Source organism: Lepisosteus oculatus, chromosome 7 (assembly GCF_040954835.1).
Source record: "Lepisosteus oculatus isolate fLepOcu1 chromosome 7, fLepOcu1.hap2, whole genome shotgun sequence".
NCBI lineage: Eukaryota > Metazoa > Chordata > Actinopteri > Semionotiformes > Lepisosteidae > Lepisosteus > Lepisosteus oculatus.
Window position 1 is genome coordinate 51,982,877 of NC_090702.1, and position 288,358 is coordinate 52,271,234.

The window sequence follows — 288,358 nt, forward strand, 5'->3', positions numbered from 1 at the left end:
TACTTGGATCAGGTTCTCCATTGTATTTAGTCTTCTCTTTTCTAAACTACAAAGTTTCAAGATCGTTACACGATTTCTAGGAGTTACATCTACATCTACAGCTTTCTTGTGCGCCTGGCCATTAAGCCTCACTGGTCCTGCAAGTTGTTTTTAGTCCTTTTCACAACTCATTCCGCTCCACGGACAGCAGATGTTTTCAAAAGTCAAAGTCAAAGTGGCGACTTGAGGTTTTTTTATGACCAAGCACACCGACACAAACACAAATACAAATAAACACCACCATGTTTACATGCCACACAGAACACACAAGGTAAGCAATCTAAAATAAAAACAATACTTTATTAAGACAAAGATTCTGTATTCAGCAGCAGAAAAAAAAATTTTAAACATAAATGTGGCAATATAATTATTTAACAGATACAAACGCCAAAGTCCAGTAGTTCTGTTAGGTATAAGAAGTACTGATTTGCCTATACAATTCAACCAAAGGTAGATTGCACAGATTAAGTGTTATTTCAAAAACATGGATTTGAATTTTCTCAAATAACAACATAAAAAAAGTTTTCTCCCTTTTTTAATCCAAGTCCAGGATGAAGCTGTCACACAGATAACAACCATTATCATTAGATTTACATTACTGTTCTGTACCATCTTTGAATTTATTAACTGTTTTTTTTCCTCATTGTTGCCAAACAAAGAAGACTCACAGCAAGAGCAGTATACCTTTACTGTGTCAGACGAATGCCAACTTCTGTGACCACTGACAGCCCCTGTTGCAAATGAACCTCCAGCACAGTTATTCATTTCATTTAAATATTAGACAGGGGACATTCCTTTCCTCTGAAGCACAAACATATCAGCAAGTAAGAAGGATGTTAAGTATGTTGTAAACTATTTTAACACTGTTTGCTTTGAGATGAAGACAAATGATAGAATTTGCATAAAAGATTATATTTTGCACTAAAGAGAAATCCACTAGAAAACCAACAATTCAACTCTGAAAACAAAATTACATATTTCGCATATAAAAATATCAACCTGGTGTTCAATAAAAAAAAAACAGTAGGTGTGTCGATTTTCACAATGATATTCGTTCCGTTTTCAACAGATTTAATGTTTATACCTGCAATCAATTGTTTTTCAAGTAAAATCCACAAAACATCCAACATTACCTTTTCCGATCATCGTAAAATCATTTTTGCTTTATTTTTAAACTATTTACAGTATCTTTATACAAAAGGCACAGGATTCAGAAAAACTATTATTTCCACCTTGTGATGCTAAAATCCACTGGAACTACAACAGGCAACTGCATTTCAGTGTTTTTTTGGATTGAAGAAGGCAGAGGTTGTGAAATCAATGTACAAACGCTTGTCAATGATCCAAATGAAACATTTTTATGATCTGAATTAAAGGATAAAGGTATATGGTGTTGGTCTCTTTTTTTCAAAGCAGCAGCACAGAGTGATGCTTAGAATTCAGGGTTTCAGATTGGAAGGTTGTCGGTTCAAAACCTTATTTTATTCAGAATACTCCAAATACTGTGCTGTATAAATTGATCTCTGGGTTTTCACAGTAAATGAAAAGTTGTCCTCAATTTACCTATCAGTCTAAATAAAGAATTAAAGGCCTGTTACATCTGTTACATTTCCCTGCGAGGAACAAATACAGTTTTATCTAGTACAGCGGGAGAATGGGTGTAGGGTAAAGACTGTGACTTACGAGAAGACAAGTCAAAAGGGATATCTTCGTTTTGGCCCAGGATTGATTCCACAGAACACACTCCCCTAAGTAAACAGTTTAAGTAACTTGATAAACTTAACGTGAAAGATGCTTGCATATACAGTAGCGTTTCCTGTAGAGAATCTTCAAAACATACCAATCTGCTCTGTAAATTTAAACTGAGGATCTCACAGAAAAGATTCAAAGTGTTTCTCTCTTTCTGAAACATCCACCATACAGAGCTGATGCTTGGTGCCCAGTATTCTGAAAAAATATCAAGACAAATTTATGGTTCCAAAGGAGGAAACACCTGGTTATTCTGTCAGGCAGTTAGTTAGAAGCGTGGTGATATCCAATACATCAGTACGTGTGCACAGTCCAGTCATTCGAGGATTTAAAATCTGAATCTTGTTTCCAATATCCTTAAATATAATTTAATTGTACATACAAGCAAAAAGCATTTAACAAGTGTTTTCAAGGCTTTAAAAGAATGTTCTAAGCCTTCCAGCACAGAGAAATAAAGCCCACCAGTAACAATACTCCCTGCCAAACCTTTTAAAACTATCAGGAGTGCAGGAGAGGTTTTCACTACAAACGCAGTCTTTGTCTGCAGGTGAAAATCTAACAGGCTGTGCAATTCCATAGCATCTTATTAATAAGACCCGACATGTAAAAGAAATCTTTAGGTACCACTGCAATGGTACTGTAATCCCTGCAGCACGTTCCAGCGAGGATCCAGGACTTGAAGGGCTCGTATCCACTGCCCGAGATACAGCAGCAGCATGTAACAGAACGAGCTCAACATCGGCACCCAGTTACTCATCATGGTGTGAGGGGAAAACCAGGTTTGGTGCGTGTTGCTTGAGGGGGGTGGGGGCAGGGGAGGGTGGTCTCGCACTCCGGGGGGTTAATGCGCTGGCATCTGATGGTTCGCCTGGGGGGAACTGGAGCCCAGAAAGCCCAGCCTCTGCTTGTTCTTCCTCTGCTCTGTCATCTGCAAAGAGAGCCGGGAGAGGACACTGGATGAGATCCTGTACACTGAACAATGCTCAAGGCCTTCATGTACTGTACCTCTTCCTTTCCTGCTTACCGGTACACTGAGCTGTTTTTCAGGCACTTGCATGAGTTTATGGCCCATCCACATTAAAAGTATTTAAATGAAATGGTAGCTAACAGGCACTTAATTACATCCATGCTGAAAAGAGATGAAAGGAAACGTAAAGTTTTGGCTATGGGGCCTTCTTTGTGTGTGAGCCTTCCTCGTTCACACCTGAAGAAGGCCGAAACGTTGCGTTTACTTTCTTCTCTTTTCAGCACGGAATAAACCCATTGTTCCTTTGCAGTCTATGCATGGAGACGCAGCTCCCCACCTGAACTACTTAATTACACCTACACTTTGTTTCCCTCCTTCCTCATACTTTCCAGATACAGATTCAGCCAGTAAGGGGTGAAATAGAAAAGCTTTTATGCTTTTACAACCCGCACTGAGGAGGGTGAAATCCAAGGCTACTGTATTAACTTTGTATTTACTTCTCTCAAAATCTAGAATTAATGCAAAATGTTTGCTATGATTATACTGCAGTGTTTGTATTACTTTTCTTCAAACCTGCTTTTCAATGGTTCATTGAGACAGACACCTTTCTATGGCACTGGTGCTCCACTGCCTATCTCAGTGACTACTGTGACCGACTGTGGCTGCGCTGGTGTCTGCTTTAGGAATAGGGGAAACTGCTAAATGACCAGTGCAAATATCAGCCTGTGCTGCACTGTGCATTCAGCTCCAGTTTGTTTTATCACTTCAACAAACCGCTATTTAAAATGTAATTTAACTGAAGCATCAAACATTTACAGGTGGACCAGCAACACTACATGATCAAAATGGTACAGAAACAGTAAGGATTTCTAGCCATCTAGTTAAGACAGTGACACTCTAGCTGCAAAGAAAAAGACGATTACGTTTTCTCATAGGCAGAATGCTGAAAATCAACAGAGCACTAAAAACTTCTGTATTCTTTACAACTATCATTGATGTTTTCTGTCAGTTTTGCTCTTAAAATGAAAAGGGATCAATTAGGTTAATTAGTCAATCAATGAATTAACCTCGGGTCTTTCTCGGTGTTGCTTAAAATACCATCCAGCTTTGGGTTATGTATAGTGCTTTTATTGACACGAACGAGCCTGTGCTTAGTTGAAAAAACATGGGAATGACATACAACCACAGCTGTCTGAGCAGCTTAAAAACCTTTGAAATGCCAGCTGTTTAAAAAAAGTATTTCATGTTTACAAATAACACCTACTTTAGAGAGCTAGAAGCATGGACCATTTCAAGGAATTTAGAGAGAGGAATACTGAAAAAATCCATACAACCAATATTTCCACCCGACAGATTTCACCCAGGTTTAGATGAAATAAACCTTTCCTTGTTTTGCTGGCTTTGTGAAATTAGCAGTAAAGGAAATGCTTCTGCTGTCTTGCTGTTCACTTGACTGCATCCTGGTTGTGTATCATTATATTTTTAAACTGACTAGCACTGTATTTTGATCATAACTGTGCTGTGAGCTAACACACAAAACACTGACTGCACAGTGTTTCCTCTTACACAGAGCAAAGGAGCAAAATATCCAATAAATATTTACCAAATGATACAGCATTATTATTACCTTTGTATGTTTTTCCTAACACTGACATAACACTGTAAGAACTTTGCACATATTTAAAAGGGGATAAATCCCATAAAAGCACCAGTATAAGGTGAGGAATTAAGGGACAGAATTAATATTTTGAAGCTGCTATGTGCATGGATTTCAAGAGAAGCATGAATTTTTAAATTCACTTTTCTGTGCCTTAATAATAGCAAAAGCATATTGTGTGCACAGAGAAAGAAGAGGCTGCTGCAGCAGAGGTGAACTGTACCTGTTCTTTGAGCTCCGAGAGCTGGCTAGACAGTTGTGTCACAAGTGTCACCGTGTTGTCCAGCTTCTCCTGCAGGATTCGAATCTCATTCTGCTCGCTGTCACCTTCATTGCTAACCAGGGACATGGCACGCATCCGAGGGAACCAGTCCAAGTTCTTCTCCTGGAGGGGAAAAAAAGAAGAGGGCATTAAATATTTAAGATATCCTGGCACAAGCAAAGTCCTGCTGCTGTAAGGGGATGAGTCACAGATCATTATATGAACAATGCTTTTCACCTGGTGTACACTAAACTCGCCATTTTTTTTTAGTTTTCATTTTTTTATTGCTTTTATAAAATAAAGATTGGTTTGGCCAGTTTTTTCTATTCATTCCGGCACTTAATGACCCCAGCAGCAGAAGGGGTCTGTCTGTGTGTGCTTTCCTCTCCAGAGGTCCGCCTATCTTCCCCACAGCACTGCAGAGGACAGCCCGAAGTGGAGGGCAGGCACAGTTCTTACCCACAACGTTGCAAGCTCACAGCAGCACAGAACACCAAGGTTACGCTGGCTGCCTTCCCCAGCTGTGATGGTGCACAACCCCCCCAGTTGGTGCACTGACACAAAGGAAATGCCAGGAAAAGTGAATTGATCATATAAATGAAGGGGAGGCCAAACTCGGTCACGTCGTCCAGCAAACAATTTCTCTCAGTAGCTGTATTTTCAATGAAGTTGTTTACAATAACAATTCCTTACATTTACAGCATAAGGCACACTTCTTCCCAAAAGCATTTTACTCACAAAGGGGCTCCCCTTCATTCACCTCTAAACCTTTGTGTCATCAGCCCCGCCACACAGCAGAGCAGGCAGGGGAATTCGCTTTCATCAGTCAAATGAAATTTTGGAGATCACTAGAAATAAAAATCTTAACCCTCTGGAGCTCCCATGGGGCACAGTGGGCAATTACTTAACTGAACCAATTAACTTCTTAAATTAATCAAAACTCGCATTTTCCAAGTCTTTACCAGCTGATAACTTAAACACAGTCCGCAAGTCATCCTTTACTGTAGCTCTCCAGGATGAGAACTGGCCCACTCCTGGCACAGACCTCAATGAGTGATGTCTGAATTACTGGCATACTGACTGAGTCACTAGTGTGGACAGACGTGCTGTTGTGGAAGGTGACACAATACAGAACCCGGTTTTCAGATTCATTTGCAGAAGCTTTAGATACTGTACATGCTGTGACAAACATACCGATACCAAAGAAAAATGCGGCTTCACAGGTTTCAGGCCTAATAATTTGTGGGTGACAGAGGCAGACAAAGTGGAAAAAAACCCAACTTTGTCTGCTTGTGCACAAAAAAGTCGGAGGAGAGGACTTGACAAGGTGTTTGGATTCCACATGGGCTGTCGCGGAAAAAAAAAAACCTTCCGAAAACAATATGAAAAATCTCGGTATCGCTGACGCTGTGCAAACCTTTAAAGATCAGAAATGGCAAACCTGAGTGAAACATCACAGCTTTCTTTCGAACAGTTAAACAGCAGTTATTCCAATTTTCTTGTATAAGACATCCTAATTTGATCATGCTCACTGTGTCTTGTTTATTACAGTTCTTTGAAGCACACAAATAATGAACATAAATTAAAGATGGCAAATATTGTGATATGGCTGTGTTGTTTTACAACATAATACCACACATTTGTTTTAACTGCAAACTCCTTTATTAAATGTAGATAATTAAGTGTGATAGAATAAGTCTGAACTGGAACTGAACTGCAGGTACTCCAGGTGCTCTTTGAGGCATCATAACATACGCTTTCAAAAGTAAAATTTTTTAAAAGGTAATTTCAACAAAACAGAATATTCAGAATTGCTGTGTATTTCCACTTTCTCAGGCTTATTGGCAAAATCTCACTTTCCAGATGTCAGAGAAATATCCAATATTTGCAATTAAAATAACTATAAAGATGCTCTTCACATACACAAAACTAGATGGACTATTATCACAGCATGTTTTTGCACATATTATAAACAGGTGCTTGGTTTAAAGGATAAGTTATCTTATTGTAAAACATGTTGATTATTTTCTAAGAAACATTTGCTCAAGTATACCCCTATGAAGCATCATTATCCCTTGTGTACTCGACACTACACAATGAGAGCAATTTTCTCCCTGCAGAAGACAGAGACAGCCTCATGGATCTCAGTTATGTAAGCCTTCAGCAAGCACTACTGATATAAATGGTTTAAATGTGACTAAAACACTGTGATAAACTCCATATGGTACTAGATATTTCTTTCTGGTTACATAATGGATTACTACAGGGTACTTGTCTTTATTTAATATGGGATCTTGCATAAGTTTAACATTTCTTAGCTAAACTGTAAAAGAGGCATTTGAGTCAAATCTTAGGCAGCTTGATACAAGTGTTGCCAATTGCCCCCAATGTTTGATTTTAACGCTTTCTCATTCAAAGAGCACTGAGCTCTAAGATCTAAAATATCAGAGAAATGCTCTCACTTTGACCACACACAACCCCTGGCACAGAACAAAATATCCCTATTTGCACGTGTAATCACAGCAGATCACCCTGAAGGTGGATTCACCGGCGTGTCCACCCAGGCTACACCTGCATTAGCTGTAAGGGTGTTAGTAAAGTCACGGCTGCCGAGTAAATATACCTAGCTTGTGGAATCCAAGACGTATACGGAGACTTGACACATTTGTGTACGTTAAAACCTCGATGCGCTCAGGTCCTGCATTGCCAATTTTGTCCACTCTCGCGAAATCCGCTTTTTCCGCACACGTGGACCAAATGCACTTATTTGGGAACTGCGCAGTAGGAGAGTAAACGGAGGGCACCTACAGGTACAGGACGTGCGCGCCTTCATCCTGCAGATCCACTGCCCTAGAACCGCAGTCGGGCTCAGCTCGGTTAAGACGACCCGTTAGCAGAGTAATGTATGTATGTGTATGTGTCTCAATGTTATGCTCCGCAATAAAATAAACATTAAATTAAACAACAACAACAACAACAACAACAGCCGTGGTCCCCTAAGTTGTCACAGTCTCAGTTCTCGCGTGTTTTGCGGAAAAGGGTAAGAAAAATTATAGGAAAGAAACATCGCAGGAGCAATACATGAAATACGTGAAACACCTCTCAGGAGCAGGAGTGCGTACGCTTATCTGTGATAACTGTGCTGCTACAAACTTTCTTACGGTACACCAGTTCATAATAATGACAAAAAAAAAGGAAAAAGTAAAGAAAAGCAACAACAAACAACTAACACAGGGGAATCTGTAATATCATTACAGTGATTTGGTGATCTGATTTGTGTGCACATGCAATACGTTTTTTTTTACGTTTCCAGTACTCATTTTAATTAAAAATACTACCAATTATCAAGAACACTATTGATAGTCAAGTTATGACTAAAATATTACCCTGGAAATGCTTGTTTCAGGAGCTGTGGAACCATACCCTATTTCCCCACAAGGTATTCAATTTCACATTTACGGGAAATTCGAGTCACCCAACCCTCGTGAATACCGAGGTTTCACTGTACTGTACATCTCAATCTTTTGATGATTAAATATCGGTATTTATTGATAACTATCTTTCAGTCTGGCCTTGAAAGATGCATTAAAGAAGATTTTAGATATTTCATCTCGTATCACGAGTTCATCACTGCAACAGAATTTACTTGCACACTTGTAATTTATGTTGAAAGATGAATTCGTAAGCAAAGTATAAATCAATTCACTGAAACGTTAACTCCTCATTAATGAACAGGTAGTCTTCTATGCCGGTCTATTAGCCACAGATCCAGTGATATTAACTTTTAATTGTCCTCTTTCTATGCACATTATGCAGAATAAAATGGCGGAGTACTGCTGCAAAGCAGATGCTGATAGACCCGGAGAGAGAAAGATGACTCCCCAAAGCCCCATGACTGTGCAGCATGCAAATGTCCCAATCTAGAAACAAGCCGATATAAAGCAATATATATGCACATCAGACCTTGCGCATTGCAGCGTACTGTAGATAGTTCAAATTCATCGCTTCTCATAAGAAGCAGTATGAAACCAAGAGATGTGGGAGGCCTGACATTCACTGATGTCAGAGATCAAACAGTGTTTACGATGTGATAGTCCCAGTAAATGGAGCCACATGGGAAACAAAGAGATGAGCCTTGAGTATCAAAACGCACCGGAGCTCTGGGTTTTAAAACCCAACTATGATATGTGCTGCATTCACACCTGTTTTCTATCCTCTCTTATTGAGCATCTCTTTCAGGTGTCGCCATGGTGCCAGCTTAATGCATACAAAATCTCTCGTGATCATTTCCATTTCTTCCAAGAATGCAAAATTCACTGCGCCCGTACAAATCAAAATTTCATCCTCAGAAGTTGCTGGGGGAGGCTCACGAATACTGGGGGAATATATTAAACTGGCAGTAATCCCCTAAGCCTTCAGGGGTCCGAAGAACTCCCAGGTAGAGGGTGGAATTTCTTTTTAATCGAAAATCTTTATTACTTTTCAATGCACTCAGCTGCTGCCAAAAAAAGTCCATTCTAACGATTGTCTACAGTGTTCCGCCATCAATCTGTGCTGCTCCTGGCTAAAAGAGCATGTACAGAGGTAAACGCAATCTCAGGATGATCTGGCTAAAAGATACTGTATCTGATTAAAGGATTTGTCATGAATTTGCACTTAAAAAGGATCACTAGTCACCTGTACATCTCGGAAATACAAAGCTTTCACACATTTATTCTTGCAGCAGTTTCCAGCACAACCCAATCTACGCCTGCTACTGTGTAAAAAAAACTCACCTTACAAAACAATATGGCATTTTCCCATGTTAAAAAGACCTCTAAATAAGCTGTGCATTTGAGAAAAATACAGTTTTGAGGTTAGAGCATACTATATCTATTGTACACCGGTGTAGGATAAAAAGGCTGTAAGCAGTTTGCTTGGGTAAGGGCAAAAGGAAGCCATAGGTGGAGTGTTTATTGACCACTCAGCTCCTTCAGATTAAACAAAACAAAGACCTTATGTTTGTACGCAATGCTCTGCTTTCAGCTCATTGATTATAAATGCTGATTAAAAGGCAGCTAATGAAACACCCTGCTGCTTGACAAAAGGAGACAAAATAACTGCATACGCACAAGGCGTCCATTGGCGAACGATCGGTTTTAGATTTACTAAAGGGAATCTAGAGGAATGGACGGCCTAACTGTGAAATGACTTAAACAGCACACGGACTTTTCTCATTTAGTCGGGCCACATGGCTGTGTTAAATGCCCCACTGTACCGAACCTCTCTTTCCTCTTCATCACGGCTGTGAGCGAATCCCAACAGATAGCTTCCCCTCCCCACCCCTCCAGCGCCTCTGCCACTATATCTCATTTTAAAACAGCAGGTAGGATAAGCCGGGCGGAGGGGGGGTTGGATTGCTATGGAAACAAACCTCTCTCCATCCACCTGAGGTGCAGCACAGTTTTGTAAAGGTGGCACAGTGTTTGCGCGAAGGGGTGGGACAGTAAAAGGCAGAGTTGTTATACAGCAGCAGAAACCAGCCACTTGAGATGGGTTATGTAATCCTCCTTTAGCGGCTCCTCCTCAGCTATTTCACCTCGACGGTGTTCGTGATAATTAAGCATATATAATGAGTTTTAGTGGGCTCCTGAGCGCACTGAGGCTACGAGCTGTAATGACTCAGCAGATAAGAGTCAGGAAACCAGACCCTTATGGAAAACCGCTCCTGGCATGCAGACAGCCTCCCACACTGGGTGGGCAGGAGTGACCTGCTATCAAACCTACACAGCCCTCTTTCTTTGAATGTGAAGAGATCTGCAGGAAAAGGTGGTTTTCCTTTTAACTATCCGCGTTATGTAAGCACTTGGCGTCTCCTGCTGGGACAGAGGGGCACTCAGCTGTGGACCCTCGCATGGGCTGCTGTCGTCACTATAGTAAGAGTGCACATGGTAAAAAAAACACCAGATACAAGCATGGTTGTCGACCCCTTTGTCCAACAATGACAATGAAAATGACACTGCTTGGTGGATTACAAATCGCTGGCACTTTGGAAGGCATGGTACTGTTTTATCCAACAAATTCCCGAACGTTCTGCTGCTCCTATTCAGCTACATCCAGGGGCTCACACAAATGATCGATTGAGGCAGCCTGCTGGAAAGGAAACAAAACCAGGAGAGAGAGAGGCTGCAATCCTTCACCTCAGGCTGAGGAATGGTATACTTTGAGAGAGCTTCCAAAGGTCTTGCATCTCAGACTCATGCAATGATGATATCTATGAGCTTTTCTATTCCTTTCTGGGCTGGCTGAAGTTCATTTTACTAGAAAAATCAATGTACTGTAATATTGTTTTCTACTGATCACAGCTGTGCTGGTACTGACTGGCATAGTGGCAGTGGCTAGCACTGCTGTCTTGCAGCGCTGAGGCCCTGGGTTCAAATGTGGACCTCTGTGGAGTTGGTATGCTGTTTCCATGCATGGGTTTCCTCCAGGTGCTCTGGTTTCCTGCCACAGTCCAAGACCTACTGGTAGATAACTGGCATCTGGGAAAAGCTGGCCCTCATCTATGTCTGTGTTGGTGTCTGTGTGCCCTGCAGTGGACTGGTGTCCCATCCAGTGTATATCCTGTCCTGTCAGGACAGACCCCTGCTCCCCAGTGGCCCTGTGTTGGATAATGTGGTTAGAAAATGCCTGGATAGATGAATGTATTTATATTAATGACTTGGCTAAATCATTTTTTGGCACACATTATGGACCTCATTACCATCTCATAACTGGCCATCCCATAATTCTGCTCTGAATCTGAACCTCAGGAGGTTTTGATTTCTCATGACAATTTCTGTACTTCCTGATCTCCACGGAACTGCACCTACAGCATCCATCTGGAAAGGATTAAGACTAATTGGGAAACATACAGTGCTGTGAATCTGAATTAAGATGTACAAAAGCGTGATACAGATAGGACTCCAGTTTATTCTTAATTACCTCGTTTAAAAGCAGACTGATCAAAAATGTGTTGGTCTGTGCTGAATTCTGGGCAGTTCATCAAACCGTTACGTCACTCGATGTTTAAATATAAATTCTTCTTTACGATAGCCTGCAGTCAGTTTCACAAATGCTGTTTTAGAAATCACGTGGCTTTTCAAACTAGTTTTCAACATATTGTGCACAGGAAGGGTGCTTCTTTTTAAAACGATGTCTGAAGATAGACTGACCATGCAGCATTTTAAAAAAGACTTTTAATCAATGTGGCTAATAGAGGCATCGTGCATGTTAGTCCTATAACTATTTTGACTATTTAAAAAAAAAGATCAGGACATTTTGAAATGTTTGTTTTAGTATTTCACTACCAATAACATTAAAGGAATAAACGTAAGACCACTACTGCAGGAATTCTGCACACAAATGTCCATCCAGTTCACACCAAAATCAGGACTGACTGATTTTGCTGACTATAGGAAATAATAAAAAATAATTCCTTAAGTGACCTAATTAACCAAACAATAACAATAAAAAGAAAAATTAAAAATTAAAACATAACATATTCTTGCTACAAGTAATGCTCGTACAATGAGTGAGGAATATGATCAATGGGCCTAGCCTCTATACTGTATGTTTTCACAGATGCACCATGTCTAATTTGCTTAAATAAGAAGCAACTGTAAAAACTAGTTAGTTGAAATGAACTGTTTTCAGGTGTTCAATAAGCAAAAAAATACATATAGTTTAGGTTTCTCAAATCTATTGCAACATAAGGAAGATATGAGCTTTACTTGCTTATTCTCACCAATTGTTTGTCACTGATTTAACGGCAACTTCAAGTACTAGGTCCATCTCTGTCTGTATGTGGTTTGAAAAAAGGACACAGAATTTATGTAAGAGTGAACCCTCCAACACTAAATCAAAAGCACCTAACATACTGAAGTTGAATTCATAGTTCTTGTTTAGAATTTGCTGCTGAAGGACAATGTAACTCTCTCGGCATATGGTCTGTTTTACTAGTTGAAAGTTTTAAGAACTAGTCATCATTTTTCAGAATTTCAGAGGGAACAACCACTGCATGTTACCACTCACGTTAAAATTCAGCAGTAAGCTTACTAATTAATTTCACAAACATTTCCCAGCGGCATAACCATTTTAATTAGGATGCTTCAGAGTTTTTATCTAATACTGTACATCTCTACGAGTCTAAACCCCATAGACCATTTGTTATATCGAAGATCTTACCAATTATCACTTTAAAAGCTCCTTTTAAGTTTCATAGTTTGGTTTGTTATCACAGTGTTGTCTACATAGGAGAATAATTATATGAAATGCAATTGAGAGGGCTATTTATATTATGCAAGGTGTCCTGTTACAATGAATAACATTAGAATCACAGAAGTAAGAAACTGAAACAGTATTGAAAGATATATTTCTAAATATAACTTTTAAAAAGCATCAGGCTTTATAACAAGCTGAAGAGAAGAGACATAATATCAATACCCCTGCAGTGAAGACCCTGAGTCTCTAAAGATACACTTTAAAAACCAAAAGTACTGCACACTTGAAGAAAATGCAGGATAAATATAATCCTAAAGAATCCCACTGCTGAAACATGTAATCCACTGAAATACAATGAAAGTTTAGCAATGGACATCCAAGTGTAAAACACAAACTCCTGTTTCAATCGTTTCCAAAGTCCCTATTCATCACGTACTGTGGAAACAAGCTGTTCTAACTGACAAATTGATTTTTTTTTCTCCTTCTCTCAATATTAATAAGGGTAAAGCGAGGTGGGAATCAGATTAATTTCATTATCCTCCTACACGGGACCTCAGGTCTCTCATGTGTACACAGCTTCTGTTTCCAACAGAGACACCAGGCAAACAGATCAAGCTCATTAAACACCCACTTTCCAAAAATCCCCTGCCCTCACTAAAAAGAACTAACCTTCACCCGCATAAAGTGAAGCTTGTGTCTGCACTCTGGCAGCAGTCGATAAATGGTGGTGCAAATGAATCACAGGTTATCTGTGGACAAAGCATCCTTTGTCAGGAACTCGAGGTGAGCCGAGTGAAGTCAGCAAGCAGGAACCTCAGTGAGCATGTGGTTTAAAGCATTTCCATTCTGTATAGGAATGATAATTGATTTTTAAAACTATCTTACAGTACGAGAAGGAAGGTATTCGCAACAGATTCAAGACATGATGAAAAATGTCTGCTTCTTATATCTGTCTCATGTTCCAACCAAGAGAGTGTCTGATTCACCGTTTCACTATTGGAACTGTAATCAACTGCAATCCAATCAAGGCGTCAAATTGCACTCACAGAGGAAAAAAAATCCACAGTAAACAGTGTAATATGCCCGTTTGCACCCATTCTCTTTGAATATTTCACGGAGGATTCAGTTCCTTTATCAGGCAGAGGTAGAGAACTTGGAAGCATGGATTAGCTCAAGGTGTTTAGAATACTGTATCTCAGAACTAAATGCAGCATCGATCAAAATGATTCTTTTGATAATTATTTGGATTGATTATCAGATCTCTGTAGGAAGCCATAGACAAGCCGAATCCATTGTCATTGTAGTCGTTTAAAGTCCATGTCTTTAACAGCTATGAGTTTTAGAAAATAATAATTTATCCCAGGAGCCCAGAGCCATCAGAGTTTTAGAAAGAAAAATATGGTTTTAATATACTCAGTTGCCTTCACAAATCCCCTCAGCAATTATCTGCAATCCAAGGGTGACTGACAAATGCTTGGGGACTCTAAATAAGAACTAGAACCACCACTTCAGCTCCTATTCACAGAACAACCTTCATCTAATGCTACCACACTAACACAGTTACAGTATGTATGTATGTTTTAACAGGTTACCAGTAGTAACCTGTCAATTGCCCAAAAAGCAATCTATTGTAATTGCAAAATCAATAAGCTTTCATTTTTCACTTGCATGTTACCAACAGCAGGTTACTGCCATCTGGAAAGAGACCAGCAGCTAATGCGTGCCTTGTGATTTAAACATCACTTTAAATATCCCAGAGCAAAGACAGCAGGTGGCCCAACGCCAAAACCAAACAAACACCTTCATACATTAATGCAAGCTGCCCTTTCAGGTCCTTCTAATACACCTTGCAGTTAAATCCAGCCAACTCAGCCATTCCCACATCACAGTTTCAGCTCCCAGCGACCTGAATTCACAGCTGCTGCGCTGCACCTGCGTCATGAGCAGCTCTCCCTGCCCCTGCCAGAATCCAATCCCGGTCTCCTGTGAGCCCCGCGCGGGCCCGCGGCCACTGGCTAGGCAGTAGTTACCGCCGCCATACCAAACACCGGGTCCCTGGCCGCAGGAGAAATTGACACAGCAGCAGTGACAAGTGCAGGCCTACTCTGCCCCTGCAGGGATTCACTCATGGTTACTACTGGGCCCAGAGTCGCACAGCACTGGTCTCTAGCTAGAGGAGAATTCAGCTGTGCCACAGTAACGGGGCTTCTGCCGCAGCAGGGTTTCAGAGGGGAGTGACGTAACTCACCCAGCGGGTGGTGCTCCGTTACACGACCTCCCACCTTTACTGCACGCCACCTTTCTCTGGCACAGCACACCAGATCCCGTGAGAGCTGTTGAGGCTGCAGTCTCCGCTAATGCTGTGCCTGCTCTCAGCTTCTCAAACAAGAGATCACTGCACTTGTTTTCATTGCAAGCATTATCAAGGGAGGAGGATAAAGATGACAGCCATGACTTTCCCAAGGAACCACACACATTGCTCTGGAAATCCATGAAAGACTATATAGGATGGCACATGGTTCTGTGGCTGGGATTGGGGACCTGTGTTCTATACCTGGCATGCAATCTGCGTGGCGTTTGTATGTTCTCCCTGTGTTTCCTCCCACAGTCTCCCACAGAGACATACTGGTACTGCAGGTTAACTGGCCCCTGGTGTGAGTGTGTGCGTGTCGTGTTTGTGTCTGTGCGTGGCCTGTGATGGACTGCTGTCCTGTCCAGGGTGTATGCTGCCTAGCGCCCATTGCTTGCCAAGATAGTCTCTGGATCCAATGCCACACTATACTGGATAAAGTGGTTAGAAGGTGGATTTAATGGATATCCTGCTTTCAGATCGTTGCAACAGCCAAGAGGAATCACTTCATACTTCTTAAAACTTGCCTCTGACTGTATAGGGAGCTATTCACAAAAGCACTTGCCGATTGATAGTTGGATTTCGTAAAAAATAAGTCACACATAGCGATATTCTTGAACTTAACTATGAAGATGACTTTAGCCATTTCATGAAAGAGCCTGTACAGTAGTAGTTCAAGGGCAGAATTCCATCTGCTTTTGATGACATCATCAGCATTGTTATCCGAGTGCCACTGGTCAATGTTTCACACAGAAAAATGGAATCTACAGACAGCACTGTAGCAAGGGACTTGGAAATGCACTATTAATTCTAGAACTCTTAAACTATCCGAAATTTGCGTTTGAAACTAAATGGCATATTGCTCAAAATACAATTCTAAACAAATACTGTAGTCGTTTTCACAGAATGTTAATGAGACAATGAAAAGATTTTGTCATATGGAAGCAATATATATATTACTGTGGTATTTTCTAAATATAAATATCACAGGAACATCTAGCTAGATAACAGAGCACAATACTGTAATAAATTTGTTGACTTTTTTTGTATAGTTTATAACATTTGGCTAATGAGATAGTCTTTAACCCTCATCAATTAATTTAAAACTCTTCTTGTCTTTGAGTTCTTCAAATGTCTTAGGGGCTTAATGAAACCTTTTAGTTGTCTTAATGGATTGTAGTCACAGTTTAACAAGTGTCTATGCCCGTAATCATGTACAGTACACAAGTTTGGTTTGCCCTATTAACAGCCATTGATCCTGTATGAACAGAGACCACAGCTCTTGGAATAATATTCGTAAGTTTTTTTCCCTATCAGAATTCCAATGACAGAACTTCCAGCTGTTTCCGTCCGTGAAGGTCATAAAGGGTAAAGCTCCCCAGAAGAGCTTTCAGGGCTTACTGTAAAAAAATAACAAGCTCCTTTTCAGAAGGTGAATTAACAATACTCAATGGGCTTCATCCCATTCTGCAGTATCAGACCTTCTTCTGTAATAGCTCCCCGTACAGCACGAGGCACGTTTTAAGAAATATGAAGTGATTCTTCTTGGCTGTTGCCCTAATTTTCTCCCGATTGTGAAGCGGCCTCAAAAAGGAAACACACAAACAAATTAAAGAAATGTGCGACACCTTTTTCTGCATTATTGAAATGATTTTTTTTACATTGATCATAAGAATAACATCAACACTATCCAGGTACTTTTCCCAGAATTAACAAAGGTTTTTCTCTCAAAATGCAACATAGCCTGGTTCATAAGAATCCCTTTCAACGGCTTCAGCTTTCAATCTCACATTTTTAAAGTAAAAAACCTTGCTGGTCTCGGATACAAAGAAGACACAGACATTTCTGTACTCTTCAGAATGTATTTCAGATAGCTGAATCGAGTATTGAAGACTCACGTTCATCAACATCAATGGGATCTTTCTAGGTCACATACCGTATAAAAGCAAGGGTCAGAGTTGCTATGTCATGTATGTTAAAATAACTTTAAAAATAAAAGGATAGAAACATTTTTTTTTTTCCTTTGGATGCACAAGTTCTAGGAAACAATCTGCTCTTGATAAATACGCACGCAATTTAAACCCCTTAAAATACAAAACAGTTTCCATTGGTCTAGTTAAGTAACAGAAAGGGAACTTGCGAAGATTTTGTTCTTAATGCTCACATGCAATCCCTGCCAAACCGTACTGTGGTACTTTTGAAAGATGTCGTGATGTGTCTTTTCGAAAAAAAAAAATAGTTTGATCAGTTGTACCACAATCTTTCGCAAGCTCTGTATTCATGTGGGGTGTTTGCCTGACAGGAAATCCCCTTATTGTCAGGTGTTGAACATACTTTTGAAAAGAGGAAAAAATACAATAATAACAAAACAGATAATCGTTTTTTTATATTAAATAATTCTGTTCAACAAATCTCAAATTGAATTAGTATCGCACACGTTAAAACCTAAGCATCTTTTTAGCTAAACAGGGATTTCTAACCCTTAACTTTGACTGTTTGTGTCAGGCTTTCAAGCACGTACTACAATACAACAAGCTCTCTCAAAAGAGGTACCCTTCTTGTTTTCTGGAACTTGGTGTTAATGGAAAATCGTGTATGTGCCTGTTCATGCTAATATCTCATCTACTTGGCTGTTTTAATACCAGGGGATATGCAAATAAATGCTTTGAAAAAAAAGCCCAGGGTAAATGTATAACTCTTAAAAGCTACTTAAGCTATAAGAAGATGGATTTACCTACTGTAATTGTAGGTACAGGTCATGAAATCTAATCAAATACTAAATGTCAGATTGTTAGGTCTGAACTTTCCAAGCTACCTCTTGAGGCTGACACATCAGGGAACCTTCCTGATTACTAGTGCAATTGTAAATATTTCAGATTAGTGACATGCAGACCTGTCCTCTGTTTTGAGTTCAATTCTTAAAACATATTCACACAATCATTAAAAGAAAATACAATTTCACATGAATATATTGAATATATTCTCATATGCATTAGATCATGTTTTGCTTTGAAGAATAATACCCTGAGCATTATTATTTAGTGGAAGACTTGTTATTGTCCTTATTTTTGCTATGTCTAAAACTTACAGTATGTGTGATGGACTAGGTGGAATTTTCCTATGCCAGCCACCATCTTGGCTCAAACCCATGCTATGGTGTGACCTTGAGCCAAGATGGCTGCCAGGTAACTGGGAACAGGTGTTGAAATAGACACACCTGTGCTGATCTATGTGTATGTGGGGCACTCTGAATGGATTGAATTCTGTGTTTCAGTTGACACGTACTGTATAAGAAAGCACCCCGTGGAGAGAGTCCTTCAGTAGAGAAACAGTATAAACAACAGTTCAAACTGCCCATTGCCATATTCGAGATGCCAGTGTTATGAAATGTGACCCTGTTCAAATGAACTCAGCCAGAAGGGAGAGAGAGTTATGGCTCTGGAGGCAGGAGTTCTTCTTAGAACAGGATTGGGTTGGCTGACATGCTAGTGAGACTCAATGAACTGTCAGGCAGGTTGAAAATACTGTATATAGTAAATGCAGGTTGTGGACCAGCAAGTCATGTGGTGGTTTGTTAGCCAGGCCCAGTGGCCTGCTGTTAATAAATCATAAAAGACAGTAAATAAATAAAGAATGCTCTGCACAGTAACAGCTACAGACCAGCTATAGACCAAGGAGAGGCTTGGGGTAAGAGAAAGAGGAAAGTGTTCTGATAAAGATAAATGTCTAGGAAAAGGAATGAAAGAACAAAAGACAGCTAAATATGGAGGAATTTTTGTGCAATAAAAATTCCTGAGCTTAGCCAAAAGCAAATGGGCTAGAGAAAGAGTTGGGTAACAGAGTCATTTGGAATTAAACCCTAAAGCTTAATGTAAAAAAGTGCGATGACTTGGCAGAGGGAGACCTGTGTGTGACGGGGAACACCCTGCAGGAAACAGCGAGAGCAGTAAGAGAGAAGAACAAGAACATAAGAAAGGATTCCCCTTATTTGTAACCTTGCGACTATCTGTCTTCAATCCTGAAGATTCAGTAGAAATCTGATGGGAATTCAGAGGGAAACATCAGGAGCCAGGGTGGTGGACTGATGCTACTAAAAAAATAACTACTGGCACTGGTACAGCATGGGAATTACTGCTTGTTGTAAAGAGAAACTAAAATTATATAAAATCTAGAGTTTTATGTTACAGCAAGTCTGAATTTCAAATGCAAAAATACTTTTGCAAGATATAGGACATATACAAACATATCAAGCTTTTAGAGTTACAAAGTATGTGCATATTAAATGTTCATTATTTTTTAGGACTAGAAAAGGAATCTTCATTCAACTCTGTTTCTTACGTGTGCTGGTAAATGTTTTCACTGAATAGCTACAGTACTTTCTAGATGGAGTATCTAAGGTATTTTAAGTTTCAGTTTCCACAATCAAAATAACACACAATTATGCAAAATATCATCCGCCCAGCATTTTTTCAGACCACTTTTCCTTGAGAAGATCATGGCACCAAAAGATGAGTCTATCACTAATTCCATTATAAAAGTCTGAAGAGCCCTTTACAATTACAACAGAACACTTGAAAAAGAACAATTCATCAGGTCAAATCAATAGCACACATAAGCAGCCCAACTGTGTCATAGATCAACACTCACAAAACTGTGCAGCTGAGATCCCTGTCAGCAGAGCACTCCATTACTGCCTTCAGCCATAACTGGCTAATAAATGCATTTATGTAGAAACTAGTTAAGCAAGTCACTCAGTTTATCCAAATCTGCTTACACAATCAGGTATTAATATTTTTTTCTTAAAATGTACTTGTGGCAGACCTTCATGTTGAACTGTATTGCTTGGGATTTTTCTGCACAAAAAAAATGCATTCCCATATACAGACCATCAGTATCCCTTCTGTTTTCCCTCTGGTGCATCTAAGCTTACTGATTGATGTTTATAAGAAAGACCCGTTTATTCGATTGCAGGCAAACTGTGGAGAACCCACTGAATCCCTTGAGAATGAAGCCAGTAATGTAAGTGTCAGATGTAAAATATGATACTTAAATATGCACTAAAATCATCTCTTCTCTGTGTTTTTGAATGGATGTAACACTTTATGGGCTACTATACTACAGCCATTCCATGAAGGGTTACAAACTCACACCATGCTTGCCAAGATGTGATATACTTCTATTAGCTAGGAATAACCTGCAGGCCATCCTGAGGCTTGGCTGCTACTTTGAAACTATCCACTATCACAGGAAAGCTGGGATTTGTGTCTGGCTCTGGCATTTTGTTAAACCAGGCTTTTATTCAGTGAAACCATCTGATTTCAGGCATAAAATTAAATCTTGTTTTTTTTTCCCCTTCACAGCATTTTTCCATAAAAGATTTAAGATTTCACTGCATTTCCTATGGTCTGCAGACAAAACAAATTGTAGAAATCTGAATGACTTTTCAGCTGAGACATGAAGGACGGTGTGTTATATTTTAGCATTAACTCTTTAAGGCAGCTTTAAGACCAGGCATTCTTACCTGGGAAATGGCACAGTGACCAAACTCCAGTCAAATCTATAACAAATGTATGACTGCGCCGAATCTTGCTCTTTAGGTGTTAAGTCATATGACTTGAAATCCCTCAACTTAAACTAAATTCGATGTACCACAAAAACCTAATTTCTTGTGTGAGCTCCATTAGCACTACACGTATGGCTCGGTGGTGTTTCTTAAGGATATTTATATTTTGTAGATGCTTACATTTTCATAGCCTTACATAATGGTTTATATACTGTAGATACATTTCAACAGTCTCCAATCACAATGTCTTGCTGAGGGTTTCCAGGAACTAGAATAGTTTAATGTTAAACTGTAAACATCCCATTGTAAGATTAGAAATAAGAGGCCAAATGGATCCTCTGGTCCATTTGGTAGCAAAACAGCTAACTGAATCTCATCCATTAGTGTGCTGAAAAAAAAACAAGCTATCATCTTCAGAAACATGGCTGGGTAGCTTGTTCCAGACTCCCACAAACCTTTGGGGAAAAAAGTGCCTCCTGGTCTCAGTTTAAATTTCACTTGGCACCTCTGGTTAACATGTCAGTGGTTATTCTGAAAAAGTCCACTGGGTTGCCTCAAGCCAGCTTCAAAGGATTTTGAATGCTTGGATCACAGCCCCTCTTAGTCTTCTCTGTTCAAGACTAAAAGGGATCAGTTCCTTCAGCCTGCCTGTATCGCGTTTCTCTGGGCTGATTCCAAAGCAGCAACATTTCATCTGGGTACGGGACCTCCTAACTAGATGTGAGTGTATGACACTGAATTGTGTGGTGAACTATACTTTAAATGATGAATCAACCCGAAATGAAACAGCTAGCGCAGAACATGAACATGTGAAACTCTATGTGGTTTCCTTTGAAATGTGCGTTCACTGTGTACGTCATCTTTAATGTCGATCACATTTCTGCTACCACAGGTCTAAGGTCACACCCAAACTCAAATTATAATGACTACAAACGCATAAATGCATTCATTTATTAACTGCTACTGTATATCCAATACAAGATTGTAGGGGAGCCAAAGCCTAGTGTTTATATGTACAGTCTGGCATTTATAAATATTTTTCAAGAAAATGCTTTTGTTTCTGCTTTGCAGTACTGTATAAAACAAAAGTTACTAGCATGCATTAGGTGATGAGACAGTTAAAGTTAAATCATGAGTCGATTAGAAAAGGAGATTTTGTTTCTGGCTTACATAAAGTTCTTGCACTTATCTTTTCAGAAAATCAAATTAGTTCAGATAGCCTTTTAATCCTTACCGATCTGATTTTACAATGGGTCTTTGACTTGTGGAAGCACAATCGTTCATCACATTTTCAACAAGCACAGTATGATCAGATTTTGAGTTCACACTAGACAAGATACATAATGTCTTGTCAAAGACATTAGACAAAAGTGTTCTTAATTTCATACAACTGAAATCATTGTTTATCCTGAAGAATATATGTCCTTCCTTTGTTGAGGGATAAAGAAGGGTATATTTCTAAATACTTTCCCTAAAAAAAAAACATATAGATGAAAATAGACTTACCATGATCATCTGAGCAACGTAACTTTCAGGTCCAGTATATTCAGTCGGATCTTTCACTTTAACCAGAACTATGAAGTACAGGTAATGCCACATGTTATGTTCTGACTTTATATGCTCCTCAAAAGAAACTGTCTTGTTGTCAAATTTATCTCTCTCAAGCCCTGCAACAAAAAAAGGAAAAAAAAAGCTTTTTAGACTAAACAGTGTCAGATCTTCATATTCATTAACTACAGTATCTACTGCATCATAAATTAACAAAAAAACATAAAAATGTAATAATTTTACATAAATACAGTTTAGTTACTCAGTGAAGGCCATTGCTTGAATCTACAATAATGAAAGAAGTCATATTTTAAAAGACTACAAGGACCGATTGGTTTAACTGATGTTAGTTGAAAGTAGCTGCCTGACTCTTTATAATGTATGTTAAATCCCTCTGCTTAACAGAGCACTTACCACAGATGAAACAGGTGGTTTTCAGAATTTCTTCTTTCCTCTGCTTTTCACTTCTCAAGTCTGCAAATGTGTCAATGATGACTCCAAAAATGAGATTGAGGACAATGATGATGACAATGAAGAAGAACAGCAGGTCATACACAACACGTGCAGCAAATAGGGGCTCCTGAAAATAGAATCACAAGTTAAACTCAGCTGAGATCTCCCCGTCAAAGTAAAATGCCCTGTAAATTAAACTAATATCTAAATTTACCCACTGTAATACTGTCATACTGGCAAACAACAATTATTCCTACACCCTAGAACTGTGAAAAATGTGAAAACTCTGCAGGGGGAGAAAACATCTCCAAAACACTGTAAGTAGTTTATATTTTATAAGAAGGTAAGGTAAATGAGAAGAGCAATGGTCCTAATACAGATCAGCCAAATTGAACATTTATCTCTTATCTTTACTCTGTTTTCTATTCATGTTCTCATTCTAAACACAGGCATTAGATTGAATTGCTACTGAATGTTATTTAAGAATTCATATTTTATGAGAAACCTTAAAGTTAGTGAAAACAAATATACCATATTGCATTCCCTGTATGTCCATTACTATTGTTGCCTGTCCGGGAGATCTCTAAGGTTAGTTGAAAAAGAAAATCATGCTGCTATCCCTAAGGATCGTATTTCCAGTTATATACAGTACATACTGTATATATGATCCTCTGTTTTAGTTTTAATGATTGTTTCAATAATCTTAGAAGTAATATAAGACTGGTCAATTAATTGGTACAGTTTTGTCACACTTTTTATTGATAGGTCATCAATCATCAGAAATTTTTCCATGAATATTACTCCCATCTTGAGCAACTGTTGGAAGGGTTTTGCTAATATATTGAGAATCACAACATTTGCTTCCTTATATACAAGTTCTACGATATCACCAAGCCCGAGAGGTTTGCTTAGCTCAAGTGATTCAAACACCTGCAGAAAGCCTGCCTCCTCTATGCTAATATTATTTAGGACATAAATCTGTCCTTCCTGAGCCTAAGGCATGTTGATGAATTCTTTCTTGAGAGAAATATTCATTTACTACATGAGCCAGTTTTCTTCCATTGTCTAGAAATGTCCACATTGTCATCCTGGATACATTTTACTTCATCCTTTACTCTTCCTTTGCTGTTAGAATATGTAAAAGATGTTTTTCTATTTTCGTCAGTTTTTTAAATAATTTCACAAGGCGAAATCTCTCTACTTATATTTTTCTTAAATGACTGACTAAATCACTTGGGCCAAGGCTTGCTAGCTTTTGATTTTCTTACCGAGTGGAATATCTTGAAACCGCTGAAATCTATTCTCTGCAAATTCTGTATCCCTACTATCACATTTTACTTCTTGTATGCTCTGTCTCATTCCTTCAAAACTTTTAGTGTATTCCAGTGGTTTAACACCTTCACATAACAGCATCTTGGCTGGCTCTGAATAAAACTGTCACATTCTTAAAGCTTTCATCCAGAACTAAACTAGAAACATGCAAAATCAGAAAAACAGCAATGTGCCAAAACAGCCACAGCTGAAAGAAAGAAAGAAAGGCAAAGCGACACTTTTCAACCAGAATTGTAAAAATATGTCCCATGCTTGCAAATGTCCTGTTCTTACACGTGATCCTCTGGATTCAGAGAGAAGACAGGTTCTGAGAATAAAAGCCTGGTAACTTTCTCATGTACTTAGCTCTCCAGTTTCACACCCTGTCAAACTGTTCTTAGTACTGGTAGTACAAGGCATTCTTTTATTCTAGTAGCAGTCAGGCAGGCAGGCTAAGCAGCTTATATCAGCAGGGGTTTTGCCACCAAACCTTCCCATGGCATTTATACTTATCGTTGCACATCTACAGAGCTGCAGATCGCAGACTCAAATAAAAATGAGAGGACTTGGCCAGTACTTTGGCCACAATTAGTTATTTGCCCTCTGTAAGGGAAAGCAATATTTTCTGCTTAAATACACGTATTGAACTCCAGCACCACGGAGGAGTGTCGCACATTCGTTTTGTTTCTGAGAATCATCCTCACACATGGCCACAGCAGGCCTAACTGCTCCTTCTCACCTTGCAAGCCCACTGTAACAGCAGAGTTAAAAGTGTCTCAAGGACAATGTCACGCTACTGTGACTGATGAAACTGCCGAATAAGGGGCACCTGGCCCGCCACACTTGTTGCATTTCAAGCTGAGAGCAAATGCTCAGTCACCTTTGAGCCCAAGCCACCCTGACGGCGATTGGTGAATCGTCAGATGCACCTCAGTAGCTCCTAGTCACAGCTCACTTTTTGCAACAGAGCAAAGAATTAAACTAGAGACCGTCCTGCACTCTTACCTCCTTCTAAACATTTAGCATTATTTTCCCTCATTATGAAGCATTGCCCACCAAAGCTCTGCAGATTTCATACTGTCAAATTATTTTTTCATTGTGTGCCCTATCAGAGCCTGTTTCACAAGCCACCAGTGGGGCTTGCACGGTCTCAGTAAGAGGCCTGTTCAGAGCTGGGGGTCAAAATCCCGCCTAGCAACACCATCAACCACTACAGAAAACTTCAAACTTCAAAACCAAGGGAGGCCAAGCCCAACTATGATCAAAACCAGTGTCAGCAATTCCAAGGTGATTACAGCTCAATCTGGAAAGTGAACTCTGCAAGATAATCTTTGCATAAATTAGTGGATTCAGTGTATGATGCTGTGCCAAAGAAGCTGTAAGCATTCAATGCCCTTCACAGCACACTGACTACAAGATGCAAAACAGCTGTGGCCCCCTCCGGTCTTATGTAATATAAGTTAAACTGGATCTATACAATAAAGCTTTTTAATTTTAAGACATGCTTATGCTTATTTGAAGTCATGATACAATAAAAGGAACTTTGCTCACTTTGGTGTACTTGTATTTGGGTTTGTAGCTAGTAAATGTCTTAAAATGACTACCACATAGGTAAGATGGGTCCAGTGGTCTCCTAGTGTTTGCACCCCTTCTTATGTTCTTAAACTTGCTTAGTCAGATGAACACACTACAATTTGTCATTTAGAATACACAATGTCATTTGGGAATACACAATGCTGAGAAAGCCCTGACTACTGGATAAGATCACCCACATACTCCAGAAAGCAGCTGGCATAAAACATGGCATTTGTAAAGATACTTCTTTTTCAGAAATGAATAGTCACCCACATCTCTGCTACGGGGTAAACTGAGTACCTCATTGATCTATATTTTGCTTTATACAAGACAGCAACTCATTCACATACTCGTAATGCTATCTGTAACACTTGTGTGGGACTACTCTCTTTCCTGGTAAGGAAACAGTAGGAGGAAGACCCTGCAAGGGTATTTCTTTCAACTACAGCCTTTCAACTTTGAAGCTTATATGCAGTCATTTGCAAGAATTTTGATGTGTTACAATGGGTAGACTAATACAATGTGATCTATAAGAAAAAATAAATGAAATGCTGACCAACTCATTATATCACGGAACCAAAAACTTGCCCAAGTAGTCTTTGTGTTTGTTTAAGCTTGTAAAAGCTCAAACTACTGTCAAATATCCAGGAGGAGAGAAGGCAGGAATAAAGTTGTCACTTACGTCTTTGGAGGGCTTCCTGAGCACATCTCCCACTCCTCCTCCGTTCCTGAGACCCTGGTTCAAGACTGTGACGATACACATCAGCAACGTGTCACAGACTTGCTCTGTCCCATCATTCTCTTGTGCTAGAGCTTCAGAAACAACAAAAAGATCCTTATCAGACAGATTTCAAAAGCTGGAACTAACCACTCGCCTTTAGAATCAGACTCTCTCACAAATAAGCAAATTACAAAGGAACGTTGTGAGATGAAAGTCAATGCACATATATGTTTTGTTTTTTTCATTCCACTGCATCTAATTACCAATAATTCCATAAAATGATTGATGTTCACCCCAAAGAATCAAAACTATACTGTATCTGGAATACAACCAACTGGTATAAGCACCCTTCTATTGAATAGACACTTAATTCTAAATGATTCTATTTTGAAAAACAAACAGAAGGCTACTGTATGTGCCCAAGAAACAAAGAAGAAAAGCCCTTTTAGTATGCAAATCAAAGTATCAGTATTACTTTGCCAAAAAGCAAAATGTTATGTGTCCATTTGTACGTACTTAACTTCATGGATTTTATTTTAGTCTTTCTTTCTCACAAACATAAATAAAATAAAAGTGTCTAAGAAAAGCTGTTCAGAAGAGGGGAAGGTCTTGTCTATTCAGCTCGCTTAGTTCTAGTAGCCAATTGATCTGAGGATGACCAGGCCAAAGTATCAGCTGGCATCAACAACCTGACTGGGCATCTAATACCAGGCTCCCACAATTCCCTGCACAAAGGAGTGTTTCCTGTTGGGTCTTAAATGCACTATAGTTTTTACTTGTGTCCTCTGGATCCTGTTTCATGGTTGATCGTGTAGAAGCCCATTACTACTCTGTCTATACTCTGAGGATTCTGAAAACCTGAATTTAGTCCCCTTTTAGACTTTTCTAAGACTGAATAGATTAAGTTCTTTTAACATGTCAATCCTTTTGGAATTTACCTAATGACTGTTATTTGGACTAAGGCTCTACACAATATTCTAAAATAAATACATATATTTCTAATTTAAGTGCACTTGAATGTGTTTACATTTTTCAATTTTTACAGAGTTTCTTGGCAGCTCTAATAATATACATGAATTGCTCTATATAATTAAAAAATCTAAAAAGCAGGATATTAATTACCTCAAACTTCTCTTCCTAATGATACGTCAGCTCTGCTGTTTGCGGGCTATAACGTATTGCTCATATTCAGAAGTTTTCATTTTTCCCACAGTTTAAACCCCCCCCAAGAGACACATTTAATCCAAAACACGTGTTAAACAACACATCACAGGTGATCAATTAAGCAGCACGGGGTTCTGAAGAAAGTGCATGACTTACTGTAAGCACACCAGAACAGTCAGCTCTTCATAAACATGGAAAGATATTCTTAGCGCTTAACCTTTTCAAGTGTGAAAAGGAAAGCACATCTCCCAGTTACCTAACAGCTTAAACACATTATTCAGCTAAAAAAGATTATGTTACAGACGAGAAAAAAAAATCCAGTTGCAGATGATTTGGTTAATTATTTTTCCACATCCTCCCCTATCGTGCGAACTAAAAGGCAAATATGCTGGTCCTTTCTTTTTCAGTATTAAAATATGAATGATGAAATATGCATGATGGATAAAAATAATGTTTCATCAGAAAACACATACTTTAGCTCTGGTGCTGAACCAGCCGTTCAAAGCCTGTGTGAGTCTGTAAACCAATCAGATTTTCATACTAATAGGTGTCCTAATTCAGTAATTTATCAGATTTTTTGCTTTATTGAGCCGGATCTGAAACTGGTATGGTTAAATGGGTTGGATCAAGGCTCTTGACAAGTTTAATTCAGCACCTGCACTCGACCATCACCTTCTTAATAATGGAATAATGGAAAACCTACAACAAACGTTTTTATCGTATGTATGATATCATTTTAGTATCTTTGGGAGGAATATCTTATGGTTTTAGACCCATACATACCCAGTCTTATGATGACCTAATCTTGTGAAGTAATACTCACAGGCCTATTTTGTAACAAAGCTTTTAATGCTTCTATATTACGCACAACCCATGTTCAAATTCTAAGTTTCCGAAAAAAAAAGTTCAAATTGTAAATTACAGTTTAAATTCAGGTTACTGTAGGATGCATTCACCATACATACTGTATGTGACTTTGACTTTATTTGGTCTGCAAGTCTACAGAGTATCAGATTGATCAAGGCAGCTACACACAGAGTGGTCCGCCACGATAATGTGGCACTGGCTTATTTCTTCCTGCAATAACTGAAATAAAGGCCAGTGGTAGATCACAGTTACAAAACTGCAAACAATGGAATGCATGAAGAAGAAATTATTATCACAGCAACAAAATGCGCTGATTTTTAAAGTATGCTAAAAACGGGACATCACAACTTAGTCAGAATGACCTACCTGTAGCAGAAGCTGGTAAGGAACCACTACAGTTTTCTTTTGAGCATGTTTCTGTCATTGCAGATGGTTTCAACATCTCCGCTTTGCCTGAGAAAAGCAGTTGTAATGGATCAAGCCTTCTCCACGCATACAACATCTCATCCAATCTATTATAATACTTGTTTTGAGAACTACAAAAACTAGTTAATTGTAGTTAAACAAAACAATCTGCTTTTGACATGTTCCATTTGCAAAACTGTGTTCACACTATCACTCTGAAGAAAGAAAATGGAATCCTCTTGTCAAACTAATCCCAGTTTTCTGGGAACCACAGGCATAAGGAAAGGGGGAGAAAGGGCACATTAAAGCCCATTAACCGCTAAAGAATATAACTAAAATAATAGTCATTTGCATCTGTTACCATTTACCAAGCCTAATTGTGCTTTCGTATTCAATGATCATTAAACTGTTGTCAAAGCTTGCAGTAAGGCAGATTATGGAACCCCTTCATTTTCTCACAGTAATGCCCACTTGTGTTTTCAACCAGTTTATTTTGATTGTGAATAATTGAATTCCAGGGAACACTTAGAATATTCTCATACACCACATCCCATTAATTCATAATAGCTTTACCGTGTTCTGTATTAAGAGCTAGCTCTTGCAATAAAGCCGACCTTGGTGTTTATTTATGGTCCTAGCAACAGTCGTACTCAATTATCTGGGGAGTAATGCATGTTACATTGCAAATTAAAAATCCTGCACAGAATATGCTACTTGACGAGCTTACCTTATGCTACTTAGAGCTTTTGCATATCTTTTGTTTGACTTCCTGATGTTTCTTTCTCTTCTCTATGGTAGCATTCTTGATGGCCTTTCAATTATGTTTATTATTAAAAAACGAATTCATCACAGTGCAATTTTAATACACAGTGATGTGCAGTATATTTGTTTTGCTAATACAATGAAAGACATTCAAAAAACGTGTCAGCCCATAAGCCTCACATAAATGAAAGATACTAATGGTCTCGCAGTTCTATATTAGCTGCTGTCAAGTAGCTATCTGGGCACTCTCATCAAGACTAGCCATCCACACAGGTATCCTTTGTTCAGACTCAGATTTGGTTGTTCATCACTGTCTTAATGCATAAAGTAACTCCCAGTTAAGCAGCTGTAAAATCATAAAACCTGGATGCTATTTTCACCTTTTTTCACTACCTTTTCAAATTCCCAGATAAGCATAATTTTCCTAATTTTATACTTTAATTGTGCAACAATGACTCAGTCAGGAGTGGGCACGGTGGTACAGTCCTTAGTATTGCTGCCTTGAAGCACTGGGACACAGGTTTAGTTCCTGTGGTGTTACCTGTGTGATGTTTGCATGTTCTAACCCAAGTTCATATCCATACTGATAGTTCAAGTACAGTAGGTAGCTGTGTCAGCACACATAGGCTGCAAAGGAACAAGTTAAAGGCTTATTCCATGCTGAAAAGAGAAGAAAGGAAACACAACGTTTCAGCTGTGGAAACACACCCTCACACACCCGAAGAAGGCTCCACAACCGAAACGTTGCGTTTCCTTTTTTCTCTTTTCAGCAGGGAATAAACCTTTAACTTGTTCCATGCTGGTAGGTTAGCTGGCTTCTAGGAAAACCGGCCCTTGTGTGAGTGTGTGTCCGTGTCTGAGTGTGTCCTATGATGGACTGGCGTCTCATGCAGGGTGTATCCCGTTTTGCTTGCCGGGTAGACTGGCTCCTCGGCAATCTTGTACTAGATAAAGGGTATAGAAAATGGGTGGCTGGACTCAATCAGGAGTCAGTTGGAAAAGTGATTACAGCACCTTCCATATATATCTGGACATGAAGAATTACAACATATTCCTTAAGCAGAGCAGCTGCAGCATTGCACCAACTTCAAGATTAACTGTGATATGGGAACTTGGCAAGGATTAAAAGGTTAAATGTCTGCTCCGAATTCTAATAATGCATTCACTTCAATGGTCATGGTTTGTGCTCTCTGAGTGTGAGAATACAGAGAATTATGATTAGGCTGGTAATTGATCTCTACAACTGAATACAGTGCCCACACAACGCAATGTTAATCCTTACCCAACAATTTCACATTGCAATAACAGATCTGGAGAAAATAATTTTCGAGGAACTTTCGCTTCATAAATTTATAAAGCTTTTGTATCTGGTATTGGAGCTCGAAATGTTGCACTACATCTACATCACCTATGTAGATATAATGTAGTTTGCATGACCTAAGTTTTTCCATAGTAACATGAGAAGAACTTAAGAAAATGTGACACATGGATGGAAGCCATTAACTAAGTTATTAGTTAATTGATCCAACGATCTCACCCAGTCAGTACTTAAAAAGAAGCCAGAGTATCATCCTAAAAAACTCCCACAACCCTCTGGGTAAAGAAGTGTCTTGTTGCATGTCCTCGATTTTAAATTAAATAAGTATTTTCCATTTGTGTCCTCTGAGTCATGTTTCAGTGTCCATTCTGAAGAAACCCACTGAGTTGACTTTGTTTTATGAAACGTCATATTATGTGAAAAAAGTTTTCTAATTGTACAGAAAGTCCTCTCAGCTGTCCTGCATTTAAAAGCTGTTGTCAGTCACCCTAACAAAGCAGATCTCTTGCAAAAAGTCAATAGCACTCATGACTTCTTAAGGAGCACCTCCCTGATCATGAGTTCAAGCCTGTGTCAGGTCAGTAGACGAGTGCTTCTGAGGACATGGCAGGTTAGTTATCCAGGATTCTCTCAGCTCTGAGCAATAATAATGACCCCTGTGGTCCCCCTGGTCATTACACCTACTATGTTTTGAGCAGTCCGTATACATGCTGCGTTGCTACTTCAAACATCTACTTTAAAAATCCTTTCATCTTCTGACACCAAAAAAATCCAACACCATAATAGTTTACAACGTTTTTTCCAACGTTCTTAAAAGTATGACTCCACTTATGAGCGTCTGACAGGCCTCACACTGCGGTCACTTGGTCATGCTGGTAACTCCTGACCATCATAATCAGACTGTTTACAGAGTTGGCTCTTCGTGTCTCAAGGACTGTTATCCCAAGAAACTAATGAAGTTAAGAAAAAATGTGTTATTGCAACTTAGTTACATTAGGTTTTGCCATTGCTGTGAACTTTATCTGCGTCAGCGTCATTTGTAGTTATTCTCTGTGAGCAAACAAAAGCTTCACAGCTGACTCTGGGCCTGGGCCTGGTTCTGGGCCACGCATAGCAGATGGGGTTGGCCACGGTATAAGCTCACAACCTCCTTTCGAGGCTGCCGCACAATCTCCAAAAAAAGAGCATTTACCCATGCTGGGAAGCCTGTCCACCTCCATGCGGAAATCGTCTTTGAGGAAGAGGAAACCCACGATGGAGAAGAGGTAGACCAGTATAAGGGCCAGCACGGCGGTGAGGATGATGGAGCGCCCGTTCCGCGTCACACTCTTGATCACGTTCAGCAGAGTCTCCTCTCTGTACACCAGATCAAAGAGCTGGGGGGACAGATACGTCACAAGGCCATGAGACAGGCTGCCTGTCCAGAATCACATGCCACAAAAACTCCCTTTTATTTCCACTCACCTAACCCACTTCCTTCTCAAGGAAGAGACAATCTGCTGGAATGGCAGTGTCTTTATTCCAAGACTGTTCTAAACAGTATATACTGTATTTACGGCTTTGGGCTTCTAGTGGGTTCATAGTCTTTCTGGAAGAGGGGTGGAGGGAAAAACTTCACCTGACTAGAAGCAAATGTCAGTCTTAAGGCCACATTAAAATGATTAATGTGTTTTTTTTTAAAGAATCTTATTCATGCAGCTTAACTGTATATTCCACTTCTGCAAACTAACCCGCACCAAAATTTCAGAATGAAAATGAAGACAGAGCATCTCTAACTGTGGCACTCGCCACTGTGAATACTAACTGCTTAGAGCATAATCTTCACTAGTACATTCATTTTACATGCAAGAAATAAATTATATTGGAATAAAATAACAAAAACAGAAGATTGCCTCTTACCAAAAAGCTGTAGAAGAACTCGTGGACAAACAGGCCCAACATACAGACGATGACATAGGTCACGTGATACAAGAAGGCCATGTCCATGATAACTGCTTTATAGCCGCGCGTGAATGTTCCTCGGTTGCCAACAAAACTCACCAAAAACACAATTTTATTGAGAAGCTGAAAGAAAACCGTAAATAGTCATCAAAAGGGCATGAAGAGAACTTTAATTATGGATGTAGTATAGAAATATGTGGATAGCAGAAGAAACAACTCTGAAGTACAGTACATCTTACCACAAGTATCTGCACATGATACAGCACCTAAGGGCTTATTCAATATTTACAGCGCTGTTTCATCAAACAGCTTGCATAGGCAAGTAAAAGTGACAGTGCAGGGCTGTTAATATATACAAGGCTCAGTTATCACACATTGGTGACAGTCTCTAAGAAGACCTTTTATTTTCTTGCCATTTGGCAAAGTGATCTACAGTAGGAGAGAGATACTCCTAATTTAATTGTAATTCAAAAACATGCTCTCTCCAGCCAAACCCATTGTGTATTGGGTTTCTAAACTTCCAATGTACTGCCAAGGAAAAGTAGTTAAGCGGTTCTTTCGGAGGACAGCCTCTAACCCAGAGTGTGATATTGTGTGCTTCCTCCTCTTAAAAACTCTAGCTCACCAAGTCTCTGAAGCTGCAAAATATGTCATTTATTTATTTCAACATGTTATGTTAACATAATACAGGGTGCTACACTTATTTTGACATGTTTGTTAAAATATTATAAGGTATAATATGTAACATTTTAATTGGCAAATATTCCAAGAGGAAATTCTAAAAACAACAGTGTACAAGAGTCCCCTGACACTTGTCAGCAAAATTTTCCAGTGTGTAGGGCAGCCAGGTTAGTACGAGGCTGTCGTGGTTGGCGAACAGTGGTGAAATGTGCACTTTTGCACAAATGTTTCCCTTTCAAGAAAACACGGGGCAAAAGCTCCACGAAAAACAACTTTTAATACATCAAATCACGTGGAAGGGCAATCAAGTCTGAAACGTGTAATCAGAATTAATGCTTGAAGGCAGAATCCAAAATGAGAACACAATGTCCTCTTTACTCTTTGCTCAACTCGGTGGTGCGTTTCACGAGTAAATGAAGCATTAAAATAGGAAAACGCTTAGTGTTTCTTTGAATAGCCTGTTTTATTTTGGACTTGCCGTTTCAGACTCTTAGCACGCAGAGGGTTACACAATGTTAGGCAGGTCTTCATGCGTAGAACATAACTTCTCTGGAAGAAAACATCGGAAGCAACTCATACTGTACCTCATGCCTGATAACTTACATTAGCTGCGCCAAGCAGTAACAGGGTAGGGCCCAGTCCCAATGTGTATATTGACCTGAGTATAACCGACACCAGGAAGGGCCTAATCCCTGCAGGTTTCGGTAAAATAATGAGCATAGCTGTGCACACCGCCACTGCCACCCATAAGAGAATGGACACAAAATTGGGGAGTATGCCTGTGAGAGAAAAACAAAAGCAAAATTCAGGTCCCAGAACAGTAAACACTTGCTCACTCCCTTCTTTACTGAATGTGAACTGAAAAATAAAAAGACACCAAGAACTCATATTACACTCATACACTTTCACACACCTGTGAGTATCTAAGGATATTTTTCAATAAATGTTATTTGGAAACCAGGAATAATTTCTAGCAAAAAGGACTGACGCGATGGGACCAGCGTAGGGTATGTCTCTTTAACAGGTGGTTCACAGCACCAAAATGCAAGTCAACATTGAAAGTGACACAGGAAAAAAGGGATTTGATCTAATAACCCAGTTCTTGTTTGGATTCTGCAAACAAGTGCAAAAAAAGGAAGAAGTCTGAAAAATTCAAAAATCCGAGACACAACAACCTGTCTAGTCGCAGCAAGGCTGGAAAGGGAGCTCACTGTTTCCGAAGGGATATTTATAGCAACTCGCTGCAATAACATCAGCTTCTGTAGATAGTAAATACTATATGTTCAGCTACTAAACGTATAAATATATTTAAAGGTAGGTTCTGCCAAAATGGATTTTGCTGTAGGCTAAAGGGCGATATAAAAAGCAATTATGCCAAACTCTGTTTTTAAAAATGTTTAACAAGATCAAATTCAAAGTGATCAAATTCAAAGTCCTTTCTTTATGCTCTAGAATTTGAACTTTTTCAATTATGATTTCAGAAAAGCTTCAGAAAAGCTATTGTATACATTTGTGTTTTCCTAAACACAAATGTATACAATACCAGAGATTATAAACATTGCAAAACAGACTTCTAACTCCTAACTGAGACTCCTAATGAAAGGCCACCTGATACTCACTGCAAAATGCAGTCACACCTTTTCTTAGAAATCAGCTATTGTGTCTAAGTATTAAAAGTCTGCATTGTACTTTATCAAATTTCAAAAATCCTACCAAAAGTGCCTCTGAATTCCAAAGAACAAAACAAAACTCTCAAGTTTAAGGGTGGAAACGGGGGATTTCAAAAAGACACCTGATTAGAAACATAAAGCAATATCTTTAATACTGAAAATGGTTACCGTTACCAGCATTCCTGAATAAACCAAACTTGATCATAATTCTACATGAAGAGTCAAAGACACTAGTTGACGACCTCAGAAGAACAACTTCTAAGCTACAGAAAACTCATATTCTGAGGTCTGCTTGGCCCTGTTCCAAAGTGAAACTAGTGAGCAGGTGTGCCTGTGGTCACAGCGCGTGTCAGACTTCAGGACGAGAAAGGGCACCTGCGAGCTGGAAGGATGGCCTCTAACCCAGAGCATGATCTCGTATGCCTCATACTTCCGCTTCTAAAATCCCTAACCCAGAGGGCCTTCAAAGCTGTAAAAGACGCAACTGTATGAGTACGTCATTTATTTTCTAGCTAATTTAAGTTAACTATTCACTAGAAGCAATGCAAAAAAGATATACCTTATAATCAATAATGAATCTATCAATCAGTCAGTCAGTCAATCAATCAATGAATGATAAACCAAGAGGTACAAGGGAGCATTTCATATTTTCTTATGGGAAATGAAATAAAACCGAATACCCTTTTGCTGTTGTTTTCTAGTGCACGTTAAAGCATTGCCAAAACGGATTTTGGCTGTGGCCTACAAAGGTGTTTGCTGCTAATGCAGTTTTTTTGTTTTTTTGAATGCCTCTCCTGCTCCATATTCACTGACTAGTAAGCCTTATCTTCAGTTTGGCTCAATTAAACCGATCTATTAAATACAACACATTGGTACAAAAAGACAACCGGAACAAAAGAACTGCCATAAAAATTCACTGGGGGCTGGTCAGTAGAAATTGTACCGCAGGAGTGTATTAAAGATCTAGTATATTTGGCTAGCCTTGAGAAAGCACAAGGACATCTGCTTGATGACAACACAGGACATGCTATATACATCTACAGGATACTTGAGTGCAATGTCTAATAAAACAGTAAGACACATGAAATCAATTTTTATTATGGTTCATACGTCCATCCATTTTCCAACCACTTCATCCAATTCAGGGTTACAGGGGAGCCAGAGCCTACTCTGGTAAGCATTGGACCGGAAGCCAGACCATCGCAAGATGCACACACTCACACCAGGACCTGTTTTCCCAGAAGTCTGCTAACCTACAAGTATGTCTTTTGAAAAGTGGGAGGAAACTGGAGTACCTGGAGGAAACCCAAGCGAATACAGGGAGAATGTCCAAACTCCATGCAGACAGCACCTCAGGACATGAATTGAACCTAGGGTCCCATCACTGCGGGGCTGCAATGCTAACCCACTATTGTTCATTATTGTGTTATTCAAAGCCAGTGACTTCACTGAAACAACTTTACCCTTCTCCATTTTAGAAAAAAGTTATATGGGGTGATTGTTTTGTTTAAAACAAAACTATCCTCAAAGTCGAGAAGTAAATCTCAATAGTGCAGACTGTAGCAGTGAACATATGAGCACGTAGATCTTGATTTCTCAGAACTGGAGCAAAGAAAAGAACACACCTTCGTCTTCATCATCCCCAAAAGGATAAAACAGGGCAACAGCCAAGTTTACGAGCACAGCCAAGTTGAACGAAATACTACCCCACAGTGAAATGTGCCGAGAAAACCAAAACAGAGCAGGATTATCTGAAAGAAATAAAAAGAAGAAATACCAGTGATGTACTGTACTCAAAGTTATTGAGCTCCATTTTACTTAAACACTTAAGGTTAAAAAAAGAAAGATGTTAAGAAACATCTCTAGTACATGAGAACAATGACTGGTGTTTGGGTTAAGAAATCATCTAGATATTAGGGAAAAAGTCTTTTAAATCATATTCACTGCTTACATATGCTGTTATTTCACCCTCTCATCTTATTTTTTTTGCCCAAGCCATCTCCATGATCAACACTGAGTATTCATGAACTGATTTTGAAGGAAGCAAAAACCTTCTTTGTACCTTCTTTTTATGGTAAGTACATACTGAAACTTACAGTATTCATACTGAAACATATATTCACAAGCACATTGTTCTTTTAAACTTCAGCAAGAATAAGGTATTGATTTCACATATATATGGAAATATTTCTAAAAAGTCATACTTCTGATTTTTTTCTGCCATTTCATTTCATTGTAGAGATCTTCTGTCTGTTGGAAGAAGTCATTGACCTTGCTGCCTTGATCATCCCTCTCTGTAGTGTTGAAGACACGGATTTTGGATTCCTCTGTCAGATATTCACAAATATTTGGCACAGGAAACACTATCTGCTCCATCGTTCGGTCATGTCGAATAATCTGAAAGGAAACAAAAGTACCAAACGCAACAAATGAGTAAACTGAAATTCCAGAAAAGAAAAGGCAAGAAAAGAAAAAAAAACACTTGCGTAAATGTACAGCCAGGAAAGCTATGGATTGCCAAATTTAACCATGAAAGGTTAAGTTTAAATGTGCAGATGAATGGAATTGCCAGTCAGACTTGATAAAGAAAGAGGTGAAACTAGGAATCAGGAGGAGAGGTATGGACAATGAAAAGGATGCGTCCTGCTTACAAACAGAACATTCATACAATATAATTATTTTAAGTCATGAGAAAATCACCATCGCCTATTACATCAGCAGGTTAAGAAAATAAACGAATTCCAAGTTCGCATTTTAACTATAAAGCATTGTGATCCCTCCACATGGCAAATCTTAGTTTAGCTTGTTTAAAAACCCAAATTTTAAGTCTCAAGAATACTTCTTTGTTCTACAATTAAAAATATTCAATTCTATTTGTGCTCCATTTCTGGTAAATGAAAATCAAGGTGTAATACATGTTGTGTCCAGCAAAAGGGACACAATCCGGGTGTGTATGAAGCAGACATTACCTTTATTACATATGCATGAGGGAGTCAAAGCCGATGAAGCACTGACTCAACTCATTGATACAAAAGGATGCTTTTTATGCAAAATCACAAACAGAAAACCCACCCAGAACAGTTTCAGTACAATTCCATGCCTTATATGGTGTAAAACCAAAGGTTTCCATTATTCTAGCTTAGTAAATTATTTACACAGTAAAACTAAACAATTGTAATAAGGGAAATAAATGGTTGATCCCTCAGTTCCCCCTTAGAACACATTGACACATTTTCCAATCACGTTCTACACAAACAAATTTAACGTGCGTTCTGATGGTTTTATTGTCTTCAGAATGGACTATCATCATAGATGTGGTAACCTTGGTGCACAAAGTTTTAATATGTGATATGACTAGGACAAAAATAACAAATATTACCAATCGCACCAATAAATATGGAGCCAGGGTACCACCCCATGAGCCAAACACTGACTTTAACCGTGAGCTGACGCCCCAGTCATCAAGATTATAATTGTGATACTTCTGTCCTTCACCATAGTTGTGCCGTGCTAAATATCCATGACTTATTCCGAGTTGTCAGGAACGTGAGTACAACACTCAGCTCCAATTACTGCACACGTCCCCCATTGAGAGGCAATAAGTAGTCTAAAGCCAATCGATTTTGCATTGCGAAGGTCCTCATGATCACCAACTCGTCATTGATGGTCCTTAACCCTTCGGACGTTTCATTAGCGAGCTTTTCTAAAGACGCAGCCATATTAATGGATTCTCTAGCAAGTTTCCCAGTCCCATACCAAGGGAAAGCTATAGCAAAGAATCGTTCTACTTCAGTAATTGCTCGGGGGTGTATTTTGGAGTGATCTGGGGAGAATGGACTATGTGCCATTATCCGAGTGTGTGGTACAACGTATCTTAGATAGCAGGTCCCTGACCACTCTGCAGGAAGCCAGGGGTAGGCATTCTTCCCACATACTAGGTAGGTGCCTATACACACGGGAGTCAAAGCCGATGAAGCACTGACTCAACTCATTGATACAAAAGGATGCTTTTTATACAAAATCACAAACGGAAAACCCACCCAGAACAGTTCCAGTACAATTCCATGCCATACACTGTATGGTGTAAAGCCAAGGCTGCTAGCCTGATAAACTGCAAGAATTGGAAGAACATTTTGGGGTTCCTTTAATCATTGTTTAAGCAGATATTCTGTACTTGTATATTTTGTTAATCATTGCTCAAGCAGATATCGGTCACTCTCAGTTCTGGTCAGGCTGCCCGAGGCTGGCTTCGCCCTCACGTTCCGGGCGCGCAGCCAGCTCACGCTTAGGTTCCAGTTAGTAATTTGCCATTATTCCAGCAGGATAGTTAGTAAATTATTTACACAGTAAAAGCAAACTAGGGTAATAAGAGGAAATAAATGTTTGATCCTTCATACACAATACACAACAGCCTCTCAGCCAAACGGGTTAAAGCCAAATATCGGTATCTCAATTCTTCTCACACAAAAGCCCTCCATATGAGCGTGATGTCAAATCTGCTTTGTTATTCTGGATGTCCAGGCCACATTAACTCATATTAAGCCAAACCATTTCCCATCATTTCATGTTAAAAGATTTCCAGGGGTTAAACTAATTCAATAGGTACTAAAGAGAATAACCCTCGTCGTCATCAGGACTGAAAGACCTGCTCTCGTCTGTAACATTTTCTACATGATCAATGAAATAGATCAACAACGCCGTTTTAATATGACTGCCTCCATTAGTAGAAATGTTGTCCTTTCAGTTTCATTCACCCCCTTCCAATAACATCAGATTTTGCTGAATTACAAATGATGTACACACATTTTTAAAGTGAATATTTTAAATCCAAAACTTGAATACTCAAAGTGAACCTTTAAAGTGTAAGAGTCTTCTATAGAGATTTTGAGGTGCATTTAATCTGAAACCATATTAACCACTATTAAAGCAAACAGGTCATTAAACCGACCATGTGAATTATAGCGAATTCAGTGCACCTGGACTAATTTATGTTTGTCCTAGCAAATATATATATAATAAATATGCCATACGTAAAGTGTAGTTCTTGATTTTTCTTCAATTTGAACTTTTGCTGACATTTAACTTTTCACCCAAAAAAGTGAAAGTTCCTTGTGCAGTCTGAGCATTTAAGTTCTCCTCAATGCCAGGCACTAAAATGCACAGTATCTGGTTGCTCTTTTCTGGACTGATTTTTGTTTTTTGTAGCATGAAAACAATTCTAGACAAATGTGCGAAAACAGACTGAAACTAACGTTTTATTTAGTTAAGATGAATACTTAAGTGACGTTTTTCATAATGTATAGCACTGTAGTTATCAGCAGCACAGGGAGCTTCATTTAATTTGCAAGGTGGCTGCTGTTGCTGAACAGGAATAGTGAATCACAGTACATTCTGCATGTCAAAATATATTGAGGGAAAAAAAGTAGAATATGTGTTTCTAAATAAGTCTGTATCTACAACCTCCGTACATGGAGAGATGATGTGTCTACCGTCACACTTCCTCTACAGCAGGTGTCCAATAACTCTTAGATGTCTGATGTAGAGACTTGTGACTAAGCGAAACGGGACTATTGACAACCTAATTTTACCCCTGGCATTCTGGTGCCCTCTGACCAGATCAAAACTGCTTGGAGAAACACAAATCTGCTTAAGGTCCTGTAACGTAAGTGAACTAAAAGTTAAAGGCAAAGTTCCCGCTGACAGCTCATGACAGTGAGTCGGAAGAACAGGTTACACGCATGGAAGGAATGATCTCTAGAAGGTGCTACGACACTGAATATTGTGACATTTGGATTTGTCAAGACATTTCAGATAAATATCACTGACACGTGGGATAAAGTGAGTCATCATCCTGTAAAGAGTAAAGAGCTTTGGGACCCTAAATCCCAATATTAATTAATGTTAGTCCCCTAATAATTATTAGTAGTCTATGTACAGTAAAAGGATTATAATTTTATAAATTGAATTATTTACACCCTAAATCAGCCAAAATTTAGCCATAATAAATAAAGAAATCCCTAGACGATGAATATGCTCTTCTATGGTTGTGCTTTTATAGAAAGGTTGTGCCTTTCTGAAGATGTTGCATACTATTCGTGTGCTGAATTGTCTATATTTCAAAGAGACAAAAACACCACACACTCAATTCCATTACACAACAAAATCACACGTAGAGCATTAAAACAGTGTTGAGATAGTTCAGAGACATTTTACCTTTTTAACCAAACAAATCTGCTGTTATACTGTCACTTGCTGCTGCACTTATGCTCACTACCTAATAGTACGTAGAAGAAAGTTATTGATTCCTAGAACTAGACATACAACGGGCAGGGGAGGAGGCTGAGGGTAGGGCTGTACTGACGAGGCTGGAGGGGAGAACTGCCTACCTCAATCTGTGCAGTGTGCTTTGCGTAGTATTTCAAGGGTTCGTCTCCAATGTTATCTGGATCCAATCCCGGTTTCAGACTCTGCTGTAGTATTTTATTGTGACGAGCCAGCTGTAAAAAAGTGTATTTCAAAGGTTAGTGATTGCGATCACGAAGACATCACAAACCTGTAGCCGGCTTCTCTCTGCCCACATGGGCAACCTTATTACACTGCTAACAGCTATAGGAGTCTGTAAAGTACTTAGTGGAGAAGTGTTGCAAAGGGAGTCACACCAAATAAAACTACTCATCGACTGATTGATGGCGATGCAACAAACAGATCCCAGGCCGATCTTTTTAGGGAAATATTTTGTTCCCCACCATTAGTCTTAGCATGGCAGAAACCTCTCAGCAAGAATGACACACTGTCCCTATTTCAGGCTTCAAGGGTCTTTGTGTACAAAAGGAAAATCAGAATTTAAAGACACTTTGCTCTTCAGCTTTGTATAATGCCACGGAATAATCTTTCATAAACAAAATGGTTATGAGCATAAATGATTGTAATGTTTTTAACAAAATAGTAAGTTCTATAGTGGCACCTCTGTCAGAGAGAAGTCTGAAATGTTTCTAGTAGTGTAATATTAAAATCAAACAAGATAAAAGATGAAAATAAATGGAACTAAAATATTAAGAGAGGATATAATTGTACTGCGACAATTTGTCACAACCAACTGCCACTCTCCTGACATGTGCCTGTGCCATATTTTGAAGAAAACTAGAGCATTTAGTCAACCCCAAAACCCAGTCACAGATGATGACTTCATGTCCATCTGACCAGGGAACTTTAGGATAAGGTACTGTCACAAGACATCACTTGGCATTAGAACTCCATCTGCCAGTACGGGTGCCTACAAGGGACTGGAACCCTGAGGGGTTAAGGGAAATACGGCAGGGAGTTTGTAAGGCAGCCAGGTAATAATCCGAAGCCTATTAAGTGGTGCAGAAATGTGCAATAGTCATTAGGTGAGCCGATGCATTTTGCCACTTGCTGACAGGACTAAAAGCACAGTTACTCCTGACCTACTGTCTCAGAGCTGCACAAAAAACAACCTCTTCTCTGTAATCTTCATCTTCAGATATTTGCGTTTGATCTCTGATGAACAAATCTCTATTAATCTTGACATTGCCAGCACAGTTTAGAAACACATCCGGGCTGTGTGCATCTTCATGCTTATGTCAGTTCTGAAAAAATTCACCACCATCAGAGATGCATAAGATGAGGTTGTTTTATTTGTTTTACAAGCAGGGGTTAAGGTAATCTTCTTTTAAATCCCAAGATTTTCAAAGTCTCCAGAGAAGGAGAGAATCGGCTCTTCTCCCTGTGGCCAGTTGGACAAAACCGACATCATTGTTTCTTTCCCTGAAACCTCAGCAGTTTTTCAGGGCAAGAATGAGAACAGGCAACAGCTGCGAATCTGAAGCTAAAATGTGGTTAGGATCGTGTCTTCCAGTTAAATAATGTGGTTATCTAAAGTGCAGTTAGTCCTTTATATTTCTTCTTTAATTTGTTTTAATAGACAAATAGGCAGAAATTTGCAAGTTACTATTGTCCTTTGTCTCATTCGACAGCTATCCTGCGCCAACTGCTGAGACAAAATGGCTGTTGGTAAAACTCATGTTAGACCTATAACGATTTTAATAATAATCAAGAGCTAGAAGGACATAGTCATGGAAGATCATTACCCTATTGAAATGAGTTATTTGAAAAAACACAATTTAATGTAATATTGTGTCTGTAAGTCTTATTCTGAATGAGTTCAAGTAGGTGGCTGCGTCAGCATGCGCAGGCCGCGAAGGAACAAGTAAAAGGTTTATTCCATGCTGAAAAAGAAGACAGGAAACACAATGTCTAAGCCTTCCCCGGGTGTCGAAGGCTCCACAGCTGAAACATTGTGTTTCCTTTCTTCTCTTTTCAGCATGGAATAAACCTTTTACTTGTAATTCTGAATGAGGTACATATATACACAAACCCAACAAAGAAGTCATTGAATATTACTCAATGTACTTATCTAAATTATTTCAGCACTGATGTTCTGAAGAGGTCCAGTAGCACTACTTATGTCTCAGCCACACAGACCATTAGGAAACTAGGCACGGGTTTGAGATCAGAACAAGAGAGAAAACATTCTGCTTCACAACAGATGTAAGTAAATTCAGACCATAACGTATGTGCAAAGTGATCACCACAAAGAGTGTGCAAAGACCTATGTCATAAGATAAACATCTTGTGGGTGTGTAAGCCGATAATACCAACATGATCTTGTTTAGCATCTACATGGCTGAATCATTTTAAGAACACCCTCTGAGAATCAGAAAGTCTCATGCTTCCTAACTCTCCAGTGCTACCCCCCGACATTCCCTCAGGAACTGTGTCCAAATTAAAAACATGGCTTCACACTTCACTGACTCCTGCTGTGGTGCTCCAGATCCTGTCATCTCTTTCTACAACAGACAGATGGGTTTCTAAACCATAATAGTGTGAGGTGTAACTTCTGTCATTGGTTCAATCCATGAAACACATTTAAGAGAACTGCTTACAGAAACTGAAAGCAAATTGAAGTTTTTGATGTCTCCAAATGCATTTCCTGTAAGCCTATTAATAACCAGAGCACCTGTCTGCAGCTAGTTAAAGTAAACCAGCTTTGCTCAGTTTGGGAAGAGTGAAAGACTCCCTGGACAATGTTAAATTTATCTAAACCTACTTCTACTAACGTCTGCCCTTCTAAACAAAATTGCATTATTTGAAAATGCATATGGTGTACCATTTCTTTTCCGTTTTACTTTAGCACAGAACGAGATAAAACCTATTAGCCAACTCAGAAAATCCAACCTGTATCCAACAGCAGAAAATCTGTCTGCTCAGCAAAATCACTATCTTCAGTGATAGTGGGTTATTATCATGCCTGGCTTTTTTCTTGATTTCCCACATGGAATATGGATGGATCATTGACTACTTGGATAGCGCATTTCAGGAGAAATCTATCAACCCAACCCCAGCTATGGCTGCATTAGAACATAAGAACCCAAGAAAAGTTACAAATGAGAGGAGACTGTTCAATCCATCTAACTTGGTCTGGTCTATAGTACAGTAGCTAGCCGATTTACGGATCTCATTCGGCTATTTGTAAAACCATGTGATCACGGTTGACCCATTGTGAAGATCTAAACGTTCTTGATGCACAATGACTTTGGCCAAACAAACACACAATCAACAATGTATCGTAACACAAAAGGGGGCTGTTCCTTCACATGGCCCAAGCATTGAAAAAGCCCTTTTTTTAGTTGTTGTTCTGTATTTGACCTTTCTCACCACAAACACTTCTTTCTATGCACGACAGAGCAGATGCTTACGAGAATGTCGAGCTCTGCTGGTAAACCAAACCACAAAAAGGGGGAGAAACAGAACTGGCAACAAAAAAAAACTTAAACAAAACCACAGCAGCCCGGCAGTGGCCGCTTATAAAAACTTTCATGTCTGAGCAGATTAAAATAACTGTCTGACACCAGGGTTTAAATTAAAAAAAGAAGAACCTGAAACTTGCAAGACCTGGCATCTCTGTAGAATAAAGGTTACATTTCACTTTAACACTATGTACATGCTCTGAAATACATTTTCTAATTAATGCTAAAAATTAAATACATCTATATCTGCAATAAAAATGACCGAAGGCTTAAAAGTGCTATTATATAGACAAAAATAGTCATCTTCAAAGATTAACTTTTAATTTCTAGTTCATGCAAGACTTTTTTTCAAATAAGAACTTGCGCTTACGTTTTGACAGAATTTTCTCTTTACAAAGTCTGGCATAGAAACCGCTTGTAGTGGAACAACCACAATAAAGTAGTTTTTGCTTTTGTAGAACAATCCTTTGTAAATGTTAATAAACGCATCTTATCGAATGCAGCTGCGAGCAACGCGTCTGGTGAAGGTTCATATTTCAGATCAAACAGGACAAAAAGACAAATCCAAACTCAGCCATCCAGCAGAAAAAACAAAACAATTAATAAATATTTCTGGATCTAGTTATATGTGACTGAGACCCATGTATGAGCCATGATGTAAAGACACAACTGACAACTGCATACTGGGTGGATAATAAATAATAGGTGATTCTTTCTGGGGTCCAGGCTTAATAATCCTCAAAAAAAACAAAAGAACAACTGAACTTCAAGTGTATCCTGTTGCGTAACAGTAATCAAATTAATGCTTCTCACATACCGGTGTTTATTATTATACAGTATGTAGTCTGGCTTTTAGCTACCCAAGTGTCACTTTCCTATTGAGTTACTAAAGTTCAAATCAGCAGCTTTGACTTTTAAAATGAGGAACAGGGGTGGACAGAATGGAAGAAAAATGGTCATATTATGGATTATCCGATCAGAACAGGTGAGCAGGTCAAGTTTAACACAAAGTTTAACATGAGATTACCTGATGGGCCAGGATGTATATATTATGACCAACATCTTTTGGGTGGATTTTATCTCCTCCATCTTCCTTATCACCCTCAGTGTCCAGATCTTGGCTATATGCCACTTTCATCACATCCACCTAAACACACAAACAAGGTGGAAAAATAGCCGTGAACACGGTTAATACACTGACCTCACGATAGTAAGAATGATGACAACAAAGCACTACATCAGTAAAGTACGTGCATGGCTTGATTGTGGCTACTCAGCCAAACAAACTTACAAAAGAAACATACTACTCAGGTCTAATGGAATGAGTCTTGGAATAAACATAACCCCGGACATTAAAATCACAGAATACGTGAAGGCAAATATCATGATAATTTTCAGCATAAAACCAAAAAATTGCCAAAATCAAAAACCCTTTGAAAGGTTACATGACGATCCTGGCAGCACTGGCGCATAGATCTGATAAGCATCTGGCTCTGCAATGGTCCACCACTCTTCCTGTAGAGCTGCAGGCAGTTGGCAAAGGCTGGCCATTTGTGGTTGTTCATTGTGGTTGTTCATTGGTGGTGAACTGGTCCCACAGATATTTCAGTCACAGAGAAGAAGAAAAAACTGGCCACAGCAAGACCTTGTCATTGTTTGCTGTCCATGTCACTGAAGTTGTGTCACTGTAATGCCAGCACTGTGTGGTCTTGCATTGTCCTGCTGGAAAATCAACAGTTCCAGTCTGGCTCATGGGAATGGAAGAGACGTTGACTCAAGGACAGGGAACATCAATGCTGCGTCGAGAAAGATGGTTGCTCTCAGTCTGCGCTAAAGACATTCCTACATTACAGGACATTCCTCTCTATAATATCAAACTTCTACCACCACTTCGGTTGACTTAAACAGTGTAACAGGTGGCAAAAGTCTCAATGTCTTCACATATTCTCTTCCATCGGTTCTGTCAAGGGCAAAACAGCATTCATAAAACTTTCACACATCACTTTCGTCACCTGCTCAGATGTTCTGTGCTCTGCAGAAGATAAAAATCTCCTCCTTCACTTTTCAGCATTACCCCTCAATGGCATTTGAGCGTGCAGATACATTTCTTGCAGACGGAGGAGCTACTGTCCTTCTGAGCATGGATGAGTGATTTCTTCCTGGAATTACTGTGCTGTAGATACTGTAGTCTGAAGTTTTTCAAGCCAACAGTGGCCTGTGTAACTCATTTGGTTGCTACTATCTAATTGTTTTGAGGATCTGATCCATATGTTCGTAAAAGAAGACATAGTAGCGACATTAGCAACTGGGTAGCTTGTTACACACTCTGACAGCCCTTTGTGTAAATAAATGCCTCCTGTTTCTTGGAGAACTGCGTCCTGGTCTTCTTCCGTTTCCAGTCGTGTCCTCTGGTTACTGATTGTCACTGATATTTGCGTAGTCTTGAATTTTGTCTGAATCCCTTGGAATTTTCTTTGCATCTTTTAAAGTGTTAGATACTCCTTCTTATTTAGTGTTGTGTGCAAATGTGATCAGTTTATGTACTATACCAGAATCAACTGTAGATCAATGATATAAAATAGTAAAAGCAAATCCTAATATAGATTGCCGTGGTACACCACAGTAACATCACACTACATATCTGTACTTTCTGCTTTTTGTCCATTAATTAAACAATTCTTAATCCAAATCCAAGCAGTTACTATACTTAAATCAGCCCAAGTATATTATAATGTATTTCCTAAAATTCTATTCCCACACACATGATCCTCTAGTTTTGTTCTGATTATTATTGCCATAACCTTAACTAACGTAATATGATTATTTATTATTACTAGTTTCTATAGAATGTTTGTCACTTAACATTCAGTTTCATGGATGGATGCTACTTTACCAATTATCCTGTCAATGTGTACAACCCCTGAAGAACTGAACCCTACAAAATTAAGACTTACATTTGTTACTTGTTACAATTATATTCTGAGTAGACCAAGGCTTGCATTTTCACATAGTGAAGTTCCCCCTTTTAACAAAACACACACATGGTCACAAATACACACCTCCAGGAATGTTGAAACCTAATGACTCTTGGTGAACTGTGTTTTCTCTTACCAGCTCATTTGGTCTCATTTTGAACAGGATCTTTTCTGCATTTTCACTGTCATGTCTGCTTTCCATTATTGCAAGCAAAAGTTTTGAGGCATTGTTCTGAAGAGAAAGAGCAAACAGCACATAAATTCATCACCACTACAGGGCTTTCATAAAGGCTGAATGCTGAAACACACAGAAAAAAATGTCTTTCTGCCTCCAGAAACTTGTTTCCAGATGCAAAATCCCTGAAATCTTCAGTATGCTGACAAAAATTTACTCAGAGCTATTCTGAAGTGTTTTCAATAAAAACCACAAGAATTCCACTGTAATTACTTAGAGCAATAAAGTTCAATGTAGTTTTACAGCAGGAAGGTTTAATGTAGTTTTTCAAAACACAAAACACTCCACTGGTGTTTTAATATGCGGTAGGTGTGTTAATACAAGGGATTGACAGAGTACCTTCAGCTCCAGGACCAGGTCCATACGATTTGTCTCGAGCGGATTGATTTGATTCACAATGAGGGCTATTATAATGTCAATTCCATTGGATTCATGTTTTGCAATACAGGTCTAAAGAAAAAAAAAAAGAATATGCAGATTACCGCCGAGTGGAATTTCATTTGTCAAGGTGTAACGTAGACTGAAATGAACTCAAACCCAGACAAAAGATTGCAAGAGCCAAAGTGTCAAAAGTGAAAATACTTTTTTCTGGGTTTTTCGATTTCCTTGAATATTTCAAAGACTATAAAAATCATGCTTATCAGTAAGATTGAGGGACAGACAGAAAGACTCATTTCCTGAATAAAAACAGTTTCATGTAAATCTACTTTTTCTCTCATATATACCAACCAACCTTCATATCACAAATTCCAAAGTAATAATCTACCAAACTAACACAAGAAAAATGTCCACATTTGCCTTCTCACTCATTCTCTAGTGTGTGTGTGAAAGGTAGACTGCACTTATAATCACATTAAAATAACTTTCCTCACCAACATTAAAACTGCCTATAAATACAACTACTGTATATAAAAAAGCCTTTAACTTTGTATTTACATTTCCAAAATCAGAACATCAAAAATATCAAAATTGAGCTCCTGCAGTCGATTCACCAGAAGTAATTGTAGATAATTTGAATTTAAAAACAAGTAATTTTTTAAAAGGGAAAATATGCCAACAGTACTTTTCAAATCTTAAAATTCATATAAGCAGTTATTAAAAGGAATAAGGATTAATACTGTAAAAAACAGATTTTAACAAACTTCCATTTTCCATCCATAAAAAACTGCCTGTTGTGGATAGGAACCCAGAGTCTGTTCTGGAAGGAACACTATAAATCCAGTTTCTGAATTTAAAATTAACATGAATTTATGCTTCCTATACTGGTAAAGTAAATGTTTGTGACCACTAATTTACAGTGTCTTCCAATGGCATGATACATTCCTTTAATGTTAAACTGTAATGTAAAGTTAACAAATGTGATATGATATAATATAAAGATCACTTTATTAGCTATATACTATTTCTTGTATTAGCAATTTGTCTTTTCGGATACCCCATCTTGCTCTCCATGAGACACACAGACAGGGAGAGAAGCTTGGGGTCAGAGCGCAGGGTCAGCCATTTATACAGCACCCCTGGAGCAGTTGGGGTTAAGGGCCTTGCACAGAGTAGGATTCCCATGCCGGCCACGGGATTTGAACCAGCAACCGTCCGGCCACAGGCGCAGATCCTTAGCCACAGTGCCACTGTTACTGCATCTTATTGCAGTTCTGGGCTAAAGGGTTCAATTCTGGATTGGAGAACCTTCTGCGAATTGATATGTTCTTTGCAATGGTCACATGACTTTTCTCCAGCTGCTCTGGTTTCCTGCCAGACATGCTGTCTGGGTTTATGTGGGAGTACCCTGTGGGCTGGTGTTCCCTCCAGGGTGCCTCCTTCATCGATCCCACTGTCTACCATGTTAGTGTCTGGCTCACTGCCACCCTGCACTGAACTGAGCTGCCACTGGAAACGAATGCATGACTGAATGAATGATAGACAGAGAGCAGACCTCCAAAGTTGAAAGATCAAAAAGCATCAAGGTAAAAAAAATCCCGCCAAGTTCAACATTTAACAAGACACTATAGTATCTTATGAAATGTATTTTTGAATACTAAATGAGCATCCGAGAAGGAAAAAAGTATTTTTTGAGTCTTCACTGTAGCACTTTAAACTCACTTTGGGAGTCTTTGGGAAAAGGTCACGGCTCTTGTGCTCAGTCATCTGGCTGGGTGCCTCTATCCCTAGAGATCCATGAGACTTGGAAGCGAACGATGCTGCAGAATCACCTCTAGTGATTCCCTGGTTTTAGGTCACTCACATGACAGAGCACAAGGATGCTTCTCAACTCCCGATAACAAGCCCTTTGGCTTAACCAATGTACCACCCAGCCTTGACACATCCCACCAGCTGCCACGTAAATAAATGTCCAGCAGGGTCCTCCTCTATTAGGATGCAACAGCAGAACCCGATCTGGGGGCTTGATCTGCCCCCAATTAAAACGTCCCCAATTATTGTGGCAAGTAAAACATTTGTGCCTTCAAAATCTGGAAGAAACCTGGAGGTTAAACGACAATTGGCCACCAGTGAGGAGGGATAAATTAGGCGTGAAGAGTCTGACAGAGTGGAAGTGAAACAAGGCAGAGCGGGGCGGTACCTGGTTCTCATGGCAGGGCCCCTGGCAGTACTCCGTGATGGTCTCCAGAGTCTGCTTGACCAGGTCCACGTTCCTCTCGTTGATGTACAGGCCCAGCAGGCCCAGGCCGCCTGTGGTGCCCCCGCAAATACAGTCCAGGAACTGCAGGGTCTCACACACCAGATTATAGTTGGTTTTGTTGTTCTGATTTCTGAGGAAATTCTGGGTAATAAAGAGGGAAAACAAAATGTCAGATCGGCCTCGGCCCTCTCACAGAAAGAGCAAGGCCATCTGGGGCAGTAGGAGCGCGCTCAAATGATTCTGGTCCCCGAGCTTTGATATATAAACGGCGATACTCTTTCTTCCAGGGTAAGAGAAATCAGCATCGGGTGGATACGTTTAAGGTAATCTGGAAATCAAAGAACTGTTTTTGAAGTTGAAACATACGTTTTTATTTGTAACCAACTGGTTGCTCATATAGAACTAGAATTAGAGGACCTACCGTAGAAACCATGACAACCAACCGTAAGACATAAAAGCCACAGGAAGGGATACAACCAAATACACAATGTTTTGTTTGTTGTTGGGGTTTGTTACGACCGTTAGTGCTGAAGAAACACGTCTTTTTGGCAAAGTGCGGCCCCACCTGCAGCTCCCTGTTGTGGTTCTCGCACAGCAGCTGGAGGAAGCGCAGGATGGGCTCCATGGTCACAATGGCGGGACTCGTCTGCGTTTCGTCCTGCGCGGCCTCCTCAGCCGCCGGCCCGTCGCTCCCCGAGCCGAGCAGATCGATGTCTGGGTCGATCTCCTTCCGGAACATGCTGTAGGCCTTGGATGTGGCAGAGGAGGCCTCCTTTAACTGCCCTTTCATTTCATCCTTGAGGTGCAGAGGGGATTCCTTCCCTGTGAAAGTTATAAAGTGTGTGGGACATATTATACTCTTCCTGCCACGTAGACATAAGGCATGGACAAGCTTGAAAATATCAATGCAGCTAGAAGGATACTAGTAGTATTTTTTTCCCCCTGAAAAAACAGATTTTGATATCTATCTTTTGATTCTCATTATTTTTTTTAACCCATCAATAATCTGTACTATTGATAGGATGTTCATTCTGCTGAAAAATTAAGTTAGCATTATTAAGCATTCCCTGCACAAATTAGTTAAGCACTACTACTAGTGCTTAATTTAAAATCCTCAAACTTTCTAAATGTATTTAATCTTACTTAATATAATCACAAAAGAAAAATATCGTTTTTCAGCAAAAACAGCCTTCACATTTTCAGCCTCTATTACTGGGGCTAGTTTTATTTTTTCTGAACATTGTCCATCATTGGTTACCTTAAAACATACCAGAACACTATCCCATAATCCCCCTGCACCATATCCCATAAGTCCTCTGTGCCATGTTTCCAGTGGGCATGAACTATGGAAAAGCTAAGGAAGGCATATTTTTAATTAGTTTTTAGGGGGAAAGGGAGATTAGAACCTGTTTGCCCCCAGAGTTTACATTTCCAGAAAACCAAAACCCAATAAAATAGCAAGCATATAAACAAAATATTTGACTTTTTTTCTACTGTGTTTAGTAAAACAGTCAAAAAGATGTTGACCTTCAGAGGTAACGGAATCCAGTTGCTAGGCAGTTCAGACACTGATAAGTTGGACTGACCTGTTTGCTTCTGCCTGGTTGCTGTTACATCTCCTTCATCATCCCTCTTCTTGCAGGTTAGATCATAGGTGTTCACCGAAACTGTGGATCGGATCTCTTGCTGTGCCAGTTTCATGCGATCATAAAAGACTTTGAAGAACTTCTCTGACTTTTTCTGCTCACGAAGCTGATGGTAAAATGAATTCTAGAAAAAAAACAAATGTTGCTTCATGAGCACAGCCTCAGAAAGTAGCTTGCATGTACAGAAATATTTTTTCAATTACTGTTTATTTGCCAATCTTATGCAGACAGTACTAAGGGAAACTAGGAATACAAAGACACATTGTGCAAAAACCAATCATACATCATACCTGTATTTGAGTATTTCCGCCTTTCAATAAAGCAATCCCCAGTAAAATACTCTCCTGGAAGATTCTATCATTTTTGGTATTAACAATCAGGTCTATCACCATCTCAGTAGCTCCAACATTGTCTAACAGGCACTGAATATCAGTCATGCAGGTTCCAGATTTGTCTGAATCTTGTGTAGATGATCCACCTCCAGAAAAAAGGCAAAGAAACAACAATAAGAAAATACATGAAACGGATTAAGTGTTCTGTGGTGAAAAGGGGAACCCTGTGAGCAATTTTACCGCCTCTAAAGTTATACTGGATTCATTTTACACAGGCTCAACTCCCTTAGGAAGTGTCCTTAGAACATGAAGAGCAGCAGGCTGATTCTTCAGGAATAGTATTGCCAGTGCTGGCTTTCACCAACTTTAAGAAAGGTTACAAACAGGAGGCAAATCAGCCCCACCGAACCCAATATTGGTAGTTAGTTTAATTGATCCCAGATCTCATCCAGCCATTTCTTGAGCTTGTTCCAGACTCCCACAAATCCTTGGTGTACAGATGGGCCTCCTTCGGCCCATGCTGTTCTGTTGCCAGAGGTCTTCTCAATTTTGATAGAACACATTTCTGCTATAAAATTATGTTTATGTTAAAATACAAATAAATTGCGTCATGTTTCCAATGTTGGCATCCCCAAAGCATGATGCTGCCACCACCATGCTTCACTGTGGAGATGGTGCTCTCAGTGTGATGTGCTGTGTTAGGTTTGCGCCAAAGTTCAATTTTGGTTTCATCAGACCATAGAATCTTCCTCCAAATTGTTGAGTCTCTCACATGCCTTTGGGCAAACTCCAGCTGAGATGTGATATGAGTTTTTTTCAACAGGTTTTCTTCTTGCCACTCTTCCATACAAGCCAGATTTATGAAGTGTGCGTGCTATTGTTGTCTCACACAGTTTCTCCCATCTCTGTCATGGAGGACTGTAACTCCTTCAGAGTTGCCGTAGGCTTCCTGGTGGACTCCCTTACTACGGCTCTTCTTGGCCGGACACTCGGTTTTGGAGGACGGACAGTTCTGGGCAGATTCACAGTTTTTTCCATATTTTCTCACCTTTTTAATGATGGACTTCACTGTGCTTCGAGGTATATTCAATGCCTTCTTATATCTTTGTCCTAACTGATATTTTTCAAGAACCTTGTCTCGGATCTGCTTGGAATGTTCCTTGGTCTTCATGGTGTAGTGTTTCCTTGTAAATGCACTAAGTGAGGAAGCTCCCAGACACAGATGTATTTATTCTGAAATCATGTGAAACACCTCAGCTGCACACAGGTGGACTCCAGTCAAGTAATTCTGTGACTTGGAGAAGAGAGTTGGTTACTTCAGAGGTAATTTAGGCGTGTCAAAGCAAGGGGATGAATACTTATGTATTCAATTATATTCTGTTTTTTATTTTTAATTAATTTAGTAAAATGTCTGGATTTTGTTTTCACTTTGACATTATAGAGTACTTTGTGTTGATGAAAATTCTCAGTTAAATCCATCATGGTTCCATGCTGTAACACAATAAAATGTGAAAAAGTCCAAGGGCGGTGAATAATTTTTGTAGGCACTGAATCCTCCAGTCCTAACCCTTAAAGCCAGACCCTCTGAGCTCTATCTACATCAGACCACTTCACTTGCAGTTTATGTCACTAAACAATTCACATGAATATTAACCAAAAACATTTACATTTTGGTCAAGGTTCACCAATTTCTTCCAGATACCTTGGTTTCCATACTTAGGTTAGGTTAGAGACTTGAGACCAGACTCCAGCTGCCTTTCTCAGCGCTTCATCTTGCAGTCCAAAAACAGGCTCTATAATTTCACATCAAGTATTTCAAGAAGCCATTTTTTAATTGGCTTGGCATGGCACCGGACACAGAGACATTACAGAAGCAGTGAGGGAAGAGGGGAGAGGGTACAGGCTGGTAGTTCCCAGAACTCACATTCCAGAAATCCCAAACCCAACAGAATAAGAAGCAATTCAACAAAATAGTGTTTATTTAACTATTCATCAAACACTTACAGAGGTGACCGCTTGTTGCTGGTAAGTTTGCACATTTTTTGGAGTTTGATCTGTTTTCTTTTGGTTTCAGCCAGGTGGGAATAGGTGATAAAGAAGATAAAGAGACAGGTTATATTGGTGTTTAATGTACAGGACACTGTCAGAGGGTAATTTTAGTGGAGTCAGAGGGAGTGCCTTTGGCAACCAATATAAATACATTTTAATTTGGATTAGAAAAATCATTTGAGTGTTCTTTTTATTTCTGCTTTAAATCATTTAATACCTACCTCCAGAAGACGTTTTAGAGTAATTTGCTGATGAACTGCTGATATCACTTGATTTTGACAGAATTCTTGTATTGCGAAAGTAACGAGTTAGAAGAATTTTCCTCAATATATTGCCCTTAAAAATAAGAAGAACAGCATTAATCATACACTTACATTTTTGTGTATATTTTCCCCTTTTCATGGTAAGAACAACTCTTTCATGGCAACCTAGAAATTACATGAAGCAAATAACGGATAATATAAATCATTCTTAAATGTTGGTTGCTCGTGATCTTAAAATGAGAACTTCTTAAAGCTGTAAATATTAGATAACTTCATAGCTACATATTACTCGCAGTTTTTCCAGCTAAACCAAAATCATGCAAAATTACAGCACATCAATTCACATCTTGGAACAAATTTCAACGACTTGAATAGAAAAAAGAATAGCTCATGCACATATTACACAGATTCTATTTTGTGGAAATTGCAGTCTTTTTATTCTGACTTTTGAACCCCAGGGACTGTAGATAGTCTAGTTAGTTGCCAGTGGGATATTATGGGGCTTCCCATTCTGAAGAGTTTCTGTTCTTATATCTCAGCAAATATACAACAGAAAATCCCGTCTCTTACAAAATGCATTTGTCTGGTTTTAATTCTGGTTTTAAGAAGGTGTTCAATTTTTCAAACCTTTGTTCACAGAAAAAACAAAATGTTTCTCAACTTGTCCATGAAAATTGCTCCCTCATTTGCTGTTAAAGGGCTACAAGAAAAGATAATTGCCCCACAATACAGTATATTTAATTACCTTTGCCTGCCTAAGACCTGTAAGTGTTCTGTTCCTTGTGCCATTAATAATGCATCAGCTTCTAAACTATGCCATCAGAATGTTATTTGCAGGTGTTTTGCAATTTCTCTGCAATCTGATCCCCTTCTACACTCCCACTGCCACTCCTCATGTTTTCCTGTGGCAAAGCAATGTTGTCTCGGGAGACAAGATGCTAAATACGGTATGCATTTCCTCAAAGGCAAGGTGTGTTGCCTGTTCCTGTGCTACGGTACGTGGTTTTTTCAATCTGTGATCCGGGGAGACGAACAGCAGACTGTATGTGGCCACTGAAGAATGGAAACAGCTGCAGTCGCGGTCCAGAACCTCCAGGGGTCCACTGCCCTTGTCTACCAAGCCATGTCAACATAGACACTGGAAGCTCCTGGCCAGCAGGCTGCGGTCAGCGAATCTAAGTGTGACGGGGTTCCAGAGTGAGGGCCTGCCTAAGAGGTGCCAGCTATCAGTTATTATGCTCCCAGATCCCTGACAGCTGAGCTGCCCCCTTATTCAATGCACTGAGTCTCCTCGGAAGACGTGGGAGGTAGGCGGTGAGAGGGTGCATCCAGCCCGCCTGGGAGCTCAGTGCAAAGCTCTGTTTCACAGAGAGCATGGGTTCCCAAGGAAGCCCCAGATCCAGGCCAAGAGCTGCAGACGTGCGAGCAGGGGACCAGCTATTCCAGTGGCCAGACGGTAAGCCAAAAGGACCTCTGAGAAACCGCCGGTGAAGCTTTGTTCACACCGCATGCCCATTTTTATCTCTGATCTTATGACCTGGTTTCTGTTTACTAAATAAAGGGCATTAAGGCACAGGGACAGTTAAACTTCTTGACTGCTGTTGGGTGTTCGGCCCGTAACAGAGAGCTTGAATTCAAACAAGCAACATCCAGAGTTACTTCACAAATCATGGTGCTGCTCACATGCTGGATTGCCTAACACGAAGTCCTGAAGTCCATGGAATAAACTGCACTTCTTCTTAACGCATAAATATTCTAATTTTGGTCTATTTTAAGATGGAACACAGTTAATCTGACTTTGGCTTCTATTCACTACCTCAATATCCAGTGAAGTCATTTCTGCACTGCCTCAAAGCTGATCGCTCCTGAAACTTTGAGCTCTGAAAACAACAGGTGTCTAGAAGCAAAAAAGGCAAGTTAAGCTAAACCCCCAAAAAATATGCAAAGCTGAGCAAATACGGAGCAGCAGAAAAATAACCTGTCCTTTATGTCATAAGCAAAATCAACAAGTTCTTACGAGGAGAATGAGTTATTTTTCATAGCAGGTGCACTAATATTTTATTGAAGAGACAGGACAGGTAATTTTATTATGCTAATTCACATTATCTATCCACAGGATTATCAACACAGGGTTTAGACAGGCTCCATGCGCCGTGCACATCTGCAACACGTGCTGTGCACCAGGTAAACAACGCTGGCTTGGGAGATTTCGCCTCATTCCTCTTTTGTCATCTGGACGAGGATGTGTCTTTTCGATATTCTCTGAGCCCCAGATTTCAAACATTTCCCCAATGGGGAACAGTTCTGGAAAGTACAGAATTTATGGCATAACCGTCGCATGAAAGAAAGCCGCCATAACATGAGCAGAATATGGATGACCCTCGTCTTGCTGGAATAATAATAATAAAAATGATAATAATAATTGCTTACACTTATATAGCGCTTTTCTGGACCCTCCATTCAAAGCACTTTTACAGGTAATGGGGATCCCTTCCACCGCCACCAGTGTGCAGCCATAGTGTGCCAGAACACTCACCTCAGTGGGGAGGAGAGCAGAGTAATGAAGCCATTTCATAGATGGAGATTATTAGGAAGCCATGATTGGTAAGGGCCAATGGGAAATTTTGGCCAGGACACCTGGGTTACACCCCTACTCTTCTTGAGATACACCCTGGGATTTCGAATGACCACAGAGAGTCAGGACCTCGGTTTTTACGTCTCACCTGAAGGACGGCGCCTTCCCCGCCACTATACTGAGGCATTAGGACCCACACGGACCACAGGGTGAGCGCCCCCTGCTGGCCCCACTAACACCTCTTCCAGCAGCAACCTTAGTTTTTCCCAGGAGGTCTCCCATCCAGGTACTGACCAGGCTCACACCTGCTGAGCTCCAGTGGGCTGCCAGGGGTGAGTTGGCAGGTGATATGGCTGCTGGTGAATGTTCTGCCATGATCAATGCCAGCGAGTGAGGTGAGCAAGTCAGTGTAGCACTGTGCAGCCAGGCTGCCATCAATCACTACAAGCCAGGATCTCTAATGCCACGTCTGTAGACCATCGTGCTTTGGGCCTCTCCATTGGCCTTAGCAAGGTGAAGCGTTGCTAAATAATGGCTTCTGAAAACTCAAGTGAAAACTGTCAAGTACAGTGATAGCAGTTTTCTAAACTGAAAAGTGTAAATGGCAGTATTTCGTGTAAGAATAAAAAATGTATCCAGCCACTGACCAAATGGACTGAGCTGCAACGCCTTGCCTGGCTAGACTTTTGTAACTGAAACCCTCAGATGGCGAAAGGTGAAATGCTGACATATTCCAGTTTTGAACATAGCAACGGCACAAAAGCCTTATCCCCTTGATAAGCGGGGTGTATTAGCTCCATTCTGTGTTTTTTTTTCTGACAGGCTTTGACATTCACCGGGTTTACACAACCTGTGCGCATTCAGCTCCCTGACTGATGAAGTGATTTAATGCTCATGCACGTTTCCCTGAGTGCATCACAGCCAGTCTGCAATGATCAATTCAAGTTTCTTTTCACGCTCAGTATATTTCAGTAGCAACTGATGAACTCCAATTTCGAAGTGAAAGTGCAAAAGAGTGTTTATTGAGGAGATGATAGTGATGGGTGACAGGGCAACCCAGCCGAGGGAATGATGAAGCTTCACTGGCGCTTAGTTCAGAAAAAAAATGATTAAAGTCACAACATATCCCAGTAACACACACGGCAATGGATTCACTATAGAAAAGCATAGTAAGCAAGAGAAGAGAACACTCATATTGTAAAATGAATCTATTAATACCAATAGACTGTGAGGCAGACAGATTTCAGATACGTCAGCAGTTCAGTTAGAGGGCTGCGGGCCTGGCTAGGAGGACAAGGAAAACTGAACTTGTCTCAGCTCGTCTGAGCTTATCTGCAAAACCCTTATCTGTGGTTGCATTAGTGAACTAATTGGGGTGGACAAGGACAATTTGAATAGAACTAAAATTGTGGGGAGTCTCCCAAACCAATACATTGCAACTATTGTACATAAAAGATGGGAATAAAATGATGGTGGTTTTTCCCATCATGATATCTCAAAATACTTTAGAAGACAAAATGGCAGTGACAAAAAGAGATGAACAATATTCCTAATGTAGCTATTCCTTCATTCAAATCACAGCTTTATAATTTTGGCATTCATGCACTTCCTCCTTTCCTCATACCTCATTTTTGGTACAAAGGAGAAACAGTGAACAAAGAATTTAATTCTGCAGAAGGCTCTCTTCTTGTTTATAACATTTCTTATGTTCTACAGCAAGTGCTACTTTGTTTGTGCTTTGTGAACCACAATCCAGCATGTTTTCTACAACACTGCCTGCCAAGGAGCTATTCATTTGTATTGCTATTTTTTCCCCTTGCGGCATCTCTAATGCTATACCTTCTTGGCAAAACGCTACAGCTTCTGAATAGCTATGAGGCTGCCTAGCTGGAGGCACAGCTATATTAAATAAACCAAAACCGAAAAGTAGTGCTGCGAAATGTTTAGTGTCTTAGTATCGCAAAATTATTTCAGTGGCATAATCTTTGAAAATTTTAACATTTCAAGGAATAAGATGACAAATATAGAGATAAAGCAAAGCCAAAAATGACCACATTCCTTTTCCCTCTGACGTTTTGAAACATCCTCATCTTAACTCGATTTTTGCAAGATAATAATTCCTTGCATCTTTATAGAACCCCCTTCATCCACCACTGTCACCCACTTGGGTGTCGCATGGCTGACAGAGCACCACATCAGACAGAGAAGTGAGAAACTGCTTCAGCGTTGGGGGGGGGGGGCGTTTGAGAGGGCCAGATTAAAGGAGCCCAAAATGGTCATTGAAAAAATTAATCAATAAAAAAATGAACCAGGACACCATGGTTCACACCCTACTCCTACTGTACAAGCAGTGCCATTGTGTCTTTAATGACCGAGGACCCTGGATTTGTTTACAGACAGTTTGCCGTTCTATTCAAAGTACAGAGTCACCTGCAACACAGTGCCCCTTGTTACCATACTTGGGCACCAGTTTGGAAATAATGATGCAAACAGAAAAAAGTCTTTCATGCTTGTCCACCAGCACTACTTGCTCCAGCAAGCTGGTTTTCCTTGGAGGATCCCTCTACCTACAGTCTATGGGCAAGGCCCTACCTTGCTTATCTTCTGAGAACAGACAAGACCACTAATTTTACAAAGACTATCAGACTAAATAAATCTGTGATCCATATAATGATAAAGAAGTACTCAACTATCTAAAATGAAAGGCTTTGAACATACTTCAAAGCACCTTCTATTTACTTTGACTTCTTGGAAGGTTGTTCTTCAAGGATCGTAGTGATCACAGCTGCCATTTTCCAAGCTGTCTATCCTAAACAGAAACATCTGTACAACACCGAGAAGTAAGGAATTTCTCAAAACACCACCCTCAGCCTGCCAATGACATCATTTTCACGCATAAAACAGCACTTTAAAATAGCACACAGCACAAACAGGGGTACCATGGAGCTCAGTTCTACCATGACATGAGTTTTGCTTAACCCAAGGTCAAAAGAGCCAGAATCACATATTTGAGTTATATAAGAGTTGAGGGGAAAACCATTTCAGATGCCACTTATACTAGACCACCAAACCTGAACTCTCGTCGCTGGCATACTGAAGAAAAAGACAACCATTGGCAATCTGCTACAGACAGCGCGTTGCAATTCTGCCACCACAAACACCATGCTGAAAAAGTAAGGCAAGAGGAATCAGGAAACGTCCAGCATTCATATTCTAGACCCTTGTGGGAACAGCATGCATCATGTTACGTGGACAAACAGCAGAGTAGAGACTGTGTTTGCAATAAAATTCTCTCTTCCCCCTGGTGGTCATGAGAGTTTTAGGCCAAAGAGGACTCTCTTTTTTTCCCACCAATCCCCATTTATTTTCTAACACACATTCGTCGCATTTGAAGACGCAAAACTGCTCTCTACATGACATGCCACATATCCTATTACACTCTATAGAACATACATTCCAAATGAATGAAAGAAAACGGAGGCTTAATTTATTTTTAGGCTTAATTGAACTGGAGGCGCCAGTTCAGCAACCAGAAGTAGCCGGACAGTCTCAACCCTCCTTCCTGATCTAAGCCTTCGCTGAGTGATGTCAACTCACATGATAACATCATCACTTGATCCTCATCTGGCAGAGCACCACGGATTGTGACTAACTGTTAGCACCTGCATGACAGCCAAATGCGCAGTTACAGATTGACTAAACGTGGTGCAATTAAGAGTGTGACAGGTTAGGGGTGAGGCTGAGATGTAAAGAAAAAGCATTCGCTCAAAAGCCATAAAACACCGTTCTCTGAGGAAATCTGCCACCTCGATGAAAGGTCCATCCAGCACCCGACAGTCAAAGTTTAAGTACCTACACTTGCATATAAATAATACGGTGCCTTACACAGTTTTCATATTTTGTCACTTTAAAGCTTGCAGTCATGACACCAGCAATTAAGATTTGTTACATCATACTCCACACAAAGAGGCAAGCAAATACGATTATAATGTAGAAATAAAAATACGTAATAAAATATTAAACCATATTCAAAACCTTTGCAGTGGCAGCCTATATTATTTTACAAAATTACCTTAACGAATCAGATAATTTGCGGGGTGTCCTCTAGCAAGTGTGCAATAAATAGTGGTTCTTGTGATTTCAGGATAAACATGTGTCTTTCTAAGCCTTTCTTGGTCAGGTAGTGATTTTCCAATTTCAAACAGACTCAACCATGAAGAATAAGGAACTATCAAGGCATGTTAGGGATAAGCTGGAATGGTTTAATAAAAGTTAATTCTCCTGAGTGGCTGAAGAATCTGAGGATATACTAGAAATCTTTAGTCCACGAGTGACCCCAAGCAACTTGAGAGAGCTCGAGCTAACCTACCAAAAAGAATGGGCAAACGCTGCACCAATTTGGTGTGCAAAACTGGCAGAAACTTTCTCTAAATAGAGCTGTAGCTGTACTGTAATTGCCACTAAAGTTGCTTTCATTAAATATTGAGTTCACGGGTTTGAACACCCTTGATAACATTAGCATTTTTTCTTTAGTTTTCACTGACATTTACTGCAATATATCTATCAATAAATTAAATTCCTGAGATGTGACAAAGCCTTTTGAATTTTTGACACATTCTCCTGATATAAATGTTATCAACAATTAACAGCTACAGCATGTAGCTCCAGAGCAGTAAAAATCTCAAGATGAATCTAAAGAGTTACTTCTGTGAGCAAAACAAAAAAAACACATTAAATGTTCTGTGGTTACAGTATGTCAGAAAAGAGCTGAGCATTCAAAAAGCCTTGGATGCTCCTGCGTCTCTACACGAGTCATAACAGCTGCCATATCACCCTGCAACTCACCACTGAAGCTCAGCAGGTGGGAGCCTGGTCAGTACCTGGATGGGAGACCTCCTGGGAAAAACTAAGGTTGCTGCTGGAAGAGGTGTTAGTGGGGCCAGCAGGGGGCGCTCACCCTGCGGTCCATGTGGGTCCTAATGCCCCAGTATAGTGAAGGGGATACTATACTGTAAAAAGGCGCCATCCTTCGGATGAGATGTAAAACCGAGGTCCTGCATCTCTGTGGTCATTAAAATTCCCAGGATGTCTCTTGAAAAGAGTAGGGGTGCAACCCCGGCGTCCTGGCCAAATTTCCCGTTGGCCCTTACCAATCATGGCCTCCTAATAATCCCCATCGATTAATTTGCTTCATTACACTGTTCTCCTCCCCACTGATAGCTGATGTGTGGTGAGCATTCTGGCGCACTATGGCTGCACACTGGTGGTGGTGGAGGGGATCCCCATTACCTGTAAAGCGCTTTGAGTGTCCAGAAAAGTACTATATACAGTAAGTGTAAGCAATTATTATAATAATTACTAGTATTCAAGGGCATTCTGGACATTAAAGATGTCCTATTAATCCAAAACTTTCTGGAAGGAAGCCCTACTTTTCTCAGCGATTTATTGTGTGATTTACAAGCAAAATCACTACCTCCTTGGATCTTAAATCTACACCTTCAAAACTAGGTGTGAGCTCAACTTTAAAGGTGTGCAGATCAAGACATTTCATGACATTGTGGGGCTAGATGGGGTTCTTATCAGAAATGCACTGTAATAGATAAGAAAGTAATACAAAGATTAGAATCTTCCTTTGAAGGGACATAATTTTTCTCTGCTGCACCTGCAGCTTCAAATTTGATCTTGTGATTATACTTCGTAAACACTAGAGTGAGGATGATGTTTCTTCCATCCATCTTCTCTAATTCCCTATACACAGCTCTCTTCTCATGTGTAGGCAACGAATACAACATGCATATAATACCTCTTTAAAAAATACATATCCACTCTAAACGCAGCTGAATCTAGTAAGGCAAATCATTTTATTAACAAAATAACCATGAAGCTGTGACCCTTACCAGGAAACCAAACTGGAACAGGTTGGGTGGATGAAATAAGCATGAACTGCGTGAAAAACACACGTTTCTTCAATGCAGTGTCAGGTGATTTAATTTCTAAAGCATTTTTTTTTTTACACACCCACTGCAAGCTTACATTTATAAGTGCAACCGCTGATGTACCAGACCCAAGCCTGAACATCACCCACATGATCATGTGCCAGGCTCAAAAGCAGTATGTTTCCGTTTTGTTTTTCTGTTTGGTTGCGTTTTTTTTTTTCACGGTAACTTATGTTTTAGTCTTATGACCTTCATGAGAGCATGAATATTCTGGTGAGGACTAGAAATCTGAAACGCTAGGTAGCTTGCTAATAAAGTGAGATTGAAAAAACAGTCATGAGTTTCCGTATTCATTTTAAAGGTATTCATCCTTCAACTGTGCAGAATGAAACCGTGCTGTAAAATCCGTTCTTCAAACAATCCTGCCCATGATTTTGTGATGTCAGAATAGTACATTCATTCCAAGATGTTTGAAAGTCCTTAGACAATTTCTTGTTGCTTTTGTTTGCAGGAGGTACTTGATTTACTTTACAAATGGTGGTATCTTCAGCAGTATGATTCACACTGCTGAAGTGGCAGGCCACTGGAATCAGTGGTAAACGTTCCACAAAGTGGTCATATCTTGTAAGTTCCTCTCATATATAACCGATTGCATTTTTTGCAGCTGATACAATAAGCTACTGCTTTAGATGTACTTGTGTTAAGAGGTTGGTGGATTGCTAGTGACGATTTTAGGCCTCTAATCATTATGCATGGGTTATTACTTTTGCTGGTGGTACATCTTGGTCTATTACAAAGAAAAGTGCATTTTAATAGCTTCCCAGAAGAAGCATCTCACTTTGAGACAATTGTGTATTGTTAAAAGTTCTCTTCTATTGGAAGTCAGTGGTAGCATTTTAAAAACGGGCATTGCTGAATTTCAAAAATATCTCTACAAAATTGGCAAGGTGACAGTTGTGAATTAGATTGATTCTGTTGCCCGTGTGTTTTTTTTTCTACTATTGTGGCGTAACGCGGGGTCCCGCCTTTGCGGTCCCGGCTTCTAGAGGATGAGCCCCAGCTGGGCGGGTCCTATAAAGGCACACTGGACACGCCCGGGAGGGGAGAGTCCGAGAGAGGATTGAACCCGCCTCAGGTTTTGTTTTCTTTTTCCGCCTGTTCCGCTGTGCGGTACCATCCGATTTGATTAGTCATCGGATAAAGGTGATCATTTTCTCACTTTAATTAAGAGTTTCATTTACAAATTCCTGACCACTGCTGCAAAACTGGGAAGAAAGAGTTCTGTCTCTGTGCATGAAGAGTGGTCTTGTGGCTCATGAGGGGCAGTGGGTTCGGAGTGAGAGGTGGTGTCAACAGTGGAACGCGAAGCTGGGTGGAGAATGGAAAGCTACTCCGGCAATGATCCATGTGCATTCCACAGCTGGGTGGAAATTTCCTGCTTCAGGTCATCACACGAGTTTTTATACTGTATATAGTCTTTTTTGCATTGCTTTCTGCACAGCTGAAGGAGAATGTAATAAATTACATCTTGAGTACATCTTTTACTTTCTTAGTCTTTTGTTTTGCACACTGCAGTTGAATCATAAAGTATAAAATGGATTTCAAACTTAAAAAGTGATTATGATTTTTTTCTTTTTTTTTTCCCCAAGGCAACCTCTAGAAGTCTGTGTTGTGCTCACCAAGAATAACAATTCAACAGACTCCTAAGGACGGCTCTTTCACAACCTTCTAAGTATTTCTTCAAATAATCTAGTGACCCAAACTTAAACTTCCAAGCTTCAAAACAACTTAAGTAGAAGTTCAAAATTAAACTAAAATACAAAAAGTAGCCAACACCACCATCCTTTCTATTTCAAAACAAAAAAATTGCAAAAGACGTTGCACAATACTTGTATCAACACAGGGAAAGTCACAGAAAGTTGGCGAAAGCTATGATATACTGTATGCTTTTTTTCCATCATAAACAACAATAAGATGGATTAAAATCTCTTAATTGGCCATAAACTATTTCTTGTATTAGGCATTTGATTTTCCACATAGCCCAACTTGCTCTCCATGAGACACACAGACAGGGAGAGAAGCTGGGGGTCAGACCACAGGGTCTGCCATTTATACGGCACCCCTGGAGCAGCTGGGGTTAAGGGCCTTGCTCAGGGGCCCCGCGGTGTAGGATTCCCCTGCCGGCTGTGGGATACAAACCGGCAACCTTCCAGCCACAGGTGCAGATCCTTAGCCAATTCATGACAAAAATCTGTATTCATAGTCCCTTTCACTCATCTCAAATCTCAGATATATATCTATTTTGAGCAACTCATCACAGGAATCTGTAAATACTGTGGAAGGCACATTCAACAAGCTTTACATCTCCAGTACACCGAGCAATGGCAGCTCCCCTTTGTTTTAAGAAGGTAAAGACTTTCAATTCAGAATAACAGACATCATATTTAGCAGGCTGCTCCAAGCTCTTTGGGTCTTGAGTGATGTACAATGGTTTTACTTCATTGACTTCTATGCAGGTGACCAGGTCAAGACGTTTCCATAGAAACCCCAGGGAACACAAGTTGAAACAATAAAAAAATGCAAGATTCTCTATAGCTCAGTCTTGAAAAGGTTTTTAAAAATAAGAAGCCAAGTTGCTAAATACTAAGTTATAATTAAAAATGAAGTGTTCACTTAGGAAAAAAAAAGCAAGAAAAATGCTCAGGTTTGCATGTACTCATTGAAAAAAAAAATTAAGTGGGTATTTAATGTTGTATATTATTTTGATCTGAATGCATTTTGTGCAATGCAAACTAATAACTCAAAAAACTGATTCGGTTACTTTCAAAGGGTGAAACCAGCTTAGTCTGTTCATTACCTCCTTACTAAAACTTCAAATTAATATTCATTGCGCTCAATATTATTTTTTTAATTACCTGGATACACACATTTAACCACACTTAATTGCTGGTGATGAATAAAAATGAAAACAATCTCCTGAATTGGAATTTCAACCCATTTGAACAACAATATAAAATACATACCTGTACGTATTTAACAACCTGAGGTATAGAAGCATAGCTAACGTTCACTGACACAGATTATGAGGCAGTACACTACCACATAAGACAGAAGATGTTTAGATTCGACTGCAACAGTTTTTATACAGGCAATTATTAATACTTGGGGAAAAAAAAAGACTATCAACATACATCATGAAGAAACTGTTATAAGAACATGACAAATGCTCATTAGTTGCATGGACTGTTCTCTTCATAATATTTTATGTGTTCTTAACATTATGATGATTATAAGGCAATGAGAATTTTAATGCTCGCATTAACTACAAATGCAAACGACATCTGCAAGTGTGTCTTTGCTGCTTTAAGAAAATTAACTGATATGGAGAGATAGAAGGTGAAGAGATTCCGTATCAAAGTTGCCAACAGGAAGGCTGCTGTGTAGCAGTTTCCCTGAAGGGATCAGAGGCAGCAAAGGCATGTGACTGAACTGCCTTGAATTCTCAGCACAAGGCTCCGTGGGTCCCTTACAATAGCAGCAGGGGACTGTCTGTCAATTAAAGCTTGGCTGAAATCTCTTTATCTTCACAGACTGTAGCGGCTTTACGTTGAATGGAGAGGCAGAGCAAGGCTTTAAATGAGAGACTACACAGACAGAATGTGGCTGGCTGCCCTCACTTGTCTTATTGCACATCTTTGGATGCCCATTGTGGGTGATTTAAGGACACTGTGAAGAAAACCAGACATTCACAACCCTAGCATTTAAAACGTGCACAGACACGCTGTGCCACAGTCCCTGCAGTTCCTAACTGGGATTAAACGTGATTTAGTCCGTCTGGGTGTGCTTCTGATGTTTTAAGAACACCAATTAAAACAGAACTCCTGTAATTGAATGAAGCTTAATGTCCCCTTGGTTTCCCAAAATGAAGTACAGACAGAAACCTCATAACATTCACAAGATGTTAACATTCATGTCTTGTGTTAAAATCTTATATTTGGGAATATGCAGTAACAAGCAACTACCAGGATTGTTTTTTCTGAGACTCTTTAAAGGGTAATTAACTCAATACAATGAGGCTGACATTTATTTAGATAAGAAAAGTTTGTTAATTCCGAAAATTATTATTTTTTTTACTACATACTCAAAAAACGATGTCCTAGCAATTCGGGATTTCTCATCTTGAAGTTAATGATCAAAACAGAGCTGTGTTCTCCTCAGTGGAATTTTATGTCTTTGAACACTCAGGTAGGCATATCCCTACAGTATGAGGAAAATGAAAGAAAGGCTTCATATTAGAAAAGGGCAAAGCCAAAGTTGTAAGATTAATAACTCTTCAGCACTCGCATAATATTAGACAAACGCACAGCAGGTCATTATAATAAAAAGAAAATTTATCATTATAGCAATCCCTTGAAATTGCAATTTTTTTCATCTGAACGATCACAATGTTTTTAACATTTAAGAGGGGACTCATTTCATCCATTATTGAACTGCAGCTCTCACTCAAGAACGTAACAGAATCCATTCTGTGGCAGAAGCTACCTGCACAGAGATTGAGTAGACAAGCACAAATTACAACATCAATTAAGCTGAGGGTGCAGGAAAGGTTCTGCCAGCCGGAAGTGAAATTTAGCTAGAACACCAGGATTAAAACCTCTGTTCTTATGAGCAGAGCAATGGAACCTTTAATGAAACTTGTTCAAAGGAAAGCACCTCCTGCAACATATTGTCTTTTATCACTTTACTAGGGAATGGGAAACAGGAGGCACCACTTTACGCAAAGGGTGGTGGGAGTATGGAACAAGCTGATGAAGCCAACGTTCTGGATGAGATCCTTGGCTCAATTGACCAATAATCCCTGAACAGGCTAGATGGGCTGAATGCTCCCCTCTTGTTTATAAGAAGCTCAGAGAAGACCAGCTCGAACATTGCTGATCTCAGGGGTTTTTCATACATGGGCAGGTTAGAACACAGGGGAAGATCTAAGCATAGGAAATCCTGAAAAGTACAGATAGGATTAAAACCAATGACAGTATTTCATGCTCAATATTTCAGTATTAAAAGGTAAGAAAAAAGGAATCCATTTGGGTCAGAAAATATGAAATGCTTTTAAAAAAATAGTTTACTTTTTTTTTTGGAACAGGTTGCCCTGTCAAGTAGTCCACAGGTGAGAGCACCACCTACTGGTCCACCAGCATTGCTGCAACTAAAAAGCTGCCACACGATTCTGCTTACTTTTTATGTTTCCAACACAAGTACTGATCAGACTGTGTCTTGCTTTGTTTCTCATATATCAATGAGGCCAGGTCTCAGGTGGGCATTGCTGTTGATGTAGGTCAGTCTTTCAGACTAATTTAGACCCCAAGAAAAATCAGTTCATTAAGTACTGTACCTTAAACTACCAATGCACTAATAGGAGTAAAAGGGACTTTTATGCCAAACAGGAATTAGACTTTTTTTATTTATACATTATATTTACACAGGTTATAAAGCTTTACTCTATTTTAAAAAACAAATATAGAATTTTGTTTAGTGCATTGTTAATTGAAAAAAATATTTCAGTAATGTTGTACTGTACATATGATAGTGGTCTCCCACCATTAAAAAAATAATCTTGTTGCTTTAATCTTCTGCTATTAAAGTACAAGACAGAAAAAAGCTTGTTCAGAAATAAACCAACAAACTCAATTCCTAAATTCTTAAGTCACAGACACAACTGCAAAGAGTTCATATAAAGCACATCGGAAATTAACTGGTTCCTCAATCTGTACACGTCCCAGTCATGGCAAAACTACACCTCCACACATGCAAGAGGGTTTTTTATTTTATTAAATTAAATTACCAAATAGTTTTCTTTCCTTTCCTTTGCTGCTGTCTGCTGCTACTATTATTGAGTGCTGTAAAGCTACTGTATCTTATCCTGTAAGGTTTTGCAGCTTTTTGGCATCTCATTGCATCATGTTGGGATGCAATTGTTTTTGTTACACTTTGCAGCTGGTAATTTGCAACATCCATACAAAACAGTCACCAGTAGTTACACCAGTACTGTATGTACGAATAACTTTAGATTCTGTTTAGCATGATATTTGAGCTATATGACTATGAAAATTATTACTATACATTATGCCACAATGTTAAATAAAAAAGCCAAAGGTAAAGGGAATGTATTAATTAATGGATTGTGATGCAATGCTTTGTTTGCACATTCATGTAATGTCTTGTTTTTAAATGTTTATTAAAATGTCAGCTTAAAACTCACCAGATCCTTTGTTCACATAATAGCAATGTTTGAAAGTCACATAGTGCTTATTTAATTCCTTAAGACTTTCATGGCACTGGCTGAAACGTCCCAACAAAGCACAATCCAGCGTCTCAAATACACCTTATTAATCAGTAAAATTGCAAATGCTGGCAGATCATTTGCAAAGCCCCTTTAAACAAAATGCCATCACTAAACTTTGGGTCATTAGTGCACATACTGTATAATACAAACCATTGCTGCCTGCTACCCATGTGAGTACAGTACAGTATGTCTGGATTTGTAGTCTAGGAGATGGCAATCTGTAAGTGAACTACAGTATAATGAAGGCTTGCTGTCGATAGTGGTTGTGTGTGTCAAAATGTAAACTCTGCGTCTCCGGCAGGCAGTGGCTAAAACAAGATGAATGAGGCCTGACAGGTCCAGCTGATGGCAGTGGGAAGTGTGGCCGCTGGCGGGCTGTGCCGTCCAGTGTTTCTTCCGACATGCTGCCCTTCACTGACAAGGGTCCACCTTGCCTTTCAGTGCTGCTGTATTACCAGTCTTCACATGGCCCGACAGCCCCTCTCTACCACCTGGGACATGCTTGACAACTGAAAGCTGTTTATGCCTCCAAACTACTTATGGAAACAAGTTTATGGAAGATTCGCTCTGTGAAAGGTCTTTTTATTTAATCCAGTCCAAACACTTTTATTTCATTTTACAATTAGCATAAAACACAAACATTACTGGACTTACATTACAAGCAAAACACTTTGGCACCTAAATCTCTGTTGCCTCCTAAGTGTGTTGAATATGTTTTTATGTGACTAATGCTTTTTCAAATATGAAAAGCAGTGGAATGAGAGGGTCACAGGGTTCAGGCGAATTCTAGGGCTTTAATATGGTCAAATAAATCACGTTGCAGGATCGCTGGGGAAACTGTTGCATGTCTGGTTAACTAAATTCACTTCCCCCTCGTCTCCCACACAGGCTCCCTACGGGCTCTGCATCACAAGCGCTGAATGACTGCGACTCCAACTGGGAGCCGGGCTATTCACAGCACAGGTAAGTGAATGACTCATGTTTTCTTGTACTTCAGCGCTTACAGCAGGAGCACAGGAAGAATGTGCATTTCTTAATTACTAATTCATTTGGCTGAGGCTTTGATCCAAAGCAACCTCCATTTGTACCCCTTTATACAGCTGTGGCACTTCACTGGAGCAATCTGAGTGAAATACCTTGCTCAAGAGTACAACAGCAGTGCTCCATCCTGCATTTGACTCACTTACATGTCCGGAGCCTACAGTAACTACCACTTCACACTGCTGCCACAACACGCCAGGCTGTGAGCTGACCACTGCACGTATTAAAAGACACGTGTGACTTGCAGCATTTTGAAAGGTAAATGTTCCATGAAAGTGGAGGCATTTGATTTTTATGGTGAAAAAGGCTGATGCAATTTCTTTTACATATGTAACAGAATGAAATCCATTCCAGCTTGCATTTCAATATCAGACTTCAAACAATATGCCCCAAGTGATGCATCTCGCATCAAGTCTTCTTGATGGAAGACTAATTTTACAGTTAACTGCATAATAAACATGGCTATCTATTTTCAGGGTTATGTCTTCATGCTATTATTATTGTATGCAGTACCAACAACTGGGGCCAGCCACCTCTTGGATAAAAGGCAGAAGAGGCAAACATCCCACCACATGATTTTGCATTGACATGCAGTAGCATAAAGAGTCTGGAGTTAATCCTGCTTTTGCAATAGGAGTAAAACTATCCAATAATTTGGCATTTATTTCATAAGTTAAAGGTTATATGGAAATAGTAGTAATTTAACTAAGAAGCCTAGGCTGACTACCACCCGGTTAAAATTGCAAATGTCTGTCCATTATATTCCATGTATGCAAATATGCACGTGACTAATCGCCTTTCTCGTGCACGGCCGTATTTTCTCTAACAAAAAAAACATTCTAGTTTTCAAAACCGAGAACATATTTCCTACGTGCATCATCATTTGTCTCTTGGTTGGTCTGACGCAGCACCTGCCTGCTCAGTCCGAGTCCTAGGGAGACGTTGCATGACATGAGACAGGACTGAGTACCTTATATAACAGCACTCCAGCGCCAGGAGAGTAGCCAGCGCCCAGCCGTTCAATGCATTTGTCCCTGAACACAATTTAGATTCTCGATTTGGTTTTCGACGGGGGGGCAGCAGAGGAAAGGCGCGTTAACGCGAGAGCCCCGCCAGAACTCACGCCTTTCATTCCCAGGCCAGTAGCGCCGGCTCACGTGGCGGAGATGAAGCTCTGAAGCCCCCCGCTCGTCCCGCTGCCCCCCCGCCCCCCACAGCTCCCACCGCAGCCGGCTGAACCCTGTGGATGCTTCCCTGGAGCAGCCACTTTCGTTTCTTTCTCTCCCAGGGCGGGAGGCGCTACAGGCCTTCTGTTCTTCCCCTTTTCATTTTAAAAGCTGGGAACATTGTCAATGTTCAAATGTTGTCAAATATGCAAACCCCCCTTAAACTGACATAAGAGAAGTTAAAACATAAGATCATAAGGAAGGTTACAAATGAGAGAATAATAATAATTGCTTATACTTATATAGCACTTTTCTGGACACTCCACTCAAAGCGCTTTACAGGTAATGGGGATCCAATCCACCACCACCACCAGTGTTCATCCCCACCTGGATGATGCGACGGCAGCCATAGTGCGCCAGTACACTCCCCACACACCAGCTCTCATTGGGGAGGAGAACAGAGTGATGAAGCCAATTTATAGATGGGGTTATGAAGAGGCCATGAATGGTAAAGGCCAGGGGGGAAATTTAGCCATGACCACAGGGTTAATACCCCTACCCTTTTCAAGAAATGCCCTGGGATTTTTAATGACCATGGACAGTCAGGAACTTGGTTTTAATGATTGATCCAAAGATCTCATCCTTCTGTTTCTTGAAAGAAACCAGAGTAGCAGCTTCCACAACATGGCAGGCGAGTTTGTTCCAGACCTCCACAACCCTTTGTGTACAGAGGCACCTTGTGTTCTTGGTTTGCAAAAGAGAGGAGGACAATCAGCATTTAGCTACTGTGTGACTAAGATCCATCAACAAGTTGTTAGACTCCATTGCCACTAAAATGTCTTGATTATCACAATTATAAGTTCTAGGAAAACAAAATATCACTGCATGTGAAAGCAATTGATACATTAACCCAATTAAAGAAGCTTATCTAAATAACATACATAAGCACTTCACATAACATTTTACATTCATTTAGGAAAGGAGGCATATGACTAGCAAATCTCATTATGGTTGGGCACAGAAGTTGCTTGTGCAAAATCACTTGTATAGTACGTGTCAGTAAACTGCTCTGATTTGGATAGGATCTGGTATTACTCATAGATTACTTCTATATTCACAGGGAGCTGAAAGTGTATGCATGCCAACCAACACCTTTGTCTTAAAACAATTTGAAAAGCAGTAAATTGAGTCATGCTGTACTGTGCATGAAATCAAATGATGCACATTCCCTTCACGGAGTGGAGCAGAGGTGTAAATATTTTGCATTCAATCAACAACTTAGCTGTTCCAAAACACACACATGCACTGCTGTGCAAAAATACTTATATGCAAAACAGCAGTAACACGATGTTATGAGCGTCGCAAATTTATTCATTGACTCCACTAGTGTTTTCTATAGTTCTATAAAAACCCCAACTGTTACTAAAACAGCTTTGTTTGGGTGAAAAGAAATAAAGCTTGTCATTTTGCAATCTTGGTTGATTGCAACAACTCCAGGTAAACTACTGTATACAAGAGCAGCATTGTACAGTACATATACTGTATATGGCTACATGAACTACGCAAGAGCAGTGTTATAATAGTTAATGCATCGCATTCGCCTCAAAGCTAATTCACTCCATATCAGGTGTCTTTAACATTATTTACTGCACCCTACACTTCTACAATCCTAAAGGGCTGTACTTTTATAATACAAAATACAATTCTAACAGGATTAATTGTTTTAAAAAATGTTTCTAACTTTTACACAGCACTGTATAGATTTGTGTCAGTATTTTACAAATGATTACCTATAGAATGCAATATAGAATGCAAACTGTACCTTCAAAAGTATTGTTCTATGAAACTGGTCTCAATTCGTTTTTGAAACAATTCTGAACTGGAAGGTACTGGTCACCAGTACTTTTCTACTAGAATTTTCACTAAAGAAATGTTAATACACTAAACTCCCTATTTAATGGGCTTTTCTTTCTTATTTTGGATTCGATGAACCAAATCTACTAAAGGGAATTTTGTCCATGAAATCCGAAAATACCAGCCTTGTATTGTAAACGGCAGGTATTCTTCATGGCTTGGTTTCTTCTTAAAAATGGGACAAAATAGAAGAAATAAAAGTAAAAATGGGTTATAAAATACATTTAGTATAAAATATTGTTGAAGCACATGTACTGAACAGGGATTGCATCACAGTTTGACATTACTTGACCCAACACTATGTGATTACCAAAAATACAGTATGTCTAATTTTAGTGTATGCACAAAATCTCAATAAAACAAATATCATCTTTAAACATCTTTAATTAGGTCTTAAGGCAGGAATATCAATGGTCCCCTACAGGGGAAGGTCAATTGCTTGAACGATGGGTGCTGTTTATGATTTGTATGCTTAAGCTAATTTTATACAGTAAGTTTATGACACATGAAAAAAGAGCTCATATATTTATGAGAAAAAAGGCACAGTGAAAACTTTCATTACTTGCAATATATATTTTCATTGATTGCAAATAAATATATTAAAAAAAGATCCAGAAGATCCAGAAAGCATTTATACCATATAGTATAAAAATATTTTTTCACAGATAATAGCACGTTTTGGAACAGAAACAATGTAATTTACTGTATGATCTAACATTTGGCAATAACTGACACCACTTATCCCCATTAGTCTGTTAAACGGAGTATTTACGGTAAAACACTTAAATATTAGCAGAACACTGCATTCATACAAGTGCATGATATTATTTAACAATATTGCTCATTCTTCACTGTAGATTCATCCCTGCAATAAATCCACCTCCTTCACACTGTACTGTAGATATACAATATAGTGATGTGCTCATACCTGTATGTACATTATATATTGTATGTGTGTGTTGCTGATCTCTGATCACTATTTATTCTAATTGCTGCTACGGCAAAATTTCAGTGTCAACACGCCTATTTCACAACTTCCTCAAAAAAATTTCTATAATATATTTTAAACGATATTAGTAATCTAGGAATCATAGTGAAAAGAGAAGCATCAGCCCCCAGTCTCTCCGTAGGTGTTATTTCTTAATTTGAGAACATTTAGAAGAAAGCTACTTTGTTCCGGGAAATATTTAATATGCTGGTCCTCTATGATAAGCAAGCATCACATGCATTTTCCATAAGTACAGCTTTCGTAGTAAAAGGACGATACACTGGATCACCATTCTACCTAGATAACTGCCTCATCACCACTGTAGTGCATTCTGAAAGATCCTAGTGAACACGTGATGGCAGTGCGGAATAATGACCAACACCCCCCTCCCCCCGTATAATAAATGGATGTGCTGTAGTATAAGAAAAAAACCTAAATAAAAGTTTTTTTCAATGTTTCTGAAATAGGAGGTTAAACTGCACTATAAAACAAGCTGACTTCATCCTGCCTTGGTTCATGGTCAGAACACAGCCTTCAGAAACAATATGGAGGTATTACTGGTGGGGTTGATCTTAGACCATCCCATTAGCCAGACTGGGATTGCCCAAGCAATTGTTTGCTCAAGATTGCCAAACCAATCCGACCCCCGGGACATATAGTACGAGCTTGCTGTGATGCCAATGAGAGATGTACCACTCCTTCATTCAGTGCAAAGTCTCCTGTCGGGCACCACAGAGCCCAGAGGATGTCAAATAAGCAAGTTACAAATGGCTCTGGCAGCTGGATGTCCATTTTCGCACTGTGTGGTCCAGTGATTATAGCAGTAGCCAGGTAGTTGACAAACAGTTGCAGATTCCTAATTGGGATGGGTAAAAATGCAAATTGCAGATTATTTTAAAAAGCATTTTGAGCCTCTGTTTCTTTATATTTGATATAGTCATTGGAGGTGATGAATTCCTTAAAATTAACAACAAGAGCCTATGCAAAAATGCAGCCGGTTACCCTACATGCCACAAGCTTATAAAGATTTGTTATTAAGTCCACGCACTTTTGCTAAATGGCACATGAATACTCTCCTCAGATAATGCTAGACTTCCAAAATAAGGTGATCTTGGTACTTTTGGATGCCCAGGACACATCCAAATATAAACTTGAAACAGAACTTGCTTCATGTGGGATCCGATACCCTTACCTCAAGAAAAAAAATACAGAAAAGCCAAGACAAATAAATAATGCATCAACCTGAGGAGGAGTAATTAGATACCCAAAGTTCAACCCTGATAATTCTGAACTGTATTATTTTCTCAATTCGTTGGTATGTCAACCAGAAAAGAATACAGACACTGGTGAGCACAAGAGCCCTGGAGCTTATTGCTTTGGAACCAGGTTTCATGATAACTTTTTAAAAATGCATATTTGTCACATGTGAAAGATGTAGAAACTGTCAGGGGCTGACACTGTCTGGACCACAGACAATGAATATTCAACCTCCTTGGTCGTTTCTGCTCTGTGCACACAAATCAAAAGTACCTTCAACTCCCAACTTTACAACAACTCCTATCATCCCACCACATTTGAAGAACCTTATAACTAACTCGGTCACTATTTCTTCCTGCTCAATGAAGAAACTTGTTTTGTGAGCTGATCCCTGTTTCAACGCAGAACAGCAGATAAAACCATGTCACGTGAGTGCGCAGCACTCCGTTTGATATCGGAAAACAGGCAGGATATAATATCAGTCTGCAGCAATTACACAACTGCATTTTCTCAGCATCCCGTGAGAGTCCCTGAACTGAGCCAAAGTTATCATCAGAAGTTGCCACAGTGAGTGTGAATGTCAATGTTGGTAGTCAGGCACTGGAGGATAAAAGAAATAATTTTAATGCAGAATATCCTGACAGACATTTCCTCTCACAGGCTCCATGTTGGCACTCCACAGCCAGTCTCACTTAGAACAACAGTCCCCGTTTGATTCTCTCCTGAATCTCTACAACTGATCAGACATTTTTCTGAGCAGATGTTCCTGCCGGTATCCTAGTCACTACTTTGTGAATTGTTGTCCATTGCTTGGATAATCACAGAGGCGTTGAAGAGTACATGCTGAGATGTTCTTTCCCTTAGGCTGTTACTTATTCTACTGCTGACAAGACACTGCTGCCTAACTTTCCTACCTCGGATTCCCTCCACTTCCATTTCCGAGAAACCTCAGATCTTCCATGTTTTGAAACCTCGCTTCACATTTTTACCCTCTAACAGTAGGAACTTCACCATAGTGTTTAAAATTAAAACAAAAAAACTTTGGCCCTCAGATGTGGGTGAATTAAATGGAAATTACAGACCTTTTTGGGGTGGCTGCAGAGTGAGTATACAGTAGTGGACAAGTCTCTGGGCTCATGACTGGTGGGTTGCGGGTTTGAGTCCCTGCTGCAGACACTTCTGTTGTACCTGGACTTAGGTAGTTACGTCATTTGCTCTAGTTCACCTGGCTGTGTAAGTATTGCTGGGAGGAAGGCCCTGTGTTGGACTGGTGTCTAGTTCACTTAACACTGCGAATAACCAGGATAGGCTCAGGCTCGACAAGACACTGGCTCTCCGATATGGACTTTACTTGCACCTATACTGTAGATACTTATGGCTATTTGATCAAATACCAGATAAGTTCTTGTCCTCTCCTCTTGATCTGTATACTGTGTGTATGACGTTCCTTTTTGTGATTTGAATATAATCATATGGCAACAAATTCCTTTGTGATGCGGTTTGCCCTGAAAATGATATGTAAAAATTGAAACTTATTGATTACCTGTGGAATGATGATGATCACAAATAGAATTTCTATTAAGACCAAAGAAATGTCACAAATACATAATGTATTTTCCAAAATGTAACAGAAACACTATATGTGACAAATAAAGTATTCATTAACAGTGTATGAGTATATACTTTAAGTTTTACACCGTTAAAGTGGTTCAGATATGCCCTGTTTTGGCAATAGCACTTGATTGATACAATTTCTAGCTCATTTTTGTTCATTATTTTTACATTCAAAACAAGAATGCTGATAAAAGTTCTGTTTAATGAAGACTATTCAAGCTGAATGAAGGACAAGCAAGCCCAGGCCTGACGCCACACCATCGCTGCCAGCCTTTCACAGTGAGAAACCTTGAAAGTCCAAAGCTAAATTCCTAATGGCCAGTTTCGCTTGAGATAACCTGAGTGGGAGGGCAGACACACAGGAACAGGACACGTGCCCCGCCGTTTCCACGGATACCACACACCTCAGGTGGCGGACATCATGAGGCAAGCACCTGCCTCCTGCCAAACAGCAGAGACAACGTGCCGGGTGTCTGCTTGCTGCACATTAGCATTAATAAGGAAAAAAGGTAACATTGCTCAAACTGCCAAAAGGCCAGTTCTACAATAGCTTCAACAACAATCCTGTTAGAAGCACTGCTGAAGAGGTGTCTATTTCATTAGTTGCAACAGAGGTATACTCAAGACATGTGTTGTGATAATTGCATGCATGCCATGCCTTAGAGAGTCTTGTTGCATGGGCTGGTGTAAAGAGGTTACTCAGCACCTACTGTATATGAGCATGCTGAAAGAATGAGGCTCAGCACCTCTGCCCACTCACAGAAAGAGCAAAGAATGCTCCCATCAAAAACTTGAAAGTCTTTACTTGCAAAACTCAGCTAGCCTAGGTCAAAGTAATTATTGCCACGCCCAATCTATTCCTGTTATGTGAAATACGCTATGCATTTAAATTGCAGTCAAAGGAGTCAGGCACCATCTGAATTTCTTACAAAAGTTTTTAAGGGACACGACTTAAACGTGCTGTTCTGGATATGAGGCTGTTAAATTGCACTTCAAGTCTGAATGCCTTTCCAGTTTTACACACTTCCCTGCAATACTGGAATTCTTCTGTTGAACTCTATTAGCTTTCAGTGGAAACAGATAACTTATTTAAAGAAGTATTTTGTGCACAGAGTATTTTAAGCAAACTACTGATACTTCTGCCCTAACCTTTATTATGACAGATGACTCGTCCAGCTACGCAATATATCATAATAAAGGAAACAAAACAAAGGGTGGCACGGTGACGCAGTGTTTAGCATTGCTGCCTCACAGCGCGGGGGCCCTGGGTTCCTTTCCTTGGGTGCTCTCAGAGTGGAGTTTGTGTGTCGCCCACACAAAACCCAGGGTTTCCTCTGGGTGCTGGTAGGTTAATTGCCTGCCGTTCTGGGAAAAAAACGGCCCTGCTGTGAGTTTGTGGGATATTGTCTGTGTGTGTCCCGCAAATGGACTGGCGTCCTGTTCAGCATGGAGCCTTGCTGGGATAGGCTCCGGCTCCCCCACGACCCTGTATTAGATATTTCAGATAGAAAACGGTAGAGATGGAAACAAGACTGTGGTCTAATGTATTGAATCAAATACGTGCTAACCATAGATGTTAAAGCAATCCACAGAAATAAAACTTTTTGAACAAAAATACGGATCATGTTACAAAGCGAGAATTGGGTTTAACCACCTACAGCACAATGCAAGTAGCACTTTTGCATAGGCTTTACAGTACATGACTGTCCTGGGCCAGTATGGTGTCCATCTGCCTTTCTGGACAAAGACTGTCCCTCACAGAGCTTGTTTCACGGTTTCTCTAGACTCATCTGATGACCACTGGAGCAGAATATCTCACTTGCTGACCAACAGTGTGGTTGTTCCTCTCGCTCTTAATGAAAATTCAGGTTTTAAAAGCTAATTACACGGATTATTAATCAATTAATTAAGGACATTTACAGTCAGCTAAGACATACAAAACAATGAGCACCCAGTGTTTTTATGAAATCCGCTGACTTGAGCTCACTATTTTGTCATCCCAAGGTACAACTCAAACAACAAACTTACCTTTTCACTATTTAAAAATGTAAACAGCACTCTGCATACATTGTATGCAAAGAGCTATTAACGTAAAACACACTGCCACGTTTTCATTGTGCATCAGTATATATTAAAAAACAGAAAAGATTAAAAGACAAAATACAAGCTGCTCCCTCATGTGGTTCCCTGCATAACTGCAACTTATTTTAAGTTATTTTAAAGCCGAAAGCTTCACATTCATTAGAAATAATAAGAGAAGGTCAAAATGGAAACTCATCTGTGATGCTTAGCAAAAAATTAAAATATTAACCTCTAAAACACACACACATAGCCTTTTAATTTGACAAACATAAGCTTTAAATTCTGTTTTCCAAAGACTGTACAGCCAATAAAAACATAAAAATACTGCAGTTCTGCAGCTTGAACAGGGATTTAAAAATTTCCAAATTTCAAGGGATAAATTTGGAAAACAATACAAATGTTACCCAAGCACAGGTGAAAGCAGAGAGTACACAGAGTCAGACTGGTAACTCTCATTAGTGTTAAAAATGTATGAGAACAAATGGCAAAAAACTCAAAGACAAACAGCAATAACTGATACTGCATTATTAGTGAGCCACAATACATCTTCTTCAGAAATATCTCCAGCTATGCAGCTCATACCATTAAACACATATCTCATTGCATACATTAATCTAAGATTTAATAAAAGCATAAAAATAATAAAATATTCTGTAAAACACTGAAATCTCTTTTAACATCCAACTTGAACCTTTATTTCAACACTATGTTTTAGTCCTCGCTACCAACATGTCTACAGCGAAACTGTCACTTAAATTGTGTAATTTAGAACAAAAATATAATGTAACATTTCTCTTGTTACACTTTACAGTATCTACAGATTCTGTGGAATCTTTTGAATAATGCTGCAGACTGACATTTTCTGGATCTGACTTGTGCCACATATCTAACTACAGCTGCCAGGAACAGTTTTATCAGACACTGCAAAAAAAAAAAGCCCTGGAGTTGTTTGGTAACAGGCACAAGACTGTAAAACTTTATAAGTTACGCAGTGGGTGTTGGCGACTCATGTGAAACTCTCGTGGTAGTTTTAATGGCATGGCTATCAGTAGTAGTCACTAAAGCGGCTTTTGTTTGTGGGACTCCATGTGGAACTTGGCTGAAGACAAATTGTGCTATGTAACCTTGGGTCCATTTCGTTTATCAACACCTGGCAATGCCCAATCTACACAGAGCAATGCTGAAAAGCAAAGGTGCTAGAAGCTGATTCTGCTTTTCCCATCAATCCATAAACCCGGTCAAAAGGGGACGGCGTGCACTTTTATCCTGAGAAAGGCGGTTTAGAAAGGACGGCAATAAGGATGTGTTCCTCTGACGTGAACAAAGCCTGACCTAGGCACTATTTCTTTATTGCCCTGTGAGTAAACTGGGGGGAAAAAAAAAACCCCAATAACTTCACCTACTCTTGCGACAGTTCTCCACTGCATTGCATAATGTCAGGTTTTCATGTGTTTCACAGATGCACACAAAGAACCAAACCAGCATCCTTGCTGGAATTCTAGCAACAATTATCTCTTCATGTGTGGTTAATCAGGCTATTTTCTCCGTCAGCAGCGGCCACTGGAAAGCCAGCCTCATGTGAGCTCCCGATCATTCAAAGCAATCTAATTGAATTTTCAGAGCCAGGAACACTGACGGACACGTGACGCCACCCCGGCGGAGCAGAGTGCCAGACACTGCAGGCGTTACATAATCACATGCTGTTGTTGGCTGAGAGGAACTGCGCTCTCAGTCACCTCATGGGTTTGGCAGACGCCGTTTCCTCCAATCACACCCCACAGCTCCTGGCTGCACACGGTCTTCACATGTACAGTCACATGCTCCTGGGCCTTGAAACAAGGCAACAAGAGGGAGCTCTTTTACAGTGACCTGGCAAACACTTGATTAAATCACAAAGCAGACACCCAGCTGCTTGAGAAGTGACTCAGACAGCATTTTTAAGCACACAGAGCAAGGATAAAAGGAATCTGCTCTAAACTCTGTGGTTTGCAGCAAAGAATGAACACACTGCAGATCTCTCTATAGAATTTGTGCATTTATATAAGCCTTTAAGGGAAATGCCAACAATGAGGATGTCTTGAAGTCCCAAGTGCATAACAAATAGGATCACAAGACATCCTAGGTTTTAAACGATATTTATGCATCCCCATCATGACATTGTCCCCTATTTTGAATGTGTCAGCTGGAGATTGAGTTGCAGAAGGAAATGCAGTTGGAAAGCTGTTCAACCCTTTGCCAGAAACATGAGCAGTCAGGAGATCCCTCAGCACAATACAGACATTAATGTCAGGCTAGCCTGTCCCCTGGACCTGTTTTCTGACTCCTGAAAAGTGATGATGAAAAAAACAATGGTTAAAATTTAATTTTTGGGGTGTTAAACAAAATGATGCAACTAGGACTAGGAGACAGGAGTTTAAAACAGATTGTCGCAGGGTCAGGAAAGCAAAGGTCAATTCCAAGAACAAGCTTAAAGAAATACCATATCCATTCTTAAATGTTCATTCCACCACACTACTGCGTTAAGAGGGTACAGCATTAACAGGGAATAGTGACGTTATAGGAATAACTAAAGCAAGAGGGCTGTAAAACATTAATTCTGTAGAATGGCTCAACAATTAGTATATGGATTTCAAGTTTATACAGTATGAACACTCAGAGGAGCTTTTCAACACATGCTACCTATGAAATCTGTAAATCCAGGGTAAAGAGCAGTTATTTACCTAGGTTTTGGAAATGCCCCAATATTAATGCATTTTGGAAATATTTGGGATCTGTGTTGGGCTATACAGTGAGTAGCATTGCGCATAATAAGACTACCAATGTATAAAGAAATGCTAATGATCATGGTTAAAGCTACTAAAATGCATAGCAAATAAATCCAGGTCTAGTTAATCATGGCCTAAAACAGTATAATGAGAAAATCAGAAAACAAGGATGAAAACAGACAGCAAAAATGCGGGATTCATGATTCAAAGATGGAAAAAGAGTATCAACAAAGCTATACTGTAAGTGCGGTTGAAAGACAGATACTAGAGTTGGCAAGAGAGAGGCATAAAAAAAAAAATGTATGGCTTCCAAATTTTCAGACTACCTTCTTTGACGCAGGTTTTTGACGTACAACTTAGCAGGTCTATATAATACAAAAGTATGTTTAAATCCAGTATAAAAAAACTGTCTACAGAAGTGTGGTAAAGCCACATTCGAGGAAAAAAATCTTACTTTTCTTTAACTGGCTGACAAAGATGTGAAGTGAACCTCATGTATTAAGTGTGTAATGAAACACAGAAAAAAAAAGACAGGACAGGATGCTCATTGTTTGAGACCTATCACTTTCCACACCATCACAGAATTCAACCAACAGTGGACCCAGGTTTTCAAAAATCTTGTTGATTCCTCCAACTAAGAACATCGACTAGCTACCCCCTTGTTCTAATTAGTTTCCAGAGTGAATTGCTTCCTTTATTGATTCCCTTCCAAGTGCTCAGGTAATAGAAAATAACATTGGCTGATATTGCTGTACTAAGAGCACAGTAACTCTACTCTTCAACAAAGTGACTAGACAAAGACGTATTTGCTTATTAACCAAAAAACTAATAATGCCTTCAGAAATATTGATCCATTACAACAAGCTCATACATTTCTGATCATGACAACAGCACAGCAAATACAATTAAAAGCACAAAAACAACAGGGTTCTTATACAACACAAAACCATTTATGGTAGACGGCTGCACAATATTCTTTGACCTAAAGCGACATCTGCAATGGGTTGACAAAGAACTTGGATTTTTGCTTGTTAGTATTCTTTAAACCTGCCAGTATCAACCTACAGAGAGATGCTAATCAAAAGATTAGTGTGCTACACAATTAGTAGTGTTGCTTTCATAGGCAACAGCTTCGAGTTCAAGGTGTTAAATACAGCTTGAAGCATCCTAATAAGTGAAAGCTAATAGTTTGTTTTATGCCCTGGAAAAAAGCAAACCCTTTTATAGGTACTTCTGCTAAAAATGTCATTTAAAATTGCTTCTCAGACCACTGAGAAAAGCAAATTTAGAAAAACAGAACTTTCAATTAACACATACAAGCCATATGACTTGGAGTTAAATTTACACTCAGATTTAGTGTATTATTGATTTATTTGAATCCATGTTTCTATGTGTTAACCTATGTCTGAATAACACAAATGTTTCTAACTGGTGATCTAACTGATAATCACTGCTAATAGTTCTACTGATCATAATTCACAAACAGGCCACATAATTGTTGAAATATCAGTCTTTCAGCTCCTAAGCACTGTGCCTCATGCTTGACACTGTAGTCAAACTGAAGCTGGAGAGGTATTTTCGTGAATTTTGGGGAATACAGTAAATAGTTTGTTCAATTACGAAACACACACTACTCTGCAGTGAAAGGGAAAAAAAGTCATTTGCAGTGACTCGTCAAGTCTTATCCTACTGAATACTTCATTTAACTTCTTTCAAAACTGTATTTTCCCTTTGCAGATGAGCAAGTTTCTTGACCTGGCTTAAAGAAGGAACCTCCTGCAATATTAATGCAGTGTTACATTTTGGAACCAGTCCCACCCAAGATTTTCCAATGCGTGAGGATAAATTAAATACAACGCTTTCAGAGAACTGGGTGCTCATGGGATGCAGAGCAAACGCAACACACGCACCTATTGATTGGCAACCTCTTGCAGAATATCACATGAGGTGTTGCTGTACCAGACCATCCCTTCAGAACCATAAGCTGTGATGGGTCTCTGCTGTGTCACCATGCAAGCCCTGATAAAATATGACTCCTCTAGATCAGATCACTTTATTGGCCATATACAATTTCTTGTATTAGGAATTTGTCTTTTTGCATGCTCTCAATGAGACACACAGGTACACAGACAGGGAGAGAGAAGCTCGGGGTCAGAACGCAGGGTCAGCCATTTATACGGTGACCCGGGAGCAGTTGGGCTTAAGGGCCTTGCTCAGGGACCCAACGGAGTAGGATTCCTCTGCTGCCTGCTGGACTCGAACCGGCAACCTTCCAGCCACAGGCGCAGATTCTTAGCCACAGGGCTACCGCTCCGTGCTAAGAATCTGTGCTGGTAAGGACAATTCACACAGCAGGGTAGTACCAGGGTTGGTAGTGCCAATCAGGTCAATAAACACACAGTGCTCAGAATCTGCCAATGTCATTATTACTGTATCTGGTTGAAGCTTTTATCCAAAGCAACTCATTTTTCTACTTTTACTTAAGAGTAGATTTGGGTATTAAACTGGAGAGATCTGAGTGAAGTGCCCAAGAGCAGTGCCCCAGTGGAATTTGAGAGCACTTGACGGTTGTCTGTCATGTCTGATGTTGGCGGTGCTCCAAAAACAGATGAGCTGCACGAAGAAACCTGTGCGGAAGAGCTTCTTGAAGTGGGAAAGCCGTTGCACTGGGGCAGTCCCACTCTCTCGCCCTCAGAAGCCTGGGTCCAGCGGTACGAGTAGTCGTCACGACTGGAGACTTCCTTGGTTGCAGTGGATGGCCATGACGCCTTTCTGTGCCTTGTCATGCCCTTTGCTTTCCACGGAGCGTTGCACCAATATAGTGTCCTTTCACTATACTGGGACATTAGGACCCACACAGGGTGAGCGCCCCCTGCTGGCCCCACTAACACCTCTTCCAGCAGCAACCTTAGTTTTCCCCAGGAGGTCTCTCAACCAGGTACTGACCAGGCTCACACTTGCTTAGCTGCAGCGTGTTGCCAGTTGTGAGCTGGAGGCCTTGAGAGCACCACCAATGGCACTAACCAATGAGCCACACCGCTACCCATTTGCAACCACCACTTGCAGGCTGCAGCTACTGACAGTGCCAGTCTGTTGTGGCTGTACTTGCACCAGACAAATAAAAGGAATGGGCTAACAGAGTATGCCTTATAAATGCAGGATCTGAAAGTTCAGCACTGCTCATGGGCACATGATTGTTTCGAAAAAACCCTTTATGTAGTACAAAAATGTAAATTGTTGCGGATAACAAGCACAAAAGTGCCTGGTGTCCACAGGAAAGCATGATGGAAAACCGACTGAGCTTTTGACCTTTTTATGAGATCATGTGCTGTCACACATTCCCAGTAGTTGACTTAATACCCATGAGGCAGACATGGATAAAGCCTTTGTATGACTGACAATGGCTAGAGACTCCCATTTCTGATCAGTGGTGAAAAAATAAATTAACATGCTACTTGCAATTAGCATTGCACTTCCAAAACATCTTAATTCCTCATAATAATTCCTATTAATTTCTTAATGAAATAGGTATGCAAAGTAATTTTTTGGGCTTTGTGAGAAGAGCTGTGTTAGCATGCATTAGCTGCTAAGGAAGAAAGGTTAATTCCACATTGGAAAGGAGACAGAAGAAGCACGTTTCAGCTGCTGAGCCTTATTCTTTAGGTGTGATTTTTTTTTAATACACATTCACATTAACATACTACTCTATATGCATTTTACCCTTTACACATAAAAAATGCATAAAATGGTCAATTCTCAATTGCAAACTTTCTTGTGTTCATGTACTGTATATGTACAATGTCACCTCTTTTTTGTCTACATACCCTTAACTGGCAGAGGCTACTCCACACTGCAGTGCTTTAACATTTGTTGAGGTTTCTCTTAATGACATGAAGGCATTTCACAGACAGAAAACACAGCCTTTAACACAAAACATATTTTACCATCAAGAAGGCACTCTGCAGCCACTGTACACGCAATACAGAGGGGCAAAACTAAATTTACTGTCACCTAGCTTCCACAATTATACACTTAAATCTTCAGAGAACAGAACTACAGTATGTTCATTATGTCTTTAACAAATGACTGTGGTAGAATAAAGGCTTTAAAGTCCTTTCAGAACAGTCTTAAAAAGACAGTAACTTTCCTTGGAGAAAGAAATGACTTGCTTTTCACTTCTTTGAAACACTGCTGCACACTCTTACAGCCTCTAATGAAAGTGTTTTTCTCAGTATTCTAGTATGCCAGCAGACGGTTTATCCTTTTGCTCAACAACCCAATATAGAGTACTTCAGCAGAATTATTTCCAGTACACAGTCAAGCAAGGACATACGGTACAAATCTACTGTACACCCAAGCAAGGTAGACTAATATGCATACTGTTAAATCTACAATCTCTGATAAATTAAACTAAATTAAATTTTAGTGCCACAACTGTTGAAATGAAATTCATCACTTGTTGTGAAAAGGGGGGAGGCTTTTGTGTGTGTTGCTTTCTCCCCCACATTGTTAACATGGCACTGACCTCTCTCTAGCTCATAGCCAATCTTAAAGAAATAAACCAGATTGATGAGGTCAAATAAAGCAGAGAAATAAAATAATTTTAACGAGGAGCTGCCAATTAAGAAAAGTCATTGCATACCATATTGTATAAGTGTCTTCATGCATAGAGCATATACTTCTCTTTCCTAAGGTGCTGGATTTTCTCCTAAAAAATAGGCTAAAAGGACTAGCAAGCCTGAATGCAAACAGCAGATTCCAGACTCCTCATGTTTAAAACAGCCCTTCTGCAGCTTGCTGTTTTGCAGAGTTATTGATTTGTTCGCTCAGCAGACAGCCACATTGGGCTTAACAGCAACCCTGCACTCTCAAGTGCTGCTGGCTTGTCCTCATGTGCCTTCTGCTATAGTGTAAATGCTGAAATATAGAATGTAGATACAAGAACTTTCCACCTGAAACTGAATGCATCTGGTGAAGGGGACGTATTTGCAGCTCAGCCAGTATACAGCATGTAGAATTCAGATCGATTAGTCACACAAAATAAAGGTGGAATCCAGCAGTACCAGATTTAATAAACAGCTCAATGAGGGTGCACTATGTTTGGGCGGGAGACTCTGTGGAAGCAAATTATGACAATTTTCTTGGTACAGAACACATTTGCACTCTGTGTTAGCACACATTTCTCTCATTCAGGCGAGACCTATTTCTGTTTGATCTTTAAAACAAAACAATCTGAATCTTCAGGTCTTGAGAATCTCCTCGCACCAGGATCTCTAACCTTTGTCAATTATGTAGAAACAGCGACCACTGGTGGTTGCCACTTGGAATTGCAAAGACAGACATGGGCAAACAGAAAACTGAGCCAGAAGAATGTGCTCATGCTGTGTATGACCTTAGTTTAAAATAAAGTTTTAAGACACAAAATAGCACTGTAAATACAATTAACATTGAGCTTTAGGTCTGACTTTGATTACTAGTAATGAAATGGAATGATAAATTAGAACTAGAAGACTGTCTATAGCAATCAGATTTAAAAAAGGTCTTGTTTAACTTTTTAGTTCTGTATGATACAAACAGCAAATAAACTGTATATTTTTTTAGATTTTCACAAGATGTTTGATAAAGTTCCTAATAAAACATTAATCCTGAAATTGCAGGTGCTAAGCATTCAAGGAAATGTTTTGACATGTTTGGATGGAGCACTGACTACTGCTACAGAAAAAAGAGAAGTGGTAAACACTGTAATTGGGGTGATGAAACCAGCTGAGTACCACAGGGATCTGTGCTAGTCACGTTCACAAATTATACCATAATGGGAAGATTTGTGAACACTGTAAAAACACCAAAGGAAATTCTTGAATGTTCAAGATAAAGACTTCAGAGGTCTTGGCTACTGATTGACAGATAAGACAGGTGCAGTGTGTTACTTGCAGGTAGAAGAAAAACTACAAATATAAAAATTGAAAATATTAAGCAAATACTGTATATAGAAACTGAATCACAAAGTGGCTGCAAATACTGTACTCCCTCTACCAATCTAAAGCACATTAGTACACAAACTAAGCTACTGTATGTTTGCACTTACAGAATGGCTACAAGACAGTTCATTCTGAGTCCCTCTTGTCTGAGGTCATTCTTGTCCCTTTTTAAAAGTCGATAATTTTCTTAGACCTGTTACTCTGCTGAGGGGTGTTTTCCTAACACCTGCCCTGACATGTCCCAAGAGCCAGTCGGTTTAGATTTTTTTCAGCACAGAAATGTCTCCGAATCCCCCCCCCAATAGCAACCCATAAAGCAAAGGGAAAGTTTTCCTCATGGGCTTGTCATAGATTTAGTCACACAATAGACCACAGATTCATCCCCCAGGGGTGAATAAAGTATTCTGAACTGAACTGAAATTGAACTACAGACAGAATGAAACCAAACTATACTTACTATATAGGAAGAGAGGTATACAGACATACTGGTGTATACATTATAGATATACTGTATAAACAAAAACATTTGTGGAGATCTTTATGCATCGCTAAAGTCAACCACTTAATATGATATTGTTCTCTTTTTCAAAATCTCAAGCATCCAAAAGCATTCCCCCTGTATTCACCACAGTACATCAAGCACTGTTTCAGAGCTTACCGGCTCTTCCAGGGTTTCCTTCTTGTCTAGCATTTCCTGCAGGGTTTGCAGAATCTTGATGCAGAGTTTTTCCTCTTTGTCCATCAGTTTCTTGGTGTGGTTGATCAGCCTTCCAAAGGAAAAAAAACCATCAAGTCCAGCCAATGACACCTTCCACCGTGCAATTATCAGGACTGCAATAAACATCTGTTTACTGCACTGACCATGCAGTCCATGGCTTCAACTTGCTGTTTTGCACACAAAACAAGACATGTGTACTGTACATCCACGTATTACACCTTCTGCTCTATAAATGGACAAGGAGAAAGAGAGCAGCTCTACATATTTAGCATGTGTATCACTTTTAGTAACCTGTTGGACACAAATAGAACAACAAATATTGTTATTGTTGTTAATCAATGCCACTCCAAACTACATTTGAAATCAGAAACAGTATAAATCAGTACAATTCATTGCTGGCGACCAAAGAAATAATGATAGAACTTGCATTTGGTTCAGAAGGTGTATGGATGAAGTAGCAAACACTAAGACTGTAGCAGAATGAAACATCTTTGGTTAATGACAAATCTGTATTTATATGTACTCAATTTAATGTCTTTACAAAGCAATACTACATTAAACATCCCCACAGCTTTCTAAAATGTTACACAAGCTTTTGAAATGCATGACTAATGTACTTCTACTGAAAGTCGGTAGACCAGCTGAGGAGGCTACATGCTGTGTAATATTTCTGTATGCAAGACGTACTGTACTGTACAGCTGTTTTAACTTACTTAGACATGAAGGCCCCACTTTCACAGCGTATTCTCGCTTCTTCTGGAAACAAGCGCTCTGGGCTGTGCAGGACATCAACTAGCACAGAGAATTCAGCCTGCACCATTGGCTGGAACTGTTTCTCGAGAAATGCTACCACACCCTGGAAATCGGAAGACCAAGGCACCGCATTCAATACAGAACTTTCACTGAAGGGCTACAGTCTTTACCCGCCTTCAAATGACACAAAAACATTCAACTTGCTTAACCTACAGGCGACACTGAAAACAATAAAAGTCATTAACAATAAAAGTCTAAATCTGAGAGGCTAGCAGAACAAGCTTTCCTGAAAATCTTTAATAATAAAAATAATAAAATATTAGTAGCTGATGAGAGGAGGCCATTTGACCCATCTAGCCTGTTTGGTACCTGAAACGCCACAGAAAGTACACGAGACATGGAGCTTCCACCAACACAAGCCATAATATAAAGAAATACTTTCATTTCACAGCGTAAATACTTCAAGCAAGCTAGTGCCAGTAACTTCAAATATGTAGGAAAGCCGATACATTTCAGAGCATACATTTGACACCAGCTGCTCAACCCAGACGTGCCTGTCCACTGAAGCTGGCTGTGGACACCTGAGAACACCTCCAGCACGTGGTGGTGAAGTTCCTTTGCTGCACGGACACAAACACAAGTCTGCCTTGCTGAGATACTTGTATACTGTATCAAAGGGCACTGCGGCCACCTCTCTCCCAGCAGATCAATCCCAGCTCTGGCTGGGGATATCCTCTCGTCCTGTCCTGCTGTTGCGCCTCTACCCCTGCCTCCTGGGTTCGGCGGCTCACCTGCAGTTTTTCGATGATGTTCTTGTAGTCGGGGCCCCCGAGAGGCTCCCTGCGGGGCCCACTGCGAGCAGACATCCTCCAGCCCTTGGCCGCGCGCTGCACCATGTTTGAGTGGGTTTTCATGAAAAGGGTGTTCACCTGACTGTCCAGGTCGACCGGGATAGCGATCGCCCGATTCTTGGCTAGAGCGGACAGCCAAAATAAAAACAAACAATAAGACTCTAAACAAACTAGACAAAATGATTTGATACATAAATACATAAATCTCAGCTTCACCGTTTTGTACACTGGAGGCAGATGGATACAGTGTATGGGCAAGAGATCTACTACTTTATTAAATGCAATGAATTTCAGGTTATATACAACTTTCCTGTCAGTCTGATCAAACCTTTTTTGTTTAATAAAAGAAATGCAATACTTGGGTCTAATGGTTTTAATCAAATATGTTAAACATGGAGATCAATCAAAACCATAGACATGGTGAGCAATAATACAGTACAAGGAATCAGGATGAGGTTTCAGTATGAAATGTGACACACTGACTCATGAAGATTGCATTAAAAGCTGGCATCCGGTACAGTATGACCTCGATAACTTGAGCTTTAACAATTGTGGCAGCTGTAGACTGGCTGGTAATAGTTATCTTCTGCTCATGACATTGGCAGCTGGTCCCACTGATGGTCTCTTGCACTCAGGTGGAAAGAAAATGCTGATTATAATAAGATCATGATGCGGGTTTCCTGAAGCTGTGCCACTGTAGTCCTGGCACTACATGGTCTCACTCAAGGGCTTCATCAAAGCATCATTGAGCAGCAAGGTTACAAGAAAGTCTTCAGTGAGTGCATTAAAGACTATGCCTTGTCACAACACAAATCTACAGTACTACCCCGGCAGCTGGCTTGAATTAAGCAACAGGCATCAAAAAGCTAACTCCACCATATCCACATGGTGTAATCTCCCAACAGAGTTGTCAAGTGAAAAACAGCATTTAACACTCTTCCACTCTCTCTACCACTACCTCAGATGCTCTCTGGTCCACGGAAGTTTTTTAAATCATCACTCAGCTGTCAAAACTACTCTTGAGCAAAATGTTAATTTCATTATCTGAAATGATTCCTTTTTAGAACCTCTATTAAACAGGCACTTCAAATCAACTCATTTTGGCAATTTTAATAACTCAATACCAAAGGCTGAGCACCTGTTGCATCTTTTAAATAACGTCACAAACTCAGTAGTAGGTTATTTCAAGGAACAAACCTATCATCTCAGTTCTAAAAGTGCAAATACCTGTATACAGTATGTGTGCAATGAGCTACTGACACAAAGATCCACACAATGGAGACCCCTGCTTTTTCATTGTGATCTGCAGATTGTTTTCAATGCACTCACAAGGTATAATTTGCAGGAACGTTTTGGGTTATTCTCCCCTTTCATAGATATTAGATGCTAAAATTGATTTATAAGAATTCTGCAGTAAAACCATTTTTATAACTTTTTTCCCCATCTCGCTACACTGTAGCCCCAGTCCTGTGAAGCATCATGAATGAACTCATGGGTCCTCACTGCTCCTCTTCTCATCTCTGCAGAACATGCAAGTCATTTGCTTTATTTGAAACTGAAAGAAAGGCGAAAATTGCAACATAGCAAGAAACTATACTAGCTTACATATGGATTTTTCTTTCAAATTTTAACTACAGTTAACATTAAGAAATGGATAAAGGGAAGCAAATTGTGAGATTGTGCAAATATAGAAGACTGGCTTTAGTATTTGCAAAAATATGAAATGCCTGCACCCTGCTGTATTTGACCGTTTATGCTTCGTTCCTTTTCAGTGTGAAGGCAAAGATTTAAAACAATTCTCCTATGTTATCCTGTTACCTACCTACGTCAGCCAAGGTTTTAATGCACGCTTCTATATTGGATTTCTGAGAGGAATTTATCCACGAGCAGTTGTAAATCCTAAAAGCAGACTGCAGCAGCTTATTGAATACAGGCTGGTGACTCTGCAACGACAGGAGCAACAAGGCACGTTACTAACTGCAGTGATGTGAGCAGCCTGAGGAACTGAGCTGCTTGATGAATTCTTCCGACCTGCTGTTTCTCCAAATCAGGCATTAACATGGTCTTCTAAAAAGAGAAAAAACAAGCTCGTCTAGGGAGGTTGTTTTCAAGGTGCCTCAGAGATTCAACTCCGATCAGCATTTCAGTTGCAGAACTAGTTTTGATTTGTTTTCTGTGTTTCTGTTGCTATGATATCAATCCCCACTAGAGCAGCATAGAAAAAACATGTGTTCTAAAGCTAAATTACAGAGACATGAAAATTTCGATAATTTGTACAAGTGTTTTCCCTAAAACTGAAATAAACAAGCATGAACCGTCTCTTTGATGTTATCCATCCACGTATCTTAGGGATAGTTGTTTAATATAGACAAGGTGAGATTGTAAATTCCCATAATACCTGCTGGCCTAGAAAAAGATAGGGCCATATAGGTGGCTGGCCTGTATTTCGTTACTGTCAGTGCCCCATTAATTCTGCACTATGATTCCCACAATGCACTCATCCCACTACAGTGGAAAATGAGGTATAACACTAGCAAGACAAGAGAATCAGACACTTCTATGCGGAGGCCGAACAGTTACAGTACCTGCAGGTTCGAGTTGTTGACAGAAAACTGAGAGCTGAAGAAACCTTTGACAATTGCCATCACTGTTTCAGTCACATACTTCTCCAGCGCCATGTCTGCATGCTTCCTATCAGTAGGGCTGTTACAGACCTGAAAAAGTCATTAAATGCAATCAAGAACTGCATACTCCACTTTAAGACCCAAGGAATTGTTAATATAAGGTTAATACTTCAAGGTCACTTCTAAATTAAAGCGTTCTTGAAATGGAGAAAATGAAACACTTTTTCATCAAAAAGTTTCTATTTTCATGACACTGTATACTGATGAACAGTAACTGAAGTGTTCATCTGACCAATCAGTATATACTACAATTAAAAACATGCCTTTTACACTATACTATAACTGTGTTCCAAAAATCTCAGAATAAATTAGAACACCTAGACTTGAGCCTTCTTTATGTAACCAAAGTGGGGTTGAAATCGCCACCATTGTTTCTGCATCTTTGAAGTACGTATGCTTTTTCTTTGCCTTTTCTATTTAAATCTGCCCTTTATTTAAACTATTCTATTTAAGTTTAAAACCTTCTACAGTGTAATTTTCGTCAGTCTGGTTTACCTCGACTACAGCACCCTAACTCCACTGCCAAGCAAAGCCAAGCCTACCCACTCGTCCAGGGATCACTATCATCTATTTCATGAGGAGCCAGAGGCAGGTTGCTATGGGCTCTCATTCTGCCTGCACCAGTGTCAGCAATCAGTCTTCCTATGACACAATACCTTGCTGGCAGTTCTCTTTAACAATGACTTTAAGCACTTACACAAAGTTGCATCAGTCCATTTTCTAAATGTCCATCAGAATATTTCCATGCCAGCACTTTAATTCTTCCTCTTGTCTGATGTCTTACAGACCTGTTCCTTTCACGATTATGCTAGGACATCTGTCTGGATTGTTTTATTTCTATGTGAGGGGAGAATATCACTATGCCCTCAACATACTATAGATACACTGCATGTTGATCCTCAAGGCCTTAAACATTGAAGAAAATTAATAATGAATGAAAGATAAAATGACAAGGGCCTGACAAGAACTTACCCTGGACATATCAATGAGAAAATTCTCAAAAAGATTCCAGATGTGGTTACTGGTATATATCTCCTTCATTTCTACTTCTGTGTCCACATAACAGTGGTTCACAAAATTGACATAGGCAGCCTTTACCTGAAAAAAAACAACAACATAAGAGAGGTTCTTACTGGTCATGAAGCAGTATTAAACGGATTTAGTATTACATGGGAACATAGTCATATTAAAGACAAGAACTTCATTATTAAAGCACTCAGAGAAAAGAAGCAAGACACAGCTTAACAGAAACTCAAACTTTCTTTTTCTTTACTGTCCTAATTTCTGAACATTAATAAAAGTATTCTTATGATAATTAGTCAGAAAGAAATCCCATTGCCCCGGGAATGTAGACTAAAAATCAAACTAATTTGCATCTCAGTCAAGCATCCACAATTTTAAGCAGAGCATCCTTTTGTTTTAGGTGAGCACAGAGCACATTCTGCACAGTACACCTAACTCACGGGGGGGGGGGGGGGGGGAGAGACAGACCTGCAGACTCAGAAACACGGATATGTGAAGAGTCACATTCCGAGACTCATGCCGCACGCTGTTACCTCAGGAATGCAGTCATCGTGGGTCACTACTTTAACGATGTCGTCGAGGGGAAGCAGGGAGTTGCATTTGAGCTCCGTGTAGACATTCTTGCCCTCGGTACAGAGGGCCAGCAGCTCCACCAGCGTGTTGTGATAAGCGAGAGGCCCGTTCTCGTCGCTGCGGTCCCGCTCCGAGCACATCATCTGCAGCAGCGTCGGGAAGGAGGTGCGGTCATTGTAGAACACCAGCACGTCTTCCCCTCCGTTGACGAGCTGGAAAGAGACAGGGAGCGCAGTGCGGGTGAATTTGACACAGCTTTTCTTGAAGAGCTTTAGAGGGGAAAAATCAGCCTATAGGGAAAGGAGAAAGTGTAAAATTCGGACTCTGGCCGGGGGTCATGACTCCTGACCTGGGATGAGTGCATTTAAAACAGACACTTGCTGTGTGCGTATCAAGTCAGAAGTAACTGTTGTATGTGACTTCAGATATTGAAAGGTGGGGATAATATTATCAGGAATACCCACTGTGCCATAAGTGGAAATAGTTCTATGATGCCAGTATGCACATGGTAATGGTCACTCATAAATCCCTCTTCAGGGTAATAACCTAGGGTGACCATGGCTGTACATAAAACTCTCTGTAACTATGCTGGAATTCAGGACACTGTGGGAAATACACCTTGTGTGCGTCTCCTTCAGTGTTCTCCAGAAATGGCAATTTTTGTCACAAACTAAAACTCATCTCAGACCTTCACTGAACTGTACTTTGACCCCTTGCATTGCTACATATTGCCACTATGAGCAGGATACATCTGCCTTATGCTGGTTTCTTGTCTTGATTCCTCTCTCCCATGGAGGCTAAGTCAACATTTTTGTTACACATAACATACTACCCACTCATAGGCTGGAGTTAATGCTGGGAGGGAACTGCTGAGGTGTATCTTATGTATAAGAACCACAGAGATCATGTCACCACGTAATTTCATTGAGGAGAAACAAGGCTTTAAGACCATCCTTGAAAAAAAAAAATAACAGGCTGTAAAGACCATCTCTTGGAATAGAGGAAGCACTACAGTTTACAAAACATTAAAGCATCTGACTTCAGTACTTCGGTTAAAACACTTATCTTACCTCAGTCATGACCTTGTCCTGGCATTTCTTTACATACTTCCCATCAGCTTTTACAATGGTCTGCAGGAAGCGCAGGTACTTCACCTGGCGGCCATGGGTCTCTATGCAGTGCACAAAGTGATGGACCACCCTGTCACTGATTTCATTGCACAGGTGATAATTGTTCATGAAGATGTGCCGCATGGTTTCAGCCTCCAGCAGCTGTGAAGCGAGAAAGGGATCCACAATATTGTGACATAAAGACAAAGCTGGGAATCTGTTTTATTTTTAGCAATTCCACGTAGTGGTGACCTTTTCAGCACCTGCTGCACCATTTGAACCAGATATTTTTAAGATGTGATGCACATGCCTTGTCATGATGGCTAAATCCTTTCAATTCTCAACCTCAAACTTTAAATAGAAATGCGCCAGAGACACTACAATGTCCATTTGTTCTGAAAGATGTGAAAATGATGCACGTACCCCAGGGGTGAGGAAGAGATTGAGGTGTTTATGTAGCAGGACTTGGTTCTGGGGATTACCGCGGCAGAAGTTTTGGAGAAACACATGGGCCAAATTCATTATTTCATTCATCTTTTCGTCAGTCTGGAACAAAAAAAGGTTCAGGAACATGTTCTTAAAAAGAGTTCACATTGCACATGTTTACATTTACCCAACATCCTTTTGATTTCAATAAGTGCAGAGAAATCTTCCATCATCTTTGTGACGACAAGAGAATTCAAGTACAGGCTTTCCCAGATACTCATATAACAAACTACAAGAAATAAATAACCTCTTTACAGTCATACACATGTCACACTTAACCAAAACGAACACACAGTACACCCTAGTTCACTGCTAGTAATATTCACTCCTGGTCCTGGAAGACAGTCTATCAGGTAATTATTATATGTAAGTTCTAAACCTCAATGGACAAATAACTTTTTAGGTACTTTTTAAGTGAACAACAGATTAAAATTAAGTCAAAGTCCCAGGTGAAATAAAAATCAGGAGACACGAAGGTTCCCCAGGACCAGTTGTGAATATCAGTGCCCTAGTTACAGTATAAGCATGGACTTGAAAAAACACAATGTATTTCTCTACAATGAAATGCGCTTGTGAAAAAATGACAACTGAGCACAAGAATGAAGCCTTCAGTAACACAGCATTAGCAGGCAAAAGAGTAAAAAGGCATTTGTGTTTTTCCAGCTGTAACATTTTTGCAGTCTGTGGCAGCCTTGGAATCCCACAGTCATATGTGGGTAACATGGCCAGAGAGCTGGCTATCTCGCGCCACTTGATTGGCTGTTGAGAATTTACGGTACGCATGCCTCACTCTCATTGGTTAGGCAAGCAGTTCATTAGCTGCTCAGTGGGTAGGCTCCAGCCTTAACAGGGTCTGCGGTACAACCCCAGTGAGTTAATTATCAGGAGTCAGATTTTGTGAGGAAATATATTTTTTTATTTTTTACAACAGTTCGAGGAATATCTTTTCAAAGGTATTTTCTCTCTTTGTCCTACACAGTTTATACTCTGCTTATAAAGCTACAGTCCCCATTAGTGCAAATTCAAGAAATTGTCACCTTTTCATATGGTATCTGTAGGAGGTCCAGGACTACTGTGTGGGCACTCATATTCTTCAGCAGTCTTTGTTGCTGAACCCGACTCTTTTTACTTGGATAACACAACTTGCTCAATCGGTCCAAAATCTATGATTAAATAATTCAAAATGTTAATGATCGCTGACAAGGTACTCTTCATTACTGACAGTGATATTGGTACATTTCCAGTAAACATTGTAGAATGCTGAATATTTCAGAAGTATCAGAAAGTGAATAAAGTTGATTCCCATTATAAATCTAGCAATTCTACAGTGCTTTGCAAAAGTATTCACCCCCCTTGGACTTTTTCCCACATTTCATTGTTACAGCAAGGAACTTAATTTAGTAAAATGTCTGGATTTTTTTTTAAGAGTGGCAAAAATTCTCAGTTACAGTGCCTTGCGAAAGTATTCGGCCCCCTTGAACTTTTCAACCTTTTGCCACATTTCAGGCTTCAAACATAAAGATATAATTTTTATTTTATGTGAAGAATCACCAACAAGTGGGACACAATTGTGAAGTGGAACGAAATCTATTGGATTTTTGAAACTTTTTTAACTAATAAAAAAATGAAAAGTGGGGCGTGCAAAATTATTCGGCCCCCTTGCGTTAATACTTTGTAGAGCCACCTTTTGCTGCTATTACAGCTGCAAGTCGCTTGGGGTATGTCTCTATCAGTTTTGCACATCGAGAGACTGAAATTCTTGCCCATTCTTCCTTGCAAAACAGCTCGAGCTCAGTGAAGTTGGATGGAGAGCGTTTGTTCAAGTTCAAGGGGGCCGAATACTTTCGCAAGGCACTGTAAATACATCATGTTTCCATGCTGTAACACAATAAAATGTGAAAAAGTCCAAGAGGGGGTGAATACTTTTGCAAGGCACAATGTTTTTTCTTAAATAATAACCTGGTTACTATAAACTGTAATTAAACCGGAATGCCATTTAAAACTAATGCTGATTTTAATCAACATCAAGCATCACACAGGGATTGTTTTTGTACTTTGTGTAGATGAATTGTACAGTTATAAAAATATAGGCCACACAGTCTATTTTGCACATTTGGTATTTTAGCAGCTAATCGAATGTGTGAAAGCTGTAACGGCGCTTGAGATGGATTGTTTCAAAATCAAAAGTGTTTTCTGTGTTTTTCTTTCACACTACTACATGATACAGTTTTGACGCTGAGGGAAATATACTTGAGACGCTGACCTCTTTGACGATTTTGTAATTATTGGCTTTATTGCTGTCAATCTGTGGCGACTTCTTCCCATCCTCAACTGGATTTAGGATGTTGGCCTCCTGTAAACAATCACAAAAACCAAGGAGAGAACACGTCAGAGATTTCTAAACCCTTGAGGCGATCCAAAAGTTCTATCCTTCCCAATCCTGTTCAAAGAAAGGCAGCCGATACATGCTCTAAGGAATACAAAAAAATCAATGAATCACGATTTTTGCTAATGGTCACTGGTGTGAACATGAATTAAAGTAAAAACTAAGGCTCAGCAGTAAAGCTGTTTTAAATGGGTTTCTTTTCCCACTGAGTTTGGTTGCAAAGTGACCAGAAACACTGATGAATAACACTACAGTATATGCACTGTGGCATTTTAGCACATCTAGTAATAGTCTTATTTGAAAGGTAAGAACTGGTATTTGATCCGTGCATTCAACTCTACAGAATGGACCTGATCTGCCTTTCCAGGCCCACCTCGTGCATCTGGTCTTTATTCTGGTTTTCCCCCATGTCTTCACTCCCATACACTCCACTCTTCTCCACCCAGAGCTCCGACTTCTCCACAGTCAGTCTCAGCTGGTCCAGGTCTGCTTTGATCTGTTTGTAGTTCTCCACGTCTTGTTCGGACACCAGCAGCTGGACCTTAAATCAGAATTCAGATGCTGATTACTGGATGGGGGTCCTAAAAATTGACCAGCCGGTGCAATTTGTCTGTGCAACACCACCTCTACCCTCAGCTGGAGAGTACTGAATGGCTGTGAAGTGGGTTGGGACATCCCTGGTGACCTGTTTGCTAAGAAAGAGGACACAGACCACTGGGGAGTTATTAGTTTTTGCAAATCCTAACCTAAAGATAAACCGGAACATTCTGTGCCAGAAATGTGATTTATGCATCAATAAATCACCAACAAGACTCAACAAGCATGGGTGAAACCATAGTAAAATCCAGCATTTAAACAATTTACACTTTAAATCGGCGTCCGACTTTTCAAGACTTTGTTCCTGCTTTTTGAGAACATAAGGAAAGAAACCCAGCTGCCAGAATATCACGAAGAAACATTAAAAATTTAAGGAATTATAAAAGCCTGTTCACCACCTATTTGCGAGAACACTGGAAAAATGCATCAGTTTGTTTGACATCTTAAGGGAGACTTCAGCATATCAGCTTTCATCTGTCTTCACCACCTGTTCAATTACAGGTCTTAACCCCACAGTGAAAGCTCAGTCCTTTAATCATTCAATATGTATTGGGTATCTACAAAATCCATGAACTGAAAAATTAGAAAAGTTTTTTTTTTTTTGAGTGATTTCAATTATGTATTCATCTGCTTTTGTACAGTACATCTGGATATATAATTTTGAAAAATCAATAAAAAGATACTATAGATAAAGGATTAAACAAATTAAGTTTTGAGATTTTTAGTTTTTACAGTTCATTAGTAAAAGAAAAAATCTCACATTTAAAAACATGATGCTTCATTTATTTTTAATCATCATCAGTTTACTTTCCCTTCTGCATTGGAAACGCATTGGCAGTTACTGCACAATGCCAATGCCAGCTGGAAGTTTTTCATATTCAATTCCTCCTTGTGGCTCAAATAAAACCATGACGACACCAGAGAAATTTCCTAATGTGATAAAATAGGCATTACGCCTTCAATTACACTAACCCCCCCCCTTTTTCGTCCTTAATTGGCTATCATTTCTGTGGTTGTGCCTCCTGAGAAATGTTGGCAGATACGAATCTCAGCAGAGTAAACTGAAATGTATTTGAACATTTTTAACATTTGCATGACCTTAAGCATCTTACTTCAGTATTTCGAAAACATCCCATCTTTAAAGAAACAAGCGGGTTCCGAATTCAGATCAGGTTTTATTTCCTAGTTTATCCAAATAATAAGGAAACAAAAAAATAACTGGGAAAAAATAACTTCGAAAGGTGTTGATTATACAATGAAATGAACAACTAAGAAACCAGCACTGAGTCACACTTTAAAATTCAATATCACAATAGAAATATTATTAGAAATATGTTTGTCACTTTTTATACATTATGGTGGTATTACACATGTTCTGGCCCCGCGGCAGTCTGCTAACAGCAGGCATTTGAGTATATTATGTACAAGGTTTCTTACTCGCGTTAAATCTTTTTCGTATCTTAGCTGCACCAAGATTAACACCTGGGTGCATTTAATTCCAGCCATGATCGGTTAGCAGTCAAAACAATGAACATTACTGTAACTACAGGCTTTTCTGGGGAATAGCCTACAGCCACAAAAAGGGCTAAGAACTGCAAATTATACATCAATCATATTGCGACAGGAATGGTAATAGTATGAATATAGCCTAAGAGCTGCACTAAAAATACTGAACGCTGCTGCCTAGTAGCTCTGGGATGCTGAGGAACAGCCACTGAGGCTAAAGGGAGATAAGCTGCTGCCAAAATGATGGAACGCAGAGCAGGAGGTCCTGATGAGGCTGGCGAGATCTACCTGTTTAAAGGCCTGCAGGACCTCTGATCGCTGGCTGAAATGTTTGAAGAGCAGCTGGAGAGCGCCCGACACTAGAGGGGGGTAGTCGTGCATGATCAGGTGGATCAGCACCCGCAGAAACGTCTGTCCTCCCTCGTCATCCAGCTCCACCGCGCTCTTTTCCTTGCTGAAACAGCGGCGAGAGAGCACAGGATGAGCCATTTTTCTGCCCCCGGCTACTACACGCCTCCGGCTAACCTCTCTTTGCTCATTTGCTTCTGCACACATGCAATGGAACTTCTGGAAATGAAGTTGTGCACACAGTCTAAGGCTATGAACAGAACCAGGAATCATTGTGGAATCTTTAATCCATAATTAAAATGCTAGCAAGGGTGAGATAAACATAAAAGCCTGACCCTCCATTTAGACAATAAAATGATAACCAACGCTAATTACCAATTTATTAACATCAAGAGTGAACTTTCAAAATCTATTTCTTCCCATGAATTAAGTTCTCTAGAAGAGTGTTCCTCACGCTTTTAGATCCCTGCCACACTGCCCTCCTCCCCCTGAACACATCTCCAGTGTACCCTTCACTGTATAGTGATCCAGGCACATCATCATTAACATTAGAAATAAAATTCCATCATTGTTTAATCTATCTTTGCTTCAAAGTGCGGAGTCAGCTTATCCTGTTAACCTGTCTCGGATATTCCCTCTATTATAAACAATAGTTTTTCATTTTTTCTCATATGCGGCTTTTCCAAAATTCTGTGGCATGCCAGTTCATGGCTGAAAGCACACCAACTGACAGTGGCGGCTTATATGAAACAAAAGTTGTGCATTTGTAATCAAATTGTCATTTACAAGACTTCCTTTTCATCATACTATAAATAGTATGAGTTTCACTAACTCTCAACATTAAAGCGTGTGAAAATTCTCAGTTACAGACACATTTGGAGAATTCCAAGAAAAATGTATTTTTTTTTACAGGGTGCAGAAAAAATTACCTCTTAATTACTAGTCAACTAGTCATCAAGGAGAGAGCTCAAAAAGCGCTCAGTATTGTTGTGCTACTGCACATTCTGACAGGACTATTGTAGCTCAGATCTAAATCAATACCTTAGTGCATGTGTCAATCACAAATTACAAACCTGTCCTTTTCTTTGCCAATTGTTTTATTCTTCTCTCTCTGAACAAACTGAAACTCACCTTCAAGCACTAGGGATGCAACTTGTTGGATCAGTCTTTTGGCCTTATGGAAAATACTCTATAGTAGGTATACATTTATTTCTAAATCACTGGGCACTGGTTTTCTTAAGCACAACATTTATTGTATGCAGTATTTAACATGCTTCTAAGACTGTGAACTTTCAGAAACTCCCACTGAAATTTGTACATTGGAATCACGGATATGTTTCTGGAGACAAACATGTCCAAGGAAGCTTTGTTAAATACAGTATGCAAGTGCACTGCATTCCAAAGTTAAGAATGGTAACACATACATTACGGAATATAATCTGAATATTTGCACAGAATGATAAAATTACAGGAGAAAAACTGAAAAACAAAATGTTTGGTTAACCAACCTTCCAGCAAACATGGTTTCTGCTTGAGCTGCAATTTCATTTATATCAGGATCTGGAACTAAAGAGAAGACAATTATTTTCATGCACTGTGGTAACAGACTGACAAGAACTGTGGTTAGTGAACAGTCTGGGGACTCATGGATCTACTCAGAGCCCAAGGCATCCTCAGAAAAGCATTTCCGCCAAGATCACCATTTAAATGCAATGACCCCATTTATACTCATTAACCAATGATATGACTACATCACTATCCCCCATCAATGTTTCAAATTTACTTTTTTAATTTGAAAATCATAATTAAAAAGTGGTGGCAGCGTGGCACAGTGGTTAGCATTGCTGCAACACAGTACTGGGATCCTGGGATCCATTACTGGGGCACTAACTGGATGGATATTCTCCCTGTGTTCGAGTGGGTTTCCTCCATGTGCCCTAGTTTCAACCCAGTCCAAAGACTTGCAGTTTTGTAAACTGGTTTCTGTGAAAAACTGTCCCTGGTGTAAATGTTGCTTGTGTTTGCGTGTGCCCCCTCCATTGTGTATCTTGGTTTGTGCCCGTTGCTTGCTGGAATCTGCTCTGGATTCCCGTGACCCTGAATTGGATAAAGATGTTCGAAAAGGGATGGATGGAACAATGAAACTGCAAATTTGACTCCACTAGAGCAAGATGTTGAGGTTCCCACCAAGAGAGTCTAAAATGCTTTGATGTAATTATTAAGGCAGAGGCTGAAACTGAGGTGCACAATTTCAGGAAAGCGGGATGTGAAGGAATGAAGAACTAAAGAAGCAGAATACGACAGGATAAATATCTAATCAGCAGAGAATAAAAAAGCACTGGCAAAATTATTTAATAAGTCAATTATGAAAAATATAAGGAGAAAGAAAGCACTGCATAAAATGATATAAAAAGATAATAAGACAGATAAAGAAATTAAGTAGAATAAATACCAAGCACATGTCAGAAAGGTCAAAAGAGACAGAAAAGAATATTGCAGTAGAGGCTAAAGTAAACAATGCTTTTTTCCAAATTAACAGTAGAGGATGATGTAAGGTTTGTCCGATATAAAAAGGAAAACGTTTAGAAGGTGAATTGGCCAATACAGTAAACAATCATTTCACTAAGGTGTTTATCAAGGCAGAAATCAACAACAAGCCTCAGGCCGAGCCCAGATTCCATTCTAAAAACCTCTACAGTAAATAATATCAGCACAGAAGAGATAGAAGTGTTGAAGTAATTAGATGTGCTTAAGATATATCACCAGAGTCTCAGAGAGTACCAACCCTACTTGAGGAAATTAGGTTTTCTAAAAAGTGCTCATGCATATAAAAATATTTTGTCTTATTCATAGGCCATTAAAACTCTTCCAGCTGTCACTCAGAGCATAGTTAATACCAACTGAATGCAAAACTGCTAATGTAGTACCCATCCATAAAAGGGGTGCGAAAAATGAACCAAGTAATTAAAGACTATTAAGCACATTACATGTAATGTTATGGAAACTTAAATTAGAATTCAAACAGAGGATCACCTATATGCACAGTTAAACCCTAGGGAATGCTCTTCCTGATTTATAATAATAGTTTCTGGTAGAGTTAACAAATTGATGCCAAATTGTGAGGAGTGGCAAACATGAATTTCGTGCAAATGAAAATGCCAAAAGATTTAAATAAAATTCAAGACTGGGGAAGCAACAGCAGATGACTGTTCATATAAAAACTAACTGTGGGGAAGCAAAAAAATGTTAAAAGTGCAAACTTAAGTCAATGGCTATTACGCTTGAATTATACAGTGGACTGTCCACCGAATATTCTGGTGGGCCACCACATGTTTACAAGAAGGTTACAAGAAAGAATCGGCTGCTCTGGAGACAGTCCAGTGAAGAGCAACCAGATATGTTCCCAGACTTAGAGGAGCACCATGTTCAAGACCAGGCTGGATGGGATCCATGGAATCGATTACCTGCAAACTATAAAACGAGCTAGACAGGCCAAATGGTCTCTTCTTGTCTATAACCTTTCGTCTGTTCTCACATTCTAATTGAGAGTCATTATGATACATTTTTCAGGCATGAAATCTCACCAGTTTGGATAGGGACATCTGCAACTGAGAGAGAACTGTCTGGTATGTTACTGTCTCCGAACTCTTTCTTGTATATTGAGAGCAAGTAGGTGATCCTGTAGTCCAGGCGCACGCTGAGAATAAACTGTAAAAGGAACAAAATGTATTAAATGAGGATTAAACCAGTAAAAAGTATTGCATATAGGTGCTCTCGGCTTTACAGAACAAAATAGTCAATTTACACAAATTCAACATGACAAATCACCACCATAATTTCTACAAATTCTATTTAATCCAATAATGATTTTTCAGTACACTGCTTCTTGCATTATAAAAGTATACAGAAGAACAGGAGGGAAACTTATACCATCAAACCTGTAAATGTGTATATGGCTCAAACGTGAAATTGGTCCAAAAAAATAAATGGTCTTCAGAACTGAATTCTAACATGAGTCAGGTAAGAATATGTCTGCCACAGCATGTATAAAAAAAACAAACATATCTAGTTTCTAAGATCTGAGGTGTTTGGATAATAAATTAAAGCAGAGTCATTAGATAAACCTTCAGGGCAAGATGTTTAATTTAAACGCAATGAGGTATAAAGCACATAATTGTAGCCATTAGCAGACAAGTTTTTAATAAAGTGTACCTTATACTGTTACTGAGATATTCTGCATATAAAACAGGGTTGTTATTGCAAATTGCTGCCTCACTAAAAAAGATAGATATTAAACATAAGTGAACCTGGTAAGAAACATCCCCAGTGGCTCTTGGCTTATAGCGTTCCTGCACAACAGCAGTAGCTCTGAAATGCACTGGGGACATGTTCTAAAAAACCCTTACTTCATCTCGCTGTGCAGCAGGCTGGCACTTACCTGCAGGATCTCAATGATCTTCAGCTTGGTGTCCATGACCATGACGTCTTCGCTGTCGGCGGGGCTGAACGACCTGCCCTGGAGAGCTTGGGGCTGGGGGTCAGGCAGACTGATGGGCAGGAGGGCGCTCCGACTCAGCACCATCTGAGTCATCATCTCGCCCACGCCATGGATTGTCCGCATCACGTTGTTGCCTTCAAGAAAAGCACAGACAGCAAGGACATGAGGGAAAGCGTTCTAACGCTGCTCTAATCTGGGGTGTGGCGGCTGACAGCTGGGCGATGGAAACCAACAGCTGGGCTCAGAGCGATCGGCAGCTGTGCAGGCTGACGCACGGTTCGTAGTCAAGTGGAAGATCCTGAAATCAGGGTCGATGAGGAAGCAAGGGTCTTACCCAGGAACACAAGACACAAGAGGCAGACAAGCTGAAGGGAACCCAAGACCTCGGTCAAGGGTCTGAGTGAAAGTTGGTACTCAAGTGGTCGAAGCAGGGAATTAAGCTTAGGTCAAGGGAACGGTAGAGACTCAAGAATAACCCAGATGAGCACTGAGCAGGGATGAGGCAAGGTTTAATCACTGGAGGGATCATGCTGCAAGTACCTATGAATTAATTAGAGGGATGGGGTGCTATCAATCATCCCTACATACAGATACCTCCAGTTGAGGTCTCAGCCCATGTGGAGACACTGTTAGTTGCCGTAGTGGCATGGGAGTGCCAGCTGGAATTTGCTCAGGCATTTGAATTTGAAAGATGAAATCCAGAATTTATTTTTTCCAGTCAGCCCTAACTTCAATGGAATGTTTTCTTTTTAAAGCAAATTCAACCATAATAAGATGATGATGATTGTTATTATGATGATGATTGTTATTATTATTATTATTATTAACTGCTTACATCTAGCTGCAGTAGGTTGCCAGTTGTGAGCTGCAGGGTAATACGACAGCTAGCTATGCTGGCATACTTTAACACCAATACAAACCACACCCCATTTAGATGAAAACAGGGATCTGACTGTGTAAATTATTTTCACTGCTTCTAATACATACACTAACTAGATTAAAACAAAGAAACATTACAGATGCTTTAACTGAAATGTGAACAGGGTTCAGAAAAAATTAAGTGAACTCCCAATAATTAAAATACCTATAATTATAGGAATTTAATTACTTACTATGATACCCTTGTTTGATCGAAACTGGTCTTTTCTTAATCTATCAAAACGGGTTAAGTAATTGAGTAACGAGTAAACAAGGACTGAGTCTGGGCAGCCATTTCCTACTGTATATAATGGTCAGACACTTGGAGTTTGTTCTTCATTATACAAGTAAGCGGAAACTCATCATGTCACATTAAAAAAAAAACTCAGAGGACCTCATAAAAAGAATAGTAGTGGAAACCCATCAGTCTGGAGAAGGTTAAAACAACAACACAACAACTGCAAATATTCAAGGCCAAGGTAACTGTACTTGCAGTCATCCTCAAAAGATCTCCCCAAGAATATCCCAGAAAACTATACAGGTATCACAGGGACAGCTCCCTCAAGACAGGGGAAGTACCCATGGATTAGATTAGGCTAGAAAATAGAACAACTAAGATCATAAAACAGGTTACAGCTGAGATTAATGCTCTAAGCTCTATGCCATGCAGGGCTGGATTTTTGGTGTCCGTAGGCCCTAGGCACTATCACTCCGAAATGTGCAAAAACGTGCAAAAAGAGGGGTAAACGCCAACTGAATGACATCGATTGACATGATGCACTTTAAACTATTCTAATGCTAAGCCACCTGATTGATGGAGCAAGTCGATACTTCTAGTTTCTAGAACAGCTACTAGATAGCGTGTGATCATTGATCTGGAGGAGCACCTAGAGTCGATGTTGTTTCAGCTCATTTTTCATTACGCACGAGTGTTTCCTTCCTTTGTAGGCCCTAAAAATTTAGTAGGCCCTAGACACTGTGCCTGCAGTGCCTCATGGGAAATCCGGCACTGGTGCTGTGGGAAGATCTCTATGATATTTCGCACAGACTAATTATTCTAAGTTGAAGAGTATACAGTACATGCTCAGTACACTGTAAGACTGGAAAAAATCTCCATTTATAATCAATGTAATGTTTTTATAATCAATGTAACACTTCTACTGTTTTTAACAGGAAGGCAGCCACATCTTTCTTTTTGACCATGTTTGTTCTTCAGAATGCAAGAGTAACATCTAAGGGTCTGCAGGCCTTCCTCACTGCAGCTAATGGCAGTGCTATTGCTGCAGCCATCAGGAATAGGATGGGAAGACATTATAGAAGAAAGTATTCAGAGGATGTTTAAAGGGTTTATTAATTCTGTCTGCTGCATTCGTCACCTATTTGGTAGAATGGCGCACAGCAGGTAATGTCAACACACCTGCAGTTTTATTACAAGCCTTTTGGCTACTTGTGTGAAGTTCTCCAGAGGAGCAATTTTTAAGTATAAATACCTGCTTACAATAACTGAGGCCCTGTAACTGGCAGACTGCGGAGATCATTAACAAACATTGTGGACCTGTTTCACCTAATTCATTATCTTGTGCTACATTGAGTTTATTTTTTGCTTCACGGGCTGGTAATTTAAAGCATTCAGACAACTTGTTCATTATCCTGTTCTGTTGATGAAGAACTATTTAATACAGAACTGTTCTGTGCAACTTGAAATCCCATTTAAACTTTTTGAGTGCTCAAAACTGAACAAGTTCAGACAATAAAGCTCAGAAAACAGCAAATAGAGGAAGGATTAATCACAGCATTTGTTTAACCTGTGCTGTTAAGAACATTAATGAGACATCTGAAAATATTTTTTCACATACGATTTAACACACTCACTTTAATTACTGGACAAAACAGCCTGCATCATTTTCAGTGAAATGTACAGTAAATAATGAACAAAACTGATGGTTCAGTATTGCTTACCTCCCTCTGGGCCTTTACTTAGTTTCACCATATATGGCACAGGCTGCTGTATGATATCCAGAATTGCAAGTAATGTCCGAGTCAACTGCAAAAGCTTACTGAAACTATAGAATCCGAAGTAGACCAAGTACCGAGCCAAGTGCACCACCTGGAAGGGAAAAACAATATTCCTGTGAAGAGAAACTCTTCGTGCATGAAGTGGGAGAGCATTCACAACCTCAATCTGTGAAGACAAATGCATGTTTTAAAAGAAAAACTGTGAATACAGTATAGAATAACTTTGCCTGTGAACTGTTCCACATTTCCTGTCGACTCCCCCCCCCACAACAGTTTTTACAGTTGAAAACCAATTTAGATTACTGCCTTACTTACTGAATAAAATCCATCCATCTATTTTCTATCTGCTTTAGCCAGTGAAGGGTCGCAGGGGAGCTGGAGCCTGTCCCGGCAAACAACGGGTACAAGGCAGGGTACACCCTGGATGGGACACCAGTCCATCACAGGGCAGACGCAGACATGCACACACTCGCACCAGGGCCAATTCTCCCAGAAGCCTGCTAACGTAACAGTATATTTTTGGACTATGGGAGGAAACCCGAGCACTTGGTGAGAAACCCTTGCGAATATGGGGAGAACATACAAAGTCCACGCAGACAGCACCCCAGGAATTGAACCCGGAGAGAGATCTAGTGCTGTGAGGCTGCAATGCTTACCACTGCGCCCAACGAATCAAATAATAATTATGAATCTGGGTGTTAAAGACCTGTTGCTAAACTTGCAGCATCAAAACTCATTAAATGTGTAAGGCGAGCCAAGGACAAGTCAATCCCCGCTAGATATTGTGATAAATATCACGTCCCAGAACCTGTTAAGACAGCTGCCCTGTCTTTAGATATTCCACAGTCGAGGATGCACCCCAGAATGGGTTCCTGGGTTTTAGGGAAAACAAATGACTCTGATGGGTGTTCAAAATGGGCAGATCTAATCATAAATATAAATGCATCTGTTAAAAAAACAATTTTAAGATGCTTTGTAACTTAAATCCACGCCTTCTGAACCACCTCGGTAAGCTCAGTGAACTGCTGCCAAGAACTCCATTCACATTAACTCACAAACTCACTCACTTAACCCCGAGTTTTATCAAAGTCTACACAATTACCTCAAACGTTAGCTCGTTTTTCTCCTTGTCTCCAAATGGAAAGGGCTGACTGACAACATCTTTCAGGTACTCTTCCACAAACAACATGGTTGGGGCAAAGTTTTCCTTCATGTCTGCTCGAGAGGCATCTGTGAATGACTCATATCTAGAGAACAAATCAATAGTACAGCAGTGTAAGTCTAATGCACAATGTTCAGTCAACAGGCAAACTGTGATTTATCAGTATCTCATTCCACTCTGAAGCAAGCACTCCGGTGCTTCAGCATACCAATTAAAAGGAGTAAGGATATCAGCTGCAAAGGTTCTTAATTTATCAAGAGGAGGCATTAAAGCATGTCAGGAGGATTGCACACGGCTGGAAAGAGCTCTTGCTTGCTTTGCATTCCAAACGTGGTTCATAATAAACATTTTACACTGTAGTAGTGACAAAAACTACAGAACAAGCACATCTCCAGTATCTCCAAAGCCTTGTGCAAAATTATGTCTAAAGAACATTTTTTTTTTAGAGTTAACGGTTTGACATCTAATAAAACTACTTTTAATACAACGACACCAATGCTTTCTGCTAATGTGTATTTTAGCGGAACGTAACTACTGCAGGTAATTTCATATTATGGTACCAAGTCTGTCTGATTCGCTGGATACCCACAATTATTGTGCTGGGTCACTAATTTTAGGTGAAATAATGTAATTTACAACTTACATTGTAATCAGGGTGCATACTATTATGTCAGATGCTCACTTTAATTGTATGAATAACAATGGTATGTGTATGGCATTGCACTCAGGAAATTCTGTCTCGCTGACATGGCTCCACGTAATATAGTGTTATGTTTTTTTTCCCCACTCAGTAGAAAAAAAGATTCGCTTCGGAAAACCGGGATTCCCTGCGAAATCAGAGTTGACGGTCTTGACCTCGCTCCGTAATGACGTGGTTCCCTTGAACAGCAGGGAAGGCACTCACTCGTGGATGGTGATCTTGGTGGGGATCTCGGTCCAGAGCCGTGCATAGCGCACAGGAACCACAGACTCCTGGGGGTCCCGGTCGGCATGCATGTGGAGCATGAGGCGGCAGAAAGAGGCGCGCAGGTCGTAGGGCAGACAGTCGTCGCACATGCAGCGCAGGATCAGATCCACAGGCAGCTGGCTGGAGATCTGGTCGATGGCAAGGTACTGCCTGTCCAAACACATCTTTGCAAACAGGTTCAGCTGGTATCTGAAAAGCCGGGGATGGGAGTGAAATACTGTAGGTACAGCAAAAACAAACCCATCTGGGCACCCAATGCAAGACACTGACCGTGACCCTGTATATAACACACGGTCGCCAACTTCCGACATCCTACAACCCGCCAGCTCTTTTTCTGCTCTCCACCAGCTGAGGCAACCCTGATCAGCCTCTTCAAAAGGACAGAGACTGTCCTCTGAGCTGCTAATCACCCAACCACTCACCCAGGGAAAATAACCCACATCTTGGTAATCAAAGCACCTTGAAGGAGCCAGCAATCCATCCGCAATAATTAACACAGATCGCTCACACAAGATCTTCTGTAAAGAAACATAAAGGGCACATATACTGTACCTATAATACTGGATGTTATCTTTGTCTGTTTTACTGTTTTCCTTAGCATCCTGGGCCATATGCCTGATGGACTTCCCATGTGGCTCCTTATGACTGTCTATCCAGTACAGCCAAACCTCCTCATCATCGACATCATCCTGCATCACTGACTGCTCCAGGATATTATCCGTAGTAGGCATGAGCCTTAATGAAAGAAACAACAAGAACTACAATCAACAGCTCACAATCGCTGACAGTTTTAATACATTGTTCATGTTACACATTTCCTGAGGCAATCTAATGTCTCTAGTAATCAGGGTCTGTGAAAACAGAAGCCCAAGTGTAGTAATCTAATGACACTAGCTGAAAAAAAAATTGTATTCATAGGAAGTTGAGTGCATATAACTACACAAGGTGTTACACTAGAAAAGAGTAAAGGACTAGCTGTTTTATAAGCCCATCACCCTTATGAGCTCTAGAAAGAGAAAAAAATCAGTGTATAAAATGATCCATGCATGCATAAACAATGCACAATACATATTAGGTATGATTCACAGTTCTAAAAATCAAGGTTTCTGACAACTGGCCAAAAACAGAGCAGGTTCTGTAACCTTATAGATGTGGACTAGGCTAAAATAAACATTTCAAGTAAGGTCAAGTAAAACTACAGTAAGTTGTAAATTTGAAATTAAAAGGAATGTTGCAGTCAAGAGGTGGTGCTGCTGTGCATGATTAGTAGTGACTCAGATGTAATTTTTGTTTCTGTATATGTACTGTAAAATACCCAATAAATAAATAAAAATCATTTAAAAAGAATCTGGAAATTAAAAGTACAGTGGTACTGTAAATGCACCAGTGGACCACTTAGGCTTAGGTCAACTTTTGCATTCATTTTTAATGCTCTGTACTATCACCCTTTTCTGGATAATAGCTGAAATTCTACTACAAACTACTTCCGAAAAACTATCTAGCCCTGACAGATTCAAGGAGACTGGTGTTCTTGTAAAAAAGCCAAAGACTTAAGAGAATATGATATGGGGGTAAAAAAGAAATGGATTTGCACAGGACTAAGTTACACCACAGTGAAAATTCCCAAACCACCTGTTAATGTGACGATCTTAGTCCTGTGCCAATCAGGCTTTAGTAAACGTTAAGACGGGTTGCTCCAAGTCAATTTTCATGCATATTGTAGTTTTGCTGCTATCCTTCACAAATAATATCCATCTTCAATTTTAAGCTTGTTTTGTAACTGGTTGAATGAGAGAAGTTGTGTTGATGGTAGCGAAGGTGACAGCTGATCATAGCACACTTTTTTATATGCAAAAGTTTTTAGTTAATACAGCTTAACTTGTACATTTAGGTCTTCATAAATTACATCCATCCATTTTCTAAGCAATTAATTCAATACAGGGTTGAAAGGGAGCCCCCACACACATGGGAACATACAAACTCCACACAGACAGCACCTAAGAAACTGAACCCAGGGCCCCAGCACTGCAAGACTGCAATGCTTATCGCTGCACTACCATGCTGTCACCTTTGGTTAGTGTTTCACAAATAACTCAAAGAGACACAAGCGATATTTCTGGTATTTCATTTCACTTTTGGGGGAAACTGTTTCATGGATCACCTTTGCTTTTCTACATAGTATTTCATTGTCTGGGACAGGCAAATTGGCAGCACCAGTCCAAAGTCTGAAACAGTTGATAAGATGAGATAAAAATACATTTTTACCTGGCTTGTCACAGCAAGTGACAAAGGAAAGAGCTGTCACTGATCCAAACGCTATGTATACAGTAAGGCTAGAAGCACTGGGAGATTATGACCACATGATTGTGTTTGAGGTAGGTTTGAGAACTGGACAGTCAGAGCCCACAGGATTGGTTTGTAATCACAGAAAGGCAGATTTCGTTAGAATGAGACAAAGCAGGATAGAAACAGACTGGAGAAAATTTGACAGGAAATCAGTGGGAAACATACAGTATGGTTACATTCCAGAAATGTGGCAGCAGACAGATATGTACAGTATACCTAGGTTTAGCAAATCTTGGTCTAGAAAATGTCGACTTAAGTTGTTTAACAAAAAACCTAAGAGGAACATGACACCCAAATGCGAGATGGATGGTATTCATCTGAAGAAGTTGCAAAACATGTGTAAACTAGGCATTTATGTAGACTCATCACATCAAAACATCAAAAAGTAATAGTGCTAATTGAAGAAACTCTGAATGCAGTTCACATGAGGAGACCTCCAGCTTTTTTATATACATTTGGTACAAACCCCTTAATTTGCCCATGTCGATATTGCTGTGAAGAATGGAACAGGTATGCTGGTTTCAGGCCTGCGATTCCATTAATGGAGGGACTAGTGTGTTCTAGGATTTGTTCCAACTTTATTTTGTTAGACATATGTAAGACTTTTCTTCAGGTCTTTTATAGTTGAATACTCACAGCATTCATTTAATTAAAGGTACATTTATATGTAGAACATCTCAGAGTCAGGTCAGAGGTATAGCAATTATAACTTTAATTAAACAGACCAATTATATAACAGAGTTTGGGCACGAGAAAAAACAGAAGACACCAGACTAGAGCCCTGGTGTATAGACACACGAGCAAGTGACTACGTATTAGTTTAAAAAAACGGTTTAAAGATGTATACTCACTTTGTCTGAATCAGGATGTCCGCATTTGATGAACTAAGCATAAATTTACAGATGAGCTCTTGGGTAACTGGGATAGCAGTTTTATTGGACACACAGAGGTCTGACAAGTAGTCCAAAAACCTATTATAAAGCAACAGAGAAAGAGAATTCTTTGATTCTGGCCACTGGTGAAATACAAAGAATGTTTATCAAAGCCTAGTGATAGCCCACATCTGACATCTGACATTTTCTCAGATCTAAGTATTATAATCCATCCATCCATTGCATAGCTGCTTCTGCCAATTTAGAGTTGTGGAAAAGAGGAGCCTATCTTGGCAAGCGATGGGCCCAAGGTAGAGTACATCCTGGATGGCATGCCAGACCAGGGTCTTTTGCCCATAAGCCTATTAACCTACCAGTATGCCTTTGGATTGTGAGAGGAAACCAGAGCACCCAGAGGAACCCCACACAAGCATGGAGAGAACATAGAAACTCCACACAGATAGCAGCCCAGGTCCAGACCTGAATCCAGGACCCCAGGGCTACAAGGCACCAATGCTGACCACTGTGCCACCGCGCCATTGTGAGTGATATCAAATAAAAAATCTGACTAGCACGAGCTTTCAAAATGAATATAATTCACCAATTATAGATTTGATTAGACTTCCCATCTTTATATTTCAGATGGACCAAAAAAATTCAGATCACAGCTGCTAACCTGGGCTCTCTGTTTCTGCGTAATAAATTGACAAAGGTCTCGATCTCATTGGCCGTGATGTGTTTCTCCAGGAGCTTCCTGTTGTTGTGAAGCAGGGCGGTAATGGTGTCCTCTGCCAAAATTTCATACCCAATCTGGGACTGCATAATGGAGAACTTCTTTGCGATATACTCCTGTCAAATTTAGAGGAAAACATTCATGTGTTTGTTTGGAGATACAGTATTTAACATTTGTTAAACTGAGACATTCACGACTTACACTTTCTTCAGGTGTGAAGGCTCCGCAGCCGAAACGTTGTGTTTTTCTTCTCTTTTCAGCATGGAATAAACCTTATTTGTAATAAACCATGCATAGCCTACACATGCTGATGCAGTGTGAGAAAAAGTTTGCGAACCCTGTGGAACTATCCGGATTTCTGCATAAATGGCTTTTCAGCAGAATTGCATTGTGAAGAGCAGGTAACCAAAACTATGTGATTTTTTATACAGCAGGGCAGGTCTAACCCACTTAATTGACTCGAACCCCTGACTCATTGATTGGAATACTTGACTCCAATTACCCTCTTTTCAAGATGTCATTATCCTAGTGGTTCACATACTTTTTCCATCAATTACTTTGATTGTCTAAACCATTCCTTCAATAAAGATATGGCAATGTAAAATGTTGTGTGTGGTTTGTGAAATTATTTATTATTATGCCTTAGATGAAGATCAGATCACATTTTAGGAGCCATTCATGCAGAAATCCAGATAATTCCTAAGGGTTCACAAACGTTTTCTCACAACTGTGCATGTACAGTGCCTTGCGAAAGTATTCGGCCCCCTTGAACTTTTCAACCTTTTGCCACATTTCAGGCTTCAAACATAAAATAAAAAATTTATATCTTTATGTGAAGAATCACCAACAAGTGGGACACAATTGTGAAGTGGAACGAAATCTATTGGATTTTTGAAACTTTAACTAATAAAAAAATGAAAAGTGGGGCGTGCAAAATTATTCGGCCCCTTTACTTTCAGTGCAGCAAACTCACTCCAGAAGTTCAGCGAGGATCTCTGAATGATCCAATGTTGTCCTAAATGACTGATGGTGATAAATAGAATCCACCTGTGTGTAATCAAGTCTCTGTATAAATGCACCTGCTCTGTGATAGTCTCAAGGTTCTGTTGAAAGCGCAGAGAGCATCATGAAGACCAAGGAACACACCAGGCAGGTCCGTAATACTGTTGTGGAGAAGTTTAAAGCCGGATTTGGATACAAAAAGATTTCCCAAGCTTCAAACATCCCAAGGAGCACTGTGCAAGCGATCATCTTGAAATGGAAGGAGTATCAGACCACTGCAAATCTACCAAGACCTGGCCGTCCCTCTAAACTTTCAGCTCAGACAAGGAGAAGACTGATCAGAGATGCAGCCAAGAGGCCCATGATCACTCTGGATGAACTGCAGAGAACTACAGCTGAGGTGGGAGAGTCTGTCCATAGGACAACAATCAGTCTTACACTGCACAAATCTGGCCTTTATGGAAGAGTGGCAAGAAGAAAGCCATTTCTCAAAGATATCCATAAAAAGTCTCGTCTAAAGTTTGCCACAAGCCACCTGGGAGACACCCCAAACATGTGGAAGAAGGTGCTCTGGTCAGATGAAACCAAAATCGAACTTTTTGGCCACAATGCAAAACGATATGTTTGGCGTAAAAGCAACACAGCTCATCACCCTCAACACACCATCCCCACTGTCAAACATGGTGGTGGCAGCATCATGGTTTGGGCCTGCTTTTCTTCAGCAGGGACAGGGAAGATGGTTAAAATTGAGGGGAAGATGGATGCAGCCAAATACAGGACCATTCTGGATGAAAACCTGTTGGAGTCTGCAAAAGAACTGAAACTGGGACGGAGATTTATCTTCCAACAAGACAATGATCCCAAACATACAGCAAAATCTACAAAGGAATGGTTCACAAATAAACGTATCCAGGTGTTTGAATGGCCAAGTCAAAGTCCAGACCTGAATCCAATCGAGAATCTGTGGAAAGAGCTGAAAACTGCTGTTCACAAACGCTCTCCATCCAACCTCACTGAGCTCGAGCTGTTTTGCAAGGAAGAATGGGCAAGAATTTCAGTCTCTCGATGTGCAAAACTGATAGAGACATACCCCAAGCGACTTGCAGCTGTAATCGCAGCAAAAGGTGGCTCTACAAAGTATTAACGCAAGGGGGCCGAATAATTTTGCACGCCCCACTTTTCATTTTTTTATTAGTTAAAAAAGTTTCAAAAATCCAATAGATTTCGTTCCACTTCACAATTGTGTCCCACTTGTTGGTGATTCTTCACATAAAATAAAAAATTTATATCTTTATGTTTGAAGCCTGAAATGTGGCAAAAGGTTGAAAAGTTCAAGGGGGCCGAATACTTTCGCAAGGCACTGTATGTAGAATAGATACTGGGATTTACAAAAATAGCTTTTTTCACCTTCCTACAGGGTCACACACCACATGAAAATGTATACATGCACAATGATAACATACAGAACTGGAAAGGACTTGTACTTACCTGGTTCTTTCGGTAGTCCTGCTGAGAATGCCGTAAGAGTCTGTAGCACAGACAAAGCATATACTTAAATGGAGCATATCGCTGATCTCCTAACTCTTCCAATTTTAGCATCGGTCCTTCACCTTTATCTGTAAAAGGGGCCTTTAGAATGCCAAAAATCTGCAAAGTGAAATAATAACGTTTTATTAGGAATGGCTTATTATGTACAGCCGATTCCAGAATTTTGTTGGCATCATTAGAAATGTCCAGATCCCCGACCTCTGACAAAGCGACAGTAACCGTGGCAAATAAAATCAAAAGACAAGGTAATGATCCTAACAGGAACTGAGCAACATTTATCGTGCCGTCTAGCTCCATCTAGCTAGGACTTCGACCATCTAGAACATCTATCTATTCTCATGCAGGTTTTGACTTCACACCTTTCTTCACCCTTCTGCACTTTGCACTTCCTGAGCGGCCTCTCTGCCTCTCCTGCCTCCTGCCCTCTCCCAGCTTTTGTTCTTCTGTGCTATTTAATCTTTGCTGTCTGCCCTGTCTTTCTCACACCTGAAGAAGGCTTCACGGAAGAAATGTTCTGTTTTTTTCTCTTCTCTTTTCACCATGGAACAAACCTATTGCTTGTTCCTGTGTAGAACATTCCTTTCTTTATGGATTCAAAGTTAGTTTCAATCACATGACTCCCACAAGCCTAAATAAGCATCTCCCATCTTCTGTGCCAGAAAATGGTGTAATTCGCCTTGCTTGTGAAACTGAACAGGACCTTGACTGACCTGTGCCAAAATATTTTGTTCCCTCGTGAGCTTCTGTCTCTCCCGGTTCGGCTTGGTAACGACCACGCTCAGCACTTCCTGCCCATTGTTGGGCACATCGGCCACAAAGAATATCAGATCTTCCAAAAGCTTGGTGACAAACCTAAATAAAAACAAAGAGTTAAGGTGATTTACGTTTTGCTAAAAGAAATATGAATAAAACTAAAGGAAACATATTACAGTACATGATGTCTGGCTTCTATGTAATGAATTTGTCCATATTTACTGGATGCATGGACACCCTTATCAGTCATGTCCAAACCCGATATGAGGCTCGTTCTGACATTGCTGGAGAATTTATTTGAGAATCCTTTATTCCTTTTTGGGCATTGAGCTTTAAATTAAAAGTTGGATCTTTTAAAAACTCTTGTAATGGTTTCTATTTTCTGTTTTCAGGTGTATTTGAATTTAAACGATTCAATTAAATATTCGTATGAAGAACTGAAATATTTTTCTTCCACTGAAATAGTCATTTCAGGCACTGTTTTACCTCCGCTCATTCTGCGTGATGGTTCCAAACTGCAGCTGCTTTACGGTCGATTCCAGGACTTTGTTGGCATCATTGGCAAAGTCCAGATCCCTGACCTCGGACAAGGGGACAGAAACGATGGCAAAAGCTTCCTTGTCTTCTTTTGCTGGACAGGTCCCAATCTGTGCATAAAACATGACCTCGTTACAATGATAACACACAGAGGGATGACGCTCAAAACTCACAGTTGTTCTGGTTCCACAATGAAAGCAGCTCCTCCGGTTCCCTGATTAGCACTGTTGTGTGTGCATGTTTTAGGAAAGATACTAAAAACTGGATTGTTAAAACAAATATTTGAATCAATGATCATTGAGTTGGGGTGGCCTGGGGGCACAGTGGATAGAATTGGTTTGAAGCGTGGTGTCAGTTCCTGGGGTGATATCTGTGGGGTGTCCACAGATGGATAATTGGCTTCTGAAAAAATTGACCCTGATGTGAGTGTCACTTGTCTGTGCTTGTGTGTGTCCCGCAATCTACTAGGGTCCTGTCCAGGGTGTACCCTGCCTTGCATCGGTTGTTTGCCAGGATAGCTCCTTCGCGTATTGGATAACGGATGGATGGGTGGATGGATGAAATGTTTAGTTCACAAATTAAGGAAGTATTAAAGCTGACCCAGAAGAAACCACATACGTTATTGTTAATATTACAGTAAACTGCAATTATAAATACAAAGAAAATAATGGTTTGCGTGCACATTGTAGTTCCCTATTCAGCCTATATCCAACTGTTTTTTCAAGGGAAATTATGTGAGCAGAAGTGAGGATGTGGTAAAACATAGCTTTTAAATTTAATTCAGACAAGTCTTCGCTTACATTGAGAAAAACACAGCGAATTCTTTTGATATCAACAATTGTTGAACGAGTAATATTGCTGGGCAAACCGAAAACTGCAGACAGCAAAGTTCACCTTCAGCATCACTGGCCTCTCTTCTTCCACATCTATGGGGATGTTGGTGCTGGTCACCCAAGTGTTTGTGCAAAGATGCCGCAGTCTTACGTAAGAGTTCCTGAAAGAGGAGAAGGAAGAAGTGTGCACAGGAGATAAGCTGGCGTCAGCTGTTAAATGGACAACATGGAACAGTGCAAAGGAAGTGAACTACACAGACCCTTTCAATTCAACCTTTTCTGCAATTTCCCTCACGGGATCAATAAAGTATCTATCCCATGCTAATGTGTTCCCGCAAATTGGTGCTACAAAAAGGGAAAGACAGGGAAGGAGGGTGTTTTCACTTGGAATTTCAGTTTACTTGACCACAATATTTTTCACACAGTAACTGCCAGTTACTTGAAGCCACCCGACTCCAATCGAAACGTCTCTGTGTGTACCTCGGAACGAGACAGTCGGCCCTTTGAAGAGTCGTGGCATCGAGTTCAAACAGAGAGGCGATGTCGTTGCCATGGGGCACGGAGACCAGGGTATAAGCAATTTTTTCGGCCGCCTGGCGCTTCTTCTTAGAGGACAGCGCGTCGCCGTCGCCCTGGAAAGGTAACGGGAGTGAGGCTGGCACTCGGCGGCAGCAGCCTGAGAAGAGAGAGCCTCAGCACGGGCGATCGCTCTGTCAGATCTCCCCAGGGGAGAGCGTCGGGTCTGCCTACGGCAAGCGGACCCGTGAGCATGTCTGTGACGGGAGGCGGCGGTAGGCTCTCAGCCGCAGAGGACAACAGAGGCAGCCAGGGCAAGCAGCGAGAGCCTCCATTCAGTACTCAATCCAGGCCCCCGCTGTGTTTGAACGTCATCCCTTCCCTCAAGACGAACTGCGGACAACCTCAGTTTTACGAAAGATAGCCGCTGCAGATGCGGTTTGCAAAGTTTAGAGGGTGCCTGAAATTTAAATGCATTTGAAGTCTTTTCAGATACTGTATGTCCCTATACATACTGTACAAAGAATGAAATGGGCATTCATAAAGCACGTTTAGAGATGTCTCGGTTTATCATTTTCACCTACACCCAAAGTTACCAAAACTTTTTCCCCCACTACCACAGGCTGCCCCAGGCAGCTAACATGCATTTGAACTCCAGTCCAGCTCCTGCACAGATAGCAGCTGGCAGCTGGAACCTTGAGAATCTGCCCAATTAGCCCTCGCAAGAGGCAGTGACGAGCAGCAGAGAGACACCATTAGAGATTACAAGGGAAGGACAAGAGCAGTGGTGAATGGCAGTTTCTCAGCTTCTGGCCTTGTGATTACAGCACCAAGCCCTCTCAGCTCCAGCACCGGCGTGCCTTGACACAAGAGCAGAGCCTGGTCTGTTACACTATTTTCCTACAGCCGTGCTATGATGAGGGGCTGTAGATAATCAGCTTGTGATCTGGAAGATATGTTGCCTTTGTTTCACATGCTAACACTTCCCAGAGGACAATCACGTTCGACAAAATTAAGGGAGAAATGATGTCACCGTAGAGCTGGATGACCTAGTTCCGCAGAAATACAAAAGTTTTGTCAAAATGACTTCAGCTTTCCATAAAGTAAAAGAAAGATGCTTCTGAAAGAAAAAGACAGAGACTTTCCTGAGCATCACAAGCCTAGGTTTCTGATTGACTGCAGCAGGCAAATAACTGTCATCACTTAGTGGGAGCCGGAAACGTGCGAGAATGGGTTAAACAATCATTGTGCAACTGCAGTAAGTCATGATCAGCAGCGCACACTCTCCTTTCTTGCTTTTTTTTTCTAACACCTTCCCTGCCACTTGTGAGTCATCCAAATCGCAGTGCAGACATCACGTCCCACTTCTGTTTGGAGATGTAGACGTTATGTAAGGAAGAGTGTCTGTGTTTTAAAAGTAGTTGCAGACCTGTGTGCTGCAGCGGAATTTTAATTTGTGGGCTTATTTATATATTTATCTCGGATTTTGCAGACAAAGCTTTCTCACGTCGCTGTGTGACTGCACTTACATAACCCTCATTATTATGTGTGAGGCTACCCTGTTAGCAAGGAAACAGTCTCTGTGAATGAAAACTCCAGATGAACTGCTGCAGCAGTGAGACGGTTTTCCAGCTCCCACACTTCATTAGTGTAAAGGAGGGCAAGAACTGGAAACAGCAAATGTATAAATATGCCCGCCTGCACACACCTGCTGATTAAGCAACTGCTAAAATTAATGCAACGTAATTTTACTCGGAAATCTCAACGTTCACTCTTTTCAAGGTCTTGGCTTCCTTTAGATGCAAAGCTTCACTCAGACACAACAGACAGCGATAACAGTCCTGCAACATCTCCGCACAGCAATTCACTTCACTTTGATTGGCAAATTCCAGCTCACGATGTTACTAGAGTTTGATTATGTTATACAATATCATCCAATGCCCAAGTACAAAGCAAATGACTAATCTTGAACCCATTAAAAACAATACTTGGCGTGACTGTTAATGTAAATATATACAGTATGACATCCAAAATTATTATGGAACTAATCAAGAACAATTAGCATAATGAGATGTACAGTAAGTAAGGAGTCAATGTTCCTGCAATATATCACAATCATCCTGTGGGATCTCAAAGAACAGATATTTTCCACAGAAATATCCCAATTTGTAAGACAACTGTTCTACAAAGATAAAAAGTCTGATTCAGACACCAAAGAGATACAGTACATAGTAACCATGCCATGCAACTGCACATATCATTTTAAATCTCAAGGATGGAAACAGATCTTGCACAGACATGTGACTCTCTTAATAATTTTTAACTCAACCTGTCGCCAACAGTAGCAGCAGGTTTGAGGTACAGTAGCAGCAGTGCCTTTCAGGACTGGAAATGCATAAAATGGCAATGAAAAGTTTGATACCTTTCTACTATGTGATGAAGACCAAGGTTTCTAGGTTCTCGAGAGACCCAATCTAGCAGGTTTTATACTGTAGGTAACCAGCAAGCTGTCATTTTCTACATTTCAGGGTGATTTATGAAATTACGTAATTTATGGAACATTTGGACCAAAAATCCGAGTACCAATCAGTCCTAAAAGTCCTGAACAAATGACTTAATATAGCAATTTATCTTTAGAAACAAATGGTGTTTATTTAATTCTATTATAGTATATAAATCATTTAACAATAACATTAATATATTTCTATAAATATATAATGAATATTAACAGGTCTGGAGCTCTCTAGGACAAGGTCTGGAGACCCCTGAGGTCTCTGGTTCACAATGCTGCATTATGAATGTCCTCTTATGCACTATCCTCAAATCAATTTATCCTTTGTAGGTGTGGCTGTATTATACTTGTTTCTTAAAATCATGACCAATACTCGAATATTTTAACTCAGTTCTGTTTATTTGTAACCTTGTCTGTCCTGAATCTGTAAAAATGTGAATAGTAATAAAAACATCTGAATAAGCTCCATCCAGAGTTATCATAGCCAATTTGACATGATTAGGGTTGAGTTTGTTTTTTGCTCTTTCTAGCTCTGGATTGCAGCTGGTAATTATACAGTATTTTGGGATACCTACACCTCTTCCTTACTGTGTCTTACCAGCTAATGTTTCTTACTGTATTTGTCACAATAGGACTGAATGCTCCAGCCCTTACACAGAAAAGCACATTTGAGTTCATAAGGGGAAAAAAAGAACCATATTTTATCCAGTCAGTGTAGACCAACGCAAGTTAGAAACAGGAAGACATGGGAAAATTAAAAGGACAGTGCTGTAGACTGGACTCATATTTCAAGTCACGCTTCCACAAATGCAACAAGCTACCCAGAGGAAATGTGCTACACGTCTGAAAGAGTGCTTGGGGCAGCTTAAGGGAAACCCGGAGAAGAGTAAGTGGGAATACATACTTACCGCAGCTTTGGAATCTGCATTGTCATCACGATAATCAGGATTCACCTAGGTCATCAAGCAGAGAAGAGATGAAAACTCAGATGTCTTCTGAAACTCCAGATTTCTTGCTTTACGCTTCTAAGCCGAGCAATTTCCCTTTCTCTGAAACCATCTGCATTTCTGTACCACCTTTCCGAACCTGCAGTCTAAACAGTTCTTTGTGCCTTGGGGGGTCACTGGGCGTGACTGTACACAATGCAGCCTTGCAGTACAGCAGCAGACTTTCAGAACGGCCACAATCACTCTGTGGCATAAGACAAACCGATAGTACAACCAGCCTCCTAGAACAGTGCTTCCCAAAAAATTAAGTGGCACACCAAATGATCTTAAAATAATCAGCACTAACATTGCAAGAAAAACCATTTATCCACACATATTGCAACTGTTTTTTTTAGTGCAGGGGCTCAGGGGACGCCAGAGCTTAACCCAAGGCAGGAGACACCCTGGGCAGGACCAGAGTACATGACAGGGCACACACGGATAGAAACATGCTCACTCACACTAAGGCCAATTTTTCTAAGCTGTCAACCTACCAGTATGTTTTTGATGTTATGGGAAGAAACCAGAGAACCTGGAAGAACACGGGGAAAACATACACGTACGGGGTGCAGAAAGCACCTCTTGAATTGAACCCAGGACCCCAGCTTTCCATGGCAGCCACGCTAACGACTGTGCCACTATACTGCCCGAAATAATACTTATTTCAAACTAAAACCTGCCTTTAAATGAGAAATATCCCAGCTTCATTTTGACCATAATTTCAACCTGCAACATGAGCTTGTTTTTCAATGAACAAAACCATGGGCCAGCTACAGTACAAAAACTACACAAAGTTCCTTGATTCACAACTTCTGAAAAGTGACCTCTTCTGATTCCTCTACAACATATTCTGGGAAGCACTGTCCTAGATTACTACGGAGGTCTGCATTCCGATTTTATTTTTACTCATGTTGATAAATTTCTTTTGAATGCAGCTGCAGTCTCAAATGTAGACTAATGACAGGTGACCTAGTAAATGGTTTGTGCATCAAATTTCTTCTTATTATATCAAACATTTTCTGGGGTGTCTTGGTGCATCCGAGTGGGTTTTCTCAACATTTAGATCAATTTTGGCACAAAAAATAAACGTAACAATAATGATTTAAAAAGCATGTTTGTTGCTAGACCACAGGAAAAACAATAAAGAGATCTAATTAGCTTTAGTCTCATTTGACGTTTCTTTGATTCTTCTTTGTTCTGAATTTTATTTCCCCAGTGGTTTGCATTCATGTCTTTATGTCCTGGCTCATGATTTAAGACCCAACTACAAGCCTGATAAGACATGTAAAAAAACAGTACTTTCAATATGAAAGAATAAAGAAAATAAACATTTTATTAGTCTGCATCACCATCATAATACTGTATGTATTTGAATAATACTACTTAGTACTGTCAATTGTCGTGGTTTTTTTTGTCACTTACAAAGACACATTTCTTAAGAAGATAAATGAGAAGAGAAAACTGAGAAGATGATTTTGTCAGACTCCCAACTGTACAGTATAATTTTGTGGTTCACCAAAATGATACTTAAGACAGACACCGAAGGAACATCAAAATGTGAATGCTGCCATCTACTGAACATCTATGAGAGGCAGCAAATTTAACACTAACACACACATTTAAAACATAACAGCAGTATTAAAAGAACACTGGTGTTTTTTTATTTTTCACATTGATGGGATACTTTCAGATGTCTGATTGAAAGCAGCCTTATTTCTCTAAGTCTCAATGATGTTTCATTAAAAGCAAGAAAGTAATCATTTAATCTGCAGTAAGATAAATCATAGAAGCACTTAGTCATGAGCTTAAAAGCACTACTATGCCGCAGTGTCTGGAAAGAAAATTGGGAAAATATTTACTGGAGATGAAGGCTTCTGAAAACCAATGCATTCAGGAAACAAAGGTTTGATGAGACTTCAAACAGATAGTCCAAGTCTAACTTTACGTAAAGGAATGAAAAAAAAAATGAATGAAATATGAAGTGCATTTGCAAAACATATAACATGTACGTTTTTGAAAAACTTCAATTTGCCAAGGTGACTTCTATTTTCTGCAGGGATTTTCGAAAACTGTTTATGTAACATGTAATGTCAGACCTAATTTTTTACAGAATGTCTTTGAAAACATATTATCCAATTCTCAGGACATTGGAAAAAGCAGTGGCTAGTATGAACTAAGCTCATATCTTTTCACTTTTGTTAAATCAACAAAAAGTTAATCAAATGCATCAGTTGTATATGCAGCTCTGAACAAAAGGAAAATATGTGAATAAACCAAACAGAGTTTTGTACTTGAAAAAATATAAGATATTCTACATTCATATGTCAATATCAAATTAAAAAAGTATTCAGCAACAATCAGTGACACACAGAAATGTATTACACTATGTGCGCATGTTTCGAGGCAGCATTCTACTGAAAATATTAACAGTTTTCCTGCAAAAGCAATGATATCACTTGTGGCAAAACAGACAATTTCTGAATAGATTTTTAATTAGAAATCCTAAAGCAGGAGGAATTCTTGACCTTGGCAGATACATTAATCAGCCCACCTTAAAAGAAGGCCACTATGTCGTTATGTGAATCACACTGACTCTTATCCCATGTGAGTTTAAAAGCAGTTCTGTAACTGCGCCTGTTAAACTCCTTTGTTCCTTGTCTCGTCAGGCAGACAGTTCAATTCAAATGTGCTTAATTAGGACACATGCAGTGCCTCGGAAGATTATTCAGACTCTTGCACAGTTTTCACATGTTGTTGCTTTAAAGCAGTCTTGACAATTCGAAGCAGCACTTAATATTTGTTATAGACATAACCTACTCCACACATCAAGGCATACAAAAAACAATTAAAACAAAAATATTAAAGAAATTTAAAAGTGATGATTGCATAAGTATTTAAACCCCTCGCTGTGGCAAACCTATCATAATTTAGGTTCACACGATTCGCTTAAATGAACCACACAGTTAGTTGAGTAGCCTCTGTCTTTGTAATGTCCCTCAGTCTGGTAATGAGTTTGAAGCACAGATTTAACCTTCAAGACCAAGGAGCTTTCAAAACAGCACAGGGATGGATCAGGAGAAGGATATAAAAACATTTCAAAAGACCTTTAATATTTCTGGTGCAGTTGCTCATTAAGACATGTTAGGTACCCAGGTACTGCCTGCTGCAGATCAGTTTGCTCTTCAGCCAGGCAGGAAACTGGTTAAGGATGCCACTGAGGCCAACGTTACAGAGTTCAGTTCATATCCCAAGCTAGGAGAAAATCTGCATCAGGCAACAATATTAAAGTCAGTTCACACAAGGTGCTTTCATGTAACTGAAAAAAAATATCTGGGATACATAAAGCATGAAAATGGTACTGCAAACATGTGACAAAGGTTTTGTGGTCAGACAAGAGCAAATTGCAATTTTCTGGGTCTAAATGTAAAGTACTACATCTGACGCAAACCCAATATAGTGCATCAGCCAGTGAACACCATCCCTACGGTCATGTATGGAGGTGGCAGCATTGCGCTTATTTTTCCGCTTCTCATCAGCAGGGACTTTGAAGCTTGTCAAGACCAAACCCAAGCTAAAAGAGCTAAAATATAAAAATAAATATAAAATATATAAAACCCTATATATAAAAAGTAGTTGCGTACAAAGTAGTTTACATTTGAAGGTGTTGTATTTGAGCTATTGCACAACAGTCTACACATGGACTGATAGGAACGTACAGTAGGTGGAGATGACATCTTAGATGAAACCCCTAAAACTCGGATAACAATTCCCCTTTCAGTGGGACGGTGATCCAAAGCACAAGGTCAAAGTTATACTTAAGAGAGCTAGAGCAAATCGGCCAAGAAGAACAAACAACAAATGCACCAAGCTCATGTGCAAACTTGGCAGAGAATTGTGGTCATAATTGCAGCCAAAGGTGCTTCGTCCTGTTCTGTTATTATTCTGGGCTCGACTCATTAACAAACTAAAAGATTTGAAAGGCAATAAAAACTTTACTGGAAAAGATTTTCAAGGCTTACATACACGTCCTTATTTCTGTGTGCAAGCACCAACTACAGTAATATCCTTACGTATACATTCATTATACATATCACTACACCTCCAAATATTGATTTCATAGGGAGGAATACTTCTGCAATCAACATATTTCAGTTTTTCCTCTTTAGTTTTTGCTGACAGTACAGTAATACAATAGACAGAGTCAAGATTCTGAATGAAGACCAAAGTATACACCTGGATGCTAACACAAAAGTCAAGTCTGTGTAAGTAATAAGGTTAAACATTCTGCTCCTTGTACTAGAAAGTCTAAGATGGTCATCCAACAATAGGGACACCATTTGGGAGAGTGATACAAAGTCAAATATTCATAATGATACAAAATAAAACGTTCTTTCAAGAAACAGAGCTATGGTGTTTTATAAATGATTCTGCACAAAAATGTGTGCATTTGCACAGCTCAGAAATCTACCCAGATTTGGCAAAACTCCCACCAAAGAAGACCAATTGAGCGATGGCATCCAGGAGAAATATGACAAGTTTACACAGCCAGAAGCTTCAATGGCTGCACAGCAGCACAGCTACTCAGACACTGGGACAGCTGGGGCTGCAGAACAATACATTATTTGACAGAGGGGGCATGCAGGCCACCAGACACAAGCCTCATTTCACAAGGTACTGCCTACTGGGTGAACTACTGGGTGAAGAAGGCTCCACGGCTGAAACGTTGCGTTTTCTTTCTTTTTTCAGTATGGAAAGAACCTATTACTTGTTCCATATATACAGTATGCTGCATATACTGTACCCAGGATGAAGAGCATTGTCTGGGTGATCTCTCAGTGCTTTTCCAGTCACTGTTCATCTCCAAACTCCCGCTTACTAAATACATCTCTAGAAAACGTCTTTTGTTTCAGCTTGTGCCTTTCTGTACAGTTATACCGTGCAAAATTTTAAATTTAGTCAATAAAACTCCAAAGCACAGTAAGCTTCTGTGTGGGGAAAAAAAACTTTGCAAAGAACTTGTAAATAAAACACCCATAAAGACAATTAAAAAAACAACGACAAACAAAGTCAAATAAACAGAATGATCTAAAACAGCTTAGAATAATTTACCAGCTTCACATGACACATTAGAAGATAAATAAGTAAAATTTCTTTAGAGCACTGAGTATCTCTAATGTACATCTGCTATAGTTAAAGTAAATCATGCAGCAAGTGGAACACAAAAGGAACTTTGATTGCATGTACTGCTTCTGCGCTTATAATTTCTGTCGTTCAAAACTGCTCTGCAGTTCCTCCAGCAAAGTTATCTGTGCTCCATCGGCACAATGAAGTCGGCCATAGACTCAAGCCTGCAAACAAGAGTAGTGAATCTGCCTCCGCATCTGGCTAGCTGAAGGAATACAATGACTTCTGTACCTCCACAGAATTCTCCCTTCATTACTCACTTGTGTGAAATGTGTGATACACCTACACCTAGACTCTGCTTAAGCATCACCTACTGCTGCTGGCGTCTCTACTACTAAATAAATCATTTTAAATACACATAAATGCAGTGAAGATATATTGGTTATGTCTTAGCTTTTCCTTTTAAATTAACTCAAGTTGTGGATTTCCTGCCAACTGCAGAGATTGTGCTTAAGTGTAGTTGAATGTTCCTTTATTTGACCAACATTAAAATTGTGCCTGCTCCTTGTTTGCAGGTTTGTATTACACAGGAAAGAGGGGGCTGAGGAGGCACATAGAGTGATTCATAAAGTTGTTATATTTGCATTGAGCACAGCAGAACACAACAAGGTGTGATTTAACAACCACAAGAAGGAGGAAAAACAGCAAAACGCCGTGTAATGAAAGCTACAGCAAAAAACTGGTGCAAATCCTTTGTGTGGTCTACTGTTCAGTCTTCAGAAAAAAGTATGAAAACCTGCATGTGTAAGAGATTACATTAAGGTCCACCTGGGGAGACGTCAGCATTAAGCGCTAGGATGTTGAAATCATTATTGCTTTTAAAACATGCAATGCAAAAGCAATGTCCTAGTGATTAATTAATCAGACTGAGTGAACAAAGTACCACTCCAACACCCACATTTATGAAGTAAAATTGTGTCATTCCATAAAGATCTATATTTTAAAACAGTACTAAAGAAACTGAATATAGCAAATAAAAAGCCTTTCTTTTGTCCTCAATGTCTAGTTTCATTTCATCCAGCCTAGTTGGGTGTTTACAGATCTAGATTATGTTCAGAATGCCCCCATGGACTGGTTTACCTAAAAATAAGAAAAGACAGGCTAGCCAACCACCAAACAATACATATGAAAAGATGAGTCTCACCTCTGCAGCCAAGTAATTTCCTGTTGCCAGATGTTTGAATCGAAATAAGCTGTTCCACTGGCCAGCACCTCCTCGACAAGGATCATAGTGCACAACCTGCAAGACGGGACAGCTGTGTCAATTCAGCACAACTTCTGTTTTTCCCCCAACGAGGTCAAACAGCTGCACCCTGCAGAGATCATTACACTACGTACTGGTAAAATAGCTACTTACAGTACATATCTGAATGCTGGTGATCACCAGCAACTTCAATTTTTTTCTAAAGACGCAACTTAAACAAGCCTTCTAAAAGTGTTAGAAAAGCCATAATAATAAAATAAATTTGAAGGCCCAGTGACTACCACATACTGTACTGTACAAGTACAGCCACATATCATCCTTCCATTTCCCAACTGTTTTATCCAATTCAGGATCATGGAAGTGTTTATCCCCGTCCATCATGGGCAGACACTGACACGCGCACACACCCACAACAGGGACAATTTTCCCAGAAGCCAATTAACCTCTCAGTATGTCTTTGAATTGTGGGAGGAGACCAGAGTACGTGAAGGAAACCCACAAAAAAATACACAAACTCCACGCAGACAGCAGCCAGGTAGGGGATTGAACCCAGGGGCCCAGCTGAGAGGCAGTAATGCTAACCACTGCTCTACAATCACATATAAAATATAAAGAAAATCAGAGCCATGCCTTGAGGAATTAATGTACAGTACAGTTTCTTCTCTTTATTTCTTTCACAGTTACGGATAGATTCAGCTCTTTACACAAGGCAAAAGGAACCCATACCTCAATTTCCCAGAGTGCTTTGGAGCTGGTGGCAGACGTTGCCGACTGCCGCAGAGTGGTCCTAAGAAAGACATGCTGCTGCTTCTCGTAATCATCACAAGTCAAAAACTTTTCTTGCTCGGCATGGAATAACCTCACGACGTCTCCCTAGAGGAAGTAAAAGTCATTCGAAACTCAAGGCCCTGCCTCAGAGCCATGTAAACAGCAAAGGACAAAAGCATTAAGACTCTTTTTAGAAAGAAGTATGGCAAAACAGGATTGGAGAATAAAAAAACAAGAAGCACTTTTTGAACTGGCACAGAACTAAGAATACTGTATTTAGGTAACTAGAGCAACCAAAAACTGTCAGCACACATGCCATATTTAGTTCTAAAACCAAGTGTTAATAATGATTCTTTTTAGAAATCACACATTATTGACACACACACACATATTTGAAGACTTTATATAATTACATAGTCAATAATATTTTCGATTCCCTTTTAAATACAAACTAATTATTAATTAATTATACTTTCATTTAATAAATAGAGGCCCTGCAGATTTACTGGCACTCATGACAGCGAGAAATCACAGAATAAAAACCAAGAAAGTGTACCTACTCCTTTTAAGACATCTTCTCTGTAGTCGCTGAATTTCATAAAAAGTGTTACTTTCCAACTTGTGTTGCAGTTCACTGCATTTACCTGGTAATAAACAGGAAAAAAATGTTGATTGTCTCAGAGTGCAGTTATTTCAGTTTTGTGTAACTAGAGAGATAAAATAAAATGATATTTCCAGCTGTAAAGTGAGATTAGTTTTCTGCTTGGCTGTCTGTGCTGCAGTATGTAGATAGTCTAAAACTCTCATATCTCAGAATTTGACACAATCTATTAGGCAGAAAACTGCTAAATTAATTTAGCACGTGCAGAGCACTCTTCCAGAAAACTGGTTTCATCCTCTGCCGTGTGAAAGCCATATGAAACTTAAAGGTGGAGATTTCTCTTCAGATCACTAATATTCTCCTTGTGGAAGCTTTCCTTTCCTGCACAACCCCCCTTGTAAGGACTCTACATGGTGGGGTGACTACCCTCTACTGTAGCTGAAGGGGAATTAATAACAGACATTAATGAGCAGTTTACCTCTTTGCAACCAGGGTTGTCCAACAGCTCGATATTACTGGCATGCAGAGGCTGACCGGCATTCACAGGCATCAGCACCACCTTATCTCCGACCACAACCTGAAGAACAAACCAAAATTATACGTTCAGATCGCAGACGCAGCCACACAAACATTTTAACAATAACTGCTTCCTCTCCCCGGCTCTCAAAATGCTTCTCCTGGCTGCCTCCCACCTGAGCCCAAATCATGCACGTGAAATACATAGGAACACATCCGTGACACGGGCAGGCTTCGCTTTTTCTATCTGTTGATAGAATTATTCCCGACTTCTGAATTTGATATAAAATGAACGCACACTTTCACTAGCGTGGAATGACACCAAAACCAAGGCATTTTCCAGTGTGAATGTTCTGTGAAGGGCAATCACGATTCAGGTGGAACCAGCACACACAGCAGTGCAAGACACAAGGACACGAGTGTAAAAAAGGTTACAAATGTGAGGAGGTCATTCAGTCCATCTTGCTCAAAGGTAGCATTTCCACGTGCTACTAAATATACAGTAAAGGCAATACATAAAAATTCACATTTTCTGGAGCTGTGCTAGCGTCTTTCGGATTTAGAAAATGACCAGCAATGACCTGGTGGACAAACTGTTTCATAAAGACCAGATGACTTTCCCTCATTCATCCGAGAGCTCTCCTTCCTCACCAAAAAGGGGGTCATGGCTGAAAAACGCCCCCACCCACACTTTATCACGTCAGTTGAAAACTTCCAGAAATTAATTCTATGAGAAAAAAAACAGCAGCATGCTCATTCACAACACTGCATCCTGAAGAAAAAGGGTTTGTTAATAAACGCAGCCTGCTTTGCTTTACATTTTTACAAAGGGAAGCAAATGTTCAGTAGAGCACATCAACCTTCACATTTCTGGCCACATTCAGAGGAGGGTTTTTGGCTTTCATCCCTTTTTGGCCGAATTAGCACAAGCAAGAATGTGCACACGACTGCTTTTCCGTATCATTCTTAACCTTGAAACCAAACAACCTGGAAATCTGACACACAGTGACAGCACAGGCCTAAAAAAAACTAAACTACCATTTAAAAACACTTGCTTGATTATTCTGATCAAAGCTCTACAATATATAAAAAGTGCTTGTCAAGTTCAGATTTTATTGTTCTGAAGGTGGACTGCAAGAGACAGGTCGAAATGCAAACCATTTTGCTCCAATATCAAAGTCTGCTCCCAGTTTCAGAAGACTGCATGGCCAATATATCGAAAGTGGGAAAATGAGCAAGACTCAACAGGGCACAGAAAAGAGACATTTATCAATATTTATTTTCTGTGCAACAGGGAAGCCAATTTACCACTGAAGCAAATACATGTAGCTTTGAGAGTTGTCCTGTTTTTATTCCCTCCACATGCAACAGAAAAGCCTGGTGAGAACATGCAGCCAACAGTATGCTTTAGACACTCAAGAAGTGTAACACACACCATGCATGACAATGACGCGGATGTTGTACCTCTTCCTACAGACTTTTACTGCCAAGGAAAAAAAGAGGAGCATCCAGTAAATAAGGGAAGGAACTGAATTAACACAGAAAAACAGTTTAATCATTTTCTCTTCCCTATGCTAGCAATATTCCTTTATTTAACTTCTTAGATGTAGTCAACTGAGAATGACAGCTCCCATGTGTACAGAAGTGCATTTACTGCAGCAGGTTATGCGTGTCGCCTTGCCCAACACCCATGTCCCACCCTGGATTTTAACTCCTTCAGGCTGGGAGTCCGTAGCCCCCAGCATTAGTCTACTTTACCACCCCAAACAATAACTCAATTGCTTAATTGTCGTGCCATATCAAACAGATTGGTATGTTATTAAATTTTATTCTGAGAAAAAGAAGGCTATTTTTCCCCGTAAAGCACCAATCGGTGGAGAAATCAGATTCCAAATAGTATGAAGATAAGGAAATTAAAACGGACTGCTTAAATTAAAAGGCAAGCCTTTTTGGTTACTCCTAAAAACCACAAGGAAATGAGAGGAGGACAATCAACCCATCTAGCTTGTTTGGTAGTTAGCAGCTCAATGATCCAATGATCTCAGCCGGCTGTTTCTTAAAAGAACTTTCTTGGAATCAGCTCAACCTCTTAAGGTATGAGAAGGAATTACATCAACCTTTTGGGAGGATTCTGACTTAGAGACATTTAGTTATAATCCCACAGATGGAAGTTGTGCACCACTGGCTCCTTAGCCAAGCACACCAAATGTCTGAACACATGGTTCCTCTCTTACTGTCCAGGCACAGGCTGATCTATGATCTCCTCAACAGAGATTCAAGTCCAGGTCATGTCACCTGCGGAGTCTGACTTACTCAAGCAGCAGCGCACAACAATGAACTGGCTAAACAGTGAGCCTCTGGCACAGGGCTGTGTCATCTGAGATGCATAAAAAGCCCTGTAACTCGAAGGTGGGCTCGTCAGAGGGGTCTGTCCGCCTGCACTCCCTCATTCTCAGTGTGAATCACGCAGTTTATAACTACGAGCCAAGCAATTTATTCCAAATCGGGGGAGGAGGGAGACAGGAAAATAAATTGGAGCTTCTAAATTTAAAATACATTAAAAATTCTGTCAATTCCACTTTTCTTTACTCCAGACATTTTTTTAAGTTGAATTTTAAAACGTTTACTCTCTCATCTAATAGATTGGGAGTGTGGTCTACAAGTATACCAGAACTTCCAGTAAGAAAAAAATATTTAGTAGAATTCCAATCCAAAAAAATATGTCAGCAAAAGTATCTCAGTCCTAAATTTCACATACTGTATCGTCACAAAACATACCTGCGACTCTGCTTTGAGTTCACAGCTGCTGGCCAGTCACAGTAGGTTCGCTAGTCCATCTCTGACTATTCTTAACCCTTAACTACTGCCGAAATCCATGCAAAGATCCCTTCAATCTTCCCTCCAGAAATAAAAGCTGCGCCAATAGCTCCTGACACTGTACACTAACGAATGCTGTGCAATCACAGCAGCTTCCAGATTCAGCTGTTCTGTACCCAGACTATGGGCAATGAAGACAAACTTATCCTTCTGCCCGGAGAACCTGCGGGCTTCTCTCAGACGTACATTGTCACCTTCACTGCGCAGCTTCCAGAAGGGTTGGATGTAGAACCAGGAGCCCTCGTTCCCTGCTGGGTCCAGCGACACCCTCATAGCATTCTTCTCCAGCAGCGCAGGCAGCCTCTTGTTCACCGTCAGGTACTTGTTGCTCTTGATGTGTAGGAGCTGCAAAAAAAACCCAACATGCAATGTTCTATAATCGGTAGTTTAGATCAATATTTTTTTTAACACTGAGAGGAAAGTGTTAAGTTAATACTCAGGAAATTTGTATTTACAAAACACAAATGTTCCTCAATGATTCCTGTGCACCTCAGTGAATCTGAATTGTAAAAGCTCTCTACTTACAGAACACAAAAAGCCAGCAATGCACACCTGTTATTTAACAGTCTGAGATGTCAAAACAAGGAAGGTATTCAGCATTTCTTTTCTAGAATTACACTACAGCGCTATTCAGCTCAGTGCCGGTTATTGAGTTACTGTATAGAGTTTGCTAAAGTAGCCATTAGGTGATAAACATGAATAAATACATATTTACATGTTTATATATAACTTTATTGTTCATCCAAGATATTAATAATTTGTCTTTGGCATAACTATCAAAAAGCTACAAAAAACAAAGTGCATTCAACAAAAAATAAATACACATTAATAGCAGGTATTTCTTCTAACAATAGTTCTACCCATTCGACAGTGCATATACTGTACACATGCAGTATCTCGCTCTGTCCATACTACACTATCATTACAGTAATCTGACAGGAAACGGACACTTAGCTGCAGCTAATATACCAATTACACAGGGAGCAAAAGATTTATTTGGCCACAGGCATTCTAAAACAGTATATATCTCTCTGAATGTAATGGGAACAAAGAGGGTGGGAGGGGTCATCAACGATAAGCCGAGCTTTCCTTTGAACTGCAATGTGATGCAGCTCTTTAAGCCATTTCTGCAGTCAGCCAATTACTTTACTAGCAATATTAACAGTTCCGGCCAATTTCCCCTTACTCCTAATGCTCAGGCCACTATACCACACTGTGATACCAAAAGTAAGGATGCTGTCTTTTGACCCACTTCAAACCCTTTCAACTTGCTGATCAAAACATACGTTGACTAGCCTCCTTAAGAATGCAGCGGTATTCTCTGCAAAGCTTAAATGTTCATCTATTACTGATCATAGGAATTTGAAACGCTGAACAACCTCTGCAGGTTGATAAGGGAGATAGGTTGAAAATCTAATGCTATCATAAGTAGCCCGTTCTTTGGTTTTATCAACACTAACATGAAGCATGCTAGACTGACACCACTGTTCCAGTTTACTTACCTGTTTAAAGTAATTCGCCAGCCCTTCTCTATCAATCCTACTAGGGCCATATCATCCAGCTATGTTAACAAATTAACAGACGTTTCCTGCATTTTCATACTACTCCTATAGATAGAAAAAAGTAAAGCTGACAAAACACAGCCCTGCGGAACACCAGTATTTAAAACAATTTCATTTGAAATCGTATTGTTCATTAAGAATCCACTTTGGGCGATCCATTAGCAAATCCTTAGCCCATTTTACAAGGATCCTATCAATATCTAAACCCAACAGCCGTTCCAACTGTATGTGGGTATGAATCGTATTAAAATGATAAAATCAATAAATAAAATACGTGAGTTTATCGTCTGCAATCTTGCCTTTTGGAGATGACTAGGACCAAAATTCACTGCATTGGCTGCATCTTCAGTTCTTATGTGTTCCTTATAAGCACACTTCTATTAAATTAAATTCTAAGCAAGGGATCCAGATCTGCAATCAAGAGGCTAAGATGTTTACAAAAAACCCTCTCCATGCAATTGCTGAAGCTAACAGGGGGGAGTGCCACCCGTCAAAAGCCACTTAGTGCTTTGGCCTTAGGTAGAGGTATTATAGTACAGGTACCACATATTTGGCACTATACAAGATTCAAGTAGTGCCTGAAGTAACCGAGTTAAAACTCCCCTAAGTAATTTATAAAACAACTTTAGCACCTTGCCCTGCAATCTGGCTGGGCCAGGTGCCTTGTGTGGCTTAATCTGTCTCCTTCAGCTATATAGATGAACTGATGGGAATCCCCTTAATTATCTCATTACATTGATCTCTAAAATCCAGTGTCAGAGCATCCACAAAAATAATTAAGATCAGTCACAAAGGATGAGTTAACAGCACAATTCCCATTCTAAATTTTCCCACCTCAACCCATCATTACGTTAAGCCCTTTCCAAGCCTGCTTAGGATTGCCATCCTAACACAGAACCGATCCTCACTTCTGTCTCTAGAATCCTTTTTCACCTTGTTCATTTTTGACTTAAACTCCTTGTCTTTCTCCGTAACGACAGTGGTTTTTCCTTTAAAAATAGTGACTTTTCACTCATTTAAACACATTATAAATGCTTAGACACCCCAGGTTTGTTATATTGTTACATATACAAATGTTCATGTGCAGACAATGAATGGACAGGATGGATTAGAACATCAAGTTCTAATGTGTTTTTCAGAACAAACTTTGTGGTTTATTTAGTATGCTATCATTTCAGGCAGAACTATACAGGCCACTGCAATTTAAAGAAAAATTAATCCTGGATTCTGGAAAGCTGCCAGAATAGATATGATTAATGAGATATTTGAAAGGAAATACTCATTGTGAGACACACCCCCTCTTCCTAATATTGTTACTGCATACTGTATGGAACAGCTTTGAAGATCAGGATTAACACTGTGGCGAAGAAGGACTTGAGGACTTTTGTACATAAGCCGTGAAGTGTTCCTACTGTGTATCAACTGCCTGATCGCTGAATAAACAGCAAACAGTGACCTTTTAAAGGCCTGAGCTGTAGATGTCACCAAGATTACCATCTGTGAGATTCTACTGAGAAAAACCCTAATCTTAAAATCTTTAGATTATATTATGCAAGGTTTTACAATTTACAGAATTACTGTACATGTAGAACTTACTGTATACATACTGTACACCAAAACATGTATACAATAAACACTTTCTGTAATAGCAATACTTGGAAAAAGTAGCTTGAAATACTTGAAACTCAAACACTTTTATTCATATTTTGATACTGTAAACTCAAACATTGACCTAACCTTCACTTTGTCAGACTACTCCACACAGAAAACAAACACGTATCCACTCCAAAGCAGGATAATTGTTCTCAAAACAGGTGGTTGAGGACAAGAGTAAAAAGCTTTACATACCTGTATAACATTACTGTACTTAACTATGTCTCCAAGTAGTTTTTTATTCTCAGATTCATTTTGCTTCCGTTCAAGTTCTGCTGCGTGCTGTCAAAACAAAGAGAATTTTTAATGCATTTTACAGAAAGGATATCAATAGCCTATCATCCATCCATCCAACCATTTTCTTCCTGTTTCACCCAATACAGGGTCACAGGGGAGCTGTAGCCTATCCCAGCAAGCAACGGGTGCAAAGTGGGATAGGACTCAGACCAGGGCCAAAATTCCCAAAAGCCAATTAACCTGCTCGGGTGTCTTTTGGACTGTGGGGGGAAACACAGGGAGAACATACACTCTATGTAGATACACCTCCAGGTCTTGAATTGAAACCAGGCTTCAGCACTGTGGGGCAACAATGCTAACCTCTGTGCCACTGTGACATCTTATCAATGGCTTACTTGGTGTAGCCATTCACTGCCTTACCACCACACTGTTCCTTCCTTGTTTCAGAGGGGACAGTGAGTACTTCACTACACACAGTTAAACTGCTTGCCAGCTGTTGTCTGTGACACGTTACTCTCTAGTAACGTGTAAGGTTCAGTATTGCTTGTATTACTCCAATTTATTCAGCAAAATCAAAGAAATTATGTTTTCTGACAAATTACTAACTACAAAAAAATATTTTTTTTGTGGCTGACATTTAACCCATTAATGGCACACATGTGGACTCCATTCAACAAGTTAAGTCACCACTAAACAACTGGTGGCACCAGAGCTTATAAGGTGCGTCACAGCAAAGTGTGAATACTTGCGCTACCAGTTATTTTCTGTTTTGTATTTATAATTAAGGAGGATCAGTAGAACTTTGTTTTCACTTTTTACCTGGGAATTTTCCCTGTGCCCCCAGCGCAATTCTGTACTAAAATCCTATACAGTATACTGTGTCAAGGAAACAAGCAATATCTCATTACATCACTGTAGTTCAGGCTTGGCAAGCTGTACTACTGAAGCAGAAATGCAGTGCATTAAATAATATTCTAGAGGTGTGAGTGGGAGGCTGTGTTAGCCTGACTTGGGTGCAAAAGGAAAAAGTAAAGGTTAGTTCCATGCTGAGAAGTAGAAAGAAGAAACACAACACTTCAAGGGCTGAGCCTTGAGACCAAGTTCATAAGCATGACACATCTAGTGCCTACTGCTGGCTTTATACTAAAGCCTGCAGGACATAGCAACTGAAATGCATCAAAGTGCTACTTCTTGTAGCAAATTACTAGGTACATCTATCTTATTTGGTAGGTAGTAGATGTATACATAATAAAGTGTAACAGGGGTTAGTGCACTGAGCAAGTGACAGAAGTGATATTACCTCCCTCTGAATACATATCAGGGCTATTTTGATTAAGATAATATTGTTATTATTCAGTTATTGTTTTCAAAACACCATTTTTTAATCCATCTCTGAATATGACAAGGTTAAGGTCAACAGCAGCCAACATGTGAGAAACTGCATCCTGTTTTCACAAAGAAGATCATGCAAAATATTTGGATAGTAACAGGCCTTTGAACGGAAATCTCAGCAGAAGCTTTGGGTTTAAATTAGACAGCAGTAAAAGAAGCTGAAAAGATGTCGGGTGGCAGGTGAAAAAGACCATGGAAAAGGATGCCATGTCTTGCAGGTAAAACTGCAGTAATATCAACTGACAGTACACAAAACATTACTTTGTGCAAAAATTAAACCAAATTCTTGCTGTTCTCTGTACTGTACACACTCTTCAAACTACTAACAACCTTCTTACACGATGCAGTAACAGTAACATGGCTCAGGCAACAAACAGGCAGAATACAAGTACTGTAGGTGTGACTGCTTAGTTTTACAATAATATAGTTCTGACAGATGGGGCAGTTGAGTAAAGCCAAGATGACAAAGTATTTAGTTGCCAGCAAAGCTACCTCATTCAGAAGGTTTAAGTCAATGCCTATTATTGTGTTTGATTTACATATCTATCCATGAGTCATAGATATTCAAAGGGTGTTCCTAATTACTAAGTCAAATTAAACAAAGTCAATGTTGGATCATTACATTAGCCACGTTAAAACATACTGTACATATTCAAGAGTGACTGGGTCATTCATAGGGAGCTTATCAAGCCAGTCTCCATAGTTACCATTGTATAAAAGAGAGTTAAGAACAGGACAGAATGTAAGAAGGTCCATCATCCTTATCTTCAACAAAAACATGCTGTGAGAGAGCCTCCTTGAAATCAGACTGGAGACCTGAATGCTATAGGAGTACCTACTCTGAGTTTTATTATAGAAGAGAGCTTGCTGTCTTATTTATTTGGAAAATCTGATTCTGTGATGATGATATCCTGATTATAATGCTATTATTACAATGTGCTGGAGAACGAATGACACACGTGCTGTGTAATGCTCAGTAATCCGGCGATAGGGGATAAAATTATTATTTGTTTACATAGCAAGCTGGTGTCAGATGATGAATTTTATATTGATTTAACAACTTCCCTATTCCATCATTTAACCATCCCCGCAAATGGTAACAATATCATGCAATACCTGCTTAGTACTTTTAAAAAAGTATGTTTTTATTAATCGTATGAAGACGTTTTTATGAATAACTTCACAGTAAACATCTTGTGGTCAACATCTAACTAATGTCAACTAGTGCAGTTCTCAGGAGCTTCAAAGCAAGAAAGGAACTGTGGTGTTTACCGAGTTGTAGGGGGGCTGAGACACATGATCGAAGAAATCCGAAGGTTTACCTTAGTTTGCTTTAAATTAAGTTCTTGGTAAATCATTAAGAGTCATCAACAGTCCGGGAAAACAGGATAAAAAGACAGAGAGAGAAGACTGGTGAAGGAACACAGAAGAGAGAGTAAAGGAAGACACCGGAGACAAGAGATCCTGAATTTGATCGACTGTAAAATCAGATTGTAGTTAAGTATTTGATAGTTGTTGAAAGACCTTGCCTTTCTGTTGTTGTTAGGAAACTCTGATTTCCTGTATAAAGAATCCCTAGTTTAAAAATGGTTTCTCCTCGTTAGCATTTTTTTGGAATAGGGAGAAAAGGATTTTCAAATACTTGGCAGCAGTGTGGGGTTGGTTAGTCGGGATGTGGGCCTCTTGCTTGGAAATAGAATAACTTTCTGTTCTGTTCAGTTTGTGTTATTATCATTATTAATAAATGTTAATTCCTTTGCCAAAGCTGTGCCAGAGAACAAAGATCTCAGTTGTCTCTAACTATACCAACCATTCGGGTATATTCTTGGTAAATATTTGGGAGTGTGACAGTGTCGGTCGAGTCAGGAGGCTGCCTTAGCACCGACAGAGTGCGTGTGGTCTTCCCTGCGGTGTGCCGGTGTGTAGTCGTCTGCAGAAGTTTCTGCTCTCTGGTATAGGAGAGAAATCTTTCTCTAGGCGGAGAAATGAGTTTGTGTCGCCGGTGAGGGGAACACATTCGGTTCTGCCGTGAACGCCGTCCGCGGGCGCGTGGGGATCTTAAATCACAGCGCTGACTGGCGTCAGGTTTGGAGGCTGCACATTCCCACGTGCCACGGAGTGGGGAGCGCAGTGGGAGGTGTGTTCCACTGTCACAGGAGGTTATGATTATTTTAATTATTATTTTTCTTTTAAACCCCAATTTGTAACAGTACTAAATGTGTTGTTTGTACTTTATTATGCTACTGTAAAATTCTCTTTTACACTGTTACCATCATTTAAAAATGCAGATTAATCACACGATTAACTTACGCTCACAAATCATACAAGCTAATTTTAGTCAAACAACAACTCTAACTTTCCTACTTTCCTAAATGTAAGAGCTTTCTAGTGATAAAGACCCACTGTGCTCACTCAATGACAGCACTGAGCAGTGGCGGAAGGTTCCCGGTTCGTATCCCGCGGCCGGCAGAGGAATCCTACTCTGTTGGGCCCCTGACCAGGGCCCTGAACCCCAGCTGCTCTTGGGGCGCCATATAAATGGCTGACCCTGCGCTCTGACCCAAAGCTTCTCTCCCTGTCTGTGTCTCATGGGGAGCAAGTTGGGGTGTGCAAAAACGCAAATTCCTAATGCAAGAAATTATCTTATATCTTATAACACACCCTTAATCTGTACATCCAGCAGTCCTCAGATCAAATTAGTGACTAGAATAGTGAGGAAACATTCCATCCAATTTTCATGGTCTGCAGCATATAGAGAACACCAGTGCCAAGTTCTGCCACAGAGCTTTTACCTGCAACTTCTTCAGCAGTTCTTCCTCTGTATTCCCTTTTCCTTGCTTTGCTTTCCAAAACTGCTTCTGGGCGGAGTATCTGTTCATGGGGGATACCTTGAAAAGACAGTCTGTTGAGAAAAATTGGAAATTAAACATTCATATTACTGCATTTAAAGTCACAGTTTTGGAGTTATGTCAACACTCAAGCCAGTGTTTGAAAGGACAACAGATAAACTTAGTGGGGCTACCACAGTATTTTTTAAGCACTATACCTATTTTAACCAACGGGAGACAAAACACATCTTCCTGTTTTTCCGCCACTAAACTCCCAGAAAAATATTTTATAACAAATCTAAAATCTGTATATCAAACATGTTAAGCTCATAACTAGCCTGGCTCCAATACCAATACCAAAAGCATTTACCAGGTGACTGTAATTTTGCACTGATAATTGTATTAGTATTTTTATGATCACAAGCATTCAGAACTTACACAAGGAGTTAAAATCTCAGATTTGTGCATGCAGTTAAAAAATGAACGCAATGTAACGGATCACATTTTAAGAAGCTGAAATTTCTGAACCCAGCCAAACAACTACCATGCTGGAGAAAGCAAATGATGTTCATCATGATAAATTATTAGTAATGAGATAATTCAGTGGTGACTGTGCAAGAAACTCAGAGAGTCTCGAGTTTATAATGAGACACCGAAGTCTGTTTTATGAATTAATTTCCTCAAGAAGTTAACTCAGTTTCACCTGACAGTTCAGTGTGGTACAGAACTGGACTGTACACTTGTGTCATATGTTTAAATAAAGATTAGTATACACTCAATCTATTTTGAAATAAGGTTTGGATTTCCACTGCTGGGGGATAATTTATAGGATAATCACTATAGTATTTTAAACATGCAATTGTGGGTACACATATGGATCTGAGGTATAAGAAAATCACCCTATAGGTGGTTGTCATTAACTAGACATTGCAATACTTTCTTGTTTGTTTATTGATAGATTTGGCTAATGACATACAGTACTGTATGTGTTTAGTTAATGGGTTCTTTCACCTTGAAAGGAGTTAAATGACGCAGGGAAGGTAGTGACCTTGGAGTAGTGCAGTGGGTGATTGCTGCTTCCAGGCATACAGCAGTTTAAAACAGATTAACAACACTGAGTACTGGAAATAAAAGTATATTTAGGTCACTTATGGACAAAACAGATTCCATTACAGAACTTCCTCCCACTAATTGGTACAACCATTTGGCATGGAATAATTTGTTCAGCTGGACTAAAATAACTACAGTATGTGCACCAGCAAGAAATCAGTACTTTGAACCTTTTTGTAATATAGAAATGGTATCTTCGACGCGTATAATAAGGAACAATTTTGTAATTGTGAAATACAGTGATGTAGAAATCTGACTCTGGCCCAGGGTCATTACTCCTGACCTGAATTTTAAACAGACACCTGTTGAGTGACATGTGTTAGAAAAAACTGCGGGGATAACATTATCAGGAATAGTCACTGTGCTGTAGGTGGAAATAAAGTCCATTTCCGTCACAAATGAAAACACTCATCTCAAACCTACACAGCTCAGTGCTGTGACTCCTTGAATCCCTACAGTGGTTTTAGATAACCTTTAAAGTTCCACCGACTAAATGTTTCAATGGCATTTGAATTTGTATCAACCTAATATTAGACTGGCAAATACTCTGTTATATCTGTAGATATAGAAACTCCATGCATCAACTATCCAAACTACTCACAATGTCATTACTAGAAATTACTGTACATTTCTCCACAGCTTTTACTTTTTACTTCACAATAGTGAAGTAACTAGACATCCCATATCGGGGAACTCCAAAGGAATAAAATAATCAATTTTATAACTTGATATTGATATGTTATCTTTAAAACCTAAATAAGCAAGTGTGTAACTTTCAGATAAGCTACAGCATTCTGTTTTTACCAGAAATGTTTACTCATCATGGTTTCAAATATCACCCTTGATAACAAAATAAAAAGCTGCTTTACAAGGAATTTGTAATGCAACGATGTATTTTTTCACAAAATGTTAACGATTGCCTTGCTTCAAATTGCATACTGTATAGAAGGACTGTAAACTTACTCCACTAAAATGTATTAAACTTTTTCTTAGTTCAGTATCACTTGCAAGCAAAGTGTCTACAAAATACAGTACGAAAAATATGGCATTTTTCTTTCTTTCGAAATAAAACACCTTTCACAGTTAGCATAACAATTGGCTGAATTCTACTGCCTCCTCAAACAAATGTATGATCTTCCTGTGGAATCCTGAGACATAAGACATTGTGCACATTTAATCTCTCTGCCAAGGGGTCAGCTTCTTACAGTATATAAAGAATACAGCAGATTCTCTAAAGGCAGCTCTGGTGAGGAACATCTCCTGTTTCCTTGCCACGCTTGATTTTCAATCCCTAACCTGGATTAAAGCTGTGGGCTCAAAACAGGTCATTATTTCACAGCTTTCAGTTTGAAAGAGGTCCAAAGTGGTCAAATCCTAGAGGTATGTGCATCCCTTTTATTGTGTATGGAGAGCCTGGGGTATTAATATTTTAACTATGACCATCTTGTCCATCAGTACAAATATATGTACTGTAAGAGTACAGTTGGAGGCAGTACATTTATTACAATTCTCACATTTGTAACAGGGACCCATTCACACGTACAGCACACGTACAGCAAATACCGCTTTTGTACGAACCTCTGAACTTCTTTGGGGGGTTGGCAAGATCGCCGGCATCTGGCTGCACCACACATCTGTCATCCACAAGCCTGAAAGGAAGAGACAGCCCTTCAGTTAGATGGTTCCCTTCCTACAGTACCTACACAAACAGACAACTTATCCATGGGGGACACAAGAGAGGAGCTTCTTAAAACCTAGCAGCTTGATGTGTAGTGTCAGTGAAAAAAAAAAGAGGAAGAAATAAGTGTAATATTTATACTGGTAAGGGGAAATCAAAGATGTTTTTTTTGTTGTTGTTATGCAGCCAAGTTCATATCTGGGAGTTACTTCTCCCTAAAAAAAGTGCTTACTTAACACATTACAGGACTCGTGCAGGAGAGAAAAAGTCATGGTTTTACAAAAGGAAGCAACCTTGAGTAAACGGTTTAATACCACAGTGTGACTTCAGGACACCAACAGGAAACATACGCAAAGCCTGAAATCTACTGTAGATCTACACAGAAAGAAGGGCTGACAGGCCTGAGCCAAGAAATATCAAACCATAAAGTAAGTGGCTTCTTTATTCAGCTGTGAAGTTGGCTTTAATGGCAGGCTAAAACTTTGAACAAAACCTAACTAACAAGATAAAAACTAAAAACAGTTTTCACACCATGAGCAATTTTTGTCTTCTTTCAAATGTTTTTATCTTAACTGTGAACCGAACACACCCAAAAGTGTTTATGATTACAAATACAGTAAATTATAGAGTAATTAAACTTGACAAATTTAGTTATTTGCAAACCTCCATATCAGCATATAGGAAACAACTCCTAACACACAAAGCCTACAAATATTGAATATAAATAATATCAACTCAGTAATTCCGGAGAAATGAACCTCTCGAGTCTACTATAACTCAGCTTAATTCGTTCATACACAACACACCCAAAATTATACACAAAAGAATTACAGAATATAATGTTAGAGCTACTGTACATCATCATGTTGTGTCCTCCATATCCATGCATAACCAGGCATTCTACCAAATATTATTCATCCTGCCCAAGAATTAAAACTCTTGGATGGGATCAAGCACACAATGTTGATTCATCTGTGCTGAAATCTCATTTTTTACACCTGCTAGAATTCTTAAACTTTGCAGCTAATGTTGCTATCCGGAGAAGAACCTTTTTCAAAACCTCATAACCCATCTAGTCAACTTTCACTTATTTCTGATTATGAAAAACTGGCTTTTTCCGTCTCTGGAACTTCAGGAACTGTAATAAATTAAAATGAAATCTGTGTGTCAGAGATATTTGTTTTACCTCTGCTTAACGGTGTTAACTGCTTCTGTTTTTAAGAGTGTTAACTTCCTAAAAAAAATTCTTTATAACGTGTAACAAACTGCATTTTGATATACCAAGTGTTTTATTTACAATGTGTCACATAGTTTAGCCGCAACCTTTTAAAGTAAAAACAGAGGCACTTGCTTTAGATAAATTGTTGTTTTGTGATTCAAAGACAAAGAAAAAAAACATGCATACGGTTTAAATGATGGCTGCTATGACATTTATGAGGAGGCCAAGCCTGATTTTGTATTACCAGAGATCTAATACGCAGTTCTTACTGTTCCACTAACTATCAAAGTGGACCACTATCAGGTGGCCCATTCAGGATGCTGAGTGCTTTATTTTTAGTTCAGGCTATTTTCCATGACCTCGCTGTTTTGAGACAAAGCCTGTAACATGGTTGAAAGCTTTTTTATCATGTTAAATAGGTCGTATCAGCAAGACATGGCGGGAGCAATCATACACACAGCTACTTTTATGCCTGTCGACTATAAAGAACAAACAGACAGCACAGAGTTAAGACCATTCTGGCACGATGCTGTTGATGAGGTTAAATGAGACCTTCACGTGCAAACGAAAGTATGTATTTTACCATTAAGTGACACAAAAACACCTGTAGTAAAACTTGTTAAGGACCTGATGTATCGTATGTGTCTGCTCATTTAAAAATGTATTGGCAGGAGCACCACTGGGCAGTTCAACTCTTCAGTAGGAGTGGAGGTTGTGACCACTCCACAAATTGCCATTTATGGCCTGAGCTGTACCCCTAGCAGACTACAGCTGGGAACCCCCTTAAGTGATGGTGGCCAACTGGCAGAGACACTCTGGGGGGAAGGCGAGCTTGAGTCGGCCAGCATCTACCCACATCGCCCTGCAGGTGACCGGGATGCCAAGGGTGCCCAGCTGGCAGCGACAGAACAGACATTTCAGAGGAACGTTCCTCATCCTGCCCAGAGCCGACAGAAACTGGGAAAAGACTCCTGCCAGTTCTAATTAAAAAAAACAAACATTTGTATGCCAACTGAGAGATCCACTAATAACCTAGAACCCACTGTCATATATGGGTTTGGCAAAGTCAACAAATTTGTTGTACAACTGGTTGGGTAACTGGCAGAGGAGAGAAAAAAAAAGTCTTGACTATGTCCCAAGCTAAATACCTACCATTTGCCTATGCAAAATTTTAATTTAAGAGCCATGACAAGACTTGATCGTGCCTACACAGGCAATTTCAGGCAGCCAGCGGTAGTAAATCTTCATCCAGCTGCACACTGAAGAGTTGCCAGACAGGTGGTACAGATGCTCTGAATTCAACCAAACTAACAAAAAGTGGCAATACCAGCACAGAACTGTGAAGCAGCCTTGGATATTTTTTTTTTATTTTGCCAGAAGTGATTTACAAAATATTAGGGTTTTGGAAGCACATGCCCTCCAAGAAATGACTGGAAATGTTGTTCAAACATGTTGGATGAGTGACTCAGCCATGCCGGCTGTATTCTTAAAGGCTCAGTGGTGCCAGCCTGCTGAGAGAGCAACAAAGAAACATTTCCTTTCCTACAAAAAAAAAACATGATAAGAACAGCCCATTTAAACGTCTTGATACCAGCTTCCTTTACTTAATAGATTAAAAACTTTTTTAAAGAACAGCCAACTGTATTAAATTATCTCTACCACCACATACACAAAATAAAACTTCCTTTCTGTTGAATATTGTGAATTCTGGTTTACTAAGGTTCCTTGCTTTCCTGTTAAAAAGAATAGAAATTTCAGTCTATGCTGTATATGAAAGCTGTTCTCAGAAGCAACTGCATGCAGAACTACAGGGATATTGACACACCTTACTTTACCATCTAAATTTATTTTAGATTTGCATCATTATCAGAAAATAAAATGATCCCCATTGAACAATGTATAATCAAGAGCAAAAATTAATAAATTAATTTGAATGAAAAAAGTATTTTGCAGGACTTTTGCTAGAAAAACTATTTCATTCACAAATCTCAATTCAAGTTAAAAAGAAAAAACAAATCTGACATCCACAGGAACGCACAGTGCACATGATATACTGTAGGTCGTGCAAAAACCCAATTTTACTTAACGCAGTGTTGATTTGACATTGCACAACATAACTGCTAAACATACTAATGAGGCCGCAGAATAAACTTTGAGGCCTGTATTAGTACAGGCAGTGGTACAGTTCTGGAGTTTGAAACTCCAGGTGAACTCAATGTAAATCATACATGACGAGCACATTGGCACATCACAGCCCAGCTCTGCCTTTTACCCAGTGTCACATGCACTTTATGGACTTCTTCTCTCTTGTGTAGCAGTGGAAGTCACACTTATTGTCACATTTCATTTCCTCTTCTCAGATGGAGTCCAGCACATACAGTACTCCCTCACACACCCTACTGACATACTCTCTTGTATCACCTTCCTGTCAGTGCAGCCTCACTCGCTTATCACATTAACTCTACAATGTCTGTCAACAGTGTGCCACAGCGTCCAAAACAGTGTCTCTGCACGTCACTGCCAGAATTCCTCCTGACCAAATCTTCCACAGACCTCCCGATTCCCTTGCTCCTTTAATTACAGTCTAGTTTATATAGCAACCATCTCAAAGCAAGTCCAACAAGACAAAGGCAAAACCAACAGAGAAAGGTAAACACAAATTAAAACAGTAAATTAAACAGGATCAAAAGCTATTGAATAAAGGTAAGTTTTAATACATGATTTGAAAGTCCCAGCTGACCTGCAAGATCTGATAAGTGCTGGCAGGTCATTCCCCAGCCTTGGATCAATAGCAGAGGTACAGTATAAGTGCCCAGTTGGTATAGAATTAATGATACTGTAGTAATATGACAGGAGGAATATTCCTTTTTTAGGATTTAGTCTATAGCAAAACATTCTGGGCTATAGGATACAATGGGAAAGCAAACGAATAGCAGGTCTCACTGAAAACACTTCATACCTCTGCAGCGTGAAAGAACTGGACTGTGATGGAGTGATGGAAAAACAAAGGCTAGTTATCACCTTAAAACACAAACAGGCATCTTTGAATAGAGCAAAGCTCCCTTTTGTGAAAGAACTAGGAGCTTACAACTCCTAGTTTACAACAGCTTCTGTTCAACAGACCACATCTGCACACAGTCTAACCAGTTTTCTAGAGTTTGGCTCTAGAAAAAAAAAACCCTGCAAAGTGGCTGCGGTACAATTCAAAAGGGATCAGCTCCTAAATAAGGGTGCAGCCCCAAAAAGTGAGGTAAAGTATCTGTGCAGTGATCGTCAAAACTTACTACATAAGTTCCCTTTTCCTGCAAGTACGCAGCAACAACTGTGACATGATGCAACAATGAACAAAGTGAAACGTAAACCTGAAATGAAGGGCGTTTTAAAAAAACTGCTGGCTCAGGTAAAAAGGTCCAGGAAGCAGCTGTGCACGAGGAGGAGTCCATCCGTAACCCGTCGAGAACATATACTGTAGGCAGCTGCACCTTTTTAAAAAAATCTCTCCTTTAAAAGATGCAAATTACAATAAAATATTGTACAAACTTCAACCATACAGCATGGGCAAACTATTGCAATAGAATCTGACAGAACATTAATTGCCCTCTAATCGGGTGCAAATTAAAGGAGACTAAAAATACCAAAAAGCATAAAACATATTTCCTTACCCACCAATTACTCAACACTTCTGACATAACTCCAGGCAGTTTGGCAAATGCTCACATGAGGTCATTCTCATTGTGTCACACCTCTGATGAAAGCATACAGAATTTTCCAAGACTCTAGCACTGCCCTTCCTGATTGCTTCTGAAGGTCCCCTTGCTGCTCCCAGCCATGTGGATGTGACTAGAGGTTTTACCTGTGTTGCAATCTTTTGATTAATGGTATTGTGTGCATTCTGGGGGGTTTTCAAGGGTGTTAGTGAAACAGAGCTCACTCAGTGTAACCCTGTGACCCCGCGGAGTCTGCACGGCTGACCAAGCCTGCTGGGGCACGTGGCCAGCCCCTCGTCAGAGTGTTTTAAGGGGGTTGGGAGAGGCTTGGGAAGACAGGCCAAACCACACATATCACATTGCTGCGGTGAAGGGCTGTTGCGAAATTCGGTGGAGGGATTTAGAGGACGAGAATGTACAAGGACTAATTCAGTGAGCACGATTCAGTAACATAGGTTGCAACACGTCTTGAAAAACGTGTTCCATACCCACTGGATCACACGACTGGGCTTTTGACTTGTCTGCTGTGGACATCAGGGGCCAGGAGATATCCAAGAGACCGCAACCTCAACCTTGCCTGGGATTCGCCACAAATGACACTGCTCCCAACATAGCCTGTGATACTGGAGATCTACTGTATTCCAGTCAAATATATCCATCGGTAACTCGTATCTCATGCACTCGTTCTCAACAGTCTGTAATGCACCCCATTACAACTGAGACACGAAGATTTTATTTGTTCTGAGTGGCTACATTCATACGGAAGCATGTTAGCCCTAGGGAGAAAAATAACATCACTGTGTTACTACAAGACTGCATTTATTTATTTGCAAATAAAAATAATGTATTTATTATTTTGCAATAATTGTGCTCTTCTGCAATAAATATTGCATCTTAAAAGATATATCAATGCATTATTTCGCAATAGTTATTGCGTTTTGACAAGATAACATTTTTTGTCTCTGAGGCACCAGTAGGTCTCCGTAAAACCATCTTATCTCTGTACTTTTTAACAGCTGCAATGCTAAAGATGATTAATCTTCCTTGGATATACTGTACAAACTATCATTTTCCATCCCAAATTCTAAAACATTCCACATACAATAGGGAACCAACAACCCATTCGGCAGCAGCCATTCTCCAACAGATCAGGGAAATCTGTGAGAAACTGCTTCACCAACTGAATTGAGAGCGAATTTTAAGGAGGCCAGATTATACCAGCCCATAGTGGAATATATCTAAGACACTAGGCTGAATCCCCCTCTTAAGATTAGTGCCATGACCAGGTAATCAAGACTACCATTTAATGTCTCATTCAACTATCTGGATTACCACCATTACTTTATAATATAAGACAGCAAACCAAGACACAGAAACACAAATAAAAAGCCATTTTAACTCAACAAAGCATATCTGATACCATCATTCAAATGAAGATTGCATTTAAGAGAAGTAGTAATACATTTTGAAAACTATGCTTTTGATTTTTGGTAATTCTTTTTACTTGAGTGCACATCGTTCTCAAGTAAAATCCACTTTCAGAAGGTCTGCAGTCCTCTTCCAAGCAAGCACATTCAATACAGGCAAGGTAAATGTAAATGCAAAACTGTTTTTATTTTTTATATTTCAAGAGCTGCATCTATTGCTGCTCTTTTAAAACTGAGAACAGGAGCCATTGTCACACACCAAGGGCTTAGCGTAGGGGGAACAGGTTATCTTGAAACATCTTTCAAGAAACAACTGAATGGGATCTTCAGATCAATTAGTTACAGAAAACCAACAAACTGGGCAAACCAAACTGATCCCTCTCATTTGTAGCCCTTTCTTATGTTTTTAATTTTCTAACCTGTGTGAATGTGTATACTGTAGTTTAGAAGAATATGAAATTTCCTGAATGTTTGAGTAAGACACTAGAATTTTATAAAGATATTAATTGAATCAAAAACACAGTAATTGAGACCAGAACTTGTTTTTTCACGGTGATTTAGGTTTCCAATCAAAGCATCCATAAAACTCTGATCTTTAAAAACATGTTAACTGTAAGAAAGAACAGCTTACCCTGCCCCTCGTTCATCCCATTTTTATAGCTTTTCATTTTGGAACTACTGTTCATTTGTAATTACTTTCAGAAGTTCTGAGTGACTGGTTTTCACCTGGAGGTTGTGCGTTACACACATAATGCGTAAATAAAGGTAAAATATGGAGCAATACTACTTCCAGCATGGCTTGATTCAGAATCCAAATGATTGGATTCTGTTGATTGTTCCTTCTTGGTTTTTATCTTAGACATTATAATTAAAACTAGAGTGATAATACAGTATATAGCATTGTTATTACAAACAGGACAAAATAACTACCCTGTTTTTTGTTTTGTTTTTTTTTCAAATACCAGTTATCTCCAAATTCCAACCTTAACTTAAAAGCCCAAGACGACTGGGTTCACATCTTGTGTGATGCTGTTCTGAAGAAGCGACTCTAACCCTAGCCTCTGGCTTACTTTCCATTGATGAAGTGGATTATCCTGAACTCAAACACTGAGGAAAGCTGATTGGAGAACAGCTCTTCAGAGACTGTATACAAAGTCAGGACAAAGTTCTGATTATCGCCACAAGCTGGACAATGTTGTGATAATCAAGAAATTCACTGGCGACTCCAGCTTATAAAAGGTAAGGTGTGTTTTCAGAAAAGAATTTGTTACGTCCCGTGTAATTATTCCTGAAAACTGTGTGTGAGGGGAAGTCTTCAAAGCCTGAACTCATTTTTAAAGAGGGCCAACAAAAAAGGTTTGAGAACCTGTGAGGAAGAGGAAGGACATCCTTCAGTTTTTCAGCAAACCAGCACGGACTGCACCAGGGAGCCGGAAAAGGGTGGGAAAAGGGTGATGTTTCAGCGGAGGCAAAGTGATGGGAGATAAGAGCACTGAGGTTTCATGGCACCTGCTTTACAGAGACTTTGGACGTACTCAAACACAAAACTCACGGGTGACTTCCCAAAGGCCTATAGATTATCAATATCTGCTGCTCCTTCATCTATCTAGATGTGACAATCCAACGTTATTAAGGACTCACGGGGTGACCAAGTCATCCTTATTAACATTAGCATGCCATGAAGCCCTTGGGTTGTCTTAAACCTATGAGTAAACTCAGTAAACCAACATTACTCAACCACAAGGCTTCCCAGTTCAGACTTTAGTGTTCTGAGTCCAACAGATTTTCCACATTTCTTTACTATGGAAACAGCTTCAACTTTAACAGGATCTATTTAACTTTTCTCCTGAGTGCAGAGCCGATTTTAACTTAAAAAGACACAGACAACCCGCTGGATTCTACAGTGTAGAGGCGGAAACCCAGTGTTAGTAATTGCCCATTAGACAAGAGGTGAAAATCAAATGTTCTGAAAGATAAGGCTTTAAAATGAGCCATGAACCAAAATACAATGATTAAATTAAATACCGTGCTTCAGCTCCATAAAGTTGAGGAATTCAGAAAATCATGAATTTGTTTTTAATATACCAAATCTAAGAGTTTAATACATTAAAATATTTGTTAAAATGCTTCTGAAAATACAGCTGCATGGTTAAAAATATAAAAGCACCATATCTGACTGTCTTAAAACTTGTTTTCCCTACAGCTTTTTACTGACTGAGAAAGCCTAAACTGGCAAAGCACACCTGATACAGTACATTAGACAAGCAGTGGCCTCTTCTCTTAAGAAACAAGTGAGTGGGCACTCAAAAGGTTAACTTTGAGCCTTGCAGAACGGATTGGTTAGTTTTACTGAAAGAGCTCATCAGTAACCTCTTTGATGAGAAGAAAGGCAATAATGCATGCATTTAATGGACTCCCAGGACCATTATCTCACAATTAACCAAATGCTTTCTCAGCCTATAATAGCCTGTAAAAGACTGGCAAAAAAGCGAGGCGTGTACTGCATGCTCAACATCATTCAGACAGTGCAAACATTATAAATGGTCTATCCACCTATGCTGCAATCCCAACCCCCTTCTCTGATAATTACAGTGAGTGGCATACAAGCTCACCCATCAGGTCTGAAAGCTGACATGATAAGGTACACAAAGCCTTAAGTTTCAAACCAGCAGAGTAACACACAAAGTTAATTAGTTACAGACAAGCATGCTTTACACCATTCCCTTAAAACACATAGGAACCAGATCATAAGTATTTTGCATTTTTCAAAAGATAAAGATGGCCTTATTTGCATTGATATGCACAACAACTAGACAATTTACAAGTATACAGAAATATATTTCTGAATAAACTGGCAAACACTACAAGACCCGTGGCTGCTTTTAAACGCAGTGAAGAATCACAAACTCATTTGGATCTTACTGCCCAAATAAGGCCTGAAATGATAACTTAAATGTGTCCACATTGCTCCTAGCACAAGTGTGAGGAGGATTAGAAATCCATTACACGAGAAAGCAGCAGCCATGGCGGAAAATTATGATGTTACCGGAACCACAGTAAAAAGGCTAACCAAAAACACTGGGGAGGAATGCAACATTAGTGGAAAAAACCTGGTCCGGAAGGACAGGAAAGATAGTCGAGTGGGAGATCTTGAGCTAAATATCACACAGAGTATCCAGGAACTAATGCTGGAGAAATCAAGTGTCTCAGAATCTATATGGATCAGATTTACCAAAAACATTCTAAAGGTATGGTATTCAGAGTATACAGTAGGGTCTTGACATCAGTGAATTTAACATTCACAAATTCGCTTATTCACGATTCAGCCTGGCCAACAATTTCTTGGATGGAAGAAGAGCACAGCAGGATGAGACTGTGCTGAAGGCTGTTAAGTGTTACTTTCCAGTTAGCCGCACAACAGACTTGGATCACGAATGAATCTAGCTAGTGAGTGAGCCTCTCCCTACCCCCTGTTCAAGTACCCACTTTCCAGCATACATATCTCAGCATGGTCATGTTTTTGTATGGTAATGAACTCTCCCAGTTGTGCGCCACTTTTTAATTGCATTACAGTGGGGGGTGCTGATCACAGAGACAGAGACAGAGACAGAGACAGAGACAGAGACAGAGACAGAGACAGAGACAGAGACAGAGACAGAGACAGAGACAGAGACAGAGACAGAGACAGAGACAGAGACAGAGACAGAGACAGAGACAGAGACAGACAGTCTGTGCACAAGACTGGATTGTCAGTGCACAAGATGAATAAGGGCAAGCACACCAAATGCCGAGCAGTGATTCATGCTATCTTAACTGATTACTATAAGCTCCTGATTACTTTTGTTTCTTTTAGCTGATCAATGTTATTGAAATGATCATAAACCCAACATATTAGAACTTTAGTTATCACACAAGGGAGCATTACTTATGTATTTTAATCATACAAACCATATACTACAGTACATCATGCAACGGTTTATTTGTGAATCTGGCTATTGGCAACAATTCTCTTGCGTACCTACTGTACTGTACACCACCAACAAATAAGAATGGGAAACTGTAACTTTACCTGCACAGAATGGAAAAGACCTGTAGGAATGTTAGCAAAAGAAACCAAAATGGTTATGGACTATTTTCTTTCCCAGTTTGTTGGGGCACCAAGAAGGAATGCTTGTATACTGTACAGTATATCTTGTTTATCTTTCAAACAATGGAGATTCAGGAAGACAAAAGGAGGTGAGAGAATCATTAGGGAACTCTGATCATAATGTGAATTTAGGCTGTGAAAGACTGCAGTTCTGACTACAGTGTCTAGAAAATAGCAATAATAATACATTTTATTTTATAAAGCGCCTTTAAAAGTGGCTTTGAAATTTAGTTTGAAACTGTATTGCTTCAAATCAGGAGTTAAGGCAAACAGACTTTTAGGAATAAGAGGATTTAGGAGAAGTAAAATTGGATAAGGTTTGCTCAACATCCCAAATTTATCCCAATAGTAACCAGATCAAAAGGTTAAAAAAAAAAACAGAATTTCTATTAGAAAAATATAAGGCAAAAAAGCTTTAGAAAGCTCTTTAGCTCTTTAGAAAATGAATAAAATAAGACGAGGTCCAGTTAAGGACGAGCAGTACAATGAAATCCAAACTGAGGTATAAAATGATTTTGGAGAAGCCCAGACAGAGGTGGAAGGGAATATTGCAGTGGAGGTTAAGATATTTTCTTTTAGTACTTTAGTACTTTTAGTACTAGTAGGAAGCTGCATCAGCATGCGTAGTCTGCAAAGGAACAAGAAATGGTTTATTCCGTGCTGAAAATAGAAGAAAAGAAACACAGCGTTTCGATTGTGAAGCCATCTTCAGGTGTGAGAAAGAGGAAAATCAGGGAAAAAAAGAGACTTTCCTCTCTTTCTCAACCCCGAAGAAGGCTCCACAGCTGAAGTGCTGTGTTTCTTTTCTTCTGTTTTCAGCATGGAATAAACCTTAACCCATTCCCTAGGTTCTTTTAGTACTACAACAGCAAAAGACACTTTAAGGATGGAATACAATATATCCAGGACAATAGTGGGAAATATCCAGACAATGAAAGAGAAACAAGAATATAGTAAACAAGAATATCACTCAGGTGTTCACCAAAGAAGAAGCCAACATGCCTCTGGTAGAGGAAGGACAAAGTTCTGTATTAAGCAGTATAAGCATAGGAGTGGTAGAAGTGTTTCTGATATTAGAAGCAGGCCTCATTAATACAACTCCAGGGTTCAATGGTGTCCTACCAATGGTCCAGAGGAGGGGCTCATAGGAATACCCTCCTCTGACAGGCTGAAGGAACCAAACCATTTTAATCTTGGACAGAAAACATTACCTGGCGCTTTAATCCCCAAAAGCATTGACAAAGTCAACTCAGAAGTGGTGGACATCACCCAGGTGTCCCTGGTTTCTTCCACAAAACAACTGGGCTTCTATTACCAAACAAGCTTGACATACAGAATGGCATCCCCTCATTTGTAACTACTTTTATGTCATACAGTGCTACCACATCACTGAGATCAATTCCTATCCACTAATACACAAACGTCTGGGAGGAAGTGTGTAGAAGGGGGACAGTTAAGGTGAGGTCACTCGTTCACATTTCACAAGATTATCGAAGCATTCAGTTTGTGCTGTGCTGACTGAGCACTGGGAGGTGTGCCTGAGATAGTGATTTAAATCCAAGGTCCAGACATATAAACTGCATGAGCAAATCAAGGCCTCATTTCACATAGCACCACTTAAAAGCCTTCTACTGTAGGTAGAGCGTTTCTTACTCACAGTGATTCCCCACACAATGTGAACATGGGAACAGAAGACTTCAAAGCAAGATTCACAACAGGATAAAATGATGAATCGGACATGATCTGGTCTTTGCTTGGTTTTACATGTTGCGTAACAGAACAAACTTTTTCCTTGGATTGTAATGGTAAAGAGCAAGCCACTGTATCCATTAAACTGTGCACTGATATTGGCTTATTTTCAGTGCGCACAATGAACTAGGACAAGAAAATCAAATGCCTACCATCTCTGGGGCTTTAAGCAATCCCTACTATTTCAACTTAAAGGAACACCTTGTGGGTGGTGTTGTTTTGCTTTCTCAATCAGCCATATTGCTCCACAAAACTCAAAATCCTTGATCCTTCATTCTAAACAAAAGAGACCAATTTATCCTTATGTTGTTTTTATTGACGGTATGTGAAATATGGACACCGAAGAAAGCAGCCATAGCGGGCAGAGAACAATGGAAAGCATTCTTCAAAAAGTCGCTGGAGCAGCGTTGCTCTTATCCAGAAAAGCCATGGGCCTGACATTCGTTGGAAGGCCGAGCCTGTTCAAACAGCTCACACTAGACAAGCCACACTACTGGAATCACAGTAGGTGGGGCTGGCAGTGATCTCTCGGGCCCTCCCTGCATATCTGTGCCCTTTCAGAAGGGGGAGAGAGCTCGGGGGAATCTTATCACTAGGGAAGACATCCAAACACAAAACCACGAAAACGCGAGGATTCTCACAGGGCTGGTAGTCATGCTGATTAAGAGATAAAAACACTGTTTAAGGTAGGAAGGCTCAGATTTTACACTAAACTGATTTTACTTGTGTCAGCACCCAGTCCCAGAGTAATCTAGTATGCATAACCACTATAATAAATATAACACATATTGCTTTCCTTAGATCTCTTAAGCAAAAGAATAAAAGAGGGATTTCCAGTGGCTCAGCCAGACCAGTTCCTGGCTCAGAGGGCCATGTGGATTCAATGGTACAGACGGTGTCATGTCAGGAGCCAACTGGGATTGGGATTCCCCGACCGGCAGTGCAGACCAGGGGCAGATTCTGGATTTGTCAGCTAGGTCTCTCTGCTCCACCAACAACATCCCAGGCTGAGCAAGTGTGCAGTGAATGTCCTGCCCGTCCCCGAGACGCTTGTGGCATGGGGAGAGAACGAAGGCTTCATGGTCATAGGTTCGGGGGAGAGACAGGGGGGACCCTCCTGCACCCTCTCAATCTCGCAGTGTGGGTACAGGAGTTGTTACTGTACACTGAGTCAAAGACAACTGGCTACTCCAGACTGGGCGAGTCATAAACCATAATTGGTTTAAATGGGCTCATTTTTAAAAACAAATTAAAAACAACTCAGAAAACACCTCCTCTGTGATGCTAGAGTAAAACCCCTAACACTGTCTACTTGCAAAATCAGACATGCATCATTTATTGCCAAATAACGATGGACTCAAATTTGGTTTTGTTCTGTTAAGCGCTTTGAGAAGCCACTTTTAAAGGTGCTATATAAAATAAAGTAATATTATTTTAGCATTATAATAATTTCTAGACACTGCGGTCTTCCACAACCTAAATTCAGTTGTCAATTCTGAAAACACAACTACTGAGCTCAAGAGTTCAAACGCTGTATTGTAATTATCTTCTTCCTTATCTTACTCCAACACTGTTTCAGTGACTTATTATCTGGTTAAAGTGTCTGTCATTATGTTGGAGTGTGCTTTAAAACAAATGTCCCCATTGCTGGAAAGCTGGAATTGAATTAAGAATCAGATGAGGAGTTCATTTCCCAAACGCTGACTACCACATTTTCTGCTGTGAAATCAAAATGTAAGAAATGTTAAAGTTTAAGATGTGTGTTAAAGTTTGAAAAGGTAGACCATGCAATGACAGTCACAAGGAATTGAGTGTAGACACACGTAAGTCATTCATAATTCCTAAAATGACATCTTGTGAAACAATATATTGGTGAATACAGAAACTGAAATCTAGTACAAACATCTTATTGCGAACTATAGAAATACGCAAATCGTCTCGAACTCTAGAAAGTCCGAAGGCCCACTGAAGAGTTAATATCGCGCATTGGTTTATGCAAAAATCGTCGTTTACATGGAGAGCAGTTACATTAACAACCAGTTTTGCATTACAATTTAAAGTAATCTGATATAATGGAATACTAATAATCTATAGCCGTTTTACCCCCCAAAACACTTAAGCAATTCCTTCTTTCATTGCATGAGCTCCAGGCCTTTTCGACAACTTTTAAATTACTTCCTACTTTTCGGCCCAATGACATGAGAAAGTGTTCCGAGTGCACTACAATGTTAAATGATAGTCTTCTCAACATTAACATCATATCTATCATAACCTTACAGAATATGTGACAAACGCTACACCCTGCGATTCATAATTTAACTTCATAGTTCATTAAATTCCTTGAAATGCATATAATAGTTCTGCACAGCAAATACGTACCCCAAAGTGCTAATAAAGCCATTGACTGTGCCTTCCGCGTAGAGGGAGACAATATCCCCAATGTGAAGAAAACTGGATCTGTGCTCAGACATTTTAGTTCATTTTTTTTTATCCTTTCTGAAGTCGAGATCAATACGGTTTTTGAAATTCCCTGCTCGTGCTCTCGCGGATAATCGTGCAACGCTAAGCAACCATTAGGTGTCCACAGAGGAACGGTGCAAACTGCCTTCGGAAAAGTGCCGCAGTTCTTTTTCTTTTTTTACTTCATCCGATGCAGAAGCGACACAGCTCCACAACCAGAAACCCTCTCCATTGCATGCCAGCACTCCGACAATGTCTGACTTTGAGAAGTTGTTTCAGCCTGTATCGGCGCAGACCATACCCCTGCTTCTTCCTGTGGCAGCCGAGTTTGGTCTCTTTCACATTCACGGCGGGGAGGAGACTTGACTGATGCCAGCGGTAAAGACCCTATCAATGCAATGAAGGAAGTGATAGCATACTGCTGTGGAATGTTGCTTAGGTGAGTAGGCTGTCACCTGCCAGTGCTACTGAACTGTAGCACAGGCACAAATGTCTGAACTGAAGAAACCCAAAAGGACACCGGAAAAATTAAACAAGATCGATACAAAGTTTCAAAACTCAGGACACGTGATCTGCCTTTCTTACCCACTGAATATGCACGTACTCTCTTATTAGTCACACCTGGAAAGAAGCACTATTAATAAGAATAAGAATTGCATACACTTATATAGCGCTTTTCTCCACTCAAAGCGCTACACAGGTAATGGGGACCCCCCTCCACCATCACGAGTGCGCAGCCCCACCTATTAGCACTTAACTGTGGATGTTAAGTTGTTATTATAACGAATTTGTCAAGAACAGGCGTGTTTGTACTGTAGCTGTCGTGAATCTGGTAGCATCAGCTGTCCCCTTACCTTTTACAGTAGGTGAGCTTGGATCGATTGTAAGTTGAACTAGTGCATTTCCTTTTTTGTGGGTCAATTTTTATTCACTGTTTTGGTATGATAAATAAACCAAAAAGTTCCTAAAACAAATGACAAAAACATAAAAAAGAGAAGTAACAAAAAAGCTTCCAAATTTCCATTAAGTGCAGATTGACTTGAATAAAAAAAAACACACATCCAGGTCCCGATCTTCTTTTTTTTCCAGATTGTTTTTTAACATTTTAGAACACAAAGATTGAAAAACACAACAAAATGAAAGGTGGAAAACAGATCAGAGAATAGGGGACTAGTGAGGCAGTAAATGAATCATTGCATCCGTCCAGTCTGACACAGTGGACGTACTGTAGTTTAGCTGTACTTGTATCTCATAGGCCAAGACTTACAGTAAAAGGATGTAACAGGATAAATCGGAGGTATTTCAGGCACCACTGCTCCCCGCAGTTAGACCCAGAAATAAAAGACATCATACTTGAAGATTGAGAATTGTCAAAGTGTAGGAATTGTCTGGGGTCAGATTGGTGAACAAAGGTCAAGCAGAGAAAAGATGTAACAGCAGATTAGTCAATTAAGTAATTTGTCCAGAGAACAGCAACCAGAGGCATTCTTGGGCTTGTCCATACACTGACAGGCAGAACAAACTAGGAACCTTTTAAGTCTTAAACAGAACAAACTACGAGTGGAACTGATATAAATATTCAAAATCCTCAGAGGCGTGGACACAGGTGTGCTTTTCTGGACACTCCACTCAAAGCGCTTTACAGGTAATGGGGACTCCCCTCCACCACCACCAATGTGGAACCCCACCTGGACAACGCGACAGCAGCCATAGTGCGCCAGAACGCTCACCACACACCAGCTATCACTTGGGAGCAGAACAGAGTGATAAAGCCAATTCACAGATGAGGGTTATTAGGAGGTCATGATTGGTAAAAGCCCTGGGGAAATTTGGCCAGGACACCTGGGTGACACCCCTACTCTTTTCGAGAAACGCCCTGGAATTTCTAATGACCGCAGAGAGTCAGGACCTCGGTTTTGTCTTATCCAAAGAATGGCACCTACTGTAGATAGGTTTCAGAAGGTTTTTGGCCCGAAAGTGGGTTGGTTCTGAGTAGGGGAGGTAAGTCAGATCATTGGGTGGAGAGGGAGGTTGGGGAATTCAACTGAGGTTAAGAGCTCAGGTCTCGTTGGGCTAATGTGAGATAGTAGCCCACAGTAGAAATCCGTCCTAGTGCCGTAATGTTAGCTGCTAGAATAAATAGAAGACTGAGACATGAAGGTGTAAAATAGTAATAGACGCAGTCAGGTCTGCTATTAAGGTAACTACAGTAAGATGGTAGAGCAGACCTGCCCAAATGGGATCAACCGAGAATGGTTACTGTAACTATGGAGGCTACTGGGAACAGACTAGGATTCCTTTTCTCTCTTATCCCTCGAGGGGTCAGTTAACAACATCAGGTAATGAGTCCTGGAGGGGATTCATTATCCCTGAAAGGGGCAAGACAACTCAATTCAGTTATCAGTGTGAAAATCACCCAGTTCTAAATCCCAAAGGGGATTTTATTGATTCCCCGGTAGGGGAATAGTTAGATTGTAGTTATCCGTCGGGGGAATGTGAAGCTCAAAGGTTATAAACTCCAGTGAGAGTTTGAGTTGAGAGAAGGTTAGGTTTTTTCGGTATTGCACTCGAGAGGATTGTGGCTGCAATATCTTGGGGACAGGCAGGCTGGATAGAAGATATTGTCCAGAAGTGAGAGGTAAACACCAAACTTATCTCAGAGGAGGTTAAAACAGTGGGCGAGGAACACTAGAGACAGACAGGAAGATTGTCTTAGTATACCGAGAGGCTGCGAAACAACATTAGATACTGATTGAGGAAGTCCACGAGCAAAGGGATCACAGATCTTAAATTGTATTTTAAATCTTTTTAAAATTTCTAACATAATTCAATATGATTGAATGAAAGAGATTACTTAGAGGACATGCTATTTTTATTTTCTGATTTCACCAAAATGGCCTCCTCTCATCTGCAACCAACAGTATCTGGCCTGAAAAGAACTCTTTACGGTTGAAGTTGACCTCTGATCATGCATGAAGCTGGACAACTGGTTGTGTCAACTGCTTGTGATTCACCATAAAGTTAAAGTATGCAAAGGGTTACATTGAGTCATACGCTTAATTGTGGAGGTGTCATTCAAAGTAAAAGAATGGACATACAGTATAACTGGTTATGCTTGCTTTGTTGTTGTTTTAGATGAATAATGAGCTGAGGTCAAGAGATTTAATGCACAGTGATGGAATGATAACAGGAGTGATTTTTACATTAGAAGCATTATCTAGGTTCCCCTTTAAACATTCTTTACATTCTTTGTCTTTTTCGACATTCTTTTATCAGAGCCATCTTTCATTTTTGCTTCTGTGTACCAGTTCCACTTCAAAATCTTACAATTTTTTCTTCTTGTATTGCATGTATGATCTACTGTAAATATAAACACTTACTCTACTGATTGTTGAAGAAGACAGAAGAAGATGATTCCCTGACCCACTAAATTGACAGGCTACTAACACAAACAGAAATACAATAATTTTACAAAATGATATCAATTTATTTTCTTTTGGTTTATTTTTTGGTTATAAACAAGGATTGCACCTGTCGCAAATGGACCTAATCAGTTAGTCCAATAATTTAGTGTTGTAAAAAGTTTTCCTAGTTCAAACTTAGGAAAAATCCTGATTGTGGATAAAATATATGACATCACTACCACTGGGAAAAAAGAAGATACTGTATTACTAACTGACCAGGCTGTTCACTGTGTGGGTGTATCTGTGTGAGTATCTTGGTGTATAAGTGAGTGTATCAGTATAACAAGCTTGCTCACCAGGTGGGTGTATCAGTATAACCAGCTTTTTCACCAGGTGAGTGCATCAGTGTAACCAAATTGTTCACCAGGTGGGTTTATCTGTGTAACCAGCTTGTTCTCTGGGTGTGTGTAGTGATGTGACTGGCTTGTTCACCAGGTGGGTGTATCAGTATAACCAGTTTGTTCACCAGGTGAGTGTATTTGTGTGACAGGCTTGTTCACCAGATGGGTGTATCATAACGTGTGAGAAGAGGTGACTGAGTTATCCAATTGTTCTGCAGAATTTATCGCTAGGAAATATCCTAAATTATTAATGGATAATTTAAGTCAATGGATGCCACAGCTTCTAGTAAGAATCCATGTGTACTTATGCACCAAAGTCCAAAGTTTCTTAATATAACATTTATCTGTTTCGTGTTCTGACACTAGCTGTTGCTGTAGATTTTGCACATCATTTATTGCCTGTGTTCATAAAGTAGCCTTCTTTAGCCACACATCAAATAAATATTACGGGGGTGCATGAAAAGCAGACAAAAAATGCTGTCCAGTTGCTAAAGATTCTGATTTTTGCAATTTTATATTATTGTGAGGCAGATGCCAAACAATCACAGTCAACAAGATATTTAGAGGGAGGGAGATGATTAAAATAAAAATGTAACTTACACTTGCAGTATGTTTCATTTCACTGGTACTCAAAAGGCTAGACCAGCTTGTATGTTTAGCTGTGAACACTGGACAGGACAAAGATCACAATCCCTCTTCCTTTCAACGGTGTACAGTATTTCACAGTGTTATTGTGTTTCTGTGATTAGATTTTTATTTTTATTTTTAGCAGAACACCTGTCAGGTCTACTCCCTTGTTGATTGCCAATTGTTTCAACATTTAACACTATGGGAAACTGTGTTAAGTGACTCAGAAATCTAAAAGCTGTTTTTAAAGGACCAAGGCCATGCAGAGGAACAAAGTGACATCACAAGGTCTCAGTATAAATAGCATGGATCCATTGTATATTCTACACTTAACTTTCATTTCCTTTGCAGATGTTTTGCATATTACTGTATTATTACTATATAATAGAATATTATCACTAATTAAATATCCACCCTTCTCCTGTACACATCCAACCTAATAGTGTCTATTGATAAATGTACAAGTCACAGTGCCTTATGCTTCACTTTACCAGAAGAATCCATTGCCTAACTGTGTGTTTCACATCATGAGAAACCTTTGCCTGTCATTTCTGCAGATTACACGTCCTGCCTTTACCATTATCATTCAACTGTCATGAGTGTCTTCAGCAGAATGTATTTAAAATAAGATGTATTTAGGGGTTCTAAAGCAAATATATAACTATAATTACTTTCACAAGAATTTAGATTATGTGGTATTCATTTAAAGTTGTGTATTCCTTTACTCCAAAAGGCTGCTTTTGAGATTCAAGCAAAAAGAAACAGTTTGAATATGAAATATGAAATTTCCAGATAATGTATTTACATCAATATTATTCTCCTTATAGACCAATAATAATTGTACACTTCTGTATTTCTTTGAGGTTTGCCATTAAAACATAGGTCTTAATTAAAAAGAAGCATCAATTTAAATGTGTTTTACTGTGTTGTACTGATCTTGTGATTATGTGTTAAATAAGAATCATTTCTAGAACCAAAATATTCTAGAACCTTAAAATATGCAGAACAGTTATAGTTTAAAAATTAAATATCAGTTTTTGTGTTTTGCAAATATTTAATGAATTACTTACAGAAATTACATGAATTAATTACTTTCTCTTGCTGAGAATATGCTTGTGAACTCCCTGCATTATTTGCATGTTTTAGACCTAAAACATACTTACATCTTACATCTGTGAAATAAAAAAAAGATAACCTGATTAAATTTATCACACAGTAACATAAGAAACATCTGGAGTATTTAATTAACAGTATTATCCAATAGTACTGAATATGCACTGTTAAGGTGACTGGTGGCACCTCCATGAGCAGCAATGACTTCAACTATATGTTTCCTGCCACTGTTTCCTGCATCAGTTTCTTACATAGGCCTTTAGGAAATGTAGCCCATTTCTCCTTACATGACTGCTTGAAGTCTGTGATATTTGTGGGCTGCTGTGCATGAACAGCTCACTTTAGGTCCTGCCGTAACATTTCAGTGGGGCTTAGGTCTGGACTTTGACTTGGTCAATCCAAAATGCAGGATTTATTTTTCTTCAGATGTTCTTTAGTAGATCTGCTTGCATGTTTAGAATGTGTTCTTGCTGCAGGACCCACTTTCAGCACATCTACCGCTACATACTGTATACAGTAGATGGGTTGAGATTACCCTCTGAAATCTGCTACAACTCCCACAACTATACTTCTCAGTTCGGATGGGATTCCTCTGTTGGAAGGCAGTGTTTGCTTTTCTCCCCCAAAACATGTTTATAATTGTGGACAAAAAGTACAAACTTTGACTTGTCTGTCCAGAGAACATTCTTACAATACACGTGTAGATTGTCCAGGTGTTCTTTTGTAAAATTTAGAGGTTCTTTTTAGAGAGCAAGGATTTCTTCCTGGCTCTGGCTGTCCTCCCATGAAAACCATTCCTGTTCAGTGTTTTCCTGATGGTTGAGGAATGAACACTGACATTAAATCATTAGGCCACTGCAGATCCTTAAATTACTCTGGGGTTCTTGACTTCTGCATGATTTTCTTGGTTGGTCTTGGTAAAGTCGTCATGGTATTGCATATTTTTCAGTTGTAGACTACAGTACCTGTCTAGCTATGTCTGGAGCCCCAGATGTTTAGAAATGGTTGGGTAACCCTCTCCAGACGTTCAAGCATCAACTAGTCCTTTACTGAAGTCTCCTAAAATCTTCTTTTGACCATGGCATGATTTATTTCCACTACCCTCTGTGGTAAGGACCATCCTTAAGAAGTTTCTGACTGTTATTTAGGACAGGGCTGTCAAAACTCAGTCCTTAAATGTTTTAAATCATTTTTACTACTTCAATCAACAATTGCATCTCAATAAACACATAAGTTGGTGGATAAAAAACTTTTGGTTATTTAAGAAGTCTGATATTAACAAGGATAATCATGGTAAGAAACTGTAATTCTCATAATTATTTTGACGACTCTGAAACGTTTCCTTAGCACTGTAAATGTATTTGGCTTTCATTGTCAAAATATTCCTTACAAGCCAGTTTATTGATAAGAGTAATGTATCTTTGGATAGTGGTAACAATGCCAACAGTTGTGTCATTTCCTGCTTTCTGATGCTGGTAAGACAACATCACTGAAGTCTTATCATTAGGACCTCAAATTGTGAATTTTAAAAGTAATCTCTCATTCACAGACTTTTCCATGCCATGCACTATTATTCCCTCAGTTTTTTTTACTCACTTTTTTTGAAAGTTCTCACTTCTGAAAATGTGTCTCCAGATTCTAAGGCACCCTAAATACATTTCACTGTTTCTTAATTTAATTACTTAAAAAGTATATTGTCTGTTAATTTGTCAACAGAGTATTGATCTGAATCTCAGGTTTTTCAGTTTCAAAGTAAATCCAACAAACAGAATGCAGTGATAAATGGAAACGTGTTCAGATGAAATTCTGCGCTGACACTAGATACCTACATTATTACATATAATTGGTATACATTTGGGTTGTAATACTCCAGTATATTCAGTATTCACCTTGACATAGTGACGGTATCATGTGGGGTAAAGGATTACTTAGTGTTCATACTTAGTGAAAACAGCAAGCTCTGACATCTTCTTGACATTAACATTTATGGTCTTAATAGATGCTTAACACCCAATTACAAGACCACACAAAGCATATTTTTTTAATATAGAGAAGTACTTTAGTCATTATGCAGAACAGAGTCATTATACAGAGATGGACTAAGATAAAACAGATTTTAATGTATGCCTTAATGGCACCACCTAATGGGCAAAGGAAGAGAACAAATGTTTTTAAACTTTTAAATGACAAATTACTAGTTCCACAATTCTACTCAATTACTGAGTTCCCAAATAGCATGTCAAATAATCATTAAGAGTAATAAAAATCTCTTATAGGTATAAAAATAGGTAATTTATACTCAAATTCCACATTCAAATAAATATTAAACATACACTTTATCCTCTAAATTAACGTTTAAGTGGACTTCATCTTTCATCTGTAAAATTTCAATCTGTTTCTTTGTGTAATGAGGCAGTACAGAGAGACGTTCTCTGATTCTGATAAAAGGAGGCTGCAATGATGTATTTCCTTTTGACATTTCTCCACTACAGAGATTTCGTGGTAATAAAGTACAGTGACACCTTAATATAATATAAACTAACATTTTCCCATCGGTTTTGTGATCATTCACAGCGTGGTATAGATGTTCTACCACCTTTTATGTATTTAGTCCCACCAAAAGAACATCTAGATTCTAAATACATTAGTAAAGAATTAGGAAGAACTGGACCCTAGAAAAATTACCGGCAGCAGAGAGCTATAGCCTCCTCTGTTTACACTGCACATCAGTCAGATACTGAGGTGGTCTGTTACAGGAGCCCTCAGAAGGCCCCAAAGCATTCTCGGTTTCCTAGCAACACAGCAAACCTGGTGACGGGAGACACAAAGACAGAGACCTGTCCATAAAGAACAAAGGCGCAGAGATGCAGAAAGGAGCATGTTTTATATATTTCTACTATAGCAGTAAATGACTACTGTAGTTGCAGTTTAAATATCGATTTGTGGAGTTTTTTTCCCTAGCAACAGGAAGAGATTAAATTCTGCCGACAGCTGCCCCGTGTGTCATTGGTTTAACACATTCTGGGATACCATCAGCTCTAGATCCGTTTATGGTTTTTAATTCATTCAAGCCGCAGTGGTGAGAACATTTTTTTTGGTCAATTTTTCTTTCTCCTTTTAAACATGCGCAAGATTGACGGTTATGTCAACTGCACAGCGGAAATGATACTTTAGATGTGTATGAGGTCAGTTTGCGGGAGGCTGTTGCATCACCTCTGTCTTTGTGGATGCAGTTCGAGCAGATTCCTCCATATGCGAGGTGGTGGGTTAATGGCTAGTCTACGTCCTTTCAGGGCTCCTCTGTCTTCACTCAGGCCACTACTTTTGGAGACTTTCTTCTGGTCTTGTCTGATGTGCAGCCACATCACAGTAGGACCACACAGCTGCAACTCAGTCAGGGTGTTCAGAGGGATTCCCGACAAAGAGGTCAACGCAGGGACTGTGTTCTTTCACCCTATCCCCCCTGTTGCTTTCCACGGGCCCGTTAAAGACTATGAGGTAAGTAAGTGTCTATTTTGTGTTTGTGTTCTGTAGTTATCGTTCACCCAGCCAGTGGTCTCTCGCCTGAGTTGATGCTAATCAGCCACATTCGTTTACATTACGGGGTCAGACAGCAGGGTGGTTAAGCTTACAGGATCAGTTGTGAAGAACATAAGACATATTCCAGACAAGAGGAGGCCGTGTGGGCCAGCCTAGCCTGTTTGGTAGTTAGTAGTTAAGTGATAAAAGCATCATCCAATTGTTTCTTGAAAACAGCCAGGGCATCAGCTTCAACAACGTGACAGGGTAGCTTGTTCCACACTCTCACTGCCCTTTGGGTAAAACAGTGCTTCATGTTCTCAGTTCTACACAGTATCCACTTTTGTCCTTTGGCTTGTCTTTCACTGTTCGTTCTCAACAAAACCCAGGACTTTTCTCAAAAAGAGTGGTGGTGTTACCCCGGCGTCCTGGCCAAATCTCCCCCCGGCTTTTACCAATCATGGCCTCCTAATAATCCCCATCTATGAATGGGCCTCATCACTTTGAGCTCCTCCCAACTGATAGCTGGTGTGTGGTGAGCGTTCTGTCGCACTCTGGCTGCCATCTATGGATGCTGCACATTGGTGGTGGTGGAGGGGAGTCCCCATTACCTGTAAAGCGCTTTGAGTGGAGTGTCCAGAAAAAGCGCTACATAAGTGTAAGCAATTATTATTTTTATAATTATAATTATTATTATTATCTGATCATCCAGGTGGGGCTGCACATTGGGGGTGGTGGAGGGGAGTCCCCATTACCTGTAAAGCTCTTTCAGTGGATTATCCAGAAATGTGCTATGTAAGTGTGAGGAATCATTATTAATAATTAAATCTGCTGGGCTGATTTTGCCAAAGCCTCTTAAGATTTGGAATTCTGTATCTGTTCTGCTCAGCCTTCGCTGTTCAAGATCTTAAAGATTCTGTTTTTCAGCCTGTGAGTGTAGGACATTCCAAGGCAATAATAATTTACAAAATATTTACACCATATTCTAAACAAAGCCTTACCAATGCATTATACAACTTTTAAACATCCAAACAACATGTGTTTAAGGCTAGACAAAGTTAATCTGGTGAATATCTCTTATGTACCATAGTGTACTTTACAAAGGTGTGTAAACTTCTGTATATTGGTATTTAGTGAAAAAGTAAGTGTAAAGGTATAAACCACAAACACACAAGACCAGTGCCTCTAGGTGGAGGAGATGAGATGTGTCTATACTAACTTCCTCTCTCTTTGATATACAGTAGTCTATTTATAGTCCCAATTCTACCAAAGAAATGTGATGTCTTTATAAATAATTTATACTGTAGGCAGAATTATAGATGGCAGACCTTTTAATGTTTTTTAACATGCAGGACTATGTAAACTATGCAGTTGCTATGTAAACTTGTTTGCAGTTGCACTTCCAAATTCCTCCAAAGAAAAAGAAACTGAGATTTCTGCAGTGTTTCAGCTGAGAATTGAGAAGGCTTAACTCTTCAATTCAATTTTCAATGTATTTTTATAAAGCACCTTTCACGACAAGGTTGCCCCAACTACAACATAAAAAGTGCTTTGCTTTTCACCAGCCCCAGAATAGTGGACTGTCCTCCATGTGAACCGATCTGCCTCTGTTTGTTTGATATACTGTAGTTCTCAAATCATTCGGGTGTGTTTTACTATGCTTGTTATTGGTTAGTGAGTCATGTCTTAAAAGTCTCATCGAAGCAGCAGCAACATAGTAGAGAGGCCTTTTTTAAAAGGGAATTTTTAACAGGTTGCTTGGATGAACCTCTTTGCTTGCCAGGATAGGCTCCAGCTCCCCCACGACCCTGAACTGGATGAAGATGTTACAAGACGGATGAATGAATGGACGGATGGAGGGGGTTGCTCAGAGTGTAAATGTGGCCTGAGAGACCTGTACTGTCAATGACTCTTCACTCACAGGTCTCCCTAGCTGGCACCATCGATAAATTGCCAAGGTGGCTGGACTACAACCCCCAGACTCAGAGCCTGCAGGGCCTGGCGGTCAGCGAGGAGAGAGGGGACTACACCATCGCTGTGACTGCAGTGGGCCACTGCCGACAGGAGCCCTCTCCTTCAACACATTTTCACCTGCACGTTCTCAACGGCACTCACAGTCTCAAAGCCCGCTCCCTCAGGAGGCTTGACTGGCGAAATAAACATACGTAAGAGCGTTTCTTTGCAGTGTTCACGCGTTAGCACATGGGTGGTAGCTCTGGCTGTTGAAGCTGCGTTCCTTTGAAGCAGAGCTAAACCTGGGGGGGATTTACAATCCTTTGATTTACAATTCTACAATACAAAATTATTCTCTTGCCAAGCTATGATATTTCCTCTTTAATAAGAACTCTGCATACCATGAGAAAAACAGTTTTTGCTGACAAAAACACACAGGAAATTATGTCCGGTACAATAACTGAATCCCCCACATTCGCCCCCTGCGTTTAAAAAAACGGGCAGCATACAGATGCATTGTTATGAACTGAATTTACAAATGTGCACTGAATTCTAACACTGTAATAAACCTTACACGTTAATAAAAATCTTCTATCCATTATCAGAAAGACAACGGATCTTGTTATGGGGACACAGACACTATCCCAAGAGAGTAGGGCAAAAGTGATACTGCACACAGGACAGGACACCATTCTATCACAGGGCTCTTTCATTCTAGTATACATATACTGTAATATAGAGGCACCAATTAAAATAGCCAGCATGTCTTTGAAAGCTGGGTGGAAACTAAAGCACCTGGCAAAAACACAGACAAAGAAAGACAAATTAGGCTAACAACAACTACTGTGTTTTTCATGTACTATGTTTAAGACAGACTTTTAAAACATTGCAGTCTGAACACTGCACATATGCTGAGCATCAAAAGAAACATTGTTTATACTGTACCTGCAACAAATTCAAAAACCTCTTATCAGGAAAGTGACAAACTCTTTTTTGCAGAAGCTACCCTGACATTTGATTGGACAGACAAGTCATAGGTCCATTCATTATACTGTTTCATATCTCCAAACAGGTGGTCTACTGTTGAAATTCACAAGGTTCTAGTGTGTGTTAAACCACTGGAAGCAGTACAAGCTGTACATGTGTGACACCTGCTTTACACCACGTTGCAGATGCAGTCTTGTGGGATTCTGTGCCATTGCTCTTGTAGACCCTGGACAAGCATGTCACAGACTCCCAGGTGTCTCATGTCATCCAGCTCAGCCAGCTGTTCCCACAGTTGTTCAGTGGGAAATAAGTCTGGTGATTAGAGTGTCCCCAGCATGGCTGTCCTCCTCTCAGCTTTGCAAGAAAGTTGGTGTGGCACAAACAGGCTGAGGGTGTCCTGCTGGAAAGTTTTTGCCTCCGGATGAGTCCTCTGGAAGGGCATCAGGTGATTATCCTGATTATCCAGTCAGGCTGCCATGAACAACTACAAGTGGGGCTCTGTATTGACCAGAAACTCCTGCTTCGGTCATCAGATCTGACCCGTCCCCGCCCACTGACTGGTCTTTTGTATGTCATCAGTGTATTGGGCTGCTCATCTACGCCATACACTCACTGTGGTGATTGATCACCAAAGAGGACTTTGCTTCACTGCTTGTCAGTCCACTCGCTTTCTTTCTGTGATTTCTTCCTTGATTTTCACACAGCTTGACATTTAAAAAGTTAAAACACCTCATTATCTGGGCATAGCTTGCTCTCTCACTAATGAGGTAACTTCATGCTTAGGCATAGTCACTCGAGTGTCTCACTGTCATCAGGTCATTAAACAATTAACTAATATCCAATGGCCTTATACTTCCACTTTAAAAAACATACAGATATGCAAATAACACTAGGTTTCTTTTAATGCTCAGTATTGGATCTAGCCTTCTTATATTTAAGATTGAATACATTTAGAACAGTAAAAGGGCTTTAAGATTTTTTATTCAGAGCTCCTACAGCTGCTTGTTTCCATAGTTGCTGTATGTCCTTGCTTGACTCCCGAGTCCTGACTCTTTGGCTTTTTCTGCTCCGTATCTTCACTGAACTGCGGTATCTAGCTATCGGTGTTGTTTTGGTAATAAGCAAGCTCAATTAAAAACTGCTTGCAACAGAAATTAACTGAGAGAGTTGAACAACTCCAGTGAACAGGCTCCTTGTATAGCCTGAGCAGTTTCTGTGAAGAAATAGCAAAGAGTTTGGCACATGCATTGCTAAGGTCTTAATGTTTCCTGAAGATTGAAAGATTCACAACTGTTTCTGGAAAAAATGAACCTATAAAATGCAAAAAGAAAAAAACAGCTCTCCTATCATGTACTAAATGATATCGTAATAAATGATAATAAACACAAAAGATAAGTCTATTGCTACAAAATGCTGGCAAAAGAAAAAAAGTACAAAAATTAAAATATTCAACTCACTATTTTAAGAAGTGGTTGAGTATTAAACGTGCTACTACAATACATTTTGAAGCGTATGTGAATATATAGCATATGTATTTGTTTTAAACAGGAAAAGCTCTCAGGGATGCCCTGCAGGTGAAACAGTCACATACTCAGCTATCATCCTGCAGGCTGATGTCTTCTCCCTGAGTGCTGGCAGGCGTTTGCTCCTCGTCTCCACAATGGGGGAGTACCTGCGCCTTGACCCCTTCTCTCTCAAGCTACGCTCCTTCAGGAGCCCCTCAGAGCTCCAGCTGGAGAACAGCACCCTCCTGACAGAGGACACTGGTATCGGGGACTCCCCTGACACACATGCCGCCGTGGAAGTTTACTGGCCAGTGGGCTGTGGAGATTTTCAAATGGTTTCTGAACTAGTTCGGGTGCTGAGGTACAGCAAGGACTCAGGACACCTTTCCCATCTGCTGGGCCTCCACCTGACAGGCTGGAGGGTTTTCACCTGGGGAGGAGGCGGGTCTCAACACAGGAGGAGGGAGCGTCGACAACTCATTAATACCCCTACCCCAGTGATGACACCAGTCGCACCTACCTATGTTTCAGCAACCCTTCCCATTAAACTCAGTTATTCCTACATGGGTATGACCACAATATCCACATATGTGCGAGACACAGAAATTATTAATAATGAGGGTTATCCCACAGGGATTTCAACCTCCATGGGTTCAACTACAAGGTCATCTGAAGACAAGAAAAAGGACGTTTCTTCTGCACTGAAATCAGAGCTCACTAGGCCCAATGAAGAGTTCTCTACAATGTATCTCAGGCTCTGTCCTTCAGGTCTCTTTACTCCAGACTATTTGGCAGAAGACCTAAAGATATCAACTACAGACACGGGGCACATGACTATCGCAACACGTATAATGGTAGGCCAGAGCCAAGAAACCTCATTGCTTTCCCAGATGTCACCACTACAGACCTCTTCTCAAACTATCCAGAGTTATTATTCACCAGCTGTGCTTTGTTCAGTCTTTCTAGCATACAGCAGTGATTTAAACCTCATGGGCCTTGAATCCCAGCATGTGAAGAGCATCTCTCTTCAGACAGTACTGTCACGTTCCGAAACGTCTGAATTAGTGATTGAGCCAGAGTTTAGCTCAACAGGGACACACATTAAACTAACTTCAAAACCCTTTATAGATCTTCTGACGCCACCGGCTGAGGACTCCTGGCCAATGCTCCACTCTGAAGATGTAGCAACAACATCATATCAAGTGATGTTGGGAAAGTCAACCATGTCAACCAGTAGCGTGCAGCAAAGCTGGCATACAGCAGCTTTCCAAATGCAGAGGACGTCAGTTTTGTCCAGCACTTCTTCCACAGTGTCAGTGGTTTTAGTCGCTGCCCCTGGCACACCAATGACTCAGGTTTATTACACGGACACTGATAGTATAAGCCTATTCCCTACACTTACTCGGAAGGATGCTCCTGAAAGCATTCTAATGGCTCCTGACAGTGAAAACCTTTTTAAGAGGACCTCTACGATACCTACAAAATCAGCTCAGTCACATCAGGACACGGAGACAATTGGTATGTACAGAAGGTTTTAACCTCTTGTTTTAAAATATTCTGTTGTCGTTCTGCATTGTGCATTGCACTGAAATTCATTTGTTTTCATGTTTGGTAGGGAGCGTTTGTCGTTTCAGTCAAAACTCAGAGCTAGAGAGTCGTCTGTTTCCTTTGCAGAACTGACTAACAGAGAAAGGTATACCAAAAGGTATTTGTATAAGAAAACTATTTTAAAGAGAACTATACAAAAATGTATTTGGTCAATACATCACATCCCTGAGAAGTTCATAAAGAACATGACATGTAACTGTTTTCCATCCCCTGGTATTCTGCTGTGTTCATTGAATTCTATATTATTTATGCAATCCAGGGCAAGATGCTTTCAGCCAAGGCAGCTCCAGGGAGAATCAGAGTGCACACAGTGAAAGACCCCTGCAATCACCTCTCGTGTCTCGACACAGCAGTCTAGAGGCTTTGCTTACAGATGCGTTGACTGTCCGAACACCAAGCATGATGCATTCGGCAATAGGTCCTGCAGAGTTTGAGGAAGATGGGATAACTGAAACTCACGATCACTCCATGCTGCTTCTCAGCCCAGCAACAAGCTTTCCTATAATAACCGAAAGCCCTTTTCCTTTCTTCGGAGAGGTCAGCCAAGATATAGGATTACTAAAAGATTATTCAGTGGATACTATTGCATTACCCTCACAAGACGCACCTCATCTCAGATTATCCTCAGTTTTGGAGCCATCCTTACTTTTAATCGCCGTAAGTTACAACGACTTTGTTCTCTCCAGACTCTCAGATTCTGTGACAATTCAGACAAAGGCCATGCCTCCTCCCAGCACTTCAGAGAACCCAGAATCTTGGCTGGATCTGACTCCAATACCATATCCCTCAACCCCTTCTCTTTCACCTGAAGTGGATCCACCTCAACTTGTTCAGCCAGTGTCTGAAGTAACGCGGCTGTGTGAGAGGTTAGACGCAACTCCATCATTGCCGTTTATTGAAATGACTTCGAGCAAACTGGTGAGATACTCCTTTCATAGCATATTAGATGATTCCAAACAGCCAGCAACCCCACAGGGAACAATTTCTTTAACAAGGACTCATATAGAGGAACTAGAAAAGTCAGTGTCAGAAGATTTTGTTACAAAGTCCTTTTGGCTACAGATGCAGAGTCGAACCCCCTCATGCTGTGTCTCTATCACTCCATCTTTACCATCAGGACATATTCTGCTGACACCCAGGACTGCAGCCACCACACCAATGGACATGTTCAGGCCCCTAAAAACTTTAGATCACTTGACGTCATTTTACATCTACCACTTCCCCAGTGTATCAACTCGGTTGAAGGAAGATGAAACAACGAACCCGGACTTGGAGTCAAGCCTGACAAAACCTGCAACCGGTGCAGAATCTTTCATTCCAGTTTTAACACCAGCTGTTGAGGTCGCTGCTCCAAGCCCTACAGAAGGAGTTTCCATCTTAACCTCTCCAACAGAAGTCCCAACATTTTATACTGCAACAAGAGTCCCTGCTGTGCCAGAAACTCCAAGAACACTCCCCAGAACCTTGTCCATTTTAAATCTGGTACCCACTTCCCTGAACCAGCAACAAATTAGCTTCGGCTTCACAAGCACATATTTCTGGCAGATCACTTCAGAAAGCAGTGTTACTCCCCCCATTAGAATACCTGTATCCAGTCAATCCAATACTCACTTCACAAGGTTTTCTCTGCCACTCTCTGCTGTGCCTGCTAACTATACACTGCTAAATCCAGGGGTGTCCAGCACTTCAATGCTCCAAATAGAAGATATCAGGCTTTCGAGCCTCCATGGATCATTTTCCTTCCTGACACTTGGTCCTGTTACTTACACCTCTGGCCAGCTTCCCTCCTTGGTTTCAGCGATTTTAGGAGAGACGACAAAAAGTTATAGCTCTGTCAAGGACATTCTCTTCACAACTCAGTTGCCCTCCCTGTTACCAGGCAATGCAGGTAAAATAATTAAAACAATGTTAACCATCTGCAGTGTTTTTAAACACCGTGCATTTGTACTTCAATATAAATGTTTTACAATAAGTGCTGCCTAATTTAACTTTGTGAGTAGAATTGCTTGATTATCTCTTTATGAAAAACGGTTACCAACAACAAAAGCTTCCTTGATATTAAGACACTGTCACTTCTTTACAAAGCATTTTCTCTTTGTAGCTGGGTTATAAGTTTTATCAGAGAGTGTACACTATTTATCAGAAGAGCAATTTAAATGACCCAATACCAAGAGTATGAATCAGGCTTGTGAAATCTACAGCTTTAAGGCTTTAGCAAGGAATAAAAAGCGATTGCATTAAAAATAAGCGTGCAGTTTTATTGTTTTTCAGATATTCCAAACATCTCGCCCTTCGTTCTAAGGCCTATCAAGCCCCTGATTGCCACAATCGGGCTCCTGTTTGAGTTCAGCATACCGGCAGACACGTTCTCAGATCCAGAAGATGGGACTGCAGACAACTTAACGATGAAGATCAGGCCTTCAGACGGGTCTCCCTCTGGCCCAGAGTCCTGGTTGACACTGGACCACAAACAGCGACTCCTGTCTGGTTACCCACTAGACAGTGACATGCTGTTCTCACCCCAGGAACTCCTTCTTATAGCGAGGGACTCAGGTGGTCTTTCAGCTGAGCTGCCTTTTACCATAGAGCTTCGTCATCCTCTCTCCGAGCCCTGCCACACCTACACCATCAGGACTATGAACAGCTTCCACTCTTTCGTCAAAGACAGGCGGAAGATTGAACTGTTTCTCGATAAAATGGCCAAATATTTCAATGACACAGGCAGCAGTCACATCTCCGTGTCCACCCTCCAGCCGGGTTCAACTGTAGTATCGTGGCACAATGTCACCTTGTGTCAGGAGGACAAGAAAGCTCAGAGCCTGTGCCCGAAACATAAGATCCAGGGACTGCTGTCTGCAATGCAGACTCTAGAGGGCGACGTGGAGCCATCCTTCGCTCAGGCCATGCTCCCAGAATTCAGGATCAGGTCAGTAGGGAACGTGACCTATGGGGGGATGTGCCTGCGTGGATCTGACCTGGAGTATCCAAGCCCTACTGGTGCCATTGCCCATTCCGACAGGTATCGTTGGATACCAACCCTCGTGATCGCTTTGCTCACTGTGCTTGGCTTGTTTCTATCGCTGGTCCTGATGGCAGCCATATTCCGCTCTTGCAAAGCATGTGAGTGTATCATACGTTCTGAATCTATTTCTCTGTGGCCTTCGGACAGACCGTCCTGCTCAAGCTGCCATCTTGAACTGGACACATTAAAGCCGAGGAAGCCACCTCTGTTCCTCCAGAACATTCCTCCTCCGCCTCAGCAGCTGTGGGTGAACCTGTCTCATCCACCTCAGGAACGGCTGCACAGAAGGCCCTTAACCCACACACAGAGGCCGTACCAGAGGAGCACGGTGCCTTCCCAGTCTCCTCCTAGGTACCAGCTTCCACCTCCCTATGTTCTCAAAGACCAGCCACCACAGAGGAATTCCAGTCAATAAAACATGACCCTCAGAACTAACTGTGTAACATGTTATTTTGCTACACTATTACTATGCCAGCCATAGAAAGGATTTTACTAATTTCATATCGTCTTCACAGAGTGTGGACCTAAAACATTCCGTGTCTTACAGGTTATTTTTTTATCTTCCATACATTGTTTTGCGAGCATAAGATCATTTTGTCCTCAGCTACTAGAGAACACCATTTTATAAGATACATTTTGCTTTTAATTAAAAATATCAAATCAACCACATTCTTACCGTTAGGTTAAATAAAAAAGCCCACTCCCAGGGAGATGATGTGCTGCATTTTGGGCCTTGAAACAAGAGCTACACAGTAAAAAGACCAATTGAGGAGACTATGAGCCACTGACTTTATTTTTTGTCACAAAATCTGCAAGCAACCTTATAAACACACTTCTGTAAAATGAAAGACATGAAAATGGTCTTTCAGGACATAAACAAAAGGCTGTTTCATGTAATTGGTACACTTGATTTGTACACAGTATGTCAACAATAAAAAGCTGGAGCTGGGCAGGATGCAGTCAATCTGTGTTAACCAGCTTGTTATCCACCCATCTCCAGACAGCTGCTTCCTCCTGGTAAAAGTAATGGCAACCCCGAGCCTGTCCTCAAAGCACAGGTCTACTCTCCAGAGGGGACAGCACTCACAGTGACAATTTAGAGTCACCAATTAACTTAACCAGTATGTCTTTGGGAGGTGGGAAGTAACCAAATTTAAATGTTGGAGAAAACCCCCAGTGAACACAGGGAAACCATGCAAACTCCACACAGAAGGGTCTCGGCGGGGAAGCCAAGCCAGGACCCGAGAGCTGTCAGGCTACTAACCCCCACTCCACCGCACCCCTTTCTTATAGTTTCATACTAAAATAATGTCCTGTACAAGTACAACAAGGCTGCACCAAGTATGCAGGTCATTACTGAAAGTTCGTTCTTTGTTCTTTTATGTAACGGTCTTCATTATCTGGTAGCTTTTCCATTTTCATGAGTGTCCACCCTGCAAGCAGAGCAATAGAATATACAATATTTCATGTATTTTTATCATATTCATTCATTGATAAAAATAATATTCATTATAAAATATAAATAGAAAAAATAAAATAGTTATATTACTTAGTTATATTACTTTTCATAGCCAATATACTAAAGCCTGATTTGGGAAAGCAGGTAAATTCACACATTTCTTCTGAGCAATTGGTCAAGTGGCTGAGAAAGGCAGGTCATTCCCTATTGCCCTATGGGTAATACAGTATGCTATAAATATTAGATTAAATTAAAATTATGTCATAAACATTTAATTGATATCACAAATCTGTAAGGGTTATTTTTCTGAAAACATGAAAGAGTGACGTGTTTCAGTAATCCGGACAAAAATACAAACCCATTTTCCTCTTTGAGATGTTGGTATAATTCCACTTTGTTGTTCACAGAGCTTAATCGTCCTGCAAATTCCTGATGCTTCCTCGAATTGGCTGCATTTATCCTGTTGGTCCACAGTGTAAATAACGAGACAGGACCTACAATTACAACACTCAGTTTTCATTAACTGAACATTTTTTGGTGCCGAGATCATTTACTGACAGCAAATATACATTTCAACTCTGAATCAAAAGGCAGTAGTTTTGTACTCATCTACTGCTCATGATACAACAAAATAAACTGATACTGACAGAGGCAACTTTGAGAATTTTTAAAAAATCTCTTGATCTCCCTATTAAATGTAATTTGTATTGCTCTACGGCAGTAGTTCACTATCCTTGGCCTGGAGTATCTATGTCTGCTGGTTTTTGTTCCAACTGGTGGCTGTAACAGATCTGCGCTCAGTCCTTTATTTAAAAAAAAGTGTATTAAAAAAGTGTATTATTTTTAACAGTATCAGGAAACAATTTTATGCTGTCTCCCCTTAACCAGCCAATTAAGATTTTTTCCATGCTTTCTTACTGAACAACTCTTAACGGGTAATCAACTGATGATGTTCAGACACAAGTGGAAAGAACACTGTATCAGACGCCCCCACAGTGTGTGACTTCTTCCTTCTGCTGAAGTCCATCAGAGTTATATTTCAGCTAACTCACATGAATGAGAGAAGTCCTGAAATTTAGCACAAGGCAATTCACACCAATTAACGATCTCATGCAGAGTCGGTAGTTTACCTGATGAAAAGGAAGTGCGGTATTAAAACTCAGGTGCGTCAGCAGTGAGGAGCAGTGGTTAGGTTTCTGGACTTGTAAGTGGATGGTTATGGATTTAAATCCCAGGTGAGATGCTGGGACTATACCCTTGAACAAGGCACTTCACCTGAATTGCTCCAGTAAAACATTTAGTTGCATACATGGATATTATTGGATACAAATATTAGCCAAATGAATGAGCCAAACAGTACCTTTAGCTTTTTCCACTGGCTGTATTTCCTCCATTGCCAGACGGGGCTTTTTGTTCAATGGCTCAGGTGAGTCTGGGGAGTCTTTGATGACTTCTGCTTCGATCGACTCCTCCTTCTCCCGGTCCAATGCCCCCTTCAGCCTGAAACAGAAAGAACAGTAAAATGCTTCACTTCTACCCCTACGGTCCAATATCATCTTCCTGGCAACAGAACAGACACACAAGTTACACCATTTCAGTCGCTTCTTAAGACCTATAATGTGGGATGTTCTCAAAAGGGACTGTATGTATTGCTTTGTAAGACCATGATTTGTGATGGGTGTCCAGATATCCCACAAACACCTCATTCCTAGCTGCCTGCAAGGAACTCTGTTAACTCTGTTAAGACAAAAACAGCACAATGATGTTACGTGGCCAACAACTTCAAAACATAGGAATTCAGGAGCACTACCTGAGAAATATTTTCACTTGTGACATAATGTAAATTTGTCTATTTTATTATATTCAAATACAGTCCTTTGTCCCACACATATGCTCACAAATATATTATTATTATTATTATTATTATCACTGCTGCTGTGTTTTAGAAATAAATGGATAAATAAATGGGATGGGGGGACCATGCAAATCTTCTGCAAACAGGTAAGTGCAGTGGTTTTCTTTTATTTTCACGAAACCAGTTTGCGTAGGCCCACTAGAAGAATGTCTACCTGCTGTGAGATCACACCCACCAATCTGGAATCGGTAACTGTGTCCAGACACGTATGGAAAAATTGAGAAGCTGCAGACATGCTCCTTGGCCACTCCTGCTGCTAATTATCTTCTGTCGCACTGTGAGCTGTGTGCCCGACAGAAGAGTTACCGCTGACTAGAGGAGAGGCGTGTCACACTGACATCCCTGCAAGCCTTCAGGCACCCAGAAAGTCGCAGGAGTTGAGGTAAATCTGAGGTGGAAATCTGAGAACATCCTGACAGATACTGACCACCCAACCCCAGTGGTGCTCTCCGCATTTTTAATGTCTGCAGGCTGTGTCATAAAAGCTGTTATGCAGTGAAAATATACCACCCAAGACGTGTGCGGTGGTAAGTTTGGATCTACATGAGTACATGGAAGAGGTGTTAGTGGGCCCAGCAGGGGGCGCTCACCCTGCAGTCCATGTGGGTCCTAATGCCCAGTATAGTGACAGGGACACTATACTGTAAACAGGCACCATCTTTCGGATGAGACGTAAAACTGAGGTCCTGACTCCCTGTGTTCATTAAAAATCCCAGGGTGTTTCTCGAAAAGATTAGGGGTGTAACCCCGGCGTCCTGGCCAAATTTCCCATTGGCCCTTACCAATCATGGCCTCCTAATAATCCCCATCTTGAATTGGCTTCATTACTCTGCTCTCCTCCCCACTGATAGCTGATGTGTGGGGAGCGTTCTGGCGCACTATGGCTGCCGTCACATCATCCAGGTGGATGCTGCACATTGGTGGTGGTGGAGGGGAGTCCCCATTACCTGTAAAGCGCTTTGATTGGAGTGTCCAGAAAGTGTAAGCAATTATTAAGATTATTATTACATGCCACTGTGTAATGAAACCAGTGTGAATCGAGAATGCGTGACAAGACACCCAGCCTTGCTAGGCAGCCTGGCACATGAGGGGCACGGCGCCTCGGACCTCTCCGATTCTTGCCACGTCTTCTCCGCCTCCGCGTCTTTGCCGTTCTTCTCGGCTTTGTCCTCTTTGTCCTCCCTCTTCCTGCCTCTCTTCTTGCGCTCCTCCTCCTCGGGGGGTTTGCTGCGGCAGGCCAGGATGCAGTCCAGGACTCGCTGGTGTCGGTCCGTGCTGCCGATGTGGGCCCTCACCAGCGTCTCCACCTCGTTCCACATGATGCGGTACTGCTCGTCCCTGAGAGACACAAACGGGCAGGACACGGCGTTCAGGACACACATCCAAACAGCTGTTCCTCTCTTCAACTTGGCAGAAGCCGGTCAGACAGGGAGACGGCCGAGGCTCTTACCTTTTGGGGCCTTTTCCTCTTGTCCCCACGGTCGAGATGGGAAGGGGGTCGTTCTTCCTCTCCATGTCGACCAAATTGTAAATGGTCTTCTGACAGGTCAGCACGTCATCCTCTGTCAGACTTTCCTTCACTATTAAACTGGCCAAAGGCACCACCTGGGCACAGAGAGATCGGCACTGAAGTCCAGTTACAGACTCCCTAGGGGCAGCAACAGGCAGGGAGCGAACGTACAAAAGCAAAACCAATGAATGGCTTTAAAGGCAACCATGCAGCCTACAAAGAGAGCAGGTAAGATACTTACAGCCTGCATGTTGAAGATAGTGGTCTGAGAGATGATCATTGGCCAGTACCGTGTGTGCCGTTCTAACTGATCCTTAGCTCTCTCCAAGGGCACTTTATCCGGTGCTTCCAGATGTTTGGAATCCGTGAATGGAGTCAACCGGTTCTCCCTCATAAACTCGCCAAAGTCCTGCACAAAAGGGGAAAACGATCCTACGATTAGCCTCCTGCGTGACCGTCCACATCAAGCACTGCGTTTTAAAAAGGTCAAGCGTAAAGACGTGCACGCGTTTATTTAGGGGCCTTTTTCAGATGTGCTGATAGCCCACATGCAGTCAATTCATTACACTGACACTGTCATTTCTGTCAAGCTAGCTGCTAGAGAGCTACAGCATATGACACAAAAAAGGATCTACAACAATCTCTTCTGAAGTCACTGGGCAGTAATGTCCACACAGTTCAAAAGACACGAAGACTTCTCGCTCATCCATGGGAAGATGATTACTGAGGCATGGATTACATGAATGTAATAGCTCAGGTAGGCCCCCCGCACTTACAGTGATCCTGTAATCGGTGACTCTGCCTCCACAGCCCTCACTGATGGAGGGGGGGTCCTCCAGGGTGGAGCGTGTGCTGCTCAGCACATGCAGGAAGATCTCCCCGCCGTGGCTGCTGAGCATGTGGCTGATCACTTTGGATCCCGACTTGCGTGGCTGTTCCAGCAACACTGACCGACCTGCGGAGCAAGCGAAAAGCTTTCACGATGGATGAGACAGGGCAACCAGCTGAGCCTGCCTTACAGGCTTTCCTTTGTGGGTAAACATTCAGTTCCTTTGAGGGTAAGAGGAGGAAACTGAGATATCTTGCAATTGCACTCAAAAGATATATTACAATAAAGCCTACACTTATTCACAGGACTTTGCTCTGCTAGAAGTCTCCCATTGTGAGAACCTACATGTTTCTGTTAAGTCAAGCGTAGTCCACACATCAAGTGGATCTTCCACCAGATCACAACATACACATGCAGGGACATATTCCTGCATGTACGCCATTGTACAGACATTGTGGGCTAAGAGAAAGCTAAAAGTTTGCTTTAAATTAAGGTCGGTAAGCAGTCTGGCTGCCTGACCTTATCAATGCTGTTTTTATGTGCGTATTTCAGTTATCCAAAGCCCCCCTATTTAAGATCCTGCTACCACCTCGCCAACCCAGCCATGTCACAGCACGAAGAAAAACAATTTGATTCTCTAAAGGTACTTAAATTGGAACTCTCTCCCCTTACCGTTCAAAAGAAAGTTTGTCAAGCAAGAAGATGGCCTGCTGTTGACATCCACAGGTGAAATGCGATAGGCACCAGTGCAAAAATGCAACTCTGAAATGTAAATAAAAAAAGATGGAAGGTAAAAAGGGTTACAGGCAAGCATATGCCCTTATTAAAACAGCAGAAAGCAGGCCTCTGTTCCTGATCTTCAGGGGAGCTTGAACGCTACAGCAACCCCTGGGCAATGTGGAAGAGCTTGGCCTGTGGTAGTCGAGCTCAGGGGACCTTCACACGTGAACTCCACTACACCACAGAGGGAACAGCAAGGCCCAATGGAATCCTGGTTTTGTTTGAAAGACTTCACTCAACAAAGACCTAAAACAAAAGCCTTTCCGAAAACAAAACAAAGCCGAAAGACTTTGTCAAAACAACATGCACAGCTAAGGCCAGGGATTCCCACAGGTGCATACAGGCCAGACAGGCCGCCTGGCCAAAGGCTGGCAATGTCTCAGGCAGCATGACTCACTCTGCTAGAGCAAGCAGAATGAAACCATTCTGACACTGACACTTACCAACACTATTAGTGCGTGGGGTGCACCACTTCAACGTCACCGTTTCTTTCAGGCTGCTGTCTCTGCTGTTACTGCCAGGAGGGTGCAGATCTCCTGTTCAACCAATCGAAAAACAGGTTGTTAAATCTAGAAAATGAAAGCGCGTTCTTTTTGATGATTCAGAAAACACTATGGTAAGTGACTGTTATGGCAGTAATTACCTGATGCAATTTGTGATTGGAAGTGTTTTATTTCTTTGGCTCAGGTAATTTAAACCCATTAGCTGTAATTCTAAATCAGTCACCTGAGAAAGGAAATCCAGGAAGCAATCCAATCATGCTCTTTGAAATTCTATACACAAGAAAGGCAGACATACAGCCATCTTTGCTATCCTACGATTGCACTTTTTTTGTTTTCCATTTGAAATTTGTGAAACATTCCCTACCAGGACGAATCAAACTTTATGTACTTAAAACGTACTGAGCAGACTTTACAATGTAACTAGTGCACATATGTGCATACTTACTTTATTCTAAATGATGCCAAAGAGGGAAGTGCTGTTAAGCCTTTAAAACTAAATTGAAAGTGACTGCAATTCACTGTTCTCATAGACCATTAAATGCTCTCTAGGATGAAGTCAGTTTGATCAGTTTATAATCTGGTATAAAAAGTCTGAATAAAAGACTTCCATTTATCATCAGTCAACTTACACAAAAGTAAAGAAAGCACAGAACAATCAGTATCTCACATTTGGCTTCAGTGTGCCTGTAATTGCTGCTTTTCAGTGTGGAATTAACCTCTACCCATACACCGTATGACATAAAAGGAAAGAATGAAACAGATTCAGGACTTTTTTTGTCTGTATTAAAGAAGGGCAATTAATATAAAACAATCAACACTGGTTGTTTTGATCGTTTTCTTACGTACCACTCTTTATGAATTCCATGTGTGCATCTTTGTGGTGAAGTAACTCAACGTCATAATTAGCAGAAGTGTTTGCGTGCTGTTCTTCCTTCATGTCAAAAAAAGGCAAAATGGAGTCTGTTAAATCAGGAAATGGCTACTCTTAATAGTTTGTTAGATCACATGAAATGCTACCGAAGAGATTGGGCTGACTTATATTTCTCAGATCATTCAAACCGAAGTAATATTACCAGACAGGAAGGTTACATACTGTATGCACTGAGGTTGGCCATTTTTCCTAAATAAATTCACACACAGCTTAAGACACATTTACCCAGATAAAAGGCATCTTAATGTTTTGCTTATAATTTATTTTCATGCATGTCCAATTCCATTTTCCAGATCTATCCTTGCCACTGCAGGTCACTGCTGTAAACCACAAAAGGCAGCTGACCAGTCCAGTCTGTCACCTCAGGGGAAGTGGCTGACTTTGATTTTCCAGCCACTGATTTGAACATTGTACAGTGCTGTGTTATAAATCTTAACAGATTGTTATGTTCATACTCTGCTTTGGAAAAAAAACTCTCCTCACCCAGATACAGTAGCAACATTACTGTCCTAAGCTCAATCCACTGAAGGTCTTCTCCAGATGTGAAATATAAAAAAGAACTCAATAAATATAGCATTAATGCTGGTTGTCTGCTTGATAAGTCGACAATAACAGTATCAGCTACTTTTGATGTGGCTGACTTCCAGAGCTGATTCAGTTTTATGATCCAGCATGACTTTCTAAAATCAACAAAAATCAGTCCACTGGTCAGCAAAGGATCAGTCCATTCTTCTGAAAACACGGCACAGTACTGATAATGACATAAACATCCTTGCAAGAGTTCAGAATTACTTACAAAACTGTATCCTGTGCATAAAATCCGACACAAGTGTTTGACAGCCTCTGCCTGTTGCTTAGGGAGTCCCACAAGGTTCCATCCTGGGTCCTGCTCTTTTCTCCATCTGTATTAACAGCTGAAGATTTGGGCAACCCTCTTATCCACATCTACCCTGAAGATATCTCAACAGCATCTGATTTGTCATGGGTGATAACCAATTAACTGTTTAGTTTTAAGTGTGTTTTGTTTGTGATAAAATTAAATGCATGCTATTTGATAGAAAATAACTAGAACTGCCCCCTTTGTAACATTACCAAAATTTTTACTTCATGATAAACTCATGAATAAAAATCCACAGTTCAAATGTCCACTGTCTCAATCTTTATGACTGAATGGATTATAAAGCTGTTCTTGAGAACCTGTTGCCTCAGACTGGATGGGTGCCCCTCTATTAACCTCATGCGATTTTTATCGATTTTTTTGATCGAGAAGTCTTCTCTGCATACCAGACAAATGCCTCACTGGCTTAAGCATTCACAGATCTTTGTTCATGAAACGACCTCGCCATCTTCATAATGTATTTCCAATCACGATTTAACAAACTAATCCACCCAAGAGCAACAAACAACTCTGGGCTCAAGTCATTTCAATTTGCCTCTGCCAATGAGCACAAGAATTAGCAGAGTGAACAGAAGCTGAACAACTTTGTACCTGAAGGATTTTTCAGCAAGTTGATGAAACCTTTTCTGCCTGACACTTACACTTGTTAATGCTGCCACTCCCTGTTGTGTTACATTTTATTGACGGTTCTTTCTTTCACTGCTTTGTTTTCTATGTAATTATAGCATAATGCTCTTGGCTATATAGGCCATTAATATAAATTTGGGTGGGTAGCTGTGTCAGCATGCGTAGGCTGCAAAGGAACAAGTGACAGGTTTATTCCATGCTGAAAAAAAGAAGAAAGAAAGAAAAAAGAAAACACAGCTCACACCTGAAGAAGCCTCCACGGCTGAAACGTTGTGTTTTCTTTCTCTTTTTTTCAGCATGGAATAAACCTATTACTTGTTCCTTTGCATCAATATAAATGGCAATTTATTCTCAACTGATTTGTCAAGTTAAATAAAAGGTCATTATTATTATTTGCAACAACTGCATCATGGCTGTCTCAAGTGACTGGAAGACATATGTCTTCAAATGCTTTGTTTTCACACAAAAGATGAGTTACTTAATGTAATAAGTATTAAATACTATACATCCTGAAACCTTTTAATATTTCATTACTCCTCATTGTTGATAATGTAACATTAGTCACCATGAGATTTGCCTGAATCACACTGGTGGACTAAATGCATTACAGTTGGTCTAAAGACCTCAAATTCCAGTAGAATAAAGATGAGTCATTATTAAAACATTTCAACAAACCAGTCCAGAACTTTGGCAAGTCTGTGCTTGTACTTAAGGGATTTCATAAAGCAAAGTCCATAGGGTGAGCATTCTCAAAAAGCACTGCTATCATTTCGTAAAAAGACCTGAAAAACAGGTACAGTAGATAGGTATTTTCTTAGGAAAAATATTAGCTGACGATTAATTCCACGACAAACCTGATTTCTAAGAAGGCTTACATTCCGAGTAGGTGGTGAGTTGCTAAGTCTTAAAGCAGTGTGAATTCAGAGTTTCATTCACATCAGGGCATACTGAGAACCTGTGCATACAGTATTGAGTTTGAAGTGCAAAACGTTCTCGAGGGTAAAGGCGGGGTGAACAGATTGCAGTGGCATGCCCTTTGATCATTGCAAAAATAAAAGAGGTCCAAAAGAAAACCAAACACACAACACTCTTAACTACCAAGGAAAGGTAAAACATCAACACAGAAGTGCAACGAGTACAAACACATCTCATTTGCCACTGAAGACACATATTTCTTTCATTTAAGTGACCAACGACAGGAACATCTCAAACATCGTAAGAAAATGTTGAGTTTCAACATGATGCCAAAAGCAAAAAAATCTAAAAACACTGCTTCAGAATGAAGCAGTACTTTTAAATATATGAAGGTATATAATGCTTCAGTACATACAAAACCAATATAAAGTGAGTTTAATGAAATACTGGAAGAGTCTACATTTTCTATGCTGTGCAAAATTCCCTGCACAAAGTGAGCTCGACTAACAAACCCTGAGAAACACAGTACACCACTTCCGAAAAAAGCTCTTCCATTTACAGGGTGTGATTTTGAAAAGAGATTATAACTTTCCAAGTTAGATGGAGATGGTTTCTGCATGAAATATAAATACAATACACATTCTTTCATAATGAACATAATCTACTAAAACGCAATAACTCACCCAGATAATATCCTGATATCCTGAATCAACTTTCTTTTCCACAAAAAAATATTTATGGGCATGGAGTTTTTTTCTTTATTCAAAGACAGACACTAGATAAAAACGTATTTTGTTGCACAGCAGAATTAATATAAGAATCTAGATGATGGCATGTTTTGTATGGTTAACAAACTGAAAATTATTTCAAGAAGGAGCTATAAGACGCACTCCAAAACTGGCGCGTGCTACACCACTGGGCTGCTAACCAGCTGTATTCTGTGTAAAACAATAATCTGGATTAGACAGATTAAATCATAAATCAGTGAGGAAGAGATAAAAATATTAATTGAGATGCACAAAACTAAATATTACTACAGCATTTTACAAGAAAGATCTGGGGCAATAATAATATTTTTTCATATATTAACAGCACCGTCAAGAAACAATATCTCTGTATGGGGTCTCTAGTTAACCCCAAACCAGCTACTGAGAAGTATAGGAAACGCAAAAAAAGGACACGGTTAGGGACAAAACTGGCAGGCCAGACTAGGAGAATAAGGAGAAATATACAAAAAGGACAAATAATGAGTGTTCTGGCACTTAATCCAGAAGAGTCATCAATCACTAATGAACACAATACGAAGGATCACAGACAGAGTAACAAGCTACTAGAGCAGGTGAAGAGACACAGATCAACCACATGTGAAAAGCTATATTATTGGTCAACAGGGGAGGTTGGAGCAGCTTACAACAATATAGCCTTTAGTTTTGTGATCCTTCTTGTACGGAAAATGTACTAACCTGGTCACAGACATTGAATGTGGGCTAGCGAAACAGAAAATATGATATGAAAAGAAAAGCAATATAAAGATCATTTCGATAGGATGTTATGTTTACAAAAAAAATACATAACAAGGCTAAAAGAAGCAAGGCGGAGAGCATCGCTGCAGGACTGGGCCACACGCCTTACCTTCATGGGGATGTTGGTGATGGTGGTGGAGGCCAGGTCAAAGTGCTGCTGAACGAGAATGTTCAGCTTGGACGCAAGATGCCTTCCTGCACGCACACTATGGACCTCGCTGGTCAAGAAAGGGGAGATCTAGAACAAAAGCAATCAGCATCTGGGCAGGAGAGACATACGTGCGTCCTACCGGATCAGCGCTTGCGTCTTGCCTCATGGTGAGAGGACAACCGCTATCTTAAATCAAGAAAAGGTGGGGCGTTGCGGTACAAGTTCGAACCCGAGTTATAACACCAGCTGATTCCGAGCAGGATTCTCTAAGAGACAGCGCAGAATTGGCTGAGCACCACTGAGAGCAGGGTGAGTCAGCCAGGCCTCTCTTGGCTCTCACTGACTGACCCCTTAGGCCTCCTGGGCAGACAGGGCTGTGAGTGAGTGCACCTCTCCTCCATTCAGCGCTGCACCTCCACTACAGGGCTCCGGTACCCGGGAGAAGTGGAAAGGAGACAGGAGGGAGTCTGCCTGTACTTCCTCATTCTCTCCCCTGAGAGGTCACGGGGTTCACAGCCAGCAGCCGAGACGTGGGAAAACACACAACACAATGGGGCAGGAATAACAACAAATAACTGCTGACTCCAAATTCTGAGTGGGTCATCTAACATGTTCCTTAGTGAGAGAAATACGTCTCAATTGCTTTTTTAATTTCTGCCACAGGCCAGTATATTGGGAAAGAAGAAAACCGACATTGCCAGGGGTGCAAAACATTAACGTACAAAACAATTTAAGACACCGTACGGCAAAAGGCAGAGGAAATAATATTTTAAAATATTTTCAATTAAAAAAACATTACTAGCTCTACAAAACCTGGAACAACACTGTCTCTTTTTCTCTTTTTCAGCAGAGATGGTGCTCTTTTTGGGGCAAAGTGACGCCTCTCTGGCTTAAAATCCCAGGAGGTTCGCTCACGACAGATACCTCTTTCCTGGGCCGGTCTGAAACCAGTGTGTCATCTCCCGAGGGGTAGGTGTGAATCAGGACCAGCTCACACTGCTGAATCTGCATCAGCCTGGAAGGGAAAATGCGGAATGGAAAACGGAAGTCTGCATCTCCTTAAAATTACTTCCAAAATGTTCGTGCTGCCCTGACCACATCTGTTACACACATGGCAGAAAAAAAAGTATTTCTTAATTACAGGTAGGACATCACTAAAGGTAATTTATATTCTTATAGATAACCAAGGACAGTTTGATGTTATGTGTTTAGACAATGATACTGAAAGATTTTTTTTTACATTTTTATAGGTTCTTATCCACATGTCTCTGATTGCAGGCTAACACTCTCTGCCTCCTCAGGGAGATGTGAAGTAAAATAAATAAATTCCACACACTTCTATAGAGCACTTATTTGGAATTTCCAATCAAAACTCTTTACAGGTAATGGGGACTCCCCTCCACCACCACCAATGTGGAGTCCCCATGGCAGCCATAGTGCACCAGTATGCTCACCACACACCAGTTCCATGACTGGTAAGTCACACCCCTACTCTATTCCAGAAACGCCCTGAGATTTTTAATGACCTCGAATTACCCGGTACACGAAGACGCACTATGTGCTCACCGATCTGAGCCCGCTGCCAGTTTGTTTTGCTCTAGTATGGTCTCCTGGACACAGTCCTCCAGCATTCGGACATGGGTGTCACTAGAGGCAGAAGAGTGGGAGAGAATATATGAACGAGTACAGTCGAGAGGAGGCCATTCTGCCCCCCGGGCATGTTCGGTACTTGCTAGCTGATTGACCTGAGAACAGCTGAACAGGGAGTATTGACGGCGCATAAAAAACAAGTATTAAAGCCAAACTTTTTTAACAAGCAGGGAAGGGGAGGCGTTCTGCAGCTGCTCCTGTATCCTCCCACCTCCAAAGCCTGGTTGGGCTTGACTAGATATTATAAATCATTCCTTCCTGCATGGCCCTGTACTGGATTGGCATCCTTTCCAGGTCGAGGGCAGTGCAGTGCCCTCGGTCCCATCTTGCGCCCTTCGATGAACGCACAGAAGAGCAAAAACTGAATTCTATTCTGGAGGGAGAGGAGACTGGTTTTCTGTGCAGCCCAGTGTCCCCAACTATTTCTCAGATGAGTACTGTGACCAGGATTACATCACAACTTCTTACCCACATGTCTCTGATGAGGCTGACACTCTGACACACCTGTCATCACAAAGTAAAATCCCAGCAATTAAAGATGGGTTCCCACTTGGGTAGAAGCAGAGCATTCCTGACAAAAAGCCACCTTCAATAACCGAGCAGGTCTATAACCTTTGACACGATCCGGGTCCGAGTCGGAGATGCTCCTGGCCCAGTCAATACCTCTTTGCGTTGGTAATGCAGATAATCCGGCCCCTGTTGCTAACTCTGTCGGCCATGTCCATCATGGCTGTGCGGGCTTCATGCTGGTACTCGGTGATCTTACACAGGGCTTCCACTGCAGACACTAATCCATGGAGGATGCTACAGCACTCTGGGTCCTCGCGAGGGTTAGGTGGCCCCACAGCTGCCAGTGCAGACATCAGCTTCATCCACAGACATCAACAAGAGAGAGAAGAAGGATCTTTGAGGATAAGCAGACTAAAAGGGACTTTTATTTCTTAATGAGGATAAAAACAGAGTGTAGTAGGATCTTGACATTGGAAAATATAACATATGTGAATTCTCTTATTCGTGATTCGGTAAACTTGGACATTAGGAGTAACACCCCTACTCTTTTCGAGAAAGACCCTGGGATTTTAAATGACCATAGAGAGGCAAGACCTCAGTTTTAAGTCTTATCTGAAGGATGCCGCCATGTTAAGTAGCTGCTGGCAGTTCCTGATGAATGTCAGACCGTAACCCACTTTAAGATTGGCCTATTCTTGAGCCTTGCCAATTCATATTGCACTACTAAAGGCCTTATTTGGACAATGGGTTTTCCTCTGAGGAACTTGCCTAACTGTAGGTGGGCTGACAAATGCAGGTAAACACAGATCAACAAAATAATCAATGGATCCTAGAACTCAGTGTAGAAATGCAGCAGACAAAAAGTGGAAAATAAGAGAGAGAGACAGAGAAGAAGGAACACCATCAACCTTCTCTTCCTCTAAGCTTGTGCCATGCAAGAGGAGCTTGCCCTAACCTTTCTTGGAGACTGTGTTCTGGTAAAGTAATTTGTAACTTGTTTTAGAGAGCATGCTGTTATATTTAGTTTGGGAAATTCAGATTTGCTTTATTATTTCCTCAAGTTAAAAACGTTCTCTCTTGATATGGTGATACATTTTTAGAACAGGGAGACAGATTCCCTTTCACTTTTGGGCATCCATTTTGCAAAGTGGGAGATTTAGTCTTGGGACATGTTCTTTCATTTAGGATACAGGGTATTTCTCTTGCTGGCAAGGTGATGCACAGTGTTCAGATAACAGGGGTAGAATTCTGTGTTTATAGGTCTGTAGGACGTAGGCTCCTGAAATTCAGTTTTGTTGTGCAATGTTTTGTGTTTAGTTGTGTTATCATATTGTTAATCAATGTTTGTCCATCCAAGGTTTGACTCAGATTCTATTACTCTTTTAACAGAGCTGTACCGGATAATACAAAGAACTCACGTGCCTCAAACTGTTACCTACTTCTCCGTTACGTTTTTAATATTTTCAATCAGATTTTTATATTCTGCTCTCACCAATTGGAAACAACATAATATCCATATCATTTATTTTGTTTCTCAATGTACGAGCTGATGTCTTCTTCCTCTCTTATGGCACACTATATTGGATATAAACATCTGAATTCACACTTCTGTTACCTCTTGTATGTTCTGGTCTTCCTGCTTCCAGCTGTTCAGAATATGGAACTCGGAATCACTTACGATGTAATTAACCTTAAACGACACAGCACAGTACACAGATGTAACAGAATGAAAGTACATTCTCACTGACAGGCTTCATGAACACAGAGACTTTCAATAGCCAGTATCTGTTTTTGTGCATTTTCATCCGACTCTGTTGGATTCTAATAACTACACACTTCTGCCGCTGCTTCTTTCAGATATAAAGAAAAAACGTGTTTTAACTGCTTCATGTCTCACTGGAAAAGGGCTCAACAACCAAAACGTTGTGTTTCTCCTTTAAGTTCTTTGAAAATGTAGGCCCATTGTATGCAACAACCTTGAAGTTGTCAGCATGATGAAACATATTATAAACTAGGGGAGAATTTGGGGTTTCCGTGCAATTTAATTAAATTCTAACTTATACAGGAGAGTACACATGATGTGTTAATGACAGTAAAATTAAGGAAGAAGCCAATCCGAATTTTACATTGATCTTGGCATTCAGAGCAAAAGGACATGGTTTAGTGATATGAACAGGGTAGTCCAATCTTGGTCCTGGAGGACCAGCTGTATCTGCGGCTGTTCAAGGTTTCAAGGTCTTTTTAGAGCACCTGACATGCTGGGATAGGCTGCTAAACTGGTTCAGTTCAACAAGTAACCAGCTGGTCTGGCTTGGTAACAGCAAAGTCGGAGTGAAAACCCGCCAGGAGCAGAATTGGATAGCCCCGGATATGACCCTTCCAAATCTTTACCCGTACCAGCTTCTTAGTAGGGTAGATGTCATAGAGTATTCTGCAGTATTCTAGGGAGCACTCCACCGCGCAGGTCCACAGGGACTTCGAGACAGGGGCCAAGGGGATGATGCCCTGGGTGCGGTTCTTCATCAGCATGTCAAACTCCACCTGCTGTCTGCACGACTCTGCCATGTACGGGCAATGATCCACCACAAACACGGTTTTGTGAGATGCCGAGAAGGTCTTCATCTTTAGCTCAACTAGCAGGTACACCGGAAAAACAAATAAAAAAAGAATGTAAACAGGGAGGGAAATGCAACAAAACCCCAAAAACGCTCAACAGAACACCTCGAGATTAATTTGAAACCTTCTGTACAAAATGTGCTCCTATCTACAAATAAAAACCTGCTAGATTCTAAGCAATACATGCAAGCAATACTTTGTGATTTTCTACAGAAAATCAGATATCTTAATATCCAACCTCTGGCTGTTTTTCTGCCTTTAGTTTCATGATTTGTGCTTTCATGTGTAAGCAGTGGTATTTCATATCTCACCAGGACTGACCCACTGCCTTCTAGTTTGTCCCTTACGACTAATTTCACGACTTCAACGGTCTCCTGAACCCAATATAGTTGCTTTGGTGCAGCACAAAATAGGAAAGATTGGGCTACTTTCTACTTAAGCAATTTTCTTTATGTTTATGTGAATACAATTAAATACAGTCTTGTGCTTAAAAGTAATTATTACGATGACACGAACTGGTATGTGACTTTTTACTTTTGGGGTGAAATCATATTATTTCTATCTTAATATTGTTCTTAATATTTAAATTTTATATATTATTGGTAATGCGTATATTACCAAACTAGGGGGGCAAACTGCGACCCATACCAAAAATATCTTATGCAATAGTAACTACGATTACTCATAATATTAATAATAATCAGGCCAAAATCACTCAGCTCCGAAAGGCATGTGCTAACTGTGGCCACAATAATGACACTAACAATGTACTGTATATCATCGCGCCTGCCTGTTTGAAACTTTAAAAGAATATATTATATTTGAAAGTCAAGATATTTAGCTGAAATAACTGCAACCCTTCGGCACCTTCTAATAAAAAAAAAACTTTGCCTGGAGTCATATTTATTTTTTAATGGCATTTTCCGAATAAACTGTTAGGGAGTCTAATTTAACTAACCTTATATGTAGTATTTGCCATATTTACCATTTTGAAAGTGAAGATTACATGCATCTATCGTTGCATAAAACGTGCAGTTGACAAATAAAAATATCTAAAATGTGGCACGGTCGATTTACCAATTAATTTTATGACTACTCCCGGAATAAATATAAATGCATATCTAGGACTACCGCAAAAGATCTCTGTACTTTATGGTGAGTGAAGTAAGGAGGAAATGCAAAACAGCACACCCGCGCTCATTAGAAACGCTGTATCTCTAAAATAACCCAGTATTACACCATGTATACCTGCTCTTCAGAAGCTTATGAGACGTAAAAAACGCGGAAAGCTCACTTTACCTCGTACTGATCAGCTAAATCCAAAGATGACCACGGTTTTAACGATCGACGTGGGGCGAGCAGAAATTATGCCTTTTCATAATCAAGAGAAAAACAAACCACTCAAGAGTGTCATCTGTGGTGTTTCTAATCCCTTTTACACTGAGTCTTCCCGTGTTTTCATTTCATTGTTGCTGTAGCACAATTAGGATATAAAAAAACTCAGAAAGTTCACAGAATTGCGTTTATTGCATTACAACAGAGGAAATACATCCATACAGCTATGTGTCTTTGGTCCGTTACTGATTACAGGTCGGGAGGAAAACGTGTCTGTGTACAATGGTTCCCGCACCTTCAGCGAGGACATCATCGCCAGAAGGAGGCCAAGCGTGCCTGTACTTGGTACTTGTGTTCTCGGTACAGATATCCGTACACAAAACGAGAAATTGATTATTTCGATCCGATAAAATAATAATAAATTAATGAGCAATATACAAATATGCATCATACATATTTGTAGATCGGCATTTTTGTCAATAAATCTTCATTTATCTGCCTCTCAACTGCAAAACATTGCTAGAGGTTTAAAGAAATAATGGGGTTTTGCATATTGCATCTTGCACATTGAACTGGTCACAGTGGGGAGGGGGGGTGTCACTGCTTATCGTCTCCGTGCTTTTACGACATTGACTTCTTATGACCGTGAACGTAAAAATTCCCCGACTCACGTGGAAAAAAACATCGACTCCGCAATAAAAGCGGGGGCCCTACCGTAACAAGTGGCAAATATCCAGTGAAACCATTGCAAAACTGCGTTGTGCTATATAAAATCATTGTAGATATACATTAGTACTGTATTATTTTGTAACAGTTGATCTTTGAAATGTTTGTCATTTTCTATGAACGGACTTTACATACTCTGAACGCAAGGGCCCTAACAAAGTTTAATGAAACATCGAGAAGCGCAAGTAGCTTAAGTTACTAGATACGTTTTTAAAAAAAGTAATTTTACTTTATAAAGTATTAGAGTAATATATTGTAACGCTTACGGCCGACAGGTACTGTGTAAGAGCCGGCGTACCAGAGCAGATGACGTCACCGCCCTTCCCTGTGATAGCAGGACCACAGCTACTGGGCTGTAGAGAGATCTCTCTTTGGCTCACGGGGCTAGGTCGCTGCAGAGAGACGCGGAAGTCCCGGGTTCGAGCCCCGGACGGTGCAGGGGCCGACCTAATGCGGCAAGGGCGCCCGCCTGAGCCCCCGTTGCGTTACATTATATTATATATAATATATGTATTTTTTATTTGTAATATATACAGTACTCAATGTAACGTTATGTACAACATTTTAACACTGTCCAATAAACGTATTTTGCTATGTGTTGCTTTCATTTTCTCTTATAGAAAAGGGTTACACTATGTTTTTATTACAATTTTATATTTAATTTAATTTATATTAAACGAGTACAATGTTTAAAAATGATCATCACTCACACACATTCTGTTCAAGCTTGCTTTCTCTCACACAAAATATGTATTATTAATTTTCAATTTTTAAGTGTTTCTACAATGTTTCAAGCGAAGGTACATTACATTGAATGTCCTTGGGAAATATGTACGTCCTTCCAGTCTCCTCTTACCCTTTAAACGTTATTCCCAGTTCAACGTACCCTTTTTTCGGTCCTCGTTAAGGAAATAAATCGGGGACTCCTTGTGAATACTGTACAGTACTCGCTCCCTCTCATCTTGCTTTCTGGCGATTGAATACTACACTCCTGTAACCAAAAGGGCAGTAAACCCCCTGCCTTGTGAACTCTTTCAAACTGTTTGGGGCTGATTCAGCACAATACTAAATATATGTCTCATGTGCACAGATTTGCAATTTGGTAGGGATTGTATCCATTCTGACATTTGTTTTTGATGATACAACAAGTCATTTTCTCATGTGCCTGCAGATGGGCATAATCACAAGTTCACGCTTATTTGTCATTCCAGCCATATACAAGTATACAGTGGAACAAAGTATCGTTCCTCCTGGTCCACGGTGCAAATACATACAGGACACTGACATAGACATTGTAGACAGGATTCACAAAGTGCAAATAGTGCAAATTAAAAGGTAAATACAGAATACAATATACACAACACACTGGGGGGATTGAAACCCTCTTTCTGGAACTGGAGTGGGTGCAAGTAGATTCCAGGGTGTTGAGGAGCCTGACACTTTCTTGGCTAGGGAGGTGGTACTGAGAAACCAAGTGAGGTCATCTGTAATGTGTACACCAAGAAACGTGGTTCTTCTAACTGTCTCCACAAGGGAACCGTTGATGTGCAGTGGGGAGTGATACTCTCTCGGTCACATACCGTACACCTGAGACTCAATGACACAAATCTGCTGTTACAGGAGCCTTACTTACGCCTGAGGAAGAGGTTTCTGGAACTCTGAAGTTATTTTCACAAACCATTTCCATTTGTCAGGAAGCGAAGTATGATTTTGATAGTACTCAAGAAAAAAAAAACCCCAAGAAAAAACATCACCTCTTAAAACATGACAGAATGTTTCGAACTGTTGTTTTGTGAAAGGGAAATAAGTGGCAGAGGTGCTTTGTAAGACTGATTTGTGGAATTACCATAAACATGCTGGTCAGATTGATTGGCTATTGCCCTTTGTAACATGTCTCAGGGATTCAGATCAGGAGATCTCTTTGAAAAACCTTATTATGATCAGTGATGAGCCTTTAGAATTGTAGACTAAAATGAAACTTGTGCAACTGCTTCATTACAAGGTCTGATAACTAGACTCCACTTCTATTCTTAATAGTGGTGAAGGTATTGGGATTATATAAAGGTCTGTTCTTTCAGTGCAAGGTTGTAATTATTTCTTAAACATTGCAATTATTTTAAACAGGTATTCAAATTCAGAAATACAATTTTTATTTTGAAAATCAAATAGATATAGAATAACTTACTTGAATTTCATATCAATATACAGTGTAGAGTGTTGCCATATTAAACACTATATATTATGTGTATGATAAACTTTGTGAGTCTTACTGTATGTTGCATTTCTAAAGGCATTGAGTTATATCATTCATTTTATTCTTTTATAGAATGCATTTGTTCCTAAACTGTTCTAGTCAAAATTCTGAATGCCTAATCATGGGTTTCACTCATGTGTAGCAAATAAATGTCTTTTTGATAAATAATGAAAATATCCCCCAAGAATTGCTGTCTGGGTAAGAATATGTTCATTTGAAAACACAGTATTTGGATACCCATTTGTTCAGAAGGTACTGTACAAGCAGGAATCCTTACAATAACTTAATGTGAACAGGATTTATTCCTCATTCTGGAAAAAAAAATCCCCCTTCTGTATTTCCCCTTATTTATCTTGTTTTTTAATTCTTTATTATAATTCTGAGCATGAGCACTGATCCCATAAATCAGTTATCGTTTCTCAATCTTGGTGGAAAGCAACTTAAATAGTACCTACAGTAACTTCAGATGGATGTTGTGATGTTTTGATATATCCATGTTGTGCATTGAACTATATTATTGAAATACTTTCAAGAGTTTCAGTTCCAAATTAGAAAGTGATAAATGGGGTGAGATCAAAGTCAACAACACTATGGTAGACAGACATGGCTTTAGTTGAAAAAAGCATGTTAAGAGAGAGTATTTTAATACTTTTGATTTTAATAATTGTTCCTGGACAAATGTACAAGATGTGACCTTAAAGCCTCTGAAAATTATCTGATTTTTTTATTTTGTGTTCATTTTGTCTTATTATTCACAGCCATATATCTAAGAACTAAAACCTTAAAAGGAAGGTACTGTGATTTTAATTTATTGTTCACACACAGAACTGCTACATATATCAAGGATAAGATTTACCATATAATAAAAGCTCCACGTACTGTACCAGTAAAATGAATAGAATTTGAATTTTCGGTGAATTGTTTTTGGTGTTTTGTTAAACAAGCATGCTAAAATGAGTATTGCATTAGAAATTACACCAGCCAGAGGGTATGGTGTGGGGTATACGCCTAACGATAAGACACAGGTGCTTGCTTTCTTAAGGGACAGCGAGCTGACAGTCTGTAAATCAACCATTAGGAACGGGGAAGCTAACAGACTGCTCAGACAACAGCACCAGCTGTCTCGAGTTACAGAGCGCCTGACAACTCCCCTTTTGAAGATCTCCTCCATGCACCATGTTCTTTGCTGTTGTAGTTATTTTCTTATTCTAAGATACATAGTGTTCTTACAGTGTAGCCTGCCTTGTCTCTTTTAGCATTCCCTTAACTCACTTTGGTTTGTTTGTCAGCTAAAGCTGAGTCTTTGCTACAGTACTGTATGTTGCTGTAAGTGCAACATGGGTAAATTTGATTGCTGGCAAAATCCAGGTGCAGTGTAATGTATCTGCTTTGAGATGGGTACATCGTAGGAGCAGAGCTGTCACTTATCCGGAGCAAGAGGCAGTCAAGACAAACAAGAACATTTCTTGCGCTCCTCACCACTGTGATAAGGGAAATGGCACAAAGACAGAAATTCACGAGTCAACTCGTTCGCTGACAGTGTGCTTCTCACAAGTGCATGAAGGATTTGCGCTTTGAAAAATGTCAGGCATGAGATTCTTTTCTATTGAAATAATTTGTGTTGCAAAGCCCAGTATCCACACAGTAACAAAGCATAAACTATTTTATTGCCTTTATTCAATGGCAGTTTTAAACCACCACCTAAAAGTGCAAAATAAATTGTTTTTTTTTTATTTTTATTATAAGGCTGCGGCATTGCTGTTTCTCTTGCGGCAGGTAAGATATTTTATATAGCGTGTATAAAAGAACTATCGATTTAGCTGAATTTGTAGTAATCCTTTCCATACCTACTATTGCAGCAGGTTTTATTTTTTAAACGCCTCGCCTCCTGTCAGAAAATCCTAAGAACGTAAAATTATTCCGATCCAATAGTTTTAGAAATAACTGATTAAAAGGACAACTTTTAAAGCAGACTATGCAGTCTGTAATTTTGTGCCATGCTGTTTTAGAAACAAGATGGAATTTCTACAGCGGAATTACACTTAGTTTTATAGCACTTTTTTTTAGTTGTGTAATCGCTCCCAAGTCCTACAATTTAAAGTATTTTTCTAAGGATGTTTTCTGACACAACATATTTCCTCTCCACGCTTTCAGAGAAGTTGATAGATGACAAAACGTCCAGCAAAGTCTCCCTTGGACTGCTCGCCCTTTTCTTCAAACAGAAAAAGTGCAGCGAATATAAAAATATGGATCCGTTATGCCCCACCTTATCCTTCCCCTTAACCGAATGACGTCAACATATCTTAGTACTTTAATGGAACAATAAAGGGACACTGGTTAGTCCTGTTGTTGTCCAGATAGGCAAGTTACAGAGGTGTCCTTTTCAGCAGTGGCTACCACATGCATGAATCATCCACACTATCTACTGTAGTTATTAATTATGCAGAGATCGTTTAACCTACTAAGCATAATTCCACAGCGACTCCGCATCCCCGACCTTTGGCTTGTGAGGGAAGTAAATGCCCCAACACTGAGAGATTCGACAGACTCTCGGCGACTTCGCTGCGCTCTGGAGCCGCCGTGTGGGGTTCGCTTCAAACAGAGACGCTGCGGTCCACAGAACGATTCTTCTTTAACGCTGGAATTGTAAAATACCGTAAGTTTCTCTTTACGTGTCATGTTTTTGTGGTTGTGTATTGTGGTTTTGAGGAAAAATATGAGTTAACAAGATCAGACATGGCTAAAACGTTTTTTATTTTCAATTGAACACACATGCGCGCACATTCAGTTCAGTACATACACTACATGGCATTAACACACAGCAATGAAATGCCATTAGCTGTATTTTCATCATTAATATTTGATGGCTTCGTTTCCTGAAATATATCCCATTCCTTGATATAAAAGATCTGCCACCACAACTTTCAGCATTCAACATACTGTACACGCATCTGTGTCTTACATAGGTTTGCGCATTAGTTCAGTTACTGAGTTGCGTTCAGTTTAGTAAGTTATTGAGTATGCTGACATTTAAGGGAGCCCTCGCTTCAGGAAGAATATAAACGCAAGGTGTCGGAGATCCCAACGCATTAGTGACATCTTGTGGTCCCCAAATGTTAAAATCTCACAACGTGCCCGAGTATCCATGGGGACAGATCTGATGGTAGAAATATTTGCAGGGGGTTGCGGATTAAAACAAAGTTTTTTCTAATGAATGCACAACGTTTAATTAATTGGGCCACCGTATCTACAATAAACGGTGCGGTGGTTAATCTTTTAGACAGGCCGGCGTGTCAAAACAAATTCAACTGCCTTGACAAAGTTGAATTGCTGAAGGCGAGCCCAGCGTGACTATCCCCACATTAAGAACACAGGTGGATGCTGTCATTATGATCGTTTCACTAAGGCTTTTTCAATTGTTCTCAGGAATGTGCCTGGATTACCCACGGTTGCGCTAAAAAAAACCAACGCATGACAGCATCTGGAGAGATGAAAAGGTGGAACTGAAGTCTCACGGAAATAAAAGCCTCGCCACTCCTTACTCTTTCAAAACGGCATCATGCCTTCTGGCGCGGAGTGTCTAAGGTGAAACAAGATGCAGCAGCCGGCGGGGGAGATCGAAAACGCACAGGACTTTGACGAAGAGCCGGGCTGGACTCTCTGTTTATGGCAGGATCCGAACGAGGGGTCGGCGGGGCGCTCCAGTGCCCAAACCCAAACCAGCCCCGTTCTCACCGAGGACAAGGAGACCCAGACCTGCAATCCCGTGGTGATGAGACTGGCATCTTCCAAACTGAAGAGCACCATCCCGGTGGAAGAGGACAACAGAGCCCTCACGCCACTCTTCCAATTCGACAGACAAGCCCCTGCCAGGATTTCCACCTCCCCCACCCTCAGGAGAATGAGAAGAAGCATCAGACGCCCCCCGCTGGATTTCAGTGACCCTGGGAAGACAAACAGCACAAAGGCAGAGACTCCACTGGGTCTCGTTCCTCACTCAAAGAGCTCGGACAGCATAACACATCTTATTATTCCCCGATCACCTGCATACAGACAGAAATCTCCGTTGGCACATAGTCTGCCCTCCTCTTTAGGCTTCGCTGCAGGTTTCACCGAAGACCATGAGTCTGGTCTATCCCCATCCAGTGACAGCAGCGATGGACTCAGTACAGGCGGGCTGGGCAATGGGCTGGTTTGCAGGAACCCGGAGTCTCAGGCTGTAAGAGAAAGTTCCAGTAGAAAGGGTGACATTGCGGATGACTCTAATGAGGTAATTCCTTTTAGGTAGGCCCGAAAAAAAAAATCATTTCTGTTGGAATTATAATAGGTTGTCCGTTTATTCCATTAAGTCATTAAAGATTCTGACACTTTAAACTATCTGCTTAATTCAAGGTCTTGAAGAGAGTTGGGGGCATGGTGGAACAGAATGTGTGTGTTCTGATTGTAAACCATGGACTTGGCCATGATAAAGTGGGTTAGTCAACAGGATCTGTTGGAGAACAGAACTGGAGATTACCCCATTATCAGGGAAATAGAGGTTCACCTTGCCATTACGTCTTGGAGACAGTTTGCAATATGGTAGAACTTGGGAACAAGAACGTACAGCACATATCGCAGAGAGCCACCATATCCTGGAACCTTTTCCACTGCTCATAACGGACCTGTCAGGGTAGCCAGCCCATGAAGAGTGTTATGACTCAGCAGTTTCAACACTACTCACATGACCCAGCAGTTCTAAACAAACACTGAGCTTCAACATGACACAGGTCCATGATTGTTGTGGAGGGTTTTCAGCTGTGCTCGTAACAAGGTTCCTTCACTGGAGAAATCCTGCAGGAAAGGGGCTGTTTGTTTGAGGCAGGCTGATGAAATGTGACTGTATAAATCTGTGTGTGTGTGCAGAAAACTTATAAGGTCAAATTTCCAGGTTTTAAAGATGGGCTCAGTTCCAAACACATTTTATTTTAAATTATCTATGTGAGAAAGAGAAGGCAGTGGTCTAGCCTGGAGACCTCAGGCTTCTGAAATGATTCTGCTAGCACACATAGCAGTTGGTATTGGAGTACAAAAAGTAAATCTCTCTATGTGCAGTATCTGTATATGCTTTAATATACACGTTCAATATAATCAAGACAAATACATGGCTTGTTATTACTAATGCCTGTTTTTAAATGAAGATTAGTAAACATGGAGATTTATTTCCACCTGAAAATCATAATTCCTTTTTTAGTTTAAACATTCACTGGAATTCCTGTTGTATAGTTGTCCCACAAAACACTCCATTGTTTAAAATGATTGTGTCACTTCTGACCTGAGAAAAGTGTTCAGACATCAGTACTTAAATCAATTTATCTTCCTTTTCATAGGTGAATGAACCCATCCAGAAAAGGTAAGTGAGCAGAATTTAGTAAAATTTAGATGCTTTGAACATTCTGTTTCTGTCAATTTAAAAATATTTTTTGAAGAACTTTCACTCAATATGAAGAATGCAAAAGGAGGAGGAGTTGGAGGAACTCCACAGTACCAGATCCACTAGACCTGTTTGATAGCCATCTGGCCAACACATATGAAACATAAAAAAATGCTCAGACAGTAATATCTGATTTCTGACATTCACTGATCTATCAACTCTGTTAATCACAACCAAAAGCTGGTCAGAATGAACTGAATGCTCTTGTGTACCAGTTGTTTGTACCATGCCCTTTATTTTGAAATCAAATGGATTCCCAAAATCAACAAAACATTTTACCTTCTTAATTTTTTTAAATCCCAAACTCGGGATTTATCAAGAGGACAGACCGAGAAAGGGCTGATTGCAATCGTTTTGATATTTGTAATTCAATTCTGCAAAATACAAGAGTGCACAAAGATCCATTGTTTTAAAAAAACACTGATGGTTTGCAAGGAGATGGCTGTGTCCAGTAAATGCTCACTGTTCGCTGTACTGATTATTCCATGGTCAACACTGAGAATGAGCTGAAATACCTTGCTCAGCTGTGTGTAAAAAAGAAATGGGCTCATTAACATTGTGTGGATTAATCAGGCCATACACAACCTGACAAATAGCCTTTGTTATATTTTATTAAATTACAGTATTACATTTTCTTTTCCCATAATTATTTTTGGTACTTTGCCCAACATCTCTTTCATCTGAATTATTTCAGTAGTCATTTGAAAAGCATTAGTTTATTCATGCGTTTGTTATAGTGTTCTAAATCAAGATGTGGTAGCTTCGTATTCCAGTGTTCTTGGTCCTTAGAGTTAAACCTTTATTTTATTTGGTTTGAGAGCATACAGTAGTTCTTTTGGCTATAGTGATAAAACATAGATGAGCCCTTCTTTTTTAAGCTACTGTTAAATTGTTCAGAAGCTACAGTGCATTTTCTTTGTGATGTGCAGATGTAGTTGTACATTTGTTCTTTATTTTTGAAGACTGTGAACAAAAATAGGATGATCAAATGCTCAGATGGCGTGAGCACATAGTGACATTCATGATTAGCACCCACCAGAATTCTGAAGGTGGACCGTTTGGCCATTTCAAACATTCCTTCTGCAATGCTAATGCTAATATTTGCAGATTCTTTGTGCATTGACCTTTTGTTTCCATCTAACAAGTTCGTTTGAGCAATGCAACGAAAATCTGTGAATAATAGAAACCAAAGTGGGAACGTTGACGTGGAGTGAGAAGGTTAAATGTAGTTTTCTGAAGCAGAGAAATGTTATTGTTCAAAGGTAAGTTTTACACCTTAAAAATGTGTGTCTCTTCTCTATTCAATACCATATGTGTCACATAGTGACAATGTTTGTGTTTAAAGCAAACACTTGAGCAGTTAGAATGAGTGGTAATGACTGGTTACATTATAAATAAAATTATTCTATTTTTTTGTTTACTTTTACCTTGAAGTTTATTTACTTTGAACTTGGGCTCCATTATTTCCCCAAAGTCAATAACCTGCATTTTCTCAGGGAAAGTGAATTGCAAATGACAGTTTCTCAAGACCTTGCAGTGCCTTTTCCTTTGAATTCAGTTCAGGTGGCATGTTGCGATGGTGTTTGTGATCATGGCTGTGTAGATCCTGGGTTCAGTTCTGAGTTTGCCAGTTCTTCTCATGTTTCAGTAATTATTTTTAAGGTCCACTGCTTTCCTTCCATCTTCCAAAGACAGACAGAGCAGGTTCAGTTTAGCTATTCTAAACTTTCATAATTATTCTGCTCTGTGGTGGACTAGCATTCCAGGAGAGCAGCAGTACACCCTCGTCCTGTTTTGCTGACAGCAGTAAGTAATGCTCTGGACTCATAACTGGAAGGTTGTGGGTTCAAATCTCAGGTAGCACTGCTGTTCCATCCTTGACCAAGTTACTTTACTCAGATTGCTTCAGCAAAATGCTACATAAAGGGGCATTACATGTAAACTGCTTTGGATAAATGTCATGCAGATAATGTAAGATGAATGCATGAAATTAATTATGAGGTACTGTTCCTGATAATGTTTATTCCCTTCTCTCTTTAAGCCTTAATAAAGTGTGCTTAGTGATGATAAGATCACTGGAAGAGAAGAATGGCCCCCTTTTGTTTGTAACCTTTCTGCTCATTAGTAGCTTACTGTATGTTCCAAGGGACATCGGGGCTCACAGCCCTACTCCTATGCTATGAATAGTGTAGACATGTAGAAAGGAAGTTTTTAGCATCTCGTCTGAAAGACAGCACTCTTGTAGCACAGTTTCCCCATTCACTACACTGAGGCTGTGGTTTGAAAATACTGGTCCACTGGTCACCACAGTGTACCTTAGAGGCCTCCCATCCAAATTCAATACTTGCCGTAACTGCTAGTTACACGGAATGGGGTTGGGAGAGCTCAAACAATTAAAAGACATACAATACAAAGCAAAGCCAATAATAAACAGCACCCACCCAACAAATCTTCACGTACAGTACCATCCACAACATACACCAGTAATCAAATCAAATCGCAGAGCAGAGTTCATGCATCACACAGCCTCTGGGTAGGTGCTGTTAAGGAACCGGGAAGTCTCACTAGTAACCCAGTACTGACCAGGAGAAGCCTTCCTTATCTCCTGAGATCTACAAGGATGACTTTTTTTTCTAGTTGAACATGTAGAATTAACAGTGGTTCCCTACACAACAGCTGTAAAGTACAATAAACTGTGCTGCTTCATTTGTATTTCTGCTCCGTGTTATTGAGCTGCCTCTCCTGACTTTTTAAACAAACGTTTTTATTTGAAAGAAGAGCCTTGGCACCAGTTTAGGAAAAATAATACAAGCGCAAAACAGAGAAGGATGCATCTCTACAGGCCTGCTTGACCTTTGCTTACTGATAACCCCTTGCCAGATAGCGTTGCCAGCTAGGGTTGTATCCACCCTGGATATGGCTCCTTAAGGCAGTCATACTCATGTACAGCGAGGCATTGTAAAAACTACAGGCAAAACACATCATCGCTTATTAAGCAAATGCTAATCTCACATTTCCCAGGAGTATCAGGTTGAAAAACAACTTGGTAGCACCCAAGATGGAGGTTTCTGCAGTTAGGCTTTCCCTGAAATAGCCTGTTGATGTATTGTATACCTGTGTAACTTGTGATGTGCGGAAAAAAATTTGGTGGCGTAGAAAAAGACCTGTGTATGTAGGTGAAATTCATTCACTTTAATTTGCTAATGCAAGAATAAGGGAATCCAAATAGTCTTTTTCTCTTAGTCACTTTGTGGCTGACGAATACAGATCAATACATATTTATCTTTTTAGGCAGAAGGTACATACTAAGGCCACCCAAGTTGCTGAGCCATTAAAGGTTCTTACTCAAGTGCAGGTGGCTCTATGGTCACGGGCTCGAGGCTGGGTCACCTTTAACTGATTCTCCAAGTGGAAGAGTGCTGTTGAGGGTCATCTGGGTCTAACTGGTCGGGGCCATCTTGGCTCTCAGCGTGCACAGCGACCCCTGTGGCCCCCCAGAGACTTGCAGACATGCACCACCATTGGAGAGGGTTGCAGTTGGAGCTTTTCACATTATCAAAGGCCAGTGCGCTTTGTCCATGTCTCATCCTGGGCTAGGTTATGGGGTCAGTTTTGCAGAGTAAAACTGGAGCTATCTTTGAACTTTGCACACTTTTTATAGGATTCGGTGTTATCTGTAAAAACGTGTCAGCTGTAATTTTCTCCATATAGTGCTGATTTACCATGCCTTAGTGATTCAGTGTTTGGGATCTAAAGAAATAAGAAGAATATACTGCAGCTTGTATAAGGACACTGATGGAAAGACATCGAATGGAAAATTAATCTAATATTCAAGAAAATCTTCTTGAAATCTTCCACGATGATCTGGTTGAACCTATGTGTTATGGCATTACAGAGTGCATCAGCACACTTTGATGTCTTGAAGGGAAAACAATAGTAGCAATAAGACACTTTAAGCCTCAGGTTGCTTCTTAGAACCTCGTGGGAATCAAACTATCTTAATAAAGAAAGTGAAAGGATCAGGAAGAAGATCATATTCAAGTGACAGACATAGGACAAGAACATAAGAAAGTTTACAAATAAGAGGAGGCAATTATTTGCCTGTTTTGTAGCTTGTAGGTAATTGATCCAAAGATCACATACTGAAAGGAGCCAGGGTTTCAGCTTCAGCAACATGACTTGCTCTGCACTGGAAGACGGACGCGCAGAGGCCCGCCTACCATCAAGTCGCCCAACGTCCGCGGCTTGAGGGCATAGGCCTCCTATCGGCGTCCTGACCCAGCTGAGTCTGGGACTCACAGCGCCTGGCCCCGTCATCCCGTTTTTATTCCCCGTCCCTGTACTGGATCCTGTTCCAGTTTTTAACTCTGTCTTGTCTTCGTCTCGGATGGACCTTGGACTTCACCCCAGATTTCCCCCTGGACTCCCTTGGACTTGTTTGCCATGGCCACGCCCCCCGAGCACCAGTTCACTGTCGTCACGCCCCCCCCCCCTGTTTGTCAACCTGCCCTGATCCACGTCATCTCCTCCCCGTCGTCCTTCTCCTCTTACTTCCGGATTATACCGTCTGCATAGGGTCCAGAACTATGCTTCACGGGACCCTGGACCGGCTCCCGTTACAACGAGTGCGGTGTTACTGTAATTGGTGCGTGGGCTTTACGAAGAGTAGTGCTCGTGAGAATGTGGGAGCGCTTGGGTGTTTGTGACAGGTTTGGGTAGAAGTGCCTCCTACTCTTGGCACTGGCACTGAATCTGATACTCATGCTTCTTTTACATGCTGGCTGGATGAAAGATCTTCAGATCTATCAGATACTAGCAGCCACATGGGCTAGATTGGCCAGATAGTGTCCTCTTGTTTGTAACCTTTCATAAGCTCTTTATGTTTCGAGAGTGTTGTTAGTTTCACACATTTTACTGCAACCAGTGTCAGCCATCAGAACCAACAGCTGTACGCTGTGTGGCTGCCTCCTTCCCTCATGAGCAACCGTCAAATGGTTAATAAAGTTTTAAAAAATAAGATTTCTGTTCAGTTCTGCCAGTGGATGTAAATAAATGTCTGGGGAGCATATTTTATATTTTAACCAACCTTAAGCCACAATCATGCCTGTCTTATCAGATATGACTCAGCTCACTTCCAATAAGTTGTGCATCATAATTTGACTGTCAAGCTTTGTTGCTAAGTAATACCCATGTGTTATGTTTGCTGTTCTTATTTAACCTACAATTAATTATTTACACATTTGTAGAATATTTTTAAACTCTATGCTTTTAATTGGATTGTTTCACAATCCTTGTTTAGCATGTCAGTTTGAGTTCTGCACTTTGTTGTGAAGCTTTGTTTAACAGTAACATAGATGAGAAGAAAAAGTTACAATGACCTTCTACTCTCTATATAGTATTTCAAAATATTTTTTTTATTTTACAGCAGACTTGTAAAGCATACAGGTGTGGTTAGAGGTTTCCACACTCTCTTAAGTTCGCAACCTTGAATATTTGTTATTGTCCTTAAATTATCAGCCCAGATACGTGTGCGGGTAATGTGGTAATTATATTTCAAAATTGTTCTCAACACTAGTTTGGAATTAGAAGTGCCAGTGTAAAATATTTAATTTTTCAATTATAAGGCATTTTATTAATTGAAATTAGGAAGGGTTTGCTTTTTAAATCAATGTGTTTATTATTAATTTAGAATTTAACTTAATAACTTAAAAAATACTTTATTTTTTCTGCTTTCAAACAATTTTAAATAGAGATCTTAATTAAAAATACAGGAGGCATGTACAAACATTTATGAATGTCTGTAGATACAAATATGGACATTAAATGACACCTGAAGAAGGCTCCAATGCCGAAACGTTGTGTTTTCTTTCTTCTCTTCTCAGTATGGAATAAACCTATTACTTGTTCCTTTGCAGCCTACGTATGCTGAAGCAGCTCCCCACCTGAACATTAAATATTTCGCAGTGCTGTAAATGTCAAGCTCTGGCTGTTTCTCTAATGGAATTTAGGGAGTGTCAGATCTGGAACCTTCAGAACAGCAGCTGGTGACGCAGGCAGTGCCTGTGGCTTCAAGGCAGAGCACTGCTCTTTGTTTATTTCTTTGTGAAATTCCAATACACTGGTCTTCAAAGCAGTTTTGATTTTTTATATTTAAAAAACTGTAAAACATTTCAAAACTATAGACATTTCAAAGCAGAGTAACTGCTTTCTCTGTGTGCCACAATTGAGGTGTCAACTCACAATGGTTTAACGGTGACTTGAATGAATACTTGTAAGTAAACGTCTGACTTCTAAATCTTCATTAACTTTCGGCAAAACCTGAAACATTTCAGAAATGCTCAGCACAAATCCTAAAAGGAGTCTATCATTTCCTCTTGGTATGTGTATAAGGTTGGCAGATGTTATAGAAGAGATGATTGTCCAGTGCCTCTCCTTTTATGTATTTATATATGCAGTTTATACAAGACTCTTGGGAGTTTGAAATTCATACAGAAGCTGTAGACTTTAAGCTATTAAAGGACTATATTAAAGGACTATATCACTAAAATTAAATCACAACCTACTTGCTGTATGATTGTTGACTGTATAATAGCATTTATTTTATGGTAATGTTTCATTGTTTTTTACTGATATCATCTTGCTTTTTTGACTTACTTGAGCATCTTTTGGAGGAGCATATTTGTTAAGTTATTTAACATTTGTATATTTTCATATGCATTTGCTAATCCATTTCATTAGGTTTAATAAAAGGGTCACACAATCTCATCTTCTTTTAATAGAGGAGCTTGAACTGACCATTTTGATAAATTCTGCAGAAAAAGTCCAGAAGGATCTGCAGAACTCGAAGCAGAATGATGACTGTGTTTGGAGTTTCTGACACTGCTCTCAAACGGTTCAAGTCTTACCTCACTGATTGATGTCACTTTGTCTTTCTTGGCAGTTTTAGGTCTTAAAATTGAACTCGTTAAGTCTGGTGTTCCTCAGGGCCAATACTGGGCCCCCTACTTTTTAGCATTTACATGTTTCCACTTGGACAGCTTTTAAGATCACATGGCCTCAACTATCATTTCTATGCTGATAATACTCAAATATGCTGTACATCCATACCAATCCTGACACTACTGTGGCTATCTCTATTCTATCTAAATGCATCTTTGACATAAAAACTTGAATGACTCAAAAGTTCCTTCATCTTAACTATGACAAGACTGAAGTCATGCTTATTGGCACCACCCATCAACTTTGTAAAGCCAATCCTGTAACCCTAGTTGTGGATGGTACTGTACTTGAGCTTCAATCTAAATTGAAAAACCTTGGGGTGATATTTAATTCAGGCTTTACATTCGACCCACATATGCAGCATATTGTCAAAACATCTTTCACATATTGCTAGACTACGCCCTATTTTATTGCTAACTTTGGCAGAAAAGCTGATCAACACATTTGCCTTCTCCCCACTTGACTGCTGTAATGCTCTACTCGCTGGTGTTTCTAAATCCACATTGAACAAACTCCAGTATGTCCAAAATTTGGCAGCCAGCCTGACCAGGTCTAGTGCAAATGATCACATTACTCCTATCCTGGAGTCCTTGCACTAGCTTCCTGTCAAGTTTCGTGTCGACTCAAAATCCTCCTGCTCGCTTATAAGGCTCTGCATGGCTTGGCACCTCAGTACCTGTCTGAACTATTATCGCCCTACACTCCACTTCGCAACCTTCGCTCTTTTAATTCTGGTCTCCTAACTGTCCCCCAAGCCCGTCTACACTCAATGGGTGACAGGACCTTCTCCTGTTATGCCCCAAAGCTCTGGAACTCTCTCCCCAAGGATATCAGAGTCAACTTCTCTAAACTACTTCAGATCCAGACTCAAAACCTTTCTTTAGAAGAACCTTTATTTAACTGGTTCTGTTCTTTACCCCTCTGCTCCTACTGTATTCTGTACCAACATCTACTGTCTCCTCTAACTGTGTATTCTCCTCCTGCTTATCTTGTGTATTTGTTTTATTGTTGTTGTTGTCGTCTTTCTGTAAAGCGCTTTGAGAAGCCACCTTAAAGGCACTATATAAAATAAAGTTGATTATTATTATTATTCCCCCTCCATGACGCAGTTTTCATCTGTTGTTTCCCAGACTGCAGGAGCGCCGGCGAAGCTCAGTTGTGGTCAGTTTACCTGGGCTGGATATGTCTCCAGGGGATCTCTTTGTGTCCGATGGGGCTGCAGACTACCTGAGCCGCTCTTCATTGCTGGGTGAGACTCTTGTACCTGCTGGGACTTTCTACAGTCAGGATCTAGCAAACCAAACTAATGAACCAATTAACCAAACCAATTAACTAATTAACCAATAATTAACAGCTACCCGAGGTTTGGAGTTGCATGGCTTTAAATTAGTTTTGTTTTGTGGATTTCCCAGCTTTATGCTACATTTGATTTTTAGCCTTTGTTTTCTAACACTCTTCATTTGAGATTCATCTGTATATATATATAACTATATATATAACTATATATATATAGTTCTGTGTGGTCTCAATGTCATCTTATAATATCTAATAATATAATAATTTGTATTAATTTTGAATTAACAAAAATTATTATAGTGAGAATCCCATTTAGGGTTTAAGACAAAAAACGTACTATCATGTTCACTCAAGGAAATCACTGTAGTTCAGAAAGTACACGTACACTAGCTAAATACACGACTGACTAACTTGTAGCGCTAAACGCCATTAGTCATGTTGTACACTTTGTGAATATGCATGGAGTGGGAGATAACCTACTGATTATTCCTGATAACTTTTTTTTTTCATTTCTGGCACTAATAAAATAGAATATAAGGGAGACAAAATGCTCAGCAGCAGGGACAGAAAATCCTCATCATATTCCCTCATTTAGAACAAAGCTTGCCTTTCATTCCTACTTCTCCTTGAAGTGAACAGCTTCTTTGTTTCATTTAATCTGGGAGTGCAGAGGCAAATTTAAAATGTGTCAATGCAAATCAACAGCATGGAAAGTGTGAACCGAACCATACACAACAGCAACATTTTTGTCTTTGTGTGTCTGCTTTGTTTTTTGGTGTCTGCTGTTGTATCATTTTTGAAAGTGCAATATGTGATTTCCGTATCTTACGCATCTAGGTCATTATCAAATTAAACGTTTTAAAGAAGAACAGTTAGTTTGTCTTTTACAGACAAATATTCTGTTTCATATACTGATAAAAGGACCCAGAATCGAATGTTTTGTTCTCATAGATACCAAGAAATCAAAATGGCCTTTCTCGAAACGTGGGGCGGTAAGTGGTGTTCTTTTCTGTTTTTGTTTTTTGCTGAAAGGAATTAGCATGGGCATGATTTCGTGAAGCACAGTGATGCTGAGAATGTCACACGAGGTTCTGTAGTCAGTTACAGACAGGTGCTGGACTATGCGACAGCCTTAATCAACAATAAGCCTGTCTCTGAAAGCTTGTTCGATTGGATAGCATGAACTGTAGGTATAGCACAGAATAGTTGCATTGAAATTATTCTTTAAAAAATTACATAATGATCCTGCAAGTGTAAATAATGAAATTGCAACTGACGTGTATCATGATTTGGTTGCTGCATGAAACACAAAGGATAACAAAGCAATGCAAGTCTAATCGACCCACATCTATCAGGTTATCATAACACTAAAGCGGAGGATTGTGTAACTCGTGTTTATAATAATTGGGACAAGTAGAGGTTATCTCTGTACTGAACAGTGGAAAGAAAAAAACTCAGAGTTTCAGTTGTTGAGCCTTCTTCAGGCATGAGGGAGAGAGAGGAAGGTAGCTGCTGGGATATAAAACAAAGGAGAACACAAGAAAGAGCAGGAAGGAAAGTGTAAACACTAATGGAGATCTGGGGGTTGAATTCCAGAAGTCCTGTGAAGAGCAAACGTCTGTATGTGAATGGGGAAGTTAGCAGTTAGGTTAGAGTTTTTTTCTCTGAAAAAAGGAAAGCCATTAGCCTGTCCTTCTGCGATGGTGGAAGGTCTGACCCTAGTTTATGGAGCTTCTGAAATAAGAGTCCTGGAATCCCTGAAAAAGATGCACGTCTCCTTTTTCTTTCGTTTTCTTTCCCCACCCCTTGACTTCCTATTCCTCGAGCCATTCTCTCACTCTGCCACACCTGAAGAGGTGCCCCCAGCCAAATCGTCATGTTTTTTTTCCTTTTAGTATAGTTAAACCTCCCTTGCTCATTAAGTATTACACTTTTAAGCCATACCTTATGCCCAATGTGCCTGCAGACAAATGCACTGCAAATTTGCTGTTTTCACATGTTGCTTATTTCTCATTGTTTGTGTTGTCAGACAAAAGACAAGATGAAGCTGGTACCTGACATGGAGAAATATCTTTCAAAACTACAGATTCAAGACTGGAGCGATTCTGAGTTTCAGAAGTACAAGGTGATTTTCACTGGGGGGGTGTGTGGCTGAATTTGCTATGATGTTATCCGACCAGTACCCAAGAGATCCTGTCGGAACAGTTAAGAATTTAAGAAAGGTTACAAATGAGAGGAGGTTTTTTGGCGCATCTAACCCTTTTGGAAGTTTGTAGTTAATTGATTCAAGGAGCTCAATCCATCCATCTGTTGAAAGAAACCAAGAAGCCAACAACATGGCTGGGAATTTTGTTACTGTCACTGTCAGGCTCCTGCTCTGTCCTGTTCCTAGTTTCCCTCTGTATTACATGTTTTTCTGGTGTGTCTCATTGTCTGGGGCTAAATATTTCCGGGTCTCCCTTTCCTCCTGGCTCAGCATTGGGATGGCATGTCGAGAGGCTACGCATAGGGTCTTCCTGTCTTGCCGGTCTCTCTCCACGGCCAGCCTCCAGCCTCCGTGACAGTTACATACTCCCACGACTCTGTTCTGCTTTTAAATGCACTTAAACACAGTTTCCACTAGTGCCCCCTGTTTTCTGTTTCATGGTACGTTTTGAAGAAATCATCTGGGTTGACTTTGTCCCCTCATAATATTCTCTGTTCAAGATTTTAAAAAATCAGCTGATGGTTAAAAAGTTTAGTTCCTTTAGCCCTTCAGTGTGGGGCACTGCCTTAATCCCCAGAATGTTTCTAGCTGCCCTTCTCTGAACCGATAACAGAGCTGCAATACCTTTTTTACAACATGGTGACCAAACCTGTACGCAATATTCTAAATTGAGTCTTGTTAGAGCATTATACAATTTTACCCTAACGTCCCTTGATTTAAATTCTATGGTTTTAAGTGTCCCCCACATCATCTAGGAGATGTCAACATAAACACCCTAGTCTCTTTCATAAGTAGCCTCTTCTAGCTCAACATTTCCCATTTCCTTATAGTCTGTTTTTTCTACCTGCGTGCAATACCCTACATTTATTAAATGTCATTTGCCAGGTGTACAATGTTTGCTAATCCTCCTAATTTGGTGTCACTTACAAACCTGATTGCTCTACTAACTATGCCAGAATCTACTGTCGATGAGTTATGTGAATTAGGAAGAGCAGTATTCCTAGTACACATCCTTGCGGTATGCCGCTAATTCCATCACCCCTTATCTGTACTTTGTTTCCTATTTATGAACCACTTCTCAATCCCATTGCATACACATCCCTGACTGCCTTCCACCTGTAATTCGATAATTACTCTTTTATGGGACCTCAATCAGGAGACTTTTAAAAATGTAAAACCATATCATATGCTCTGTGTGTCCATTTCTGTCCAACTCTAAGAAGCACTTTAGGCAAAACATACAGTAGCTTTTTTAAATCCATGATGACAGTTACCTAGATTGTTAATTCCAAATAGAATTAACAACCAAATAGTTCAACTTCCAAATAGTTCCTATAATTGTTAGAACCTTACATTTAATACACACTCTTTCAAGCAAACTAAATAGCAAAAATGATTGATCCTACAAGTGAAGCCTGTGTTTTGCTGCCCAGGACTGGACACTGGCAGAGTTTTTGAGTTTGTTACTTCCGTGTGACCTGAAGGCCTCAGATTCCCACCCAGACTACAGGAAGGAGGAAGCTGTGTGGGAGCTCTTCACCAGTGAATGTGTTTATTTTCTGGACCAGCTGATGGTTCTTAAAGAGGTAAGACTGTATGATGAATATGTTCTTTTGGCTGTAATGATATGCTTTGGAATTTCCGATTGATTGTCTATCTTATTCAACATACTTGCATTTATTTTTTATATAATTATGACTCTTCTCTTGTGAGTCTGTTTAATATTCTTGCCTCTTGTGGCACAATGTAACTGAACACGGGCTGCACATGACCTTAAACATTTTTTCTTAATGCTTTTTGCAAAGCTACTGTGTTAATCAGATGAAGAATGTTTTTCATGGTGGATTATCAGGTGTTTCTCTAAATACCTTCCCTGGCAAGTCATGTGGAATTCTGTAGTGTAGTTCATCAGGTTCCTAGAGTTAATTTTGCTTTGTAAAACGTTATCAGTAAATCACAGTGTAGTATTATACTGTGGTTCTTGTAATTTTAATTATTTTTGTATCTGCTATATGTGACCTACATCAGTATTTTTAGAGGATCTTAGAGGATCTGTCAGCTTTCTTCATTGTGGTCTCACTATTTTTTATCAGCAGCAGAAAAGTTTCATGGAGTGTGAAGAGAGTTTGAAAAAGGTTACAGTGAAAAGACATGGTACACAGCAACAATCACACATTTTACCAGGGCTGCGCTTCATACTCATTTATCATAATAATTGCTTAGATTCTACAATTGCCTGTTCCTTTTGAGTTCTCAGCTTCTCTTTGGATCTAATTACTAGATCTGAGTCTTACTGTGGTTTCAAGCAAATGCACCTTCACGTACCTCACAACAGCTCCAGGTTGATCAGTGGCTGTTTTAGTCCCTGTCATAGAGGATGAACCACACTGTTTAAAAGACGTAGCGGATCAGTTCTCGCTAGTTTGGAAAGACAAAACAAATCTCACTGCTGCTCCATCGCATATACTGTACAGAGTACCCCAATGAATAGTGTTTCATTTTGTCTTGTTAAATAGCCTATCTACAATTACACAGGGAGAAAAATAGTCTCATTTAAATGTCCTTTATCTTACTGGCATGAAGGGGAAAGGCAATAATATTGTGTCAGTAAGATGTACTACTACTGTGTTCATTTTTGGCTGTACTTTGAATATGTTTGTGTCACATACAGTACACATGTCTTTTGAGAGAGGATTTAAAGCTTTGTTGCTGGACAATAAAAGTCTATTTTTCTCTTACAGGTCTTTCTGAGCACCCTCACAGGCTTACAAAACAGTGACTATCTTTTTGATGTTGATCCCTGGCGACTCTTTGCCAATCTCAATGAGTTATGCCTGGTAAGAAGCAGAACGTTAGCATCTCATGGGCACTCTTTCTAGAAAAGAAGAAAAGTGTTTTTGTCGGTGGTGTTGAAGTGACTTGAATGTTGCTGAATCCGCAGCTCTTAATTGTCAGCATTGTGAGTTTTTGCACTCCATGCTGAACTGGAAAGTGATACATTTATTGGCTTCTTTCTTCAAAATTTCTCAAACCTATTTTTTTGTATTATGAAGCAATATAGTGTGGTCATTTAATGATGCTGGGACCTACGTGTGTGTTTTTAGAAGAAAGTTTACAAATGACAGAAGCCCATTTGGACCATCTAGTTTTTGAATATCATCCATCCGTTTCTGTCAGGAAGCTCAGTTCTATGTTCCCAGTTTTAAATGCTCTTACATATAGTTTCCAGTTGGGACCTCTGGTTTGTCACTATTCATTCTGAAAAAGTCTGCTAGATGTCCTTTGTCAGTGCTTTTGAAGAAAACCACCTTTGAGAATTAGCTCAGTTTGGTTGTTCCATCCATTATCAGAAAGCCGTTTACTCCTCTTGAAAGAGTCATACCAATTCAGGCCCTATACCAGAAGCACAGAGCACAAGGTGGGACTACACTCAGGATGCAAAATCAGTTTATTACAAGGCTCACACAGTGACAGTTCAGAGAAACCTGTTAACCGAGCTAGCATGACAGCAAGAGGTGGGAGGAAACTGCCGCACTCAAAGAAAACCACACAAACAGAATGACCATGCAAACTCCATACAAAAGGCACGATCTGGCAGTCTAGAAGTCTGGAAGTGTAGCCTGGAAGCAGAGCTGTGCTGTGCCACAGTGTAGCCTTAATATGATTTAAAGGAGATTTAGCATGGCTTGCTGTGATACAGAAATGTCCTAGAATCCTAAGACTCCCTCTCAAGGGTTAAAATTTTCATGTTATGCTGTTTCATTCATAACATGAATTTTTTTCTTAACAATCGTGCCAACAGGCAGCAAATCTGACAAATCTGCATCATCACTTTTTTAGATCAGGTTTGCTGTAACATACTAACATACATCAGGACTTGTTTTGAATTCTGTTCAAAGAAATATAGTTTTCAAATTTTAATCATAGAGAAATATACATCTAAAGGGCATGTGCTGAAATAGAAGAATGTCCTTTTGGCATTTAGATATTTGATTAGGCATGATGAGGTGCATTTTGCTTATCAGGTGTGACTAAAACAGTATTTTTCCTGTGCAGGTGAGTTTTGGTTTCCTGACCAACCTTTTGCGGGCTATAAATGAATCCTGGGAATCAGGAGACAAGAAGTCCAGTTCTTTGAATAATTTACTGACCAAGGCAAGTGTTTCTATGTCTGTGTTAATGCCTCGCCATTAGTTCTTATCTTTTAAAACACCACGTACTGTCCTCTCAAATCTCAGTGCAATACAGAGAATGATAGGGGAATATTTATTCAAAGAAATGAGCCAATGTAGATAGCACTGAAATTGCATTCCATCAGGCAAACATAAATGTGGTCTACTGTATGTAAAGAGTTTCGTTAAATAATCTCTCACCTCCAGTTTAGCTCAAATGTTACTAGTTTTTTTTTCTCAACTCTTTCCCTGAGTTTGAAGGTGTACAGAGTGCAGCTGCCCAGCTCATATTTCTGTACAAGTTGAATGGTAAAGAAAAAAGAGAAGCCCAGTAGTAAAGGATTCAGACCCAGGTAAAACAAAGGGCAAAGTCTTAAGGTTTACAGAAGGAGCAATGTTAATTCTACTTTAAAAAATACATATATTATGCTTCAGGGCTAGGTTTCAGATATACAGCAATTAAAGTCACTGGATTTTTCTTTAGGGTATAATTTGTTTAGTATTAGACTCTCAGCAGGTGGGCTTTATTTGCCTTGAAGACAGCTGGAACAAACTGACTGAGATGTAAAGCTGTGCAATATGATGTCTGGTGCTGTACAGAACTGTTCCCTTCAGGTTACAGTAGGATTTGAGTGGGTGGTAAACTGTGCAAAAGCTTTCTCTTCAAAGACTGTTAATGAATGTGGCACAGTGCTGAGAAAGCTGGTGTAAGTACATTTGTAAATAACACCTGGTAGACTTTTTAGAGTGCTGCTTTTCACATGTGACATAGTGTCAGAAAGTGTTGTATGTGTAGAGGTACTGCCATGGTGTTTCTAATGAAATATTCTCTTGCTCTCCAGCTGCATCAGTTGCCCCCTGTAGTCTGTGATTTAGGTCTTTGGTCAGTTATCTCAGTGGTAGCCTGCAAGTTAAAAGGCTGTGTTGCGCTCTGCTTGTATTGTAGGTTTTCAAAGAGAGCATTTGTTACTGTCAACAGAAATACTGCCTCAACTACTCCTCAGCAGTATTTTACCTCGACAGCCTGAAGCAAAGGGAAGACTTTGGGACGTATCTGAAAGTAAGAATCTGAAAAGCACATTTTCAGAACACGTTTTCAGTGATGGTGGCACTGAAAAGACAGATTTTGTTGTGTTCATATTCATTCCTGCTATCTTTTGAAAGATGATCCCTAGACGACAAAGACATTTACCTGACACGTTTATTTAATTTTACTTATAACCTAATGAGCTCTAATTATCCTTAGATATTAATCCTAATTAATGGTTAATTGGGAGCTTAAAGCACATTGTGTCCCTTTACATGAACACCTTCCTCTGGGTCAGAAAAGCCCAGACCCATCATTTGACAGCCTGTATTCAGCAAGTGGCAGGTTTCAACATGCAATCAGCAGAGGGGACATACTGCGTTACTGGTTACATCTGGGCTCCTTGTCCTGTCTGGTATCACTGCGGAGGACCTGCTGTTCTGACTCAATTTCTTGTCTCTTCCTCAGTGGTGTGAGCGCAACGAGCAGTGCAAGCGCTTACACCTGGCCGACCTCCTGGTGGCGCCGATGCAGAGGTTCACCCGCTACCCTTTGCTGCTGAAGAACATAGCCAAGCAAAGCAGCAGTGACAGGGAGAGAGGCACGATCCAGTCTGTTGTGGAGCTGGTGGAGAGATCCATACGTGAGCATTCTTTCACGCTTTGTTTTCCCAACAAGTAAAAACCAGTTGTCTAGTGCGGTCGTGCATTCATAATGCGTTTATTTATTATAACCACTCCCTTCGGAAAATTTCAGCCAGGCATGTGAGACTGCTGCTATTTATGTGAATTCTGCTTTTCAATACTTAGTCATCAAATCGTTCCTTGTTTAAGAGGATCTGTGACAAGCAAGAGAAAAAATAAATTAAGGGAATTGGGTGTTTTTTAAGTTTTGGATTTCTGTCTGCTTGTCTAGATGACACATATGTATGTGTTGTTTAATATTTCTGAATTTTCTGCTTTTGAAATTTGTCGATTCACTGACACGCCTGAAGAAAGTTTTAGTATGGATTATGTAAATTTACTTCATTTGTAAAAAAACAATTTTTAATTATTTTTTTATATTGAGGCAAAAGCAAAGTTATTTCATAGTTTAATGCATGTACTGCAGTTGTTTGCTCAGACAAATTTTAAAAATAAAGGCTTTCATTTAAAGAAATAAAAATCAGTAGGTTATATTGAATATTTAACTTGTATATTAATGCCATTTCTTCTGGTGTGATACATATTTTGTTTCCAAGAGACTATATAATTATTTTCCTCATTGCTAATGTACTTTTCACCTCCAGTGACTGCAAGGAAAATGAGTTGTGCAGACCTTGGCACAAATGCCATACATAAGATACTTTTGCTGTAAGATCTCAGTCGTCTCCTGGTCCTTAAGAGTTATCATAAATAACTGTTGGAATTCATGTTTATACAAGAATTCAACAGCAAGCTCAAATGAGCAAAGAGTCTGGGGTTTGTTGTGTTCTGCTTCGGTGAGCAAAAACAGTTTCAGTATGCCTTCCATAGCATATTGACCAATTAACATGCCTTTGCACACAACTGCATTGTGCAGCTGAAATGTTTACTTTTCTTATTGTGAATATTTTTTATCGTGGTTCCAACGCAGGGACTGGGATTTATTTGAAGTTGTTTGTTGAAAGCATGAACAGCTATACTTGCAGAACAAGCTCCACTAAACTAAGTGGAGTGATTTAAACTCCCTTTTAAATTAATTATTTGAAAGGTTATGTTTTGAAATCTTGGGGGCTGGTTGTAGAACTTATTCTTTCTTTAAAACTCTGCCTCCAGAAAGTGTTCACGCCTTAGGTACCCTCGGTGATAATGCTTGAGAGAGTTCTTTTGATGGTAATTTCATGCCTGTGTAAAAGAGGGGTGTGTTACAGCTTAAAATTTAATAAGCTTCACACTGGCCACCCAAAGCCAAGGGTATATGGGGCCAGTTTTGTTAATACAGGAAGGCAGAGGTGTGAGACAGAGTTCCTGTTTCAAAAGGCTGCAAAAATAAAAGAAACTTGAAACGCAGTCTTCAGATATCCATCAAACACTGTTTGCTGAAAATGAAAACAAAAGAAGAAACAAATGGACAAAGGTTCAACACAATAGAGCAAAGATCCCTAATAACCAGCAAAGACTCAAAGAGATTCACATAGAGATTGTTCCTATCCAAAAAACATGGATAGAAATGATTGATAGACAAACATGGAAGCTTTTGACTGTGAACAAGCTATACCACCCAAAGGCTGATGTAGCTCGACTGCACTGTATACAAAGAGATGTGAGGTGACCGCAGACTAATTGTCACAAAGCGTTTTTCAGGACCCTATGCAGACGATAGAATCCGGAAGGGGAGGGAAGACTAGGAACGGGGCTGGTAGATGAAATGGGGAGCGTGTCGATGGTGTGCTGGTGCTCGGGGGGGCGTGGCCAGGACGAACAAGTCCAGAGGAGTCCAGGGGGTAATCCAGGGAGAAGTCCAAATGTCCAGAGCCGAGTAATCCAAACGAGACAAAGACAAGGTTTAAAAACCAGAATGAAATCCGGTGCAGGGACAGGGAATAAAAACGGGTTCATGAGGCCAGGCGCTCTGAGCCCCGGACTCAGCTGGGTCAGGACGCCGATAGGAGGCCTATGTCCTCAAACTGTGGACGTAAGGCGACTTGATGGTAGGCGGGCCTCCGGGCGTCTGTCTTCCAGTGCAGAGCCAGGAGTAGCGAGAGTGCCGGCCTTAATTAAGGAGGGGCAGGATAGGAGGCGGGTGCACATGATCAACTAAAATGTGAAAGAGCTGGTGCGCCCTTAAGAGAAGGGATTACAATCGTGACACTAATAGAGTTAGGATCTGTGCATAGCATGCTCATTGTCAGCCTTTATGACTACATCCAGCACGGTCAAGATAAGTTCACAGACATAGTGTGTGCACATGGAGCTGATCTAGCTAAGTGAGTTCTTAGTATAAAAATACAAGTAAAATGCCTGTGATTTGAGCATGTATCCTTCAAGCAATGCAATACATATAGGATTCAAAATGAAAAATTGAAACTGCTGATGAACAAGAACATGATGGACTCTTCATTGATTTAGAAGCACAAACGGACAGCAACTATATCACCCTGCAACTCATAACTGGCAGTCCACTGCAGCTCAGCAGGTATGAGCCTGGCCAGTACCTGGATGGGAGACCATCTGGGAAAGCTAAGGTTGTTGCTGGAAGAGGTGTTAGTGGGACTAGTAGGGAGAGCTCACATGTGTGAGAGATGGTATGAACTCATCCCAAGTCATAAACATCACTGAAAACAACTCCCAGTGAGACATGCCAGTTCAAACTGATCATACCATTTCTGCAAAGTGCTCAGACGTAGCAGTCCGCAGCAGAAAGGAAAAACAGTTGCCTCTAGCTATTCTAGATGATGATCCTCTAATGCTGAAGGAAGCAGAAAAGACGAAGGCAAATGCAGAGCCCTAGAAACTGAAATCAGGAGAATATGAAGTACCAAGACAAGAGTAGGATCTGTGGAGACAGGAGAGCTCCTGACACCTATAAAAAGGGTTTCAATGAAAACGTAGAGCTGCTGGCTGGTAGAGCCACCTCTATACAAGTACAGAAGATCAAACTGATGAGACCCGCACACAGCCAAAGAGAAGTACTCGATTAAAGTCTGAGTGAGTTCTGGGCTGCTTAAAGTTGGTTTGTAAGCTGTGATTTAAACAGCAATAGTCATAATAACAACATGCTTTTATTTAGCACTTTTCATTCCAAAGGATTCAAAACTGCTTAACTCATAGGAGGGGTCCCCCCTCTGAAGTGCAGCACACACCTGGGTGACACAAGGCAGCCATTCTGCACCTGCAGCCCCACAACGCAGTACAGTATGTCCAGTGGAGAAGTGAGAAATTGCTTCACCAACAGAATTAAGGAGGAACTTCAGTGTGAAGTTCATTTCAACCTGATATCATACCTTAAAAACCACTGTTCTTACAACCCGATTCCTGTGGTTTTTAGCCATAAGGCGTGCCCAGCATAAGCAATTGCAAAAAGAAAAAAAAATCGGCACCTTCACTTTTATTTTATTTAGTTTGTTTAGGCACCTAGTTTGGCTGCTGCTTATAGTTTCAGGAGTGAAAAACTGGCTTTGCTATTGAAGACGTGGGGCTTTTCCAAAGTCCACTTTTCAAGGGTCTAGGGTCACTCAGCTCTATCCTCAGGTGCAGTTGCACCGTCTAAACTGAGCCTTTAGTTCAGTTACCTGTATTATCAGCTGCTTTTTTATCGCAAGAGGTATGAAGTAGGCATGGGTTTACTGATATGACTTCTGATATACAGTATCTTGGGCTCAGATAACCAAAATGTCCTGGGAGTTCTCTGAGGTGATGGGTAATATGTTCACAATCCCTGTTTCTGCTGTTGGTTTTTTTCTCCCCCCCTTTTCACCTCTTGCTTCCTGCTGGCTGTGCAGAAGACCTGGAGGGAAAGGTGAAATGGTTGGATAGCTACCAGAAGCTCCAGCAGCTGAAAGACTCGATCATCTGGCCTCCAGTCTGGGAGCAGAATAAGAGAGCCTTCATCCCTGAGGTACACAGTTCTGACGTCAGTCTGATGCGGCGTTAAATAAGATTTAACAAGAAAAGCTACAGACCCTATTAATGTCAAGAATGTTTACTGCTATGTTTGGCTTTAACCTATTAGTTTTGAGGGGTGTCAAGGAAGTCAGAGTCCCCAAAATGATAAAACAAAGGGTAGCTGCATTGGCAGTGGTGCCTGGAATGGTGTTGGAGTAATGGGCTCCATAGAGACTTACATTTATCCCCTCAGCAGCTGGTAATTTGTGGGAATTGGTCTTTCTATTGCTCCTGTAATCTGATTATGAATTATAAATGAAAGAATAAATTAATTAAGCATAAAACCTGCCAATCTAGGAACTGGCATATGTAAAATTGGAATTACTTAAAATTGGGCTTGCCGAAATTTTTCGGCCCCAAGCTGTAAAAAGAAGCGTTAAACACAAAACATGCTGGGCAACAAGTAGCTAAAGTCTACTGCAAAGCCATACAATCTTGTGTGTACAACATTCAGTCTGAGAAATATATTTTTTACAAAGGAAGAAAAAAGGTTCTTTCTGCCGTCACTCAGGGATTTCTGCTGTGCACAGAGAGCCTGTCCACACCTTTCAGTTTCCTTTTGGAAGTGACGCTGCAGCAAGCCATTGGTTTGGAGAGTACTTAATTATCTTATATATAAAGTTATGTAATGAGAAATTATTATCTTTTGAATCCCCTTGTACATAATACATGCGTGTATAACTCCTAAGAATATTAAAATGAGTAAATATAATTGTATTATCTACAGATTCTCTCTGTGTTTGTGTGGGTTTCCTGCCACAGTCTAAAAACATACTGGCAGGCTAATTGCCTAGCAGGGAAACTGGCCCTGGTGTGAGTGTGTGTGTGTACAGTATGTGCCCCGTGATGAACTGGTGTCCTGTCCAGGGTGTAACCTGCTTTGCACAGAATATGTAACCCTGGAAGTGGAAGAGGCAGTTAGAAAATGGGTGGATAGATAACATAATTGTTTGTTTTACTAGTGCCTTTCTTTGTTCCCAGAATCTAAAGTATCTTCTAAAGCCCGTAACTCCTGAAAACCTTGTGGCCAACCGAAATCTTTTACATGAGGGAAAGTTAGTTCTTACAGGTGGGTACTATAATAGAGGAATCTTACTGAACCCATTGCAGTACGACAAATTGTGAGGATTTCTGTGCTCTTATCGAAACATATCTTACTTGGATTACCAGAAAACGCAAAGCTGCAAGATGTCTACCTGTTCCTGTTTGATGAATTCCTCTTGATAACCAAGATTAAAAGGAGTAAAAAGGTAAGAACTGGTAAAATTGATATCCGCTGTTGATAATGGTGCCTGTCTAAAAAGATCCCATCCTATTGCAGTAGTATTTAATGTTTTGGGGTTTTAGTACTGTACTAAGATTTTTGCATTTAGCAAAACCACTATTCCAAATGCTCCAAACAATAATTTGACCAGGAGTGTTGTGTATTTTCTTTCTCTTCTTGGGAGGAGCTTATGGTATAGAAATGTTATATTTTCAGTGCTCTATATTTTCATAAAGTATTGATAGAATTGTTTGCATATATACTGTATAATAATAATCACTGTAGTTACTATTTGAAATTTGCAATTCACCCTTACCTAATTATTTCACATTTAAGAAAAGCAGCCAAACCTCAGGTAAAAATAAATATACTTTGAAAGATTTTCTAAGTTGCTGAAGGCCCAAAAGAAATGGGTGAAGAATTCTTGTATATTTGTTCATAAAACGAACATTTAGGTTATTGGTCGGAATGACCAGGATTGAATTACACTCCTGTTTTTCCCTCAATTTGAATCTTCTCTTCTTTCAGAAATCTGTGGGGACAGATATAAATACTTTGTGTCCATCAGCAAACCAGGAGTTTCAGAGCATTTTTAAAGAAGGCGGCACATTTACTGTTCTGGATCAGCCTATGTCGCTTGACCGACTGCTGATAAAAAATGTTGATCAACTGAATGCCACAGGTGAGGTTAAAAGAACTTTAACACAGTATCATTGCTCCACAGGCAGTATTAATATGTATTGATAGTTACAGAGGCCTTCTGTTTCAATAATTCACTTGAGTCTGTGGCTAGGACGAGCTGCTTGAATTCAGAGCTACCCTTCTTTCCTGTATATATCTGACATGTACTGTACAGTATATGTGATAAGAGTTAGTCTTCAGCTTACAAACTACAGTGCCTGCCCCAGTATAGTGCAAGAATATAGTGCAGTGCATATCCTGAATCTCAAATACAAGAGTTACAAATAATTTAAACATTTAGAAAAGGATTGAGGCAGAGATTACAGGTGGTGAACTGGGAATTGATGGATATACAGTAGGGTTAACATTTCAGGGACAAAGTGAATTCATCCATAGAACAATGAAGGCAAAGTCTAGAGATTTATGGCCTAACCATTCAAAGGAAGAGAACTATTCACAGATTACAGATTGCAATAAAAGGGCCTAGGATTCAAAGACAGAAAAACGTCAGACACAGCTAAAAAACAGATATTAGAACTGTCAAGAGGGAGAAAGAAAAGAATACAGGATTAGAGGCAAAAAATAATGCAAAGCAATTTTCAGGACTACAACCATAAAAGAGCTGTAACATGACAGTAAACAGTTTAAGAGATAATGTTGGATTAATCTCAGAAGATAAAGATTTTATTATGCTTCCTTAAGGTGATATAAGTAGAGTAAACATGCTAAATTAATATTTTACACATACTGTACTTTTACAATAGATGATGGCAATAGCATACCCAATACCCAACAGAAGTGTTGAGTAATTTTAATACAACTAACAATGAGGTTTACAGGGCCTGGGGTAAACATCAACAGATTACCTGGACCTGCTGGCATTTTTGCAGTCACACTTAAGCAAATCAGGGATGTTATTCTTAGACTCCTTGTAGTGCATATTTCAATTTCAGCTCTCACTTAGAATGGGAGCTTTACGCACAGATTGGAGAATTTGCAGATGTAACCCGTTTATAAAAAGAGGGACACACCTTTCAATCTTACTTGTGTTATAATTCATTTTTTGAATTTATAGATAAAGGTATTATAAGAGCCAACATAAATTTTGAAAAGGGAATTTTCTGTGTAAGTGATTGATAGATTTGTTCAAAGAAACAGTGAAAGGACGTACGACTAGAGCAGGTACCGTTATATTTAGATGTCCAGAAAGCTTTTGATAAAAGTCCCTCATTAATTAAGGATGATCAAATTAAAAAATAGGAATCCAGAGTAATGCATGCGCATGGAAGGAGAATATGCTTGCAAACAGTTAATAGTGTATCATCTTAAGGAGCAATTTCTACGTGAGCACATGCAAGCAGGGGTGTGCTGCAGGGATCCTTTTTGGACCCATTACTGATCCTGTTCTATGTCGGCATTTCAGCTACTGGTACAGTTAAATAGGGAGGAGTGGCAAACACAGAAACATTAACAAGACACTTACAAAACAAGTATAAGAAGCCATGGATTGAGCAGACACAAGACCAATGAAATTTAACATTGATAAGTACTGCAGAAGGTGCAACAAATATCATACATTGTAGCCTGAGATTATTAAAAGTCAAAATGAAACACCGGTGAGTAGAGAGCGAACTTTTAATGCCTTCTTCTAAAACAAGGAGGGATAATTTGAAACACAGGAACGAAAAAAGATCCAGGACTGTGTGTTTTTTTTAGTCGTACTGACAGCCTCCCCAACCCACATCCCCTGTTATCACATCCCCTATTACCACTGGTCACTCTGAACTCTCCTCTAGAATAGACAGCCAGGTCCCAGTGCGTCTCCCTGCCAAATATCCCACAGGATAAAGGCAACCTTTAGAGTGTATTCCATGGGATGATTTGGAGCTGTGTAGTCCTCATCAGGACAATATGGGAAAGCCATAAAAAAGCAAACAGCACGATTCGGTGAATAGCAAAAAATGTAGAAATTTAGTCCAGTAAAGTTATGATGAAGCTTTTTTTTGTGCTAGTATGATCACACATTATATTGTGTTCAGTTTTGTGTTCATCCTACCCCAAAATGCATTATAGCCTTTGAGTTCAAAGACGAGCAACAAAAGTGAATCCTGGTATCAATGGAGTGTCATATACAGACATGTTAAGTGAACAAAATCTCTCCAGTCTAGAACAAAGGAAGTTGAGAAGAAACCAACACAGGGGTCTGGCCCTCAGTATTTACTCAGTAGTGAAACAGGGACACAGGGTCCCAATTCAAAATTCATTTAGGATGAGCCGGGCACTTCTTTACTCAAAGAGCAGTGGTTATTTGGAAGAGGCCTTACAGCCAGGTGATTAAGGCCCTAATTCTGGACTCCTTTAAGAAACATCTTGACAAAATTTTAGTTTTACCTAGATAATCTATGGAATGAGCCATCTTGGACAAATGCTGTACGTTCTGAATAATCTCAAAGACTTGTCACGTGAATTTCACAATAGGTCAAGAAATATTTTTTTTACAGATTCCCTGTCTGTAATGGAATAATTAGTTTCCAGGGCACTGCTTTCTAGTCCTGGTCCTGGTGAGCCACACACCTCTTGGTTTTTGTTCCAGTCGAGCCCACAGTAATGCAATCAAACCCTTCATCGAGTTAGTAATAAGATTTCACGAGGAACAGCAGCCAAAGTTTGTGCGACAGTAGAATTGTTTATTGAATTTAGTGAAAACTCGTTTGGCTGAGGGCCAACCTCCTGGCCATAGGATGGGGAGGCTAGGACCCCCCAAAAAACCAAGTGGGACCCCAAGCACCAGCTCTGAAAAATCTAGGTGTGACCAGCATCCTAAATACATCCTGAAATTGAAAGCGAGATAAAGTGAGATAGAGAATCAGCTGTTCTGTTAAGATAACCTGGGATATGCACTGCAACGAGATGGAATTGGTTTGCGAGAGAAATCCACTTGAGACGTCTGTGAGATTTCATAATATACTGGTAAGGTGACCTTCCTTTACTGATATTGTGGACCACAGAGATATTATCGAATTGAATAAGCATGGATTTTTGCTCCCAAATTTAGCCCCAAAAAAAGATGCAGCAACGACAATTGGAAATTGTTCGGATAAGGCTGAGGAACGTTCGGCAGGAGGTGTGAAGGTGAATTCAGGAGGCAAAGGCTCTTCCAGACACTCACAACTCTTTGTAAAAAGAAGCAAATATTTCCTTGGGTATATATTATTCCCATAGCTCTTTAAGGAAATACACTTCACCAACCTGGGTAATGCAGAAGCCATTGTGCACCAAAATCCCACTGTACATTAGATCAGAGGGAGGACTGAGAAATTGCTTCAGCTGAATTAAGGATATACTTTAAGGACACTAAAATATGCAAGCCCAAAATGAAAGCACACCACGGTAACATCCCCACTATGTTAACTAGAAAATAGTTTATTTTTAGTAGTACCCTCCATCACTGTCTCTCTGCTTGCCCTGCTGGGTTTGTTTTGGAAATTCTGATTCTGAGGGAAGAGCACCACCTACCTGTCCACCAACACCATTTACAGCTGCAGCCTGGTTTTCCTTTGATGGCCTTCAATCTCTATGCTGCCCTGGCCCAGCTTTGCTAAGCGTCTAAGATCAGATGAGGTCTTAAGACTACCAGGGGTAGTGCTTCTGTAAGAAGGAACCACTCCAATATCAGAAGTATGCTTTGAGTTGGGGCCTGGTCATAAACTTAAAATTCTCCACCGGTGTTGTTAAAAATAACCTAATTTTCATGTAGAACAACAGGAGCGGTCAGAAAAGAATAAATATGCCACAAAATGTTTGTAACTGCTTAGATTTTAATGAAAGATTTTTGGCAGAATGCATACCCAAATATGTGTACATTAATGTGGATTTTTTTGCAGGTAAGATAAAAAAATATTTTGGCTTCTGTAATATTGGAATCACAGTATGATGCAGTATTTCTGGCAGGTTAGTTAACTGATGTAAGTCTTAACAGATCTTAGAAAAGGCTATAGTGTAAGCGATGCACAGTTAATCAAGTGTATTCAACATAATCAAGTTTGAAATAAGTTACTTGCGAAGAACCTTCAGTTACTGAATATATTGCAGACTTTTTTCCTTTTTTTAATGGATGAGTATCAGTGATGGCTAGACTTGGGGTAGAATGATAAAGGGAATTGTTAATGAAGAAATACAACCTGTGAAAACTATTGACTACAGTGCGTCAGCGAATGTCAGAGTTCAAGGAAGGTTAGCGGTAACCCAAGTTCATGGACATGCAGTGGAATAATACTTTGCAGCCAGTGGTAATGTGATAAAGTGACAAAAAGACAAATATGTTATGTATTTTGGACATCCATTCCCTGCCTCCCGATATATATTTAGTCATGTCACCTTGTGCAATGAGTGAGCTGAGCCTGCTGCCACAAGGCTGCTGCTTGAGAAGATCTTAAACGCTGATGTTTACAATGAACATGCTGGGTGAGGCGGCCAGAATGTGTGTTCCTGTGCGCCACTATTTGTTTTTCGGCTACACTCTGAACAGTATGTTTATTTGTGCTAGCAGGTTTCTTCATTTTAAACTCTTTTTTTACTTCAGCATCTGGACTGCGCAACCCCTTCATTTTAATGCATCAGAACAGATACCAGCAATGCACTGGAGCCTTCATTCTGCAAGCTCAATCCGAGGCCAGCAAGGTGAAGTACAAAAGAAGCATTTTTTTGCCGTCCTGGAAATCCCAAAAGCACCCCATCAGTTTTAGTATTCCAAAAGTAACAGATTCAGATTACAGGCAGAACTGAACCTAGTTCTAGCGTGAACTACCAAAACAGTTCTAGGAAATAGACACTTCATGAGTAGACCTCTGGAACTGATCCTGCTACTTTAAATATATATACACACACATTTATACCTTTTCACTCCTAAAAGCATCTGCATAAATGTTTCCTAATGCATGAGTTTCTTCCCACAGTCCAAAAACTGATAGGTTAATTTGCTTCTGGGAAAACCTGCCCTGGTGTGTCTGTCTGTGCTGTGATGGAATGGTGTCCTGGCCAGTGTCTATCCAGTCTTGTGCCTGTTGCTTGCTGGGATAGGCTCCAGCTCCCCCGTGACCCTGTTCTGGAAGGAGAGGTTAGAAAATGGATGGAGGAAAGTTTGCAATACAAAAACTCTTCACTCCCAAGAAGGCTCATAATTTTATATGATAACCTGTCCATCTACATAGTAAGGCTGGTAAAAACATCATTTGAAACCTGAAATAAACATAAGCCCCCGTTTTTTTTAATTTTAAATTTTAAGAAAGCACAGCACACTCCGAGGGAGGAATTATTTCATCTTCCACAAATGTGAAAATGAAGACTTCTAACCCAGTGGTTTAAAAAAAAGCCCTCTCAAATGTAGACGGGCTGGCCTTCTCACACCTCTGCCATGGTTGGCGTGACACAGGACACCACGCTGCCACACAGTTCTGTTGGGGCACGTACTGTGCATCACTTCAGTTTCACCTCTGCTCATTTCAGAGCAAGACTGCATTGGCTTTATCACAAGCATGCATGTTACACCTCCTTCTACAGAAACTTGTTTATGGAGCAATACAGGAATATTTTCAGTCCAAACCCGACGTAAGGAGTAGGGCACAAATACAGGATCAGTCACGTAGTTTCTACTTGACCTTCTCTACATTTATTTTAGTGGCTTATTGAATTCACCATGAACCCCCCTTTTTAATGTTTCACATTCATTTTCTCTCAGGATATTCAACCAAGTACCCAACCTTGTTTTTCAGAAAACATGGATTTCTAAAATAGAAGAGGCAGTAGCAGCAGTGGCAAGATCGGTGGCTAAGGAAGCTCACGTTCGGAGCTCCAGCTTCTGGCTCGAATCTTCGCAGATTTAGAAGGATCAACGAGCAGCCAGGAACGCAGCACAGTCAAAGGACAAATGAGTGATTTCGTTTTGTAAATCGCCAATAGAAATATTTTCATATTTTATTCTTTTTTCATGAACAATGTCCTCACATTTTATAAAAAATACCCTTTATATGCACTACTAAACCTGTTTACAATAAAGTTAGTGTTTGCGATGCTGCCTTGTCTCTAATAAATAAACGAATAATCAATAAACAGCTAATACATGCTGCTAGTTAGTGTGGTTGAATTATAGCAGCTGCTACGACAGGATGCCAATAAAGGAACTGGAAACTGGAACTGGATAGATGTTTAAAATGTGGGACACTGCATACAGTTCAATAACAGCCGTGTTGCAGATGTGATCATTTAATTGGAGCGACCAAGTGTGTCAAGCACAAATAAACTCAAATATAGTAAGAGAACACTTCTATTTAGATGATACAAAGCACAAAGAAACATTCTTAAATAACACAAAATGAAGCTCAAGAATAACAGAAGAAAAAAAAAGAGAAACACCTAATTTTATTTACCATTAGCAATTAGAAAATGAAGGTTACATCTGGACATAACACTGCTTCCTGACAATAATTGAATTCACTGATCCATTTGTGTATAAAGTGGCAGTCTAACATCTAACTGAGCACGTCTGCGAACTCAGCTGAACAAAAGATAAAAACATGAAAAAAATTGCGACTTAAGGCACAACTACATTAACACAAAGCAGATTGTTGGACTTTGAAATGGCCAATGAATGCCAATTCAGAAATTGACAATTCATGCATGAAGATCTACATCAAGGTGTAACCATCAACAATTAAGTGTGTAGTGTCATAATTTAAATAAACATTACATTGTAAGACAACAATGACAGTCGTTTCCTACATCTGTAATCGCTAAATTCTTTTTTTAAAATCAGGTGTTATTTTACAGGATTTTTATTTTACAGAAATTAGTCATCTTTTTTCCTTCTCATAAGAATATTAACATCATTTGCAGTGATAACCAAGACTTAAAAGCAACAGACTGAAAGAGTTTAAGTAGAGAACTGAACGGTCTTGCACTGTGTCCACAATAAAAAAATACAGGTAACTTCCAAGGGACAGAATTCCATTAACTATACCACTTTAAAAAAACAAGGAGGTGGTGGCACTTTTGTGGCTGTGCAATACTCAGCTGAACAGATCGCAGGAAAGTGTGAACAAATATCATATAGTATGGAACTCCATTCCAGAATAAAACAATTCAAAACTATGTAGAAATTATTTAATGTTTTTTAACCTCTTTCTGACAAGGCTCTCCAGAGCCAATTTCCAGCTGGAATTTTGTCCTCTCACACTTTTTGAGATATCTCTGAAAGTAAACACAGCAGAGGCCTGGTTAAACTGAAGCTAAAGAAGCTGGTCACAGACCGATCAGTCAGTGGGCTTCTATATTCATTCAGGAGAAATTATATTCCACAAAACAAAACGAGGTAGACTAAAAAAAAAGCCACCAAGATATTGATCCAGAGGTTGCTTCACTGCCATCTTTGTTAACAAGCCTGACTTAAAAATGTGAAGTTACTGGTTCAGGATAGGTTAGAATGAGACTTTGCAAACAGTGAGATGCACATTGCACAGCACTTCAGAGAGCTCTTACTGGACACTGAAGAAGTGGGATTTCATAATACAGCTGTACAAAGGCCTCTGTCAGAACTGATGCAGGCAAACAACTGTTGTAACGCGCTGTTGGCCACTTGGAGCCTGCGACTGCTGCAGAACAAGTCTCGCGTTTCCCTTCCCTCTGCTCGGTGTTGATCATCATGTTGATGAGTGGGGTCCCACTCGCCGAGGGCCCTGGCCAGGTTGTCAAAGCCACAGCAGCTGTGGAATCAGAAGGCAGGTGCAGCCGAGCCCCAAGAGACCCATTTCGTCAGCACTGACGCCACAGTCTGTGATGAAAAGGACAAGCGCCCTGCAGTGTCCATTATGGTCGACACCGTGTTCCTGCTGCATATTGGCCTATGACATTTCCACAGCGTGTTAAACGAAGAGAACTAAGATTATTGCTTCATATCGCAGGTTTAGAAGTACCGTCAGTTTTAAAGCAACTGCTATAAACAGCTGTAGATGCATTGATGCAACTAAAAATACATGACTTAAAACCAGTTACACCCAGTCTGCATATACCATAACAGATTTTGAAACAAGCACCAAATTTTGTATTTAAAAAACGCAAGAAAGAAAAGACATTCCACTTTGTATAAATAACAGCAGCATTGCAAAATAGGTTAATACTGTACATTAATGTGGATCACAATTCTGCACGTGCTTAAGGTCTTGGAAACGCGCGTGAACAAAATGCAAAGTTTGTAAATGACATTACTTAATCTCTTTCATATGAACTGCAGCAAAACCTTAAAAGAATAAAATATAGCTATTGTATGGCAGAATAAAACAGAAAGGGTTTGTGTCTCACCTACCGTGCTCTCTAACACATTTAAGGGAACAAGATAAATACTTTCAAATCAAGTGAATCTTTACATTGCAATCTTTGGTTATTAAATGAAATTCCATAGCTGGCACCTCTGAAATTCTTAGCCTGGAGACCTTTTCTTACTTTATATCTCACACATGCCTTTATTTAAAATAAAAAGACAAATTACCACACTCTAGAATCACCAAATCAATTCCATGAATTAACATATCAGTCTCCCTTCAATCTAAAGTGAAAGCCTATGTAAGTGTATATACATAGTTACATTATATATATATATTTGTGCATGTATATGCGTACAGTCAAACCCATATTAAGAGAAAACAGTCAGAAATTGGTTGTTTAACACAGGTGGTCTCTTAATACAGGGCCCACAATTTCACCTTACTCTGTTCATCTAGTTTGCTTTCCCTTACCACTGGAGATTGAGTACATTATAAATGCACCAAAAAGATTGAACAATGTAACCCGAAAACAGCTAAGGCAAAGTAAGTTAAAAAGCTTATTTTTCCATTAGTACTGCAGGATCTCGGGGGTCCCGAACCCTGGGCTTGGAGAACACCATCTGCCGATTTTCATTCCAGCTCAGCTCTCATAATTGAGGACTTAACTGATGCGCTTTCTTGTTCACATTTCCGTTTAACTTGTTTTCTTTGGTCAGTCCTTAGTGTCAAAGATACCCTACCTCAAGGGTACTATTCCCAACAACTTTAGAACACAGAACTTTACACAGCATCTCCTCAACTTACTGACCCTTATTTATGACTGAACAGCTCTTACCAGTGAATCAGTTCTCTTGTTGGAAATATCACTGTATCAAACACTCCCAACATTACTGTTTTTTTTTTCCTTCCACAGTGGTCCAACTGATTACATTTTAGGCAACAGAGCTAACTGACGACACTTCTGAAACTCAGAAATTGGTAAGGGTTGATACCGATTCCTTACCACATTGGGCCTTTAAAGATCTGAAAGCAAAGTTACAAATCTGCCTCCGATAGAAAACTTGTGATTAAGAACTCAGCAGAAGCAAAATACAGAAGAGACAGTGTTCTTCCAGGTAAGGGTTGGGAATCACTGCTATAGACTTTAGTATTTTTCAGCTGTAATTGCACTAAATCCTTCAGGGATCAGTAAAGGTTATGAAGGAGATGACAAACATAAGGTAAAAAAAAGTCTCATTTAAATAATAAAAAGCATGTGTCTTACATTTGCTGGCATTTTCAACTTGTGGACAACCAACTATCCTTCTGGCACTTCTTGTATGGAATAAAAAAAATACCAGTTGAACTGAGACTGTTGATCACTCAATACAATTAAACTGAACCAAAAATATTGTTGGGAGAAATTTAAAGTGGTCACTTGGCACAGGTAGACACTGGATACAGGATGTCACATGGGCAGGTGTAATTGTAAAATGCATACAGATGAAAAGGCATTCCGTCTCATTCAATGCATCTGTGCAAGATGTTCTTCAGCTCCACTTTGGATTGATTTAATCTAAAATAGACCATGTCACTGTCATAGCCAATGATGCCGAGCCAGAAATTATTTACACAGAATGTTTTCCTCTTCTAGAACCCTATTTCGATATGGCTGCATCAGTAATAAAGGCACTATATAGATCAAATCCATCCCTTTGCTTTATGCTATATTTTGCTGACAGTCTTCACTATACACAATATCTCAGGGATTGTAGTGCCAAAAAGCCAGCCTGCTCTTGGCACTACCAGGAACACAACCAAAAAACATTAATCCCCGCGATCCTATGCCAAACGCTCTATAAAACACAGCAATTGCTGTTAATATGGAATATTAAGTAGTTTACAAAGTACATACAAGTGCATGTGTAAAATGAGACAAATGTGGTGGACAATCTGGGCTCGTCAATGTCCTCATCCCTGCAGCTCATCAAAGCAAGTGTCACAGACTCGGACCGGCTTCTTGGACGACGGAGTTAAGGCATTCCTGGCTGAACATTCAGCGCAGAAGATATTCCCGCAGTGTCGACAGTGATGCTGAAGGAAAACACAAGCGATAAACCGTGAAATCATGAGCATGCCGTAGATGCCCTCGATCATTCAGCGTAGACTGTTGTCGGCATTATTTTTAACAGTGTGTGCACTGACCTTATATTTTTAGGCTTGCAAATCGTGACATTTCAATCATCTAGGGATGTGCCGAAAGAGTGCAGGAGCCCCTCGGTTATTTCAGCAATGCCAAGCTAAGCATTGTAAATGCAGACTACAGTGTGAACGCTTTACCATAATTACACAGCTAAACCACAGACCTGAGCTTTAACTGGTATCGGATTACAAAGCTTTACCATTTCATTCTGTATTTAGTGAAAATAAAAGCAAATCTATATCACATACCTACCCTTTTTCTTATACAAACACTCCCAAACATCCAAGTGAAAGCAGCAGGTGTTCCTTCGATAAGTGTTAGAAAAAACAACCCGAATTCTGGGTGTCAAGCATGAGACTACTGTCACTGATACACCCGTGTCAAAGGAAGGAAAGCTGTAGGCTTTGAAGTGAAATGAGACATCACAGAATGATCACCAAGCCACCATTTACTACAACCAACTAACAGCCATTTGGAACATAGCCCAGTTGTAAATTGGAGACTTCCTGTATTTTTATTCCATTGCAGAAACATCCATGCATGTAAATAAAACCTAAACTATGAAAAACAGGCTCCATGTGAAGAAAATGAATTATCTGCAGCCTCTACCCTTAAGAAGTTATCTACTAGCAGTACAGTGTACTCACCTTCCTGACGGTAACTGAAAACCCTTTCCCACAGGACATACAGTTCTGTACTTCATTATCTTCAGCCCATTTCCGAGTAAGAGCTTGGGAGTGCTTAATCTGTAAAGAGTAAGACAAGAAGCAGTTAGTCTCAGACGCCCTCAGTCTCCTGGTGTGGCAGCCACAAGATAATCTGCAGTCTGAAAGCACAACACCAGCATAATTCCTGTGTGTGTATTGTTTCATGTTTAATTGAACCAAGTTAGAAGAACAGAGCTCACATTCTTTTCTTGACCTGTAGAATTAATCAAGGGAAAATGGACATTTAAATTAAAGAGCCAGGCAGGAGGCCAGAGCAGGGCAATTTTATTTACCGTTATTGGATGTGACATTGGGGCACAGTTTTTTTTTTTTGTTTTGGGGAAAGTTTGTTGTGTATCAAAAGGTTTCCCCTTTGTTCTCGCACAATAGAGTGAATTCTTAATTCACAGCACAGCAGATCCGCGTTGTGCTTGTGGGAGCCCTGGGAGATCTCTGGAATCCTCCTGCCTACTTCCAACAGATCAAAGGCTACACAAAATGAACACAAATGTTAAAAGCCGTGTTGCACTCTCGTTCAAATTTGTTTACATACTCTATTACTGAACTTCATGAAACGGGCTCTATCTTAAACAGAAAGCAAAATGTAATGTTTTAATGTTTTGTAAATTTGATATTTTGAATAATCGAAAGGCTCACAGAAACACATTAACAGGCGTTCACAGATTAACAGGGAAGTTTGTCTTTGCCGAATTCCTGCCGATATGAAAATGTATATGGAGGTTCCTGGCAGATGGGTCATTATGCAGACCCGGGCCTCACCTGTAGCGACTGATTCTCCCTTCCCAGTTCTTGCATTGCTGCCGTCGTGTCGTCCAATTTCCTTCGCATCTCCACCACTTTGGCCTGCAGCTTTTCAATTTCCCCTTCACTCTTCAAACATCTGGTGCGCAAAAAACACAAAATACCCCCAGAATCCCAATGTTAAAACACAAGCACAGATCCACGAAACACCACAAAGGGCCATATACGGGGCTTGTACAGTTACACAAATACATCTGAACAACCAGACCTCAAGGGCTTTTACAGCATTCATTGCAGCTGCTGTTTAACACTGTTGCATGTCTCACCCTTCATAAGAGTGTTCCAATTTAACAGTAGTGCAAAGCTAGGTCTTAACACTGTCATAATAACAGGCCGTGACAATGATAAAATCTGATCATTAATCAGGAAGTGGTTGACAGATGAACATATGAACTGCAAATTGATTCTGCCATATACTGGTATTATATCTACATTTTACAGCATTGATTCACACATTTTTGCAATCACACTAAACTCAATTCCTTAAAACTATATCCATCGGGTATCAGAAAGCTGCTTATTCGGAATAGACCTGTAGCAGCCCTGCACCTGCCACAGAAGCACAGAGTACCAGACGGGACTCTATCTGCATAGGAGTTGCTTCTCTGGGAGACGGACGCAGACCTGGACCACCGACGGCGGGACCCGAGTAGTGCAGCCGGCCCAAGCCGCGGGGCTCACCTCTCCAGCAGCGCCCTCCGCTCGTCCTGGTTGTGCTGCACGGTGGCCTCCAGCACGGCGATCTCCCCACGCAGCTCGTCCGCCTGCTTCTCCAGCTCGCCCGCCCGCCGCTGGCTGCTCTGCCACTCCTTCTTCAGCGTGCCCAGGTTCTCGTTCAGGGCCGCGGCCTGCAGGCTCAGCCGGGCCTCCGCCTCCTCGTGCCTCTTCTTCAGCTCCTCCCGGGACTGCAGCTCCGCACCCTGCGGCCAAGCACAGCGCCGTCAACACACTCCCAGCCACGCCGCGCACTAATCATCAGTCAGTCTCCCCCGTTGATAGCGCCCTTCAATCCACAGCATTCTTCAAGTTACACATGGAGACAGAAAAATGCATGGTAAGCAGAAAAAGACGGATCCATTCCGCTCATTTTCTACATGCTTCATCCAATTTAGGGACGTGGGGGGGAGCTGGAGCCTATCCAAGCAAGCAGTGGGCACAAGACAGAGTACACCCTGGGCGGGACGCCAGTCCCTTGCAGGCCCACAGCTGGAAGAGATCAGAGCACCCAGTCAAAACACACACAAACCCGGGGAGAACATACGAACTCCACACAGATGGGCCCCAGGTCCCGAGCGCTGCGTGGCAGCAATGCAGACCACTGCGCCACTGTAAGACTCGGGGGGGGGGGGGGGGGGGCTGCAGACAACTGTGGTCACCAGGGCACAAAAATCGCTCAGGAATCAGTCAAGAGCAACCGGATACATGCCAGGGCTTAAGGGAGTGTCCTATACTGACAGGCTGAGGAACTGAACCTTTTTATTCTGACAGTGAGGATACCCGATTCAGTGGCTCTGTGGCTCAGGATCTGCACCTGTGGCTGGAAGGTTGCCGGTTTGCATCCAGTGGCCGGCAGAGGAATCCTACTCTATTGGGCCCCTGAGCAAGGCCCTTCACCCCAGCTGCTTCAGCGGCGCCGTATAAATGGCTGACCCTGCGCTCTGACTCCAAGCTTCTCTCCCTGTCTGCGTTTCTCATGGAGAGCAAGCTGGGGTATGCATAAAGACAAATTCCTAATACATTAACTGTATCTGGCCAATAAAGTGATCTTATCTTATAAATATTCAAAATCCTCAAAAGGAATTAACAAAGTCAAACAAGGTTAAAGGTCCCTGAGGAACCTCACAAAACTTGCCATGTTGTTGAAGCCAATAATATCAGCTCTCTTACTCATATCAACATAACAGCTATAAAGTGTTTCAGCGGATGACAGTAACAAATCAAGATGCTGTACTTCTCTATCCTGGCTAATTGTAATTAACGATGAAAATAATAAATACATCCTTTATCACAATCCATAACCAAAAATACACAGTCATTAAGTCTTCCCTAAAACCCTAACCCTAACAGAGAAGGTAAATGAATTAGTCAATGAACTGTCACAGAGCTTTTTTAGTCACTTTGATCATCATGGACCAAAAGCATAGCTTGGTTGCACTGAAAGTGCCATCTGCAAGTAACAACAGTGGGGAAAAAACACATTTTCCAGCAATAATCTGTGGGGCACAAAAGAAGAAACTGTACCAGCTTGGCTTCTATCTGTTCCCGCTCCTTCTTCAGAGCCTCCTCTCTGTGGCTCTGTGCCTCCTGCGTGGCCTGGAACTCCTTCTTCTGCTGCTCCAGAGCCGAGCGGAGGCTGTCCACCTGTCCCTGGATCTCCAGCTTCTGCTGGATCAGCAGCTGCTTGGCATCTCTCAGGTCCGCGAGGTCCTGGAGGTCAGAGCAACAGACCGCACAGCTGAACGGGTTTCTAGAGATGTACGTTATTAAGAAATGCCGACACTGGACGTAAAAACACAGCGTGACAGAAGTGGTCAAGTAGAGCATATTAAACATTATTGTGTTAATAGTAATAATGTAGTAAAGTAGTAGTAGTAAAGACGAATGCATAAATCCTATGTTTAGGTTTCATTCTTTGGATCCGAGATCCCCAGTTCTTCAGACCCTGGTTCTTGAAGGACATGAAAAAGAGACATTTTATTTTTTGTTTTAACTGGTACAGTTAAACTATAATTGTGCCAACGATTTACAGACACAGGAAGAGTCCAGATGGGACCTGAACACTATGGACTGGAGATGGGAATCCCAGCTTTTAATTAACCCCTTAGTATAAGCCACTACACAGGGAAGCAACGCGACAATAAAATGTTCTCTCACCTTCTCCTTGCATGTCTTCAACTCTTCACTCAGCCTGCTCACTTCCTGCTCCAGTTCGGTCTTCAATTCACTCAGGTCTGCAGCCTCTGACTTCACCTTCGCCAGCTCCTCGTCTGTCAGCCCCTGCAGGAGGATCACACCTTCAATGAGCGACACACCACCATGTTATAAGCCTGTCAAAGCAATAGCAGACAAGGCTCTGGGAAATGGACTTCAACGTCCATTTTTCCTTGCAAGCACAGTTATCAAGAGGAGACTGTACAGCGGGCAGAGCGGTGCCGAGGACGACCCACACAGACCTTTTCCTTCCGTGCCTCTTGCAGAGCTTTCTCCTGCTGCTTGCTCTTCTCTTCCTTCTTCGCCAGGTCTTGCTCCAGTGCTGTCCTGGCGGCTTTGAGCTCTTGGATCAACTGGGTGCAGCTGCTGAGCTGGTTCCTGTTCGCAAGCAGCTCTTCCTGAGCAAGAGCCAGCTTGTCCTCCGAAGCCTGTGGGTGGAATGAATTCAAGAAGCTCAGATTAACTTCACTGAAACCGGACATGGTCACCAGCATTAATGTGCAGAAATCTAAGACATCTCTTTGCAACTTTACATTTGTCTGCATAGATTACTTCCCAAGTTTTATTCTGCACAGGACTAGTTCAAACTAGGACAACACACACCTCTATTTTACTACATGTGGACACATTATATACACATCTTCATTTGTCAATGAGTTTCTACTGTATAATTTGCCCACCTTGAGATCTTGCCTGATAGCAGATAATTCAGATTCCTTCCCATACAAGTCAGACTGCAGTTTTTCAAGGCTGTCCTTGGTACTATCCAATCTCTTCTGGAGGTCAGCACGTTGTCCTTTCTCTGCACTAAGCTCTAGTGACAATGCTGTTACCTGCTCTTTCAGTTTACCCTCTGCATCAACCTGCAAAGTAACAAAGCCCAGATCAATGTGGCTATGCTTTGTGTAAGATTTTTAGGCAGTTACTGGTATTTACAAACAGTCCAAAGCATTTATGTTTTGCTTTCTAGTCTTTGCTGTTTGGGGTTGAAAAGTTTAAACGAGAGTCTTGTAAACCACAAAATGTAAACCACAAAAATGCAGTGTCCATGCAAGCTCCCTTTTGACATGCACAGACACTAAAGAACACAAAAGAGTAACAGCACCCTGGAGTTTTGTAGATTCTTTTATTCAATATGAAAAGGAACAAAAACCAGGAAAGTATGCAGTCACGGCCTCGTAACCTTGTAAAATCCAAAGCAAATTTCTATGAAAAACAGGTGTTTTTGTTCAATTCATTTCAGCAGACTTATTACAAATGTGGGGCCAACTGATTTAGTACAGCTCCTGTTCACTGTATAGCTCCTGTCCACTGTATCTAATAACTTCACTTTCAGTCCCATTTTCCACTACCGGTACCACCTTCCAAGAGGAGTTGTGGGTGATCAGAACTGATCAAAAAAATCTTAAATACCTTTAAAAACCGAAGAGTGACCAAGGAATCCTGCTGGGAAATAGCTGTACAGCCAGGACTAGCCTGCCTTGACCTCTATAAACATACTGCTACAGCACAGCCGCCCGACAGAAGGTAAGATTCACCTTAAACCTCAATGGCATCTCTCACTCCCAGTCAGCTGGCATAAGGAATGAGTGCCTGCTGCCAAGTGCGTGCCCCACACAGGAGCACAGGAACACTTGTGCCACGTGGAAAAGCAAGCTGCACAAACCATGGTACTGCTTTCGCAGATGGCAGCCAGCTTTGGAAGGTGAGTAGCCAGTGTTTCCAAAGAGCTGACAGCTGTGGGCTGTGCGCCTCACGCACAAAACAGTGACCTGCTGAGTATTTTACTACTGCCCAGTACAGTAGAATACCAGGAAGAGAACTGGGGTATTGGATATTAAAAAACAACACGGAATTGGATTTCAAACATGTTAAAATGGTTACGCTTTACAACATGTTAGAAAAATGATTAGAGAACTAATTAAAAAAAATAAATTCTCGCCATGAGGGAATCGACATACCATAATGTGTTGTTATGCGATAAATCTGCTGTTTGGTATTGAAAGAATGACATCACTTGCCTTCTGGGAATGGAGAGCTTGTAAATCACTCAGCTGGTTTCCCAGCTTCTTTATCTCCTGGGTGAAGGACTCCTGGGCTGTGTTTAACTTGTCCTGAAGTTGCCGCTCGCTCTTTTCCCTCTCCTTCAGACCCTCTTGTGCCTTTGAAAGCTGTGCTGTTAGAGACGTCAACTGGGTTTTCAGCTCCTTCTCGCTCTGCAAAAACAATAGGCCTTTCTGACTTACTGACTTTCAAAGGCCATTATGTGTCAAGACTTGGAAAACAGTACGGAAAATAGTGCAATATGCACCTACACAGAGAATGTTTACCTGTCCTGAGAGCTTTAAAATTGAAGAAACTAACCTGTGAGTGTGAATTCAGACGGGTAACTGACTATAAGAACTATTATTTTGTCCTCACAAAGTGAAAGCTCTGCAGAGTACCACACAGTTCTACCATGTTTACAAAACTAAGATGCACATAGCTTTGGGAAAGCATTAAAGCCCATACAAAACAACTCTGTGACAAAGATCTTTATTTTAATTACCTCTTCCCTCTTTTGGAGAAGACCTTTCACTTCACTGATTTCTTTAGAAGCACACTCGGCTTTCTTCTGAAGCTCCAGTCGGACTTGCTGAAGAGATTTTTCCTAAAGAGAGTAAAAAAAAAATAATCTTCCACTTATGGTCTTTGAGTAGTTTATTTTAGAAATAGTACAAAATAATCTCTTTGTCAAAACAACAGCACGAGTAAAAGTTTCCCATCTTGCTGGCAGTAGCTTGCGCATTTCTCTTTGGATAAACTTTTGTCATAAATAACAGTTACCATCTTAAAGACTTGAAGTCTCATTCCGAGAAACGCAAGTTCATACATAAGCTTAAACAGGACTGTTGCTGGAGCACTTGGACATTGTTGGAGCATTCGATACCAATTTAGGGAGATCAGGAAACTCTCGCAGACAATGAAATTCAAAAGGATTTGTTTCAAAATGTCACGACTGGGCAAAAACCTGGCAGATAAAGTGCAATATGGGTACAGGGTTTTGCATGAAGATGTAAACTACAAATAGAAAGAGGAAGCCTGAGCTAGGAGAGACTCCTTATGAAAAAGACTAAGGTGTTTATCCTGAGACATTTACATATTCTAGACAATATGGTGAAAAATGAATATGGGCAAACTTTTGAAAATTGTCATTGAAGGACGCTCATAATCCACAAATGAACATGTCATTTAGAATATTATGTACAATTCTGGTCATGTTAAAGAACAGATATTACTGTCCTGGAATCAGTCCAGAGAAGAGCAACCAGGTGCATTCTAGGGCTCAAGGGAATGTCCTACACAGACAGGCTGAAGGAACTCAACCTTCTTAGTCTTGAACACCGAAGACCATGATTGGACCGGATGCAAATATTTAAAATCCTTAAAAGTTAATTGAGCAGATTTCCTCTGAATAAACAGTGAAAGAGGAGCCACGGGACAAAAGCTGGAGCTACGTGGAAGTGCAATTAAAACTCAGAAGTGGAGGCACAGCTTTACTCAAAGAACGAAGCTATGAACGAAGTCCATATCCTGGCTTCTTTCAAGAAACACGTGGTCTAAAGATTAAACACAAGCGGAAAACTGTGTGAAGTGTGCACATTCTCTGTGTAACCTGGCTTTCACTGGGTGCTCCTTTAACCTCCTGAACATGCCGGTTAGGTTTATATTAGGTTAGGTTAGGGGGGGATTCATGGGAATTTTGTACTTGAGGGAAGTTTCCAGTTCACCCAGTACTGGCTGTTGTGCACACTGAGAAGGACACAAGTGAGCCCTGCATTCGTAACCCTAACGTGAACTCCAACACTGCACATACTGGGTAAAATACACTGGGGGAAATCCTCCGGGAAATGAAAATGCTGGCTACAGGACATGTTTGGAAGTTGTCATTTCTGTGGATGGAGGTGCTACCAAGTACACACTGACGGGGTGCCTGAATGTTTGCAAATGCCATACTCACCGTTTTAATTTGAATATCTACAAATCTGTAAATCTGTAAAGGGTTGTGTCAATCTCTTTTTACTTAGAAATTCACTGAAACTTACAATTTGACCAGGGCCGGCTAAACATTTCCATACAAGTGTACATACAAACTGGTAAGGTAGTCTTGAGCATCATGCCACCAGACATCATAATTACTTATTATGTGAAATTATTTTTCACATAAATCCTGCAATTTCATAGTCATCAATCAAAGAATATTAAATCAGCCAACCTTCTCGTCCAGCGAAGCCTTTGCACTTTGTCTCTCTTTCTGAAACTGAGCCTGTGTCTCTTTCAGAGACTGCGAGACGTTGGACAGGTTCTCCTTGGCCGTCGAGAGATCTTTCGAGAGAGACTCCTTTTCCTCCTGTGTTTTCTGAAGGGCCCCCGTTAGGGACTGAACTCTGGCCTCTAGCTCAGCCTGCCGTGTCTTGGCCTCTTGGGATATTTTCTCCAGGCTCTGCTTGAGGCCCTGGCTTTCTTCCTCTCTCTTGCTCAGCTTCTGCGTCGTCTCTTCCAGAGCACTGGATTTCTTCCGCAGTTCTTCTTTCAGGTCTGCAGCCCTTCAGGAAGACAGGCAGCAAATAAACAATTTAAGATGGATTTTAAGAACAATTTAACCACTCCTGGTTCAGGAGAGTGCAAATCCAGTAACTCTTAGCCACCCAATTATTGTGAACAGCTGTGAGTAACTGATCAATTAAGCAAGCATTTTTCTTAATAAAGGGAAATCTGGTCTTTTGATGGATGAAGGACACTCATCATTTTGTTCCAAATGACACCCCAGTTGCTTAATTTACTCCTTAACCTGCTTAAAGGATGACAATTAAATTCCTTAATATCTTTTTAGATTTTTGATCTATCAACCACTTAGAAATGCTGCTAGATCAGGGCTCTCCAGCCCCAGGAGGGGACACAACTTAAATGATGTACCTGGCTCACATGTGATAGAGCTTATTTAAAAATGTCTTAGCACCTACAATGGGTATCCACTGCCTTTAAAGTGTCATTGGCACTGTTAGGTATAAAGCACTGTGCACCACATTTTGTTTCACTCACATCTAAATGCTTCTGAACAATATTTAACTTAAAGCAGAAACCTCTACTAGTTAAAATGCGATTGTCATTTCTAATACTTATTCCTTCTTACCTTGATGAGCTCTATCACTAACGGAGACAATAAATCAAACCCACAACATAAGGCTCCACAGCTGAAACGTTGCGTTTCCTTTCCTCTCTCTTCAGCACGGAATAAAGCTTTTACTTGTTCCTTTGCAGCCTATGCATGCTGACACAGCTCCGTACTTGAAATAATTCAGGGATACTGTAGCCATTCTTATTGAGAGGACATTTTTTACACAAGTGCCTTCACATCTTTGTGGAAACTACTGAGCTCCATCATCAGCAGAGCTTTGACCGAGAATTACCTTGCCTCATTATTACAACAATAACGCTTTGGGCTGGCAATGTTCTCCCATAGGTGGCTCTACGTGTCTTTTGGCAGTACTTCTGGGTGTCTTACCCCCTCTTCTCTGCATCCAGCTGCTTGCTGAGCTCCTTTGCTCGGCTGTCGGTTTCCGAGACTTGCTGCCTCTGTTTCTGCAGCTCCTGCTGAAGCTGCCCCTTGCTGGTCCTCACTTCCTGGAGATCCGCCTCCAGCTTCTGTTGAAGTAACGACAGACACCTGAAGACCCCTGACCGGACATGCTACTGTTAAAAGGCAGGGCTGAAAGGGTCTCTCGAGACGAATGCAAAAAGACTAGCCCTCCTGGCTTCAGATATAATTGCACTACCACCTTGTCTCCAACTGTAACATCTCTTTCATGTTTCACTGCAATTCTGACGAACTCCACTGGGTTTACTTTATCAATGTCTTTGAGGAATCTGTAATACTTGGATTAGCGCCCTCATAGCCCTCAGCCTGTCAGCGTAGGACAGTCCCTTGAGCTCCAGAACGTATCTGGTTGCTGTCCTCTGGACTCATTCCAGAGCAGCAATATAATATAATATAGCCTACTAGGTTTATATAAAAGTATATCTGCAGTTCACAAAATAGAACTTTCCCATCACAGCATACAATTTACATTTCTGCATTTATTTATAATTGCTTTACCATCTAGTCAATACTATCACCTATCAGCCTCCAAATCACAAACAACATGATTAGCAAAGCAATACCATAGTGTGCTAATTTTTTTTTGTAAAACATATTTACTAGTCTCGTCAGTTCTAGGTTCATGGAAAACAATCACCATCAAATAAAATGCCAATAAAAGGATGCTAATAACATTTTGCATGAGAAAAGAAATATTCTGAGAGCTCATACAACCCTGCCAGATTTGAACAGGAAGTCTATTTAACTTGCCATTCATGCCCGAGGTGTACAGAGGAGCTGTGAGGCTGCTATGCAGTGATCGGGACACTCACCTTCACCTGCCCTTCCAGCTGCTCCACCTTGTGCTCAGAGCTCAGCAGCTTCTCCCTGAACTCCTTCTGACTGCTCTCCAGCTGGCTGCAGAACTCCTGCTTGTCCTGCAGCTTGGCACTCAGCTCTTCCAGCTGAGCTTTGCTTTTGGTCAGCTCCTGCAAGGAGAGAAGAGGCAGGGAGGTCAACGAAATGAGACGAAGTAGCTACAACCCAGTGGAGGTTTTCGAAAAACATTTCCCCCTAGAAATGCAGCTGATTTCCTGAAGCAATTCTGAGAGCCAAGGCAGATCTGTGAAATCATCCTATTATTGGGTAAAGTCATGCTCGTGACAATCCCTCACTACATCCACTGTACTATATTACTACAGATTTTACATTTCCCTTTCCAGGCTCAACTTTTCCTGCCTCTGACTTTCCCGGACCCAGTATTTCTTAAGATAGGATCACTTTATTGGCCGTATACAATTTCTTGCATTAGGAATTTGTCTTTTCGCATACCCCAACTTGCTCTCCATGAGACACACAGACAGGGAGAGAAGCTTGGGGTCATAGTGCAGGGTCAGCCATTTATACAGCACCCCTGGAGCAGCTGGGGTTAAGGGCCTCACTCAGGGGCCCAACGGAGTAGGATTCCTCTCCAGGCCTGCGGGATACAAACCGGCAACCTTCCAGCCACAGGCGCAGATCTTTAGACAGAGAGCCACTGCTACGCCACTCAAGCTGCTGAGTGTCAGTGACATGTTCATTATGCCCAATTGCAAACAGGGTGGGATATACCAGTCTGCTCAACAGTTAATGGAGTGAAAGATTTAGCATTTGATTAAGTTCATATTTCATTAGAACTGGGTCCTTCACCTCTCAAAGATGTAACTACGAGAGCTATTTCTGACTTATCCATATATGCTGCTTCACAACCTATATACAGTACTGTATGTTCACTTGAGATGCTGATGAAGACCATGGATGAGGTCTTCCTTACCTGCTGTTTGTCCTGCAGTGCATGCTGGGCTGTCTCCAGGTGATTCTGCAGGTCAGCCCTCTGGGCAGTCTTGGCAGCTTCAGCAGACAGCAGCAGCTCGGTCTTTGCCTTCAGCTGAAACACTAACCTCAGTCAGACCTTCGGCCTTTTCTGTCATTAAATATGCAGCTGAGCTACTGCTCTGTTTTAGCAATTCATGTAGCGTCCCTGCATGATTTAAAGGGGAACTGCTGTCCCAATTTCTCAGACCGGTTATTAAATCTCAGAAACAAAGAACATTCACTGCCCGTACAGAAACATTTGTAAAAATTCAATTTTAGCAAAAAATGGTGAACTTTGTGAAAGGACTGGATGGCGCCGTGCTGTCGCAAAACCCCTCGTCTCGTCACAGGCAAGATCGAGAGTTTGCACAGATTGTGACGTGATGCAGCCCTTCCTGCTCACTAGTCACTGTGATGACTGTAATGTAATGTGACATATGAGTCAAAAGGTACAGGTTTGTTCCAACGTGACCTGCATGCAGAGTTTACAAGTTGTATTTGTCAGTAAAATCGTATGGTAGCGGAGAGGAATATTTCTATTGGATTAAAAGAGATGTATTCACAAGCCTGCTTCTTTACAATGTAATAAGGCCGCAGCACATCACTGCAAGTTCTGTTACCTCAATTCTGAACATGGCACTGTGCATTCCTGGAAACACAGTCTATTTTGAGATGTACTGTAAATTGGAGGTTTTACGAGTTACTACATAGATCTTACTTTTACTATGGTTTGGAATGCACTCATCATAACCATGAAATAAAAAAATAACATTCCCCTTTAATGTCCTAATCAAAACTGTGCATTTAATGCTGCAGCACACCCCAGATGAACCGTGGAGGCTCATATAATATAAAAAATACAAAACATCCACACTTTTCTAACTTTAACAAAAACAATCTTATATTTGGTATCTTAAAGGAGGTTTTAACTCCTTGCAGTGTGTTTCAGATTTATAGGAAACAGACAATTTCTCAGGTTTCTCTTTGCTGGTTTTACATCAGAGTTTATATCGTATTTGAGATTTTTGTATGCAGTGTGATCATGCCTGCCCCATCTTTCAATGAAGGTGAGGAAGCTTTGTTTCTCCTATTCTTCTCAGTTTGCACATACCTGAGTATCTAGCTGGGCCACCTTCTCTCTGCTCTCTGCGAGCTGGGCGTTAATCTCCTTGAGGGAGGCCTCCAGCGAGAGGCAGCGGTCTCGCGCGGTCTGCAGGTGCGTCTTCTGCTCCTGGACTTGCTCATGCAGGTTGTCCTGGGCCTGCTTGTGGCTCTCCGACTGGTTCTTCAGCTTGTCGGTCAACTGGGCGACCTGCAACACGACCACCCACACTGTACATCAAGCGCAGCACAGAAGTGGAGGACCCACAAAGAGGTCATTTAATCCTCACACGGCTTGAAAATCTGAAAGTTTTTCCATCAGATTCCACTTGTCGCCCGATTTCGTCAGATCACTGAAACTATGAAAGCCTGGTTTTGGTCAGTATTGGGATGGAAGACCTCCACTGGCAGACCAGTAGGTGGCACTCCTTCCCCTGGAGCAGAATTTACTAAACAAATGCATCAATACGGTGACCGGGGACAATGTGCAGTACATTAGAAGGTACCATCTTTCAGAGCAGATATGAAACTGAGGCTGTGCATTACAGATCCCATGGAACAGTTCAACAGAGTAGGGGTGTTAACACTGGCTCAATTCCACTCCCATGCTCCTGCTTCTGTAGATGAAGTTTGGCCACTCTTACGTGTAAAATCCTTTGTGTTCCCCTGATATGAAGAGTGCGATATAAACATAATTAATAATTATTATGATGCTATTTCAAGCACTAAATGAACAATTAAAGAATGACTCTTTACACATTTTACATAATTTCACATTTTTAAACTAAGCAACCGAATATTCACAAAGTATTGCAATAGAAATATTTGTGGTGCTTGTTGTTATATATTTTAAAACGTGAAACTGGGTCTTTTATGTGTTATATAGATACCTGAAGAGTACAAAAGCAATGGTTTTGATTGCTTTAAAATGATCTGGTTTTATTTCATGCACACCCTATTTAGCAAAATGCTAAAAATATTCTATCAGGAGACCTCCTTATGAGAAGAGATTTAATGCAGAGAAATAAAAAAGTTTGTGTGGGGGGAGCTTGCCAAAACAGCTCATTTTACACAGGCTCAATTCTAATGGGAACATCACAAGGAAGTGCACCTTTCGTAGTTTGCGGTCAGTAGAAGCCTTTTTAAAGCTGTGGAATGAAAACTGAATGAGGACTATAACTTTAACTGGGAAACCTTATCAGCCCCAAAAAATGTTAAAAGAATACAGTTTACAGGGCTTGTCTTTGGCGCCACAAGAGCTGTGTTCAGAGATGTGGTGCTAGATTCAGTGTTTTTAGTTTCACAGGAGCTGTGTTCAGGGATGTGGTGCTAGGTTCAGTGTTTATAGTTACACAGGAATTGGGTTCAGGGGTGTGGTGGTAGGGTCTGTGTTTTTAGTTACACAGGAGCTGTGTTCAGGGGTGCGGTGTTAGGTTCAGTGTTTTTAGTTACACAGGAGCTGTGCTCAGGGGTGCGGTGTTACAGTAGGTTCAGTGTTTTTAGTTACACAGGAGCTGTGCTCAGGGGTGGGGTGTTACAGTAGGTTCAGTGTTTTTAGTTACACAGGAGCTGTGCTCAGGGGTGCGGGAGGCTGTACCTGCTCCTGCAGTGCGTGGTTCTTCTCCTGGAGCTGACTGAGCACTGCGGTTTCCCCCTCACCAGCCTGGATCTTGGCACACAGGTCCTCCCTCTCTGCTTCCAGCTGGCTGATGTTATCTTTGCTTTTCTGAAGCAGGGCCTCCAGATTTTGGATCTTCTGGTCTTTATCACCAATCTGACGCAGCACCTGCTCCAGATCATTCTACAACAATGGAGTACATTCATATACATTTAGGACAGGTTAGACAACCAAACATACCCATTTTGTATAACCTGGAACAGTGAAAGTGAAAAGAGGAAGTGATGTACCACACTGTATGTCATACAATTGTTCCCATATTAAAACACAATTTACAGGAAAGACCTCTATGCACAGAAAACATACACTCAGCGGTGAAGTCTAGTTTTGTTTTATACATTAATGGGATTTTTAAAAATCAGGTTCTCATATTTGTTAATAATTAAAAACGAAAAAGGTTCTTATCAATACTACTAATCAATGAAATGGTGAGGGTCAAAAACTATCAGCTCTTAGCTTCATCTACTCCGATGTTTTTTTGGAGACCCTAACCTTGACCAGAAGCGGTCCGATTATTGCTGAATGTATTACATATCCTTGCCTGAAAAGCAAACTACACACTACAGTGGCCAAGGACACACATCTTTCAAAGGACATGTTAAACTGAGGTTGGCGTGGCAGCTGCTGCTTCCATTCCTGAACTGGCATCACTCTTAGGTGTAAACGCTTTGTGATCCCTGAATGAATGAAAACGTTTCACACTACAGAGGTTTTTAAACTGCCGATCCCTGACGCATCAAAACCAAAGTCTATCTTCCTGTCAGGTCTCCCAGTCCTCCTTCCTTCTTTCTCTGGCAAGCTCTTTAATTCAGTTCAAATTCTCTGACAAGTCTCCTTCCTGTGCCACCTCACTGCGGATATGCATGACACATCAGGTCCCGCTACAGGACAATGCAGCCTCTGAGTGCTCTTGGCTTTGTGTTGGATGAACTGGAGTTGGACTATGGCTAAACAACATTCACCCCTAAGTCAGCTCTTCATAGAAGCGTGCTCACCTGGGCCTCGCGCAGCTTGGCGTTGGTGCTTTGCTGCAGAGCCTGCACCTCCTGATGCTGCTGTCTAGCCTTGTCAAGCTGGTGCTGCAAGTCAGTCGACTTTGTGGCGTTCTCCTTCAACTGCCAGCAATAAATCGGAAAAAAAAAAGAAGAAGAAACGTTCTAAAACCTATTTGAAGCTTCTTAAATCAATGCTTGCATCTTGGGGTGAACGCTTATCTGGCCGCTGACTTGGCTGAATAAGTACAGGCCCTTTCTAATGCCCTGCCCTCGCGTGGCTACCGCTTGAGCGAGGAAATGCTCAAGGCTGCAGGCCTTCCTCTTAGCTTTTCTTTCAACGCTCCTACGTGTGCCGGACTGTACAGTGAGTCACTGACATGACAGCTGAGCGAGGAAGGGTCCTCTAAATTGGACATGTGTCCAGAACGACAGGAGATGAAACGTGTGATGGAACATGATTAATAAACAGCAACACACTGGAGCTTTCTTTCGAACGTGCAGTTCCCTGTGAGGCAAGGAATGGAAAGCAGTCCTGGGTGAAGAGGGAGCAGATGACACAGTACATTGAAGGTCTAAAAAGAGTCCCTTTTTTCATTTGTACAAAACACTACAAGTGTTCATTGCTCAGAGCAACCGGGTGTCTCTTTAGGTTGTACTGAGTCTTGAGAGGAATGCATGCTGCATCACTATACCAGTGACTATGGGTGCAGCTTTTCTGCTCCATCTCAAGAGAAGTTTAGTTAAAACGATAAAAAGTAACGATTCATCTGAAGACCTATGTACATACCTTCTGTACATAGAAAAGCCATCTTATGTGCTTGAAAGCTACCAAAAGCTTTCTTAGAATAAGGGTAGACCACCACTGTATGAGTATCAATACATTTAGCTTAGAGGGCCAAGCTGACCAGGCATTCTTATGTTTATCAGATGAGTACCTGCCATTAACAAATTAGGTTTAAAAATTAGAAATAAGAAGTATTTGAGAAACAACTCACTGTAAATTGTGAGCTTAATGCTTTCCTTCAAAAGTGAAAGGGGTGGTATCTCGCGCTTGAAGTAGGGGCCTTATTATGTTTGAATAGCAACAAACTAAAAAGTGATTAAGAATAAGGCATAACAAGAAACCACTGTTAAAAACAGAAGGGAGATTCGTATTCAAAAATACCTAAAAACCCATGAAGTGTAACCCATCATTTCCTGGTTGTTTTCCAGGCTGCATCCCGAACACTGTTTTGCACATTTTTTTCTGAGAAAAGCAAGACTTCCAGACTATCTTCAGTTATTTTATTACATTTCATGCCATTGAGAAAATTGTGTCTGACATCAGAGCTGGCTTCATGTTGAGGTTTGTATGAAGTAACGGAAAATGTTTTGAACTTATTATAAATTTCTTTGGGATCCAATGTCAAATCTCCTGTTGGACTGCAGGTGACAGGTAATTGTAATACTCTGATATCTCAATTTTTATTTTTAGCCAATTTGCAAGTTAACGCCCTGCCTTGTCACTAAACGTAAAAGTCAGTAAAAGTGAATTAGTTCTGTTAAAATTAATTGTACGATCAAATACCTTTGTTTAGTTGAGGTTTAACTTGAACATACTTACATAATTGTCTAATGGGGATCAAGCATGCTTGTGGTCATGTAATAAAGTAATCTTCCAACTGTTCAGTGTATTTTCTTCCCGATTTGTCATCCTGAAGGATATATGGGTTTACATTGAATTGGTTTCATCACTGCTCTCCTCCCCACTGATAGCTGATGTGTGGTAAGCATACTGGCAAACTTTGGCTGCCGTTGCATCATCCAGGTGGGGCTACACACTGGTGGCAGTGGAGGAGAGTCCCCATTACCTGTAAAGCTCTTTCAGTGGAGTGTCCAGAAAAGCTCTATATAGGTGTAAGGAATTATTACTATTATTACTATTCAACAATGTGATTAAACTCTAGAAAGCCAGGCCATTCTTTGTGAAATCCAAATCCATTCAATTAAATGAGCATAATAATAATTATAGGGAAATTAACTAATGATGTATGGAATGTCATTATTTCAATTGTGCTCTGATGTCAGACACAATTTGAAATAATGAAATAATAATATATTATTATGTATTAACTAATGATGTATGGAATGTCATTAAATTAAATCTAAAAGCTTATCGTTGCATGGTCAAAGGTGTTATTTGGGTGAAAAGCAGTGTCCGTAATTCTGGATATAATAGAAACATTTAATCAGGGAAAGGTCAATCTTTTCAGAAACACTTTGTAACACAGAGACTAGAAGTGTTTCATTAGATGGCAGGACTCTGAAAACAGCAAATACCACCCAAGACTAATTCCAGCATATGTGTTGCATTTCTATAGAGTAATGAGAGAAGTTAGCATGCTTGAGTCCTTGACTGGTCATCCACTGACACCGTGAGGTTTTTCATTTACTTACTATACATAGTTGCCCAAATGTAAAATCGGATTCATGTGTTCTGAGCCGCAACATTCGGTTGGTTCCTTAGCTTGCAGTTTTACTTGGCGACACGCGATGGAAGGGCTGGATGGACAAGAGGGGGAGACGCACAGCGACACAGCCCGCTTCCCGCCGGCGGGGCGGGTGGAGCATCAAGCCCACCTGTTCCTCGGCCCGCGAGAGCTTGAGCTGCAGGTCGGCCACCTGCTGCTCCCGGTCCTTCAGCTTCTCCCCCGAGAGCTGCCGCTGCTCCTTCAGGCGGCCCTGCACCTCCCCGAGCTGGCGCTCCGCCTCCAGCAGCTTGGCGTGCAGCTGCAAGGGAACACACACACACACTCAGGGTGACCCGGGCTCCGTCTCAGCCCCACCCACCTGAGGAGGGCCACCTGGAGCTCCGGGGCAAAACCAACCGCGCGTGTGTGTGCGGAACGCTCAGTGGAAGCGTCACGGAAATGTCAGCCGACAGCTCTTTCATTTCATTTGTACGCGCTCTCCCCCATTGAGCACTTTTATGCAACAAGGTGGGAAAAGTCCCGTCACTAAGGGAAATGAAAAAAAGGTTGTAAAAGCACTGACGCAATGTAGGATCCTTGACAGAATCCTCTAAAGCTCCGCCAATTTGGCGCATCAGAGCAGAAACAACGGAGTGAGAGGGAGTACAGTACGTTAGCTCATCACCTTCTTTTTAATGTAGGACGGCATCGTGTTCAGGCTAAATCTATATGCATCGGAGGCAGTAAACGTAAAAAAAATTCTGACCATCTGTCCAACATTATGCCGCTTTAAAAAAAAAAAAACTCCATTTCGGAATGAAATGAATACGATATCGTTTCATCATACTAGCTTTTTCCAAGACTACGAAATAGTCTATGAAGAAATGTTGAAAAAGCTCATCAAAGACTCACTATTTATGGTTAGAAATATTTGTGTTGTTTTGACTTTAACTGGCCTCTGAGACAAAACAACATTACAGAACGCAAGGCTGTCAGAAGACAAAATGATAGGCTTTTGCAAAAAAAATGTCTAAAGCTCTTATTAAGACCATCCCTACCTGGTTGATCTCAGTCTGTTGATGGAGCCCTTGCTGTTCCTTCTCTTCCTTCTGCTGCTGGAGCTGCTTGAACTCAGCTTTGAGCTGCTGGTGCTTGACCTCCAGCTCCGACAGCTCCTGCTTCAGCTTGTGGCTGGTCTCCCCTCTCTCGCTGAGCTCCGCCTGGGCTCTCTGGAGAGAGGCGTCCGTGGACGAGGCCTGGGCCCGGAGCTGCTGGCAGTCAAGCTCCTTCTGGTGCAGGCTGGCTTGCAGGCTCTTCTTGCTGGCCAGCTCCTCGCCAAGGCGTTCATCCAGCTCCCGGCACTCCTGGTCTTTCTTGGACAATTTCTCCGACAGACTCTGGAAACAGTTGCGTAGGACCACGGATCAGCTGACAGAGGATCCACCCCATCTTTCATCGTATTCGATCACAGTAACGACCCTACCTGCCCTGAGAAACAGGTTGTACACTGCCAGATGCACAAGTATTGGGCCTTTGAAGTGAAATGAATCATTTTGGTTGGGTTTAATGGAATTTGTATTTCAGATGAAAACAATAATAATAGGGAAAAGTACAGAATTTCAGCTTTTGTTTCTGGCACTATGAAAAATGCAACTATGACATATTAAAACAAAGTCATTGGGGTTCATTCCCACCCATTTCAGGTGAGCATGTAAATGGATGCTTGCACACTGTTTGCCACGCGTGAGCCATCTTGTTACTGAACTGCACACCTGTTCATTTCTACCCTAAGTGGATACTTCCTCACTGGAAGAAATCTTCTGTAGCTCAATCTCAACACAAAACGTCTGACAAACACCTGGATGGAACGTTCACACAGCACAAGGCAGCTGACGAAGGGGGCTGAATGTGTACCACGTGTATAATGTATTAATTTCACGTCATCATAAAATATTATGACCAATGAACAGAATGACTCATTATAAACACACTTGCCTCCACTGCTAACATACCAAGATATTAAATATGAAAGTTCCATTTAAAATACTATTTTTGTTCCTTTTAAGTAATTTCAGTTACAGTAAGTGTACCACCATCTTTTAAAATGAAAAAAGATGAAAATTGTGAAAAGCTCTTTGGCGATAATCAGGCAGACTGTAGCTTTTATCACCTCTTGAAAGTAAAAGTTTATTCCTCTGAATTAACTTCTACATCAAGATTACAGTATATGTGTCCCTAAAAAAATATGCTAAAGCATTATTTATACTAGAATTTAGTATTTTATGACACATTAAATATACAGTATCAATAATTATATTAATTTTATTAATTGCATAAGATATTTGGTTTTAAACATTGGCCAATACAGGCACAAGAGCAGGCAGATTAAGGAGGGCTAAATTTACAGAATAAGATGCTGGAAATTGCCAAATTAAGAGATACCCAGAAATCGACACTGAATTTTTACTCCAGAGCAGCAGGCTTTTTTTAAACCACCACTGAAGAGAGATGAAGATGACATACTGCTACATATTTTACTCATTTCTGATTATTGAATGGGCTTCCTCACGTTAGGGAAGAGAAGCTGTGAAGTCTACAGCTGCCATCTTTTAATAGAGATTTTATCCGACAAATGTTACACACTCTCTGCCAAACAAAGGCTCAGCACTAATCTAACCCAGAGAGGGCAAAATGATTCATGCAACGGGACCTCTCCCTCCCCACACAACATCGTCTGGACATTTTTTTTTGCTTCCAAGGTAAATACATCATCAAGGCGTGCTTGGCACTGAAGCTGAATCCCTGACAACCATACCAGACCGTGCCAAAATGCCAAACAAAGACAAAGAGCATTTTAGACATTTTATTCTCCATGATAAAAGCTCCCAATGCGTGATGTAAAATTATCCTTGATTACACCTTAATTCGGCTGTGCAGTGTAACGTGGGTTTAGAGTAATATTCGGTTTGATGACATCTGTAATCTAATAGAATATTAATACTAGCTGGCTAGATATCGCAAAAAGCAAACAGATTGAGAAGAACTCTCTTTGCTCTTCCATATAAAAGTTCTTTACTCAAAGTTATCAGACAAGTTTAATTAGCAGGACTAGGGTAATTATGTGTCCTCAGTTGCAATATATTACTCAATATGAGTTACTGACAGTTAAAACAGTTTGCCTTGAACAGAGAACAATTTGACGACTTCTGTCAAGAAATATTTTGTTTTTCTCACTTGGTGTTTTTAACTATATTCAGCTGAAGACTAGCTCTTTGAATAAAATCCAGGGCTTTCTTGATGACACAACTCAAAACTCTCTACACAAGACATGAATAGTCTTGAGACTTCTCTTTATCAGAGGTAAAAGAAGCTCTTTCTCTCCATCAGATAAAATAAATTTGGATACAGTTTTATGTTTTAAACAACAAGAACGACAACAAAACAGAAAACGACGATGAGGAATTGCAACAAAGCACCGACAGGTACTCTGAGCCACCGGCTGACTCTTAGTAGCGGTCTTGTGCAGGCAGTTATGTGACTGTAACCCGTGGACATTCCATATTCGCTTGTGAGCGTATAGTTCACTTACTACATATTCTCACAGACAGGCGCTGGAAAGAATGCACATGTATCAAAGTTATGAGAGCCCTGATGACAGGGTTTCTAAATATCCTGAAACATTACCGTCAACAGAAAGCTATAACTGTAACGATTCCAGCATGTAGACGCATGGCCCCAGTTCCAGATTTATTTTTCATGGGAAGAAAGGTTACTTCCTGAATTGATTTTAGAACCTCTTCACAGTAAAAATATGGGAGTGAGAGATTAAAGTCACCAATGCCTGGGGTTCAGATAATCTGAATCTACTTATGTTACTTACTCATGTCTCTTGCATTGTTTTTGTTTCAGTTACATTAGGCTGCATATTTAAGGTCTGGATTTAAGTACTTTTGTACATTTTGGTCAGAGAATTACATGCTGTGATTGTTTTGACTTAATTATTTTAATAATTGCATGATGCATTTAATATGATTGCACTGATAGGGTTTAACTGTTTAATTAACTCTATTTAAAAGAGAAACCTAAATAATAATCTACAGGTTTTATGCCTACGTTTCAAAAAATAAACCACAGCTCTGTGTGAATTAAACATTAAACAAAAAGTCTAAATTAAAAACACTTGCTAAAGGCTTAACAGCTTTCTTTCCAAGCACGGAATTAATGTTTGCTTGTTGCTTTGCAGCCAACAAACGCTGACGCAGCTCCCCTCTTCAACTTTAAAATAAAAACATTACTGCAAGCTTATGTTTATGATTCGGATTTAATCAGGCTTTGTTCTCTATAAGGCTGAATCACCCCCAGCAAGGCACAACAACCAGAGCATGTTGGCATTTGTAGCAGTGCCATTACACAGCACGCGTGCATCCTGTTAGGAGAGTCACTCTGCTCCTGCCTTACCTGGTTCTGCTGCTGAAGTCCATTCAGGGAGCTCTGCAGCTTGTGCAGCTGCTGCGTGTACACAGCCACCTCCTGGGGACCCTTCTCCAGCTCCGCCCGCATCTGGGATATCGTAGTCTAGGCAGAAAGCACAGTGTTTACTGACCACACGTTCAAAAAAAGTCCTTTCACAAAATGCCTCCAAAGAAATCTGCAGACCTTCCTGAACTAGGCGTTAACAAGAAAAAACAATCTTCCTTATTTTTGGTTTCACAAAAAATATCCATCTACATCATTTGATACAGTAAGTTTCATGACACCAACATAATACTTAATAAAAAATGAAGAAAAAGCATTTTATTAACACACAAATACACATTTTAATATGAATAAAAAGCTTAATTATAAAAGTTGATAGGTAGATGTTGATTACAACGCAGGAATGGAATATTACATTCTTCACATCAGAGAAAAGGCTCACTTTCAGAGATTGTATATAGTCTTCAGAACATGTAAACATCATCTCAGTTCAAGAATGCCAACTCTTCTTCACCAGGGTTTTGAATCATCTAAAATTCAAGACTGATAGCAAAACTCAAAAGAAGAGAAGCTCTTGACAGGGTTACGGAACACTGAATAATGTACCTGCAGTACATGTAAATGCAGTAAAAGTCAAGTTTAAAAACGTCTTAAAAATGCGAACTGCTGACGTCAATGCCTCAGCTCCTTTGTGGGACGAAAGCGTTTTGATGCACAGCAGCAGAAGGTGAACAACAGCCGTGAAGCTGAAGTCAGTCTGTCCCACAGTATGTCAAAATGGACAACCACCCACAGACAGCCACTACACATTGGACAACATGAACAGTACAACGTTGACAAGACCAGTGGAAAGAAGATTACCTCAAGTTTACGAACCTCCACCAGAAAGCAGAAGAAGAAAACAGATGGAAGAAGACAGAAGGAGAACAAATACAGACATTAACAGCAGCCACAGGTACTGCATGATGGCAAAAACTCATTAAGGCACAAACTGGAGGCATCAGCTCCAGGTACCCTGTGTGGGAAAGTGCTGTATGTGTCAGCACTCCACCTCTAAGCCACACTGCAAGGCATGTCTCCATAGATTGGACACTAAGGTTTAAGAAGCTGCATTTTGGGGTAATCACAAGATCTATAAATATACTTAAAATAAAAACAAACGCGCGAGGCAATGTTGTGCAGCGACAGATCTTCAAAGGTTTTGGCATCCTGTTTCAGGACAGAGCAGAAATTAGTTTCACAGCTATTTTTTGTTTCATTGTTTCATCATTTTCCTCATATAATCATTGTTCTCTATTCTAATGCAACTAATCTTTTCTGATATGTCCCACTTTCTGATCCTTTGACTCAATTATCGTCCCGTTGCCCATGGAAGCAGAATGCCAGCTGGGAGAGTACCAGGCATGATCACAGCAGGATCGGGCATAGCTTGTGACAGACATTCTGGACCAGCGTGGCGCAAACTCGGCAACAGTGTCGTGAACATTGCATTCATTATTCTTCTAGTTTATGCGTTTCACAAATTGTCCCTTGCTCAGTGTTTACAGTTCTTCTAAGGCTAAGCTGTCTTGGGGGGGGAAGCAAAAGATAAAACAATCGCTCAAGCACTCTTGATTAAAAAAAAAGCCTGGTTGCTTCAATATACTAAAAACTTAGCCCTCCTCTCTGAGGCACTTTAAATAATTTAAAACTGCTTAATTATGAATCGCAGCACAGTGAATGAAACACAACAACAGAATTTAACAGTACAAATGATCCCTACAGAACTTACCGTCAGAGAAATTGCCTCGGAGAAAGGACACTACAGAGTTTCATTGTTTATGGTGCAATTCAATGCATTCAGCATTTGTGTTCTAGTTTCGGTCCTGATCCATCTGGAAAATGCCTAAAGCACAATCACGATCTCGTTCCCGAGCACTGTAACTAACTAATGGACTAAGAGACCACCGGTCTCTTCTCGTCTCGGGCGTACCTCTGAGGCTGTGTACTCGGCCTGCAGCTGCTTGTACTGGTTCTTGAGGCGCTCGGATTCCTGCTCTCGCTCCTGGGTCATGTTGTCCATGAGGGTCTGCACCTGCACCAGCTCCCTCTTCAGCACCTCCACATCCTCCACGCCGGGCCGCTGCAGCTGGGAGAGCGGCACAGAGCAGAGTCACAGGCAGCCCGCGCCCTTCCCCGTCCACAGGCACGCGCGGAACCCAACGCCACGCTAAAACCTGCGCGTCCGCCGGCGGGCGTGGCAACACCCGCCGCGCCTGTCCGATTTCCACGCCAAATGCTCTTCCCAAAGGAAGAGCGTGAAAAATACACAACAGACAGCAGCTCCAGAATTGTGGGGACACAACAACAAAAAATGGCCACGCCTAATCAGGATTAATGTCGTCCTATATATACAACCACTATAACAATGGCTGTCTAAACCGTCACCAGAGAAGCATTAGTAACATTGTCATAGAAATCTGAACATCTGGCATGAGCCTTATAATATTTCAGAAAAAATATTATTCCATTAAGATCTGGCAAATTTCTCTTGCATGAGTATACAACCCAGTTGTTCCAGTTGTATACGGGTTATTTTCATGTTATGAGAATCATTCAGAAATACAAAACCACCAATTTCAACTTTTAGGTCATAGTTTGTATTCCTTTTTTGTCCTACTGTATATGCAATATGGAAGCTGCCCCAGTTCAGGGTTTAAGAACCCCTTAGTGAACTAGGGCAGAGTCCTGTCCTGGACTCCACTTCACTACTGGGCTGCTTTAATTTTTGTTTCCATTTGTTTCAGGATGAGGAGGGAAAAATCGAAATGGCACATTAAAAACATCTTCACATGAACAGTTTTGATTGCTTGCTTTTGAACAGAACAGGCACCGGTGCATTGAGCAATATCATGGAGCAGCACAGGGTCCACTGTGATTTCAAAATGGACTTTTTAAAGACAGACTCTTTTTGTAATGCATTAAAGAAAAGAGAGCAAGTAATGACACCTACAAGAAATCAATACGTAATTACAGATCCAGAGAAGAAAATCCTTTTCACAGTTATAAAGCTATTCTTGAAACCCTTGCAGTTTAGAACAATTTAGAATTAAAAAACAGTGTATCCATGAAACACCTTTCCTTTAAATGTTAGGACCACCTGACAAGAGTAAGTTCGATAAGGGGGTTAAAGATCACAAGTTAAGGAATGTGTCCTGACCTCATGGATCATGCCAAGAGCTTAGTTCTCATGCATTAGTTCCAAAACCAGAAACACCAGCCAAGACCTTCCTGCAAAAGCTACACACTGTAACGCACTCCCTCGGCCCTATCTTCTCAACTCTTTCCTGTGAGACTGATGAAACTTAACCCTGGGCTGCCAGTGAGGCTGAACAACACATGACTTCAGCCGACATGCTATTCTGTCAGCAAGTGAAATCGCGTGATTTTCCCCAGCAGGCCAGGAGTCAACGCACACAGATGCTATTACTTTACCAGCTCTGTGTGGAGTTTCTCTTTCTCCTCTCTCTCCTTCTGCAGGTCCTTGGACAGGCTGAGGACTCGCTGCTCCGAAGCCTCTCGTAGGCCCTTCTCCTCATCGTATTTGGACTTGATGTCTGCAGGCGACATAGCCAGATCAGCTCATGCCACGCTGCGTCATTCCCGCAACAGGCTTCAGATAACCTCTCCTACAGGAAGGCATCCCACTTACCTACAATCTCAGTGGCCAGCTGTGCCGCTTTCTGCTCAAACAAGTCTTTCATTTGCTTGATGTGGAACTTTTCCGTTTCAGCCTCTTGCAGCTTCAGTTCCAGCGACTGCATCTCTGAAATCACCACCACAGGGCGAAATCATCACCACCGGACTGTGGTTCCGATAAGATACTACATTGCATCCCAGTTTCAGATGACAGCTGGGACACAAAGCGTTTTTTTTACCAAAAGTCCCAAACCTACAGGCATCGCGGACGGTGCATTTACCTGATGATTCAGCACTTGCTACTCCATCAGTATGTGGACCCTAAAAAAATAATAATATTAATCAGGACTGTAAATACAATAAGAAGTTCCAACCCACCTGACAGCTATAATATCTAAACCTAGAACACAATGTATTTTTAATGGCTAAGGCAAGACAAACTTTAACTAAAGAGATGACATCAAGCACCGGATTTACACAGGAAATCTGCAAGTCAGCACCCACACTCAAGAAGTGCTCTTCCACGCCCTGTCATGATGGATAGAGTTCCTGCATTAATTCCTTGATTAAAATGATACTCTTAAAATAACGTCTGAGTGCAACACACAACTTTTTGTGGTGTTTATGCCACCATGCATGTTGGCTTTTGTTTCACACTGGACTCTGCATTTAGCAGATATTTGTCTACTAAATAAGTTTCTTAATACACAATCAGATTCAAAATATCCAGATGATTTAACAGTAATGTATTTATCCGGGCTCGTTCAAGTCATTCTCTGCCGTTGGTTATTTTCATAGTGTTTGTAAAACGACAAAAGATGCAGATGGACACGCTATACAGAATCTGAGTCGTGCCCTCTGTATTATAATGCAGCCTCCTCAGTGTGCAGTCTTCAATTATGCAAAATCTATGATCAAGCTGAAAATAAAGAGATTTATTTAAGAAGAACTGCTAAATAAGAAATGGAAAAGGTAAACAATGATCTTGAAGGAAAAAATTAAGTGAACAATACACAGAGAGAAAGGCCTTAGCACTTTGCATGAATGCCAAGTCCTTCTGCACTGTCATATTTGAATATGAAACTGAAACAGAAATGCTGCCAAAGGAAAAGACTAAATACCCCATAAAGAACTTAAAAGTAACAAGCTGAATCTCATCACTCGATTTAGACGTGTTTTCCCAAAGGGGAAAAGCAGGAAGGAAGGAGTATAGTGAAAAAACAGTCCAACCACATGTCTTGTACATCAATTGTCATTAATGCACAGCATAGATGATCTTAAGGTACTATAGGTTTGCGAAGGTAGCAGGCTAATAACTGGGAAGGAATGTTGCACATAACGAAACTTCTCTAACAGTCGTGCTTCAAAGGGCACTGCTTTACTCTTGATTAATGCCCAGTTTTAGATGTTTTAGTGGAATTACTTGCTTCAGCTGCCCTTGAACCTTTTCCAGTTCTTTCTTCAGTTCCTCAGAAAACCATCGCTCCTCCTGGAGAAATAAAAAAAAAACATACTACCAATGCATAACAAAACACAATAGTCTAGGTTTTCCATCTGCATCATTTTATTTACATTTTAAATACGCAAATATGTTCACTGGCTGTTTGTAGTTGGCACTGGCTGACTCGTGTTGATGATAAAACACTGGTCTCAAGTGTGTGAATTCACAAAAACAGCAGGTGCTCAATGTTTCATATTTAATTTTAGCGATTAAAAATATGTATAAATATTCACTCATAAGGATAGAAATTTAACAAAGGCCAGAGCAGTGAAAGAACTGATTATGCCCCTTGAAGACTGCTTAGTTTGTATCAAAATGTTTTAAACCACCCTAATCATGAGATGTTTTTTCGATCACCTGAAGAAGGCTCCACAGCCAAAACATTTGTCTCGTTTCATTTCAGCATGGAATAAAGCTCTACCTTTTCCTTTGAAGCTTACACATGCCGATGCAGCTCCCTACGTCAGCTTCTTACCTTTTGATATTACTAGGTTGAGTGCAAAGGTAGCCAAAACAAAAGAAATCCTGTCCTGATTTGACAAAGCAGACCACAAAACATTTTGCACAGTTTATGGTTACAACGGGAATCTCAGTGATTGTTTTGGATTGAAATTCTAACAGCAAAATAAAGAAAGTGCTGCAGAATTCAAGGACGTCACAATGGAAGAGAATGCTGCACCCTAAAATTTCAACAATATCAAATGGCAACGCACGAAGCATTGCTTTGGGTATAATTGAAAACGAATTTGAAAGTGTTCTTTGTGCTGCACATACTTGTCAAACTGCTTTGGTTGATAACCTGGTGCAGTAAAATAATGTCATTTTAAATACAGCCTAGCCAACGAACAGGCAGAATAAAAGTAGTTGTGATTATTAAGTTATATGTATTGTAAAAGTAAACATTTTCCTACTTAATCATTATAAAATTCTTTTTATGAATCATATTGATGAGTTGAACACTGATTTGTCTTGTCTTCATTTAATAATGAAGAAAGTAAGTTCAAGGTAAATATCAAATCTGCTCAGAATTACTTATACTACTATTAATTTCTTAATGTTTCTGAAAAGGTTAGTATGGAAGATTGTCTTTTTTAGACATCAACATAAGTGTTGCACTGCTTAAAAAAAGACACAGTATGACCATCTGCTTAATAAATTAATTATCGCAACAGCCAAGCTAACCTGCTCAATAGTTAGTCATTAATGGCTCCATCCATTTCTTGAAAAAAGACAGCGTATCAGCTTCAAAGAAATGGCTTGGCAGCTTGTCCAGAATTTCCAAAAACATTTGCATAAAGAAATGCCTCTTCTTTTCAGCCTTAAATGTATTTCCACATAGATTCCACCAGTGCTCACCAGTTTGTTATCAACTGTCTAGCTACAGGGTGATCAGGAAGATGTTTCACAGTGAAAAAATCTAAATATATGACCTTTGCTACTGTCCAGAATTCTATCTGATTCATTAAATACCTGTACCATCACATGAAACTTCTTTAAGAAAACAAGAAACTAACATTCCATTATCTTTAACATTATTTTGTGCTATATTACATCACTGGGACATAATCGATGTAATTACAGTCTAACATAACATAACTATTTCAAAAAGGAGTCTGAAGGCAACTATGAACATGACACAAAGGGACCCAACCTTAAGTGAAGCTTGGAGATCCTGCACTTCTTGTCGAAGGATTGCTACGTCTTCCCTGCTGCGAAAGAATAAAACAGAACAAATAAATATATTTCAGAATTACCATTATTCAAAGTAAAGTAATTCACTAAATAAGCCGACTCATCTCTGAATATGATGACGGGGCTCCAGCAATATAAAAGGGTCTTTCTTATTGCAGACCACACAAAGAAGACAGAAGAGACCAGCTGATAAAAAGCTTTAGTCATTCTTCAAAACACATTCAGGACAGAAATAGGTTGCATATTTCTGGCAACGTGATTCTAAAGCTGGCTTAGTTCCGGGCAATTACAAGTGTTTCCACAAACATTTTTCAGAACCATCTCAGTTAATTGGGTTAATTGAGATTGGACCGATATTACACTTGGCCTCTGCAGCACATTACACGAGACTGAAATTATTTTCAAGACCACTTGATCGGGGAGACACCGCCTCCTTACCTTCCTGTGGACTGGACGGACAGTCCCCCGTGACCACCAGACTGATTGGCAGTTTCGTGAAACGCTTCATAGTGCTTAAAGAGCTCTTCGGCAGAGGCGTGGGACTTCATACACTGCGGACAGATGAACCCCTGCAGACACGCAGATTCAACTTGAAATCAGTGCTCCACAGCAACCTGCATTTCCCAGGAACAAGCAAAGCCCCACAGCCAAACCAAGACATGCTCTTAATTCCTCAAGACGGCAAAAGGAGATGAGAAGCACACAATAACAGACCGAGAAGCAGTTCTCCAATGCCTCTGCCCCGAGAAACTGTTTTGAGAGTATTTAGAAATGCAACCCCAAGAGCATAAAGAGATTATTCTGAATCACAATACTACCAACCAAAGAACTGCACTGTTAGTCAGCAGGACTAACTTTTCACCCAATTACAAACCGATTCACCATTTTAACACAATTTGAGACCACCAATGCAAATGAGCCTACCATTGTCCACTATTTAACAATTTAAAAATAAAACCTCCATAGCAGCCTTTAACAGAAAACACCCTTACAGTCGAGACTTATTTCAGCACTGCGTGCATTTCTTACATGAACACCCACCAAAAAAAAAAAGATGAGACAAAAACATCAAATGCTAGAAACAGAAGTGAGCTGAGGAAGCAGTGTAAACATCCAGGACATGCAATCCCTAAAGCAAGATGTAATCAAATAATAAAGAGATAATCTGCCCAAGGCAGTCCTAACCACCTCTTAAAAGCCACACCTGAGCTCAGTGACAAGGGAGAGATAGGGTCGGCTCACGACTTAACAGGGCATGCAGAGAACAATGTGAAAGTCTTCTAGCACCCAAGAAGCGCCCCCACCCCAGGGCATCAAGAGAAGGAGGAGAGACCCACGGTGATGGGAGCCGGCGGGGGGCGCCGCTCTCGCTGCTGTGCGTCTGCCTCTCCGTGCTCGCTCTGGTAATGGTCAAACAGCCCGGTGGAGGTTTGGTAAGAGCTCATACAGAGAGGGCAGATGAACCCCTGTTAAATGGCAGCGTTAGTCCACAGCTCAGCACATGGGAAACGAAGGAGACGAACAGGCACGCGAGTCAAGAGGAACCCGCAGTCAACGCACAAAGCAGATCTCTCGGAGGTGCCGCTGCGTCACAGCTCGCGATCGGAATTCTCGCTGGGATGACATATGCAGAAATCAAGGAGGAGCTCGTGTACATCATACACTTTACTTTACTAGTCATGTACAATTTCTTATAATCGGAATTCGTCTTTTCGCAGACCCCAGCTTGCTCTCCATGAGATACACAGACAGGGAGAGAAGCTTGGGGTCAGAGCGCAGGGTCAGCCATTTATATGGCACCCCTGGAGCAGCTGGGGTGAAGGGCCTTGGTCAGGGGCCCAACAGAGTAGGATTCCTCTGCCGGCCGTGGGATACAAACCGGCAACCTTCCAGCCGCAGGCGCCTGTGTCATGTATACTAGTCATGTGAAGGGTTTAATAAATAAATGCAGCTTAAGGCACAGATCTTGACCACTACCACATTATTATGGTAAGTTATCATACAACAACAGCTGAGTATATAATTGCAAAGGCAACACAGTAACGGATTTAGTCTTGCTTTCGTTTTAAATCGGATTAAGAATTTGACTGTAGAAGCGTGACCTGTTGCATGGTGTGCATACCCCAAGAAAACTAAAGCATAAATGATTTAAATACACTTAAGTCTTGTTTCATCTAGTTATGGCTGAAACTTGCTTATCTTGCTTGTTCGATCCTCAGCTCACAAATGAGATGCGTTTGCAATATCTACGAAGTAAGCAGGGTGATCCCTTGCGCTTTTGTGGAGGAATATAGAGCTGACTGTTTATTAGCAGGCTTTTCGACAATGGCCGTTATAGTCTTTTTATCCATCATAAACAAAATCCTCATACTGGGTAATATCTCCTCTCTCTCTCTAATACTGAACAAGTTAAAACATTAATTCCATTTTTATCAACAATAAACACCACTCTAGGCAGCTTCTGACCTCTCCTGCTACACTTATGATAACTATATCCACTCCTTTCACATGATTAAGATTCTCATTTTGCGGCTGCGGATCCTAGTCATGAGGAACGTTCAGCTAGAATGAGACCTAAAACCCATGCTGTGGACCCTATTCTTATGCCTTTACTTAGAACTAATTTCTCTGCACTTAATGGACTGATTGAACCTTTATACAGATGCTCAGTACTGAACTGGCCTTTAAACGGCTGGTGGTTTCGGATCCTGGGTCACTTAAACTGACCTTAAACTGCACCGAATGGCATTTAACTGGATTGTAAAGAAAACCACGTAGGTACCACCGGAAATCACTAGAAGCAAATTCATACACCTGGGCTGTTTTGAATTTAATTTTCCAGTTACTTGGGATTTCCTACAGGGGTCTGTTCTGAGATATGTATTATTTAGTATTGTATACATGTTCCCTCAGTCAGATTATTTCACATCATGAACATCATGTGTTTCACTATTACATTGATAAAACGTATTTTAATTGCAGACCTAATCATATGCTACAGCTGACGTTTCTGCACTTTACAAGTTACTTGTGTATGGGATAACTTTTTTTAAATTAACAAACAAATAAGGAAAGATTTTTTTTTAAGTTGTGCAAGTTAAATTGCTACAGTATATATAGTGTGTGCATAGTTACGACGTAAAGTAATTACCTACACAAGTAACTGTAATGGGTTAGTCTTTAAACGTAGCTTTCCCTAAGGGTTGTTGATGGTGCTGAAAATAAAGTCTTTGAAAGTTCTAAACTTTGATGTTACATTTCACACTGCATTGTCATTCAAAGTTCATGTGAGAAATGTTACAAAGGTGTTTTTTTCCATATGTTCATCTTTGTCAAATTTTAATTTTTATGTGAATCTGCAAAAATGATACATGCCTTTATATCATCAGGACTAGGCTGCTGAAAGGCCATACTTACTAGGGTATGTACTAAGGTATCGACAGGCTACAGTTTATCCAGAAATCTGTTGATTATCTGGCAGCTAAAACTTGTACCTTCTTTGGCTGTGAATTTTAAAGTAGATTTTACAAGTCTAATAATTACATATAAAGCACTGAAGGCACCAGCTCCTGGTTACTGTAAGGGTCTGTAGCATGAGTTACGCAGATAGTGGACACAAAAATGGAATCTCCTGGGTCAATCAGGGACACCAGGTATACTGAAAGGAAATGGTTTCACATAGAAGCGGGTCCTATGTTAAGCCAATAGTCTTCCTCTATGGATAAAAACGCTGGACAGGCCTGATAAGACTACAATTATGCCTACAAGAGGACCTCAGTGAATTTGAAAGAGGGGTGATCGTTGGGGCACATCTGGCAGGAGCTTCAGGGACCAAGACACACTGGCTGATGTTTCACGAGCACCAGTGTCTAGGGTGACGTCAGCATGGAACTCCAAGGGAAAGATACCATTGGCGAAGGGCAAAAGGGGAAGGAATCTTTGGTGTCCAGGACTGTGACTCCAACTTCACTGACCAGGATAACTGTAAACTACTACCGTGCAATGACATAAGATGACAATTTACCTTAGACACCATTGTTGTCTGTCAATGGCCCAAGCATAGATGTTCAGACAAAACCTACACAAACTGACAAGTCCACTGGTATTGACAGCGCAGAATTCCAGGGAGTACAGTTTCCAGGTTCACAGCAAGTCACATTTTGGCAGCTTGCCACATACAGTATAAAAACACTGTTTTTTGTACATCTCCCACAGTTTGAAATAATGAGATGCATTGCAGCTACATCCAGTTTTCCAGTAAATAGACACATCCGTGTTAATTCAAACTTATTCTTAAAGTACACTCCAAAGGCCTGATAAATACATTATCATATATTGATATTATGTTAAGCATGACTCACTGCCGGAAATGAAGCAGGGGAGATTTTCATTAAAAGGCCATTTTCATGCATTGGTAATTTTGTGCTCAGCATATGGTAGAAACATATTAATGGCAAAACCCAAGCATGAGCAACTGTTACCATGCCAATAAAATAACTAGAAGAGAATATGCTGTTGCAAAAGTCAGTTATGCAGTTATCTTTAAGCGCAAAGCAGTTAGTAATTTTATTGGTCACAAACACTCTTAAAGGACAAGTAGCAGCTTTCTCAACCCACATCCTCTTGAACAGAGACTGAAATCTGAGATCTGAATCAAAAGCGCCAACAACATAAAAACAAGAACTTCAAGGGATGATGTTTATTTTAAAAGATTCCAATGTTCCCATTACGTGATCTAAAGAATGAAATCTTCCACTATAGCTTTTCCGTAAATGGAAAGTAAAATTCGTGCCCATTTGCCTGTAGCCAAAGACAGAAGGTGTCAAACAAGAATCAAAAAAGGTTTAAACTTCAGGTTATGCTTTTTAACTTTTTAAAAAAACACACTTATTGACAAATGAAAACTGTCAAACGAAAAATAACTCTATGCAGTGGCTTTCTAACGGGTGACTAAATCTTACTAGATTAAATCTTCTGTGTTTTTTTTTACTAAGGTGGTCTAAAGACAAATTGCAGATTGCACACTGTTACATCTCAGAGGAAAACTGCATACAATACGTTCCGTCAAAAAAAACGTTTCTGATCCTGTGTACAGTATGTGCCAACGGCCAGTTTCCTTAAATTCTCAGGACTTAAGCCAAGATATTACTTCGTACTCAACAACTTTAGGAAAGGTCAATCGCCAGACCTCACTTTTACAGGCACAGAACAATTAGCCAGCTGCTGATGCATTATTAGATAATGCTTTTCCCCATAAGAGCTCATAGCTAAGAACCCTGCAATCGCACACAGGGAAGAATGAGGACACATACGTAGACTCAACCCAACCCACCCATCTTCAAGCCAATCGCCTTTTTACACATTGTGTAGCACCACCCGTACAGGAGAATCAGTGCTGATTGGAGGAGATACCCGTCCCTCATCTACAGGCCTGTATGCCTGCAAGTGCCTGGGAGGTCACAGGGATGGCTTTGTTGCCGAGAGCCGAGAGAGCCCTGAACATCTAATCCGACTCTTCCCTCTGCGTCACGTCGACAGCGGCGCATTGCCACACGAGGCACCCGGGTCACAGTCGGCTAGCGACACGACCCAGGCTCGAACCCGTGATCCCAGAGCTCCCCCCGCCCTCAACCTAGCCCCCCTACCCACTGAGGCACACATCGGTCTCCCAGCTTTAACCTTAACATACGAGTCACCTCATCTAATAACAGTGGAAACAGCCCCATCAGATCAGACAGCCACACAGATGAGAATATGACAGCCACACACACGCAGATTCCTCAGGAGACCGAACATGCAGAAGATTACCTCCGAGGATTCCTCGTTGTTCAAGTCCGCAGCGGGCTGGTCTGGATCCGAGCCCTGCGAGCCTCCTTTCCCCGGGGTCTGCGACAGAAACGAAAGCACAGGACATCAGGAGACGTAACGCTTGGTGCCCAGCCATTGCTCATAAAAATGAGACAGTGGCGTCCTTTTTTTTTAATTACTGTATCAAGGCATTAGTGTTATCAACCAGAGAAGAGAGGATAAGAAATATAGTTTGGAGGCAACAACAGAAAATGCTTTTAGTGTGGAAAAATGTGTTCAATTTATTTTTAATGATTACAGTATTGTTTTCACAGACAATGGAGGAGATAACTACTTAAGAGCACAACATTTGCCTAGGTCACTTTATCACATCCTTTTAAATAAAACCAAATAGATACAGACAAAAACTATTCTTTGGAACTTAGCTTAGACACACCCATCCATGTTTCTTTGGAGGCTACCTAAGCTTGTTGTTATTTCTGTAACAATGCCTGAGGTCCATATCTTCTACAAGGTTTTTTTTGTTTTACGTTTCCTGTAAATGCTGGGGTGTGTTTGAGAACAACTCAAATGAGCCAAAGTGCAGTCTGTTACATCTGCCCATTATAGATACCAAGTGGGATAGGTGGAAAATGATGGACTCTTCATAGCAATGGACACACAATCAACCTGGTAGGTGATCATATCAAACCTTTGGAGGGGGGAGAGGAGGCTAAAAATTAGTATTTTTCCTCACAGTGTAAAAGCAAGAAAACAGAAAGAGCAAACCAATATGTTAATTTGTTATTAAAACAGTGCCTGTCATCCTGCCTGGAGCGAGAGACTGGATGAACAGCAGTGATGACAGGCAGGCATACAGCAGGGACTGTGCTTCTCCATACTGCTAGACCTAGAGTTAATTAATGAGAGGGAGCTGGACAGGAGGGAATAAAATCCTGGCTGGCAAATGATAAGAATTATCTAATTAAACAGTGATACAATCATCCAAATTTTCATCTTCTTGGAATATATCTGGGGCAAAAGTGACAGCAGAGCTGCTCCAGTTTTTAAGAGTTTCCATGAAAGATGTTACTCAAGAAATGTATCTGACCTTTTTTGTCTTTGTTGTTTGTTTGCTTCTCCAACTTACCTTGATAATTCCAGCATAAACATTTTCTAGAGCCCCATTCACTCTTGTTTTATGAGGCAGCCTTTTCTCAAACGTAGCACACATCCCCAATCTGAAAAGGCAGCCCTTCCTGACCTAAATGCATGCCAGCTTTCTAATGCATCCCAGGGCCAGCAACTGCAGATCCAGCACTGGTGTAAAGTATTGTATATGTCAACTCACAGTCAGTCTTGAGCCACATTTGAATATCACATCACCGGTGACAATATCAGTAACAGGCCCCTCACACATTCACCACCAACAACAAATGGAAATCTGATCAGAAGCCAAGATTATCCTTAAACCTGGACCACACATTCACTCTCCTCTCAATGATAGACTTGTTTCTCTTCAAACGCCTCTTGATTTCATGCCTCTCCCTCTTACACATTCCAGTTTTTCACACCTCACCTAGATCACCCTTCGTTTGGACAGGCTGCCAATTTGCCAGCAGCCCTATCACCCTGCAGCCCACAATTGGCAGCCCACTGGAGCTCAGCAGGTATGAGCCTGGCCAGTACCTGGATGGGAGACCTCCTTGGAAAAACTAAGGTTGCTACTGGAAGAGGTATTAAGAGGAGCCAGTAGGGGGTGCTCACCCTGCAATCTGTGGCCCCAGTATAGTGATGGGGACACTATACTGTAACAAGTGACGTCCTTCAGATGAGATGTAAAACCGAGGTCCATACTCTCTGTGGTCATTAAAAACCCCAGGATGTTTCTTGAAAAGTGTAGGGATTCCCGCCTGCTATACGAGTGGTTAATTTATCAACAGTGTGAATACATAAACATGCATTTTACCACATTTGACAGGTGAGTGGGTCACAGAGAAAGTCATAATCTAATTTATGTGTACGGCTTCCACAATTTATAGTAAACCCGATTAATTACCTGTACACACAGAGGATAATACCGAGCCTTAACAAAGCGACTCAAGACACAGCTCTGGTGACAAAGTAATAAATCAGGTTCAGACTTGACAGGACAGACATTAACAATAAAATAACACAACTAAACGACAATTTACAAAACTATACAAATGTGTACAATCTGTATATTCCTGAGTCGCGCTTCCTGTAGGCTAAGAAACCCCAAATTCGGTTCTTGTAATCTACAGTATTACCACAGTAAGTACAACCACAGTATCTTAAACAGGACAGACAGAGAAACAACCTGAGAAACCTAAGGAAAATGTTTCTGTGTCAGAACTAAATCTGCCTTCCTGTAACACTGAGTCCCAAAGGAAAACAGAAATTAATTTTCCTATTCCAGAAACGCATCACCAAACTAGGGGAGTATGTCGCAAGTCCAAGGATTCCACAACGCAGGAAATCGTAATTTCCTAAAATAAACATGACGGCAGGCTCTCTATAATAATGTTCAGATTACATAGCCAGAATCTGGTCTCCAAGAGGGATCAGAACAAGGTCCTCGTGCATGACTCAAGCCTGGAGGAAGAAAGGGAGGATAAAGAAAAATGATCTTCTCTTTCTTTGTTTTCCCCTGGACTGCGCCTACCCTGTGTCCTGTCTTCCCCGTGTTTATATTGTGGTCTCTACCTCTGGAGGACAGCTCAAGACCTCCCTAGTCCCTCTTGAATGGGCATTCTTACTTATAACGTAGATAATTAGAGTCAATCATCAGAAACAAAATTTGATCACCTGAGTCTCACCTTGTGTGAAGCTGCTATTAACCCACAGATAGCTAGGCAAACAATGCAAATCAATATGCTTTGTTCTAAACGTTCTGAATAGTTCAGATCTTTGTGAGAAATGCAAACATAGCTAAGCTTTGCTCACCACCATCATTAGATTACTTAGATCGTTGAAGCTGCAAAACATATTGTCCACTCAGAAGGCTGCTCGCCATGTAAAATGTCTTTGACACTTCCATACATTGTTAGACAGCAGACCTATGCAATAATGCAACAGTAAAATATATTTAGCCTGCCATGTGACTCATTTTAAACATGTGTTTAAAATGCATGAAGCAGGAACAGATGTACGTTCATTCAAGCTGGCAGAATGCAGTTTATTATTGGGGATGGTTTGAATCCCCAGATAAAAACATCTAAGCAGATACCCATCATCTTATCTGGGTCTTAAAAGATCTTATGATGAAAAGACTGACATCTGTTTTAAGTGATAGTCATGCATCAAATACATCACAGTTAACCTTGAAACCTGGGAAAACATGTTAATGACAGATTTTGAGTACTGCATAGTACAAACAACGATACAGGGGTATGACGGGTATGAAATTCCAGTCTTATTTAGGCTTCTGTACAGTTGCTGTCACTTCTTTCCAACACATGACTACCATTCAGCATTTAGGTGTTTAAGTCACACTCAAATTGCTAATAAACTACTGTCCACCAATTTAGCCCAGCTTTTCAGTCACTGGTATGTAGATAACGTGCTGCCTTAAATCTTAAGAGTCAAAGGTAGGGAAAACAAAAAAAAAATACTGCCCTACATTTCAGTCCTCCGAGGAGTGACCTAATAAGTGTGAAAGGGTGTAAAATTTAATGGTAATAAAATGATATGCTAGCAGCTATATCACCCGGCAACTCACAACTGGCAGCCCACTGAAGCTCAGCAGGTGTGAGCCTGGTCAGTACCTGGATGGGAGACCTCCTGGGAGAAACTAAGGTTGCTGCTGGAAGAGGCAATAGTAGGACCAGCAGGGGGCGCTCACCCTGTGGTCTGTGTGGGTCCTAATGCCCCAGTATAGTGACGGTGACACTATACTGTATAAAAAAAATAAAAAAAAAAAGGACCCAACTTCAGATGAGACATAAAGGTGAGGTCGTGACTCTCTGTGGTCCCAGGGTGTTTTTTTAAATGAAGAGGGGTATAATCTACTAATGGTGTCATTATAGTATTCTTATACTACTCGACATGCCACTATAACTTAGCACATTCCACTGTGGACATACACTATATCAGTTAATGGGGGCATGGCATGACTAGAACAAGCGGAGTTTAATTCCATGCTGAAAAGTAAGATAAGTGGAGAGGAAAGCTTAATTGGATCATTTTGCCACTCCTGCAATCCAAGTGTAATAAAGGCTACCATCACGATCATGGATTCCTGGTCATGGCCACGTAAGGGTTGCATTTTGACATTACGCTGTGAAACGTAACAAGAAGGACGTTTAACTTCACAACTCTTCGTTGCACGTCGATAGATCATTAGACGTCATCCTTCTGGCTCGTACTGGAAGCCTAGGTTGAGATGCAAGGTCCTGCCAAATTAAAACTGGCCACCTTCACATAGCGATAACAGTGCAGCAAATACAACACCAGGCACAAAATGGAGCAGACTCAGGCACATCTGTGATTGGCATCTCGAGTTTTATTTTCGCCCAGGTAGGGCAGGACTAACTCAGAGATTCAGTAGTCTAATTATTTCAACACATCTCTAGCAATTGCTTTACAATCGGTAAGATCACCATTTCTGACGAGCGTTTGGTTTGAATACAAGGCTTCGCTTGTGTACAAATACAAAAGAGTCTGACATGATGGTACCAAGCCATCACTACAACATCATCAACAGTGCTGTAAAAATGATACGAATGCCAAGTTTTTTTTTCCGGACAATAACTGTATTTCATCATTAAAAATACTAAGCGTACCGAAAGAAAAAAAAACAGTAGAATGGATGTGTGCAACTGATGACCTAAACGCTTCACAATGTAATGCATTAAAACCGCTTCCAGGAGCGAAGGCTGCTCAGTCCAGTTAAAATAAATGACAGTACCCATGACTGGAGGGCACAGCCCGTGCACACGGCTGATAAAATAAAGCACCGGGAGCTCGCTTCAGACGTACACTTTTATACGTCGAAATCAGAAGGAAATCAGAACTAAAAAAAAAGGAGACATCGTCGGCACAGCCAATCGCACGGCACGCCATGCGAATAAAGCGGAACGCCCACACTAACTTGGTGATTTCTGTGCGAGTCCAATTCAATAGTCCGGATCAGCCAAGCCTGACACTATAGGTCCAGGGTCTGTACCGCTGCAAACAGCAGCCTGGGCGCCGCTCCCCGCAGCTTCGACTGAAGGGCTGAATTCGACATCAAACGCCAAAAGCTACAAGTGATCGTTGTCGTTTGATACATTAATCAGCGGCAGTCCACTGACAAACAGGAGGCCTACTCGCACGGCCTACACACACACATAGAGAGAGAGAGGAAGGACAGGCCTTGCTTTTGCAGGGCATGGACAGCTAATTCAATCACAGAGAAAACAAGACGCACCGCACCAGCACGCCCGCAGTTCCGCCAGCGCCGAGCTTACCCGCTGCAGTATTCGTCTGAACATGGTGCAGACCGGTGCCCCTTTTGTTTCCGAAAATAAAACCTAAAACGAAACGAAAAACTTTATTCCTTATTACGTTTCCCAGAAGCACCTGACCAAGCCCGCTTGCTGACAGCCCTGCAATTCGGAGCACAAGGGTGGGGGCGGTGCTACGGGGAGGGGGGTGGGGCTCATGTGCAAAGGGGGCGGGGCGTCGCTCGGTTGAACAGAACGGAGAAGGGAAGAACACGGAATGATTGGCAGGCCGTCCTGCATTTTCATTGGTAAGCCCGGAGCCGAGAGAGGCGGGCCTTCTTTCTAGACTGCTCTGTGAAAGGAATACGGGAAGTGAGTGGAATGGTTCACGGGATGGTAATGTCATGTATTTTTTTTTGAAAAAATAAAAAAAAAATCAGTCAGAAAAGAAGCAGCCCTTTATAAAATTTTTAATTGCCCGTTTCTGCTTTGGTTGTGCTGTGGGTTAAAGGAGGATTAATTATAAAATCTGATTATAAGAGAGTGAAATAAAGAATTGTAAGAATACTCATGTTTTTATGCCATTAAGATTATGTTTCCAATCAGTGGTGTATCTAAGGAAATGAATCACAAGGCCTCTTATTACCAGAACGGTATTGTAATATAATGGCATGACCATCTTAAATATGGCAAAAGGAAATAAGTGAAAACTACTCAATTAAAAAGAACAGAGTAGAGAAAGGAAGTTCTTTACCCCAAGGACGCTGTATATAGTGATAAAGAAAAAGCACAAAAAGAGTAAAAGAAAAAAAAATGAAACAAAAGCATGTGGTATAGAATGTAGGGCAATCAGACACAGGCCCTTGTCAAAAGGTGAGTTTTTAGTTTAGATGTGAAGAGAGTCAAAGAATTTGCCTCTCGAAGAAGAGGTGGAAGGGAGATCCATAACAGTGGGGTGACAGAAAAGGCACGGCCACCAACAGCCCCACAGTTTCAATTCCAGGTACAATGAGCAGAGGACCAGCCTCAACGGGTGGGAGTGTATACATGATACGTGAAGGAATTCAGAAATTGTCATGGAGCCAGATTATTCAGAGCCTTACAAATCAGTAACAAGATCTTATATTGAATATGTGACCTAACAGGCAACCAATGTAGAAACGTAAGTGTAGGAGTGATATGCTGCCAAGATCTGCTGCAATTTGCACTAGTCATTTGTACTATCATTAACCTTTATGAGAGTTGGTGGTGACTTTACTATACTATTTTTGTACTTTTACTGCGGGGTTACTTCACAATTGTTGCGTCTTAAGAACAAAGAAAAAGAGGCCCTCCAACTCATCCTGCCCTTTTGGTTGTTAGCCACCAACTGATCCGGACGTCTCGTCTGGCTGTTTTGTCTCGTGCATTCCTGTACAGGAGGAGTGAAATACGGTGCATGCTACAGTACCATCATAAACTGTACAGTTGTTTTGTAACTTCTGTTGTTCCACATCAAGGAATTACTGTGGTGTAATGCAAGTGCAAGCACAGTAAAGACATGTTAATAGCATAATAATAATAATAATAATAATAATAATAATAATTAATAATTGCTTACACTTGTATAGCACTTTTCTGGACACTCCACTCAAAGCGCTTTACAGGTAATGGGGATCCCCCTCGATGGATAGGATAGGAAACCATTGGCAAAAGAATGGTAGAAACCACAGTTTAAGCACAGTATTATTGCCCATCCATACAAAACACCCATTTTCAAACTGCTTTATCCAATACAAGGTTGGCCTATCCTGGCAAGCAAAAGCACACAAGGCAAGGTCCACCCTGGGCACGCTGCGGTTGTCTGAAAGCTGTTTAATGGATCAAAGTCATTGTTTTAAATCAAAGCATATTTTTCTTTTAAAAATATGATATTATATCATATATACAATATATATTATATATGATAATTTATATTATAGTAGTTCAGGTGGGTAGCTGCGTCAGCCGAAGAAGGCTTCACAGCTGAAACGTTGTGTTTTCTCTCTTCTCTTTTCAGCATGGAATAAACCTATTACTTGTTCCATTATATATTATATATGATATTAAAAAATAAAATATTCTTAGTCTGGCTTTTTAAAGTCAGTTTTTTCCAAACATAGCCCTCTAATTTTGCTATCTTTTAGTGTTCCATCTTAAGTTCTTAACGACAGGTTTATTGATTTCCATTGTCTCTTTGGAAACACACCTTATTTCAGTAGGGTGGCCTGTTCATTGTAGGAAGATTTGACACAGTGTTATTCCCACCCGTGTCTGTTCATCATAAGGAAATAAATCAACTTTATGAATAAAAACATTATTATTATAAATGGACTTATATTGCATCACTTGTCATGAGACTCTTTTTCGTGTCTTGTCTTTTCATGTTTTCTTCTCCCACTTTCCCAGTGCTAAATGACTTCTTCTTTGTTGTAAAACACAAATATACTTTATTCAGCTCTTCATTTCACACGGTGAGAAAACTATCATCATTGGATGATTCCTAGGCCGTGGAAATCAAGGATAAGTGGAAACTTTGTCTGTCCCGAGATGTGCCATTTTGGGAATTGCCCAAACAGGACTCTTACATCACAGCAGAACAATGATCTCTGTTTTTCTGTGTTCAAAATGAAAAACATCTGGTTTTCCAAGCTGCTTCTGTGAAGCTAGCCTTTTAAATGTCCTGTTGGCCTGCGTCAAGATGGAGAACAGACCGGACCAGGCAAATGAGTGCTTTCCATGATAAATATTCCCCTGGTAGGAGACAACTGATGCAGTCCTTGCTTAACCAATAAGAAATCTGAGATCTTATATCACATTAACAGCTGGGTGAGAGCCCAGGTGTACATTTTAACCACTGTAAATAAAAGAAAGAAAAACTCTGAAGAAAAGAGCATGAATGCACACATGCTGTGGGTTATGAAATTAAATCTCATTAATAGATGGAGATTGTTAAACAGTGTCATTACCATTAAATCAATAGGGACCAACACGTTCCTGAATTATATATTGATCTCTGCATATTCTTGCTTTCTAAATTTCTGTTTATTTTATTGCCTGAAAGAATCGACTTATAGCAGCCCCAAATTTTAGGTGTCTTTGGTTGCTGCCAGCAACCAAACATGAAATCAAAACAAGGATAACTTTTTTTAAACTTAGGGACTCAGAAGTCGGATAATGGTGGCTTTAGAGAAGCTGATGATACTCGTTTCTATTAATAATGTTATATGATACTCCTGTATACAGATGATGTTATTTGTGTTTTTGCTATTGATCATTCACTAAAAATACCCCAGTGCTTCACGCTGTACTGCCATACAAGTCATTTTCAAAGGTGGGTATTTCGGCAGGAAGCAGTTCCATCAGGATCCACTAGAGGGGCCCATCCATCTATCCATTCACAGCTGCTGACGCTTGGTAGGGGGTCACAGGGCACAAACAAGCACAAGCACAGGGGGAGAGTTTTTAGAGAAATGCCAACTACCTAACCAACATGTATTTGGAAGTTAGGAGGAAGTTATTAGGAACACCAATCCTTTGCAGGGCACACACAGACACAAGACACACACACACTCACACTAGAAGTCAATTAACCTCCCAGTATGTCTTTGGACTGTGGGAGGAAACTGGAGGAGCTGGAGGAAACCCACATGAACACAGAGAAAACATGCAAACTCCCCGCAGATAGGACCCCAAATCTGAAACTGAACACAGGATCTCAGCACTGGGGAGCAGTAAGGCCAACCACTGTTTGTAATTCGGCTTAATCATAAGCCAAAGAGTTTTAGTACATGTTCTATTGAAATGATTCTTGTACCTATCATCTAACTGGATAAGATATACAGGGCGTTGTTTAGCTTAACTGCTGGGTTTTCCAAAAGCACACCAAACATTACAAACCTAAAATCAATTAAAATATCCCAGATAACTAAAGCATGTTAGTACGTCTCCAGGCATCACATAGGAGGTGTCCATGTGAAACATTTTAAAAGCTATTTATTTCAATAAACATATAATAAGAATACAATTTAAAATACAGGAAATACATTGGAAGGCTGTAAAGTATTTACAGTAACTGTATTATGATCAACTAGTTATTGCTACAAGATACTACTAATAATTGCTTGTAATTGCTTTTAATACTGAATTGCATACTTTATATAAATCTTTCTTTAACATATTATGATGAAAGTAGCACATCTGAAATATATTTAAAGTAACTAATACTATATGCTATGTTACACTATTAATAAACACCTGCTTTGCTTATCTAAATGTATGCTTGTATGTCCTTTCTCAGGTAACCAAATTTAGATGCTCCATTGTTGTGTAATCCATTACAATTTGTGCACCAGAGAGTAATGTATCTCACTGTGCTGGTCACTAATTAACATTTGATCAAATCATGTCGTACAGTCCAATGTTTGCAATGTTCCGGTGTCGGCAAAATAATTAGTGTCTCTGAACCAATACTTAGTGTTATGGGGGTCAAAACAGGAACTTTTCACATTCTTTTACAAGTTAAGGGAATCAGAGAGCCAGACATTTTCCTGTTCACTGTAGTGCTGTAATTAAGGTAAAAGTATAATACCTTGTATAGAAAGCTGATGCATCACAGATTATACTCCCTCAGCACTGCTGGTAACAATATACTGTATATATACAGCTGGAGAAATCAAGGGTGGGTACCTTGTTAAAAATATACCAGTAGTTTGGCACTTGATTGACCCTCTAGCAGTGTATCCAGAGGCCTGGCTACAAGCAACCAATATGGATGCATCATCAGTGACAGCAGTAATGTGGACAAAGACATAAGTCCAGTCATATCCTTCAATACAGTGCAATATAACACACTCCCTGATAATCACCTTGTTGGATGACTGAGCTAAGGGAAAAATTGTCAGGAACCTTTTCCTGTTATAGATTGCCATCGTGTCTGTGAAGGAGGGTGTGGAGACAATCCTGTGTCAACCCAAGGGTTGTGCCAAGGTGTGTGTGAGGATCAATATCTCAATTGGTGGCCATTAGCTAATGTTCATATGTACACTCAGGGTACAGCCTCATGATCAATTACTATTCATCCACAAGCAGTCATTGCATAAGGGCAGTGGTGTTTACTTTTCATGCAGTCAGAAGGACAGAGATAAAACAGACAAATCAAAGGTAACAAAACAGGTTAAAAGAGGCAAAGGACTCCTGCTACCTAAAACCACCCTAGAACTACATAAGGACAATTGCTCAGTGCTCTGATTTGTAGTACCTTAAGCGCTTTGAGAAGCCATCTTTAAAGGCGCAAAATAAAAGAAAGTTTATTATTATTATATTACCTTACCCAGATGAATAACTCACTTTCTAGGTTATGAGACAGCGTGAAATCTCAGTTTGCATTCCTTTCTTTATGAATCGAGAGCAGTGTTTTAATAACTTCTTGTTTGTGAGCAAATTATGTTTCTAAATCCTTTCTTCCTTTTCCTGAAGTGCCCAGTTCTGTTGTTCTTCCTAAATCCGATTGTATTTCCTAATTCTACCCTGAATTTCAAACATGCATTGTTTTCCCAGGAAGTGCACTTCCCTTCAAGCCGTGAGAATCAGACTGGTGATCATCAGTTTATCGCACAATTTACTCTTACAACCAAAGATTCATAGTACTGGAATACAATGCAGAAAGTCTGGTTAATGTGTGTCTTTTATTTTTCACTGAAGTTCCATAATTAGGACCTGCCTATACCGTTCATTAAGGCATGTCTGCAATATTTCCCCTTTTTTGCTACAGAGTGCATGAGTGAATGTTTTACAGCTCAGTTTATTATTTTCTTAGAGTTTTGATTCCCATGGTAGCCTATGGTTATAGTTAACCTACAATTGCGGGGACTTTTTTTCAAGACTTATCAATGTTGAATTAATTGTTAAATGGTAATCTAGCATTATTCCCATTCTAACTAAGCTATATTAAAGGCAATCAAAGCTTATTATTAAGCTAATAATAAGCTTAAGATATTCAAGTTATTAAGCAGAATATAGCAGAAAACACTAGCAGAGGCTCTGATTAAAAGTCTTACCTTTCTTTTTAAAAACTACAGCCCGCAGAATGCAATTATAATTTGCTGTGATGCCCTAAGTATGAAAGTTTTTACATCTTTTTTAGCCAACCCCCCACTTGCACAAATTTGACGAATTGTAGAAATCAATTGCTGTTTGGTTGAGAGGCAGCTTCTAACCCTGGTAAACACATCTGTTCAAATGTATGTTTAGCTAAGAGGAGTTCACAGCTCGACAGTATATTACTTCACCAAGAGTGCATGTGAAGCTTTCTGGCAAGAAATCAAGAATTCTGACCACCACTGTCATCTGTCAAAGGCGTGCTTTTCCCATTAGAGGATGACATGTCTCTGTGTTACTTTAAACCCATGCTTCTGAGCACTAAAACTCCCTCTGCGATTGACATGAAGGTTTCTCAGTGTCCCCTTGATCAACTACATTTAAGTGGGTCACATGAAGGTGGAGCCAACCTACATAAGAACATAGCAAGAGAAGGCCAACTGACCCATCTAGTTGGTTGGGTAGTTTGTAAGCTCATTCGACCATTACATTTATCCACACAAGATCACAACTGGAAGCTTAACGGGAATTCATTTAGGACACAGAATCATGCTTTGCTCTAAAATTAGAGGGGACCCAGGCAGGTTATTGAGGCCCAGACTCTGGGAACCTTTAGGAAACTGATGGACAAAAAATTAGATTCTGTCAGCTACTTAGCTGTCAAATGAGTAAGATGGGCCAAACAGCCCCCTCTCATTCTGAAATGATTAGATTTGATGGGTAAATGTGATGGATATAGCACCCCTGACTGCTCATGTGTAGTTTACCTAAGCTGTTATAATAGCAAATGCTTATTTGTTGTGCTCATAGCATATATATATTGTAAATCCAGATTGTGTCTAAAATAAAGTGGATGATGCATGCTTTCTGTAAGATAGCTGAGAAGACCTTTACACACACAGAACACTGTAAAGACAACTTACTTGAGAAAATGCAAGCGGTTCCCTGTTTTAATTTTTAGGAATTTAATAAAACAACTAAAAAACTTCTATAGGATAATAAATACTACTTTAGAGAGTATGGCACATCTTAAGTACTGCCTCTCCATACTTCTCCTCCAGCAATTTACCCCAAACTCCACACTGCTACCCCAAACCACTTACCCACCTACACCAAACTACCACTGAGACACCCTTTTAAGCACAAACAACCAAAAGGAGAGAATACACCTTCCAAACCAGTATATGCTTATGCAATTAGTGACCAATACACACAGGTTTTACTGGTCTTTAAGTCCCTATTAAGCGGCCTTTTGTGGTTCCTTCTGGTTATGACAGTCTTTTGGGACAATGTGTCATATATCGTCCCCACCAGTCCAACTGGAGAGATTGGTATAGACGCCATTGACAGCAATCGTCTTCCCTCTTTGCTGGAGACAGCAGGCAGAGCGCCTTTGACAACCTGGCGACTTTCTCCCCATTTTCTGGTGCTGTAGGGAAGGTTGTGGACCCAGTGGTCTCCTCTATTTCTTCTTCTGGCGACAATGGGGCCAATGCCAGAGACCTCTCAGCACCCCGACTCTACTTCTTCTGTTGGAGACTCAGGGGCGCACACTGACCCAGCACCCCAACTCTACTTCTTCAGCTGGAGACTCAGGGGCGCACACTGGCCCAGCACCCCCACACTACTTCTTCAGCTGGAGACATAGGGGCACACACTGACCCAGCACCCCGACTCTACTTCTTCAGCTGGAGACTCAGGGCGCACACTGACCCAGCACCCCGACTCTACTTCTTCAGCTGGAGACTCAGGGGCGCACACTGACCCAGCACCCCAACACTACTTCTTCAGCTGGAGATTCAGGGGCGCACACTGACCCAGCACCCCGACTCTACTTCTTCAGCTGGAGACTCAGGGGCGCACACTGACTCAGCACCCCCACACTACTTCTTCTGCTGGAGACATAGGGGCACACACTGACCCAGCACCCCAACACTACTTCTTCAGCTGGAGACTCAGGGGCGCACACTGACCCAGCACCCCGACTCTACTTCTTCAGCTGGAGACTCAGGGGCGCACACTGACCCAGCACCCCGACTCTACTTCTTCAGCTGGAGACTCAGGGGTGCACACTGACCCAGCACCCCGACTCTACTTCTTCAGCTGGAGACTCAGGGGCGCACACTGACCCAGCACCCCGACTCTACTTCTTCAGCTGGAGACTCAGGGGCGCACACTGACCCAGCACCCCGACTCTACTTCTTCAGCTGGAGACATAGGGGCGCACACTGACCCAGCACCCCCACACTCCTTCTTCAGCTGGAGACTCAGGGGCACACACTGACCCAGCACCCCCACACTCCTTCTTCAGCTGGAGACTCAGGGGCGCACACTGACCCAACACCCCCACACTCCTTCTTCAGCTGGAGACTCAGGGGCGCACACTGACCCAGCACCCCAACACTCCTTCTTCAGCTGGAGACTCAGGGGCGCACACTGACCCAGCACCCCGACTCTACTTCTTCAGCTGGAGACTCAGGGGTGCACACTGGCCCAGCACCCCGACTCTACTTCTTCAGCTGGAGACTCAGGGGCGCACACTGACCCAGCACCCCGACTCTACTTCATCAGCTGGAGACTCAGGGGCGCACACTGACCCAGCACCCCCACACTCCTTCTTCAGCTGGAGACTCAGGGGCGCACACTGACCCAGCACCCCAACACTCCTTCTTCAGCTGGAGACTCAGGGGCGCACACTGACCCAGCACCCCAACACTACTTCTTCAGCTGGAGACTCAGGGGCGCACACTGACCCAGCACCCCAACACTCCTTCTTCTGGTGGAGACTCAGGGGCGCACACTGACCCAGCACCCCCACACTACTTCTTCAGCTGGAGACTCAGGGGCGCACACTGACCCAGCACCCCGACTCTACTTCTTCAGCTGGAGACTCAGGGGCGCACACTGACCCAGCACCCCCACACTCCTTCTTCAGCTGGAGACTCAGGGGCACACACTACTACTTCTATCTACTATCTACTTCTTCTGCTGAGGATTCTGTTTTTGCTATCCTCAATATTGATATTGATATTGATATTAGAAAAACAACTTTTACAATTCACTAGGGACAACAACATCCAAGAATTTAATGCTTTGTGAATGCTTGGAAACTTGTTTGAGACAGATTGGGTTTAATCCCACTCACAAGGAGTGAACCAGGGAGCAGCTGGAGGAGAGAGGAGGGATGCTCGAGAGGAATGAGAATGGAGGTGTTGTGTTTGATATATGCAGCTAATTTTGGAATGATGGTGATTAGGGGATGCTGAGTGTGATGGACTTGTTGTTGTTATCCCTCCCGCACCTCACTTAATAAGTTTCATTTATCACTACGTTTTCTCTAGCATCTCATCTTGATAAGTAACCCCAATAGCCATGTTTGTATTAACACCAGTTTTCAAAGAAAGCTTGTTTGGAGCTTTCATTTTTGTAAGCATAATACAGGAGTACAGCTAAGCGATGCTAATGTCTCATCAATGTGCTGTCCATACGGTTTTATAATGATACCAAACAAATGAAATATTATGGATACAAGTGCTGTAAAGGGCGCGTGTCTTGTTTCCACATTGTGGTTGTGGGC

The 288,358-nt window shown here is 40.4% G+C and overlaps 5 protein-coding genes and 1 long non-coding RNA gene across 15 annotated transcripts; 3 read left to right on the forward strand and 3 right to left on the reverse strand.

Annotated features, from left to right (window-relative positions):
• Positions 1-320: 320 nt before the first annotated feature.
• On the reverse strand, positions 321-160,895 carry itpr2 (inositol 1,4,5-trisphosphate receptor, type 2). 3 transcript variants are annotated; one of them, XM_069192742.1, is made up of 58 exons: positions 160,340-160,895; positions 145,612-145,682; positions 142,888-142,997; positions 138,662-138,748; positions 135,438-135,596; positions 132,337-132,435; positions 131,818-131,901; positions 131,216-131,362; positions 130,430-130,525; positions 124,024-124,068; positions 120,568-120,719; positions 120,149-120,248; positions 119,204-119,364; positions 118,675-118,816; positions 117,905-118,063; positions 115,358-115,530; positions 114,661-114,780; positions 112,016-112,198; positions 111,401-111,652; positions 110,437-110,581; positions 109,278-109,425; positions 106,341-106,534; positions 105,487-105,610; positions 103,411-103,468; positions 101,843-102,008; positions 99,825-99,992; positions 99,329-99,418; positions 98,103-98,228; positions 97,003-97,125; positions 96,541-96,741; positions 95,431-95,682; positions 94,847-94,972; positions 93,776-93,904; positions 93,013-93,133; positions 91,131-91,312; positions 90,300-90,442; positions 89,527-89,635; positions 55,168-55,282; positions 54,902-54,958; positions 52,856-53,043; positions 52,506-52,689; positions 51,485-51,741; positions 50,860-51,060; positions 48,621-48,731; positions 48,183-48,278; positions 46,099-46,218; positions 41,631-41,741; positions 37,449-37,641; positions 36,870-36,995; positions 34,178-34,353; positions 32,852-33,016; positions 32,145-32,328; positions 28,834-28,920; positions 26,398-26,528; positions 22,791-22,956; positions 22,335-22,495; positions 4,636-4,797; positions 321-2,716 (listed from the first exon to the last, which is right to left on the reverse strand). In XM_069192742.1, the coding sequence occupies exons 1-58, from the start codon at positions 160,429-160,431 to the stop codon at positions 2,630-2,632; spliced, it is 8,115 nt and encodes a 2,704-aa protein (XP_069048843.1). In that variant the 5' UTR covers positions 160,432-160,895; the 3' UTR covers positions 321-2,629. The 3 variants fall into 3 exon arrangements, with proteins under 3 accessions (XP_069048843.1, XP_069048844.1, XP_069048845.1); XM_069192743.1 differs by lacking the exon at positions 54,902-54,958 and having other exon boundaries at positions 160,340-160,894; XM_069192744.1 differs by lacking the exons at positions 135,438-135,596; positions 138,662-138,748; positions 142,888-142,997; positions 145,612-145,682; positions 160,340-160,895 and adding an exon at positions 133,839-133,857.
• LOC107077971 (uncharacterized) lies at positions 146,042-148,626 on the forward strand. Its single transcript, XR_001478949.2, has 2 exons — positions 146,042-146,139; positions 147,602-148,626. It is a non-coding gene; the product is annotated as an uncharacterized lncRNA (long non-coding RNA).
• Positions 160,896-168,799: 7,904 nt separating the features above from the next.
• Positions 168,800-179,164, forward strand: LOC107077961 (dystroglycan 1-like). 4 transcript variants are annotated; one of them, XM_069192746.1, is made up of 6 exons: positions 168,800-169,044; positions 169,259-169,463; positions 171,408-171,649; positions 173,973-175,447; positions 175,797-177,425; positions 177,809-179,164. In XM_069192746.1, exons 1-6 carry the CDS (start codon positions 169,016-169,018, stop codon positions 178,972-178,974), a joined length of 4,746 nt encoding a protein of 1,581 aa, XP_069048847.1. In that variant the 5' UTR covers positions 168,800-169,015; the 3' UTR covers positions 178,975-179,164. The 4 variants fall into 4 exon arrangements, with proteins under 4 accessions (XP_069048847.1, XP_069048848.1, XP_069048846.1 ...); XM_069192747.1 differs by having other exon boundaries at positions 169,280-169,463; XM_069192745.1 differs by having other exon boundaries at positions 168,800-169,463.
• A 170-nt stretch (positions 179,165-179,334) lies between these two features.
• On the reverse strand, positions 179,335-196,971 carry ints13 (integrator complex subunit 13). The gene is made up of 17 exons (XM_006633152.3): positions 196,676-196,971; positions 195,158-195,393; positions 194,376-194,450; positions 192,914-193,116; positions 192,167-192,247; positions 191,525-191,615; positions 190,559-190,687; positions 186,402-186,486; positions 185,496-185,588; positions 184,945-185,034; positions 184,220-184,398; positions 183,685-183,852; positions 183,384-183,538; positions 183,041-183,271; positions 181,379-181,518; positions 180,377-180,512; positions 179,335-179,992 (listed from the first exon to the last, which is right to left on the reverse strand). Exons 2-17 carry the CDS (start codon positions 195,380-195,382, stop codon positions 179,956-179,958), a joined length of 2,118 nt encoding a protein of 705 aa, XP_006633215.1. The 5' UTR covers positions 195,383-195,393; positions 196,676-196,971; the 3' UTR covers positions 179,335-179,955.
• Positions 196,972-202,024: 5,053 nt separating this feature from the next.
• On the forward strand, positions 202,025-233,499 carry plekhg7 (pleckstrin homology domain containing, family G (with RhoGef domain) member 7). The gene is made up of 17 exons (XM_015352066.2): positions 202,025-202,347; positions 203,118-203,961; positions 205,058-205,080; positions 213,291-213,409; positions 214,408-214,448; positions 215,486-215,581; positions 217,096-217,248; positions 218,404-218,499; positions 219,719-219,817; positions 220,781-220,894; positions 221,330-221,504; positions 225,324-225,439; positions 226,468-226,555; positions 226,657-226,736; positions 227,279-227,432; positions 232,014-232,111; positions 233,203-233,499. Exons 2-17 carry the CDS (start codon positions 203,287-203,289, stop codon positions 233,311-233,313), a joined length of 2,238 nt encoding a protein of 745 aa, XP_015207552.2. The 5' UTR covers positions 202,025-202,347; positions 203,118-203,286; the 3' UTR covers positions 233,314-233,499.
• A 331-nt stretch (positions 233,500-233,830) lies between these two features.
• eea1 (early endosome antigen 1) lies at positions 233,831-278,837 on the reverse strand. Of its 5 annotated transcripts, XM_069192748.1 has the most exons (31): positions 278,689-278,837; positions 273,239-273,316; positions 268,768-268,896; positions 267,869-267,999; positions 267,390-267,447; positions 265,661-265,726; positions 264,519-264,558; positions 264,251-264,364; positions 264,034-264,155; positions 262,532-262,687; positions 261,421-261,435; positions 260,542-260,658; positions 257,142-257,480; positions 256,253-256,402; positions 253,634-253,753; positions 252,558-252,761; positions 250,971-251,171; positions 249,819-249,932; positions 248,839-248,994; positions 247,934-248,073; positions 246,644-246,974; positions 244,937-245,038; positions 244,410-244,604; positions 243,069-243,251; positions 242,631-242,816; positions 242,332-242,454; positions 241,699-241,884; positions 240,139-240,377; positions 239,416-239,536; positions 238,576-238,674; positions 233,831-237,819 (listed from the first exon to the last, which is right to left on the reverse strand). In XM_069192748.1, the coding sequence occupies exons 1-31, from the start codon at positions 278,710-278,712 to the stop codon at positions 237,697-237,699; spliced, it is 4,362 nt and encodes a 1,453-aa protein (XP_069048849.1). In that variant the 5' UTR covers positions 278,713-278,837; the 3' UTR covers positions 233,831-237,696. The 5 variants fall into 5 exon arrangements, with proteins under 5 accessions (XP_069048849.1, XP_015207548.2, XP_069048850.1 ...); XM_015352062.2 differs by lacking the exon at positions 268,768-268,896; XM_069192749.1 differs by lacking the exon at positions 261,421-261,435.
• Between the last annotated feature and the right edge of the window lie 9,521 nt (positions 278,838-288,358).

Excerpts from the sequence above, each read along its gene's own strand:
- itpr2 (XM_069192742.1), bottom strand. The coding sequence starts at position 160,431 with ATGTCTGAGCACAGATCCAGTTTTCTTCACATTGGGGATATTGTCTCC. Across the intron at positions 115,531-117,904 it reads AGGACTACCGAAAGAACCAG|GAGTATATCGCAAAGAAGTT; the intron begins GTAAGTACAAGT and ends TAAATTTGACAG. Across the intron at positions 95,683-96,540 it reads AGGACAAGGTCATGACTGAG|CTCGTCAACGGAGGGGAAGA; the intron begins GTAAGATAAGTG and ends GTCTCTTTCCAG.
- LOC107077961 (XM_069192745.1), top strand. The coding sequence starts at position 169,140 with ATGTGTATGAGGTCAGTTTGCGGGAGGCTGTTGCATCACCTCTGTCTT. Across the intron at positions 175,448-175,796 it reads TCAGGACACGGAGACAATTG|GGCAAGATGCTTTCAGCCAA; the intron begins GTATGTACAGAA and ends TATGCAATCCAG. Across the intron at positions 177,426-177,808 it reads CCTGTTACCAGGCAATGCAG|ATATTCCAAACATCTCGCCC; the intron begins GTAAAATAATTA and ends ATTGTTTTTCAG.
- ints13 (XM_006633152.3), bottom strand. The coding sequence starts at position 195,382 with ATGAAGACCTTCTCGGCATCTCACAAAACCGTGTTTGTGGTGGATCAT. Across the intron at positions 194,451-195,157 it reads TCTACCCTACTAAGAAGCTG|GTTAATTACATCGTAAGTGA; the intron begins GTACGGGTAAAG and ends GTGTCGTTTAAG. Across the intron at positions 183,272-183,383 it reads AGAGGAAAAGGCCCCAAAAG|GGACGAGCAGTACCGCATCA; the intron begins GTAAGAGCCTCG and ends TGTGTCTCTCAG.
- plekhg7 (XM_015352066.2), top strand. The coding sequence starts at position 203,287 with ATGCAGCAGCCGGCGGGGGAGATCGAAAACGCACAGGACTTTGACGAA. Across the intron at positions 218,500-219,718 it reads ATCTCAATGAGTTATGCCTG|GTGAGTTTTGGTTTCCTGAC; the intron begins GTAAGAAGCAGA and ends TTTCCTGTGCAG. Across the intron at positions 220,895-221,329 it reads ACTTTGGGACGTATCTGAAA|TGGTGTGAGCGCAACGAGCA; the intron begins GTAAGAATCTGA and ends TCTCTTCCTCAG.
- eea1 (XM_069192748.1), bottom strand. The coding sequence starts at position 278,712 with ATGTTCAGACGAATACTGCAGCGG. Across the intron at positions 256,403-257,141 it reads AACAGACTGAGATCAACCAG|CTGCACGCCAAGCTGCTGGA; the intron begins GTAGGGATGGTC and ends GTTCCCTTGCAG. Across the intron at positions 240,378-241,698 it reads AACAGATAGAAGCCAAGCTG|GGTGCGGAGCTGCAGTCCCG; the intron begins GTACAGTTTCTT and ends GCTTGGCCGCAG.